Genomic DNA, 288358 nt, shown 5'->3' on the forward strand with positions numbered 1-288358 from the left:
TAGCTTGTCAGAATTGTGGCAATGCGATCGAAGACTCAAGTTGGGACAGACAGCATTACTAAACATCACCAGAAACTGGAGCTGAACCACATTACCCCCAGTGGACTGCTGATTACAAACTGGAACATTATTGTCCAGCATTTTTATTTGTTGAACCTGTCTCAGTTTAATTCCTTGAAGCTATCCTTTCTATTGACCTGAATGCAATTTTGTTGGATTACTTTTTTTAAGTTTAAAACAGAATTAAGTAAAATTAATAGGAGCAGCCCTGTTTTAATGTTATTTCCGCCCATAACACTGACTTAATTTTCTCTCTCTGACTGGCTGAGTATTTCATGACTCTCTGTTTTAATTTGAGTGCTAATGCAGTTCCAGATATGAGTCAAAAACTCAAAATGTTCCTAAACTCAGTGCCATTGGCAATCATAACCATCAATGGGAAGCCACAAGGGTAAAGTGGAAATAGAAAAGTCACACCAGCGCTGTAATATTTGTTCTGTACATTTAGGTGTTTGTGAACATTAAGAAGTCAGTCTCACACCCTGGGAGGAAGGACAAGAAACATACACAAATTATAAAACTCTGGTAAGTGTTCCTGAGTTTTAAATTCACTAAATTTCATAAAAAAGGGAAAACAAACAAATGAAGTTGCCAAAAAACATGTAAAGGTTTCCATAGGGATACTCTGGATAAAAGCAGAGAGATAACTATGTACAGTGCCCTCCTTAATGCTTGGGACAAAGACATTTTTTTTTCCATTTATTTGCCCCTGAGCTCCATATATGAATCAAACAATTCACATGTGGTTAAAGTGCATTTTCTAGATTTTATTCAAGGTTATTTATATACATTTTGGTTTGACCATGTAGAAATTACAGCACTTTTAGACATTGTTCCCACATTTCAGGGCTTCTCAGGTGTTTATGAGTACTCAGGAATGTTTAATTGCTTCATTGATAGAGGTATAAGAGAGCTCGGCTTGTATCGAAGCTTATGATCACCTTTGGAGTCTATAGTTGCTGTTTTTCAACATGTGACCAGAGTTATGTCAATGAAAGTCAAAGAAGACATTTGAGGCTGTAAAATAAGAATAAAACAATGAGACATCACCCAATTCTTAGGATTACCAAAATCAACTGGAACATCATTAAGGAGAAAGAGGATACTGGTGAGGGACTGGTAGGCCAAGGAAGACCTTCACGGCTGATAGTGGAAAAACTCTCTTCATAATGAAGAAAAATCCCCAAACGCCTGTCCAACAGACCAGAAACACTCTTCAGGAGGCAGGTGTTGATGTGCCAAGGACTAGTGTCTGCAGAAGATTTTATGAACACAAATAAAGAGGCCATACTGCAGATCAAGCCACTAGTTAGCCACAGAAACAGGATGGCCAGATTACAGTTTGGTATTGTGGACAGATGAGACCAAAATTAACCTGTATTAGAGTGATGGCAAGAGCAGTGTGGAGGAGTAAAGGAACTGCTCATAATCCAAAGCATACCAATTTATCTCTAAAAAATGGTGGTGCAGGTTGCAGCCTGGGCATGTATAACTGCCACACTTATCTTCATTGATAATATAACCACTGATGGAGCAAAATGAATTCTAAAGTGTATAGAAACATCTTATCTGCTCAAGTTTGAGCCAATGGCTCCAAACTCATTGGACAACACTTCATGCTACAGCAAAACAATGATCCCAAATACACTGTTAAAGGAGTTTTTCAAAACTTAAAACTGTAGAATTTTTGAATGGTCATGACAATCACCCACTCTGAATTCAATAGAGCATGCCTTCCATATGCTGAAGAGAAAACTTGAGGGGGAAAGCCTCCAAAACAACCAAGAGCTGAAGATGGCTGCAGTAGAGGTCTGACAGAGTGTCACCAGAGAAGATACTCAGCACCTGGTGATGTCCATGAATCACAGACCTCAAGCTGTCATTGCATGCAAGGGATATGCAATAAAGTACTAAACATGACTACTTTAATATACATACCATCGCTAAGCTCCAAATACTATGGTGCAATGAAATGAGGGGACTATGTTTGAAAAGTGCTAATTTCTACATGGTCAAACCAAAATGTTTACAAATAGCTTTAAACAAAATCTGGAATGTGCACCTTAATCGCATGTGAATTATTTGATCACACATTTGGCTCAAACTTGTGGAGCACAGGAGCAAATAAAGGAAGAAAAAAAAAATGTTTTTGACCCAAACATTCTGGAGGGCACTGTAAATCATTGGTTATAGCCTTTGAGATTGATTGAGTTTGGAACCACCATATTGAAGGGCCCATCACATCCTGGACACAAATACTTCTCCATCCTCCTATTAGGATGAAGGCTTAAGAGAGTGAAAACTTGAAAGTCCTCCAAAATATAACGGACACAGTACATCACAGGCAAAACAATCAACTCCTCACCATTGATAAAATATACATGGAACAGTCCCATCGATGAGCAGCAGCAATCATCAAGGATCCACACCAGGAATGAGTTATAAATGTCACTTGACTTGTACCACCAGGTTCAGGAACGATTGCTACCCCTCCACCATCAGACTCCTAAACCACAGACTCAATCAGAGACTCTATTAAGGACTCTTACTTTTCATGTTAATTATTGTTGAATATTTATTTTATGTATTGCATAGTTTGTTTAGGTTTTTTATTGTCTTACATTTCTCTCTTTTGTATACATATCTTTTCCTAAGTACAATTTTTTTTGAACTTCTGATAAGTAGAAATTTTGCCTGGCATTCAGGAAAAGAAACTCAGGGTTGTATGTAATATCCTGTATGTGCTCTGACAATAAATCTGAACTTTGACTTGCTTTCTTGTAACCATCAGCCTCATGACTGAACCTGCTATAATTCTGACCTTGTTTGGTGCTAATTCATCTTTCTTTGTAATCCCATACTCTGAAATTGTGCTCTTTACAAAGCTGTATGATTGTTAGTTATCCCAAAGGTCTACTAGCAGAAGAATCCTTCTTAGTGTGCATATATTTTCTGACTGATCAAGTTAAACTTGTGCATCACTTGTGCACTGGTCCTGAGGCAATTAAAACTACCAGGAACTAGTTACTTACTGATACTTGCATGCTTTGAATAAAGATCATTGCCTAAAGACTAAGACCAAGATTTTGGAAGGCACGATTATTTACCAACTGGTCCAGATGCTTCTAATCTCTTGCGAGGATTGTCTCATTTTCTCTCCCATTACTTCAAATTTAGTTATTCGTGAACAACATTCAGCTGCCATAGTTAAGTGTTATTTGTATTTTGGCAAGTCCTTTCAAGAACTAACTGCAAAGGTCACACTTGCTGGGTTAATAAATGTTGTCAATCATGAAGTTGCTACACCTCGCTGGTTTGAAAATAACAAAAGAATCAACATTTACTACTTCTATTTCCTGTAAAGCCACGTTATTTAAAATACCGACAATCAAGTGCACTGTTTGTTCTCTGACACCTGTTAGGTAAAAACATCATGAGCTGGGAATGTAGAGGGAGTCTCCCAGTGCTGGGCCGTAACAAGATGCAGTTGTGACCTTGTACTCTCAAGATAAGAGTGGGGATGACAAATTGATGTGCAAGAGGCTAGCAGAGAGGGACAGCAACAGTTCATTCATTGGACAATGTCATGGTATGATCATTTACTAAGTACGTATCCTAAGGTATATAAAAAACACCATTTTCTGATAACGGCAGAATGCGCCTTATCCAACTAACACTGTTAGTTGCAAGTGTTACAATCTGGCAATAAAGAACAAAGAACCTTGATTTCGACTCAGTCTGGTGTTTGACTCCCTCATTCATGAACAAAGCAGACCTAACACACCTGAAGCAATCCCTTTAAAACTCCCACCAATAAATAGGTTGATGACTTTCCCAAAGAATAAAAAGATACCACAAATATCTGCACAGTTGCTTTATTCCAGATTAAATCAATGTTCAACAGTGTAATGCTATATCTCATTGCTGTTCAGTAGCAGCTATTTCCTTAAAGCTATGTTTCCTTCTGCTAATATCTCCTATAATTCAATTACAGGTTTTGGTGAGTGAGTTTTCTCAATTATGTCAATATGTTTTGGAGGCATTTGAACAATTGTTACACCGCATACATTGACAATTCTCTATTGGGATTACACCACATAGTGCCAAAATAGGCCTGATTCCACTCACCTGATGAAAATAATTCAAGATAAATGGAAACTTGAGCATGAAAGCAATGTTTTGAAACTTAATGGCTGGATCTGAACATATAGCAACAGGATCACAGTTCAATTGGAAAGTCTCTGCAGGTTTCTTGCATTCATATTTAACCTGAGATAGGTTCTAAAATTACTCATCAAATTTTCTCCTCAGCTTGTAAAGTGAATTTAAATATTCTGTTTAATATTACTTGTTACAATACAGGCATCATTGGTAAATATGTGGTCCATTTCTAGTCATTCTTCATTCTTTGAAATCACTCCTGATAATTATATCTGGAAGTAAGTCAATTATGGCTTGTCAAAATTGTTCTGTTTAAAGTCTTCAACTTTAATTATTAATTTATTAATTTAATCAAATCCTGCAACATTATTCTTAATATAAAAAATCTTGTTTATTTGTTTCATTTCTTGAAACAAATTCATTATTTTAGAAGCCATATTTTTGTTGCAATAATTAACTTACAAACAATTGCTTTAATTAATCCTTGAACACCCCAACTGAATGTCAAAACCATGACACAGATGACTTTTTTTTCTGTATTTCAGCAAGTGCTTCTTGTTAATCTGCATTATATTCAGATTGAATGCACTAAGCTTCAAAGCATATGACTTCGACCCATTCATCAGTCCATAAAATGGAATTAATAAACTGTTCATACATTCTAGCACACCAATGAACATCATTTATAATTGACTACAAAATCTAGTCACTTCCTATATTTTTCATTGGTGAAGGAATGCAGTTGTAAAATAAAAAGCCCACCCAAATATTCAAGGTTTTTTTTGAGGTTTGTAGAACTATAGAACAACAGAACATTACAGCACAGAAACACACCCTTCAGCTGTTCTCGTTTATGCTGAACCAATTTTCTGCCTTGTCCCAATGACCTGCACCTGGACCATATCCCTTCATATCTCCTCGTCCATATATCTGTCCACATTTTTCTTCAATGTCAAAATTGAGTCTGCATTTACCAATTCAGCTGGCAGTTCATTCCACACTCCCACCACTCTCTGCATAAAGAACATTGCCCTAATGTTCTCTTTTAACTATTCACCTTTCACACTTAACCCATGTCCTCTGGCTTTTATCTCACCTAACCGCAGTGTATCCTACCTTGGTTTGTCCTCCCAAAATGCAACATCTCACATTCGTCTGCACTATATTCTGACTGCGATTTTGCAGCCTACTTTTTTTCCAGATGGTTCAGATCCCTCTGCAAGCATTGATAAACTTCCTCACTGTTCACTACATCTCTAATCTTTGTGTCATTTGCAAACTTCCTGATCCAATTTACTACATTATCAACAGGATCATTGATATAGATGAAAAAAAACAGTGGACCCAGCACTGATCCTTGAAGCACACCACTCATCACAGCCCTCCAGTCACAGAGGGACAGTCATTCACTACTATTCTCTAGCTTCTCCCATAAAGCCAAAATTGAATTCAGTTTGCTTCCAGTAATGATATGGTTGTATGTACTGGCTGGTCCACCCTCCTGATGACATCCTTTCCTAGACTCCTCAGTCTTTGTCTGTGCATTATTGGGGCAACTGGTAGCGCCCATCAATTGATTACACTAGATTTTGAAAGTCTCTGGTAATGGAGAAATTGCTGCACCCCGAACGGCTGGAAGTAGACCCCCAAGTCCCAGGTGTATCTGTACTCTTTGAAGAGTGAGTAAACTGTTTTAATAATTTCTTTGATGCTGCCGCTGAAGTGATCGATTCCGATGAAAAGAAGTTGAAGATCCTACAGGCACGAGTTGGATAGAGGGCCCAGCAGGCCATCCAGAGCAGCGCAACCTATGTCGAGGCCATGGCCGAACTATGGATGCCATACAAGCCATGGGTGAACAAAGTTTACTCCCATTACCTGCTGGCATCCAGAAAGCAACAGTCTGGTGAGTCCGCTGAAGAGTTCATCCGATCCTTGGTCACACTGGGAAAGGACTGTCTGGGGAACACCGCGGCCATGATATCATTGACCCAGTGCATGGAAGACCTGATATGAGATGCCTGTGTGATGCGGTTAAGGTTGGACTATATCCGACAGCATCTCCTCGAAGAGGATCAACTCCCTAAAAAAGCCCATCAACCTGGTCAGGACTCTAAACTCGGCCCAGCGCCATGCGGTGTCGATCGCGGGCAAAAGCGGGCCTACTGCGTACGTTCCACCATGGGGCCGCCGACCTGGGACTCAGCGCCGGGGGGTTAGCAATCCGACCACTGCTGCGGTGACACCAGCATCACCACAATGCAACTTCTGCAGGCAGGCTAGGCACTCGAGATGCCTCTGCCCTGTGAAAGGAGCTATCTGCTTGGGCTGCGGGAAGAAGGGCCACTACCAGAAAGTCTGCAGGTTCAGAACTCTGTCCAGGGGCAGCACGGCATGTGTGCCCAAGGAGCTTCCGGTGCCGAATGCATGCACAGTAAGTGGGGCACCATCTTACTCGCTCCCAACCTCCATGCTGTGGTTTACCCTTACAATGATGTCACTTCCACCTACCACGATTTCACTTCCTCCTTTTTCCCTGATAAGGGCAGCGTGGTCAACGTGGAGGTCGCCATCTTGGGTGGGCCTCCCCACTGACGAGAAGGAGGAGGAGGAGATGCACCCGATCACGAACTCCATGATGCAGATCGAGGTAAATGGGCACAAGACGAACTACCTCTTTGACAGTGGCAGTACAGAAAGCTATGTCCATCCCGACGTGGTCTGTAGACTCTCCCTTCCCGTCAGGCTGATGACCTGATCGGTATTGATAAGGTCAATACAAACTTGTACAAACTTGTATCTGGGGGCACTGTGTAGTGTCTCTATCCGTGGCGTGGGGGGGGAGGGGAAATTTTACAATGATTTTGTATTGTTGATTATGCCCAGCTCTGTGCGCCAATTCTCCTGAGCCTTGATTTCCAGAGTCAATTTAGAAGTGTAACGATGGCGTTCAGATGCCCCCAACTGCTGCTGACTGTCCACAACCCCCAGCTCTCGGACCTCACTCCCAAACCAGGCACCCAGTCTCTGGCACCGTCCTATAATCTCACCACCCTGCAGGTGGACTCCCCTTCATTATTTGCGAACCTCACCCCGAACTGCAAACTGATTGCTACCAAGGGTAGGCACTATAGCACAGAGGATATGCAGTTCATCCAGGCTGAGGTTCAGTGACTCCTGGTGGAGGGGAGTCCCTGGAGGGTGCAGGTCCTCGTGGTCAGAGGGGCGGGCAAGCCCCGGATGGTGATCGACTATAGTCAAACCATCAACCGCTTCACCGAGATGGACGCGTACCCTCTACCCCAGATAGCCAACTTGGTCAATATGGTTGCGCAATACACAATTTTTTTCCCCATTGACCCCAAGTCAGCTTACCATCAATTCCCCATCCATCTGAGCGATCAAACCTACACAGGATTCGAGGCAGACGGAAAACTATTCCACTTCCTGTGGGTGCCTTTTGGTATAACTAACGGTGTCTCTGCTTTTCAGAGGGTTATGGGCCAGATGGTAGAGGAGCACAAGCTGACAGCAACGTTCCCATATCTTGATAATGTCACCATCTGTGGCCACGACCAGCAGAACCACGACACTAACCTCGCTAAATTATTGCGTACGTCCAATTACCTCAACTTGATGTACAACAAGGACAAGTGCATTTAATACAGATCGCCTGGCCACCCTCGGATGCATCGTGGCACATGTTGTCATTGACCCAGACCATGACTGCATGAGATGACTCATGGAGCTCCCAGTCCCAAACACCTTAAAGGCACTGAAGGGGTACCTGGGGCTGTTTTCCTATTATGCACAATGGGTGCTCAATTACGCCGTTGAAGCCCATCCCCTGATTAAGTCCACAACCTTCCCATTATCAGCGGAAGCCCAGGCTGCATTTCACCAGATCCGAGGAGACATCACAAAGGCCACGATGAATGCCGTGGATGTATCCATCCCCTTCCAGATGGAGAACGATACTTCCAACTTTGCACTGGCTGCCACACTTAACCAGACAGGCAGGACGGTAGCGTTTTCCTCTTGCACCATGCACGGTCCCAAACTATGCCATTCCTCCGTCAAGATGGAGGCACAGGCAATCAATGAGGCAGTGCGCCACTGGCGATAATACCTGGCTGGCAAAAGATTTATCCTGCTGACAGACCAGAGGGCAGTGGCTTTCATGTTTAATACAAAACAGTGGGATAAAATCAAGAACGACAAGATTCTTAGGTGGAGAATTGAGTTGTCCACCTATAACTGATATCTTGTAGCGGCTGGGAAAACTCAGATGCCTTAACCTGGGGCACGTGCGCCAGCACGCATCTCGACCGTCTCCAGGCCCTACATGATAATCTGTGCCACCCTGGAGTCATGAGGCTGTACCATTTTGTTAAGACTCGGAACCTCCTGTACTCCATTGAAGACGTCCGGTCCATGACCAGATGCTGCCAGATCTGCGCCGAGTGTAAGCCACAGTTCTGCTGGCCAGAAAAGGCACACCTGATTAAGGCCACACACCCCTTTGAACAACTCAGTGTCGATTTCAAGGGCCCCCTCCCAACTTCCAAATGGAATGCCTACGTCCTGACATTGGTGGACAAATTTTCCAGGATCCCCTTTGCTATTTCCTGCCCGGTTATTACCTCATCGATGGTTATCAAGGTACTGCGTAGCATCTTTACCCTGTTCGGGTATCCCAACTACACTCACAGTGACCGGGGTCTTCGTTCATGAGTGAGGAGCTGCGACAGTACTTCCTAGCCAGAGGCATGGCCACCAACAGGACCACCAGCTATAATCCCAGGGGCAATGGCCAGGTGGAAAGGGAGAATGCCATCATCTGGAAGGCAGTGCTCCTGGCTCTCAGCTCAAAGAACATGCCAGTGTCCCGCTGGCAGGACGTGTTGCCCGAAGATCTCCACGCCATCCGGTCGTAGCTATGCACTGCCACTAACACCACCCTGCATGAACGTTTCTTTGCTTTCTCTAGGAGATCGGGAAACGGTTCATCCATCCCTCCATGGTTGGCAACCCCAGGGCCGGTCCTGCTTCGGAAGGACGTCAGGTGCCATAGATGGACCCACTGGCTGAAGCGGTGCACTTCATACATGCCAACCCCCAATATGCATTTGTGAGGTACCTTGTTGGCCATGAGGACACTGTACCAATCCAAAATCTGGCGAGGGACAGAGACCCCGAAACGGCCCTGCCGGCCACGGATCAGACTGCGGACCTGATCAAACTGCTCAGGAGCACAGTCCTGGAGTCCGAGCCACCTGTCTCACCGTCGGGCTTCCAGAAGCCAACCCCCAGTGTGGAAACGGATTTCTCACTCCCTCAGGAGTCCCTCGCCAGCACCCCATACCCTGCGGCCCCTATCCAGGATTCTCCCGTGGTAGCTCCCCATCTGGAGGAGCAGTGTTTGGACACACCAGCCCCTTGGCTGTCTGGAAAAAGGAAGAGGTCGTCCGTGCGACTAAACCTCTAGTCTGAAGGAGTTTTCTCCCCCCCCCCCATGTTTCTTTCTCATGTTTGTTACCTGTGATTTCTATTTTAAAAGAGGAGGTGAATGTAATAATATGGTTGTATGTAGCAGCTGGCCTGCCCTCCTGATGGCATCCTTTCCTAGATTCCTCCCTGGACTCCCATGTGACCCAGGCCATAAAGGTCGAGTCCCCTCTTCATCTCCTCATTTCCCTAGCCTTAACCCGGGCCAACAATCTCTAGTGTAATAAAGCCTATCGTTCCCCTCAGTCTTTGTCTGTGCATTACTGGGGCAACTGGTACCACCCAACCTCATCATGAATTGTGAGTGACTGAATCTTCCTGGCTAAACTTCCATGTAGGACCTTGTCAAAGGCCTTACTAAAGTCCATGTAGACAACATCCACAGCCTTTTTTGTAACTGCTTCAAAAGACTCTATAAGATTGGTTGAAAATGGGCTACCATGCCCAGTCATGTTGATTATCCCTACTCAGTCCCTGTTTTTCCAAATGCTTGTATATCCAATTTATTAGAACTCTTTGGCCTATAATTTCCCAGATTATTTTTGGAGCCTTTTTTAAACAACATAACATGAGCTACAATTTTTCAACATCTCACCCACGGCTAAGAATATGTTAAATTTATCTACCAGGCCCCTGCAATTTATACTCTAGTCTCCGTCATGGACTGAGGGACCTTTTCAGGTCCTGGGATTTATCTACCTTTATTTAAAACAACAACCAGCTCCTCCTCTTTAATCTGTATAGGTTTCATGACCTTACTGCTTGTTTTCCTCACTTCCATAAACTCAGTGTCAGTTTCTGGCATAAATACAAATGCAAAATTCCCATTTAATTTATATTAAAATTTCATTTTGTACAAGAGAATTAATGAATAATACTGGTAACTATTTGTGGAATATTGATGTTGTAACTAATTTGGGATATAAAACCCATTCACCCAAAAGACCAGCATGCCAGTTCCTTGATTAGTCACTTTTCTGCCATTGATTAAATTATGATGGGACCACTGTATCACTGTTGTACATGTATGTTTGACCCACCCCTTGGTGATTGTTCCTGTGGCTCCTCCCACTTGATTCCTCTAATAAAAGCAGAAACACCATAACCCCTCCTCCAGAACAAGCCTAGGACTTGGGTTAACAACATGAGATGTGCCTATCAGAAGGTAACTTCTCGTCTTTGGAGTTATTGATAGCGCATCAACTTTATTACCATAAACTGATGGCACATCTCAGGGTTACTTCGGCAACCAGCAGAAGCACCCCAGCAAGCGCTGCTCGATGAAGGACGAGTTCTGTTCCAGTTGCGGAAGGAAGAGCACTATGTGACCTTCTAAGCAACCTTTTAACCCAAGCAGCCCCGCATGTGAGCAGTGGGGGCTGCTGCCATCTTGGACATCATCAATTCCAACATGCAACAGCATCGCGTGTGCGCCATGGGGGCCGCCAACTTGGAGGGTGCCACCTTATCAGAACACGAACCAGTAGGGTGGGTCAGACAGTGACGCTACTGTGCCACCATTTTATCAGACCACAACCAGGTAGAGTGGATGAGACAGTGACACTACTCTGGCTTCTGTTATGCTTGACCAGAACAGCCCTTATCAGCTCGCCAGGTTGATGGTAGACATAGAGGTAAATGGGTGCAAGATGAGCTGCCTTTTCAGTACTGGAAGCATGGAGTGCTTTATACAATGAGACCAGTGAGTAACAGGCCTCTAAATTCCACTCAGCAGAGATCTGCAGCAGTTGCATGGTAATGCTGACCATATGTGGCACAGAGTATGAAATTTTTTAACTGCTTGTCATGCCACAACTTTGTGCGCTTTTACTACTGGGGTTGGACTTTCTGTGCACCTCAAGAGTAGCACCATTGCATATGATGGAACCCCTCACAGTTTACAACCAACAGTTTTTAAATTGGCCGCCCTCCCCTCTGAACGCATCAAACCATAACCCGCCCACTGCCCTTGACCTGTGACCTCTCCACCCTTTGGGTCACACCACCCACCTCTGTTAACCAACCTCAGCCCCGAATGTAAGCTCGTTGCCAGGGACAGGGCCTTTATCAAATCAGAGGTGAGATGGCTCCTGACAGAGGGAATCATCGAGCCCAGTACCAGCCCCTGAAGAGCCCAAGTAGTGATGGTCAAACCATAGACGGATTTACGCAACTGGTCATGTCCCCCGTCCCCCACATAGCCAACATGAGAAACCAAATCACCCAATATCTGGTATTTTCATCCATTGACTTGAAGTCGGCATAGCACCAGCTCCCTATCCACCTGAAGGACCACCAGTATACCATATTCTAAGTGGATGGCCGCATCTACCACTTCCTGAGGGTCCCCTTCAGGGTCATCAATGGAGTCTCTGACTTCCAGAGGGAGACAGACGGAATGATGAATGAGCACAGGCTACTGCCCACATTCCCCTACCTTGATAATGTCACTATCTGCAGCCACGACCTGCAAGATCACAAAACCAATCTCCAGAAATTCCTTCAGACAGCCCAAACCCTTAATCTCACCTACAACATGGATAAATATGTATTCCGCACATCATGCCTGGCTATACACAGCTGTGTTGTGGAGAATGGAGAATGGCCCAGATCCCAACCGCAAGCGCCCCCTGTTGCAGCTCCCACTTGCACACCACCTCAAGGCCCTGAGAGGTACTTGGGGTTTTTCTCCTATTATGCCAAGTGGGTCCCCAACTATGCGGATAAGGCACACCCATCATAAAAGCCACCTCCTTTCCCCTGTTGATAGAGACCAGGGAGGTCTTCAACTGCATCAAAGGCAATATTGCCAAGGCTGCAATGCATGCTGTGGGCAATTCCACCATTCTAGGTGGAGAGTGATGTGTCTGAATTTGCCCTGGCCACCACACTTAACCAGGCAGACCCATAGCATTTTTCTCCAACACCCTCCAAGACCCCGCGATCTGGCACTCCTCTATCAAGAAGGAGGCCCAGGCCATCATTGTGGCAGTATGGCACTGGAGACACTATCTTACTGGTAAATGATTTACCCTGCTGACTGACCAATGAGCAGTTGCCTTCATGTTCAACAATAAGCAGTGGGGTAAAAGCAAGAATGACAAGATTCTGAGAATTGAACTTTCCATCTATAACTATGACATCTTGTACCAGCCCAGAAAGCTCATCTCCAGATGCTTTGACCCAAGAGACTTGCACCAGTAGACACATACATCATACATAAGTCCTCCATGCTGACCTTTGCCACCCCGGGATCACCAGGTTCTACCATTTTATCAAAGCCCGCAACCTCCCCTATTCAATCAAAGGCCTGCCTCTCTCCCACTGGGAAGAGGTCCTCTCCAAAGCACTCTACGCAATCAGATCCCTCCTGTGCACTGCCACCAGTGTAACCCCTCATAAAAGGTTGTTTCCTTTCCCCAGAAGGTCCATATCGGGACCTCACTGCAATCCTGGTTGATGTCCCCAGGGTCAGTTCTGCTCTGGAAGCATGCGAGAAGTCATAAGTCCGACCCACTGGCCGAGAGGGCCTTCCTCCTCCACACTAACCACCAATACGCTTATGTTGTCTACTGGATGGGCACGAGGACACTGTGTCCATCTGGGATCTGGCGAGCATGGGAGACTCCAGCCGACCAACCAGTACATCCACCCCCTCAAATCACCCATCACATACTATGTCACCCTACCCCAGTCCTCGCCCCAACTGTCTCAGCTCAGTTGCCAGACACTCCACCTGCCGAAAATTACCAGACTGTTCAGGAGCCAACAGATGAGCCATACTGACATTATGACGATCACAACAACTGACAATACCACTGGACAAACTGAACCTGTGATGGATATGAATAAACTTCACCCCACTGGACTTTCTTAAAAGAGGGGGGTGAATGTGGTGGAACCACTGTTAATACTGTTTGTATGTGTATGGTTGTCCTGCCCCTTGCTGATTGTACCTGTGGCTCTTCCCCCTTGATTCCCTTAATAAAGGCAGCAATGCCATAACCCCTCTCCTAGAACAAGCTTGGGTCAACAACATGAGATGTGCCATCAGTTTATGGTAATACCCGCCTATCAGTCAAGTAAGTTCTAGTCTTTGGAGTTACTAATAGCACATCAAAAGTCAAATGAATATTTTATTAATTTTGATAATTGGTAAATAGTAAAGAGGATTTGCATGAATATATTTACTGGGGATAGTTTCAACTAACCAAATATAATAAATAAGTAACAGATGGATCAACATATTTACTTAGAATTATGCCAAGTGAATAATACCTTCAAATATTTTCCATGTTTGTTATCTTAATTTTCTACTACTTCAAAACGCATTCCAGTGTGTGCTGCTTTTTCAAATATCCCTAATGATTTTATTATTGAGAACATCTTGACATCAAAAATAATAAACAAAAAATACATAGTAAGTGAGGCAGCGTCTATGGAAAAAGTATTAATGCCTCACTGCCGATGACCTATTACTGTGGCCATTTTTGTTTTGTACAAAACCTGCAGCAAACACCCTAAAGCCACAAACAAAATACATGTTTGTTTTAGCAATGCTGGTTTAGAGATCAACATTGGTCAGAATATTGGGAATAACTCCTTTCTTCACCTTCAGAGTTGTAGAGATACAAAAAAAAATAAGGCCCTTTGGCCCACCACATACATACTGAATATCAAACATCTATTTAAAATAATTCCCACATTCTCATCAAATTTGGTGTCATGAATCTGTGTCATGCTGTCAGTCTCTCGCTGTGCTTAGTCTGCTCTCCTGACATTGGTCATGTATTATCTCTATCTCTAAAGACACTCCCCTTGGGTATAACTGTGTATGCACCCATTATCATTCATTATTGTATTACTAAGTTTCTACTAATAAAAGCCATGATTTCTGGTTAACTACACAGCTTTCGGTTTCTTCATTAACTGGCACTTCATTTGGATCTCCAGATTATACTATTCACCTACATACTCCACCAACCTGCATGGCCTTGAGATGTAGAAGGAAACTGAAGCACCCAGAGGAAATCCATAAGGTCACAAATTCTATGCTAGCCGTGCCCAAGTTCAAGATTGAACCCAGGTCTTTGGTGTTGAGAAGAGGCAACTATGCTGCGTCAAGCATGGGATTTGTACAAATAAACCTTCAGGTTGAGAATGGGATCTGAATCCACAATCTCCCAATTTCGAGGCAAAAAGGTAACTAACCATTTGAGGCATAGTGCTAATAGACAACCTACATACATTTGGGCATAACGGCAACAAATAGACCATTCTGGAAATGCATTGCAATATTCCTTAGATCGCCATGGTCACCATTATCAGTGAGTGGCTGAAAGTTGGATATGGAGGAGGAGAAGAGCAGGGGGAGGAATAGATGGAGAAGAAAGGGAGCAGACCTCACTGATAAATCACAAAAATCTGTAGACTCTGTGGTTGAAGTAAAAACACAAAATGCTGGAGAAGCTCAAAAGGTCAAACAGTGTCCATTATATAGCAAAGGTAAAAATACATAGCCAATGTTTTGGGCTTGAGGCCTTCATCAAGATATGAAAGAATGCCACTGGGGATCCGAACAAAAAGGCAGTAGATGATAAATGGAGAATGGAAGGAGGGGAAAGCAGCAAAGGTGGAGGAGGGATGGCTGGGTTGGTAAAGGGGCAGGGAAGGGAGAACTGGAAAGACAGGAAAGGGGAGGGGAAAGAAGATGAGCAAGTTTAGCAGAAAGCAGAGAAGTCAATGTTAATGCCATCTGTCTGGAGAGTTCCCAAATGAAAATAAGGTGTTGTTCATCCAATCCGCAGGAGGTCAGGGTGGGATAGTACAAAAGGCCATTGACAGAAATGTGAGTCTGGGAGTGTGACACAGAATTAAAATGTTTAGCTACTGGGAGGTCACTGTTGTTGGGGACAGAGAGGAGGTGCTCAGCGAAGCGATCTCCCAATCTGCAACAGAACACCAAAAGGGAGCACCAGATGCATTGAATAAGTCCTGTGGATATACAATGGAAGTTTTTCTTACCTGACTGGTATCTATTTTGCTGGATGCATTGACTGTAACCAATTTTTAGGATACTGATAAACACATCAAGCCCAAATATTACCCTCCCTCTATAGCTGACCATCATGTAACCACAAAGCAAAGATTATATTAAAAAAACATGAAAGCAAGGATGTGAAATCCAGGCAATATTTTGTTGTCACTAGAAAGATATTGGTTCAATGATGGAGAAAGAACACTTCAACATATCTGAAGTATGTTTAATGTGTTTATTAAAATACTATTAAAGGTACAAGTAAAAAAATAGTAAAACTACAAGTATACTAATAAAGAAACAAAACAACAAATAGAAAAAGGAATGAAACTCTTATCCTTTCTCCTGTCAGGGAGAAAGGACAAAAAATAGCAGGTCTCAAGAGCTTGAGGTCATGGGTACCAATCATGATGTGGCTCTAGAAGTTCAATGATATGGTTTATAGCCCACACTTTTATAGATAAAACCACAAATAAAAGTTATCAGTCAGATTGCTAAGCTAACCAGCTTTCAAAATACAAGGACAAGATTTATTCATGACAACAGGTCCTGAATCAGTTCATCCTTCCTCTTCCCATGGAATTTATCTTATGGCTCAAGGCCCTGTAATTTACTGGTGCTTTGCAGCAAGCCTGTATTTTTACAAGTAGGTTTTTTTTTTCATTTTTTTAACTCTTACATTGTACATTGCAACTATCCTTGAACCTGATGGTGAATGATGTGAATCTTCTTCCTGATGGGAGGGGATGAAGAGAGTATGGCCAGTGTGGATTGAGTCAGTTCATATATTGGTTGGAGTCAATATAGGGGAGAGGAGTGAAATTAATTGACACGTTCACAACTCACTGCAATTCCTTGTGGCCTTCTCCATGTTGGTGGTGAAGGTGACCCCACAGCCTTCCACGGGGTGTTGCATTTGGAGTGGGCAGCACAGTTAGAGGGTAGAAGAGTGTTAGGGCTCCATGGGCTTAGGAAGTATCAAGGAGAATAGGTTTACGTGTTAATTTGGGTATTGGAAATATGAGTGTGAGGCTGGTGTTCTGTGCTCGGTGTCAGATGTGGGAGGTCCTAAAGTCTCCCAGCCTTGTGGATGGCCATATCTGCACCTGGTGTGTCGAGCTGCAGCTCCTAAGGAACCACATGAGGGAACTGGAGTTGCAGCTCGATGACCTTCGACTGGTAGTGGTCACACTGGAGCCACGGGAGACAGACAAGTGGTAGTGGTCACACTGGAGCCACGGGAGACAGACAAGTGGGTATCAGTCAGGAGGGGGATGGGGAAGAGTCAAGGACTAGACAGTACACCTGTGGCTGTGCTCCTTGACAATAAGGTACTCCGAGTACTGTTGGGAGAGGGGGAAACCTATCTCGGGAAAGCAACAGTGGCAGTGCCTCTGGCACAGAGTCCGGCCCTGTGGCTGAGAAGGGTAGGGAAAGTAAGAGGAGGGCAGGAATGATAGGGGACTCTATAGTTAGGAGGTCAGACAAGCTAATCTGTGGATGCAGGAAGGAAACTCGGATGAAGGTTTGCTTCCCTCGTACCAGAGTCTGGGATGTTTCAGATTGCATCCAAAATATCCTGCAGTGTGAGGGAGAACAGCTAGAGATCGTGGTACATATTGGTACCAATGACATAGATAGGAAAAGGGATGAGGTCCTGAAAAACATTATAGGGAGTTAGGAAGGGAATTGAGAAGCAGGATTGCGAAGGTAGTCATCTCTGGATTAGTGCCTGTCCCAAGAGACAGTCAGTGTAGGAATAGTATTGTAAAAGTTAATAAGAATATCACTTAGAAGTTAAAAAGAAATCCGATCTCATACAGGTCTGCAAAGGTTACATCCTGTCACTATGGTAATTTTGTCCTATTGAATCCAACACCATTGCTGAAGAACTCCTGTCCAAACGCCCCACAGACAGAACAAGAGAAAGAACTAATTATCTTGAGATTGACGCAGATTGTCAGATGGAGACAGCATTGCTACTACACTGCCAGCGATCACAAGAGGAATGTCAGGATACTTTTTGCTACAATGGACAAAACAGGAACAGAATTATTCTTCTAATGGGACAAATTAACATCTTATAATTAACCTCTAAACAAGTCAAATGAACAATGCAACCCGATGTAACTTACAAGTAACTCGCGAGACTCTATCAAAGGATCAATCTGAGATAATTATCGGGCTGATAAGGGATAACATGTGTGAGATTGATCATTTTCCATTTCCTCTCTGTATGACATAAATTATTTTCATCCATTTGTATGGAAAAACCAGTCAAACAAAGCATGTGAACAACTTACCTGTAATGTTATGTACTGCCAAAAATGTACCGTGGAATATGCAGAAACATGATTTAAAAAGGGTACCCCTGATGTCTGTAATTCGAACAAGGTTCAATACGGAACGAGAGTCAGAGCTGAACTCGTGCCTTGTATCCCTTGTTCCCGCTGGCGTAATAATTGTATGACCGTTGTGAATAAATTTGGTTGAATTCTCCGTGGTTCTGCTGTGGTTTTCTATTCCAGCGCAGTCAGACTCCAATAGAATGAGGTGGAGGATAAATGTGTGCCTGAGGGATTAGAGTAGGGGCCAGGGATTCAGATTTCTGGACCTTTGGGACCTCTTTTGGGGCAGGTGGGACCTGCACAAACAGGACAGGTTGTAATTCAATCCCAGGGGCACCAATATGCTGGCAGGGAGGTTTATTAAGGCTACTGGGGAGAGCTTAAATTAAAATTGTTGGGGGTGGGAACAGAACAGCGGCTGCAAGGCCCTTCGGAGAGGAAACTATTGCTGCCGCAGTCCGCCACTTTGAGTACTGCAGAGCCCAGTGTAGGTCAGACAGATGCTCCTGGAAGACTATCTCGTGAGGAACTCACATTGCTCCCGATGCAGTAAGAAGGGCAACTTTGCCAAAGTGTGCCTCTCCAAACCTGCCTGAATTGCTGCAGTCCTCCATGACTAACCAGGAGCTCTCCTCAACCCTCTCTGCACTCCTATATGTGAGTACCTGTTCCAAGCAGCACCATTGCTCCACCCTTCACTTCCGGCCAAACTGGCGAAGCACGCTGACACCACGTGAATCCCCTGGGCACCATCATATTGGGCAGGCCGACCTCCACCCAGTCTGAACCTGGCATGCCCGCCTTGCCGACCAGTGGCATGAAACTGTACACTCGTTGCACCCTACGTTACAAGAGATGATGCCCACCAACTGCTACTCGCCACAGCCAGATGGGAGCAGTGACTTGGACTCCGAGGCCATCCTAGCATCCACCACGCTACCGGAGGACATTCCCCCATGGACCTGGGTGCTCGATGATGGACATTTGCTGTCAACAGGAAGATAATAAATTGCCTGTTTGATAACGGTAGTACTGAGAGCTTTGTGCACCTGAACGTGCTCTATACGCTGGCGCTCAGTGTGAGTCCAGCAAACTTCACTATCGCCTTTGCATCCCAGGATCACTCCATCACATAACTGAGGTGCTGCTCTGTGAACTTGATGGTGGGGGGGTGGTGGTGGAACATACCAAGGGTTCAAGCTCCTGGTCATGCCTATGCTCTGTGCCCTGGTCACCCTGGAACTAGATTTCCAGTGCCATGTCACAGCATCAACCTAGGCCACTCCCCTCCACTCACAATCTGCAGTACTAAGCCCAGCGACCATCCCAGTCAACCTGTGAACTGTCCACCCTATGGGTACCCCTTCTATACCTTTTCAACTACCTGATATCGAACTGCAAGCCCATGGCGGCCAAGAATAAGTGCTACTGTGCAGCCACACGACCTTCATCAAGTCTGAAGTGTGACGGCTTCTGTCAGAAAGAGTAATAGAGCCCAACACCAGCCCCTTGTCATCAAAAGGGGCAGTAAACCAAGGATGGTCATCGACTTATCAGACTATCCATGTACAACTTCATAAAGTCCCAGAATCTCACCATCCAGAAAGTCTGGACCATGACTGAGTCCTGCAGGGTCTGTGCAGAGTGCAAATTGCACTTCTTCCACCCACTACAAGCCCATGTAGGAAAGCCCACTTGGGACTTTGAGTGACTCAGCATCAACTTTAAGGGACCACTGCTTTCCACGAACAAGAACGCCTATTTCCTCTCAGTCATAGATGAATACTCCCGCTTTACTTTTGGCATCCCTTGCTCTAACACCTCCAACGCCTCCATTATCAAGGCACTGGTGCAGATCTTCACCACGTTTGGGTACCTGGCATTCATCAACAGTGACCGGGGGTCCAGCTTCATGAGTGAGGACTGCACCAGTGCCTGGCGGTGCGAGGCATTGCATCTAGTCACACGACTAGCTACAATCCCAGGGGCAACAGGCAGGTTGAACGTGAAAACGGGGTCACCCAGAAGGCAGTCCTCCTGGTCCTTAGGTCCAAAGCATGGTCTACCAACTATTGAAAAAAGGCCCTTCCTGAGGTGCTCTTATGTACAGCTACCAACCAGACCACCTCAAATGCCATTTCTCCTTTCCTAGGATATCAGCGATGGGCATCTCCCTGCCAGCATGGCTGATGTCTCCGGAACCAGTACTCCTCTGTAGACCTATGAGGACCCTCAAATCTGACCTCCTAGTCGAGCAGGTGTACCTCCTCCATGTGAATTCAAATTATGCCTACATCAGGTACCCCAATGGACGTGAGGACACTGTCTCAACCCGGGAACTTGCACAAACAGAGACCCATTGCCCCCATCCCAGACACCCATGGCCCCTCCAGGACCATCCTGAAGCCCCGTTCCCCATGGTCTCAACCCACACCTACACCCCTATACTGCCAGACACCCCCACTTTTCCAGATACTATCCCACTGGCACTGCTGGGCCCCCGACCACCCTTCAGGTGGCCTTGCCCCTACCATTGATCAGGAGCATGTCCTATGACAGTCCCAGAGGCAAAGATGACCACTTGACTGCCCAAATTTGTAAATATGCTTTGAGACTACTCAGTACTAATCGGACAACAACCCCCCCACCTCCCCCCCCCTACCAAGGACTCATTTTAAGAAGGGGATGAGTGTGGTGATACACTGGCCAAACTCCTACTGGTCTACTGCAGGGGGCAACCACTGTACCTTCAGGTAGGCAACCTGGGAGGCTGGCACCACCTACTCACTGTCAATCACCGGCCTGTATAAAGACTCATGCCTGCCCCTTTGGTAGTCGGTCAAGCATGTGCAGCCAAGAAGCTACAGAGAACTTGTGTGTTCAAGTTTAAGCTGAACAGTCTACATACTTTGTGTCTGAATTCTTTGCACAGCAGTGCTCACAAGGGTAAATAAGTTTACTGGGTGTTTTTTCTATGCCCAATATAAAGAGGAGATCCAGGATCAGATAAGGAAACAGATTCTGGAAAGGTGTAGTAATAACAGGGCTATCATGATGGGAGATTTTAATTTCCCAAATATTAATTGGCACCTCCCTAGAGCAAGAGGTTTAGTTGGGGTGGAGTTTGTTAGGTTTTTTAGGAAGGTTACTTGACACAATGTACAGATAGGCCTACAAGAAGACAGTTGGTACTTCATTTTGTCTTGGGAAATGAACCTGCTCAGGTGTCAGATCTCTCAGTGGGAGAGCATTTTGGAGATAGTGAGCATAATTCTATCTCCCTTACAATAATATTGAAGAGAGATAGGAACAGACAAGTTAGAAAAACATTTAATTGGATTAAGGGGATTTATGAGGCTATCAGGCAAGAAAATTGGAAGCTTAAATTGGGAACAGATGCTCTCAGGGAAAAGTACAGAAGAAATGTGGCAAATGTCCAGGTGATATTTGTGTGAAGTTCTTCATAAGTACATCCCAATGAGACTGGGAAATTATGGTAAGGTACAGGAATTATGGTGTACTAAGGCTGTAAAAAATCTAGTCAAGACGAAAAGAAAAGCTCTTAAACGGTTCAGGGAGCCAGGTAATATTAGAGATAACAGGAAAGAGTTTAAGAAGGAAATTAGGAGAACCAGAAGGGGCCATGAGAAGGCCTTGGTGGGCAGGATTAAGGAAAATCCCAAGGCATTCTACAAGTATGTGAAGAACAAGAGGATAAGACGTGAAAGAATAGGATCTATCAAGTGTGACAGTGGGAAAGTGTGTATGGAACTGTAGGATATAGCCGAGGTACTGAAGAGCCAGCTCTTCAGCGCTTGACGTCCTGCTTTGCGGAAACTGCCAAAATGTTTGGCCTGGAAGTCAGCCTGAAGAAAACTGAGGTCCTCCATCAGCCAGCTCCCCACCATGACAACCAGCCCCCCCACATCTCCATCGGGCACACAAAACTCAAAACGGTCAACCAGTTTACCTATCTCGGCTGCACCATTTCATCAGATGCAAGGATCGACAATGAGATAGACAACAGACTCGCCAAGGCAAATAGCACCTTTGGAAGACTACACAAAAGAGTCTGGAAAAACAACCAACTGAAAAACCTCACAAAGATAAGCGTATACAGAGCCGTTGTCATACCCACACTCCTGTTCGGCTCCGAATCATGGGTCCTCTACCGGCACCACCTACGGCTCCTAGAACGCTTCCACCAGCGTTGTCTCCGCTCCATCCTCAACATCCATTGGAGCGCTCACACCCCTAACGTCGAGGTACTCGAGATGGCAGAGGTCGACAGCATCGAGTCCACGCTGCTGAAGATCCAGCTGCGCTGGATGGGTCACGTCTCCAGAATGGAGGACCATCGCCTTCCCAAGATCGTATTATATGGCGAGCTCTCCACTGGCCACCGTGACAGAGGTGCACCAAAGAAAAGGTACAAGGACTGCCTAAAGAAATCTCTTGGTGCCTGCCACATTGACCACCGCCAGTGGGCTGATAACGCCTCAAACCGTGCATCTTGGCGCCTCACAGTTTGGCGGGCAGCAGCCTCCTTTGAAGAAGACCGCAGAGCCCACCTCACTGACAAAAGGCAAAGGAGGAAAAACCCAACACCCAACCCCAACCAACCAATTTTCCCTTGCAAGCGCTGCAATCGTGTCTGCCTGTCCCGCATCGGACTGGTCAGCCACAAACGAGCCTGCAGCTGACGTGGACTTTTTACCCCCTCCATAAATCTTCGTCCGCGAAGCCAAGCCAAAGAAAGAAAGAAGACTTAAGGAATACTTTACTTCAGTATTCACTATGGAAAAGGATCTTGGTGATTGTAGTGATGACTTGCAGCAGATGGAAAAGCTTGAGCATGCAGATATTAAGAGAAAGGATCTGCCGGATATTTTGGAAAGCATCAAGTTGGATGTTGCCGGGACCAGATGAGATGTCCCCCAGGCTACAGTGGGAAGTGACAGAGGAGATTATAGAACCTCTGGTGATGATCTTTGAATTATCAATGGGGATGGGAGAGGTACCATAGGATTGGAGAGTCATGGATGTTGTTCCTTTATTCAAGAAAGGGAGTAGACATTGCTTAGGAAATTATAGACCAGTGAGTCTTACTTCTCTGTTTGGTAAGTTTATGGAGAAGATCCTGAGAGTAAGGATTTGTGATCATTTGTAGAGGTATCATATGATTTGGAATGGTCAACATGGCTTTGTCAAGGGAAGGTCATGCCTTACGAATCTGATTGAATCTTTTGAGAATGTGACTAAACACACTGATAAAGGAAAAGCAGTTAATGTAGATTATATGGATTTCAGCAAGGCATTTGAGAAGGTTCCCCATGCAAGGCTTATTGAGAAAGTAAGGAGGCATGGGATCCAAGGGGACATTGCTTTGTGGATCAGGAACTGGCTTGCCCACAGAAGGCAAAGAGTGATTGTCGACAGGTCATTATCTGCATGGAGGTTGGTGACCAGTGGTGTTCTTCGTGATTTTTAAAAATAACCTGGATGAGGAAGTGGAGGGATGGCTTAGTATATTTGCTGATGACACAAAGCTTGGGGGTGTTGTTCATAGTGTGGAGGGCTGTCAGAGGTTTCGGCAGGACATTGATAGAATGCAAAACTGGGCTGAGAAATGGCAAATGGAGTTCAACCCAGATAAGTATGCAGTAGTTCATTTCTGTAGGTCAAATATGATGGCAGAATATAGTATCAGTGGTAAGACTATTGGCAGTATGGAGGATCTGAGAGATCTAGGGTTCCAAGTCCACAGGAACCTCAAAGCAGTTGTATAGGTTGATTCTGTGGTTAAGAAGGCATTAATTGTGGAATTGAATTTAGGAGCCAAGAGGTTGCAGCTATATAGGACCCTGGTCAGACCCCACTTGCAGTACTGTGTGTAGTTCTGGTCACCTCACTACTGGAAGGATGTGGAAACTCTAAAAAGGGTGCAGAGGAGATTACGATGATGGTGCCTGATTTAGAGAGTATTCCTTATGAAAACAGGTGAAGTGAACTCTGCCTTTTCTCCTTGGAGCAGTGTAGGATGAGAGGTGACCTGACAGAGATGTTTAAGATGATGAGAGGCATTGATCGTGTAGATAGAAGGATTTTTTTTTTAACCAGGGCTGAAATTGTTGCCACAATAGGATGCGGATTTAAGGTGATGGTGGAGACCCTGTCCAGGTTCACAGCAAAGGAAGTTCTTGCTGATTATGGCCTTTTTTTTCACCCAGAAGCTATCCATCATTGGGGATATGGACGTATCCTCCCATTGGTTGACTCTCCTCCTACACTAGCCAAGCAATAAGGGCAAGGGAACATTGAACTGATGAGATTTGTTTTGCAATACCCCATGGCCAGAAACTTTTTGCCATTGATCATATTTCAGGATGCAATGGTAAACAGGCATTTTCTCCAAGCATTTAATATTAATGATAAGACTGCTAGAACATATGAAAATATTATTAAGTCGATCTGGTGTTTCCTTATTTTAACCACGGAAAATTGCAACCGAAACAGATGCTTTGCTCAAATTGAAAGGATAATTAACTTCTAACTCACTGTCCAGCCTCCCATTCAAGATCGAACGACGTGCGAAGCCACTACACTTGCAAGACCTCCGCGTTGCCACCGACCAGCCTCAAAGAGATTCGACAAGAAAGGGTCCGATACACAAGAATATGTAAAAACCTGACGCAGCGGAAGCGTCATTTGAGGAAGGCACCAAATCCCAGTCGGCCTGGGATATAACAGCTGGGCGAAAGCGGTCCGAATCGGAGAAGGAGGGGGAGATGGGCGAGAGGACACCGTGGGTGGCTGTGAATGATTTAGCGATCTTCGCAAACGCAGCCTGTGACTGGGAAGATCATCCTCAAATGAAAGCAGCTATTCGTCCGGGATACTACACACAGTATGGACGCTGCCCCTCGTAAGTATAGCAAGCACAGGTTCGATATCCAGAACGTTTCTTCCATCCAGTTCCAGGACTGGACTGAAGTTCTCCGGCAAGGTGTCCTGGTTGAAAAGGAATTAGAAACAAAAAACTTGGAGAAATGCTTGAAGTGGTCAGATCTTGCGAATATCTCACAAATGTTCAGGTCATCTACTACCTGGGACATGTCTGTAGTCCGATTACTTTGGTGGGTTAGCGACAGTACCAGCAATGCACTGCAGTTACTTGGAGAGGAGGGGTGGGGGGGGGGGGGGTGGTCATTTTCCTTTCATTTCCTTTCCTTTCCTTAATCCACATAATCAACAAAGCCTATTGTAGACCTTCTTTCAGAGAAATAATGGTTTGGATGAGGACCGCATCATCTCGCGGTTTTCCCGGGTTGAGGAACTCTACTCCATAACTTGATAGGGTTTTTTTTTTGTTTAATTTCATTTACAGCAACGAACTGCAACAGTAGCTCCACATCGTTACGAAACTTCGGGGGGAACAAAGCAAGGGTCGATTTAGATTCAGATGTATTTGCTATTTAAGAACAAGCAATTTCAACAGATGTGATTTGTGAACCGAGGTGTTGTCAGCCCCGAATGTGTAACCAAGTGCGTGGGAGGGCTGGCTTCTCCTGGAGTGAAACTGGAGATTTCGGGACTCTGGATGCGCAACAGTGAAGCGTGGGAATCCTCTCGGCCATACTCGACCTCCAGGAGTTGCACTTTTATGGCTCTCCCAAGGGCTTTTTTTTTAAACAAATCGTGACTAAGGAGTGAATTCAAACTAGTCAGTCATGAACTTTGTCTAACTTGGCAGGAACAACTTCAGGCGTATGCACATGTCCAGTTCCAAGCAGAAATCCTCCAGTTCCTTTCAGTGTTTCTGTGCGCCTCTCCATGGAACGTTGTCTGGAGTCGACTCCTCCAATGTGATCCTCCGAATCCGAATCCGAATCCATTGCTGTAACAAAAACTGAATATTTTTCTTCCCCCGAAATGAAGTGAGGGTCCAAACCAAAACCCATAGCAACATCTGTGGCTGTAAATCATTAATTTGATATTCTTTTTAAAACAAAATCCGAGTGCAACCAAAAAGTCTGCAGGCGTGGTGATTGGAGTGAAAATATACGAAGGCAGGCGTCTTTTGGCGTCTATGGGAGGCAAAGCTAGATTCTTAGGGTCAGAGCCCTTCTTCGAGGAAGAGGCAGAATGAGCCAGGAAATCTCAGAATTCAGAGAGTGCTCGCTGGGGGGAGGAATTCAGACTAACAAAAGGTGTTAATCCGATATGATAAGGGGAGAGGAGATAATTCATCACGTCTGCAAAGGGAGATGGGGTAAAGGGGAGAGACAGAGCTTGGGAAAGAGATGGGGTTAAAAGACAGAAGACAATATTAATGCCATCCAGTTGGAGGGATCCCATTTAGAAGATGAGGTGTTCCTCCAATTTGCAGGTGGTCTCAGTCTAACAGGGCATGAGACCATGGACAGATATGTCAGCAAAGGAATGGGATGGGGAATTGAAATGGTTGACTCGTTTATGCCTAATATTACCTTTCTATGTTTATCAGTGAGTCAAATTTTGATCCCATTTAACACAGTTTCATAATCATTAGATGTTTACCTTTCTGATTTCTTATTGGGGCAGTTGGGTAGCTTTTTCAATTTATTTGTTACAATCTGTGCAGAGTACATCGATCACTACACCTTCATTGACCTTCTGAAGGAATTTTGTTAGAAGTAATCATCCCCATACAATCACAGAGTACTTTTGGGCTTTTTTAAAAAAATGAATAAATCTCAAGGTCCTTTCCAATCATTTACTTTTCATTTATGTTAGAATGTTTGATCTATGATTACTTGATTTTCTTTCCCATTATTGTTTATCTTTTACATTAAAATTGTCTGTCATTTAAAAAAATGTTCATATTCAGTAAAATGATTTGAATGATGTCTCATCCCTGATTTTAGGTTTTCTATTTTGCTATTAATAATAATTCTTATGTTTAATGGGTCAGTCAGTCTGCCTGTTCTCTGCCTTGATTCTGGGTGCTGTGGATCTCTTGAATGTAATTCCAAAGTCAAATGTGTTGGAATCGAGAATGACTATATCCTTGAGTCTATTGAACCAATGTGGGCCACTTTATTTTTGAATTGAACAGCAGTTGCAGTTCTTTATTCGTGAATGCAAAGTCTGGCCATTAATTTCAATGGTCCAATAGATGTTATGTGAATTGTTCAGCTCTTCTTAGCTTCTAAAATGTGACATCATGCTATCCATAAATGCTAAACATGAAGTAAACATGTAGCAGACACTCAGTTAATTATTATAACCACAAAACAGTTCCACTGCTTGAAAATGAACTGATGAAAGAGTGGAGTTTCTTTCCATCAGATTTTAGATGAAGGAAATTTTTAAAAAGTGTGAAATTTATTTTTTACTCAAATAGGTTAAAAACGATGCTGGAAATCTGAAATAAAATGAGAAAATGTTGGAGATATTCAGCAGGTTACCCAATTAATATTTCAGGTCATCTCTCCTAGTTTTGATGAAATGTCATCAATCTGAAATGCTACCTCTTTCTCTCTGCAGATGTTGCTTGACTTACTAATTATTTCCAGCATTTTCATTTTTTACACGATCTTGTCTTGTTTTCTCCTCTTTCTAGTCTTCATCCCTCTGATTTTTCTTCAGCGACATATTTGGGATTAAACTCACCCCTTTTAATTTATTTTTTCCTTCGCAAGTCTTTCATAGTTATCGAATCAGATTGATAGATTTCATAACACTGCCATCTGATTGGTTCATTCCCTAGAAGCCTTCATCCTCTCGTTATGACATGTTCAGCGTGCACTCTCAACAACTTCCCCTCCTAAAATAAAGAAGCCAACAAAGGAAGGTTCAGATTCAAAAAGGATCCTGACAGTAAATGCTGATGGTCCATTTCTCTCCTGACCCATTGGATCCCTCCAGCTTTTCATTGTCTGCTTTAGATTCCAGCATCTGCAGTTCCTTGTGGCTCTTGATAAGTTTAATAACAGACAGGAGTAAATAATGAGCTATAGAAAATAACGTGAAATTATGATTGAATACTAATTGGTTCTTGGATAAAATTTAATAATCCTGATCTGTCAAAAGCTACTAAACTATGACATCTTATTTACAATCTCATTCTGAACAAACTTGATGTGATGTATCTTCTTTAGAAAAATAAGAGAAGATGTAATTTTGAGGTTAGTTTTCCAAGTTTCCTATTGCAAAGTTGTATTAATTTTCTAGCTCTCTACCCGCTTGTTGTAAGCTGACCAAATCAGTTACGGTTTTTTTTTTACACAGCTGCTGTGTTCCAAAAAAATAATTCCCAAAATTTTGGAACACCATCTGTGTAAAAGTTTTGGAATGGAAATGAGGGACTCATTCCCATTCTGAAATTTTCCCTCCTCAACCCCTAAATATTTTTACAGAATGCCTGCCGTCTAAACTGAACTGCAGACATTCCATGTCTGAGGGGCTAATGAATAGGATATAGTGATAATGTGTAAAGAGCACAATGTTGCAGCCTTTAATTATAATGCCAAATGCTAAATAGATTGAGCAGTTTGATGCTGTCAAATAATTCATAAAATATAGGTTTTAAATAAAAATTGCCTGCCTAGCTATTAATGGAAATACAGTTGGAGATGTTGTGATTTTGAAGTTCAGCTGTATTTAGCAGGTGTTTGAATCTAATAGAAGACTCTAATAAAATGCCACTTTGAAATACAGTATTTTATTGATTGTATATAATTTCACGTAATGTATACTGTACATTAGCAAATGTGAGTTCAGCATCTGATTATTTTTGCATACTTGGTCTCCTAATTACTTGTGGGAATTCAATAGTCGAAGTGATCTTTAACTTTATGTTCATCTCGCTCCTGTTTATTCATTCACGTAGCACTGATGAGAGCACAAACCTTTTTGAACATAACTTTATGGTAAGGCGATTCAGTCGGTCCCATTTATCGGGTGGAGTGATGTATGAATTTAATTTGAACTAAGTGAGATAGGACTCCCGAAATATTTTTTGAGAAACATTGAATTGGTTAAATTGTTAGGGCTTTGGACAATGACTTTTGGTCAGCCATGTCTTTCTTTTAAATTTTTAAAATTTTTCACACATGTCTGTAGCAGTCAAAAAAAGAGCTTCTGAACCTCAGCCTGAATTGAAGTATTTGATCATTTGCCCCAAGAATCCCAGCTCCACAAGCCTGTATCTAACTCATTTACTGCTGATGTTTCTCTGGGTGTTTCAGAAAAAAATGCAACAATTAAATTATTTGATAATGTCATCCAATGAACAGGTCCCCAACTCTGATTTTGTAAAGTATAATTATTCCATCAAATGTATAACAATTCATGTCCTAGCTAGTTATCCCACAGGATCGATGGAATTACACTAAGTTCCTGGTCACATAAATGGGGTTGATTTCAGATTAAAACTGCCAGTCCTGCCTAGTCCGAGATTAAATAATTTCTACAACAATATATATTAAAAAAAACTTTCCGATTGTGTGCTTTCACTAAAAACTCTTATACTTATTTAACACGGACAGAAATGTGTAAATGATTATGTTCCAAGTGGCTTTAGTTTTGAACAGTCGAAGAGTTCCAGAACCACCTACAACCCAAACAGGAGAAATGCCGTTCCAGTTAAATTTGGTAAAAATGAGCTGAGCTAGAAGAGTGTAAATTCGCTGTGATTGACAGGTCAACATCATTCAACAAAATGAATCAAAGCCTTTAAACTTGGTTTCATCTGTAAAACATCCTAATTATGTCAATTTGAAATTGGAATATTTTAAGTCACTGAAAGAGAAGTTTGAAAATAGATCAAAAATCACTTCATTATTTGCTGTGCAAACTACAGTCCTGAATCTTACCCTTGAAATTAACTATGAAATTTCTCTGCTGGTAGCAAAACATGGGAAGAATCATACAAGTGGGGAGGAATGATGAAACCCACAATATCAAAATAGTTATGCAAAAGGATGACAAAGTTGTCCAAGCAATGCCCTTTAGTAACAGTATTGTCTGAAACAGAATAGATGACATCAGTCAAGATGTTGAAAAACAGCTTACTGAGAAGTTGAAATCATGAAAGTTCTCAATACAATTGGATGAATCTACTGTACTGGACAGTGAGGCTCTGTTCTTGACATATGTGAGATATATTCATCAGGAAGTGTTTCAAGAGGAGATATTTTTTGAATATTAGAAACAACCACTACTGCAGTTGATATCTACAGTAAGCTCAAAAAATATTTAGATGAAAATGAAATACCAAAAAGAAACATTACACCTTGTGGTGCAGATGGTGCACCTGCTATGATGGGTAAAAAACAGGATGCTTAAAATTAATGAAGGATAAAAATCCAAACATTTTGGTTGTGCATTGTGTTATCCACCGAGAAAACTTAGTTGCCAAGAAAGTTTCTCCTATTCTACATGAGATACTGCATTCTGTGATCAAGTCTATCAAAGCTAATGCCAAATGTGAACGTCTGTTCACATTTTGTGTTGCTAAAAATGTAGAACATGTGAAATTATTGCTTCACACTGAAATAAGGTGGTTGTTAAAGGGAAACTGGTTCAAAAGATTGATGGAACTGCTTGATCTCCTCAGTGAGTTTTTGAAGGACAAATTGATAGTCTATCAATGACTCCAGGCTTTATTAAACTTTAGACTTGTAGCTGGCCCAATTCTGTGCTTGACTGAGGAGAGAGAGAGAGAGAGAGCGATTGACTTTTCTTCCAGGGTCACAAGGGGAGGAATTACCAGGGAGGTACCAGTGGGGGATGGGCCAGCTACCCATTGACAGTCACATATATTCATATTACCACATTCAACCCCTCTTTTAAAACAAAACCCCGCTGGATTAAATTTCTAGAGGCTTAGCCAGTTGGGTGGCCTCCTTTAGCTCTGTGACTGGCGCAGTTCCACCAGTGGTGTAATGGGTGGCTTCATTGCCAGTTGTGTGTCCTGAGGCTGGGGAGGGAGGCTGGCTCCATAGGAGGTGGGGCTTGGTTGTACGTGGGGGCAGTCGTGGTGGTCAGAGCAGCTGGAGCAGGGTTCGGGGTATATGGCGTGGCGTGTGGGGATGGGTTGCTGACCTCCACTGAGTCCCTGATTGGGGTGGTATGGATGTAGGTAGGACCTGTGTTGAAGGGGGTGGGGAGTGGACATGGGTCTCGGACGGGGACCGTGTCCTCATGGCAGTCTGGGTAACCATGTAGGCATTGGCATGCAGAAGTCTTCGATCCCTCACATATTTCTTAGCAGACGGGCCCTGGAGATTAGACCCAGAGTGGTAGTGTGATCCTGGTCACCAATTTCCTGGGAAAGGAAAACATTGGGGATTGTGTTGGTAGCGGTGTATAGCAAGGATCAGATGGTGTGGAATGCTTCCAGCATGACTTCCTACCAATGGGACACTGCCAGGTCTTTCTATTTAAGAGCCAGCAGGACAGCTTTCCAAACTCTGGTGCTTTCTCTCTCTACCTGGCCATGCCCCCGGGGGTTGTTGCTGGTCATCCTACTAGTGTCAATGCCTCTGGCCAATAGGTAATGCCACAGTTCATTGCTCATAGAAGGGGATCCCCAATCACTGGATGTAATTCAGGTAACCAGAGAGGGTAAATATGCTGCAGAGCACCTTTATGATGGTGGCTGAGGTCATGTAGAAATCAATGCTGAGTCATTCAAAGGGGCCTGTGACCTTTATGAGGTGCGACTTGTCGGGCTGGAAGAACTATAGTTTGTATTCTGTACAGACTTGACAATGTCTGGTCAACAACCTGATGTTCTCAATGGAGTAGGGAAGGTTCTGTGCTTTTATGAAGTAGAACAATCTCATGACTCCAGGGTGGCAAAGGTCATCATGGAGGGATTGGAGCTGGCTGAGATTGGTAATGCCAAAAAGTACCCAGAGGAAGTGATAGAGTCTGCCATCTGCTTCAATGCGGTATACTGGTGGTCTCCTGGGTGAAGGGGAAGTTGGTGGTATACCAACTTTAGGTCAATGGTGGAGAACACCCTATATTGGGCAATCTTGTTGGCCATGTCAGCAATCTGGGGAAGGGGGTATGCATACAGCTGCATGAAGTGGTTGATTGTTTGGCTGTAGTTGATCACCATGCAGGGTTTACTAACTCCCCTGACCACCACAACTTGGGCTCTCCATGGGCTGGAGCTGTGGGCTATGACCCCTTCCACCAAGAGTCACAGCACCTTGGAATTTATGAATGCCCTGTCCTCAGTGATACAGTGATTGGGCCCCCTTGAATTCTTGAACTGGCTCTGGAAGTCCTGCCTCAGAAGGATCAGTTCACAGAGCTGAGGCATTAAAAGTAAAGGGAAATTGTCCTAAGGTTCACCATGCACCATTAATGATGCCATACAATTCCCGCAGATCTTGGCAGATTGGACCTTTGCAACATTGATATCGTGCTGCTCCTTGGTGAGAGAGGGTTTGTGAGCAATGTCCGGGTGGATGAAGCTTTCAGTGCTTCCACTGTTGAACAGGTGGTTAGTTTGTTTTCCATTTACCTCAATCTTCATCGTTGAGTGGGTGATTGGGTGAGAGCTGCCTTGATCCAAGATGATGGACGCCAGTACCGGGTCACAGTCATTGACAGAGTTGGGGCTGGTTCGGTAAGATGGCAACCCCCATGTTGACCACGCGGTCACATCAGGAGAGATGGATGGAGATGTTGGAAGTGGAGTCGGGTTCGATGGCCGATCGCCGGGGGTGCACATGGCACTGCTCAGTAGGGAAGGCTTCGATTACATACTCTCTCATAGTGTCCTTCCTGCATCCCGAGAAGGTGGCTTCTCTCACCGGGCAGCATTTCTGGGGGTGCTTCTGCTGGCCACAGAAGTAGCACTTCAGGCACTTGGCTGTGGTGGTGGCAATGGAGGTAGGGTCGGGGCCTCCCTGTACAGAGGTGGTCTGGAATGTTGTGTCCCAAAATAGCTGCCCCCGTAGCCCACACGTGGAAGTCCTGTTGCCAGTGGGTTGAATCTAGAGTCTTAGTAAGCTGGAGGGCTCTCTATAATGGCAGCCTGTCTTCCTCTAGCAGTTGGTGATGGATGTAATCGGACATCACCCCAGCTACTGAAGCGTCCCGGATCAACTCTTCCACATACTAGTCTGCATTCTCACCCCAGATCATGTGGGGCACAGAAGAAATCATCCAGAGATGGGGTTGCTGTTTTCTCGAGGTCAGGAGGTACTGTGAGTAGAGTTTGTTTACCCATAGTCTGCAGAGGTTGTGGAGCTTGGTCAAAGCTGTGGGGTAAGTCCTGCAACCCCTGATCGCCACGTATGCCCTGTGGCTGACCCTCACTCGCAGTAACTTGAGTTTCTTCTCATCAGAGTCCACAAAGTCCTCAGAAACTTCCAGGAAGTCTGTGAAACTATTGATCCACTACTCATACAGCTCTGGGGTCTTTGGTGTCTGTGGGTAGAAGTCTAGTCTGTTGGGTCACAGCAGTTTGTCCATCCCATGTGGAAGATTTAAAGTGTAATAAATTGATAGGCTTTATCAATGACTCCAAAGGCAAAAACTGAGGAATGATGGGCCAGCTACAAATCTAAAGTGTTAAAGCCTGATACCATGTGCTCAACTGAGGATGGGGAGGGAAGTTGACATTTATTCCAAAATTACAAGGGGAGGAGTTAACAGGGCGCAAGTCACCAGTGGGGATGGGGCAGCTACCTATTGTCAGTCACATGTACACATATTCATATCACCACTCAAACCTGAAATGAAGTTCTTGCTAACAACAGATGGCAAAGTTTATGAGTTACTTTTTGGAGAAAGTACATTGAACAAACAATTCCATGATGATCATTAATGCAAAAGCAAAGATATTTGGATTCATGACACTTCTTGAATTATGCCAAAGGAATACTTCTACAAGAAATTTCAGTCAATTCTATTGGTTGAATAAGTGTGAAGTAACCTATCCTACTACAGATGTCATTGTTGACCATTTGAAAATGTTGGTTACTGACTTCAATAATAGATTTTATGACTTTAAAGGCAATAGATTTTCCATCTTGGTTAACTCAGCCATTGCTGGTGGACTTATCTGAGGTTCCAGTGCAATACCAAGAGGAGTTATCTGAGTTGCAACATGATGAATCTGTCAAATCTCTGTTCAAAGTGAAAGGAACCATGATGTGGCTGTCTAATGAGATCAAAAAGAAATCCCCAAATGACGACTTTAGCAAGAGAACTATTAATACATTTTCCATCATCTTATTTAGCAGAATGTGGCTTCAGTTGTTTGTGATTTGCTACAAACTAAGAGAAACCGACTTGAAATTACAAAACATGGAGATTTAAGTTTGAAACTAACAAAATTAGTCCCTTAAATAAAAAAAAATCTGCAGCCACTGAAGTGATGACAATTGTTGAATGTGTGTTTGAGATGGTTGATGTATTGAAGTAGTAGTTGAATATGAAATATGTGTTGCAGTGTATTCCTGACCTTAATTGCATTGCACTTGCAGTAAATGATTTAATTAAAACTTCTTTTGAATATATAACTTTTTTCACTAATGGTGGGGTGTATGTATCTTTTGAAAATATAAAGTGGGGCCTAGGGCAAAAAAGGTTGAGAACCACTACTCTGCCTGTTTCCTAGGTGTAATAGTATCCCTATAATTCCTATCTATCTCAATCTCTGCTTCCCAAATTCTCTGGTTTATCCACCTCCTACTCCAAAGCCTCAACGTGGCTTGTTGGGAGCCTCTGCCCTACTTGCTAACAACACCACTCTCTGCCTACTTATGTTGGTAGTATGCTCCTGTGGGAGGCAAAAAATTATACATATGCACACTACTGAAGTTCATACATTAAAACAATTATTCTTAATAAATATTAGAGTCACAGAGAGCTGTTTATAGCAGACAATCAGCAGTTTCACTGCCCATGGGAAGAGGTTATTCCTGGAGGTTCTGGCCCTGATACTTCTGTGTATCTTTTTCCTGGCAGGAATGACTGGAAAATGTTCCATGAAGGTTGGTATGGATTCTTCCTGATTTAAATTACCTCTTTAAAGACCAATCCTGGTAAATCCCATCGATGGGAAGAAGGGCGACCCCAGTGATCCTCTTTTCTGTTTTTATGATCCTGTGATTTGACCTCCAATCCGATCCTCTACAGCAACCATACCAAACTGTGAATCAGCCAGTCAGAATGTTTGTGATAGAGCTCCTGTAAAAAGTTGACATAAATGGTTGGCCAGTAGCCTGGAATGCTCAGCTTTCTAAGGAAGTGTAGACACTGTTGCTCCTTTCTGACTAGTGAGAAGAATCTTATGTATCAGGATTGGTCATTTGTTAAGTGGACTTTGAGGAACTTGGTCCTCTCCACTCTCTCCACTACTGATTTATTAATGTGTAGTCGAAGCCGGTTATCATTGGTCCTCCTGAAGCCCACAATCATCATCTTTGTCTTTTCCACTTTGAGGCTCAAGTTGTTATTCCCACACCATTTCATGGGATTTTCTACCTTTTTGTATTTTGACTCATAATTATTGCTGATGAGGCCAACTACAAACTTTATGGGACTGTTGGAGGTGTTTCTAGTTTTGCAGTCTTGGGTCAGTAGGGCTAACAAGATTAGATTGAGCTCACAGCCCTGAGGTACGTCAGTATCCAGTGTGATGGTGTTTGACATTCTATTGCCAACTCAGGCAGACTACAGTCTTTCCAGGGAGTCCAGAATCCAGTTACTGAGAGGGTTGTTGAGTCCCAGCGAGGACAGTTTCTCCAAAAACCTATGGGGAATGAGCTGAAGCCACGGGGTGATCATGTGCTGATTTCTTTTTCCCCTTACCTCTCTCGCTGTTCACTCATCTACCAGTGGAATCCTACACGCTGGGTGTTAATCACCTGCTCAAATATGCAATCTATGACTTGATCAGCCTCCTGGATGATCCTCAGTTTATCCAACTCCAGCTCCAGTTCCTTAATACGGTCTTTCATAAGGGATGGCTGTATTTCCCACAGGAGTGGTGATCAGACAAATTATTGAATTCCATGAATTCCTACAACCTAGGAGAAGCATTCCACTGCTTTATCTGCCAACACTCTTGCACTGTATTACAAGCAACCAAGACCAAATCAACATTAACAAAAGGGAAAAAAAACTTTCCTTTCTTACCTGCTTCTTTGGCCTCAGCCTCTTCTCGCCAAGGCCTTTTGAGCCGAATCCCCTCCATCAATTATTTATTCCAGTTATTCCATCAATAGGTCCTTGTATATTAATTTAACCTTGCAAGATGGTTACTTTATCATCCTCATTTTACTATGGTTAAACATGTTCTTATTGATCTAATTTTCTCCTGTTCATTAATCCAGAATCAAATACGGTTGAAGAGACAAATAAATTTTTGATATAATGTTAAGTAAGATAAGACCTCAGCAATGAAGACTGTTTTGTCAGACTTTACTGGACATGAGTACTCAGTACGGGTAAAATTCTTGCCAAACATGTATTCCTAGAGTTCATTTGGAAAATTCTGTAGCTGCCATAAATCTGAATTATAAACAGAAATGCCAGAACTTAGAAGGTTAGGCTGCATCAGTGAGAAAGGAAAGGCATTGTTTTAGGTCAATGAACCTTTATAATCTCTGGGAAACAGTATAAATGTCTAAAAACTTCATAGGTAGCAAGAGACAAACAACATCTGAATTATCAGAAGAGAAGGGAGGGAAAGAACCCAAATGCTGGAGATGTGAGACACGAGACAAGAAAGAATGAAAATCTGAATTTGTTTAACTCTTCTTCCTTCTTCTCAAATGTTTCCCAGTTCAGGTTCGCACTTTGACCCACAGCTTTAACAAAAGTCTGTTTCCCCCTTTTCAGTATCCAGAATCCCAGCAGTTCTGATATTCTTTTCTTCTCACTTTCCTCTGATCTTACTTCTCCACCCAGTTTTATCCGTTGCCATATTTCCAATATTTCTTACAACCTTCCCCTCTCTGCTCTGAAGGACCAGTCCTCAGCAGAGGAAGGCATCATCTTCATTCCCTTATGTCTGAACCCCAATATTATGGCTCTTCTTTCACAGCCATAGCCTACATGCTCCCTTTTGAATCAGATATCTTCACCACAGATAGTGACCCAAATCTACCATCTCAGAATTCCCAGTTCACTTGATCTTTTGCTTCCTCACACTTGCTACATTTATTCATAAAACATAAAATAGTACAGTACAGGGCAGGCTCTTCAGACCATGATGCTGTGCCGACTTATGTAAACTTGCTCTGCCACAATCTAATCCTTCCCTGTGGTACTCCCATAACCCTCTACTTTTCTTTCATCCATGTGCCTATCTAAGGTTATTTTGAATGTCCTCATTGTGCCAGCCTCCACCACCATCCTTGATGATGCATTCCAGACATCCTCTATCTTCTGTGTTTTAAATAAAAACAACAACAAAAAACCAAAAAAACACCTTTGACATCTCCTCTAAACTTTCCTCCACTCACCTTAAACTGATGTCCTCTAATATTTGCTATTGTTGCCTGGGAAAGAAGTGCTTGTTGTTCATCTTATCTAAGGCCCTCTTAATTTTAAATACCTCTATTAAGTTACCTCTCCTCCTTCATTGCACTGAACAGAAAAGTCCTCATCCTTCCAATATTGCTTCCTAAGACATGTCCCAATCCAGGCATCCATTCAAAAATATCTACATACTCTGGTGATGAGGCTTCCAGAAGCGAATTCATACTCCAAGTGGTGTAAACAGAGTTGTATAGAGCTGCAGCATTACCTCACTGCTCTTGATCTCGTCACCCTATCAATTTGCATGGCAGCTTTGAGGTCCTAGATTTCTTTGTTCCTCCTCACTATTAAGAATCTTACCATTAACCACATAATCTCCCTTCATGTTGGACCTTCTAAAGTGCATCACCACACCTATCCAGATTGAACTCCATCTCTCACTTCTCTGCAACTTGCCTACATCCCATTGTAACCTAAAACAGCTTTCCACACTATCCATAACACCTCCAACCTTTGTTTTATCTGCAAATTTACTGAAGTACCCCTCTCCTTCATCCAAGTCCTTTATATTTAAAAAAAAACACAATGACCAATGTTCTTAGAATACTTCCTACAAAACACAAGTCACCAACCTCCAAAGCAGAATATGCCCCATCTATAACCATCCTCTGCCTTCTGTGGGCAAGTCAAATTTGAATCCATACAGCAAATTTCTTTGCCTCATGTCCTTCTGGATGAACCTACCATGGGGAACCTCGTGAAACTTTTTTTTATCTGCGCTTTCATGTTATAATGCTTTGCAAGCCAAGAATCAATGTTTTAGCAAAACAAAAATAAATTTTGATTCCATAGAAGGATATCATAGGATCTGATCTTGCTCTTTGAAAATATGTAGTCTTGCTCCTTTTGCCCTTGCTCATAATTAACACCTGGCACAGTTTTGAAGATCTAATTGGAAAACCGATTGAAGCCATGATGGCTGAGTAAGTGTAACTAGTTGTGTTGACAGCATTTGTCAGGACAACTCCAGGACTGCAGAGGTGAACAGGTTAAACCAGCAACATGTTTGAATAAAGTATAACATTGTTTTTGGTGCATAACAATTTGTTAAAGAAATATTGTCATGGGTAAATAGTAGTTAATTCTATCCAACTGAATATTGAATTTACATCTAATTATGGATAATGTTCAACAACTAAAGAGTTATCAATATTTCAATCTCAAAATAGACCTGTACTTCAGAATCAAGCAACAGAATTATAAAGGAATGCACTGTCTCCCTGATCTTGAAATTTAAAACTTTATAAACTTAAATTTAAGCTTTTAATGTTATACCTTTCCAAATGTAGTTGGCAATATAACATTTTTGCTTTAGGGTAAGTTAATGATCAGATCAGTAAAACAATTCTTTCACTTCACAGATTTGTGTGCATTTTAATATCCCCATAATAAAATGGAAGATCACATGTGGTGCACCGAGTGGAAATGAACAATATTAACATGTCTTTGGCTTGTGTTCTTGGTCCACACTCAATTCAGTGATGTCAACCAGAGCTAATACATGGGTGTTCCTTTCATCCTACGTATGCCTGAAAGAAAATCAAGCCACAATTCTCAATTTTAATCAGTGTTCTATTCACAATCAAGAACCATGAGCTGGAATGAAGTGCCAAAGATGCTTAGTTTGGGACATCACTCCACTGCAAATGCTAGACTTTTAGATTCTTCAGAGAAGTTAGACATGGTCACTAATGATACTGAAAGCCCTTTGACTAATCACTAGTGAAAAACCTGGAGGGAAGGAAAGACAATTAGAGATAAATAAAAAGCGAAAGGAAAATGTGAGAACAGCATTTTCTTGACGATTGTGCTGCATTGTAAGAGTGTATGGGAAGAATTGTGTATGGACTTAACTTAAATCCTTTAATTTGAAATTTGATCTAAAAATCCTAATTCTATTGTACTGAGAGTTGTTAATCTGAGTGCTGCAACTTTACTTTATATCCCTCAGAGTGTGTTTGAAGTGTTAGTACAGTAAAACCCTTGGTATCTGGCATATACGGGGATTGGTAGATGCTGGATAAGCGAATTTTCTGATTGCTTGTGTGTGTGTGAATGGAGAACTAATAGAGAGGTGTGCCAATTTTAAACTTCCATATTTTTTACCCATTTATTTTCTGCATTTTTTTTTATCAGTTGCATGAATTCTGGGTAACAGAAATTTTACTATATTCTTTTTTTGGCCTGGCTTCGTGGACGAAGATTTATGGAGGGGTAATGTCCACGTCAGCTGCAGGCTCGTTTGTGACTGACAAGTCACAGGCAGACACGGTTGCAGCGGTTGCAAGGGAAAATTGGTGGGTTGGGGTTGGGTGTTGGGTTTTTCCTCCTTTGTCTTTTGTCAGTGAGGTGGGCTCTGCGGTCTTCTTCAAAGGAGGTTGCTGCCCGCCGAACTGTGAGGCACCAAGATGCACGGTTTGAGGCGATATCAGCCCACTGGTGGTGGTCAATGTGGCAGGCACCAAGAGATTTCTTTAGGCAGTCCTTGTACCTCTTCTTTGGTGCACCTCTGTCTCGGTGGCCAGTGGAGAGCTCGCCATATAACACGATCTTGAGAAGGCGATGGTCCTCCATTCTGGAGACGTGATCTACCCAGTGCAGTTTGATCTGACTGTATTTAGACATGATGAAAGACATGGAAGATAAAGCTCAAGCAAATGTGAATTATGTGATGCTAATGTTCCACTTTTTAATGGGCAATTAATACTTAAATCATATCAAAAAGTTTATCATTGAAAATTTTAAGATTTTGTCCCTGCTTAATAAACACTGTATTTAACTTCTGCAATGCCATCAGTTAATATGTTCCAAGCATGGCATTCACTCGAAAAATAATAGGTTGATTACCTAACTAATCCTATTTTAAATCCTTGATGCATCTGCGAATTGTCAGTGCTTTGGTGGTAACAACCATATTCCCAATAGGAAGTGAAAAAACCCCATCTCAAATCAAAATATACCTTTTCATAGATATTTTTTTGTCAAACTGGTTGGTTATTGAGATTCTCAAGATATTCTATCTATGTTAATTATTTATGAATCAAAGTTGTATATCAAGCTCACACAAATCAATCATTTCTTCTGGAAGCCATGCTCCCCTTAAAGGACCGATCACTTTTATATGGAAGCCATTGCTTGCAATCTGTCGCATCACTGCATGAATAGCATCTACACATGAATATTGTTCAAAGATATCTGAGAGATCGACTTTTCAAAGAGGGGAACCCAAATTTGTCTTCATATCATGGAGACCGGTCTTTTTTTGCTTGATCTTTTCAAGAACACTGGATCATTATACTTGGTCAATCAGGCTTGTCTTTTCCCATTCATTTGGTTGGAAATCTCTTGTTTTTGGAATGGAATATGATAATGCTGCTTTCTGCAAAATGACATAAATTTGACCAAGCATTTCCTATTATAAATTATATATACACAAATACTGATACTAAATCTATAGCATTTGAAAAATTGCAGAGAGTAATTAGATTAAATAGATGCAAATAAATCTGTTAGACAATTACAACCCAGCTGGGTAATTTAAAGGTGATCTCTTACAACCTTTGAGAGATTTAATCTTTGTATTCTTTGATCAATTTGATGATTTATTCTAATATTTATTTCAGTTACCTTCTGCTATCATAGTTCATTGGTTAGTTAGACTCATGTTGAAGATTGACATCAGATGGTAACATGGAGTATTTCCTTTCCCATGTAAATCACAAAATACCACTTTCATTTTATTGACAAAATTCTGTTTATGTTAGTTATATACCAATTAACTTAAAGTATGAAGTTTCTTTAATAACAGATTTATTGTGATTAACTAATTTCCTGTTAACTCATTTTCAATTTTATTTTGGATCAAAGCTTCTTGTAAAATCATTAATGACGCAATTTGAATTAGCATGCATTGTTCCTAATAAAACAGGGTTGGCATGGCAGACAGCCATGGTAGCGATTGAGCTGGCGCTCTGAGCAGTGAGCACAAAGGGGCACTGGCGCCAACAAGCAAACTGGTAAGTGAATGGCTTAAAGACCAGTAACCTCAAAATGGCACTGACCTTGCTGCACAGCCAACAGACAGGGACAGAATGTGGGGAAGAAGGGCATTGTTATGCAGAAAAGTACCTACATGCAGGAAACTCACTTTTGCCATGCAGGTTGTGATGGCAATCACCAAGGTGGGGTGCATGGTTGGAACAGTGCAAGTATAAAAGTAGGGCCTGATCCCTAATAAAACTCAAAGCTTAACCTTAACATGTGTGTGTGTGTGTCTTCTTTTGACTGGTGCGCGGCCACAATTGGTGACCCCGATGGTTTAGACGACATCTAAACCCAGCGATGAGTGAACAGGCAGCAGTCAACATGGTTGCTCTCAAGCTACTGATGCTCTGGACAAATCAACCACGTATGTGGTTTAACCAGGCTGTGGCACAGTTCCAGATCTGGCAGATCATAGCAGAATCCACCTGGTATGACCAGGTGAACACCCTGGACCAGGACACAGCAGGCTGGATAGCCAACTTCATTGAAGGCGCGCACACCGCCTTCAAGGACTCACTGATCGAGACCTTCGGGCTGTCATGGCGTGAGAGAGGGCATGTCTGCTCCACCTGGACGGGTTAATGGACAGGTCCCCATCAACTCTCATGAATGAGATTCTGGCCCTCCTGGGCAAACACGAGCCCTGCATCGTGCTTGATCAGGCATTCCTGGAGCAACTGCCTGAGGACATCCAACTGCTCCTGGCTGATATGGATTTCAGCCATCCCCGGAAAGTCGCAGCACGAGCGAGCATTCTGTGAAAACAGAAGAGAGAGTGCTCTGTGTCCATGGAGCTCATCACTAAACCCCTCAACCAGAGCCTGCCAGTGCAAGCTGCCATGCAAGCATCAGGGAAATGCCAGGGCCAGCTGTCACTAATGACCATGAAGGTTGGCCATCAAATAGCCTCCTGTATGTTTGGGACTGCCAGTCCGGTCGACGCCTCCTCCCCATTGGGACAGGACACCAGGAACAGGCAGTTCGGCCCAAAGCTGAGGGCTGCTAACAACAGCACAATTTGGACCTATGGTAACCGCAAGGCCCATCTGCAGTTGGAAGGCAGCCTCTTCTCATGGGTCTTCACGCTGGCCACAGAAGAACAGCCACTCCTCAGGACAAATTTCCTGTGAGCCCACAGACTGCTAGTGGATCTCAAGGGAAGGAGATTGGTCCACACCAAGACTTTTCAAACATTCCCCCTCTATGATCCCAGGCTCCCAGCACTCCACCTGTACCCCATACAGAGATTAGACAATGAGTATGCCAGGGTCCTGGCTGAGTTCCCTGCAGTGGTCAACCCCCAATTCACCACAGTGATGCCCCGACGTGGAGTACAGCACCACATCCTGACCCAGGGCTCGCCACTCCATTGCAAGGGGAGGACACCTCAGAGAAACTCCAGCTGGAAAAGGAGGAATTCAGGAAGCTGGAGGAGCTCGGCATCATATGGTGGTTGGGCAGCCCATGTGATTCTCCCCTGCACATGGTCCCTAAAGCAACTGGGGGGCTGGAGACATGTGGTGACTACTGGCTCTCAGAGGCCACAACACCGAATCAGCACCCTGTGCTGCACATCCAGCACTTCAGAGCTAACCTGTACTGGACGAAGATCTTCTCTAAGGTAGACCTCATGCGGGGATATCATCAGATCCTGGTACACCCCGATTATATACCAAGACCACCATCATCACCCCGTTTGACCTCTTCAAATTCCTCCAAATGCCTTTCGGGCTAAAGAATACCGCACAGACCTTCCAATGACTCATGGATGTAGTGGGATGAGACCTGGACGGCACTTTTGTGTTCCTGGACGACATCTTGGTGGTGAGTAGGAACCAACAGGAGCATATGGTGCACTTCCGCAACCTCTACACCCGACTGAGCGAGTTTGGCCTGACAATCAACCCAGCCAAATGCCAGTTCAGATTGGAGGCCATCGACTTCCTGGGCCACAGGATAACCAGGGAAAAAGCCACATTGCTACCCAGTAAAGTGGAGGCCATCCAGAAGTTCCCCAGATTTAACTTGACCAAGGGACTAAAGAAGTTCATGGGAATGATTAATTTTTATCACAGGTTCATCCTCCTCAGCTGTCTGGATCATGCGGCCCTTGTTCACCTGGATGGCAGGCAAGGCAAAAGACATCACCTGGGACGAGGAGTCAGCGGAAGCCTTTGTGAAGGCCAAGGAAGCCCTCGTGGACACCGCTCTCCTGGCATATCTTAGATCAGATGCTCCATAGGCCCTGACAGTGGATGCCTCAGGAACGGCAATCGGCGGAGTTCTGGAGCAGCAGATCGAAGGAAGCTGGTGGCTGCTGGCTTTCTTCAGCAAACATCTGCAGCCTCCAGAACTGAAGTACAGTGCTTTTCGGCAGAGAGCTACAGGCACTGTACTTAGCCATCCACCACTTCAGGTACTTCCTAGAGGCCAGTTCCTTCACAGCTTCTATAGATCACAAGCCCCTGACTTTCGCCTTGACTATGATTTCGGCCCCCTGGTCCGCCCACCAACAATGACACCTGTCTTGCATCTTGAAGCACACCACAGAAGTAAGGCACATCTCTGGCAAGGGCAATATAGTGGCCGACGCACTGTCCAGCAAAGTATCAACACACTATCAAGGGGAGTGGACTTCGTGGTACTAGCGGAGGTGCAGCAGAAAGACTAGGAGATTCCCCAATACAGGAATGCCATATCAGGCCTGTAGCTCCAGGACATCCAAGTCAGCACAGGTAACACCACCCTCCTGTACGATGTGGCCACCGGTCATGTCAGACGCATCGTCCTGGCAGCTTGGAGACAACATGGACTGGCTCACCCAACCATCAGGACCACCGTCTGGCTGGTAGCCAGAAAATATGCGGGGCATGGATTGCAGAAACAGTTCAGCGGGTGGGCGAAGGCATGCACACAGTGCCAAATAACCAAGATACAGCAGCACACCAAGACCCCACCTCAGTACTTCAAGCCCACAGAACGAAAGTTCAACCACATCCATGTAGACATAATAGGACCCTTGCTGGTATCGCAGGGTTTCTGCTACCTGTTCACAATGGTCAACCTCTGCACCACGTGGCCAGAAGCAGACCTGCTGGCAGACACGTCCACAACCTTATGCACTAGGGCCCTCATGTTGTCCTAGATAGCACGGTTCGGGTTATGGTCCCACATCATAGCTGACCGAGGGGCCCATTTACCTCCAGTCTGTGGTCCAACCTCGCCAGCCTGTGGGGTGCCCAGCTGCATCACTCAAGAGCTTACCACCCACAGTCAAAACGGTTGGTGAAGCGCTTTCACAGGCTCCTCAAAACTGTTCTCATGACCAGACTCCAAGGAAGCAACTGGGTAGATGAGCCACCATGGATGCTTTTGGACATTCTCACAGCACCCAAGGAGGGCCTCAACACCTCTTTGGCCGAACTCATCTATGGAGCTCCACTGGTGATCCCGGGAGAATTCTTATTATCCCCAGGCAGACAACAGGATGACTCTGCAGTGTTCCTCTGCAAGCTAAGGGAAAGAGTCAGCAACCTGGCCCTGATTCCACCATCCAGGCACAGACACACAAGGACCAACATACCCAAAGACCTGCAGGACTGTGAGAATATTTTGCAGGGGTTCACATCATCCACTGCTTCAGAGGGCATACGAGGGTCTGTTCCGGGTCATTTGTCACAACATGGCCATGTTCGATCTGGAGTTCGAAGGCAAGACTGAGGTCTTCACCACAGGCTGAAGCTGGCACACCTGGACCCAGCACGCCTGGTCGAGACACCAGCACCAGGTGGAAGTGGCAGGCCATCGAAGACTGCAGAGACTTTTCCTCCTGATACCAAGGACAATAACACCAGTTGTGGGGGTGGGGGAGTGTCATGTGGTGGCTGATTGCCACGCTGATCGAGCCAGCGCACTGGGTGGTGAACACAACCAAAAGCCAGCAGCCTGTGCAGCGGAACTGGCCCCAACAAGCGAACCAGCGGGTGCATGGCAAGGACAGCTTAAAGGCCAGTGACCCCAAAATGGCGCTGGACTTGCTGATTAGCCAACAGACAGAGACAGCATGTGGGGAGGAAGGGTATTATTATACAGGAAAGTACCTGCAAACGGGAAACCCGCTTTTGTCATGCATGTTGTCAGCCAAGGGGTGGGGGGGCATGGCAGGAACAGTGTAAGGAATAAAAGTCTGGCCTGAGCCCTAATAAAACTGTGTGTGTGTGTGTGTGTGTGTGTGTGTGTGTGTGTGTGTGTGTGTGTGTGTGTGTGTGTGTGTGTGTGTGTGTGTGTGTGTGTGTGTGTGTGTGTTGTGTGTGTGTGTGTGTGTGTGTGTGTGTGTGTGTGTGTGTGTGTGTGTGTGTTTGTGTGTGTGTGTGTGTGTGTGTGTGTGTGTGTGTGTGCTTTCTAGTAGTGTATTGGTATCTTTTTGGTGGAAAGCTGGAAAATATGTTGTTAGATCCCTAAAGTTTAGGAATGCATATACTTGGAGAAATTAGAATTTCAGGATACTTTACCATATAAGGATATAATGATTACATTAATCTGTGTATCAGTTGGATAACTGATAATCTGAGGTGCCTGCAGGCTCACACCAAGACACAAGAGCAACTTGTCCGTGAACTACTCTTTGCAGACGATGCCGCTTTAGTTGCCCATTCAGAGCCAGCTCTGCAGCGCTTGACGTCCTGCTTTGCGGAAACTGCCAAAATGTTTGGCCTGGAAGTCAGCCTGAAGAAAACTGAGGTCCTCCATCAGCCAGCTCCCCACCATGACTACCAGCCCCCCCACATCTCCATCGGGCACACAAAACTCAAAACGGTCAACCAGTTTACCTATCTCGGCTGCACCATTTCATCGGATGCAAGGATCGACAACGAGATAGACAACACTCGCCAAGGCAAATAGCGCCTTTGGAAGACTACACAAAAGAGTCTGGAAAAACAACCAACTGAAAAACCTCACAAAGATTAGCGTATACAGAGCTGTTGTCATACCCACACTCCTGTTCGGCTCCGAATCATGGGTCCTCTACCGGCATCACCTACGGCTCCTTGAACACTTCCACCAGTGTTGTCTCCACTCCAACATTCATTGGAGCGACTTCATCCCTAACATCGAAGTACTCGAGATGGCAGAGGCCGACAGCATCGAATCCACGCTGCTGAAGATCCAACTGTGCTGGGTAGGTCACGTCTCCAGAATGGAGGACCATCGCCTTCCCAAAATCGTGTTATATGGCGAGCTCTCCACTGGCCACCATGACAGAGGTGCACCAAAGAAGAGGTACAAGGACTGCCTAAAGAAATCTCTTGGTGCCTGCCACGTTGACCACCGCCAGTGGGCTGATATCACCTCAAACCGTGCATCTTGGCGCCCCACAGTTCGGCGGGCAGCAACCTCCTTTGAAGAAGACCGCAGAGCCCACCTCACTGACAAAAAACAAAGGAGGAAAAACCCAACACCCAACCCCAACCAACCAATTTTCCCTTGCAACTGCTGCAACCGTGTCTGCCTGTCCCGCATCAGACTTGTCAGCCACAAACGAGCCTGCTGCTGACGTGGACATTACCCCTCCATAAATCTTCGTCCACAAAGCCAAGCCAAAGAAGAATCTGTGTATAACATTTTCAGTACAGAATGACAAAGAATAAGAAGAAAATTCACATTTGGATATTTGGATGTTCATGATTTAGCTTATTCCATTCATACTCATGAATTTACTGCTAATTTAACCTGTGTGTAAGGTCAGTTTTCTTTGACATAATGCCAGCAATAAAAGTCATGTGATAAATTCTGGTTGGAGTAGTTTACACTCAGTTCCGACTTGGATTTGATCTGAGCATGATGCATAATCCCCGAGTGTAAAGTGAAGTTGGTTAAAAGCCACCACGCACCAAGCTAAGATGTGTTTGAAGATAGGGAAGAGACTAAAGTTAAGTAGGCCTTACTTACTCTGAGTCTCTTGTATGTAACTTGAAATTATTCAAACCATCTTCATTCCTGAAGGAGAAGCTTCCTTACCTTGAGGAACACAGTATAACATATCATTCTTTATCATCTCTAATAATCCTTATTTATGACTGGCAAAAGCAATCAAAATCAGCTAATTGTAAAAAAAAAGTTTTAATGCCATCTTAATAACAAAGAGGAGCCCAAGAGATTTTAAAGAACCTCACAATATGCGTCTCCAAAGCTAAATTCTGTGTTTGAATCTATTAATTTCTCGTAGCAATAAAGATGCTTTATGTGAAGTAGCTGCAAAATACTTTCTTAAAGGGGAGTAGTTTTGATCTTGTGTGATAATGTGAATCATTTGATAATGTGAGGAGAGTTAGCATTGATATTAAAAGAAAATGAGTGAGATGTAAATGAGTGAGAGGCTGATAGCTACCTAGCCTATTTTGTAATATATCATGAAGTCATATTTAACTCCCAAATGTGAACTCTAATCTGAAGGAATATTAATTGTGTTTACATAACTAAATTGAGAAATTATTAATCTCGATCTAAAGCATGGATTAAATGGTTGAGGTGATTGTTTGATACTGAATGCTTCACCATGTATGTTAGAGCCATTGCCACATTGACCATAAATGCAGGGATGATGGATCTGACAAACTGTCAGGTGATTAATAATCTCATACCCTTGGATGTGCACATTTTAGTAATCCCATTTAAATTCCTTTCTGGATTTATTTTGCAAAAAATCAAATCTGTGATGGGGTGGGGTGATGTAAGGAACTATTCATGTGTTTGGTTGAAACCCTAGATCAGGACTGAGGAAGATGGCCTTTATCCCTTTATTTTGAGGAGGGAGGGAATAATAAGTAGAAGGTAGATTGAGGAGGGCTGAGTGATAATGGGCTGTTAGTGGGGGTGGGGGAGAAGTGGAACTCAAAGCCTACAAGTACTGGCATTTGATAAGTGAGGAAATTGATAATGTGAACTATTATGGGAGACATGGACAGATGGACCAGTTAGGAAAGGGCATCTGGTGGGTAATAGGTGGATAGACCCAGGAGTGGAAGGGGCAATGGGGGATCTGGATAGAGAATAGGCAAAAAGGAATTTTTAAAAAATGTCAGGATCAGAGGTAAAATGGAAAGAAGAGAGAGACAGGGTAACACAGGAAGGAAGAGTTATCTGAAATTGGAAAACAAATCCATATTAAAACCATTGTGTTGTAGATTACCCAGGCAGAATATGAGGTGGTGTTCTTCTGTTTGCATTACGCCTCAACCTGTCAGTGGTGAAGGCCAAGGATCGACAAGTCACTGTCAAAATGGGATAAATCACTTAATGATATGCAATTAGAAGCTCAGAATAGCCACTGTGGACAAAATGCAGGTGCTGTGCCATCCCCTCATTCCTGACACCTGGCATGTCCATAAATGCAGTAAATGAAACACCTATTAATACTTTTCTAAAATGTTATTTATAACATGGTAGAAGCCATTTCTGGTCATTGAAACCAATGCCGCCCAATTTCATCAAATTAACCTTCAGCCACATTTGGTTTTTGGAGGGTGGTAAGAAACTGGAGCTCTCTGGGTGGGGGGGAACACATGCAGGTCACAGGGAGAACCTATAAACTCCTTATGGACATGGCAGATTCGAATCTGGGTCGCTGATGTTGTAATTTCTTTGGCTTGGCTTCGCGGATGAAGATTTATGGAGGGGTAATGTCCACGTCAGCTGCAGGCTCGTTTGTGGATGACAAGTCCGATGCGGGACAGGCAGACACGGTTGCAGCGGTTGCAAGGGAAAATTGGTTGATTGGGGTTGGGTGTTGGGTTTTTCCTCCTTTGTCTTTTGTCAGTGAGGTGGGCTCTGCGGTCTTCTTCAAAGGAGGTTGCTGCCCGCCGAACTGTGAGGCACCAAGATGCACGGTTTGAGGCGATATCAGCCCACTGGCGGTGGTCAATGTGGCAGGCACCAAGAGATTTCTTTAGGTAGTCCTTGTACCTCTTCTTTGGTGCACCTCTGTCACAGTGGCCAGTGGAGAGCTCGCCATATAACACAATCTTGGGAAGGCGATGGTCCTCCATTCTGGAGACGTGACCTACCCAGCGCAGTTGGATCTTCAGCAGCGTGGATTCGATGCTGTCGGCCTCTGCCATCTCGAGTACTTCGATGTTGGAGATGAAGTCGCTCCAATGAATGTTGAGGATGGAGCGGAGACAACGCTGGTGAAAGCGTTCTAGGAGCCGTAGGTGATTCCGGTAGAGGACCCATGATTCGGAGCCGAACAGGAGTGTGGGTATGACAACGGCTCTGTATACGCTAATCTTTGTGAGAAGACTACACAAAATAGTCTGGAAAAACAACCAACTGATGTTGTAATAGCATCACACTAACCACTCCACCCTAGTTCCCATAATTCCTCCCTCAACCTAAACAGAAAAAATGATAACGACAAATGAAACAAAGATTTATATGCACAATTTGTTACATTTGTGCTTTTCAATGTGGTCTCCTCTATATTTGTGAAACCAAGTGGAGGCTGGTGCCCAGATTGTAGTGCATTTGGTATGCAAAATAAATATGACACTTTTCTGATCTCCAAGATGAACTCCAATCATTATTTTCTCTTGGTTCTTTGGGCTCATCTATCTCAGTTAGCAACACTTTGTCGAATATGGGTAATTATGTTATGTCAGTGGCATATGGTTCATTTAATTTTTCCTACCTTACTGGTTCATTTCAATGCTTTCTGCACTGGACCTGATGCTTTGTGATTTCTTCCTTTTTGTTGTTTAGGATTGAATGATACTTCCTTGTCCTTATTGAAAGATCCAAGTAGCAGATATAGGAAATGGGTTGATAGCTATCTAGCCTATTTTGTAATATTGCATGAAGTCAAATTTAATTCCCAAATGTGAATTCTAATCTGAAGGAATATTAATTGTGTTTACACAACTGAATTGAGAAATTATTAATCTCGACCTTAAGCATGGATTGAGGTGATTGTTTGATACTGAATGCTTCACCATGTATGCTAGAGCCATCATCACATTGACCACAAATGCAGGGATGATGGATCTGACAAACTGTCAGGTGATTAATAATCTTGTACCCTTGGATGTGCGCCCTTCAGTAATCCCATTTAAATTCCTTTCTGGATTTATTTTGGAAAAAAATCAAATGTGGTATGGGGTGGACATCTGTCCATGTCTCCCATAATAGTTCCCATTATCACTTTCCTTACTTATCAAATGCCAGTACGTGTAGGCCTACTACCTTTGAATTTGGGTGAAACCTTCACTCTCCTTAATTCTGTCTTTCAATTTGAACACATTAGTCAATGTGCTCTCTGGTCTCTGACTATAGTCACACACTACTGGCACACAAGGCAGCCAATTATCACAAAACTAAAACTTTCAATGAGATGTTCTTATTTGGTGATATTGGTACTGAGCTTGGGCAATTGGTTAACATGGAAAATGCCCAAATTTAGCTTTAATTTTCAACGGTTTCTCACTGTCACTGTCATTTTTAGGTTACGTCATTATTTTTTAAATTATTATTGGTAATTGTGGAGCTGATAATATGAAGTTGGTGTTAATTTAGAGCTGTCATTCTGATAATTGCTCATGAGAATGTTGACATCTCTTTTGTATTAATGTTTTTTTTTAGAAATATCAGTTTATTGTGGAGTTTAGCATTTTTTTAATGATTTGACGATGTTGAGAGAACATGCAGAAATCATCCTTCTGCTCCAACTGATGTTTATCCCTTTGTATTTGGCAGTCATTTCATTGAGGAGCGGCCACGATGGCAGACATTTCAGAAAGGAAGAAGACAGGCTTTCCGTGGTCCAGCCTATATGTTTAATGACAGGTCCACAAACCTAACGTCAGAAGAAGAAAAATTTCTGGATGCAGCAGAATATGGCAATGTTCCTGTGGTCAGAAGGATGCTTGAGGAATCTGAGATGCTCAATGTGAATTGTGTTGATTACATGGGTCAGAATGCATTGCAGTTGGCTGTAGCAAATGAACATTTGGAGGTCATTGAGCTTCTGCTGAAAGTTGACAATCTGTCTCGTGTTGGAGATGGATTATTATTGGCCATCAGCAAGGGATATGTGAGAATAGTGGAGGCCATCTTGAATCATCGACTATTTGCTTCTAAACATTCACTGGCTGTGAGCCCAGAGCAATGTCAACCAGAGTACAATGATTTTTATGCCTATGATGAAGATGGAACCAGGTTTTCCCACGATGTCACTCCAATTATCCTGGCAGCGCACTGCCAAGATTATGAAATTGTTCATATCCTATTGAGGCGGGGAGCTCGTATTAACCGGCCACATGATTATTTTTGCAAGTGTAAAGTGTGCACTGAGAATCAACTGAATGACTCCTTCAGCCACTCCAGATCAAGGATAAATGCCTACAGAGGCTTAGCAAGTCCTGCCTACTTGTCACTCTCCAGTGAGGACCCAGTGCTTACAGCTCTGGAGCTCAGTAATGAGCTTGGTATACTAGCTAACATTGAGAAGGAGTTTAAGGTGAGTGAAAGTTTTAAAGGAGTAATTTTCTGCTATTGGCATTAACTAAATATTGGAGAGGCCTGAACAATATAACCAATTAGAATTGTAATTTGTGCAGTTTGTAATATTGCCTTCTGGCCCAGATCATGAGTGTCCTCGTTTGCTCATAGATCAATTAACTTTAACCTTAGCTTTTTTTTATGTTTAAAGGGGAAACAAATAACACTTCCCTTCTTTGCCTGGGTGGACCTACTCTGCAGCTTCTCTGCATACAATACACAGGACTCAGCTTTTCGGGCTCCTTCCATTACACTTTTGCACTTAAACTTACTTCCAATGCATCTTTGTTTAGTCCGAACACTCCTCTTGTTATATGGGACATGGGGTCCTTGAGCAGCAAGCATGGAAGGGCTCATCATCCAAGACCTTATCCATCATGGCTTACATGGATTCACACACATATCTAAAGCTCTGTGAGGAGCAATATGCATAAGATTAAGCTTTATCATGAAAGTTGGCACTGAGATCTGTATCTCCTGTGACTTCCAATTAAACCACCACATGTGTCAACCCTCAGGATATTCCACTCACATTGTACAAGTCTGAAATGTATCCAGTGGCAAGCACGTGGGCATAGACATGCCTGTGTTTTTCAGTGGGTACTCGGAAAAGTCCATTTTCCATAATGTGTTCTGGAGCACCCTGAAATCTTCCTCCACAACATTGATGACTACCCATTTTAAACATATTGTGCTTATTTCTGACACCACTTTTCCTTTTTTTTTGGAATTTGTATCCATCTTTGAGACAAACTATTTGCTGACATTTACTAAACTCATTGACTCCCACAGCTACCTAGACTATAATTCCTCCAATCCTATCTCTTGGAAAGATGCCGCCCCTTTCACTCAATTTCTCTGTGTCTGCCGCATCTGTCTTTGAAATGTTCTCCTATTTCAGGAAATGTAGTTTCCCCTTTACTGTGGTTAATGGAACCTTCACTTACATTTCCTTCATCTCCCAAATCTTTTCTCTTTCCACCTTCAGACAGAGCATGGGCAGAGTTTTCTTGGTCCTCATCTTTGACCCTACCAACTTCTCCATCCCACTCACCACCCTTTGTCATTTCTGCCAGCTGCAACAGATCACATAGCCAGTTAAATCTTTTCCTTCCAACTTCTTTCGGTGACTCCATGGTCAGCTCATCCTTGCCCTTCCACCCCTCCCTGTACTCTGGGACTTACCCTAGCAACTATAGGAGTATACCGCTCTATTTACAATATCTATCTACAATCTGAAGGAAGAGGTTGAGTAAACACAAGGATCTTGCAGCATTTCTGACAGCATAGGCTCTTACAACTCAGAGAGAGTAGGTAAGTTTCAGACCCAGCAGAGTGTTCTCAATCAAGCTTCTGCCAATACAACACTGGCTCTCCCCTTGGGCTTACTTAAGAGTCTTTCTGTGGATCTCTCTTTTGATGATCTTCTCTAAGAGCTGACTGTTCCTGACAATAAATGTGGGTGCACACTCTCTCCCTCTCTGTCAGCCATTCCCCACACAGAGACTTTGTTTGCAGATTGAACGAGTGTGCCTATGATGGACAGATACCTTTAAGAGCTGCATCCTATGGTGACAGCTGCACTGGTAAGTGACTACTTTCAGGAATTACAGTTTTGTGCAGTGAACCAGGGAAACTATGCCTTTTCACAGGAAAACCTGACAAATCGATTATGCTGGTACAGTACTTTAGAAAACAGCATGAACTTGCTACATTACTGTTTTAACACTTCTGAATAAAAGCAAAAGTATTTTTATAATCTTAGCATCCTCACAGCTCATTTTTATCAGCTAAATTTGCATCAGCATCAAATTAGGTTGTTACTTTAGGTTTTTAATCTATTGTTTATACAAATTGTCAACAGCCAAATGCCCTCTTTATCTGCTAATAATCATAAGGAAATAGGTCATCTGGCCTATTTCAAGCTTTGCTCTACTATTTAGTAAGATCATGGCAGATCTGTCCATGGACTCATCTCCACTTACCTGTTTCTCCTGTTCCCCCACACCTTGATGAAGGGCTGAAGCCCAAAACGTTGGTGAAGCATCTTCACCTTTGCTACATAAAGGCACTGTTTGATCTGCTGAGTTTCTCCAGCATTTGTGTGTTTTTCCACTTATGTATCCGTTCCCCTTAACCCTTCATTCTCCAAATCTACAAAAATATATTTAACTCTGTCTTAAATGTATGTAATCAGACAGCCTCTATTTGCTTTTTTTAGGAAAGAATTCCACCACTACTCTGTGAAAAGCAGTTCCTCTTCATCTCTGTCCTGGATCGAGTCAGCTGAAACTTGAGACTATGTCCCTTTGTTTTAGCTTTACCTATCTGAAGAAACAACTTTCTTGTCTCCTCTATCTTGTCTATCCCTTTCATAATTTATGTTTTTATAAAATCTTACTCATTCGTTTGAATTCCAGTGAGTATAGCATCAGGAGACTCAATCTCTCCTCAGCGGCTAACCACCTCATCTCCTCTGCAGCACCTCCAAAGCCAGTATATAATTTCTCAAGCAAGGAGACCAGAACTGTACATGGTGGTCTCTCCAGTACCCAGTACTGCTGCAGCAGAATTCCCCTCCTCCTAAATTCTATCCCTTCAGCAATGAAGGCCAACATTTCATTTGCCATCCTGGTTACCTGTTGCACCTGCAAACCAACCTTTTGTGATTCACACACAAGAACTCTCAGGCCTCTTAGTTTTTAAAAATTGTGCTCTTCTATTTTTCCTTCCAAATAAAAATACTTTCAAAATCTCAAATGTAATTTATCAAACACATTTTTCTCTTCAAAATAAAACATTTCTTCTTTCTAGTATAATCTTCAAAGTCCCCTGTGACCATATCCTTCCTGATCTATTGCAGAATTCTTTTGGTTGTTGACATAATTGCAACTGGTTTTTAGTTCGCTCTTTTGTCTCTAGCTCCTTTTAAATTTAAGTTCATTGGTCATAAGATACCTGGTATATTGATAAGAGTTCATCTGCAAACGTAGACCAACAGGCTTACATCTCAGATTACATACAGCAGTGCAAAGTGTAGAATTACAATGAAAATAAAAAGCCACATGTATGGTGGACACAGAAACAATTTACTATTGTTCAAAAGTCATGCAATAATGATGCAATTATTTTCAATGATTGATAAAATTCTATTTCACAGTACATACAAATATTGTGTTCAAAAATACAATTTCCCTTCAGGATAACACAAAGGTTGAGAAATTAAGCTGCTCATTGCATTTTCTTTCCGAATTGCAAATGGTGAATTACAGTGAAGACTATTGTGTATTTTTAGAGCAAGATGCAGCATTTAGTACTTTGTGCATTTTGTTAGTGGGTTTATTGAATGGTAACCAGAAATGCATAGATTGTATAGTTGTTATCTTTTATGATTTTGCAATATTGATTTGAGATGTCCCTTGCAAAACTGAGCCAATTTGGGTCCTGTGAAGCATGAAAGTCTGCAGACACACTGTGATTGGAGTAAAAATTCAGAAATGCTGAAGGAACTCAGTGGGTCTTGCAGCATCCATAGAAGGTAAAGAAATATAATTAACATTTTGGTCCTGAGCCCTTCTTCAAGGTTCATATCTTGAACAAGGGCTCAGGCCCAAAATGTTGATTTATATACCTTTACCTCGCGTGTGTGGTTTCTTTTATTGTAATAAAGAAACTTGGGTTGCTTTAAAACAACTATATTTTATTAGCTAAAGTACACAACCATGTGGAGGCAACCATCTTGAATCCAACCACAACAAACTACTCTCTGACTCTCTCTAGAAGTCAGGAGGATCACTAACACTCTGTCATAACACTGTGGATGCTGCAAGACTAATTTGGGTTCTGTCAAGGAACCTGATCCACAATGTTATTTGGAAACTGGAAGCAACCACTATGTTTTCCACTGTACCATATCCACCTCTCCACAAACTGTGTCGCTTAGAGCAACTTTCAATTGTTGGAGGCTTGTTGAGTACTGAGTTGATGTTGTGTAACAGCATTAACCTTGTCTAATAAGAAGCTCTAAAGAGGGAGCAGGAGGAGAAAGAAAAGAAGGGTGTTGAACAGAAGGTCCCATCCATAGAGGGCATCTGTAAGCAGTTCACAGGAGTAGATTTGGGACCAAGATGAAGAGGAAATGCTTTTCCCAGAGCAGTGAATCTGTGGAATTCTTGCCCAAAGAAGCAATAGAGGCAGTCTGATTACATACATTTAAGAAAGAGTTAAGTCTATTTTTTTGCAGAGTTGGAGAATGAAGGGTTAAGGGGAATGGACAGGTAAATGGAGATGAGTCCATGGACAGATCTGCCATGATCTTACTAAATAGTGGAGCAGGGTCGATGGGCCAGATGGCCTACTCCTATTTCTTGTTCTTATGACTACTAGCAGATAAAGAGGGCATTTGTGAACTCCCTCTAATTGGCAGTGAGATTGGAATTCTACTGAATACCCATTAACCTGCAAAGATGATAAAAGGTGTTTTGCCATTGGACAGGTCTCTTTTTTGAGTGTGCTGGATGTAGAGAATGTGTTCTGACCTCATAAGGGGTTTTTATGTTGCTTGTGTTACGAGCCCAGAAAACCCAAAAACCCAGCAGCAATAGATATTCACTAAGACAATAGTTACTGACACAAAAGTTGCTTTTAATTATCTTTAAACATGAAAACAGAATCACACTTTAACTTATCACTATTGACTAAACTAACCTAACTTAACCCCCTTCTAATTCTAAGTGCACGTGTATGTAATGTGTGTGTAAGTTCAGAAAAGTTCTTTGGTTCATAGTCCAATCTTACTTCTCATTCTTCCAAGTTCACTGGTTGCAGGCGATTCTTCTACCGTGCAAAGAATTTAACATTTATAAAGTTCACCAGGCTTTGGTGCTTGAAAGGTAAATGGTTACCACTCAGGAAGGTTCTTGGCAGTTTTCAGAGAGAGATTCGTTGTACGCTGACACCCACAACTGATCCCTTTTTTAATTAGCCACTTCAGAATCTTGCTGAAGAAAATTGCCCGCTCAGGGTTTTCCAGATGACAACCTCTTTCTTCCAGGTCATCACAGAGTTCCTTTTTGTTTCTCTTATATCAAGTGAAACATTAGAAAGCCAGTCCTCTTCTCTTGCATGAACCACAAGGGCTTTGACCAGGCTGAATCAAGCTTTCACAACCCATCTTCCAAATAGGGTTTTCCACAAGAGAAACCTTGTTTGACTCTCTCTGCTTGCAAAACCACATGATCCTCTTAGAACAGCAAGTTTTCCTCCAGACAATCTGTGGCTCCAACAAGCTCTTTCATCTGTTGCCTTTATGTAAACAACAATCTATTAGTGAAGTCTCTTGGGCACTCTCCAAAGCTTTGGCAAAGGCTGTTGGCCCCCCATGAGCAGAGCTCCAGTATTTTAAATAAGATCTGCTTTAAAGTGTTTGTATGTGACCTACATCAAAATTCCTGCCTCAATTTATTTCCCAAAAACATATCTATATTCTGTCACACTTGTTACATGGCATTTTGTAAATGCTGTTGGAAAAAGTGACAATGCAATATAAGGAGACATTCAGCAAAGATCTCCTGTAGCACTCTGGGGTCTCAGAGGATTAAAAGCCATATCAAATTATAAAGTAGTCTTTTGAGAGGGAGATACTATGACTGAAAGCTGAGAGACCCGATAAGCAGAATCAGGAGGTACAAGTAAAAGATGAAGTTCAAAGTGAAAGAATTTTCTTACCTGCTTCACTTTGTCCTGAAGAATACTGGAGCCAGATTCAGCAAACTAAAGGCTGAAAAGGATATGCTGCATCCAATGGATGCTGCAGGAGTGAAATGTTTCTTGGGACTCCTGAACTAGCCATTTAAGTTTCTACCTCATTTAAGTGACCCACCAGTGTTTCTAGAGCAGCATCAGGAAATGGGGCTTATACCCCACAGTGGCTGCCATCTCTTGCTGCAACATTCCCAGAGTTTAGTGCGACTTGCATAACCATTTACAGACATTCTCTTTGAGGGTTGTAATTGGTAGCTTGACTTAACGAGTACTTCCTACTTCAGACATCAGGCAATATGTAATAATGATAAAACTAGCAACAATGCAGTTTGCATTTGGTAAGTATTACAATGATGCTTGTAGGAAATTACCTATGAATGTGAACTTGCGGTGTGACATTCGTGGACCATCCAGTTCTGAATGAATCCTGTCCTCATTTATTAGTCCTATATAATTTTGATCCCAATATCTTTCACAGATAACCAAAGCACAGATAACCAATACTAAATTGCCACACCATTCCAATGTGCACGGAACAAGCTGAAAACACGTGTCATCTCCCTCACAGCTGAGTGACTCTACTCGATGCCCTCAACATCATCTTTCCTATAAGCTACTTATTTAGCCAGGTGCAGTGATCTTCACTGCTATTCGCTTTTATCAGTTTCTCTTGTCAAATTGTTTCTCGTAAATGGTTCAATGTTGCAGACTTCTTAATAACTGTTAATTTAGGTTTGGTCAACTTCTTGAATCTGTTCAGGTTGCTTTGCTTTAAAAGAGTTTCATTTACATTTAATCTAATGCTGAGCTGTACTGTTATTAGCCTGGCCATTTGCAGCTGCTTCATCAATGCTCTTCCCTCACTCTTGAGGTCAGATTTCTGACTTATTGTCAGAGTACATACATGACATCTCATACAACCCTGAGATTCCTTTTTGCTGTGGGCATGACAGAATTACCATTAATTAGTAGTGCAAAAAATAAACTGTACACAGCATAAATATGTAAACAAATAAAAGCACTGTTATGGCGGCACACATAATTGCAGCAGCAAACCGGCCCCGCTTGTCACGCATGGTCAGCGGAGTAGTCACAGCAAAGATGGCGGCATGAGTCCTTCTCTTCTGGTACAGACTGGAAGTACACATATGCGCTTACGTCAGCATGATGTGAGTTCCAGTACACGAGGATGGCCTTAAAAGGCTGTAGCGTGAACTTCAAAGTAAATCAGTTGTGCTTAATGAGCTCACAGCCTGCTGTCTCAGTAGTTTCTGTTGTGCTCGTACACAACCCACAACACTGGTGACCCCTACGAATCTCCATGTTCTGAAAACTTGGCACTTTGGACCCCACAGCTGTAGGCACTGTTGTGTTAAAGCTGCCCACATTCGAAAGCATGGTCCCAGATCAAGCAGATTACCTTGGATTCCACAAAATGCTTCTATGTCGTTAGTTCGCTGCACCAGGAAGTCACCTCACCAGTTGATGACCTCACCCAGGCACTGGCAGAGGAAGGTAAATACATGGGTCTAAAGAACCTCCTCATTAGCACTAATGGGCTTTCACGATGCAAAAGGGCTGCCAGGCTCCTTCACCTGGACGGCCTCGGGGACAGAACACTGTCTGCTCTCATGGACGAAATGCTCAGCCTGGCAGAGGGACACAAGCCCTCATGTTCTAGCAAGCATTCCTCGAGCATATGCCCAAAGACATTAAGCTGCTACTTGCTGACGTGGACTTCAGCGACCCACGTAAGGTGGGTCCAAACGTGAGCCTGCAGTAACAATCAACCACATTACAAGGCTGCTGCCCAAGTCGATGCCCAAGGCCAGCCCAACATATGAGCCAGAACCTCCCCACCCATGAATTGAGAAGCCTGACCCTGACCATCAACAGTGGGGAACAGGAGCATGTAGATTCTAGCCCGTCGAATGACTCGAAGACTTGTTGACTCAAGCCAAGGGTATTATTAGCAAAAGACTGGAGCGTAGTACATAGAGGTCGATCAATCCAGACTGTCCTGGGTCTGGTTAGGAGCAGCCCTTTATGACCTGCCAGTAGGTGGGGCTATGGCTCTCATATATTTATATACAAATATATACATTGGTGATAATATTCTGTACTATCACCCAGGTGTAACCAGCCGAGCTCATTTCAAAGAAAATCTAGGGCCAGCTGCTATTTGTAACCATGGTAGCTAGCCAGTCGAAAAGCCTACTCCACCTCTGGGACAAGATCTCAGGCCAAAGATTCCTCATGGACACGGGTGCAGAGATAAGTGTCATCCCCATAACTTTGCTTGAGACACGCAAAATACCTCATGGCCCAACCCTGCATGCAGCCAACAACACCGGTATTAAAACTTTTGGTAAAAGCTACATCCCTGTACATTTTGGCGAGACCTCTTTCAATGGGTCATTCACTTTGGCATCTCTGGACAAGCCACTTCTGGGACCAGATTTCTTGTGGGCACATCCCCTATTGGCAGACCTCCAGATAGTACCCCTTGGCACATCCAACAAGCCAGCCACCCAGCTCGCCTCGGTACATCCAATACAACAGTGAACGGTGTCCTGGAACAGTTCATAGACAACACTCAGAGGCCCTTTGCCTTTTTCAGCCATCACCTTCGAGCACCTGAACTGAAATACAATGTGTTTGACAGAGAGCTGCTAGTCCTCCACCTCTCCATCTGCCATTTCTGATACTTCATGGACGGGAGGTCTTTCACAGTCAATACAGACCACAAGCTGCTGACATTTGCCTTCTTCAAGTTCTCTGACCCATGAACTGCCTGCCAGCAGTAGCACTTATCTTGCATCTCGGAATTCACCACTTCAATCCACCACCTCTCAGGCAAAGAGAATGTTGTCTCTGATGCACTATTTAGGGCAGCTGATCATGCCCTGTGGCACGGCATCAGCTACCACAATATGGCTCAAGCCCAGCAGAATGATCCTGAGACCTACAGTTTCAGGACAGGACTGCGATCACAGGTCTGCAGCTCCAAGACGTCTCAGTGGAAACCAATGGTGCCACCTTACTCTGCGATGTCTCCACTGGCCAACTCCGACCAATTGTCCCCACCCAATGTCCTTGAATGGTTTTCGATATGCTACAAAGCTTTTCCCATCCCTCCATCCGAACGACGGTACGGATGATATCCTTCCACTTCATCTGGCACAGGCTGTGCAAGCAAGTTAGTGAATGGGTGAAAACCTGCTCACACTGCCAAATTGTGAAGGTCCAGCTGCACACCAAATCCTGCCTCCAACAGTGTGACGCACCGACTTGCAAGTTCCAGCATGTCTACTTTGACATAATAGGCCCTTTGGCAGTCTCTTGGGGGATTGTACTACCTGCACAGGATAGTGGACAGGTTTAGCCTGGTGCTGGAGGCCGTCCACTCCCCGGACACCACCACAGACAGTTGTGCCAGGGCTTTCCTCTCTGCCTCAGTCTCCCGCTTTGGAGTCCCAGCACACATAACTACTGACCCGGGGGCCCAATTCACTTCTGCCCTTTGTCTAAACTCATGGACACCCAGTTACACCACACCACTGCCTACCATCCCCAGCCCAACGGACTTGTCAAGCATTTTCATTGCCAACTTAAGTCTGCACTGATGGCAAGGCTGGAGAGGCCAAACTGGGTGGAGAAACTGCCATGGGTCCTCCTCGGTATCCGCACAGCACCAAAGGATGACTTCAAAACCTCTTCAGCAGAGTTGGTCTATGGTGAACCCCTAGCAGTCCTGGGCCAATTCCTCCTTTCACCACCAGGGCAGGACTCTGGCACCACCATCGTATTGGAACAACTGAGAGACAAATTAGGATCACTTGCACCACCACTGCCATCGTGACACTCCCACCCCCCTCACCCCTCTGCTTACCCCAGAGGTTTAGATACTCGCAACTATGTGTTTGTTCATAGGAGCGGACACAGGCTACCCCTCAAGGGTCTCTATGAGGCACCCTGAAAGATACTTCAGAGGAATGCCTCTACTTTCACTCTTTTAAAAAAAATATATTTTATAGTTTTGCATACAATATATAGAATCATATCCAAACAATACTTAATTATCAAAATAGAATAAAAAAATAAATGGTTGTACTGTACATAAAGGTGAGAAGAGAGAAAATAGTGGAAAAGAAAAAAAGAATACCGATATATGTGCAAAGCTACTGTGATAACTACGCCCCCCCCCCAAAAAAAAGGAAAGACAGGATATTAATAAAATAGTAGAATTAAACCAACATGATAAAGTTCAATCACTAAGATTAAATAGAAAAGTGGTGGTGGGTGCAGAAGAGAAACAATTAGATATCCAGACCTATAATATCTAAATATGGTTTCTGTAATTTTTAAGTATGTATCATACTCATTTCTAATATTACGTTACCTTTACTAAGGGAATCTACTTTCACTCTTGACATTGGGGGCAGAGAGAATCTTTTCACCCTGGACCACCTCAAACCAGCACACTTTGACTTGTCAGAGCTGGTAACTGTCCCACTGCCAACACGTAGGGGTTGGCCACCGAAGCAGAAGACCTCGCCCACGGTATGCAGTGAGACCACCAGCGCCGGTTTTGGGGGAGGGGAAATTGTGTGACGGCACACATAATTGCAATGGCAAACCGGCCCCGCTTGTTGCGTGCTGTCAGTGGGACAGTCGCAGGAAAGATGGCATCGTGGGTCCTTCTCTTCAAGTACAGACCAGAAGTATGTGCACACGCTTCTGTCAGCGTGATGTGAGTTCAGTACGCTGAACAGCCTTAAAAGGCTGCAGCATGAACTTTAAAGTAAATCAGTGGTGCTGAATGGCTCATAGCCTGCTGTTCCGGTTCTTTTTGCTGTACATTATAAAACAAATGTCAACAAACTAACTGCAATACAGAGAGAACAAGAAACAATCAATAAAGTGCACAAATAAGAGTTCTTAAATGAGTCTCTGATTGAGTTTGTCATTCAGGAGTCTGATGGTGGAGGGGTAGCAGCTGTTTCTGAACCTGTTTGAGTGAGACCGACACCTCTCTCCTGATGACAGCAGCAAGAAAAGAGAGTGTGGTAGGTGGTGTGGGTCTTTAATGATTGCTGCTGCCCTCCAATGGCTGTGTTCCCTGTAGATGTTCTCAATAGTTGAGATGGTTTTGCCTGTGATGTCCTGGGCTGTGTCCACTGCATTTTTGAGGTCTTATGCTCGGGAGTATTGGTGTTCACATACCAGACCATGATGCAGCCGGTCAGCACACTTTCCACCACACCCCTATAAAAAATTTGTGGGTCATTTGTGGGGTTGCTCATTGATACACACACAATGTTCCATGCTAGTTGCAATTTTTTAACAATTAATGTAGCACATGTGTATATTTAGTAAGACCTGGACAACAGTCAGGTACAAAGCAAAAAGTGGCACTTGATGTCTACACACTTTAGATCTATTGAAAATTAATGGGTATTTGTTGAGTGTATAAACAATGAGTATTTTTTTGTTCACTGAAGACCACTGCATCTGGGCCCACATAATATTAAAATCTACACATGTGGAATCATTTGTCATGGATTGTTCTGCAATATTCGATTACGCAGAGAATGTACTACTTTAAGTAATATGGGTCATATTGTTTGTTTGCACATAGCACAGCAGCCAGTGATGCCCCATAGCGCCAGAAACTCTTGTTTGATCCTTACCTTGGGTAATATGTGGACTTTGTACATTGCTCTTACATCATGAGAATGTTCTTTGGGTGGTCTAATTTCCTGCCATGTACCATGATGTGCTGGATGGTAGGTTGGTGTAGGTAGTGCTAGGAGAGTCAGAAGATGGGCGTGTAACAGAGAATAGGTTAGAGAGGTAGAAGTTTTGAGTGGGGTTGGTGTGATTGTTCTGAGAACTGGTCCAGACTTGAATAGCTCCCTTCTGCATCAAAAAGCAATGTGAAATTGATATGTTTATACAAATTAGCTGATCTCCTGTGTTATTGCTCATGTTTGGTCAAAATTTCAAATCAAGCTGTGATCCTGATCCAATGGAATGCTGTGGTGACTTATGCACCAGAGCTGGAAGGGCAATAAAACTTCTTGGGAATTCTGTCATTTACTCTCTTGAATTATAAAAAAAACTGTCTCGTGGGACGCCCATGAAATTTACAAACTTAATAGATGATGAAATGTACACATTAAATCCATTGCACATTCTCTGCCTGCAGTTGACATGTTTTGTAGATTAAACTTCTTATTCTGATGAGGAATGAGTGGTAAACAGTTCATTCACTTCCCATTGTATACACACTGGTAAATATTCTCATTATTAGTTTGGAAATGTTCTGCCTTTCAGTTACTTAGTAATTTTCACAAAAAAGCTGGTTCGGTCTAATGTTGTTTAACTTAAACAATGAAAGATCTTTAAAAATGTTCAATTTCCCGCTCAGGTGTAAAATTGTTCCAATATGCTTTTTGCATATGTTGGATTCTCAAATGCTCAATCTTTTGATGTTAATAGTAAATTAATTTGGCCTTTGGTGAACATTTAATTTGATTGTCTCTTTGTTGTAGTTCTGAAGTATCGAACTTCGTTTTTCAATAGTTGACTTGCTTTCATTTCATTATTTTGGTATATTTTCTAGCTTGGGAATTAAATACTTCCCTTAAGAAAATTATATGGTGAGAGAACTTTAACTGAACCCAGGTTATTGGAATTGGTTAGTGGTAACATTAAACAGTGTTGTTTAATAGAAAGCATTGAATAATAATAATTGAAATTATTTTTCTTTAAATAGAAAATTCTTCAGATATATTCACATAATATAGGAAAGTGTACATTATATAATTTGATTGACTTGGAAACATCCAATACAATACAGCAACCATTAAAATAAAGCACACCAATCAAATAATATCTGCATGGAAATACCACCACCTGCAGGTTCCAAGTCACAAATTGCTTCAGAGATAATATTGCACCTTTGTCATTTTTCTCTTGGTCAAAATACTTGAACTCCCTTCACAACTAAACTGTGGAACTGCAGTAGTTCACGGAGGTGGCTAATCATTTGCTTTCTTGAAGGCAATCTGGGACTTCTCACAATGTATGCAATGCTCACATCTTGTAAATGAATAAAGAAAATAATGTAATGTTTCCCTTGCTGTTTAACCAACAACTGCACAGGGAATAACATTAACATTTGTGTTCTGAGGATATAACATAATTTCACTGAAATTGCTTCTGATTATTATTTTTTTTGCTGATAAGTCATTCAATTCCCTACACCAGAATTTGATTTCTCTGCATGTGGCTGAGGCTGGTATAAAAGATCATCTCACTTTGATAATGGAGCTTTTTGGGTTCCTGACTCATTACCATGATCTCCCTCTGTCAACCATATAATGACTTGGGTCCTTGAAGGAAGAATGTGGAACTGCAGAAAATTTCCTGGTGGGTGAAGAAGGTCAGAGCAAAGAATTCCTATGAGGGAATTTTAAATCTTTTCTCAGACTCCAAAAGGAGCAGATAAAACCACAAAATGAATGCTGCAGACATCCTCCATCCTGCCTCTTGAGAAATTTGTCTAAAAATCTCTTCCTCTTCCTACCTGCTTTATGGTGCAACTTGATTGGTACTGATCACTCTTTCTTGGCTGCCTGCTTACCAGTAGTACTAACAGCAAGCCGTCAATTTCTGGAACAGTCTATGTGAGCAGTTGATGGACCATAGGAAGATGAAGGAGGGATTAAAAAACCCTGTTTTGGAAAATTCAGGACAGTGAATTGCAGAATTTTGGAAGTTAAGGTTATCAGAAGATTGTGGTGGGGGGGGGGGGGTTAGAACAGGAAAATGGAGTTGAAATACAGTATATAACTGGCCATGATCTTATTAGCAATTGAGCAGGCATAGGGCTAAATGGTTTTATTTTATTTCTCATGTCCTGATAATTCTATACCTGGGCCCAGTTGCTGTGTTCTACTCCATGGGAGTAAATGTGAGGGGGCGGATATGAGAGAGATTTGTTTAAAAATTCTTTGCAAAAATTAGGATTGCATTTGCCTTATTGTTAAAATATGAATGGTTTAAGGTAAGTTTTTCATGTTTAAAAAAAAAGCTGTACTTGAGGACAGAACTTTTGAAATACCAATCATAAACAATGATGAACTTACAACATTTGTTTATCCAAGGTGTTTTTTTTTTGTATTCAGTGTTTTATGAGGGGAAATTAAGTGCCCTCCCATTGACAATGCTTTGCATCAGCCAGTTCAAGGTAGGTCCTGGCAAATTGAGAGTGAACTCAGGGATTGGGTGCTGTTTAGTTTCAGAAGCAACGAAACAGGATTTGTTTTAGTAAAAGCAAATAATTATATGAGCATTATAAAGTCCAGCCTTCTAACAGTTATATTGCTTTAAATTTGTGTTTTTCCAGAATGATTACAAAAAATTATCGATGCAATGCAAAGATTTTGTTGTTGGACTTCTCGACTTGTGCCGGATTACTGAAGAAGTTGAAGCCATTTTGAATGGGACTGTGGAGCCTAATCCCAACAGTAACCAAGTATTTCGACCTAGCCTTAGTCGGCTAAAATTGGCCATTAAATGTGAGGTCAAAAAGGTAAGAGCCATTGCTTCTATTTTGTACATTGTTATTTAACTATTACATAATGGAGAGTTGCTATATTGTACCATGGTTAACTCCAAAATCCTTTAAAAAATGTGATTAATAAACATTAAAGATTAACTGTGATGTTCAAACAAGTTCAATCCATAAACCATGACTTACCACTTCTAATAAAGATGTACATGAATTTATATTAGAAAATTAAACAGAAAGCTGAATGATAAAACTATTAATGGCTGTTGGTACATTAGAGACATTATTCATAGGGATGTGTCCACCACATTCCTCCACAATATTCCATGCATCCAGGTATCATCTTGTGAACAATTAGTGGAGAGTGGATGTACACACAGTGGGTTTGATAGGGCAAAGGGTGACCAGTCAGTGATTAAGTGACCACACATTTCATGGCAAACAAATAGCGGTCAGTGGATGTTCCATGGGACATACAGTGAACAGCTGATGTTGTAAGTAGTTCATTTTGAGCAGAGGTGTTGCAGCACCACAGTGAGTGGTCAATTGATGTTGCAGTGGCACATAGTCAGTAGTGGATGCTGCAATGCCTCATCATAGGCTATCGGTATTGTAAGGGGCATACTGTTATTGGTCAAGAGATATTGTGATGAGCACACAATTAATGGCCTGCAACTGTTGCTGCTCCATTCTCTATTTTGTGGCACAAGTTAGAGGACTCTATTGAATTGGATTGGCAAGTGGGCTGCAAGAATTTCATCCATTGGCATCCACAAAATCACACCTGAATCTTATGTCAGCTAAAGAAGCTTGATTTATATATTCAGCCAGCCTTCACTTGTTCTGGACAGAATTAACTCATACTTAAGTAAAGACCTGGGCCCACTGCAATTTGCCTGCCTCCACAATTACTCCACAGCAGATGAAATCTCAGTAGCTCTCCATTCAGCCCTGAATAACCTAGACATCAACCACATGGGCATCAGGCTGCTTTTCATTGATTACACCTCAGATTTCAATACGATTATTCCCTCAGTGCTGATCAACAAGTTCCAAACCCTAGGCAACATCTCCCCCCCCCACACCCCCACCCCCGCCGCCGCAACTGGATACCACATCTCTTCCTCACTGACAATCAACAGAGGTGGACCTCAAGGATGCACGCTTAGCCCACTGCTCTACTCTCTCTACACCCATGTGTGGCTAGGTACAATTCAAATGCCATCTACAAATTTGTGGGTGGCACCATGGTAGTCAGCAGAATCATGGATGATAGTGAAGAAGTGTACAGGGGTGAGATAGATCAGGTGTTAAGTGGTGTCACAACAACAACGTTGCACTAAATGTTAGTAAAAATAAGGAATTGATTGTGGACTTCAAGAAGAGAAAATCAGGAGAACACAAGCTAGTCTTCATCAAAGGGTTAGCAGTGAAGAGGGTAAAGAACTTCAAATTCCTGGGTATCAACATCTCTGAAGATCTATCCTGGGACAATTATATCCATGCAATCATGAAGAAGGCTCACCAGTGACTACTTTGTTAGTAGTTTGAGGAGATTTGGTACTTCACCAAAGACTCTTGGACATTTCTACAGGTTTACTATGGAAAACATTCTGACTGATTGCATCACTGTCTGGTATGGAGGTGCCAATGCACAGGACAGAAAAGGACTACAAAGGGTAGTAAACTCGGCCAGCACTATCCTGGGCATTTGCCTTCACTCTGTTAAGGACATCTTTAAGAGGTGATCTTCAAAGAAACAAGTGTCTATCATTAAAGACCCTCACCACCCTGATCTTGCCCTCTTCTCATCAGGATGGAGGTACAGGAGCCTGAAGGTGAACTCCCAACAGTAGAAAGAAACAGTTTCTTCCCCTCTGCCATCAGATTTCTGAATAGATAATGAACCACAGTCACTACCTTATTTCTCTTTTGCATGATTTAAAAAAAATAGTCTATTTAAGGAAATGTAATTTATAGCAATTTTGCACCTGAAATGCACAATCCTGCTGCAGCAAAATAACATTCCTTGACACATGTTCATGACAATAGATTAGATTCTGTTTCTGTTTCTGTCCAAAATCTCAGTGTATTGGAGATCAGAAGCAGAGATATTCTCCGTTTTTTTCAACTCCCCATCATTGGCTTCTCTCAGAACCAGGGAGCACGGGATGCCCTAGGATCTGAGAGGAAAGCCTTCCACTGGATGTGGTTTTGATTCAATAGCCTGTGTTTTCCATTCTCTAGTTGTAATGGAATCTATAATGGGCCCAGGTGTCTTGGTGGTCAAAGAAGGATCAAGATGACATATCCTCGGGGATGCCTGCTCTCTTTGCATACCTTAAATTAAAAATATTAATAATAGATTCAATAGTTATGTATTGTTTGTGAATATCTGTTATTGTTATAATCACCTCATTTCATATACATTTAGTACCCCACTATTATATGCAGGAGACAGTATTAACTCTGAAGGTTCACATCATTTATTTAAGACTTTAATCACACATCTCTTGTGAGAACTCTCTTCGTATTGGTTAATTATCACTTGGTATTTTGATACACCTGAGATTTGGGATCTGAGGCAGAGGAGGTGGGTGGGACATGAGAGAATGGAGGTGCTGCTACTGATGAATGTAAAGCTATTTACCTGCATTTCTAAATGTGGTTTGGAATTCAATGGAAGTGCTAGCAGTTTTAATCATATTTTCAAAAAAATACTTTCTTTGAAGGAGTTACAGAACAATGACTCAAAGAAGTTGTTAAGTTAAATATTCTAATTGATTTTTTTTAAATCTAGGTTTTATGAAGGAAATTTTTTTTCATAATGATACCTTCTAACATATTTATGATTTTATATAATTATATCCCTCATACATATTATCAACTTTATTTTGTGATAAAGTAAGAATATTAATTAGAAGTGCATCCTATTTAAAATATTTAACATTTTTAAACTGTCATTAATTACTTTCATTTTGATTCCTAACATCAAACTGATTTTTTATTTAAAGTTTGTAGCTCATCCAAACTGTCAACAACAACTTCTCTCTATCTGGTATGAAAATCTCTCAGGACTACGTCAACAGCCAATAGCAACCAAGTTCCTGATGGTGCTTGCTGTAGCCTTTGGGTTGCCATTCCTGGCCTTGTGCTATTGGATTGCACCCTGTAGTAAGGTTAGTCATCTTTAGCTTCTCTTTCTTATCAGTGGTGGGTGGAAGCAAACCCATCTGGGTGAGGATAAAAATTCTGGATATATTTTCAGTTATATATAATATACAGTTTATATGGGTTGGTACAGCATTGTGGGCCAAAGGGCCTTTACTGTTCTGCTCTGTTCTGTTCTAGAGAATGGTCCATTCTGGATAAATAACAAATGTGCTAGTCACCTGAATGATGTGTTGCTGATGGCTCCAGTTGACTTGCCTGGATAGTGCACAAACCATTTTTAAAAAATAATCATACCTGGGTAGATAATGATTCAATTCCGTGCACTAGACATTCTCAACCTTTATTTAATTATATCTCCCCCAGGACTCTGCTCGAAATTTATGGGCCCCTTTCCTCGTGAAGCTGTCAAGTTTTGGTGTTCCATATTTCTCTTCGTAAGACTACATAAAAAGCATAAAATACATTTATGCTATGTGAGGTGTAAAGCAAACAAGGCGTTTACTTAAATGTGGTGCCATATAATTGATAGCAATATATGTACCTGTAATGCTGTGGAAAAACCACAAATGTTGTGACATGCTCATGACAATAAATTTGGATTCTGATCCTCTCGAGTATTGACTTCCTGTCTGTTGCTTTACAATCACAAATGCCTTATCAATTTTCTTAGAATCTCAGGATCTGTTTAATTGCCATCTTCTGGGTTTTCTTTTATAGTTCGTATTCTTTTACTTGTAAGTTTTAAATAAACTCTAAATATTTCTGCTGTGTTGTAGCTGGGGAAGATTTTGCGAGCACCATTTATGAAATTTGTAGCCCATGGAGTTTCATTCACTGTTTTCCTTGGCTTGCTGATTATGAATGCAGCTGACCGGTTTGAAGGCCCTAAACTCCTGCCAAATGAGTCAACTCCCGATCACCCGAGTCAGCTGTTCAGAATGAAAACAACAGGCTTCACATGGATGGAACTGCTCATTGTTTCCTGGGTAATAGGTAGGATTTTTAAAAAATATTTATATTATATCAGAAGTTTATTTTCCTTATCTGTTTTACCATTCTTAAAACCCAGAGGGGTCTTAGGCCACAATAGATTTGATGTATCATCCGACTTGATGTCCAGTCAAAGTACCTGTATAATAGTGGCAAGGCTGTTAAATTGCTGGAATATTAATCCAGATACCCGAACAAATATTGGCGAGGCAGAATTCAAAATCTGCAATAATGTATGTTGAATTTAAATTCAGTTAATAACCTCAACTATATTTTATACAGGCTACAGAAGTACCAAAATCATTAAAAACACATCTAAAGTTCCCTCATGAGACTCCAGGCCCATCAATGTGGTTCGCTCTGAAATGGTATATCAAAACATTTATTTTAAGGACAACCAGGAAATTAATGTTGGGGCTTGCCAATAATACCAGAACTTAAAAAAAAAATGTTTAACCACATAACTAATAGCAGTTCTAATGTGATCATGTTTAATGTGACATTTGGAAAGGAGAAACTATAATCTTTGATGTAGGTAAGATTGATTTCCCACAGATCCTTTATCATTTTAAATTAAAATCAAAGTTAATTTATGAATAAAGTGATAAAGGATCTGTGGGAGATATTCAAGATTAAATTTATTGCTGTACACAACCAGTTTATCTCTAAAAACGATGAGAAAAGGAATAGCCAATGGAAGCGAGAAGCAGTAAGAAATATAAAGTAAATGGAAAAACTTGCACAGTTCCTGTCTATGAGAGAGATGCTTCCTGATAGTTTAAAATAGAAATATGCAAGCGACATTAAATGATAAGCAATTTTTTTTAATGACATTGAGATTAAAAGGGGATAGTCAAAACCAATGTTCATTCAAAACTAAAAATAGTAAAATTACACTGGACAAGAAAATCACACTGGACTGCTTCCTGGAAAAAAAGGGGATTATGATAGGCAACTTAAGGCTGAACACAAAGATTTGCTGTATCATGTAGGAAGTTGGAGAAACATTACATTAACTTGTATTGAATGTAGGATTTTTAATCTTTTGTGATTGTTCAACTGACCTAAAAATGTTTTGCTGGTGATTTTCATTTGTACTCAGCATCTGCTGCCTCTCATGTCAGTTGCTATGATACCACTTTTCCATGGTCACAATGTCCTGGTGAAACCTTTCATTATGTTTGTCACTGACTGCACCAAGATCAGTGGCGAAGAAGTCCAAGTGCGAATGCAGAAAATTAATTTCCAATAACATGTTGCATTTCATGGTTTTGTATTCTTGAAGTAGATTTAAAATATGACAAAAAAAATCACAAAAATAGATTATTCTTTAAAAGAAAACAGAATGCGATAGGAATTTTTTAAGGTGATTTTTATGTTCATCAGCCCAAAGTTCATAAAATACATTCAAAAGTGTTCAGGAAGCAAAACCTTTGTTGACCTGTGTTAATGAAAGCAAGGAAAGATGTATAGATTAAATCAACTGTAGTGGAAGAAGATGATGCATTAGACGTCCAAAGAATCAAGGATAAAGTTGCATCAAATTTAGTGTAAATAAAGGAATAAAAAGTGACAATAATGAGCAAGAAATCCCTAAGCTCAATTCCATTTTTGGCTTCTAAAGGTGGTAGGTAAATCATAACAGATAAATTATCAATAATCTAACCACATTCTTCCAGTTGGTGCTAAAAGGGAATGAGATTTGAAAGCTTCCAACAGCAAAATTATCCAGTAGAAGAACTTGTCCTGACACTCCACCAGAACAGAAATTTCCACTCAGTCAATTCGTCATGGGGTGGCACTGTGGCACAGCAGGTAGCACGACTCAAAGTGACCTGGGTTCATTTCTGACCACTGGTGTAGTCTGCATGAAGCATACACTTTCTTCCTGTGACCACATGGATTTCCTCACACATTCCAAAGATATGCTGGCTACTGGGTGAATTGACCAAATTACCTATTTTATGTGTGTGAATGTGTGAGTGGATTGTGTATGAGTGGTGGGTTGTTGGAGGTCGAGTTGGAGGGGACGATAGAAATGTGGATGCTGGTGTTATTGGGTGAATGAGAGGATAGGTTACAGGCAAATAAATGTTAAAATGGATTGTTCTTTAAAACTGGCATGGACTCTATGGACCAAATGGCCTCCAATATTGTGGAAAATGTGAGATATGAGGCTTGGCTCTGAATGATATCAGATGTAATTACACTAAATTTGTTCAGGGAAAGTTGAAGCTGGCTTTCCAATGCATAATTGAGGGAGTGTGGCACAATTAAAGATGCGGCCTATTGAACTGAAGTCCCGCTTTTGAGTATCTGAAACTAATATTAATGTCGCATTTCAGGGAAAAGCAATGGAGTTATCCCTGATACCTCACCAACATTTGTTCTTTAAACAACATTTCTACTTCCAGATTTTTGTACATCATCATTTTGCTGACTGAGGGAGCTTGCTGTGTGCAACAATCTTCCATTGAAAATCACATCATTTGCTATAATACAGTTTGGAATGTTCTAGAAGGGGTGAAAAAGATACATCATAAATGTAAATCTGGATGGAGCTAGTTTGGTGATGTTAGCTGGGTGGACTTTACCAGCAAGTATATATATACAATACAGTTTGATTTGTTTTGAGTTCCTTAATTTTGGATGGCTTAGCAGTAAGAATGATGCAGTTGGCTTCAATGTCTTCAGGAAAAGGAAATCTAAAGACATCACTGAAACTGAAAATTCCTGCAGAGGGACCCTGATCCACAACGCCAGGCAATTTATGTAGCTCCATCATTTGTTGCAATATCTTGCATATAAATACTGTAATACAATTTAGAGATGAAATGGAAGGAGGAGCCACCATCTGTTTAACCAAGGCAGAAGTCCGCTAAATGGCTATTGCACTATGGCTCCCTCTGCATATTTATTACTATTATGGAGTGAAACATTGAGAATATAATGGCCAACAATGACAATACATGTTTGGTATAAGTAACCAAAACATGATTTTCTGCATCTTTAAAAAAAACATGAGGAGAATAGGACACAGAGAAATGGATAAAATCTTCAACATCAAAAAAAAAACTACTTCGTCCAATAAACAATCTGCTGCAGGAATTCAGCGACTGATGAAGGATTCTTACCAGAAACATTGACCATTCTTTTTCTCCCATTTGATCTGCTGAGTTCCTCTCGCATTTTTTTTTGCTCCAGGTACTAGCTTCTGCTTTCTTTCGTGTGTCTCCTGCTTCTCTATTTAATGGCCAGTAAGGCTAAACATATGAAATTTTTAGTTTTGATAAAATGTTGGGCAACCAAAAGATAAGCACATTAAATTGCAGCACACCTCAGCGTGTCCTTCTGTTGAAGTCCTGTTAGTGGCAGTGCTATGCTATTAGAGATATTGTTCTCGGAATAATCTTGACAGAACGTAATATTATTTCAGCTGTGTATGAAGCTCATGAATTGTTAAGAATTGACTTGAATTTACAAAACATGAAGCTCAATTAATATGAAATGTAGAGTTTCTAGAGTATTCTAAAGAACCTTGGAGATTTGCTGCATATGTACACATTTAATTACATTTTTTTAAAATTCAGGTAAGGCGTATCTATTATTATCAAGGCTACTTTCTTAGACATTGCTGAGCATTAGCTAACAGATTTTGATGAACAATAGATTGTGTTAGTTTTTTTTCACAAATGTCTGGATTTTCTGTTGCAGATCATTTTCATGGTTAAACTGGAGATTAATTACTTTAAATATCTCTTGATGTCTATCTAATGGAAATTAGGACATATTGGAACATATTATGTGATAAACATTAAGAAACAGCCTTTAAATGGCCATACCTATCTGAAGATGCAATAAAAGATTGTAGACAGGATAAATTTATGAATTTTTAGCTTTAAGTGTAATTTTATACAACATTTGGAAGTCAATGTAACAAACAAAACTATAAAAACTGCAGGACATGGCAAGTGAACACAGTACAGCAGAGAAAACAAATGTGAAAACTGTTTGTAGTCTGAGAGACCTCATTACAAAAATGCATCTGAAAGATCAATTCACTGTGACAATTTATATTAAACCTAATTCAGTGGAGTCAGATTCTGAACATATTGTCACCTTTAATTTCCAACAGTATAAATGATCAATTGGTGTTGAGGAATCGAGGTAAGAGCTCACAGAGCAAGTGAAAAATAATTAACCAGACTTTGTTCAGTTCCATAGGTCAGAATTACCCACTGAAGAACTCACCTATGAGGGGTGATGACTGACATTTCCCTTTGGAATTACTTACTTGAGTCACCTTGATTCAGCCTATTACATTCATTATATAGAGTGGCCAAAGCCTCATTTATTAATCAGATTATTGTATCTTCAAGTCTTACTCGGGTAACTAAGTCACATGCAACTGCAAGTATCAATTTTGCTCCCTTGGAACCAAAGTTCAATGAGATACAATGGCTATGAACTTAGGCTGTCTTTGGTGCTATGAAAACCACTTGCTTCATGTTTTATTTGTTTTTGTGTGGATATTATGGACAATTCTTGCTACTTGGCAGATCAGGATGGTGTGGTGATGGATGTACATATGCCAGAGAAACACAACATAGAACATTGTAACACAACGGAGGCCCTTCAGCCCTTGATCTGGTGCCAACCTATCTATTCCTACCAAAAAACTAAACCATTCCTACCTCATAACCCTCTTTTTTTTTACATTCAAGTGCCTGTCTAAGAGTCTCTCAATTGCCCCTAATGTTTCAGCTTTCACAACTAACCTTTTTGGTGGGGGGGGGGGGGTGGAAACATCCCTGATGTCTCCCCTAAACCATTCTCCCTTCACTTTGTACAGATATCCTCTGGTGTTTGCTTCTCCTGCCTTGGGAAAAAGGCACTGGCTGTCTAAACATGGAAAATGAGGATCAAATTAAGAAGTGCCCTTTGCTTTCAATATCTTGCAATATTTGATTCCCATTGCTCTAAACTTTTCTACCTCAGGGGTTTAATTGGCATAAGCTTTACATTTTTAGACCTGGTTCTAACTCTAGTTAATTCAAACTATGGCAGTCAGAATAGGTGATTGTCTGCCATTTGTCTGATGGCTTGTCCACAGGTATTGAAATGTTTACATTCTGGGAAATATGAGTTTCAGTTTAACTTCATGAACCATGGTCCACTTGAGGCAGATCTGCCAATACACAATCATGTATACAAAACAATGTTCATCTGAAAGCTGCTTATCGAGTGCTCACCTAAACTATATAGAACAGAAATGGAGGAGTGTTCTTTTATGTATCTGATCTCTATTCTATCCATACCACCCCCCACTACCCCCCCCACCACCCCCCCCCCACACACACACACACTCTCTCCATTGCAACTGCACTCCACCCCTGAGTGGCTGCAGGCTAATTATGTCTGGAAACTAATTCAACTGAAGTTCAATTTGTAACAGTGTTAAGAAATTGGGTTGTGATTATGGCTTAAAATTTGCAGTGGAAAGTAAGGAAATGCCAAGGCAGCTGAGTGAACATTGAGAAATACCAAGATCTTTTTGTTCCATGGACTTGATCCTGTAATTATGGGAATTTTAGCCCTTATATAATCTTGGAATAATTTCTGTCACCTGCAGTACTTTAAAACCCAAGCCTGGTGTCACCCAACTACAACTTTCCGATTTACCTTATCTTTTCTGCCTTGAATTTATTGATGTTCAGATCATGAGATGTAGAATATGCATAGTGCCAGCCAGCTTTGTACCTCTGTCTGACCTTTTGCTTCATTTGCATTTCACAGAATTAAGAAATTGCCCCTTTAGTTTTTTCAGAATCAGGAGTAATAATCAATGAAAAGCAGCAAAAGTTTTGCGGAAAGAAAGGTCATATAAGTAATAATATTTTCAGAAGATTATGCATAGAACATAGAACTCTACAGCAGGATACAGGCCCTTCGATCTACAATGTTATGCCGACCCACATATACCTACCAAAAAAATCAAAACCCTCCCTACTTCATGAGGCTCTAATTTCATCCATTTGCTTATCTAAGAGTCTTTTAAAGCCTCTATTGTTCCAGCTTCCACCACCACCCCTGGCAATGCATTCCCACTACCCACAACTCCGTTTAAAAAAAAATTACCTAAACTTTCCTCTTTTCACTTTGTACAGATATCTTCTAGTATTTGCTAATCCCACCTGGGAAAAAGATGCTTACTGTCTATATTAGCTATGTCTCTCATAATCTTGTAGACCTCTATTAGGTCACCTTTCATCCTTCTTTGGCCCAACTGGAAAATGACTTAGTTCTGCTAACTTTGCCTTATAAGATATATTTTCCAATCCAGGCAACATCCTGGTAAATCTCCTTTACACCCACTCCATAGCTTCCACATTTTCTATAATGAGGTGATGAGAATTGAACCCCAATATTTTATGTGGTCTCACCAGAGATTTATAGAGCTGCAACATTATCTCACGACTCCTGAACTCAATCCCTCAAATAATGAAGCTCTGAATACCATAGGCCTTCTTAAATATCCTATCAATCTGCATGGTGACATTAAAAAATCTATGGATTTGAACCCTAAGGTTCTTCTGTTCATCCATACAGTTAAGTATCCTACCATTAGCTGTGTATCTGCCTTCACGTTTGATCTGCCAAAATGCATAATCTCACACTAATCTGGATTGAACTCCATCTGCCACTTTTCTGCCCAAAGCTGCATCCTGTTGTAACCTATGACTGTCTTCCACAATGCCTTCAACCTTCACAAATGTACTGACCCATTCCTCTATTTCTTTGTCCAGGTCATTTATAACAATCACTAAGAGCAGGGGTCCCAGTAAAGGTCCCTGTTGAACTTATGGGAAAACAGATAATGCTCATAAAAACTCATCATCTGTGGAAAGAGAAACAGGGTTGATGTTTTGAAGACCCTTCAACAGAATTTTATGTATTCGTCGTAAATTTAATACACCTCCCCTCACAGGACAAACACGTCTCAGTAGGTACATGGGATTGGAAAAAAGGAAGTAATGGAAAGTTTAGAATGGAAAAATCCAAACTACAATCAGGAAAGTATTTAGCTGTTTTAAAATCTGGATGATAACCAGTAAATTTCAGGACATCAGATATAATTTTTTTTTATTGAACAGGGTATTTCAATCCAAATAAGGTCAACTGATTATAGAGGGGAAAAATTGAATAGAATCAAGTCAGGAATCAATAGTCTAATAATCATCAAAAGCATTAGATCACTCCTTAAACATTTCAAGATCAATATGATAGAGTTATTAATGACAAACTTGTCTTGTTAAACCAGTTTGCATAAGCCAGACTGAATTATATTAATATTTGTATAATCATACCTTATGATTCACAGAATTTATTGAGGAAATTAATCTTTCTGTAACAATTATTAAGATAAATTGGACAATAAAATTACTAATTACAAAAAAATAATTTGTAAACTTTAGATGCATGATAAGAGTCATTTACGCATCAGCTTTAGAAATAATCAGTAGACCAATATTTGGAAATGATTAATAGATAAATATTTGGCTAAATAAATGACAGATCGGAAAGCTTATGAAGCTGTATCACAGTATTTCAATGAAAATTTGTTAATGGAGCTGACAAATACTGGTCTACAAAAATCGTATTGAATTAGGGGTTGGGTGTTGGTGTCTGATTATTGATGATAAAACCAAAATTGTATAAATATATCAGCCTTTTAAACAGGCTGATGGTGTTAAATGTCCTTAATCGACTGGGTTTCTCTTTCATTTACTTTTGAAATCCTCTCACTTAACGAAATGACTTTCTGTTGCATTGTCAAAGCTCAAGGAAACTTGAACATTTAAATGCACACTTAAAATTTGTGTTAAATATTTGGTATAGCCAAACTATTTTGACATTTCCCTCCAGTTGTTAGAGATGTACTCTTGGGCTTGTAGATAATTGGCTTGATATTTCCAGATAAAGATTTATTAAATCCAGTATATTAGGTTCAATAGTGAAAACTATTGAAAAGTAAAGATGGAATTAAACCAGTGACCAAGCAAGCAAGTTTATTTCTTTGGTGTGTTTCAGCTACATTTCTTTAATGATCTTATTTAGCAAGGCTGCTTTGGGCCAATGTAAGTAAATTTAGAGAGCATTTTAAAATCAACAGGACTTCAATAGAGAAGGTTGCATGATGGAATAGAAGATATGAGGCCTTATTTGTGTGTGTGTGTGTGTGTGTGTTATCCAGGCTTGTGATGAGGGGAAAAGTAAGCCAGATAAGTCAAAGTGTGAGATGAAAGTTTAGACCATTTATTTGTTTTAGTTGCAGAATTCAAAAAAATCAAATTCTAAACTGCAAAATACTTGTAGATCTGTGAATGCAATTCAAAAATCCTCTTCCTCACCAGTGACTTCTTTACTTCTCTTCAACTAGTTGCTGTCAGGAAGGGTGATTGAATGTTGTATTGTCCACCACAATAACATGTATTCTGTAATGCAGGTGAGCTAATTCTCAATCAGACCCTCAGTGAATGTTTCGCAATAGTTGGTAGTGCATGCTTCATCTCCTTTGTCAATATGTGTTATGCTGATAACCAACATTCCAAGTTAAGACCCTCCCTTAGTCTCCTCTTCACTCTTTGCTAAAGATCATTTGGGGGGGCGAGGGGGGGGTCTCTTCCTACCATGAAGGACATCTACAAAACTAGATTCAGGCAAAAGGGAATAAACATTGTGAAGGACTCCAGACACCCCTCAAGTAAACTCTTCTCCCTTCTGCCATCTAGTAGGAGATACAGCAGCACTCGGGCCCTTGCGTCCAGATTGGGCAACAGCATTTATTCCCCTCCCAAGCCATCAGACTCCTTAACTCCCAGAAATTTGGGGTTAGTGTACCATTGTCTTTTACTGTATAAGTCTTAGCATTTTAATGTGTTTAATGTATTCTAACTTAAGCTTATGTAAATTTACTCCATGGTCCTAGTGAAACGCTATCTCGTCTTTACTGTACAAGCATGGTATCAACGATAAATAAAGGTGACTTGACTTGATAGTCAGACAAAATCACTGCCAGTAGCTCTGGACTCCCTGTGCTTTCATGAAGTAGAGGTCAAAAGCATGGAGATTTTACAGAGAATTTCATGGGTTTGTCCAATTTTTGAAATCACTTTTGCACACATAGGCTTCCCTGAAACCCTGTTTAGATTTCATTCTGGGGCCATGGCAATGTTGACAAATGAAGAGATGGTTTTGCTTTGGGTGCCCAAAATATTTTAATTATTTAAAATTGAAAAAGTGAAATTGTGCAACATTACCTTCAGAAAGGATCATAGTTTCACAGCATGTAGGCAACCCCTTTGGACCAAATTAGCCATGCTGGCCACATTGTCAACCTGATAAGCCTTTTTACCTACATTTAGTCACATTCCTCTAAATCTTTTTCTGTCCACATACTTGTCTAAATATCTTTTAAACATTACAATTTTCCCTGCATTGACAGCTCATTTGAAAAAGGTGCCCCTCAGGTCCCTTTTAAATCTTTCCCCTCTCACCTTAACTCTGTGGCCTTTAGTTTTAGGTTCCCATACCCTGGGGAAAAGATCAATGAGTACTTGTCTTATGTGTGTCCCTCATGATTTTATAAATGTCCATTAGAGTCACCCTCAGTGCACTCTAGGTTTTAACAAAAAAGTTCCAACAAATCTTTCAAAGCAAGTGCCTTCTGGAGTTGGAGGATGACATGCCTATTCTCAGCTTTATTTTCACATGAAGGTAAGGATATTAATTTAACATGTCATTGGAGCAGTCCGTTGTCCCTGCAGGCTTCCAGACAGCCACTATTATCCTGGTTCCAAAAAGGCCAACGGTAACAAGCCTCAATGACTAAAGCCCAGTGGCTCTGACCTCCACCATTATGAAAAGCTTCGAACATCTGGTGAAGAAACTCATCAAATCGCATTTCCAAGAGACACTAGACCCATTTCAATTTGCCTACAGATGGAACCATTCCACTGATGATGCAACAGCCTTGTCCATCAACTCCATCCTCTCCCATCTGGAGAACAACGCCTTGCATGCCAAGATGTGGAATATTGCCTTCAGCTAGGTGTTTAATATGATGATACCCCAGAGGCTGATGGAGAAGCTGTCCTCGCTGAGACTTAACACCCTTCTCTGTAACTGTATTCTGGACTTCCTATTGGAAAGACTACAGTCAGTCTGGGTTGGCAGCAGAATATCGATCATCTTCACGCTGAGCATTGGCGCACTGCATTGTGCTCAGCCCACTCTTGTTTATGCTATTGACCCATGACTGCAAAACCAGATCCAGCTCCAAAAGAACCATCAAGTTTGAAAATTGTGCAACAGCATTTGGCCTCACCAGCGACAATGATGAGTCAGACTACCGAGATGTGATGGAAAAATCTCATCAAATGGTGCAAGATTACCAACCCGAATCTCAACATGGACAAGACAAAGGAGATGATTGTGGACTTCAGGAGGACCAGGGTTGACCATCCTCCATTACACATTAATAACTCAGTAGTGAAGAGATTAAAGAGCACCAATTTTCTCAGAGTCCACTTAAGAAGAGATCTATTCCAGATGCAAAACTTCTCACCTGTCAAGAATGCACCACAACAACCACTGAGAAGACTGACATGGGCAAGGGTACAGCCATTGTCCTATCATCTTTCTATTGAGAGGGTCCTGACCAGCTGCATCACAGTGTGGTATGATTGCTGTAGAGCAGGGATGGCCAACCTATGGTACATGCGCCAAAAGTGGCGCAATGGATAATTAGGAGTGCCGCATTGCACCCCAGTGATAATAATAAAAAAAAATAAGCCTACTCATGCAAGAATTTTAACCCAAAACCAATTTGTAGAAAAAAAAATCTATTAACAGGAATTAAAGCAGCTTAGAGCCTGAATTGGGTTTTATTGTGAATAAGTTAAAATTTAGCAATTATTTTTTAGCTATTTTATTATTTCATGCACATCTTTAGGCGAATGTTATCTTCTTTCACATTAATCTGTTAACAATTTTTAAGAATTTTTGTTGTGCAGTTGTTCCACAAAACAATACTTGTTTGATCCTGAGGCCTACAAGTGTCTGCGCCACATGTTTTTGGCAGTCAATTTACAAATGACAGTCATGCACCATGGAGTTGTCCTCTGTTCATCCTTTGTGAATATTTTCAGTTTTGTACTTTTTTGAAAATTAAGCCTTGTTTTTACATTTAGTTCCCGATCACAGTGCAAATGAAAATGAGCAAAACAAAAGCAGAAAGTGATAGTAAGTGTGAATTCAATGAACAGTGGGAGAATGAGTTCATATTTATAGTGGGTCTGTCAGAAAAAACTGTTGTTCATTGATGGTGAAAACACTGTCTCACATAATAGAAGACATGATCTTAATAGACCCTATAAAACACAACATTAGACCAAAATAGAAGGAAAACTGAAGCTAGTGCTTGGGTCTGAGTTACAGAAGGAATGTGTTTAAGAAAAAGCAAGAAATCAAAAGAAGACAAAATATATTTGATAAAAGAAGTTTATTACACACGTCTATATTAACATATATTTACAAGAATTGAATGGAGGTACAAGAGTTTTATGGTGCATCTAAACTCTTGCGTAGAAAAAAATTGACACAAGGAATTTAAAAGGTCGGCCACCCCTGCTCTCGAGGATGTTCAGTAGGAAATGCCACTCATATTCTATCAAATAACTTTATGTCATTGGTCAATTTTAGTGTTTTTATATAATTTGATTTAGGAACTTTAGCAATCTAAATATGGATGGAGCATTCTCAAAATTAAATAATCCAGAAATATGATGTGAAATGATATCAATTTCAGGTTAGCTTGCATTCACATATGACCTAATATAATCGATGAAACAAATGAATGTTGTTCAAGTCCATCATTCTATATATCCATTATTTGTTGTAAGCATATATTTTGTAACATGTTAATTAATTGTTTTTTTCCTCTCTTCTCACAGGGATGATCTGGTCAGAATGTAAAACAATGTGGTCCCAAGGCCCAGGAGAATATTTACTGGAATTATGGAATTTATTAGACTTTGGAATGCTAGCCATCTTTGCTGCATCCTTCATAGCGAGATTTATGGCATTTTGGCATGCTTCCAAAGCACAGAGCTTTGTCGATGAAAAAATAAAAAAGAATTCAACTATGACTCTTCCAACAGAAATAGAGTACTACACTTTTGGTCAGTCTGATGCCTTTTCCTGTCTTAGTTTGTTATGTACATTAATTTACTCACTAGCATTATAAACCAAATATTTCACTTATTTATTGTTTAATTGAATCCTTTTAATTGTAGAATAAAATTGCTTTAAGAATAGAACTTGTTATTTAAAATTTCCTGGTACATAGATATTATAATTTATTAAAATTCAATATTATGATTGCAGTGTGGAAGCACAAAATCATTTTCTAAACTCAATATTAAAATTTCAGTATGGGCAATCAGGAACTGACATGCAATATTAATTGTGATTCATATATCAGAAAATTTTGGGCATGTCATTGTCGACCTATTTCCATAATTTCAGCCTTTATTTGCATACTAATTCCATTAAGTACTAAATTAGAGCGGTAAACCATTCTTAAGAATGTATGATGAGCATTCTGATGTGATCATGTAAAATATTGATATGAACTTTTTTCACTTGTATGGAATCAAAGATGGTTCATATGCAGATACAGATTAATTTAAGACTGAGTGGAATGGTACTTATGCTCAGTGAAGCCAAAGGAGCTTGATGACAGTAACGTCTGCATTTAGATTTAAGATTTTTTGTCAGAGTACATACGTGACATCAGATTCAACCCTGAGATTCCTTTTCCTGCAGGAATGTAGAATTACCATTAATTGGTATGCAAAAAATAAACTGTACACAGCGTAAATGTGTAAACAAATAAAAATTCTGTAAACAGGTAATGAATGCAAACAAACTGACTGTGTCATACAGAGAGAACAAACAAAATTAATAAAGTGCACAAATAAGAATTCTTAAATGGGTCTCTGATTGAGTTTGTTCTTGAGGATTCTGATGGGCGGCTGTTCCTGAACCTGGTGGTGCGAGTCTTGTGGCACCTAAACCTATTTCCTGATGGCAACAGTGAGGACAGAGCAAGTGCTAGGTGGTGTGGGTCTTTGAAGATTGCTGGAGAATGCATCCGAGGAAAGAATTCAATTATGACTTTTCCAACAGAAATGGAGTACTACACTTTTGGTCAGGTTGATGCCTTTTCCTGTCAGAATACTTGGCTGAGTATTAAAAATCTGTGCTGACCAACTTTCCTGGACCCAACACCCTAATGGCATCTTGAAGAAAGCATATCAGCACCTCTACTTCCTTAGGAGTTTGCGCAGGCTTGGTATGACACTGTGGCCACTGGAACAGCAGTTGACATGATGATATAACCACACAAGGTGTTTCTAGAATGAATCAAATGGATTTACTCTACATCACCCGCGCAATATTTTAAAAGCCAGAATCACACACTTGAAATGCGCTGATGTCATCACGCACTGACATCACATGGAAGGTTTGATGTCTCCCGGGAGTTGTAGTGGCACCATAGTGCCACTACATGGCCCCATTCCCCACCCCCCCCACACCCCCAGAACCAACAAAAGGGTTTGTCTGTCTTTTATGTTGTTAACCTCTGTGATGGAATGCTGCAGTGGGAAAGAGTTGTCCACATAAGCTGGTTTAAGCCTGTCAATAGTGAAAGACTGTGGCTTCCCTTCATTGTCCAAAATACAGATTGACCTAATTTGACTGAGTATCCTATAAGGTCTTTTGTAGGGTGTCTGTAAAGGATGACCAAGTGTTCCCCTTCTGGATGAAGACATATTCACAGTTTTTGAGGTCTTCAGGCTCAAAAGAAGACTGTTCACCATGTGATGATGGTGGTATAAGGGGCAATTTTCCTACAGTCTCCCTTGGCCTGCTCAGCAATTTCTTAGGATCATCGCTGAAGTTGGAATGGAAGGAGAGAAACTCCCCTGGAACCCCCAATGGTGCACCATACAAGAGCTCCACACCTTGGAGGTCTTCTTCATTTGGATTTGTTCTAATGCCCAGTAATACTCAAGGTAGCTCATCAGCCCAGTTCGGGCCCTCTAACCGAGCCATCAAGACTGACCTGAGATGTCGATGAAATCTTTCCATCATTCCATTGCCCTGGGGATGATAGGCATTCGCATGATGAATTGTTGCACCGAGCAAGTGAGATAAGGCCGTCCACAATGAGGAAGTAAATTGTGGTCCTCTATCCAAAGTAGCATGCACCAAGAAACTATAATGAGACTCCCAGGAACTGAGGAATGGCCGAGCACAAGTGTCTGTCGTAGCCACCGTGTAAACCTATCTAATACTGTAAAAAAGATAACAGTATCCTCTTAAAACAGAAAACGGATCAACAATTTCAATGTGGACATGAGTAAAACACTGAGTAACTGTCAGGAAGAACTGCATTGATGCCTTAGTGCTGCTGAACTTTTACTTTTAGGCAGGCAATGCAGGACCTCGCCATTTGTGCAATGTATTTTTTAAGACCGTGCCACACGAGCCTGTCCGAAACCTTACGAATGATCAATCTAATCGATGGACGTGAGAGACCAGGCACAGAGTAAAATACTCAGCATTTACATGATGCAGGAATTACTGGACATGGATGTTGTGTTGACATGTCACAGAGGAGTAGTTTGCCACAAACTCCAAACTGGACATCTTTCAATTGTAGGTTTGTGATTCCAGTCCGATAAGCTTTCATCCCATGGTCATGTTCTTGGGCTGTAGCAAAAGGTGCATAGTCAATACCTTGATCTACAGATGAAACCTTGAGTGGGACAGTGCATCAGCTAAGAAATATGTAGTATATTTGTGGAGAATTCTGAAATGAATGATAATCACCGTTATTGTCGAGCTGACCAGGGCTCAGCGACCTTGGAAAATGCAAATATTAAGGGGTTGTGGTCAGTGTACATAATAAAATCTCTGCTCTCCAAAAAATAATGGAAAGTTTGAATAGACAAGTAAATGACCAAAAGCTCCTTATCAAAAGCACTGTATTTCTTCTCTGCTTCACGAAGATGACGAGTGAAGAATGCTAACGGTTTTCATTACCCATTGACATATTGATGAAGTGCAACCCCTACAGCCATATCAGAAGCATTTGTAGAAAGGGCAGTGGCTTCACAACAAAGGCTGCAGAATCCATAATTGTCCAAAAATATGTTTTTTTCCTCAACAAGGTCACCAATTGTGGACACTGTAATTGCAGTGGTCATGATGAAATAACCACACAAGGTGTTTCTAGAGTGCATCAAATGGATTTACTCTACTTCACCTATAAAGCCAAAATCATGTGCTCGACACATGCTGATGTCATCACGCACTGATGTCACATGGCCGGTTCGATGCTTCCTGGGAATTGTAGTGCTATCATAGTCCTGCTACAACACCAGAAAGCCTGGGAAATTTCTACCTCGGTGTGGTGGGAAGTGTGCTGACCAGCCACATCACAATCTGGTATGTAGACACCAATACCCCCAAGTGAAAAGTCCACCAAAAGGTATTGGACATCACAAGCAAAAACCTCTACAGGGAACATGCATCAGAGACCAACAGCAATCATCAAGGATCTACACCACCCAGCACACATTCTGTTCTCGCTCCTGCCATCAGAAAAGAGGTATAGATGCAACAAGACTTGCACCACTAGGTTTAAGAACAGCAGTTGCCCCTCCACCATCAGACTCCTCAACAATAATCATGGACTAATTTAAGGACTCTTACTTGTGCATTTATTGATTTTATTTTTATTCTCTCTGTATTGCACAGTCATTACCTGTCTGAATATTAAAGATCTGTGCTGACCAACTTACCAAGATATTCATGGATATCTTCAATATCTCACTCCAGTAGGGCATGGTACCCACCTGCTTCAAAGAGGCATCAATCATACCGGTACCCAAGAAGAGTGTAGGAACTGGCCATAATGACTATCAACGAGTAGTACTTACATCAAAGGATCCTTTCCAGTTCCCCTATCATAGAAACAGATCTTCAGTGGCTGCCATCTCATTGGCTGTACACAAAGCCTGGAACACTTGGACAGCAAAGATGCATACATCAGGATGCTTTTTATTGACTTCAGTTCAGCATCTAACACCATCATCCTCTCAAAACTGATCAACAAACTCCAAAACCTGGGAGTTAACACCCCACCGTGTAATTGGATCATGGATTTCTTCACCTCCAGACCACAATCCGTGAAGATTAGTAAGAACATCTCCAGAATCTCCATCAGTACTGGAGCACCACAGGGCTGTGTTCTTAGCCTCCTGCTCTACTCACTTTACATCTAAGACTGTGTGGCTCGGTTCGAAAAATCTACAAATTTTCTGAAGATACCACAGTATCTTTGTCTAAATGAAGGAGATGAGTCAGCACACAGGATGGAGATTGAAAACTTGGCTGAATGGTGCCAACAACAACCTTGCACTCATTGTCACCAAAACTAAGGAGCTGATAGTTGACTTCAGAAAAGAGGTACACAATCCAGTGATCAGTGGTGGAGAGGGGGAGAAAATTTAGCTTCTTGGAAGTCACTAGCTCAGAGGATCTTTCTGAGATCCAACACACCAATGGCATTGTAAAGTAATTATGTCAGCACCTCTACTTCCTCAAGAGTTTGCAAAGGTTTAATATAACCCCAGAAATCCTGGGAAATTGCTACAGAAGTGTGGTGGAAAGTGTGCTGACCTACTGCATCACAGTCTGGTATGGGAACACCAATACTCCTGAGCATAAAGCCCTCTAAAAGGTAGTGCACACAGTCCAGGACATCACAGGCAAAACCCTCACCACTATTGAATACATCGACAGGGAACACTGCCATCGAAGGGCAGCAGCAATCATCAAAGACCCACACCACCCAGCATACAATGTGTTCTCACTGCTGCCATCAGGACAGAGGTTGGTCGTAAGTCAGATTCACTCCACCGCACATGCCCGAGATCATGCAACATTCAACAATTGAACCTTTAATGGGGGGACCTTGGGCTGACGGGGGGTACAGGGACTTTGGGCTGCCGATGGGGAGCGGGAACCTCTGTATACAGTACTTTTAATACAAAATATATACTTGTACAGTACTTTTAATAAAGATTAAATAAAAGGTTATATGTGTGGGTGGACATAAAAATATATACTTGTACAGTACTTTTAATAAAGATTAAAAGGTTAAATGTATGGGTGGACATAACTCATGTAGGTCAGAAGTCGAGGACTACCTGTATTAATTTAATAAACTATACACTTCTGAAATGTTGGTGAGGTGGGAAAAACTGAAGGTAATCACAACCAGGCTCCTGACAAGCTCCAGACGGAGTTCCAAGTATTAACATTTTGTTTCCTCCTTCAATAATTTTTTTTCACCAACACTAACTCTCATTGTTGGGAAGAGCCACAACTCCATTTACCCTCTAGTGTTTTTTTTTAAATTGTATATGATTGTTGAAAGCAGTACAAGTTGAAAGTCATCTGGAGTTCAGTGTCTTGAATCAACTACTACATCAAAGTTAAAAAAAAAACATCTGGTTAATCAAGACCAGACAAGGAGGAAGGGAAGATTCTTTCCATAACATGTAATACATTATCATGCTGTTTTCTGTGAGCCAGTTTATAATGTTATTGCCAACAACACACAGAAGGGAGGTGATCCCAGGAACAGTCAGTCCAATGGCTGATGTATCAAAGAAGAATAAATTTTGGAGTGCAAATTGGCTGATAGTAGACTGGCACCCTGTTATTATCCACTCTGCTCCATGCTTCCCTTCATTGAATTCAGTAACCCAAAGAATCAGTGCCACTAATCTCTGTATCTATCCAGATGCACATATGTAACATCTAATTTGCTGCCCACAGATAATGAAGTATGAAGGTCTTGAGTTGAGATTCCCTTTCTGTTGAACATCCCCGAAGGAAGTGTGGCTCTGCCCAATTTCTTTTCACTATAAGAACTTCCAGTATAACAAAGGTCAGCTTTCTGTTTTCCCTCAGTGTGGTTATATGTATATATGGTTCTGTGTATAAGTGGCTGGCCCACCCATTGATGATACATATCACCACACTCAAGCACTTTCTTTTACAGCTTGATTTTTGCTCCTCTGGTATCCTACTGTTATCCATTGAGTATGTGTAACAATTCTGTGTTTGTGAACATTGATTAATTGTGGTGCCTACTGGCTGTGGTCCTGGTTATGATAAGGCCTTCAAATATATTGGTGTTCCAATGCACTGTGTGTGAAGTTCTTGTGACTGTCTTTGTGCACGAGTGAGACAATAAATAAGTCGTTATTATCACTCCTTGCTTTAGAATTTTCAGGAAGATGGATAACCAGATGAGATTTTAAACCAATTGATAAAAAGTACCAGAGGGAAGATGAGAAAAATCTCTTTATGAAATGTGCTGTAGTGTTCTGAACTATTGACTGAAAGCATGAAGGTGTTGGACGCAATTATAATTTTCAAGAGGGAGGGACTGAAAGGCAAAGGTATAATTGAAATGTTCATTAAAGCATTCCCTATTATGCAGAATAATTTAATGATTTGATGACTGTGAGAGAACTGTAGTTTTTGGGATAGCTTCTTCAAGGATGACTAATAAATTGCAATATGAATCAGAATCAGGCTTATTTTCATGAAGGTGTGTCATGAAATTTGTTGTTTTGCGGCAGCATTATTGTGAATTACAGGGGCAAACATTGTTACAAATTACACTTTGATAAATACATTTGTGCAAAAGAAAAGCAAAATGGGTGAAGTAGGGTCTATGGTTCATTGTCCATTCAGAAATCTGATGGCAGAGGGGAAGAAGCTGTTTACTAATGTTGGGTGTTCATCTTCAGGCACCTGCATCTCCTTCCTGATGGTAGCAGTGGACTGTGTGATGAGGGTCCTTGATGATGGAGGCTGCTTTCTTGAAACACTGGCTGAATTCATAACCCTCTGTCAAGTTCATGAGAATGATCTCTTGAATAAAAGGGTTATCATATGAGGAGTGTTTGATGGCTCTGGGAATGTACTTATTGGAGTTCAGAAGAATGAGGATGGATCTCATTGAATCCTATTGAATACTGAAAAGCTTGGATAGACTGGATGTGGAGAGGAGGTTTCCTATGATGGGGGAGTCTGGGACCTGAGGGCATAGCCTGAGAATAGAAAATGTCCTTTTAGAAAGAACTCCATTACCTTGTGTGTGGTGAATGTGTAGAATTCATTGCCGTGGACAGCTGTGGAGGTCAAGACATTGGATATCTTTAAGATGGAGACAGATAGGTTCATGATTAGGAAGGGAATCAAGGTTTGCGGGGAAAAAAGCAGGAGAATGGGATTGTAAAGGATTGTAAATCAGCCATGATGGAATGGTGGGGTGGACTCAATGGGCTGAATGTCCTAACTCTACTCTAATGGAATTGAACTTTTTTGTATTTTATTCTATTCTGACAAAAGAATCTTAGTATACTGATGTAAACTTATGCAATCAGTTACAGTCAACTCTGATGCTAGCCTTGGATTTGTACCCTCAGCAAGAACATTGGGTGAAAGTGTTGTGGCCATTACTTACAACCAATGGATATCTTGAGCAACTTTTCACCACTGAAACAATGGTGTCAAACTATTAGTGACCTGTCCATTTTATCTGCCTTCAGTTTAATATGCTTCCAGCAGCAAACTGCAATTTGTTTTGTGTACTTAAGCTGCTGCTTCAAAATGATGCTGGGTGATAAGCTCATTAAAAATAAAAGATGTGTTTTGAATATAGAAGATAGGATAAGAAAAGATTAAATAACATCCAAGTGACCTGTGGTAAAACTAATGCCCTGTGTTTTAAATATTTCTTCCAGCTCGTATGAAATGGCTTCCATCCGATCCTCAACTCATCTCAGAAGGCCTCTATGCAATAGCAGTTGTGATGAGCTTCTCCAGAATTGCATACATTCTTCCAGCTAATGAGAGCTTTGGGCCTTTACAAATATCACTTGGAAGAACTGTGAAAGACATTTTCAAATTCATGGTCATATTCATCATGGTTTTTGTGGCCTTCATGATTGGAATGTTCAATCTTTATTCACACTACCTTGGAGCAAAAAAGAACAATGCATTTACAACGTAAGAAGTCATGGCTCACAATTCAGAGCTTTTAATGTATTGCTTGCATCTTGGTATATTTGACAAGATTAGCATATTGCTTTTCAATCCATTAACACCAGTGACATAGCTGGTGGGGTTCAAACCCCCCCACCTCCTGCTCTGCTGCCACTTCCATCTCGCTCCAATGCTGCCAAAAACTCAGTGCAGTCTGCCATTCAGCCACTGACTCATCATCTGGCCTGTGACGTGGTGCCTTTTTTTATGTGCTTACTCCTCCTAACTTTAGAACCTGGCAACGCCCCTAATTAAAACTCCTTATAAATTTAGCCAGTTAAAACCTTGATTTATTGATTTAGATTTGGTATTTCTATTTGCTAAGGTTCTGTTTAAATACATTTTCTTTAAAAACAAGTTTTGTTTATACAAAAGAAGAACTGGTTTGATTGACCCCAAAGATGGAGACATTTTTGCTCAAACTTTAGAAATGACTGTTGTTGACCACAGTAGTCATAAACTTAAAAAGTGGCTGAAAAACTGTTTAAAAAAAACTCTAGGCCATGTTGCAATGATGACTTCTTAAAAAAATATAGCTGAATGGAAATGGCTGAATTTATCTTTGGTCTATTGTGCTAAACACAAAATCTCATGGCAACTGTATTCTACTCAGGATTAATTCCTTCTACTTCTGAAATCATTGGTCAGGAGGATCTAAATTTTTTGTAGTAGTGTATAATATATGGCCAAGTTCATGTTGACATTAATTACAGGCAATTGAAAGTAAATTTCTACTGCACAGTTCTTTAGATGATGGAGAATCAGATTAGAAACTTATCTTAGATTGTCAGGCTAGGGTTAAAAATGTGAGGATAGAAATTGTTGGTTACACTTACCTTTGCCATTGAAGTCCTGTCCAAAGCAAGATCTTAGGAAGAGAATGAAGGCATTCAATTCCGGTTTCAGGTTCAGTCATGAATGAGTGGTAGTGGCCACCAACATTGCTTGAAGTGCACGACACCTTCAGCGGCACCAGCACTGAAGGACTCTGCCCCATAACAGAGCAGGACAAGAGCACTTTCTGTACAAACATGCTATATTTGTTGGCATTAAAATATTTGGAGAGATGCACAAGTAATATCAAGGCGATGATTTTGGACCTCAATTGTTCAAAGTTCCACCCGCTGGCACATCTCTAATTTGAGGAGAAACCTTGCAGAAGCTAGGTCTGGGCCTGTGACAGACATTTGCTTCAGATATGAGACCAATTTTGACCATCTCCCATTCTTGAACAACACGCAGATATATCTGAATTATGAGAGAATTCTACACATTCCAACTTGTGTCACAGTGTCACCATGTGCAGTCAGAATTCCAACAGATAAGTTGTGAAATCCAACAAAAACTCAAGAATAGGTACCTCTAATAGGACAGTGGTATTGTGGCCAGATCAAACAGTAGAGTTTATTTTGAAACCCATCCTGATTTGGGAGTCTCTAGCACTGTGCTGGAATATTATAAAACCCACTTTCACAATTGTTAGGTCACTTTGAATTTAAAATTTAAAATTAAAATTAAAATTTAAACTTTATCTTTTTTTAAATTTAAAATTTAGACATACAGCACAGTTTCAGGCCCTTTCAGGGGAGAATGTACAAACATATTACAGAGAGCGTGGGATTAGAACCCTGGACCCGATCACTGGTGTCGTGTTACAGCATTGCACTAACCACTAGGCTAACCGTGCCAACCCCCTCCCCCAAGCTAACTGTTACGCCCAGAGGCAAGATATCCTCGAAGATGTGAATAGGGTCCAACCCCTTCTGTCATCTCAAGGGTCAATAAAGATGACCAGAAAATGTTTTTTTTCTTTTATTTATTAATTAAAAAAAAGCAAATGTGGATTAATACTTTCACGTAAAAATGAAGGGGAAACAATTTATTCCCTTACATAGTTCAGAAGCAGGAAAGTGAGTGAATTTGATCCAAATGCTTTAACTTTCTCTCTAAAACAGATCTTTTATTGGTATTAGTCCTGTAAGGTTTCTAGTATTTTGCTTGATAATCATCATAATTAGTCTTGGTTAATATGAACTACATGAGCTAGAGACAAATGATCAGATTCTTGTTCATCCAACCTACTGCTGGACTTGCCACTGAACACTGAGGACAGTCAGGGGAGGGGGAGTGGTGATGGTGGGGGGAGGGGGTGGGTAAGATCTGTCTCTGAACTATGAGTAGGGAGGCTGAATATACTTTTCTCTCAGCATCCATGGAAAGAGATGGACAATCCTGAGAATGTGCCCCAACCCAAAATATTGACTATCCATTTAACTCCAGAGATACTGCCTAAACTGTTGAATTCATCCATATTCTTGTTGTTTGCTTAATATTCAGTATTTTCAGCTAAACACACATGTTTTTTGTTTGTTAATGTCTGCCTGACTTATGTATGCCAAAATTTGGTCCAAAATATCCTTTACCTTAACTCTGCAGGAGGCAGTCCTGGCATAGTACATGTTACACCTGGAACACATCTGCATTCAACATCAAGCAGCCAACATTTAATTGTCTACTGCTCTTTTATGCCTTTAGCTGCCTCATTAATTTCTTGTAATCTTTAAACAAAAGCTGACTGATTAAAGCAGAGAAACTCCATTCATCTCGATCATTTCTGTTTTCTTCAGATTAGTGAAAGGTGAATTTATGATTGATGAGTTCTGGATCATTTGACCATTTTATCTGAGAAGTGATATAATGCTAAAAAACAGAATAATGTTGTTTTAGTATTGATTTTCCCTTATTTGAACCCAATTACTATTTAAGTTTTATTAATTTGAGTTACAATTAGATCATGCCTTGATGGGAATGATTTGATCATACATCACACAACAGTAAATATGCAAGTTATAGAAATATATATATTATTCACCATATTCTCCATAATTATTTCATAAATATTATTACTTTCAGCAAGAATACATCTTGGAGGCAAATAACTACTGATTACTAAAAGATTAGCATCAATCTTTGGTTATGTACACCATTAGGATGTATTCTGCTTGTTGGTGAAATTTTGGTTATCAATCTATCCCTTGGCATTTCAACTCTGAGCTGTGTAGTCCTATTATGAATTTCTTCCAGGTTTAGGAGATTTTCAGCTGTGAATGTGAATATCATGGTTCCTAAAATGTTGTTTCCTTCAGCTAATCATTTAGCACAACTATTTCTGATTTTGCAACAGATGGTGTGATGGGGTGGTTACAGAATGGAGTGAACCCTAACAGTGAACAAATGTTTGTGCACTTCAGTGAAACATAAATACAATACATAAAAATATAGAGACAAAAGTCATCATTTGCTCCTCTGATCCATCGTGATTATGTCATTTAATTAGGCCATTGCTAATTCATATCCTACTGTTTATTCAAACATATCCTCCTCAGAGTTCAATATTTGAATCAATTTCAGCAGTTTTTTTTTCCTGGGAAGAGTGGACTTCAGATTTCTGTTTGCCTGTGGCTGGATTCCTGACATAAATCCTGAAATATTAAGATCTAATCTGAAGGATGTGCTCCCCAGCAAATTTTTTGTTTTAATTCCTTCAAACCGTTATGACAAGTTAAAAAAAAATACAAATACTGTACAATTCTCTCCATAATGTTTGGGACTTGAACACTTTTTCTTTATTTCACCCTGTGGTCCCCACTCTTAAGTTTATAATCAAACAATTCTCATGTAATTAAAGTGTGCATTCCAGATTTTATTCAAGGTTATTTTGGTCTGACCATGTAGAAAATGCTGCACAGTTTATACAGATTCCCCCCCCCCCCCCATTTCAGGGCACTATAATGTTTGGGGTATTCACTGGTGTTTTGTGAGTACTCAAGTATGTTTAATTGCTACATTGGTGCAGGTATAAGAGAACTAGTCTTGATTCTAAGCTTTTGATAACTTTTGGAGTCTGTAGTTGCATTTTTCAAAATGAAAATGAGAGTTGTGCCCAATGAAAGTCAAAGACACTAATATGAGGCTAATAAACAAGAAAACAGTAAGAGACATCACCAAACCTTAGGATTATCAAAATCATCCATTTGGAGCATCATTAAGAAGAAAAATCATACTGGGGAGCTCAGTACATAAAAGAGACAGGTATTAAAGGAAGAACTCCACTACTGATGACAGAAAAATTCTCAACATAATGAAGAAAAATCCCCAAATATATGTCTGACAGAACAGAAACACTCTTCAGGAGGCAGGTATGGATATGTCAATGGGTATTGTCCACAGAAGACTTCACATGAACTGAAATACAGAGGCTACACTGCACCACTAGTTAGCCATAGAAAGGATGGCCAGATTACAGTCTGTGAAGAAGTATTTAAAAGAGCCTTCAGAATTCTGTAAAATTATCAGATGAGACCAAGATTAACCTGTATCAGAATGATAGCAAGAGCAAAATGTGGAGTCATAAAAGAACTGCCCAAGGTCCAAAGCAGACCACCAGTGTTGCCACTGTATTTCTTTTCATGAAGTCTTCTGTAGAGAATAGTCATTGATATATCCACAACTGCCTCCTAGAGTGTGTTTCCGATCTCTCAGACACAATTTTGAGGTTTTTGTTTACTTCGTTATGATAAGAATTCATCTCTTAGCAGCAGTGTAAATCTTGCTTGAGGTATCAGTCCCTTTGCAATCATTGAGCTCATCAGTACCCTCTTTCTTCATAATGATGTTCTAAACAGTTGATTTTGGTAATCCCTGGTTTGGTTGATGTCTCTTACTGTTTTCTCCTGGTTTCTGAGCCTTATATTGTTGTCTTAACTTTCATTGGCACAACTCTGGTCCTCATGTTGAAAAATGGCAATCTGCAGACTCCAAAGGTGATCAAAAGCTTAGAAGCCAGCCTACCTCTCTTATACCTGCACCAATGAAGCAATTAACATGCTTGATTACTCTTAAAAGCCAAATGTCCCAAACATTATGCTGCCCTAAAATGAGGGGACTCTGCAAAAAGGTGCTATAATTCCTACTTGTCAAACCAAATGTATACAAATAAACAAATAAAACCTGGAATGTGCACTTTAATTGCATGTGAATTGTTTGATTAAAAATTTAAAACTGTGGAGCACAGGAAAAAAAGTGTCTATGTCCCAGTGATGATGGCAGGCACTGTACATATATAACACATTGGCATTTTTAGGTACTGGTAATTCAAATTTCAAAAAGAAACAAAATGCTGTAAGTATTTAAATGTTTCATATAGAAATCATTTTTAGTTTTTTTCAGCAGTTGTAGTATATATGAATTGTTGGCATGAATTGCCCATCCCTTCTGCCCTTCAGAAGGTGGTAATGAACATCATTTTTGAATCACTGAAGTCCATATTATGGCCGGATACTTAAAATGTGGGTAGGTCGGGAATTAGCAACAAGAAAGAAATAATGGCATATTTACATTTAAGGAATTGGATGGTGATGCTATTAAAGCTACATTGTTTTGGATAGTGTCAAGTATTTTTGGCTGTGACAAGGGAAGTGAGAATCTTTGAGTGGCAAAATGGCTTTGAAGTGTCAGGAGACTGGGTAATTAGCAATAAGAGACTGAAATATTGAAAGAAAGCAAAGGGCATTGAGCAAGTTTATTAGTTCTCGAATAATTGTATTTAAAATTGGAAATGTACAAGAAATGGTCGATTGTCTTAAAAGTTAATCTCAGATATGCTGTGAAGAAATGCCAAACCCCTAAAGAACCAAACAGCTCAAAGTTAGAGGCAAAAAAATAATACAATTAGAATGGGAGATAGGTAGAGCCTTTCACTTATGGTATGTTTGTCCATGTGGACAAGTTGAAGCAATGTATTAGTAGCAGACAGCAAAGAGATATTTAAACCAAATAATCTTGTACCTTCATGATGGCATATATCAAATTTAACATGAAATTCAGCAAAATGTGTACTGCATTTTGACAGCAGAGTGAACACAATGGTATTTATTCTTTTTCTTGCAGTATTGAAGAAAGTTTCAAAACTTTGTTTTGGGCTATATTTGGACTATCAGAAGTGAAGTCAGTGGTCATCAATTATCAACACAAATTTATTGAGAACATTGGCTATGTTTTGTATGGCGTATACCATGTGACAATGGTAATTGTGCTTCTAAATATGCTGATTGCAATGATTAACAGTTCCTTTCAGGAAATTGAGGTAAGTTCTCATTTTTGTAAAATTACATTAATATTGTGAATGATGAAAATAGGTGGTTATAGAACCATAGAAGTTTACAGCACTGAAAAAACCCTTCTGGTCTGTGCTAACCAATGAAACTAGCTAGTCCCACTGTCCTACTCTCATTCCATAACTCTCCATATCAGTTTTATCCATGAATTTATTCAATTTATTTTTAAAACTTAATATTGAATCTGCATTAACTACATCAGATGGCAGATCATTTCACACTCCTACCATTCAGTGAAAAACTTTCCCCTAATGTTCTCCTTGTACCTCACCCCTTTCAGCCTAAAGCTCTTACATCTCACATTTATCTCCCTCAAACTAAGTGGAAACATCCTACTCACATCTACTCTGTCTATACCCCTCATAATCTTATAAACCTTTATCAAGTCTCTCCTCATCCTTCTTTGTTCCAAGGAGTATAGTCCTAACGTATTTTATCTTTCCTGGTAACTCAACTCCTGAAGACTCGTCAACATTTTAGTAAATCTTCTCTGCACTCTTTCCATCTTATAGATATATTTCCTGGTGTTGAGCGACCAGAACAGCACACAATATTCTAAGTGTGGCCTCACCAATGACTTGAATAAGTTCAACATAACATTCCAAATTCTATACTCAATACATTGATTTATAAAGGCTAAGATGCCAAAAGCTTTCTTTACAACCCTGTCCACGTGTGACACCATCTTCAGAGAACAATGTATATGTATTCCCAGATCTCTTTACTCCTCCACACTCCCCAATGGCTTACTATTTACTGTGCACAACCTGCCCTGATTTGCTCTTCCAAAGTGCAACACTTCACACTTATCTCCATTAGATTTCATCAGCCATTTACTAGGCCAATTTCTCAGCTGGTCCAGATCCCTCTGCAAGCTTTGAAGATTTTCCTCACAGTCCATACCACCTCCTATCTTTGTGTCATCAGCAAATTTGCTGATCCAATTTATCATGTTAACATCGAGGTCATTTATGTAGATAACAAACGATAATGGTCCCAACACAGATCCCTGAGGCACACCACTTGACACTGACCTTCAGTCTGAGAAGCAACCATCTACCAACACTGTTTTCTTCCAACAAGCCAGTTTCAAATCTAGTTTGAAAATTCTCTATGATTACTTAGTGTCCTTACCTTCTGAACCAACCTTTCATGTGGAACCTTGTCAAAAGCCTTACTAAAAGCTATATAGACAACATCCACAGCTTTTCCCTCATCAACCTTCTTGGTAACTTTCTCAAAAAACTATGTTAAAAATGACCACCTGTGCACAAATTCAGGTTGACTGTCCTTAATCAGTCCAAATAACTATATATGCTATATCTCAAAAATCCTTCAAATAATTTGCATACTACTGACCTCAGGCTCACTTGCCTATAATTGCCTCGTTTACTCTTGGAGCCCTTCTTAAACAGCAGGAGAACATGAGCCACCCTCCAATCCTCTGGCACCTCCCCGTTGCTCAGGATATTTTGTATATATCCACCAGGCGCCCTGAAATTTCAGCATTTGTCTCCCTCAAAGTACAGGGGAATATTACATCTGGCCCAGGGGATTTGTCTACATTTATTCATTGCAAAGCAGCAAGCACCTCCATCTCCTTAAACTCCATATGTTTCCCTTCCATCCTTATTCATTATGCCAGTTTCCTGTGTAAATACCGATGCAAATAAAAAATTGCTTAGGATCTCCTCCATTTCATGAGGCTCCACACATAATTGACCACTAATTTTCTAGGGGTCCAATTTTTTCCCTTACTAACTTTTTACTTTTAATATACTTGTTGAAACCCTTTGGAATTTCCTTCACATTATCTGCCAAAGTACCGGAGGCCTGCAATGAACTAACAAATCACAAAGTAGCTGATGACTTATATGGGATAAATTAATGGACTTCCATGGATAACCAAAAAAAAAAAATCTTCAATGCCACCAAGGTTACTGGTAATTAAATTAAGCCTTCAATAACATTATCAACCCTTCCAAGAACATAACTTGTATGTAAATTTCAGCTTGTAAGGTTCGATTTCTGCTTGCATTTAAACTCAGCCATATTCCTGCCCCAATGTGTCCTCACTTGCTGGCACACTATGCTCACACCCTGCTGCAAACCTACCCACATTCCTGACCACAACCGTTCCTGATTCTAATCTTGCAAGTACACTAGTCCATAGGTGATAAGTCAGCAGGTAATGAGGTCTTTGTATATTGTACGGGCATTGGATTCCACGTTCAAAATTTGTTTCCACTGACTTCAATTCAATCAGACTTGAATTTCTACTTTAATAGGTATGAAATAGTGTTTTTAAAGTTGATTTGAGTTTGTTCTATGACCATATCTCAGTGCAGCCTAATAGCAACTTTCATCATATTATAGTCACTGTTTGTAGAATGATTTCTTGCTATATTTTGTTAATTAATTGTCTTCTGTTACTTACCATTAAATCTAATGTGGCTCATTGGTTCAAAGATGGATTATTGTGAGAAGTTGTCTCAAATATGTTAGAGAACTTTATTTGGTCTAAAACTTGATGTTTTGCTTTTTCCATTATGATCATCTATTATGTTGCCTGCATTCCTGAACTTTAGCTTTTTACGCTACTTTATCATAATTAGGTCTGCAGACAGCTGTATCCTACAACTTTTGGGACTCCTTAGTTATATCTACAGCATCCTTGCCTATTGCATCTATTAAAGTCTTTTCTAATTTGGCAATTGTAAATGTCATTAATATTGATACCTTTCTACATTTTGGAATATTTGTCCTTTGTGTTAGGATCGATATCCTTGAGCTTTAGAAATAGCACTTCTTGCATCCTTAGCATGTAGTACCTCAAAGCACTTGATAACCAGATGAGAAGACATCTTATCCAATCCTGTTAGCTGTTGTTAGTTACCAGTGTCTACCATTTAGTAGATGGGGCTCCAATTTCTTTTCAAAAACTGTGACAGTAAGGGAAAATAATCACATGAAAGAGGGTATTGCTACATGGATAGAAATGTTATCTGTCAGATACACTTAGGTGAATTGAAAAAATCCTGTGGCAATATTTGAAGAGGTGTTATTCATGGTGTATGACCAATGTTCCCTCTAGGAACGGAACAGAAACAAATTACTAGCCATCATCACTTTGTTGATAATGAGAGCTTGGTGTATACGGTAATCACATACAAACAAAAGTGACTGGAGTTCTGAAACACTCAACCTGGCTCTAAAGTACAAAAGTATATTCCAGTAAAAAGCAAGAACTAAAAGGGAGGGGCAACCTGCCTTGGAGATCAAGGAAGGCATCAAACTAAAACCTTGTGCATTCAAAGTTGGCAAGAGCAGTGGGAAACTTGAAGATCAGGAAACCATTAAGCAGCAACAAAGAACCTCGTAGCAAGCAATAAAGAAAGGGAAGGTAGACTATGAGAAAAGATTAAGTGAGATTGGAATGAGGGGGCATAAATTAAGGGTTAGGGGGCAAAAGTTTAGAAGTAGCATGAGAGAAAGCTTCTTCACTCAGAGAGGTGGCTGAGTGGAATGACCTTCTGGAAGATGTGGTTGCAGCAGGGTCAATTTCATCATTTAAGAGAAGGTTGGATGAGTATATGAATGTGAGGGGATTGGAGGGTTATGGACAGGGAGCGGGTAGGTGGGACTAGAGAAGTTCACTTAAATTGGTGCGGACTAGAGGGGATGAGATTGTCTGTTTCTATACTGCAATTGTTAGATGGTTATAAAATATAAAAATGGACAGTAAAAGTTTTTATAATTATGTAAAGCACAAAAGGGTGGCTAAAGTAAAGGTTGGACCCTAGGAAAATGAAAAGGGTTAATTGATATTGAATAATGAGGAAATGGCTGAGGCTTTGAATAAACATTATGTGTCAGTATTCTTGGTGAGGGATACGTCGAACATCCCGAGGGTGGCAAATCTGCTACCCATTGAGGCAGAGGAGGTGACTGCAGTAAATATATTTAAGACAATGTTGGATAGATTTCTACATTGTAAGAGATTTAAGGGATATGGGGAAAAGGCAGATGGGTTCAGATGAGCTTATTATCAGATCAACCACGGTCACATTGAATGGTGGAGCAGGCTCGACAGGCTGGATGGTCTACACCTGCTCCTACTTATGTTCTTATGTTCTTTGGCATGTCATACATTTCAGAATCAGATTTATTGTCATGAACAAGTCATGAAATTCAATGTTTTTTCAGGAGCGTCATAACGCAAGCATTCATATTATAATCATCTTACATTACTATAAATAAAAAAATAAATAAATAAAAGTAGTAGTGCACAAAAAGTAAGGCAGTGTCTTTGCTTCATAGATTATTCAGGAATCTGATGGCAGCAGCGAAGACACTGTCTTTGTGCCATTGAGTGCTCATCTGAAGTCTCCTATATCTCTTTCCCGATGGTACCAGAGTGAAGAGGTGGTGAGGTCTTTGGCAATAGAGACTGCTTTATTTATTAATAAAAGACACCATCCCATGTAGATGTCCTTGATGGAGAGAAGTCTGGTGCCTGTGATGTCACAGGCTGAGTTAATAACCCTCTGGAGATTATTCTTGCCCTGAGAGATGGCAGACCAGACAGAATGCTCTCCACGGTACACGTCTTAGAGTTTTTGGTGACATACCGAATCTCCTCAGACACCTCACAAAGTATAGCTGCTGGCGAGCCTTCTTTCAGATTCCATCAACGTGGCAATTCCACGTTGACACCCAGGAATTTGAATTTCTTGACCCTCTCCACTTCTGAGTCCTCAATGAGGACTGGGTTGTGATCTCCTGACTTCCATCTGAAGTCCACAATCATCTCCTGGGTTTTGCTGACATTGGGTGCAAGGTTGTGGTCATTGCAGCATACAACAAACTGATCCATCTCCCTCCTGTATGCTTCCTCATTGCTGTTAGGAATTTTGCCATTTAAATTCAGCCTTCACTATTTTTGGAACTTTTATCTTCTTGGCTGATCTTGATTGGACTCAAACTGGAGTTGTTTCTCATATTTTAAGGTGAAGCTCGGTTTCTAAATCTTTTTGAATTGAATTCTGAAAAGTTATTTCTGGATAACTGTGCAAATGTCTGATGGACCTCTCACTTTTTTTTTTATTTGTAATTTGATTCTGTTGCCTCTACAAAATTGTTTTTTTAAATTTCCCTACATACCAATTTGACAAGGACATGATCTATCTAGCTTTAAATCAAAGTTATTCTGTTTGTACAGTTTTTCCCAATTCAACATCAACTCTTGTCCTCCAGCAAGGAGAAATCTTCCCTCCCACTCTCCTTCCAGCTGTTTCATTGATGGTGTTTCCAATATTTTCCTCTCGTCTCATATCCAGGAAATACTACCTCAAAGTTTTTGATTCTTAATCCAGAATTCAGCACTCTCAAATCCCTTCCCAGATCCTTGAACCCACACCCATCTCTGTCAAAGGCAACATGAAATCCAACCTCCAGTTGCCATGATCTCCCATTTCAGAACCTTTTGCTTGGGTTTTGAAAGCCTTTGATCCTATCTACAAGGAAATTCTCTTCACCTCTGACTATCATCACGACTTACCTTTACTTACTCTTTCTGCCATGACTTCACTTCTCTCTGCTCATGTTCCATTCCACAAAGCTTACTTTCTCAGGTCACACACTCATAACTAAAGCTATTGGACAAACCCAGCAACATAGGTTATGAGCAGCTCTGGACCAGGCAACCTATAGGCTGAAGCTTACTCCAGGAAACAAGCTGCCTTGAACAACTGAATGCATCCAAATGATGCTCACTGCTCAAATTACATCTTTCACATGCTTCATGCATGTGTATTCATTGTGCATGGTATTGGAGTTCAGGCTATTTCACATCATTTAGGCTTCAATCCTACCATACTTTTAATATTCCTCTATATATTATTTCTATTTTCTCTGTATTTGAAATGTTTCTGCCTCTTTATACAGTCAAAACAGCAGAACTTCAAGTGAACTAGTTGTCTAAAAATGCATTGTCTGCTTCCTGTGACTGGAAGGCTGATAGGTTTGAAGGTGAGGAATGTGGGTAGGGATCAATGTTAACTACATTCAGTCATTGCTCCCGTCTCTTGTGGATAACTGGTAACAAATTTCATGCATGCCATAAATGTCCTCCTTTGCCTACCCAGTACAATCGCAAACATAATTATGTGCACAGTGTTCCAAAAGTATTACCACATTTATAAACACATTAAAGGACCCAAGTGGAAGCAATATTATTTAACAAAACAATTTTTAAAAAAAAGCAAATAATGCACACATTTAATAATAGTCTTGAATGCTGCATCAGGTTGAGGAGAGAATCTATGAATCGCAGACTATGCTTAGATGGTGGCAATATGGAAGGAGTAGTTAGTTTCTCCAAGGCCACTGAATGTTGACACAGGAGATAGATAGAGGAGGCAGGCTTGGACCAACATGGCAATGGGGGAAAAGTCACATGGTTTTGATGCTTTCTCTGGTCTTGTGGTTGACTCAACTTTTGTATAGAGCATGTCTTTGGGGGACTCTATCTGTACATGTTCCCTCTCTTTTAGCGATGTTCCAAATTCTTACGTTGTGGTTCAAAATCTCTGAAAAATTTTCACATGAGATCTGAGACCATCCTCATGAGCAAGTCAGTGGTCAACAGACTAAGGGTACGGAGGCATGTACCATGGTGTCCTTTGCATCTGGCAATCTTTGGCTGCATATGCGTTGCTTATAAGTCAGTAGAACAGTGGTCATCTGCTGTAAAAAAAGTAATGGCACTCTTTTAAATTTCAGTTAGAGTCTAACAATCAAATGAGAAACTTTCAGTTTGGATAAGGAAACCAAGCAGATTCCATGATGTATCTATCCTGTACCACTCTAGCAATCAGAAATATTCAATTGACCCTGAGATTTTTTTAAAAAAACCAGCACAGCAAAACAATGTCTGTGGTCTGTCAAAAGCCAGGTGGGACCTAGGTCTTGATTGAGATGGCTAAACAGGTGCCATTTCTCTGCAGGTCTGGGGGGTTCCAATAATGCCCCTTATGAAGAGTGCTGTGCTGCCTCCTAGCCTACGTTCCCACATAGAGGCCTTAGTTGGAAAAGCTGCAGCAACAGTAGAATGGCAAAAGCACAAGATGAACTTCAAAGACTTGCAGGGGAAAGTTTGGAGATCAGTTTATTGCTCTGTGACGCTACTAACCCACTCATTCCCTTTCCCTGACGCAGTCTGCTGTGTCAGGTGCATTCAAGTTAATCTGATAAGCAGTTAGGACCAAAGTGCTAATCACCACTCAAGTGCATGGCATGCATTGAATGGAAGTTATGGCATTCACCCAAAATCTGACCAAACAGTCCACTGGATCCGAACTGTTATAGGACATAGTTCAGATCCTTTGGCCCACGATGTTGTGCTGACCTATAGAAACATACTCAACATACATGGCAAATGCATTACAATGTGGATAAATGTGAGGTTATCCACTTTGGTAATACAAACCGGAGGGCAGATTACTATTTGAATGGCAATAGATTAAGAGATGGGGAAGTGCAGAGAGACCTAGGGGTACTTGTACACCAGTCTCTGAAGGCGAGCATGCAGGTACAGCAGGCGGTTAAAAAGGCAAATGGTATGTTGGCCTTCATATCAAGAGGGTTTGAGTATAGGAACAAAGATACCTTACTGCACCTGTACAGGGCCTTGGTGAGATCACACCTGGAGTATTGTGTGCAGTTTTGGTCACCTTATCTAAGGAAGGATGTTCTTGCAATGGAGGGAGTGCAGAGGTGATTCACCAGGCTGATAACTGGAATGGCAGGAATGACTTATGAGGAAAGATTGCGCAAATTGGGATTGTACTCGCTAGAATTTAGAAGATTAAGAGGGGATCTCATAGAGACATATAAAATTCTGGCAGGACTGGACAGAATGGATGCAGATGGGATGTTTCCAATGATGGGAAAATCCAGAACCCGGGGCTATGGTTTGAGGATAATAGGCAAACCATTTAGGACCGAGAAGAGAAGGAATTTCTTTACCCAGAGGGTGGTGAATCTGTGGAATTAATTGCCACAGAGGGCAGTAGAGGCAGGTTCATTAAATATATTTAAGAGGGAATTAGATATATTTCTTCAGTATAAGGGTATTAAAGGTTACAGGAGAAGGCGGGGATGGGGTACTGAACTTTAAGATCAGCCATGATCTCGTTGAATGGCGGAGCAGGCTCGAAGGGTCAAATGACCTACTCCTGCTCCTATCTTCTATGTTTCTATGTTTCTATGTTACACTATAACCCTCTATTTCTTCTATCCAACATCTCCAACCCAAGTGTCATTTGTAAACCTACTGATCCATCCCTCTACTTCTTCATCCAGGTAATTTATAAAAAATAAAAAAATTACAAAAGAACAGGCATCACGGAATGGATCCCTGCAAATCTCCACTAGTTACGGAGCACAAGATATAATAGATTCCATCTATGACTACCCTCTGCTTTCAGCAGGCAAGCTAACTCTCTAAATCCACTCAGCCAAGGTTCCATAGATCCCATGCCTAATGACTTTCTGAACATCTACCATGCGGGTCCTTGTCAAATGCCTTACCAAAATCCATGCACATCACATCTACCACCCTACCTTTTTTTTTTAATTAATTCATGAAAACTCAATTAGGCTTTCAAGATGCGATCTACCTGTCACAAAACCATGCTGAATATTCCTGACAAGACTATATTTCTCTGAAGGCTTATAAATCATGTCCCTAAAAATCTAATACTTTGCCCACTACTGACCAAGGGTCACTAGTCTACAATTCCCAGGATTCTCCCAATTACCTTCTAAAAAACAAAGGGATGATATTTGCCATTCTCCAACCCTCCCTGTAGCTAGGGAGGATACAAAGATTATTGCCAAAGCCCCAGCAATCTCTTCCCTCACTTCCTGAGTAACCTGGGGTACATCTTGTTTGGTCCCAGGGACATTACTCCTTAACCTCAAAATAGTCCAGTACACAAGCATCCTGTTTATGTATGGGTCCCACTTTTCCTGGAAGAAAGCACATTGATCCAGAAATCTGAAGCCTTCCTTCCTGCACCATCTCTTTGGTCACATGATAAGTTACATTATCTTCCTATTACTAACCTCACTACTATGTGGCACAGGTAGCATTCCTGAGATCACAACCCTGCCCTGTTCTTCAACACAGTACTTAAATCCCTGAACTCTCTTTGGAAGACCTCAACCTTTCTACTCATGTCATTAGTCCTCTCAAGGACCACAATGTTCATGCCAGAGAGCCTGAAAGCTTTTACTTGTGCCTGGTAGTTCATCCCCCTCAACATTACCCTGTACTGACTGCCTGTTCCCTCTCCTCATTGTCACCCAGCAACCTTCTTCCTGTCTTCTAGGTATAATTGCATCCCACTAAATCCTGTCCATCACTCCCTCAAGTTCTTGAATGATCTGGAGTTCATCTAACTCGATCTCAGATTTTTCTAACATGGTTTGTAAGAAACTGTAGCTAGATACACAGATGAAGTCATTAGGGATGCTGTTGGCTTCCCTAACTATCCACACTCTGAAAGAGGAGCATGTCCCTGCTCTGGCTGCTATTCCATCTGTGAAAGAAAGAAACCTTCCCTTACCTGTGGTTTCTTGCTGTACTTTTTTATTCCTCGATATGGATGTCCTTACCTCAGCTCCTGCACCACCACCTCATCCTCCCCTTGTAGAGGAGCCCAACAGAAGGAGCTGTGAAAATCGACAACAAATTTGAAAAAGTTTTCCAGTCAAGGATGAGGGCAGTGAAGAATTCTGATGCAGGGAACCATTGTGGGGTTGAGCAATGGATAGCACACATATTCCATGAAGAGCCAAGTACAATTAGGTGTCACTTCAGTGGGTTTTACTTTCCAAAAAGAGATTAGAGTTAAAGGAAAAATTGTTTAAGGCAGTGGAAAGTTCAAAAATATTAAGATGATGGATAGAACTAATGTACAGTAAAATCCCCACTATCTGGAATTCAAACAACTGGTAGCCTCAACCAACCAGCAAAAAATGTGTGGAAAATAAACAAGCAAAAAATATGAAAGTTTAAAATTAACACCCCTTCTCTTCTCCCCCCCCCCACCCACCCCAGTGACCCCTTCTCTTCTCCCCCCCCCCCACCCACCCCAGTGGCTAGTTCGACAATCACTCAACATGCAATCTCAAACACCCAGCAAATATACTAATCCAGCATCTACTAATTCATATATATGCCAGATACCAGGGGTTTTTACTGTAGCCTCCATTGATAGAACAAGCTAAAAGTCCACAAGCCATTCGTTTGTGAGTGAAGACAGGTGGTTGGGAGAAATGAAAGCTGGAAACTATTGATAGAGGAGGTCAGATGTAGATAGATTGAGACTGGACCAGTGGAGAAAATGTGATTAAGGAAAGAAGAACCCCTCCATGAAGCTGGTACATCTTAAAAGGACAGGTCCATTTCCATTGTCCTGTTTGTGGAAGTGATAATGTGCAGTTGGGGTTAAAGGCCATGGAGTGAATCAGTGACAGCAGTAGTTCTTCACTGCTGGGCCCATGAGATGTCAGGGAGTTGGCATTCAGCTCCCATATGTTTGAAGGCAGTTCACCAGGTGACACTTGTCAGCAGAGGGAGTTTTTTTGTCCATCGGCCATGATCCAACTTCATTCCTTCTTAATTTTATTTGTCTTGCCAGCAGATAAAGTTGTCCTTTAAAATAGCTGAACTTACTGAAACAAATGTCAGAATTATCAGGGAGGACCAGATGTTGAACAAAAAAGAGAGAAAATCAAATTGGGATGGAGAGGAAATGCTGCCATGTCCACAAATGTCCAGATCTCAAATTAATAAAAAAAATATTTCTTAAGGTAGGAGAACAAAATATCTAGGGCAGGTGTTGTAGTATAAGAGATCAAGTTACATAAAAGCGGAGATGGAATAGAGGGTTAGAGAAGTGAGCTCAAAGGTTAGAAGGAAATTATACATGCACACATATATGTGTATTTTTCCTACAGATACCTACACATGCACGCATGCCTTTAGACACTTTTAGATGGTATTCTTGGAATATGCAAGAGATCAAATTATAGCTCACTGTAAAATTTAGTGGGAAATGATTACAGCAATAATTATGTCCTTTTGCATGGGGTTGGAACTAGTAATTGCTCAAGGAAGAATTTCTAGTATCAGGGTTTTGCCAAAATGATTCACACATTTTATGACAAATGAATGCCTGTATTTTCCTTTGTGATAAATATATTTTCTTAATTTTGTAGAATGATGCTGATGTGGAGTGGAAGTTTGCCAGAGCCAAACTATGGATTTCGTACTTTGAAGAAGGGCAAACACTTGCAGTGCCTTTTAATTTGGTGCCAAGTCCAAAGACCTTCTTCTATCTTCTATTGAAAATTAGGAAATTTCTACCTAATCTTCAGAGATGTGGCAAAGGACAGTGTCAGGAAAATGCAGAGATGGCAAAGGTAAAAGTTTAGTAATTAAAGCATTCATTAGATACATTTTGCAAATATTTCTTGAATACGTATATGGTTAATAAAAAAGGCACGGTATCTATCATTGTGTGTGCGTGTGCCCTAATAAATGTGCTGTACTAAGTCGGGTAATAAATGGAGACAATGAAAGGTCACAAATTGAAAGCAAGATCTAAACTAAAGAGGCTTCCAAATGACAATAAACTATATATGTACAAATCATTTTAGGAAAGCATCGTTACAAGCAACATGAACAACTATATATAATAAGACTTTATAGAAATATAAATGGTAAACACATTAAATAACTGTTGCATTGATTTTCAGAGAAGAAAAATTATGCTGGGCATCTAAAGGATATTGACATTTAATTAGAGCAAGTGCTTAATAAATTTGATAAATTGGAGAAAGCATTCACATGTTCTATACTCCTGTTTAGTAGAGCAGACATTAATCCTGGTTCTTCTATTCTTTATTGATGGTGAACAGCGCTCAATTAGTAGCAGAGAATGGTGGAAATACTCAGTACGTCATGTAGAATTTGGGGAGGGAGAATTGATTGCGCAATAGAGTTTAAAGGAGGGGGCGATCATTGTCTGAGTGAGCTGACTCAGAGTGGTAAGGCTTTGGCTCAACAGGCTTCAGTACAAGGCGAGAAATAGTCCTGAGTTGAAATCAAAAAGGGCCACTCTATTCAAGGAACAAAAATAATTCAGTAGGTAGGCACAGGCTTTTGTGGGATATGATATCATTTTTGTTTAATCTAGTCATAGTCTTGGTGCCTGCCACATTGACCACCGCCAGTGGGCTGACATCACCTCAAACCATGCATCTTGGCGCCTCGCAGTTCGGCGGGCAGCAACCTCCTTTGAAGAAGACCGCAGAGCCCACCTCACTGACAAAAGACAAAGGAGGAAAAACCCAACACCCAACCCCAACCAACCAATTTTCCTCTGCAACCGCTGCAACCGTGTCTGCCTGTCCCGCATCGGACTTGTCAGCCACAAATGAGCCTGCAGCTGACGTGGACATTACCCCTCCATAAATCTTCGTCCGCGAAGCCAAGCCAAAGAAGAAGTCATAGATTATGATATGGGAATGGCAGTTAAAGCAGGGGAATGCTCTACTTGCAAAATGAGCATCAGGGAAACCAACAGTATCTCTGATTACTTCATGTGCGAGAAGTGCATCCAGCTGCAGCTACTGAAGAACGAGCTAAGGAATTGGAGGTGGAGTTGGATGAACTCTGGATCATTTGGTAGGCAGAAGGGTGAAAGACAGGATTTACAGGGAAACCACCCCGAGGGGGCTGGAAATGTTACATGGGTGATAATCAGGAGAGGGAAAGGGAGCAGGCAGGCATGGCACAGCACCCCTATGGCTGTCCCCCTCAGTAACATGTATATTCACTGAGGGCATAGAAGAATGAGGGATTCGACAGAGGTATTTAAAAATTATGAGAGGGGAGACAGAGTAAATATAGAGAGGCTTTTTCCACTGAGGGTAGGTGAGATACAAACCAGAGGACATGGATTAAGAGTGAAAGGGTAAAAGGGGAACATGAGGGGGAACTTCTTCATGCAGAGAGTGGTGGAAGTGATGGAACAAGCTTCCAGCTGAAGTGGTGAATGTGGGCTCAATTTAACATTTAAGAATAATTTGGATAGGAACATTGATGGGAGAGGTATGGATGGCGATGGACTGGGTACAGGTCAGTGGGACTGTGCAAAGAAAAATTGTTTGGCACAGACTAGAATGGTTGAAGAGGTCTGTTTCTGTGCTGCAATGCTTTATAGTTCTATGGCTGTTCACATTATGGTGCAGACCGATGACTTCTTCAGAACTGAGAACCTTTTGAAAATAAGCGTGTTTAAATTTGCAGAGAAAATGAATGATGGCGAGATCAAAAGGGCATGTCTCTAATAAGGTGCAGAACAAAAGATGATGGCACAGTTTGGTATATCCTCAATGAGGCTTTTGATGACAGCTACACCTCCATTTTTCCTCTTCTGTCCCTCTTTTTAATACTTCCTCCAATCAAACAGTCAGCAGTATCAATGCCATCCCATTCAGATATGAAATTACTCAATTATTTACAAACCATGCATATACATAATCAGTAACTATGAATTTAAGTAAATGCAGATCAACTTTTCCAAGCTCTTCACTTGTACAAATACGAATCAATATTATGTAGCTTGATACTGTTGAAAACAATGAATGAGTTCTTCAATAGGTTTAACAAATATCAAATCTGATATGCTGAAAATAATTTTCATTGTACTTAACCATGAATGTAATTTATCTCCATGCATTTCTTAATATAAAATGCAACTTCCAAAGTTAACATCCCATTAGCAACCACAGTAATTGTTAGTCAGGATAATTAGAACTTTTTTTTAACCATGTAAGAATACACAGTATAGTAGCTGTAGTGCACCACTGTGAGGCATATGTAAATGCATAAGGATGTGTGTGAATAGTTTCCTGAGATGGTGGAAGACATCAGTAAGTTTCTTATTTGAATCTTGCATCTCCAAGTTATTTAAGAAGCCTCCCAAGTAACACAGACATAACAAGGTGGCAGCAGTATAAATGAACAAGATTGAAAGTCACTGAAATATGAAGGGGAAGATGATTTAAAAAAAACATTAATGGAAAAAAAAATGGCTGGAGCAACAGCAGTTCACCCAGTGCTGGACTGGGAGGCTGAAGACATTGTGAATTGTTTAAAAAGTTTTAGCCTTCAAAAAGCTATTTTAAAAATGCAACAGCAGAGAAGGTTAGTTATATTACTTCTCTGGACAGGAGAGTGAGGCGTTGACTTATTTAATAGCTGGGAGCTTACAGAGGTGGAGAAAATTAATCCAGAGCAGGTATTTGCAAAGTTTGCTTCTCACCTTGAACTCAAGTCTAATCACAGAATTAAATGCTATGAATTTCAATGCTTAATGCACGAGGCTGATGAAACTGTTGATGACTTCCTCACTAGATTCAAAATTGTTCTGCAAAAATGCAGATTTAAGGATATAGAGGAATGATTAGTTGATCAATTAATAATGAGGAGCGCCCATCCTGAAGTGCAAAAGTCTCTTTCGGGAAGGATAGCTTGAAACTGGCTGAAGCTTAGACAGCAGAGCCTTCGAAGCCATAAGGACGCAAATGGAATCCCTATCCATACAGATCACCCACAGCAAAGGAAAAGAAGGGTAGAAGCTATAAAGATCTCAATCAGAAAAGTGCAAACCCCAAGACCTACAGGAAGTGTGGCAGACAACACCATCTCGATGACCGAAACAAATGCCCTGCATACGGTTTTGAATGTAGAGCCTGTGGTAAAGCAAACCACTGGGTGAAGATGTGCAAGTCTGGTATGAAGAAAACAGTAATATTAGTGAAGAAAAAAAAGACAAGAATATCAACCACAAAAGAAAAAAACAATGAGTACTCCTACACCCAGGTACTGGTCATAGAATCCTCACACGTGATGTCAGGTGAGTTGAACAAAAAGCGAGTTGCACACAAGGATCCAAATACAGAGGACAATCCAGAACAAGCCTACAATATTTAACTAAAGGTGAAGCTGGATACTGGATCACAAAGCAAAGCAATGTCCTTCCACACAGTCTCTACCGCCAGATGTTCCCAGAGAACATAAAAGGGTATCCAAAAGACGGAGCATTGGAAACAGCAAATGTTACATTAACAGCCATTAGTGGACCCATGATCAAGCAGCAAGGGAGAGCCAAGAACGTGGTAGATGGAGACAGACCCGCAGTTCTAGGTCTCGATAGCTGCCAGGAGTTACAATTGATCTGTCAATTATGAGATCTAGACAAAGATGATATGCCAAAAGTACAGAAACACACAACAAAAAGAGGAAATAATTTCCACAGAAGTACCCGTCAGGCCATGGCACACAGTGGGAGCAGACTTGTTCACCAAGAATCATGAGTGGTATTTAAAAGTAGCCTGTTACTACCCTGTTTCCATTTGTCAAAAGGGTGAAGGACCTGAGAGCATCAACCATCATCTCAGAAATGAGAGCACGCCTTGCTGAACAAGGAATAACCGAGCAAGTAATATGTGACAATGGAATAAGGAGGATGGCTGCAGAGTATGGGTGGGTTATCACTACATCATCCTCATACTACCCCAAAGGTCATTGATAGACAAATGCAAACTGTGAAATGCACACTAGTTAAATGTCATGAAACAAAATATCCATATCTAGCTTTTCTATCATTACGTGCAACATGTTTTTGGGCTAACATGAAGTCTCTGGCAGAAATTCTAAATGGCAGGAGATATAAAACAACTCTGCCAAGCAAAATACACCCTCCAGAAGACCAGGAGAAAACCAGAAGACTGCCTCGCACGCAAGAAGAATGCCAGCATTATAACAACCATGCACAAACATTGCCAGAACTCTTCAGAGGGCAGCATGTGCATATTTAAGAGCTGATGTTGAAAACATGGACCCCAGCAAAGGTCATCAAAGAAGCTGAGACACCAAGATCATATGTTGTCAAGACAAACTCTGGCAATCAGCTGAGGAGAAACAATTCACATCCTGCTGACACAAGATGTGATGAAGCAGAAAGCCTGCAACACCAATATCAAGTGAGGTATCAAGTGAAGAGACCACAACCACTAATAATGAAATATCAGCACAGCAGTTGTCAGGTGAAGCACAAGCTACACATGTACCAGCAACACAGAGCCCAATGGTTGCAGCCAAATCCACAAGATGGTGGAGGAACATACTGCCGCCAGTGCAATATTGATAAAAACTATTGTACAAGTTTGGTTACTTAAGTTGCATTGATAAAGACACTAAATTTTTTCTTTATCTTGAGGAGAAGGGATGCTATATAGTCAGGATAATGTGAACTATTTTGTAACCATCACAAATACACCCTTCTCACTGTAGTGAGGTGTATGTATACATATAAGGGTGTGTGTGAACAGTTTCCTGAGATGGTGGAAGTTAAGGTCTCTGGTTATTTGAATCTTGCATTTCTAAGTTATTTAAGAAGCCTCCAAAGTAACAGAGTTATGACATTAATTATAACTATATTTCTTTCCAAAATATTTCAGGTAATTTTAATTTTTTTCCAGATATTCCAATCATTTTACCATAATGCAAATTCCAACTTTCATCACAACTCTTACTTGGCTCCTGTAGACACTGATTTTTTTTCTCCCTTTGCTCCACTGACCATTTTGAAGTTAGAAAGAAGTCATCTCCGACACCAGATGGTTCCCTGATGCAAGACCACTACACATTTCTTTGCAGTCGTTATTGCTATACTTTATCCAATTTAAGTTTTATATTTTTTTTCCATATATAATCCCAAGTAAAAATATTTTTGGATCTTTTTGAATCTTTATAATTTGCCCTAATAAATACACTCAAATCATTCCAAAACCTTTCCACTTTTTCACAGGACCATACCGAATGTAAAAAAAAAGTCCCTATTTCCTGGTACACCAAAAACACTTATCCGAATAATTAGAGTTAAGTCCATTTAATTTATGTGGAGAATAATATAATTGATGAAGAACATTTTATTGAACTATTTGATATCTAGAATTGTATTCATAACATTCTTGACACACTTTTAACCCTATTTCCTCTTGAATTTGTACATTTAGATCTCTCTCCCATCACAATTTTGATTTATATAAATCTTTCCTTAGTTTCTTGTAATTTTATATATATTAGTAATAAATTTCTTAACCATAAATGTATCTGTTATTATAGCTTCAAGTTGACTGTTCTGGGAGTCTCAAATCTGTTCCTAATTTATTTTTTTTCGATATGATTTTAATTGACAATGTAAAAATTGTATTATTTTGTATACCATATTTATCTTTTAATTGCTCAAAAATTAAGAATGATCCTCAAACAAAAACAATCTTTTATCCTCTGTACACCTTTACTACACCAACTATCAATTGAAGAACTGTTCAAAGTAAAAGGAACAAGATGATTTTGTTTTAACATAAGTTTTGGTAGTTGATACTTCTTAATTCCTCTCTCCGTATGAATTCCATTCCATATTTTTAGAATGTTTTAAAATTAGTATCTCCATATTTCCTTTAAACATTTCATTATTCCATTTATATAAAATTTGTTCTGGGATAGTGTGACAGAATATTTAGAGGTGGTTTGGAAGGAATTGTTAGAGCAGCTTACACACACACACACACACACACACACACACACACACACACACACACACACACACACACACACACACACACACACACACACACACACACACACACACACACACACACACACACACACACACACACACACACACACTTTAAAAGACAGAATATTTGCAGAACTTTCGCAGAATGCTTTTTGCAGGAGGCAATAAAGTATCAACAGCAGCTTGCCTGGGATAGCATGTGATTTTTGCAGGCAGAGGGGAAGAGTTTTGCTCTCAGAGAGGGATGCTGTGAAGCAAAGGAGAGAGACAAAACTCCATTCCAGATGGTCAAGCTGGCAGCCTTCCAAAGTTTGCCTGGTCAAAGGAGAAGACTGGCAGGGTCAAAGGTGACCTGAAAGAAAGGATCATCTGGAGAACCCTGAATGGGGCAAGTTTCGTCAGCAAGACTGATTGAGAAGGAATCAGTTGCGGATGTCCTGGAAATGGAGTCTCTCTGAAAACCAGCAAGAACCCTCCTGAGTGGTAACCATTTGCCTGTTAAGCACCAAAGACTGGTGAACTTTGTTAATGCTAACTTCTGTGCACTGTACAAGAATTGCCTGCAACCAGTGAGATTGGACTGTGAACCAAATAACTTTTCTAATCTTAAATATACATTACACACACCTGTGCTTAGTATTAGAGGGGGGGAATTAAGTTAGGTAGATTAAGTAAGTATGTTAAGTAACAAGTTAAAGTTTAATTCTGTTTTCTCGTTCAAATATAATTAAAAACTACTTTTGTTTAAGTAACCCTGTGTTGTGGTGCATATCTATTGCTGCTGGTGTTTGGGGTCCTCTGGACTCCATAAAAATAGTTTCTGCAATTTTATTAATTTAAATCTGAACCCAAGCTGTTTTTTCACCAACTTGACAACAGGAGAACAAAATTCTCAATTGAGCTGCTTTATAAAAAAATTTTAAACATTCTCTACACATTTACAGTGCATCATTCTCCCTCAAGGCATCCAACTCAATATGACATGGAAAAACTTTAGATGCTGGAAATCAGAAATAAAAATAGAAATGACTGGAATTAATCAATGGAATATTAGACTGGAGTCCAACGGTATAGAAATTACTTTCAGATATGCAAATCCCCAGATAGACTACACTTAGAACTCTGCATTTTGGCACAAAAACTTTACAGAGGATACTTTGGTCATGGAAGAAGTGTAACATAGATTTAATAGTATGATATTTGGAGTTAAAAGGCATGGGTTTAAAAAAAAATAACAATAGAGTATGATACAAGCCCTTTCAGCCTATGAAAACTATGTTTTATGGGGGTGGGGTAAGAGGAAACCAGAGCACCCAGAGAAAACCCATACAGTTCATTGGAGAATGTACAATCTCCTTACAGAGTGCCACATTCAAACTTGGGTCCTTGGCACTGAAATAAAGTTGTGCTAACTGCTGCTCTAACCATACTGATATAAATTAAAATTGTAACTAAGCATGTTAGGTATGATTATGAAAACTTCTGGACCAAGAATAATCTTGAAACATATTATCAGTGTGCTTTTGTCATCACAGGAACAGTGGCTTGGAGTCCTCACTAAAGATTGTTGCAGGAGCACCTTCATGATAAAGGCTGCCACTTTGGCAGTGAAGGATAAACCAGGACATGTTGGTGTAATGCACATCATTGGGTGAATTTAAACAATGGGAGAAATATTGAATGGCAACATTGCACTATTGGATGTTTTGGAATTATTGCAATTTATTTGGAAACAATGGCTCCGGTCAATTTTGAATTATCAAGTGCAAGATCTAGAATCCATCTGCCAGAATGTCCAATTGATACTTTCAGCAAACGTTGACCTATATGCAACTTTGTTCATTTTTCTCCTTAGCTGAAACACAGCAAACATTCGTGTGGTCAAAGTACTGAAAACAGCAGTTCACATGGTGTCAGAAATCCACCAACACGGTACCAGGTAGGATATATTTATGAGTATTATCATTCTTGTAATAACCTGCTCCTGCAACAATCTTTAGTGAGGACTCCAAATTCAAAGGATGAAAGTCATTTGCATATTAAGGCAGTATCCGATGCAATCAGCATTTCAAAGCAGTCATGCTAGTGGATTTAGGAGTTTTGCCTAATTGTTGTTTGGAGAAGGGAAGATACCATGGCAGCGTTGCCTTTTGCAGGAATGATGAAGAACCAGTCAATGATTACTCAAGCCCAGGTAAACTCAAGTCAAATAATCAAATATCTATAAAAGCATTGAAATCTGACCACCATATCTGCCCTCAGACCGAGCATACGCACATATAAACCTACATGTCAGTGTCAAATATTTTATAACTGCTGGTATCCAGCCTATTCTATGTAACATATACAGTATGTGTACATTTTACACATTATTCAAATTCAAACTTATTATCATCCAATTGTACAAGTATAACCCAATGAAATAGCATCTTTTTTTAGTCCTGGGTGCAAAATCATGCACATACATACTTAACACATACTGACAAACAATAAATATGCATATACATATGAAAATAAATAAGTATTGTTTAATAAATTGTAAAGTCGTGGTGTGTATGAGCAGTTCATTCAGTTGGTCACTTTCTTTATATTACTTCATATTAATATAGCTTTCACACCACTTTGAAATGTGAATGCTATATTGCTCTCGCTTTAGTAATGGTGTTAGCTTTTGATGAAAGGACATTTCATACCAATTGATGTACTGAACATTGATTCAGAATAACTAACTCATAAGCAACATGAAATAAATATTCATCGTGACATTTATAATTATGTCACAATTGGATGATATTAATATTTTCCAGAGGTAGGATCAACGATTGAGTGGAAGAATCATGGCAGAAATTATTATTGGTTTTTCAGGAGTTCCAATTTAACCTGGCAGAACACTTAATGGTAACAGAACCTCTCTCTCCAGAGGGACAGTTTTTCCAGATTTGAAAACAAACATGGATCGTAACAGCAACACCTTTTATCGGTCATCACAATTAACCAAGTTTAGAGTACAAACCCCCTGCTATTCAAATTAGTTCCTTCTGCAATAGAAACATTACCCCTGTTTAACCCATCCTTATGATGCGTGATATTAATATCTATATTGCCTGTTTTACAGAATTGTCATAATACAATTCTTCCCTGAATTGCTGCAGATAATGAATTTCTGACAATACAGAAATGTCTACAGTATATTAATTGAAGCTACTCATAATTAACAACCATGTTTAGAATGAAGTATAGTGTACATGAAATATAATGCTCCTCTTAATTGACCTTATTCATGTTTATATACACACATATAAAAATCTGCTTTTTCAGAGCACGTTAATTCCACCCTATTCTCAGTAATAATCTCTGTCAAAGAAGAAAGAAAGAATATATATTTATATTACAGCTTTAAAGAGTTTAGGTTATTTTAATGTTCTTTACAACCAATTAATTTTTTTATTGAAGCTTAGTCATTGTTACAGAAATAGAATATCAATCAGTCCATCGATCCTTTACTGACTTTCTGAAATTGCATCTTAATTAGTCCCCTCTATCCTTCCTTCTGAAAATATTTATCTATTGGGTATTTATGCAAATCCTTTGAGGTTATTTACTGAATTGGCTTCCACAACTCTTTCAGTCCATTCTTTAATGAACAAATAATCCTGAAGGCAATTTATAGTTTTCTCATACCTTGATGGGCTCAAGCCCAAAATGTTGGTTATGTACACGGTTTGAACTGCTGTTTCACCAACGTGTTTTTAGTTAATCACGGTGTCTGCAGACTTTCGTGTTTTACTCCATTTATCAAGAGGTGATGCTTGAACAAAAACAAGCTTTTAATTTTGCAATTTAGTCAAGAGAAGCTGTCCACTAGGTTACTAGATACACAGATGTTCAAAAATAAGATTGCTTGGAGAAAGCTGAAAAAAAACATTAAAGAAGCTTTGCATTGTTGGATCTTTTCTATGGCATTGTCTATTCAATGGAGTATTACAAATATCACATTGTTAGCTAGTAATTGAAATTGAATTTAATTAACCCAAGGATGCTTTTTCAAGAAACCTTATGGCTGCCAAGAAATCACAAAGGAAGTTTATTCCCACCTTACACACACACACACACACACACACACACACACACACACACACACACACACACACACACACACACACACACACACACACACACACACACACACACACACACACACACACACACACACACAATGGTGGATTCAAAGTTGTTAAAACTATGCTTGGAGAATACAAGAGTTAGATGAACCAACAGCTTTAATTCTTCCCCATACTGAAGCTGTTGCTCTGGATGTATCTTTAATCCCAAACATTGATGTGTTCATTTAATTGAAGTCAATGTGCCTCACATTTCAATTTCAAGTTCTAATAGAGATAACATATGGGGATATGCAGACTGAACAATTAACCCATTAGCCCCCCAGGAGGTAGATCAATAATTGAAAGCTTTTAAAAGATCAGAGTGGCTCCTGCTAACTTGCATTTCCCAGTGCAGGGAGAGAAGGGATACATTAACAAGATAAGCCTCTTCAGAGTTTTGCTTATGGATTAGGAAAAGCAGGAGTGTTTCCCATTAGTCCAACAAATCATGGTCTAAAATCCCCATCTCAGAGTCCCGACTTCCTCCAATCTCCCCAGCAATCCAGTATAATCCTGCATTCCTTCTACCATAACTTCACTACTTTGACCGCATTCTATCTATCCAGTGATTTCAATCCCAGTCAAGTCATTTCCCACCCTTCAAGCACTGATCTACCTGCCTCTAGCTGCCTTCTTTGCTTCCACACTGAGCTGTCAATCAAACTTGAAGTCAACCTGAAAATTGGGAGCAATCTTTTCAAGATGCAGGATGTTTAAAAATAAAACATACCTGATTCTCTATCCATTATTCCTCCTTTTTCTATCACAGTGAATTGTAACACCAGCATATTCCCTCAAGTTCACTCCAAAAGTCAGGGTTTCATTTGATATTTGAGACAGGAATACAACCAGGATCTCCTCCATATTGGCCAGGATTGTGATTATAATGGAAGTCTGAATTTATAAAATGGCTTTCTCTGCTTGCTTATAAGCACTATATTTGGTGAATAGAAACAATTACTGCTGTCTTTAACTGCTTCTAGCTCTGTTACCACTGAGAATGCATGGTGCTGACTGCTATACATTTTTACAGTTCTCCAGTCAGGGATTATATATAAATGCAAGAGCTTTTTTAAGTGTTAAATGTCTTCTGCAGAGAAAATAGGATGAGCCCCTCAAGCTTTGGAGGTTGGAGAGACACTTCTAATGGAAGACAATCTGAAAAGTCTGTGCAAATTTGTTGCAAAATGGGCTTGCAAGGTCAGCAAGACCTGTGGCATAACTGTGTAACCTTAATGAAAGGGAACACAATTCAAAGTGTGAATTGAAAAATAAATGAAAAAGATAGCAGACCTTTTACAATTTAATGATTTGAGAACAAAGGAACTGTGGAAAACTAGATAGTAATTAATTTCAAAGCCTTTTAAAACCTAGACCTCTGATCAGTAGATTACATTTTTGAGAAAGTTTTTCCAGAACTCTCCTTTTTTTGTTTTCTTTAAAACTCTTTGCTACAAATTGGATTTCAGCTTTTTTTTTTGTGAATTTGTGAGAGCAATTCTCAATGTTCCATGGTAGGAATGATGTGGAGGCTTTCGAAAAGATACAGTGAAGGTTCACCAAAATGCTATCTGGATTAGAGGCAGAATAGATAAACTTGGGTTGTTCCTCTGGAGTGTTGGAAGCAGAGAAGAGACCTGATAGAAGTTTATAAAATAAAGAGAGGCATAGATAGGCTTATCAGTCAAAATAATCTTCCCAGGGTAAAAAGGTCAAATACTAGACAATGCATTTAAGGTGAGATGGGGAAAAGTTAAAGGAGATGTGCTAAGAAAGCCTAGAACTGTTTATCGGGGTAGTAGTGGAGGCAGTTATAATAGGAGCTAATAATATACAGGGTATGAAGGGAATTAGATCTTGAGCTCGCTGAGAAGATTTTCCTTAATCTGACATTGTGTTTGCTGCTGAAGTACATTTAGGTACAAACATCAGTAAAGTGGTTTAAACCCATTTGTATCAGGACTTGCTCAGTTGCTCATGGGACTACAGTCAGTTGAAATGCAATTTCTGACAATTTACTGTGTACCAATCTGGAATCTGGTCATCGATGCTAAAATCAGCTAACTATCACAGTGACCTACTAGGTGTCGATGCTACCTGTGAAATTGGTCAATGGAGTACATGCCAACAGTTGGTTCAATAAAGTCTCTAATTCTTCCCTGCAGAAAATAATGAAACGGCTCATAAAGCGATATGTACTGAAAGCACAAATGGATAGGGAGAAAGATGACATTAATGAAGGTAAGTCAAAGTCAAAAGCATGTAATGGTCAGTAAATTCATATTTCATGTATACACTATTAATTCAATTAATCTTGGCAATAAACCCCTCTCAGTCTTCCATTACGGAAAATTGCTGCTTGTGATATTTCTACATTCATCAAGTGCAATGATGTTTCTCAATATTATTGAACTGAGCAATTAAATTCAAAATGATAAATTCCAGGTTCCCAAAAGGTTGCCAAGAAGCCTACTTTTATTAGTTTAAAATACAGTGTACAATTTATTGTTCTGGTATCTTGTTCCTGTTTGCCCACTTTGCTGGGAAACCTTTTTCGGATGGAGTCAGAAATTTTCTGGAATATGAACTTCTTGTTTGAAGAAATAGCACAGATTGAAGTCACATTATAATAATGATAAATTGAGTGAGTAAAATACACTCAGCTAATTTTAAAATTATTTCTTAAATAAGATTTGGTACGTTTTAGTGTTTATACAAGTTTGCACAAAAAAGGCTAAGCTTCCACTCTCTTGATCGATAACAACAATACTCTATAATCTCAGGCCCAAGTGCAGGATGAGGAGAGTCTCTTTCTCTTATTCCGTTGCAGCAAACTGTACAAACCCTATACTCACGAGGATTGCTTCATCAGTACGACATTTAGACTTCTCAGAAGTATACCTGTGTGATGAAGACTAGTGAAGGAGAACAAAATTAAAAGAAATTCTATGCTGTGGACCTGCTCCTACCTGCACTCAATTGCACAGAATCATTTTGTACATGTCTCATTGAATTGTCAGGGAAGAGGAGCTTTTCATTTTATCAGACTGGGCTTTCTATAAGAGAAGAAAAGGAACAATCTGCTTCTCTATTACACTACCCATTCAAACAGGGAACATTTTTTTGTTGAAACAGAATGAAGGTTGTATTTGGATATGAAAATCTCTCTTCAATTTAACCACAGTTATTAACAGGTCAGGTATTTCACAGGTTGAAATCTTGCCTCACCTACCACAGCAACAATGTGTTTATGTTGTTACTGTGTCAGCTTTGGTTAATGGTCTTTAAAACCCATCTCCTTGTCCTGCCTTATGTATGATTCCTTACTGGCCGATTCTCATCTTGCTGCTGATACGTTTTACCACTGAGATTTTGTACGAGTCCAATTTGAGAAGATGCTTTTTCCTTAATTGTGATGAGCATTTTAAATGCTATTTGCAGTTGGTTTCATTCTGGAGATCAGTGTAAGCATCAAAAGGACTTAATATTACTGTGTCTAACCTGGGTGTATTTAATGGCAATGAAAAAAACATTCTGTTTCTCAACACTTCCAGCAAGTATAAAATTTTGCCAAAAATTAAAAAAAGAATAAATTAGTGTACTAAATAACGAGAAGGGAATGTTCCTTCAGTAAAATTGTCAAAGGACTAGCAGAAAATTTAACATCTTTATATTATTTCCTTTGAGGAAAAAGGAAAATTTAGGGGTGTTAGGCTGATTTCATGATATCTACAGTAGTAAACATGAATAAAATCTATTGGGATAGTTTTTTTTCTAAATTCATTTGCATCAACACATACAGTATTTATCCATGAGAGTAATAAAAACTGACACAAATAATAGATTTTATATATTTTTTCCATCCCTAACCCACCCCCTTCCTCCCCAAAAAAAAGGAGAAAAGAAAAGCCTGTCTACTAAAATGATCTTTTAATTAATTAATTAATTGCAGTTTACATAATAATCTTAAACTGTGACTAATTAGGACGGGTTGGATAGGGAAGTGGTGAACGCGGAATGTAAAATGGTACCAATAAAATCCATGTAGGGTTTCCAAATCTTATCAAATTTTTCTGGTTAATTTTGTAAATTATATGTTATTCTCTCTAATGGTATACAATTTAATAATTCTATTCACCTTCTATTGAACCCCACAATATCACCCGATTTCCATGTTACAGCTATGGATTTCTTTGCTATTGCTACACTTAAAAACTTCTTTTGATAAATATCTAACTTCAATTGGGAAATATCTCCCAACAAAAAAAAAAAAATTGGGATGGTTGAAGAGACTCTGCCATTGCAAATTTTAAAAAACTTGTTACTAAGGTACATTTAGGTTTTTTTTATAAAAAAAACTATCATGGTGGTTTGTTGAATTAGTTAGCATAGTTTGTCAATTTTGGTCAAAAGCAGCTGTTATTTTTGAATAGAGTAATTTCTTCTTGCTATTATAATTCTAATCTGTTATTTAAGATAATTCTCTAATATTGACTTCTTTATCAGTGCGGTTTGTTCATTTGTTTGCTTGTTATTTTTCAGGTGAACTCAAGGAGATCAAACAAGATATTTCAAGTCTCCGATATGAACTACTTGAAGAAAAGTCACAAAACACAGATGATCTTGCTGATTTGATCAGACAGCTTGGAGAAAAGTTGGGAGCCTAGTCCATCAACATAGCCAAGAATTATCTAATAACATTATATCTTAAACGTCTTCACCAAATCACCAACTACAATGGTAGATTTTGAATATTAATTATAATAGTGCCAAATGTAATTTAACTTTCCAAGGGGAATGATATGCAGAGGAAAAAGAGGTAATGCAATAATTTATACAGTATGATAGGTTTTTAAATCATATTATAGGAAAATATTACCTGGTCAAAGAATATACTAAATTAAACATTCTATAAATCAATGAAAATGTTTGGAAATAATATTTTATTTACAACAGAAAGGAGGTCTTTTTAAACCTAAAGCTGGAAGGTTTTACATCTTTTTTTGCTCTAACTGTTGAACAAAATATTTTAAAATTTAAAAAGTGAAGGAACAAACACATTTGCGTATAAAAGGCAATAGAATAATTAAAAGACATTATAATTTAAAATATTTAAAGCAGAAATAAAATTACATTATCGCCCAAAAGTATAACTGTTTTTCCCTTTGATTTTGCAGCTGGGAACTCTGAGGAACACTGCACTGGCTTGTTGGATTCCTTCTGGATTCCATCAACATTGTGCATGTATCCTAGGGCCAAGTACTGACCTGGAAAGGAGGGATAGTGGCTGTACTAGAATTGCAGACTTCCACCCAATTCTGAATGGATCTGCCAGCTTTTAAGTTGAAGTTCTGACCTGTTATCAAATAACTTGGAGTGTTCTCAGGATTTTTAAATCCTTCCTTAGTCAGTTTGTAATTTTATGATCATTAATGTAGTATAAAAAGTATGTCTTTTTGTGGCAGGATCTTGAGCTTGTACATCAGTGTAAACTTGAATGATAGCAGATTGGGAGCTTAATTTCCACTTCTCAACTATCTTAAGGGCTGACATTAAGAAATCACTTTTGAGTCTTCCATAAATAAGGGCTTTCTGATTTTACAACCATGATGGAAAGCTCTGAAGAACAGCCTTTTAGAAAAGGTATTAGCATTAAATATCAATTTATGGACAATCTATATTCATTCTATGTTTTAATTGTGATCTATGCAGAGCTGAGTAGGTAAAGAAAGGAAATAGGATTATCTATCCTCAGCTTCTCCATATTTATCTTAGCACCCACTCATTCAGAATGTCAGGCTCTAATTTGAATTATTTTGTGAATTCTATGAACTGACTACAAACGAATAAAAAGCAATTCTTGTTTCCTTTCCTGTGTAAGCACAGTCGACAATATAGTCTTAATCTGTTAAGAATGAGCCACAGTGGAGCCTTTGTGTGGCATGGATTAGAGAAAGTCATATAACTACTGAGAAAATGAAACCTCCTGACCTCCAGCAATTGGATGAGACAGGAATCCTATGTATAGTGGAAGGTAATTTGGAGTCAGAAAATTAGAGATGTGTTGATTATCCACTGCAAGTGAAGAGATGGAGTGCTATTCACCTCACTTTGTTAATGCTTTTTATCGGCTTCAAATCCACCTCTCTTTGTTAATGCTTTTTATCAGCTTCAGAATAATGGAGTTCAAATGTCTCAGAAGTAGTTTCAGAGCATAGAATTATTCTCTCAAGGGTGATATGATCCTTTTGAAATTACGCCAACAAAAGCTGATAAGATAGCAGGTGGATTACTGACTATTAGATTTGAGGAAAAAAAAATGCAGGAATATGAAAATAATTTTCACAAAATATTTCCACATTTTCCAAAAGAGAAAAAGGATTAATTTATTTTAAAACCAGGCATGTTTTTGAGGACGTGTAATCAAGGCATTAAGGTGATGAACAGCAGACATGAGACTGCACACGCTCAAACCTTCCCAATCATTGTAGGGAATTCAAACAAGCAAACTTAAGGAAGACTCTTACAAATGATCACTAGCCTGTCACCTGCAAGACCAGAGGAACTACACCACCATGAAGAACACTGACCGAGCCATCCCACGACTGCACTTCAGCAAGTCTGATCACTTGGCTGTAGTTCTACTCCCAGCATACAAACAGAGATTGAGCATCAGTGATGCAGATAGTAAAATACAGTTGAGGGAGTTAGGGGAGAGCCTGCAGGATTTCTTTGAATCGGTAAGATTGAACTACATTCAAGGGTGCACCTTTACACCTAAATGAATATGCAATATTTAAATGTATTAAAACCTGCATGGACAAGTGTGTGCCTAAATGCACATACCAGGAATTCCTCAACCAGAAGCCTTGGATGAATCAGGAGATTAGCAACCTGCTAAGGGCAAGAACAAGGGGAAAAGGCCAGTGACCCAGTTCTTCACAAGAAGTCCAGGTATGACTATCTTAGCAACAAAGAAAGGCTATCTCAGCAACAAAGAAGCAATCCCAGAGGTAGCTCGAGACAGAGACTCACCAGCTATGGCAGGGATTGCAGGCCATTACATTCTACAAAGCAAGGTCAAACACCATGATTTGTTGTGATGATTCACCACCTGATGAGCTAAACACTTTCTATACTTGCTTTGAGAAAGAGAATGCAAAAATGTCTACAAAAATCTCTGCAAAGGGCGATGAGCCTGTGATGTCTGTCTCTGAGGCAAAATTCAAAACATTGTTCAAGATGGTAAACCTTTGCAAGGCGTACATGACAGGGTACTGAAAATCTGCCAACCAACAAGCCAGAGTTGGACATTTTTAATCTCTTATTGCTGCAATTGGATCTTCCCACCTGCTTCAAAATGGCATCAATCAAGACTACCAGAGTAAGCTGCCTCAATAACTATTGGCCAATTGCACTCTTATCTACACTGATGGAATGCTTTGACAGGTTGATCATGGCCAGAATTAACACATAGCAAAGTAAAGGTCTGGACCCATTCCAATTCACCTACCCTAAATCATTCCACAGCAGATGCAATAACACCAGCAGAAATAAAACATGATTGAAGTAAAAACACAATGCTGGAGAAACTCAGCAGGTCAAATAGTGTACTTTATATAGCAAAAATAAAGATACATAACTAAAATTTTGAGCTTGAGCCCTTCATCAAGGTAATATCACTGACTCTACTCTGGATCACCAAGAAAACAGCAACTCATACATCCAACTTCTTCGACTACAGTTCAGTCATCAACACCATTATTCCCTCAGTGCTGGTCAACAAGTTCCAAACCCTGGGCCTCTGCACCCACTTCTGCATCTGGATGCTTGACTTCCTTATCAGAAGATCATATTCAGCATGAATTGGAAACAACAACTCCTCCTCACTGAGGATAAACACAGATGTACTTCAAAGATGTGTGCTTAGCCTACTGCTCTACTCACTCTACACCCATGACTGTGTGGCTAGGCAAATTCAAATACTATCTGCCAATTTGCTGATGACACCATGGTTATTTGCAGAATCACAGACTACAATAAAGAAGTGTTCAGTAGGGAGATAGATTCTACTGGTGTCACACCAACCTTGTACTCAAAGTTAGCAAAACCAAAGAGAGGATTGTGGACTTCAGGAGTAAATCAGGAGAACACAGACAAGTTCTCATTGAGGGGTCAGTAGTGGAGAGGATCAAATTTCCTGGGTGTCAAAATCTGAGGATCTGTCAATGCAATTATGAGAGAAAGCTCACCAGTGACTGTGTGAGGAGTTTGAAGAAGTTTGGTACATTACTAAATCTTAAAAACTTCTACAGGTGTACAGTGGTGAGCATTCTGTTTGGTTGCATCAATGCCTGGAATGGAGGTGCCAACTCTCAAGTCAGGAAACTGCTCAAGAGGCCTGCGACACCATGGGCACCAGTATTCACTTATCGAGGACATCTACAAGAGACAGTATCTTCCAAAATCTATCCTCAAGGACCCCCTCCACTCAGGCCATGTCCTCTTCACTTTGCTACCATTGAAGCCTGAAAACAAGAACTCAGTGACACGAGGACAGCTTCTTTAGCACGACATTCAGATTCTGGATTGATAAATGAACTACAGACAACTCACCTTGTTTGTTCAGAGTAACTGTCTGCCTGTTTTACCATTGAAGTCTTGGTTGGATTGTTCATTGTCAGGGACCTCACCATCAAACTTACCACCATGGGTGGCCCTATCAGGACCATAGATCCAAACAGCATCACTCTCAGGATCACACAACTTCTCCATCACAACAAGGTAGCAATCCATGGAGAAGAAATCCACTTCTACCAATAACATAAAAAAACAAAATATTTTATTATTTCAGTCCATGGACCCCTTTTAAAGCATTGTGTCCACCAGTGGGGAAGGGGAGGGGGGGTGGCATATGGCCTCTGTTGAGAATGGGCTAATCTATACAATGTGCTGTTGATTAATACACCAAGGTCCTGTGGCACAGACCATCCCCAATTTCAGCATAATGGCCAATGTCATCGTCAGAAGCTATAAAGATAGCAGTAATATTATCCATGTTAATCATGCAACAGGTGTTCAGCCCAACTAATTTAAACTGACCAGTGGGCACCTTCCCTGTTAATCCCATCACCCAGTAGTTGGTCCATAAATGATTCAAGGGTTCTCGATACTTAAATGCTGTTGAGATTTTAATCACTGACTAATATTGCTTTGGTTTAGTGTGCCATGCTGAAGAATAGGTGTTTCATTCTCACATTCAAAAATAAACCTAGTGTGGAGTTAACAAGCAATAATCACTGAATGTTACCTAATTTGTGATACAGGCAATAACTTGTTACTGGGATTAAATGAGTTGATATTGGTCGATGATACAGATGGTGGAGGATTGAGGATGTGATGGAGAAGTGGAAAACCAGAGGCTGCAGATGCTGGAATCTGAAGCTAAAAACACCACTGTATGAAATCAGGTGGTCAGGCAGCATCAGTGAGATTTTTAAAAAATATAGTCAATGTTTCAAAGTCAAAACATTTCATCAATAAACAGTTTTCAGCTTGCAACATCAGACTCAAAACAGACTTCATGAAGAATGGCCCGGAGAATAAGAACCCTTTGTTCAGTTTGACTGGCTGTTACAGAAAACATGTATCATGTTTGGAAAGGTATCAGGTTTGGTGGGTTCACAGAGAGAAGAGTTTGGACATATGTTACAATCACATGTAATTTTAATTAATACATGGGAGAATGTTAAACAATACACAATTACTATTTCACTTAAGCAATGTTATAGATATTCATCTCAGATCCAGGCTGGACTCCAACAACAGTGAACAACATGCTCACACACTTGAGTACACACACTACAAACAGGAACACTTACACACACCCAGTTCCCAGTACCAACAGGGGTGAAACTCTCTGCAATTATTGATCCATTGCAAAACTACTGCTCAAGTTCAACATAATAAACAACTTACCCATGACTGTTCCACAATGTCCACAGTAACAACCTGGCATGGAGCAGTAACTGGGGCTTGGATCATGAGGCAGAGAGAAAGAATGTGCTATGCGTTGGTGTTACATACAGGGCTAATCTGTGCTTCCAGCCAATAATGACTCTGGATGATTTAAATTAGCCAAAGGCAAGGTGTGCAATAGTGGGTGGCCGGAGTCCAACCTTGATTGACATTTAATGTGACTTCTGAATAAGTTTCAGACAGGGTGGATATATGACCACCTGCAATGCACACATTCCAATCAGACAGGAAGCTACATTTCCTCCATGCACAACATTCCATCCCTTGGAAGTCACCTAACTCTGTAATCACAATGAAGATAATCTCTACGTACATATTATAACTATAAAAAAGGGGAAAAAAAGAACAAAAATATATATAAAAAATACCAATCAAGTCGATCAATATATACACATGCCTTCTGTATGCATATAATTAAATTCAATTACAACATCTCAGCAACTCCAAACAAAGACTGTCGCTGTTTTTCCTTTGGAGCACAGTACTGTAGGAGATGGTCCCAAGCGTCAGAGGGAAGGGTAAAAAAAAGAAATGTATCTGGTCACCAACTTTAATGCCCCATTCTAGGAGGCCAGGGAATCTGGCCGAGACCACAGTCATCATCCATCCACATAGGATGGTGTCATCATCAACCCCATCTGGCAGCACCCACAAGACATTGGTAATCATCACCTGTCAGTCAGACAGACTACCCAGAGTGTTTGATTCCTGATGAGAGAGAAGAGAATTGAGGGCCTCCTCATTTCCCAAATGAAGCAGCAGCACGACTAGATTTTTGCCTGGCCGCTGGTGGTATTGCTCCACTCTCTCAGTTAGCTTTTTAACACAGTAGTTCCAGGTCCCCATTATTTCACTGTGATCACATATGTGTGCACCTGAAGTCCACCTATTTTTGGCTTCCTTTTCCTTTTGCAGGGTTGGCAGGGTGGCCTTGTGGCAAATCTTGGACCATGAAGTCATGTAAAGACTCTGGCACACAGGGAGGAGGGCATGTGTCGAGGAACTCAGTTTCCTCATGGTCATATCCATCTATTTATACATACTCACCTCCCAACCACATGGTGATCCCATTCCCTCCTCAATAATGGCTCGGACTTTCCCTAGATCAAGCTGTGAGCCAGATCAGTGAGAGCTGCTTGCAGCTGCTTTGTTCCAACCAGCAGGAAAGCTGCCTCCATGACTTTTATTTCTAGATAGCCTTGGGCTATCTGCACTGACTCTTGCAGGGCATAACAGGGATGCTGCAAAGATTCTATCTCCCTATCTTGCTGTGCACCCTGATTACTTAACTTAGATATGATAGCTCACTGGTGCCTAAATAGGGATACCAGTAACCATGGTGCTCCCCCACAACTCCCCCTGACCTCAAGAAATCTCAATAACTCCAGGTGGGAGACCACATGATGCCCTATCTTCTCTTCATAGGGGTCCAACCTGTCAATTTAATCGATTGGCATGTGACTTGGGTAAACTTATACCTCTCATTTTGTTCATTTTAGATTGGTCACAATGTTTGAGCTACCAAAAGAAAATAGACACACACACACACACACACACACACACACACACACACACACACACACACACACACACACACACACACACACACACACACACACACACACACACACACACACACACACACCGAGAGCAGTTCAGTTTATACAAATGTTTATTACAAATTCAAAAGCTGATTTCAAACTGCAATATGCAAGCCCTTCCCAAATATACTTATCAATGCCTGGACTGATCCCAACTGCCAAAGCGAGGCAATGACTGCACACTTGTAGTAGGTTGTCAGGGAGCTGGTAGCAGCTTCTCCACCTCCCCCCGACTGGGACGTTGGCTGGACTCTAGAAGTTCTCCTTCTTGCTGAGAGACGTTGCCACCTCTCGGAGAGTCTCAAACTTCAGCAGCGGGACCATGGCTTATATTACCCAAAAACTGCTTATCCAACCATCTATTCCCAGCACAGCAAGAAAGATAAGCGAGCAAGCTAGCATGCTAGGCTTCTATCGAATAACATAATTTTCAGTTTATCACTTTGAATACAATGGTTTATTTTGCATCAAGGCTAGGCCTCTGACAGTCTGTGACCAAAACAAGCAGGAAGATTAAATGTTCTTGGTACACAGATGTCCTTTCGTCAGATAACAGCATCTCTGGCCCTTCGGTGGAATTTAACTTATGTCTGATGATTGTAAAACACAAGCAGGTTCTCAGCCTTGCAGAACCAAAGGCTGCAAAAGTAAAAATCACGATTTAAATCCTCCATTACAACATGGTATTGCCCTACTAGCCACACCACCAAATGACTAAAACCCTAATGGTCTTTGGTCCACCCGGTGATTTTGTAATCTGAACCCAGGGTCCCTTCCCTATCTGTGGGTCGATTCCTGATGTCCCTCTTGATGAGCAGATATACAATCACACTTGCACTCGACAGGATGCCCATGCACATACTTGTTAATACAATCTCCCAATATTCCACTCGCACATGGTTAAGACTCCACGTGCATCCAGCCGAAACTCTTTGAACCCTACTTGCAGCTTCAATTCTCATGTCGGGAAGAGTATCAGGTTTCGTCATAGAGATGAGTCTGGACACGTTACATTCACACAAAACTTTAGTTAACACATGGATGAGAAACAGGAGAGAATGTTAAATGTTACTCAATTACTATTTCACTTAAGCAATGATATAGACATTCACCTTGGACCTAGTGAGCCTATACTCGACACGCTTACACTTAAGTACGCACTCTACAAATGGGGACTGTTATACACACCTGGTTCCCTGTACCAATGGGGGTGTGGCTCTCTGCAAATATTGATCTATCACAATACTACAGCTTAGATTAAGCCTAGTGCATACCTTACACACGACACTTCCAGTGATGTCCACTGTAGCGACCTGGCATTGAATGATGTCCAGGGCTTGGATCCTGAGGCAAAGAGAAAGAAAGTACAGTATGTTGGTGTTATATACAGTGCTAATCTGTGCTTCTAGCCAATAATGATCTTAGTTGTTTTAAATTAGCCAAGGTGTGCATTAATGGGTGGCCAGAGTCCAACCTTGATTTACTGGTGATGTGACTTCTGAATAAGTTTCAGACAGGGAGGACATGCAGCAATTACATAAATTCCAGACAGGCAAGGAGGTCACATTTCCTCCACACACATTATGTGGAGTCCATGTAGCAGAGAGGGCAATGATTTCACAATTCAGGCAAGAACTCAGAAGCCACTGAAACCCTTAAGTCAATATATTAAACAAAATTGGCATTTTAATTTGAAACCAAATTATTGCCAAAGCCAGAAATTTTAAAGAAAATGTTGGGACTCTGCATAGGGCTCCATCTTCATATGTCAGAATTGTTCCATGGGCTTCAAGTAATTGATGGATGTTTTTCTTCCTTTGTATCCCATATGCTTCTATCACTGTTAGCCATTATCCCGGGGTTTGTGCTATTTGCTGAGATGCCCATGACCCAAAAAGTTACATGTATTAAGGGCAATAATTACACTGGACAACAAAGATTTTGTTTCCTGAACACCTTTGGGTGCATTTTATGGATTTTGGGTTGCTGATCACGAAAATCACATTAAAAGTTTCCTATGGCACATTGTTTTTAGATATAACCTTTTTTTGTGATTTCCTGTCATATTTTATACCTGCTCGTATATTGCCCACAAAGCAAGCTCTTTTGGTCAGTTTTCACAGTGCAGATGCTACGTAACTATTGTCTTAGGCATGGGTATGCTTACTCAGGGTAGATGCAGAAAGGCTATAAAAGCAGCTCACATATATAGATGTTGTGCATTACATTTATATAGATTAAATGCATATTGATGCACAAGGCTCAAAGATCCACCATGACTGCACTTATTAAAAAAAGACTGAATTCTAATTCGGTTGTAAAATTGGTGAGCAAGACAAACCATGGGCTCCTCACATTTGTTGTGCAACATCTGCAGTCAACCTGAGAGTTTGGCTCAGATTTAACTTGCTACATTCAATAAAAATTATGGTAATTTAATGTTTCTCCAACTTCGTATGTTATATAGCAAATCTGAAACCAACATTGGTTTCAGCTTGAAGTTGTCTATCATAATCCCCATTTTTTTTTCAGGAAGAAAATCTTTTGAAAAAAAATGTTATCCAGTCTTAATATTAAACTCAAGTGATACTGCTATTGCAGCAGACTGAATAAATAGCTATAAACAGTTAATCTCTGTTTCCTGTACTTTTCATGCTTTCACTTTCCATTTAATTTTTATTGACAAAAGCCCTGCACACCACTTTACCAAATGCTAACTCGTAATCAGTATGGATGACATTAACTGCATTTCCTTTATCAATTCACTTTATTATTTTGTCAATGAACTCAATTAATTTGGCCAAAATTTATTAGCATTTTAATATTTTGCCTATTTAATTAATTGCTGAACTTCTAGGATAATATTAATTCTATCCTATTTTATAATCTCTGGAGCACAATTCATAAAACGACTGATCTTTAGTTAAAATGATTGATCTTTAGTTTCTTGATTTATTGTACTGTTCAATTTTAAGAAGTAGCGTTAAAAATCCATGGTCTATTCTGCCATTTGACTCGAGTTTGAAACTCTGAAAATGGTGCTCAAATTCTCAGTCAGGAGATGTTCAGGAAATTTGTTGATAAATACAAAATATTCCAGAATTATTATGTCAGGCTATCACTTGACTTATGTGAAAGACACTCCTCCAAGAGTAGCACCAAGAAACTGATAAGAAATTTGCTGGATAAGTGGGCTGGGATTTTCAAAGTTTTGCTCTAGTGTGATATTCTTCTTGTACTCTTTCATCACCATTACCACAACCTTCAATGGAAAATGCTAATAGAGACTAATCGTTGTTTTCTCTGATGCTTCACAGTGTCATTCCCTTTTATTTCATTAATCCACTCAACCTTTTTAAATTTATAAATCCTTTTACTATTCCTCTTTACATTATCTGACAAGGTTTACTCACAATCTTCAAACACATATGATTGCCTTTTATCCACAATTACCCATTTCTAAATTTCTCTTTAAAATAAAATCCATGGTTTGATTTGCTTTTGTGCTACCAATATCAATTTGTCACAGAAACGATTGAGATTGACTATTAAACATAAAATCATACAATCATACTGAACTGAAGGAAGCCATTGTAGAGAGAGAAGTCAGAAAATCCAGGCTTCTGTTATTTTTTATCTTTATTTTATGTTTTTTTTAGTAAAGTTACTTTGAGGGTTGGAGCAGGGAAAGAAACTCACAAATAACAATAGTTTGAACAGACAGCCTGGAATCTAATTCAAAGCTGTAAACAGCATTATTGTTTTCAATTTAAAAAAAACTATAACAATGGATGTTTACTCAAGAAGACATTAATTCAAAGAGAAGGCCATTTGTTTACGACTCAGTCTTTTGGGAAATTGAAATTGAAACAAATCAAGCAAGTCATGTGATTGAGACACATGAAAAACAGTATTTATTTCATCAGAAAATAATCTGGAAAGAGAATTGAAGTGAATTTGAGTGAGATGGTCACTTCTGCTATTTCCCCTTGTAAGAGGAGAGCAGTGAACTAATATAGACATTGTAACGGTCCTTTTAGATTGACCCATGTCTGGGTAAAGAAAACAGGATTATCCCTGTACTTGTATCATAACATTGTATTTAACCCTTGCCTGGGTTCGTGAAGGCATGAAGAGGGGAATTGTGATAAATCAGTCGTATGAAGGAACATTTCTGTGAAAGCAACTTGACAAGAATTTGTGAGTTTTGAGATCTAATTCATAATTAGATCTCATCTAATCTCATCTAATTCATAATTACTTCTAAACATCAGTTCTAAAGATTCTGTGTTTCAACACAATATTTCTACAATTGAAATTTGAATTGACTTTTCAGAACTGGCTGTAATGGTTTGGGCAACACACACACACACACACACACACACACACACACACACACACACACACACACACACACACACACACACACACACACACACACACACACACACACACACAATATTTGTGCATAGTTGGCATTAAATTTATATTTAATTAAGATGTTATTATAGAAGGCCGAATGACGGCACAGTTAGATGGGCCAAATTGCCACCACAGTCACCTGACATAAGATGGCATGGGCCCCCCTTCCCTTCCAAGGAGAAGCCCACAGAGATGGTGCTGCTTCCTGGTTGTGTGCTGCTGGACAGGTTGTGATGACATCACTCCATAAGGCCAGCGCACCCTTCTCAGGAAGTGTGCAGCCCCCTCAAGCAGCACAAGGAATTTCAAATAATGTTTAGTTACTGGTTCACCTCGTGCTGTGTGGACGTCTCTCATTTCGATAGCACTGATGTTAGCAGATGCTACAGTGGTGTCCCTAATCATTCTAATGTCTTTGGAACCTACCTCAAATGCCACAAATGCAGGATGCTACTACGGCTACAGTAGCAATGGCTGTGACCAACGATGTGGGCATGCATTTGCTGCCTTTCTGGGCAAATCAACCTAGGAATTAGTTACAGCTGGCCAAGTCACAGTTCCAGATCAGAGGCATTGTCTCGGATGACACCAAGTTCTGGCACGTCGTCAACACCCTGGATGCTCTACTGCAGCAGAAATAAGATCCTCATGGAAAATCCTCCTATGGAGCGTAAGTACAAACATTTCTGGCATTTCCTCCTCGATTTCCTGGAACTCAGCTGGCATGAGTGGACCATCCGCATCCTGAATATGCAACACCTGGGCAATAGGAACCCCCTCCAAGCTCATGTACAAAATGGTGGTCTTAGTGGGCAGATTCACAAACTATTTTTTTTTGTTCAAGGCCCTGTACCTCTCCAAGCTACCGGTGCACATTTCCTCAGCAATATCCAACATGGATTTCAATGCCTTACACCTGGGAGCCAAGGAAGCAGACAGACTTTTCTGCACCCTGCAACCATGCTGTGTGGACACCTCTCACTTCGGTAGTGCTGCCATTAGCAGATACTACATTATATTATTAATAAAAAATATTGTTTTAAGATACCATTATTTTGGTATATTTCTATTGCTGATGGTTTATGATATAACACAAGATTTTCGGATTTTCCAGATTCTCGGACAGGACTTAAAATTCAAATTTAAGAAGGAATAAAGAAGAGACAAACAGGTAAATTTTTGATAGTTATTTATCAGCAATCACAGAATGCTTCATTTATCCAAACAAGCAGTTTTAAAGAAAAATAAAAATCCCACTGGGCATCTGTGGTACTAATGCAAAAACTCGCTAAATTTTAAAAGTTTGAGAGTTTTCAAAATCCCTCCATCTAAGTAAGGTTGAAAATTGGCATATATGCATCAGGTAACACAATCTTGGAGAGGAACAACACAGCATCAAAATTTCAGACCAACACTAAATTTTAAGATTATGATAGTAGTGAGGCAGTGTGACCAGTCACACCACGTTGAGGGTTGTTAACCACTGTTTTTATAAGGGCAGCATGAGCTCAGTCACCTGGTGCATTGTGACATCATAATCACTGCCCAGGGTGGGAGCTGGAAGGGATGCTGGAGTCAGACAGAAACCTCTGATGACGCCATTTTCCCATGACTGCCCCGCCACGTGGCAATATAAGCGTTGCCGGTTTGCCATGAGGATGTGCGCTGCGACAGTAGTGCATAAATGAGCCCAATGTCTTTTGGAATTTAATATTTGAATCCTTGAGAGCATATCTATTTTTTTCTACATTTAAACAAGACATAATATTTTTTAGCCACAATGCATGTGTAAGTGGGGTATTATCTTTCCATTTTATCAAAATTGCTTGTCTGGGTATCAGCAAAGTAAAAGATAAAATTCAACTTATTGAATTATTGAATTATTGAATAAGAACAATATGTTCTGTTGAGATATTCCAAAAAGATCAATTAAAGGGCAAAGTTCCAATTTTAAATTTAAAATCACTGATAGTATTTGAAAGACATCCTTCCAAAATTTTTTTCTAAGGTAGGGCAGGTCCAGAACATATGAGGCATCATCTTTTTTCCATTTGTCTCATAAAGGATTCATATCTGAATAAAAATGGGACAGTTTAACTTTAGTTGTGTGTTCTGTAGACTACTTTAAATTGCAGCAAACAATGCCATGCACAAAAGGAAATACTGTGAATCGAATTAAAAATAGAATCTCAAACCTCATTGGAGAATGAAAGTTTAAAATCCTGTTCCCTGGTGTTCTTGATTTTAATTAATTGGCATGTCTCAATTTTTTGGGAATATTTTATTTTTCATTTTTCATAAATATTCATAATCAAATCTTTATATCAAAATAAATTAAACTTTTTCATACAAAAACAAAGAAAAATCCCTCTCTCATTCCTACAAAATATAAATCCACACACCGTCAGAGCTCACATTTATACTATCCATAAAATAATTTATGTGGGGATGACACATCTGAGGCTTGTCTTAAATTAACCACTTTGTCATAGATAAGAGATATTAAGCCTTTATAAGAAGTTCATAGTTCAAAAATGTATCAAGAACATTGGCCTCAGGGATTACAGGAAAATCAGAAATCTGAGATCAAATAAAATATCTAATTTGTAAATATCTAAAAAAATGAATTTAGGTAATTTGAATTTTTCCACCAATTGCTCAAAAATGCAAAATTGCTGTCAATAAAAAAATCTTTAAAACATTTAATACCCAATCTGTGCCAGTCATTAAAGATGGAGTATTTCAAAGAAGATTGAAAAAGCTAATTGAATATATCGGACTGGCAAAACAAAAACTCTGAAATTTAAAAAAAAACTTCTAAACTGTGACCATATTCTCAAACTGTGTTTAATTTTCAGATTATCAATTAATTTATATAGAGAAGAAAATAAAAAGGAATCTAGAATTGCCACATGGAAATTTCTTCGTAAAATTTATTTTCATTTCTACCCAATTAGGGTGGTTGACTTGATTATCAAATTGTAGCAAAAGAAGCACATTACATATATTGACCATCCAATAATAAAATCTAAAATCAGAAAACACCAAACCACTGCTCTATTTGACTTTCTGAAGATGAACTTTATTTAAATGGGGGCATTTTCCTTGCCATATCTAAGAAGATATAAGTAGAACTGCGTTTCCTTCTGCTGTATAAAAAAATTCACATTTTCCCTCACTCTACTCCCACTTCACTCGACTCTGCAAACAACATTTGTTTCCATCTAGTTCCCTTAAATGTGTTCTCTCTGTTTAAATGTATTTGTGGTGGGATCAAGTTTCATGTATTATTTAAATACTTCAAAATATGAGTTAATAAAAGCCAAAAGTGCAGGAAATACTTGGCAGGTGAAACGGCATTTATGGAAAGAAAAACAGATAAAGAACATAAGAAATAGGTCATTTGCCCTGTTGAGCCAGCTCTGTCATTCAGTAAGATCATGGCTGATATGGCCAAGGATTCAGCTCTACCTATTCAGTCATCCCCCAGTATGCTACTTCCCTTACCACACTAAATTCTATCTGTGACAATGATATCTATCAAAGAGGCAGCCTCTACTTCTTCCTTGGGCAGAGCGTTCCACAGATTCATTATTCTCTGGGAAAAGCAATTCCTCTTCATGTCTTAAATGTACTCTAGTGAATTGTTTTTTGTCTCACCTTCCAGTGGAAACATCCACGCCGTATCTATCATACATTCCTTTCATAATTCTATATTTTACTATAAGATCCTCCTCACCATTCTACTTTCCAATAGTTACTCCCAGGTTTCTCAAACTCTTTTCATAGGCTACACCCACTCATTTCTGGAATCAATTCTTTCACAGGTAAGGAGATCAGAACCAGGTGTGGCCTGACTTATGCCCTGTACAGTTGCACCAGAAGCTCCCTGCTCTGAAATTCAATCCTTCTTATACTAAATGCCAACATTCCACTCATCTTCTTGATTACCTGCTGCATCTGCAAACTAACCTTTTGCAATTTATGTTCAAACATTCTCAGCCATCTCTGCACAACAACATCCTGTGGTTTTTCACCACTTAAATAATCTATTTTAAGTTAAATTTCCTTTGATAGAACTTAGTAAAAGAGAAAAGATCTTTACAAAATGATCTGTGAAAGAATATTTATTTTCTTTTACCTTTTCTGCTTAAACCAATAAACTTCATTTAACACAAGGATGCTGTTTCCATTTCTCTCAATTCATTCTGCTCTCTTTCAGGATCTTGTATCATGTGATGTCCAGAAATGGACACCATGGTGCAGCTGAGATCTAAACAATGATTTAATGAACTTACTTGCTTTTATTCTTTATACCACTAGTTACCCAAGGATCCCAGACAGTTTCTCAATAATCTAATCAAATTTCCTAGTCACCTTCATAGATTTGTGCATGTGAACTTGATGTGCCTGTAATCCCTTTCCATTGGAGCATTTGGTTTACATTGAGTCTCTTCATTCTTCATTACATAATACAGTATTAATTTATTTGAATATTTTGGAGATGATTAAACAGGGTGCTTGGAGTAAAGATCCTGGAATGTTTATTTTTCAGAGGCATTTTATTTCCTAGCAGCAAATTTTGAAATTTTAGTCGTGTTGATCAGAGCGAGTGAAAGCAACACATTCTCAAGAAGGGTCCGGTTGAAATGTTTACTGTTTGAATCAGCGCGTGTTTAAGAACTCGCTCCCAGCAAACCCCTTGCTTTGTGGGGCGGAAGTGAGATTGGCTTCTTGGCTGAGGTCTGCCCTATACTCAGAGCCCTTCTGGTTGCCAATGGCTGTGGACTCACCTGCAACTGCTGGATCTGGTTCACTTGCTGTGTGGGTCATCTGCCACAAAATAAACCTTGGATGCATATATTTTCTACAGCAATTGAAAGCAAAAGAGTATTTGCAAAACAAATATAAACAGCAAATAAATGTTATCACTTCTCTTATCAGTCACATAATGCTGAACTGCTGTCTAATAATACCATTCGGCATTCTGCTTTTAAAGTTTCAACCAGTTTTTAAGCATCTAAAATTGTTAAACTGGAAGAACTCAATCAAAAGGAAGGCTGGTTATTCACCTGGAATTATTTTCTGGAATGTCTGTGGGTGTTAATGTTAAGTGTTAGAATCACAACTTACTGCTTAATAGAAATGAACAGAAGATGTACATCACAGACTTCACCAAATGGCAACAGGTATTGAAGTTAGCTGAGCTTCCCATGTCTCACCAAACAGGCCTAAAAAGAGTAGGAAACAACTATCAGCATGGCCAGGAATGTTATGGCAATCAAACACTGCCGAACAAAATGTTCTGAAAATATTCAGCAGGTCGAACAGCATCTGTAGAGAGAGAAAGAGGCAATGTTTCTGAAACATATATTCTGTTTTTCTCTCATCACAGATACTGTCAAACTTGGTGAGATTTTTAAGGGGTTTTTGTTTTTATTTTAATATATTATGGCTTGGTCAAGGATGAATTGGATATCAGTTTAATAAAAAAAATCTAGCAAAAATCTCTTCTTCTGTAGAATATGTATTATACTCAAAGTTTGGCTAACAAATTGGATCTAACTAGTTCTTGGTCACGGCCCTTTGTCTGTGGTGATACTAAACAAATTCAAGTTCAAGTTTATTTATCATCCAATTGCACAAGTACAACTTGATGAAGCCACATTCTTCAGTCCTCCATGCAACACACAGCACAAATAGACATATCACCCATACAAACAAACAGTACTCATATACAAATATTAACAAATAAATATTATTGTTGGTAAACTTGTAGATGGTATTATTGTAGGTGTAAAGTGAGTAGAGCAGGGGGCTAAGTATGTATCCCCATGGTGCTTTGGTACTGATGGAGACTGTGGAGATGTTCTTACCAATCCTCATTGGTTGTCATCTGGAGGTGAGGAATTGATGTTCTACTGCAACCATACCACACTATGATATAGCTGACCAGGATGCTCTCAATAGAAGTTGATAGGAGAGTGACCAGGAAGATTGGCCACCTTAGTCTTCAAGTACATTTGTTGTTGCACCTTACTGGCAAGTGAATAGATGGTTTTTTTTTGTGCAGGATAGGTCATGTTTTAACTGGACTCTGAGGAACTCTGTGCTTTCTACTTTCTCCACTACCAAGCTATTAATATGTAGTGAAGGACAGTTGACTCAGGTCCTCCAAAAGTCCGCAATCATCTCATTTGTCTTGTAGACATTGAAAATCAGGTTGGTATTCTCGCATTATTTCAAAAGATTTTCCACTTCTGTAGTATGACTCATTGTTCTTGCTGATGAGGCCAACTGCAGTCATGTCTTCTGCAAATGATGACTCTATTGGAGCTGGATCTGGTGTTGCAGTCATGGGTTAGTAGCGTGAACAAGAGTGGGCTGAATAGTCTCGAGGTCTGCTAGTGCTTAGCATGTTGATGCTCTACATTCTGCTGTCAACCTGGCCTTTCCATTAGGAAGTCCAGAATAGTTACAGAGATGGGTGTTGAGTCCCAGCAGGGACAACTTCTCCACAAGCCTCTGGGGTTTGATTGTATGATCCCCAAAAGCAATCTTTCTTCAACATCATTCATGGGAGGGAATGAATGGTCACAGCAACATTCTCCATGAGTGTTGTTTTTTTAATCAGAAAATCATTCGTTAAAACAAGTAAACTGGTGACATTATGATGGTTTGACTTTTGAAAAATTATTGCACATATTAGCTTCTGAGAGAAACAAAAAAATCTTCCTCATGACTTTTTAATTGTTCAATATAGCCAAAATGTATGAAGCAATATTTTGCAGTAGCGCAGGTATTCAACAGGAGTTTATTAAATGTAAATGAATTAAGTGATATCTGCACTGGTCTTTTGAAATAATTGTGGTGGAAATTCAGTGATACATTTGCCCCAAATACTTATATAGTTCTTGATCAACAAGAAGATTATTGGAGGTTTTAATTCTGTGCCTCAATACTAAGGCACAAAATATAGGAATTTTTTCAAGTACAAAATTGTGATTATTATTAGTTCAATTGGTTTTAGTTCTAAGTTTTGTTTCAGTAATTATTCTGCATTATTCCTTAATGACCTATAAACTCAAATATGATGAATGTGTGCTTGTGCCTGTGCATGTAATAAGTACAAGGAACAAAAGAACTTTGATCATCTGATTAATCCTGATGTAAACTGGTCCATACACAAAACTACCAAACATTAGCAAATTACAAAACATATCAAATATATAGATGGCAATGCCAGAATGGTGATGGAGAAAATGGTTTGGATTAAACTGCAGCATCAAGCAGAGTTAAGGGAGATTTACTTTGCATTTTGTTGCATGTTATCTGCAAGCTGGGAATATGTAATCACACAGATTCACACTAACCAGTATTGGAAAATGTGAAATATGTCATAAGATAGAATAATCCTGAGCCATGATAGATATTCTTTTGTGGTTAATGCAGAAGAGACACCTTCCTCTTATATCCTATCCAACAAAAATTAACTAGTCCCCAGTCTTGTTTAATGAATTATTATAGTGTTAAATGGAAAATATATAATTTGCTGTGTTTTAAACATTAATCACTAGGGCATTAGCCCATGAAGCTGGAAAATTACCCAGAATATGGTGAATGAAACCAGCCTAAAGATTACATAATTCTGATGCTTCGTGTGGAACCTCAGAGCAGCCCAAGAGCAATTGTAGTAATTTTGCTGACATCAAATTGCTGGAATGCAATGACCCCTCCTCCCCCCTCCCCCCCCCCCCACCCATTAATCCCTTTTGAACATAAAAACCCAGAGTCTTGTTATACTCCCTCTAGGACTGGCCTTACTATACTCCCTATACACTCATGGCTATGTGGCCAAACCCCACCCTCATTGGCTGTGTATTAGAAGAGAATAGAGTGACCAATGGCATGATGACATGATTACAATGAATCCTTCAACAAAATAAAGTGTCTGTCATTGACTTCAGCACACATACCAGGATGCATCAACAGAGCTGAGGTAGACATGGAGGACAGCTTCAACTTCTCAAGAGTAGACATCACCAACAACCTGTCCATCTAACATATTGATGCCACGATTAATAGAGATTGTTATTTCAGAAGCATGAGGAAATTTGGCATGTCTCTTTCCACATTTTACAGATACATTATAGAAAATATCCAGTCCAGATGCATAACAGCCTAGCACAGGAACTGCTTTGCAAGAAACTGCAGTGAGTGATGAACACAGTTCAGGCCACTGCAAAAGGTACCCATCTGTACCTTTCACTGTCTTGGGGTCACCCCACCCTGGTCAACACTACCTGTTGTATCAGTCGACTTGCCTGGATTTCACACAAAATAAAGCTTTTTGCTGTATTTCAGTATACATGACAATAAAAATAATCTGATTCATTTGAACTGAATTCAGATCAATTCATGCTGGCAGAATTCAGGAGCTATATAGCAGTTGCAAGACAGGAGGCAGAGCTCCATTGACTGGCCTGCATGTTCTGGTCTTTGGCCATCCATTTTCATGATGGCTGCACCTGTTCACATTAATGCAGAGCTGGCCACAAATTTCCACCTTGGAAAAGATAGGTTTCCAATCTCACGAAAACTTTCTTAAACTTTACTATACTCCAAGTCGTTTCATGTGAGCTCTTATGTGAGCCTGATAATGCCCTGGCTACTCCATGTGCATGCTCACCAGCTACCATTGACCACCTGACCCTTGAACTTCATCAAACTTCCAGTATCGGAATTTGTGGCCATGAGTATCTGATGAAATCATGCAACTGGCAATCTCTTCAAAGGCTTATTGCTTAGCAGATGAGGAGTGAACGGTTGGGAGATTGAATATCTCACATGAAAAAAATTATGGAGAAAAATGGAAATTTGTTAGAGGTGTACATCTCCCCATTTGCAACTTCAAAAGTGTGGATGGGGGCAGGGATATGGAGGTGGATATGAGGATGAACTTAACATCATGTTCAGCAGTCCCTCTGTCATGATGGCCACAGAATCTGTGGGATTCAGTTCATTGCTGACAATTCCATTTACTCCAGCCAACCAAAACAATGAACAGACAGTAACTGGTGCCGGACTGTTGATGCCAACCGTGGTTGCGAAACACTTTTGTCTTGCAAATGAGACAGAAGAATGATAATGAGTGTGTAGCAACAGTGAATGTGCCTGACATAGATGAAATTCCTAGGGTGTGAAAAGTGCCTGAACTGTGCTCAGAGAGAGGCAATACATGATACGAAGGCTTTGTGACAGAGTCAGTTGTGCAGGATAAGACCATAAGATGTAGGAGCAGAATTAAGTCATTTGGCCAATCAAGTCTGCTCTATCATTCAAATCATATTTTCCTCTCAACCTCATTCTCCTGCCTTCTCCCCATAACCCCTGAATCCACCAGTCTCCTCTTTAAGTTGATCCAATAACAGCCTCTACAGCTAACTGTGGAAACAAATTCTGCAGAATCACCTCCCTCTCATTGAAGATGCTTGACCATTACTACATTTTAGAACACTACATCCATTAAGAATACAGAATAGTATACCATAGTACAGGCCCTTCATTCCATGATGTTATGCCAACCTATGTAAACCACCTCTACAATAATATCATGCTTCCCTTTCTCACATCTGCACCCCTCTATTCTTCCATTTATTTGGACAATCTCTCATCAGCACTTGTTGGCAAAATTCCTGGAGCCTTTAGAAATCAGAATGCCTGAAATTCTAACATCCATAATACTAGTTAGGTTCAGATGGTGCCTGCACTTGCACTCCATTCCCATGGTTTATTGCAGAAAATTATATAACTGGCACAGACCGAATGCTGAAAACAATCTCAGTAGGCACATGAATTTCTCAGGTGAGATGCACCAGTGAAACCAGCAGAAAATATCACATTCTTGCGATTGTATATTTGGCAATGTAATCAAATTTTTAATTTGGGGGTCTCATGATGTAAGTTTCAGATACAGAGATGCAAATTATTATGGCCCAACTGAAGCAAGTAAGGCAGCCTCATTTAATGGGTCTCAATTATCCCAGTGTAACCAAATGGCTTCTGAGTGATTTGTGGCACAAAGACAAATTAACTGTGCTCAGCAAGGGCTGTAAAACACCGAGGAATCTGAATATATTGTAAGAATTCATTTTAATAATCTTTGGCAGAAGAAAATCTCTAATGGTCACTGAATGTTGCATAATGAATAACAATAAGGATATTTGCTGCTACATAGAAATAGTTTACATGCTTGTGTAAAAAGAAAACACAGGATAAATTCTGCTGTGATAAGAAATGACTTTGTACTTCAGTCAAGTCTTTATTCAGATTACAAGGAGGGGGAAGTAAAGTGACTGGCAGGTGTGTGCACAGGATACTGAGAGTTACAGCTTTCCTAACTCATCCTCCTGTTTTCACTTTTGGCAAAGATATATATACTGGAGCAGTGCTTGACAGATGTACGTACTGGAGCAGGGCTTGACAGAGATGTACGTACTGGAGCAGGGCTTGACTGCTGTTGGCTGGTGAATTAAATTCCCTGAAGTGATAACTGAGCTTGAGCATGCACATAACTCATTAATTTGTTTTAATCACAGCAGATTGGGAGGGCTTCATGGGACCTTGGCAATGGATCAACTCACTTTTCCCTGTATTCAATGAAGTGATAACTTGGACAGCACCAGAAATCAAGTGAGCTTTGACCAGCAATGTTGGCAAAGGAAAGGTACACTGGACGACATTTATTTTTTTTCAAAAGGTTTGCTTCCTGGAAGAAAATTGGGGATTTTGATAGGCAGCATCAGGATAAACATAAAGATAATTTCAGATTTTCTGTAACACGTAGGAAGTTGAAGAAAGATTAAATAAACTTTTATTGAATTTAGGTTGTTTAATCAAATAATGATGCTGACACATTCCGTTAGTTCAAACGACCTAGAAATCTTGCGCCGCTGATTTTCGTTTCTACTCAACATCTGATGCCTCTCATGTCAGTGTCCAACAATAACTGGCCAGCACTGATGGATTCCAGTTCCATTGCTTTTCCATTGTCACAATGTCCTGGTGAAGCCTTTCACCATTTTCATCACTGACTGAATCAAGATCAGCAGGGAAAAAAATCAAAGCGCAAATGCTGAAAATTATTTTTCAGTGGCATGTTGCACTTCATCATTTTGTATGCTTGGAGTAGATTTAAAATATGCCTGGAAATCGCAAAAATAGGTTATATGTAAAAATGAGTATGTGCAGGGTCAGCACCATATAATGCATGTTAAAAGGGGACATTAGTGATTTTTGAGGGGGGATCACTTAGCAGAGAGTGGGTGCTGGCAGGGACCTGCCAATAATACACTATTGTGAGCAGCAGCCTATCGACGGGTGGGCTGATGATCACAAGGGAGAGGGGAATCCAGGATGACAAGGTGGGGGGGGGGGGGTTTGCTGGCAGAGACCTACTGTCGTTAATGCCATCTGACCCTCTGACATGTGGCACAACTACACTTTTTTTTACTGTGTCATGTGTCGATAGACGCTACTGACACTTGAGGCATGCTAATAACATGACCGCTGAGGACGGGTGGAATGTCACCAGAGTGTGTCAACCTAAATGCTACTGACACTGGAGGGAGTAGGGTGGGTCTGATGGCCAAGGATGGCTGTGACCGTATGGGTGGGCACAGCCCCTCGTTTGTGGGGGGGGGATATGCCTGTGGATGCCCCCCACCCCCAGCGGTGCCAACCCTGGGTATGTGTTAGGAAAACTTTAAAATGATTTTCATGATCAGCAGCCCAAAATCTATTAAATACACCACAGAATGTACAGAAAGAAACATCTACATTGACAGTGTTACAGGCAAGGATCATTGGTAGTATGAAAAGTAGATGGTCCTGAAATGTGGGAGTAGCATCTGCTGTTTGAAGAGATGCCCTATCTGAGAGGGTGGTTGTAAGAACCAAAGGCTCAATTTTGGTTGTCGAGGAGCGTCCCATTGGTCCTGTGTCCTGAAGGTTAGTAGGCCATGCACAGTCATGTTAACTGCTGTGTGCGGGTAAAGGCAGGCACCATTGTGGTGCCGGAGGAGCATGGTGGTGCATGCGTGCTTGGCTCAGTGCCAGCAGCTAGCGGTTGGAGCTGGAAGCCAGCGCATTCAAAGGAACACGCACGGTAGTTTCAGGTGCATTTAAATATAGGTTCTACAGCCAGCGTTGGCAGTTGGCAATCCAAGGAGGGTGTGTTAGGTGGTTATGCTACGCTATGCAACATTAAATAACAAGTTATTGTACATGGACTGTTAAAATGTATGTAATAGGAATATTATGACAGAAAGTTACTTGTTAAGATTAATTGGTTATTTTACAGAAATTAGCCCTTCTGTGTTTATTATTATTTAAAGATTGTTTGAAAAAAATTCAACTGGGCTTTGTTATTGATTTAAGCAAGAAATACATCACAGACAAATGCCTAATTCAGCCTCCAAGTGATTATATTTTATTGGAACTAAGTTGCTATATTAAGTTGACAGGAATTAATTGTTGAAGCAAAAAAAATAGAAGGATAGAAGATAGAAAATAAATCCCTGTTGTTTTGGAGTGATATTGAAAATAATATATGGAATCTCTTTGCAGTTTGAAATCCACATCCATTGGCTGAGTAGCAACCAGAAGAAGAGTATGAAACTTCTAATTTGTGAGAAGATGATTTTGTTGACATTGGTAATGCCATTTCTTGAAAATCAGTGCTATTAAAGATGGTGCTGCAGTGAAAACTAGCTTGAATAACAACAGCACATTACAGCCATTAGAAGCTGTAGGCTTACGTCTGTGGACTCCTTCTGTGTATTTGTGGAACATTTTGAACACAGTTTGGATTTGCTGCCGCTAGTCCATTGGGGACTGTTGATTTGGCTTGTGTTTTGTGTGCTTGGTGTCAAGCTTGACTAACGATTGAACAAGATGAGTAAAATGGCCGCAGCTGCCAGTGGCATTACTGCTGAGGAGCAGCATATTGAAGACATGAAGGGTGTGGACCTCACGGCAGAACTGAAGTGACGAAGACTAGTTATCACAAGTGACAAAGGTGCTCTCGTCGCTAAACTGAAGCTGGCAATTAAAGAAGGAGAAGAGGGTAAAGACTCCGCAAAAGTACTGTGGATGACGTCAGCTGATTCTAGAGCCAGTGGTACAGAAATGGCTAAAAATGTGACACAAAATGTTGGTGAAGAGGATAAAAGGAAAGAAAACATATGATTCGAATTTGAAAAGGAGTTAGACCCGGGCAACAACCAATGTACCCAAAGTAAATCCATCAGAAAACTGCATCTTAGTGGGGGTGGTTAGGATAATGGAAAACTCTCAATAATGCCTGTACAAATTAAGACCAAGAATGGGAATATGACTACGTTCACAGGTATTTCATTTTTTTCTTGTAAAAAAGCCATGTATGAAATGACCGAACTAAAAGAGATCTGATGGTGGTAAGAAGTCATTACATAAAATGAGAGAGTATTTGATGCTAAGGCAGAACCCTTCTGTCTTACAAGACAAATCCTCCCTGAGCATAGTGTTACTGGGGCACAAACCCCAATAATGAACCCATTCGAAGGAGATGTCAACCAGATTTCAGTTATGAAACATGATGAATTATGGGAACAGCAAAAGACTAAATAAGAAATACACTTCTGAAGGAATGAAAACAGATTTATGTGAAAATAAATCAAAAGCATCTAAACCAATTTGAAGGAATTTCCTCTTAATCAGGTTATTGAGCCTGTTAACATTAAATGTTGCAAATTTTAAATTAGGCATCTTATTTATTTATATCTTGAAACCTCCTTGTCTGGTGTAGCAGAACCCCAATTCATATGCATTTCTTGAACCAGGAAGCAGGAAAGAAGTTCCAAAGTGGGCTCCAGGGCTTCCCATGCTTCATCTCTAAATATAAGGGCTCAGGCTGAGTTGGCTGGTCTTCAAGCTCAAAAAGATGCGCTTGATGAAAAATACTCCTTAGAGAGCAGCAAATGGAACAGGAGGAGCAACTAGGAAGCAGCAATTGGAGCTAAGGAGAAAAAGGGAACAATTGGGTTTGAAATCAAAACGTTGCTGAGAAGGCTGAAGTGAAGGTACTGACAAGTTTAAATGGATCTGTTATATGAAATGACCGAACTAAAAGAGATCTGATGGTGGTAAGAAGTCATTACATAAAATGAGAGTATTTGATGCTAAGGCAGAACCCTTCTGTCTTACATGACAAATCCTCCCTGAGCATAGTGTTACTGGGGCACAAACCCCAATAATGAACCCATTCGAAGGAGATGTCAACCGAATTTCAGTTATGAAACATGATGAATTATGGGAACAGCAAAAGACTAAATAAGAAATTCACTTCTGAAGGAAAGAAAACAGATTTATGTGAAAATAAATCAAAAGCATCTAAACCAATTTGAAGGAATTATTTTCATCAACAATAGATGAAAATGAAATATTAGAAGATGCTGCCAATACTGCTGGTTATTATTTCTGGGTAATCGATTCTGAGGCAGGACTAAAACAAATGACAGAACAAATCTGAAAGTAGCCTCAAGGTTAAAGCAGACAAGGTCAATAAAGTAATCTTGCAACACGCTGCAAAACTGGCAAACACAGAAAATTGCACTGATGGAATAAAAGGCCATGTGACTGCCAATGCTATGCAACTGCCTTCTGAAGAAGAAATGTTGAAAAAGGACTTGAAATATTGGATAATCATGAAAAGGGTGAACAGAAAGATTTTAATTTTGAATTTGAAAACAAAACTGGATTTCAAAAAGATGAGAATGAATCCAATGATCCTTCAATTTTGAAAGTGACCAAGGGAAAGGTCCAGAGAATGGTTGACACGTATAGAGATTTAATTGTAGATAGAATTCGCAAAGCCAGAAAACAGAAGAAAAGAATAAATGCTGAAGAAATAAATACAATTAATGAGGAAGCAGATGAAGTTTTATCAAGATGTAAAGGGTTGGAGGAGGAGAATTATCTTTTGAAAGATATGAAGTAATTGGTTAATAACACAGGACACTGACTATAGAAAACAATCAGGAATGTAACGTGAAGGCCCAGCAAATAATGATGCAGAAAGAAAGAAGAATTGTATTCCAATGACAAAGCAAACCTGTTGCTGGGAGGGTTAAGGAGACTCATTCAATGAAATCAAGAGGATCAGATAAATCTTCAAAATCTGGTTCTGAAAGTTCAAATTCTTACTATGAGAAGCAGAATGCTGGTAAAAGGAAGAAATCCAAACGACATGTTGAAGATGTACCTCATGTTAAACTTGAAAGGAAAGCTGAGTCTATTCATCTGAGGTTTGCTGGTCAACATTTTGGCTCTTGGATTCTACAGTAGATGAAGGAACTTTAATAAGTACAAACTGACTTTATTTTGTTGGAAATTTGAGTATGTACCTTGCCCACTACACAGATTGCAGAGTGGGGGTAAAGATGAAAAAAGACCTGAGTAATTTTTCAAAAGTTAAGTAGTTAATTGTTTATTAAATTGATATATGTGTGGTTGTTTTTCTTTATGATAGTAATTATTATAATTATAGACATACTGTCTTATTATAAGGAGCACCAGTCCCACGACACGAGCCATGCTGGGAGAGACATTCCCGTCGCCGATCTCCTGGGGAACGAAAACAGGCATTCGTGAGGGGTCTCATTGGTAGCCGTGCACAGAAGTGACCGAATGGCATGGAGCGCCTCAGGAAGAGCCTCATGCCAGTATTCTATGGACCACTCTTTTGACTAAAGGGCCAGAAGAACTGCCTTCCAGATCACCCCGTTCTCACATTCCACTTGCCCATTACCTCTTGGGTTGTAACTAGTCGTGCGACTAGTCGTGATGCCCTTTCATGTCAGGTACTGGCATAGTTCCTCACTCATGAAGCTAGACCCTCCAGTCTCTGTGGATAAATGTGGGGTAGCCAAACATGGTGAAGATCTGTGTCAGTGCCTTAATGACGGTGACCGTGGAGGAGTCTGGGCAAGGGATGGCTAATGGGAAGCAGGAGTACTTGTCTATGACCGTGAAGAAATAAACGTTGCTAATTGTGGAAGGCAGGGGCCCCTTGAAGTCCATGCCGAGGCGCTCAAAGGGCCAAGTGGCCTTTAAGACATGAGACTGGGGTGGGCGGAAAAAGCAGGGTGTGCAGAGACCTGGCACACCTCGGTCATGGTACTGACATTCCTGACGGTGTATGGGAGGTTCTGTGACTTGATAAAATGGTATAAGCGGGTGACACCCGGGTGGGAGAGGGACTAGTGCAGTGCCTGCAGCTGGTTGTCGTGGAGCGACACGCAGGTCCGGGAGAGGGCGTTGGGGGAGTCATTAAACTTCCCCAGACAATACTGGATGTCGCAGCTGTATGTTGCCAGCTCGACTCTCCAGCGCAAGATCTTGTCATTCTTAATCTTGCCCCTGTGTAAGGTGTTGAACATGAATGCCACTGCCTGCTGCTCAGTGAGGAGGGTGAACCTCCTGCAGGCCAGGTAGTGGCTCCAGTGATGGACCACTTCCATGATCGCTTTGGCCTCCTTTTCAATGGTGGGGTGCCCTAGCTCAGAGCCGTGGAGGGTCCTGGAGAACAAGGCAGCCGGGCACCCCCCTTGGTTGAGAGTGGCAGTGAGGGCCACATCAGAGGCACCGCTCCCCATCTGGAAGAGGGAGTTCTCATCCACAGCATGCATCATGGCATCTACGATGTCCTGTCTGATGTGCCTGAATGCTACCTGCACCTCAGGTGGGAACGTGAATGTTGTTGCCTGGGCCAGTGGGAGGACTTTATCCAAGAAGCAGGGAACCCACTGGGAGTAATAAGAGAATGCCAAGGCACCTGCAGAGGGCTTTGAGTGTGGGGGGAGTGGGAACTCCATTAACGGGCGCATCTGATCTAGATCTGGGCCGATGACACCATGTGCCACAATGTACCCAGGATAGTGAGGTGGGTGGTGCTGAACACGCACCTCTCTTTGTTGTAAGTGAGGTTCAGCTCCTCGGCTATCTGGAGAAATTTCTCCAGGTTGGCATTGTGGTCCTGTTGGTCATGGCTGCAAATGGTGACATTATCCAGGCATGGGAAGGTTGCCTTTAGCTTGTGCCAGTCTACCATTCAATCCATCTCCTGCTGGAAGACGGAGACACAATTCGTGACTCCAAATGGAACTCGACGGAAATGGTGCAAGGCCCGTCTGCCTCAAAGGCAGTTTAGGGCTTGTCCCACGGGTGGATGGGGAGTTGGTGATGGACCGAATTCAAGTCAATTGTGGAGAAGACCCAGTAACGGGCTATCTCGTTGACCATGTTGGCTATCCTTGGTAGGGGGTAGGCATCCAGCTGGGATGAGGGTAGTGATAGTCTAGTCCTTGGCAGTGAAGGCGATAGAGAAGGTGGTGGCATGGAATTTTTGCTTTAGTGAGTGAGCCACACTCATTTGAATGAAACTCTCAGTGTTGCCACTGTCGATTAGGCACTTTGTTACTTGTCCATTGATTTTTACATCCATCATGGATTGCCCGAGGTCGTGGGGAATGTCCCTGGTCAGTGTGGTGGCTGTTAGGACCATCTCGGGTCTGAGTCATCATTCCCCGATGGTGGAGGCGAGTTGTGATCATTGGTGTCTATTGCAGACATCGTGAGAGGTGAGTGTTGATTGGTGGTGCTCTCCATGGTCGTGGGGTGCGGGGTGCAGAGGTTAGCGGCATCCAGAGGCATGGTGTATGTTGGTAGCACGACATGGTCCTTGCCCATGTTGACCACGTCATCATCGCTGGAGTCCTGGGAGGGTTTTGGTGTCAGTGGCGTCTGCGCCTGTCCAGGCCAAGATTGCAGCACCATGTTGGAGGGTGAGGTATAGCTGGCCTTTTTCCCCAGCTGCGCCCAGTGCACTAGGGGAAGTGACATCATGCCGCTGGCTGTCAGGGAGGATGACATCATCACGGCTGGCGGAAGTGAAGTCATTCCATGGACCAGAAGTGGCATTGTTGTAGTCTTTGGTGGGCAGCGCTGGCGAGAGCGAGGGCTGGTCCAGGCCTATGGAGAGGCTAAAAGATGGGTTGCCGGGGCTGGGGAGGCTGGAAATGGCTGTGAGGGCAATGGCATTGTCCAACAATCGCACGTTGTGGGGGCTGTGTGGTTGGGGGGGGGGAATCGTAAGATTGTAGAGTGCCGCTGAGCTGCCAGCTGGCTTTGAGAGGTATACCTTCATGAAGTGGCCTTTCTTGTCGCATTCTGAGCAAAACTGGTTTTTAGCCGGGCAGTTTTGGCGTGATCGATGATCTGACCCACACCAGGATCCATTACTTACAAGAGTGCTAGGCACCCACAGCAGTGAAGTTTTCTTCTCCAGCTTAATCCAGAGCCACAGCAGCCGAATGTGCAGACCACGAGGAGGACTGAGGAAGCCTGGAATCGAAGGCTTCAGTGTACAGGGCTGCTGCCTCCAGGATTCAGTCTACCACAACTGTTTTGGTAGTGATTAGATATTTTCTTCCAACAGCTTCTTCCTGATGGCCCTCGCGCATAGCCCTTGAACGTAGACATCCCTGATTAGCCTCTCGACCTCCCTTTCATTTATCCCGGGTTCAGCCAGACAAAGTCGGGCCAACTCACGCTGAGCTCCCAGGTAAGACTTGGCCACCTCCCCGGGTAGTTAGGCTCATATACTCAGGAAATACCTTGCAAATACTACATTTGTGGGAGGTTTATACATGGTCTCGAGGGTGTTCATCTCTTCTGAGTACCCGATGCTTGGAAGGCTTGGGGACCCAGCTTTGATCGGAGTAAGATGAGTCTCTTTCGATAGGAGTCCAGGATGTCATTGACGTGAGCCTCAATGATCGCTTCAACTGTGTGCTTCCGGATCTCGAAGCGTGTTTGTGCTTCCGGGTAGTATGGGTTGATTTTGAGGCTCCCGACGCTCAGGAGCTTTTCATAGCAGCTTTTAAAATTTACGTCAAATAAATTGTGGTGCAGTGTCAGTCAGAAGCAAACACACAAAACCAAAAGACTGTACAACAGGCTTTATTTGATGTAAAACTCCACAGAGCCAGCTGTGAGGAGAGCTGCTGTAAACTCTGAGAGTGACTTCGAAGGCCCAAAGGGTGATTGACACCCGACCAGGTGGGGCTTGGTCCATTCAGGTCAGCTGATTGACAGCCAGCCAGATGATGTCTTGTCCCCATGCTCTCCTGCAGTTACAGACAGAGGTTGCCCCCTAGAGTAGGCCAGTGGTGTACCACCAGACTTCTATAGTCAGCCTTGGCAGTTGGCGACCCAAGTAGGGTGGGTTAGGCGCGATCATTTCTATCAACTGCTTAGCTGCACTTCTCTTTGGCTTGGCTTCGCGGATGAAGATTTATAGAGGGGTAATGTCCACGTCAGCTGCAGGCTCGTTTGTGGCTGACAAGTCCGATGCGGGACAGGCAGATATGGTTGCAGCGGTTGCAAGGGAAAATTGGTTGGTTGGGGTTGGGTGTTGGGTTTTTCCTCCTTTGTATTTTGTCAGTGAGGTGGGCTCTGCAGTCTTATTCAAAGGAGGTTGCTGCCCGCCGAACTGTGAGGCGCCAAGATGCACGGTTTGAGGCGATATCAGCCCACTGGCAGTGGTCAATGTGGCAGGCATCAAGAGATTTCTTTAGGCAGTCCTTGTACCTCTTCTTTGGTGCACCTCTGTCTTGGTGGCCAGTGGAGAGCTCGCCATATAACACGATCTTGGGAAGGCGACGGTCCTCCATTCTGGAGACGTGACCTACCTAGCACAGTTTGATCTTCAGCAGCGTGGATTTGATGCTGTCGGCCTCTGCCATCTCGAGTACTTCGATGTTGGAGATGAAGTCGCTCCAATGAATGCTGAGGATGGAGCGGAGACAACGCTGGTGGAAGCGTTCTAGGAGCCGTAGGTGATGCCGGTAGAGGACCCATGATTCGGAGCCGAACAGGAGTGTGGGTATGACAATGGCTCTGTATACGCTAATCTTTGTGAGGTTTTTCAGTTGGTTGTTTTTCCAGACTCTTTTGTGTAGTCTTCCAAAGGCATTATTTGCCTTGGTGAGTCTGTTGTCTATCTCGTTGTCGATCCTTGCATCTGATGAAATGGTGCAGCCGAGATAGGTAAACTGGTTGACCGTTTTGAGTTTTGTGTGCCCGATGGAGATGTGTGGGGGCTGGTAGTCATGGTGGGGAGCTGGCTGATGGAGGACCTCAGTTTTCTTCAGGCTGACTTCCAAGCCAAACATTTTGGCAGTTTCCGCAAAACAGGACGTCAAGCGCTGAAGAGCTGTCTCTGAGTGGGCAACTAAAGCGGCATCGTCTGCAAAGAGTAGTTCACGGACAAGTTGCTCTTGTGTCTTGGTGTGAGCTTGCAGGCGCCTCAGATTGAAGAGACTGCCATTCGTGCGGTACCGGATGTTTTTAGCTGCACTATGCAACATTTAAAAAACAAGTTACTACATGGAACATTGAATAAGAACATTACAGGAACATTATAATGGTTAATTACTTGTTATGACTAATTGGTATTTTACAGACGTTAGCCCTTTTGTGCTTATTGTTAAAAAATTATTTGAGAAAATTCTAATGGTATTTGTTACTGATTTATGCAAGAAACGGATTGCAGACAAATGCCTAACTTAGCCTCTAAGCGACTATATTTTATTGGAATTAAGTCGCTATCGTGGTGATTGGGGATGATGACTGCATACAGATTGAAGAGGTTGGTGATTATAAGGAAGTGAACTGTATCACTGGGAGCACAGGAATCCTGAAAATGATAGGGTGTTTACTGGGTAGTTTCTCAGACCCAGTGAAAATTCCCCATCCCCCTCTAGGTCCAATAAAAATACCTTAAAGATCTGTCCCTTTATATCTTCTGTAACCTGGCAATTTTTCAAAAAAATTTGGAGACTTGATCACCTGCATTCAGAAGTTAAACCTTCATAAGGAAATTAAGTGCACCATCTCCTCAAAAGATTTTGATGATGAACTCATCTTTTGGGTGGAGGTTGACTGCCAAGATGATCACATCACTCTCACCCTTGTACTGTTAAGCCCAGAAATAGGCAGGCCTGAAGTGGAATTTAAAATCCCACCTCTCCCAAGACCATGCACTTTTACAGTTAAAGTGATTTTTGTTAATATTTAACCTCTTCTGTGAAAACAAATTTACGACCATAAAATTGTAGGCTTATAGAAAAGCATGTGTGATTATGGACAGGTAGGAGCTCATGTTTATGGAAGCAGAGAAATAGAAACATACAGAAGGAAACATTTATAAATTGTTAAGTTTGGCTTCTGCACATTTCTCTCCTATTTAAATATTCTATGTAATCTTCATATAAAATGCAATAGCTCCAATCTGCCACACAGAGGCAAAAGCTGCATATAATTTCACCATAAGAATGACAGATATAATGCATTATCTTCCATTCTTGGTAAGTATAATAAACAAATTTGAGATTTAAACAATGGCAGCTCAAATTATGCCATCCATCAGGAAAAATTAGCTGTATAACTAATAGCTTTCTACCAAGTCATCCTGCTGCCAACTGTCAATATAACGACTATGCTTGGTATATGAATGTTGTGTATGGATACTTCCTTTCTTTGATTCTCAAGACTATATTGATTGTATGAGTTTTTTGATATCTTAGCACCTTGTCACTTCTTACCTCACATATCAGATTGAATCACATGGCAGAATTGTGGAATATTCGAGTTTAAAAGGAAACGGTTGGACTAGGTCTAACAATGACCTACCTAATTTGGTTCCTCATTAAGCCTCTTTTATAATCCAGCAATGAGTCCAACATGTGCACTTCCAATTGACCTTTGAAGTTTGCCATACTATTTACTTCAAATATGTAATCAGAAGATGGGCTCCAGATATGAATAGCTGTCTGACAATGTAGTTGTTAATAAATGATCATTCATTAATCACCAGAGATATTAAAATAATGTTATTTATAAATTTTAAACCACAGTGATAATTACATTGAATTCCATAAATTATTTCAAAAAAATTATACATGTGGTATATATAATCCCAGCTAACTATCCTGCCCTCCCACCTCCCCTCCCCATGACCAGAGGCTTGATAACAAAGGTCCAAGGGGCTACTCCAGAGGACATATAGAATATAGGACATAGAATTCTACAGCATAGACAAGACCTTCGGCCCACAGTATTGTCAGGATAGTCTGGATAGTGACTGCCTAAAATATTGTCAGGATAATGACTGCCTAGAATTTCCCTACTGCATAACCTTCCATTTTTCTCAGCTTCATATACTTATCTAATAGTCTCTTAAAAAATCCTAGGTGAAACATGATGGGCTGCAGATACTGTGATTGTAGTAAACACCGAAATGCTGGAGGAAATCAGCCAGTCTTTTCAGCATACATAGGAGACAAAAATATATTGCTGATGTTTCAGCCTGAACCCTTCTTCAAGGAAAAATCAGAAAAGGAAGAAGGATGATATATCAGAAAGTCCAGATGATCATTTTATACTCCTTCATTGGGTCAGTTTTCATCCTCACTCAATCTATCCTCATAAGGCATGACCTCTAATTCTGGCAACATCCTTGTAATCTCATCTGCATGCTCTCTTTAGCTTCTACATCTTTTCTGTAGTGAGGTAACCGGAATTAAACACAATATTCCAAGTTCTAACTAAGGTTTTATATAGCTGCAACATTATCCCAAGGCTCTTGAACTCGATCCCACAGTTAATGAAGGCTAATACACCATACACATTTTTAACAATGCTATCAACCTGTGCAGCAGCTTTGAGTGTTCTATGGACAATGATCTCAAGATCTCTCAGTTTGTTCACACTGCTCAGAGTCCTCTCATTAATATTGTATTCTGCCTTCAAATTTGACCTACCAAAATGAACCACCACACTTTTCTGGGTTAAATTCTCAACCCATCTCTGCAACTAATCAATGTACCTCTGTAACCTCTGGTAACCTTCCAAACATACAAGCCCACACTTACACCTCCTTATCCAGAACATTTATATAAATCACAAAGAGAAAGGGTCCCAGAACAGATCCCTACAGAACACCATTGGTAACAGACCTCCAGGCAGAATACAAACCATCTACGACCATTATCTCCCTTCTCTGGGCAAACCAATTCTGTACCCACAAAGCTAGGCCTCCTTGAATTTCATGCCTCCTACTTTCTGAATCATCCTTAGGTGGGATAAGTTATCAAATGTCTTACTGTAATCCAGAAACACTACATCAACTGCTCTACATTCATCAACATACTTTGTTACATCCTCAAAGAATTTAATCAGGCTCATGAAGCCATGCTGACTATCCTTTAATTAGATTATGCCTCTCTAAAAGCTTTTAAATCCCAAGGCTCAGGATCTTCTTCAAAAGCTTGCCCACCACTGAAATAAGACTCAGTGGTTTATAATTTTCAGTGTTATCTTTATTCCCTTTCTTGGACAGGGGAGCACATTAGTAGCCCTCCAATCCTCCGTTACTTCTTCTGTCCCCAGTGACGATTCAAAAATCACCAACAGTGGCTCAGCAATCTCATCCCTCCTTTCCCACAGTGGCCTTAGGTAAATCTATCTTCAATCACAAAGAAGGCTCATCAGCAGCTATATTTCGTGAGGTGCCAGAGGAGATTTAGTAGGTCATTGAAGACTCTAGTAAAATCTACAGGAGTACCATGGAGAGCATTCTGGGTGGTTATGTCACTGCCTGATATGGAAGAACCAACTCTCAGGACAAGAATAAACTCCAGAGGGTTTTAACTCGGCCTGTGACATAACAGGCACCAGACTTCACTCCATTGAGGACATCTACATGAGGTGGTGCCTTAAAAAAGCAGAATCCATCCTCAAAGGCTCCCACCACCCAGGCCATGCCCTCCTCACTCTCCTACCATCAGGGAAAAGTTACAGAAGCCTGAAGACGAGCTCTCAGTGGCACAAGGACAGCTTCTTCCCCATCATATTCCTGAATAATCAATGAACCAAAGACACTGTCTTACTTTTTGTGCCCTATTATTTTTATTTTTTATAGTAATGCTGTAAGATGGTTATAATTTACTCTATGATCCTGCCGCAAAGCACCATATTTCATGACTTGTTCATGACAATACATTCTGATTCTTAATCATGCTTCTCTCAAGTTCCAGCACATCCTCTTTTAATGTTAATATGCTCAAGTGTTTCAGTCCACTTTAGGTTATCCTCACAATTGCCAAAGTCCTTTTCTCTGATGAAGCAGAGTATTCATTCTGGACCTCTGGCACCTCCTTCAACTCCATGCATACATTTCCACTATCATCTCCGACTGGCATGCTCCTCACACAACACATCCTCTTGTTCTTCACATACTTGTCGAATGCCTTGGAGTTTTCCTTAATCCTGCTTGCCAAGGTGTTTTATGGCCTTTTCTACCTTCCCTAAGTCTTTCTTAAGCTTTTTCCTGACAATTTTACAATACTCTGGAGCTCTAATAGTTCCAATCTTCTTAAACTACCCGTAAGATTTTATTTTCTTCTTAGCTAGATTTTCTACATCTCTTTTACACCATGGTTCTTTCACTTTACCATCCTTTCTCTGCCTCAATGGAATATACTTGCACAGAGCACAATTCAAATGTTCGCTGAACATTTGCCATATTTTTGCTGTACATTTCCCCAAGTAAATCTGAAGAAGGACTTTTCCACTGGTTGCCCTTCTTCACTGTCTCACTACACATAGCATCGACTATTTTAACCCACTACTCCATCATCTGACCAAACACTTTGCTTCCAATTGCCCTGCCTACGGGTTTAAACTCTCTCAACAGATCTATCAACCTGCCCACAAGGATATTGGTCCCTTTTCAGGTTAGGTATAACCTATCATTTTGATACAGGCCATACTTCCCCCAGAGGAGATCCCAATGATTCACAATCCTGAATCCCTGCCTCCTGTACTAACTCCTTAGCCACGCATTTATCTGCCATAACTTCTGATTCTCGCCCTCACTAGTATGTATTATAAGCACAAATCCAGAGATGATCACCCTTGAGGTTGTCCTCAAGCTTCCTTCCAAACTCCCTATATTCACCCTTCTGAACCTTATCACTTTCTTATTTATGTCACTGAACCAAAGTGTGCCATGATATCTAGATGCTCACCCACCCTCTCAAGAATTCTATGGATTTCATCAGGAATCATTTCTGACCATGACACCTGGGAGATATCATACTATCTGAGATTCTTGATCCCTTTCACAGACTCTCCTGTCTATTTTCCTAAGCAATTAATCCCCCATTACGATTGCTCTCCTCCTTTCTTCCCTTCACTTCTGAAGTATAGAGCTAGAGCCTGTGCCAGAGCCTGGCTGCTGTGGCTTTTCCCTGGTAGATCATCACTTCAGCAATATCTAAAATAGTATAGCTGTGCTTGTTAATTGAGGGGAACAGCCACAAGGGGAACAGCACTGACTGCCTATTCCTTTGCCCTCTCCTGACAGTCACCCAGCTTCCTGCTTTCTGCCTCCTTACTTTTCTTGTCTATCACTCCCTCTTCATCCTGAATGATCCAGAGTTCATCCAGCTCCAGCGCCAGTTCTCTAACATGGTTTGTGTGGACCTGCAGCTGGATGCATTTTTTGCAGGTGTAGTGATCAGGGATACTTTGGAATTTAAACCTAGACTACATCTTCTCACAAAGATAGATATGAACAATCGAACTGAGCGATGCTGAAGAAGATCAGGGGTTGTATCACTAAGTCCTGGCCAATATCTGTAAGTCATTAAATGCCACCTAAGAACAATATTTGTTTATCCTCTTGGCACTTTCTGGTGGAGTTTGTGATGCATAAAATGCCTGTGGCATTTTTATTTGTAATATTGCACCTACATATGAACCACATTAATTAATTGGTTGTAAAATCATTTCTGATATTACAATGTGCAGGTGCTCTCATTCTCCTTGTATATTACTCTTTATTTGCCCCTCTGGTGCTGATGACAATAATATATTCATTTATTAATAAAATTAATGTGTGACCTTAGGTTGTTTGATCCAATTTGAGCCTAGAAGTCAGATCAAGGTGTGCACAATGATGCGTAGCAAATCAAGGAATTGGCTCAGAAACTGCCGTGTCCACACTTGAGTGTGGATGATATTCCTGTTGGGCACCTAATGACAAATAGGTCACACACCACAGATGGAAAATGGATTTTGTGTATTCCCGTTGACCTTCATTGTTAATTTAAGTACAATTTACCCTTTTATATTATAGTTGGTCACTGACTATTTAAATTAATTGGTCCCGGCATGCCTGAGGCTGTTCTGCATAAAATCACAAATTAACTTTTAACACAAGTTACAGTATCTCTCATATCTCGTTACATAAACAGGCACAATCTATCCAGTTCAATTGTTTATCCTATCTGTTATTTAACAACAATTTCCTCTTTTCTATCTTAAATGTCTCAATCTCCTTCTCTGATCTTTCCTAGCCAAACCAATTAGTTTTCATCATTGCCAGTGCTTACTGCATAATTCAATGACTAATTTTGCCCCAATAGTGACTTTTTTTTGTTACTTAACTACTCTTTGGTCCCTTTTTTTGCTTTATAATCAATTCCTTTTTAAATGATCATTGACAAATGAATCACATGCTTAGAAGGGTCAATGTTGCAATAGGAAAGGTGAAGCTGTGGTGGGACAATGACCATTTGGGTTGCTCTGCCGAGGAAGATAAGGTTAGGTTGAGGATGGGAGTGAAGGGTGTGAAAGGTGGTGGATGATGCAATCACGTGGAAAAAAACGGCAGTCATTATTGCATGGTGGGAGGAGGGAAAGGGTCAAGGATGAATGTGTAGTGAACTATGTAGAAGACTATGTGTAGCTGGTGGGGGATGGTGGATGCCTGGCATTCGATACTTGATGCAAATGAAAATGGATGTATTTAGGAGCCCAGCCATCAGTGTAATGTTGGGGTCTGCGGGGAGATTACACTAACATTGGAGCAGTGGGGAGGGTGGTGGTAGGGGAACAGTGACCAATTGATTTTCATTGAAGATCATCAAGAATATCAATGCAGGAGTATGACAATGTTGCCCATGACGTGCCTAATGATGGTTGTTGTTGAAACAATGTGTTCCAAGGTCCTGTGCAATGATACAAAATAAGCAATGGCATGGGAAATGATGTCATCTCAGAGCAAATAAATAGTATTGGTTTCAATCGGAAAATGCTCAGTTGAATGTTTCAATTTCAAGGAAATTGGATAGATTGCTGTTATGCTTCATTCATGGATAGAAACTGATTTCTGGTTGAAAAACAAAGGAAAAACAGCTTTATGCAATTGAATTTTTAAGTTACTGTTTCTTTTTTTGTGAACTATAGAGTCATCGAGCAATACGGCATGGAAACAGACACTTCCATTCAATACTTCAGTGCCAACTGTCCCATATCCACCTATCGCCAATGACCCTTGATACTCATCAAGTACCATTGCCTGAATGTTCTCTGACATGTTTCTGTCCTGATTCACTTCCCACAATTAGATCTAACTATGTTCCCTCCTTTGCACCTTGTTTAATCAAAGTCTCCGCTCCATCCTCAACATCCATTGGAGCGCTCACACCCCTAACGTCGAGGTACTCGAGATGGCAGAGGTCGACAGCATCGAGTCCACGCTGCTGAAGATCCAGCTGCGCTGGATGGGTCAAGTCTCCAGAATGGATGACCATCGCCTTCCCAAGATCGTATTATATGGCGAGCTCTCCACTGGCCACCGTGACAGAGGTGCACCAAAGAAAAGGTACAAGGACTGCCTAAAGAAATCTCTTGGTGCCTGCCACATTGACCACCGCCAGTGGGCTGATAACGCCTCAAACCGTGCATCTTGGCGCCTCACAGTTTGGCGGGCAGCAGCCTCCTTTGAAGAAGACCGCAGAGCCCACCTCACTGACAAAAGGCTAAGGAGGAAAAACCCAACACCCAACCCCAACCAACCAATTTTCCCTTGCAACCGCTGCAATCGTGTCTGCCTGTCCCGCATCGGACTGGTCAGCCACAAACGAGCCTGCAGCTGACGTGGACTTTTTACCCCCTCCATAAATCTTCGTCCGCGAAGCCAAGCCAAAGAATCAAAGTAGTAGATATGTTGTAAGGGTCTTCATTCCCCACATCTGTTTCTGCTGCCTCTTTTTTTAACTAATTGTTTTGGGATTAGTTGAAATCTTCCATGTTTAATACTCAATGTCCTTTACTCATTTCACATATTTCTTTTTATACTTGTCTTTTTCCACTTCCTTTTTTTGTTAGGAATTGGCAAGATCTTTTAACTTGTTATTTAAATTTGAATGATTCTGTGCCAAATCTTGTATAACCAATATTCCTTTTTCTATCTTCCTTCTAATTATAGCTCTCACTCACATTTTTTCTTCTCTTCCCTTTCTGATGAAGCCTTAGTATTTAGTATTTGCAGTATTTAGTTGTGTATTCCTCATAAAGCCACATTTCAGATATTCTGATTTCATCTGTGTTTTGTCTCTCTACTTCCTCGATTTCATTTGACTTTTCATACTGTTTCTTAGGTGCCAAGGAATGGGGAGGGGTGGGTGGATGGAAGAATGAACCTGAGAGTCATGCAGAGAACGGTCCCTCTAGAAAGCAGAATGAGATGGCAAGGGAACAATGTAACTGGTGGTGAATTTCTTCCAGCTGGTGAATTGATAAATGTTCTTCTTCTTTGGCTTGGCTTCGCGGACGAAGATTTATGGAGGGGGTAAAAGTCCACGTCAGCTGCAGGCTCGTTTGTGGCTGACATGTCCGATGCGGGACAGGCAGACACGGTTGCAGCGGTTGCAGGGGAAAATTGGTTGGTTGGGGTTGGGTGTTGGGTTTTTCCTCCTTTGCCTTTTGTCAGTGAGGTGGGCTCTGCGGTCTTCTTCAAAGGAGGTTGCTGCCCGCCAAACTGTGAGGCGCCAAGATGCATGGTTTGAGGCGATATCAGCCCACTGGCAGTGGTCAATGTGGCAGGCACCAAGAGATTTCTTTAGGCAGTCCTTGTACCTTTTCTTTGGTGCACCTCTGTCATGGTGGCCAGTGGAGAGCTCGCCATATAACACGATCTTGGGAAGGCGATGGTCCTCCATTCTGGAGACGTGACCCATCCAGCGCAGCTGGATCTTCAGCAGCGTGGACTCGATGCTGTCGACCTCTGCCATCTCGAGTACTTCGACGTTAGGGATGAAAGCGCTCCAATGGATGTTGAGGATGGAGCGGAGACAACGCTGGTGGAAGCGTTCTAGGAGCCGTAGGTGATGCCGGTAGAGGACCCACGATTCGGAGCCGAACAGGAGTGTGGGTATGACAACGGCTCTGTATACGCTTATCTTTGTGAGGTTTTTCAGTTTGTTGTTTTTCCAGACTCTTTTGTGTAGTCTTCCAAAGGCACTATTTGCCTTGGCGAGTCTGTTGTCTATCTCATTGTCGATCCTTGCATCTGATGAAATGGTGCAGCCGAGATAGGTAAACTGGTTGACCGTTTTGAGTTTTGTGTGCCCGATGGAGATGTGGGGGGGCTGGTAGTCATGGTGGGAAGCTGGCTGATGGAGGACCTCAGTTTTCTTCAGGCTGACTTCCAGGCCAAACATTTTGGCAGTTTCCGCAAAGCAGGACGTCAAGTGCTGAAGAGCTGGCTCTGAATGGGCAACTAAAGCGGCATCGTCTGCAAAGAGTAGTTCACGGACAAGTTTCTCTTGTGTCTTGGTGTGAGCTTGCAGGCGCCTCAGATTGAAGAGACTGCCATCCGTGCGGTACCGGATGTAAACAGCGTCTTCATTGTAGGGGTCTTTCATGGCTTGGTTCAGCATCATGCTGAAGAAGATTGAAAAGAGGGTTGGTGCGAGAACACAGCCTTGCTTCACGCCATTGTTAATGTATACTGAGGTAATTTGGTGAAGGGTAAGGGCCAAATGAACTCCATATCTGTTCAGGCTGGGTGGAGTGAAGGGGGTCGGATCTGAGAGAAGAAATCCAGGAGAATGAGGAAATGTGAGCCACAGTTCCATCAAGAACAATCAAGGTGAAGCCATGTTCCAAATAAAGGAGAACATTTCAGATTCCCTAGAGTGGGAGTCCTCATCTGAAGAACAGATGTCAGGGAGATGGAGGAATTGGGAGAGAGGGATGGCATTCTCAAAAAGAGAAAGGGTGGAAGTGTGTTTGAGGTAGATGTGTGAGTTAGTAGGATTGTTGTAAATGTTAACAGATTGCCTATTCCCTGATGCTGTGATCAAGGACAGGGAGATTGGTCTCAGAAATAGTCCAAGTAAATTTTAGGATAGGGTGGAAGTTTGCAGAGAAAACAATAACATTTACAAGCTCCACTCAAGTGCAAGAAGTATCACCAATGGAGTTGTCAAATATAGTGAAGAAAGAGTTGTGGTGCTAAACTACATCTGGAATGAGGACTGTTTAAATAAAGAACAGACATAGCAAGAGTGCCCAGAGCAACACCTTTGATTTGTAGGAAGTGAGAAGGATCAAAAGAGTTGTTTAGGGAAAGAAAACATTCTCCGAGGGAGATGAGAATTTTGGTGTAGCATGAATAAAAGCTCTCACAACTGGAGGGAGAACAAACACTTTTATTAGCTTATAACTAAGGGTAGGGTTCAACAGTAGTCTTCAGAAGGGTTCTGGGTTTAGGTGGGAAACCAAAGTTATATGTGGACAGATGGGGGAAGAGCCAGGAGGCGGAGCCAGCCATCAGCACAACATCCTACCAGTGAATCCCAGTTTACTGCAGGAAGTTAGATGGATTTTTGCTCCAGGAAGAAGTGAAGGGGACTTAGAAATTCTTGAAGGGGAAAATCTACACTGTCCAAAGGAGACTGTGAAAATTCCACAGAAGCAGTTTTGCAGATGAGGATTAATCCTAAATCCCTGGAGCTGTGAAGCAACAGAGCTAACTACTGTGCTGTGTGTCACCAAATTAGGTAGCAAAGAAATATAGCTGATTCATCGCTGATGAATTGACTCCTAATAAGATGTTTTTTATTGCTAACTTAAATTATAATGCACCTGATGTGCATGGCTGCAGCAAGTTGGCGTGATGCATGTTTCATATATATAAATATTTAGGTCAGCCTTCAGAAATTAATAAGCCTTACTTGTGACAATGAAACAGCTAAGATGACAACAAAGAAAAGCAGAACATATTACAGCAGCAGGTAGCCAATTTTCAATCCCTTTCAAATTCCATCTCCTTCATTTCACAGATTGACTTGGCAACTGCCAGCAGTCAATTACTGAACAAAATCTACTCAATTTAACTCATTTTGCAAGTTATTTTTACTAATGTGCATATGTGTATCTGTATATTTATGTGCTTTGATTGTGTAAGTAACTGATAGCCATTAATAAGGTTGATGTGCTTTATTGGGATATCATTTGTTTAAGTTTAGGAAAGATAATTCATGACAGTTTAAGTACCTTAGCACAACATCATAGGCCTATAGGCCTATTCAGTCCTGTAATGTTTATAGTTCTATGCCTTTTTTTAATGATACTTCGACTTATGTAATGCACTATTGTTAGACCAAGTGTCAAAAGTTACAGAATAAAAATAAAACCATCATCCAATAAAATATTGCTTTCTTGAGCATATTTACTTTCCATCAATTTTGTTTTGCTGTTTGGCATATTTTGTCTGCCTGTGGAGGACATTGACACTAACATAAGGAGAACAAATGGGTTTGGGTACAATTAGTGTAAAAATGGGTGATCGGTGGTCAGTGTGAATTTGCTTTAGGTGAAAGACTTGTTTCTGCACTGAATTGCTATGACTTCATGGCAAAATAAAAATGCTCAGGTTTTCTTTTACTTGATAGTGCCCAGAGAACTTTTTGTCAAAAGTGCATGCACCACATTATGACCATTATTTTTAGAGTTTTAAATTTAGATTAACAGGTAAGCTGCCTTAAAGGTAAACTAAAAACAATTTAAATGACTGGAAGGACCAGACATGCAGTCATTTTGTGTTGATGTGGGAACCGGAGCTCTTTGATTCTTAGTAAATTACATATAAATCCAGAGCAAGCAATCACAAGAGGGCTCTGGGAAGGGGAAGCAAGGCTTATAAAAAACAGGAGAGAAAATGAAGAAAAATATCTTTGTGACTTTGAGAAGTACCTGAAAGAAAAACAATAAATCTGAGACATCAATCAAAGGTAAATTGTGTTTGATGAACTCCAGTTTGATTGCCATTTATTCTTAATTTACTCAAGCTTTTAATTTGTTTCATAATTTAGACTGGTGTCTGATTAATTATTAAATGAATTTCACTGTTTCCTTAATTAATCAGATCTCAGCAGATAAAATTAAGGTTAATCACATAAAGATAATTATAAGATGTTTTTTTTCTTTCTTTTTAAATCTTTTTTATTAGACTTTATAATAAATATAATGAAGAAAATGGAATTAAACTGAAAAATACAGTATCACACACACACACACACACACACACACACACACACACACATATATATATATAAAAATATATATATATATATTTATTTATATATATATCTATATATAGATATATAGATATATATATATATCTATATACATTTTTAAAAAATATATATCAAGGTAAAACTTCAAACAGTATAAACTCAGTCCCCTCTCCACACACACACACACACACACACACACACACACACACACATATATAATATAAATATTAAACCTACTATTAAAAAAAAGAAAACTTTTTAAAAGCAATCAATTAAAATCTATTATACAAAATAAAACACATTTAGAGGAACCAAAACAATGGGCTCAATTTTTCAAAACAGGTGAATTAGCAATACATTAATTTGGTCAAGTTAAAGGCAAATATCTGATTATTGTTTTTAAAGCTAAATTCATTTTAATACACAATTGTATGTTAATAAAATCAGTTCTGCTTGTGTGACATATCTCTAAAGGGTGGGAAATTGTGGGAAATGTAACTATTGCGAGCTGAACTGAACCAATTTAAGTCCCACCGAATGCAGACTCTGCCCAAACATATTCACTAGGGTGAATGTGGAAGGCAGGCTAAGCAGACAATCTATCCCCAGGGATATCCAGGAAAGCACAGGTAAGACTCAGCTGTGAGTGAGTCTCATGCACCTAAAATCTCTTAACAGCTTTTGACAAAAGCAAGGTTGGAGGTAGATTTTTGCCTTATGACAAGAAGGACCTTCAACAAAAATAAGAATTAAAAAAATAAATTCTAGGGTCAAAGGAATGGGAAAGACCAGGGCCAAGGCCTTAGAAACAGAGATTCTGTGTCCCAAGGAGCAGGGGAGACCAGGTCGAAGGCCCGAGGAGTGGGAGATTCTAGAGCCTAAGGAATGGGAGATATTGGGTCCCAAGGATTCAATGTCACTGTGTGAGACTATAAATGTCATATGATGTGGAGATTTCTCAAAATTTCAGCACTGGCCAATGACAAATCCAGGAGACCAGTTGAACCCTCTGTGTCTCTAAATCCAACCACAGCCAGCATGCTAAGAGGATTGAGCCACCACTGGCCACTAGACTGCCTCCACTGCTCATCCAGGTATGGCTCACACCACTACGCTCATCCCTTTGTTTATTCACCATCTGCCTGCCCAGACCAGAGGCATGAACACTGAACATATCATCCATCAGCCTCTCAGCTAAATGTCATTCAGGCAGAGATGAACCATTTTTGAACAGACAGCATGCACATGTTCATCCCTAGCTGTCACTGCCTTTTGTGCACCTTGGGAGAAGTTGAGTCTGAAGAAGTAACTGTAAATGGATGAGTTCAGTATTGAGTCTGTGAGGCTGCAACAGGTTCACATGGAAGATGAGGTGGTGTTCCTCATGAAAACTGGTGCTGCTTCAGTGAAATGTGAAATAATTGTCGGTGGAAATTTCTGCAAATTGTGTTCATTTACTGGCTTTTGAGGAGTGTAGAAAATTAAACTGATTGTGTTAAAGTGTCCTTAAAAGTTTCTTAAAGAAGCTGACGCATGTATTCCAATAGAAATAGAAAATGATTCTTTTTTTTTAGAAATTGAATTTCAGTTATTTAAAATCAGATTATACTACAATGAAGAGTTGATAATGATTGCAAATCCATATTTCATAATGATAAGCCTATTTCCTGTTTTTGTAATACACTTCACATTATTGCTTTTAAATTTATGATATATTATAAATGGAAAATTTTACAAATTATTTTTAAGAAGTATCCAATTGCAATTGTTCTGATTGGATTCTGATTGGATTCAGTTGACTCATAACAAAGACTGCCCCATCATCATATATGCAACTATCCATGACCTGTTCATTATGATTTAATCCAGTGTCTGCACTTTCCTTATCCTTCCCTGTCAAGTGCACAGTTAAAATATCAGGGACAAATATGTCAAATTTCATAAGGAGTTTTTGTTCCTAATGGATTCCCATGGGAAAGCTTGAATGAAAAACACAGTGATATAACTGTCTCTTTGATAACCTCTTTTCCCTTCTTTTCACAATAATTTCTATTTGGGAAGTGCATTGATCTTGCAAAATGGGGCAGAGGCAAGTAAAGGAAGCTCTTGAAAACTGGAGACCTCAGTTCACAAGCAAGTTATCATCAGCGTTCATTCTCAGTGCACAAATAGACTTCCTTAACATTTTGTCTAACACTTTCTGAAGAGTGTCAGTAATAAGTTGGGTAAGAATTTGGAAGAATGGTGGCATGATTGGCATAGCGGTTAGTGCAACCCCTTTAGAGTGCCAGTGATTAGGACCAGACTGGGGTTTGAATCCCATACTGTCTGTAAGGAGTTTGTACGTTCTCCCCATGTCTGCGTGGGTTTTCTCCCACAATTCAAAAAAATGTACTAGCGTGTATGTTAATGGGGTGTAAATTGGGCGTCATGGACTCATAGAGCCAAATTGACCAATTAGAGTACTGTATGTCTAATTTAAAATTTTAATGGGTCAAAGGTTCATTTATTCCCTTTGGATGATCTATTACCTTTTTTAGGAGGATAATTGTTTTAAGTTGATTAAAGCTACAGTGGTTACCAACTTATTCCTACTAAGTGTATCCTAATCAGAAACCACAGGCAAATCAAGAGATCCAGAAGCTGTTCAAGATCAGATCTGTGGTGCTTAGATCGGGAGATTCAGAAATATACAGAAAAACCAGTCCTTCCTCCAGAAGGACATTGCTGATGTAAAAAGACAACCCAAACCCTGTGGTAGTCTTAGATGTGGAAGGGTTTGCATGCCATCACATCACGTGTGGAGAAACATAGGAAAATCGGCAACTGTGTTACATCTTTTCCAGATGAGCTCCATGTCTTCTATGCTCATTTCAAAATGGAAAACAATGAAGAGTCCTCATGAGTTCTGGCCTCTCTGTTCTCCCATTTACTTAGGCTGAACTTTCAGGAGGGTGAATCCTGAAAAGTGTCCAGTCAGCATACCAGGCTCAGTCTTTAAAACCTGTGCAAATCAAGTGGCTGTGGTTTTGTGTCCATTATTTCTGTGTTTCTCTCCTCACCTGCGGCCTAACTTCTGAATATTCCTAGCATGTTTTTTTTTTCATTTGTAATGCCAGAGTCTCAAACTGATTCAAAAAGAATCCATTATTCAGTTGCCCAAGAAGTGCAAGGTGACCACCATCATATCACAGAATGTACGACCAAGCGAAGGAAACTTGACTTCCTCATTGGCAGACCACAATCACAGTAGATCAGACGCATCAGTTCCTCCTTGCTGACCATCAATGTGGGTGAATCCCAAGGTGGTATGTTTAATCGGCTCTATTCCCTGTACACTCTTGTCTGCATGGCTAAGTTTGGCTCCAATACAACCTATCCATTTGCTCTAACGCCACCACATTTGGCTGAATAACTGCAAATGATGAGTCAGAATGCTGGAAGGATGTTGAGAACCTAGTTGGGTGGGGCTAGAACAACAATCTTGCTCTCGCCATTACCAAGACCAAGGAGCTTATGGTTTATTTTAGGTAGAGGAAACCAAGGGACCATTCATCTGTCTGCATGGGTGAGATGGAGGTAGAGTGGGTTCATCCCTTCAAGTCACTGGGAGTCCATATTTCAGATGACCTATCCTAGACCCAACACATTGAGGTAACCTTGAACAAGGCACACCAGTGCCTCTGCTTTTTATGGAGTCTGAGGAAATTTGGTGTTATTGAATAATCTACCTAAAATCTGCAGGTACACGATGGAAAGTGTACCAGCAGTTGCAACACAGCATGGTTTGATAATTCAAGTGCTCGAGGTTGAAGAATGAAGTAAACATACCCAGATCAATCACAGGCACTGGCCTCCCATTCATCGAATCCCATTCATGTGAGGTGCTGCTTCAAGAAGGCAGTCAACATCATAAAGGACCCTCATCACCTTGGTCACAACCTCTTTTAACTGCTACATTTGGGCAAAAGGCTCAGAGGTCTGAAGACCAGCACCTATAGGTTCAAGAACAGTTTCTTTTCCACAGCCATCAAGCTCTTCAATCTTCCATGTTACACTAATCATCGACTGCTTGGACACCACAAGAAGTTCCATTTACACCATGACAACACCACTTTTTTATTGCACAATCGTAACTGTGAAGTTACGAAATTTAAATTTACTATCGCTTATCTTTACTTTAAAAAGTGTAAGTTTGGCTGTATCAAGTAAGCATTTCAGTGTATGTGCTCATTATGTAATGTGTAACAATAAGCTCATTATCATTTAAAAAAAATCATTCTAAAATAAGCAGCAATTTAATGAAAAAATCCAAGATAAATTCACTATGGTCCAATCTGGTGCCTGCATCTTCTGTGCCCCTTCCTGTTTTTGATGTGAAGCAGTTAAAACGTGTGTTATTTATGATAGGGAGAATCTGATGCTACTGGAATCCAATGCCAGAGACTGAATGGAAAATTTTACAAGAAGGATAGAAACAGTAGAAAATTTTTCATGAATCTAAGCAGTTGTTCGATTTAGCACTTCCTCTTAGGAGCAGAAAAAAATCATAACCTATTTTGCCAATGCTTTTACAGTCTAAAATCATACGGACCATTTAATCTCTCCAGCCACAAACTACATTCAAAATAATATTTTTTTTTTAATTTACAAACCCATGCTGACCGTTTACACCCAATTAACTTACAACTTGCAATATATTTTGAACAGTGGAAGGAAACCGGAGCAGACACAGGGAGACCTTACAAACAGGATGGGATTCGAACCCCAATCTTGATTGCTGGCACTGTAACAGCATTGTGCTAAATGCTACGCTAACCGTGCCACCCAAATGATGTTCACTGAAAATATGTGCTCACTGGTTCTTTGAAGATGATGTCTATAATCCAGCATCTACAAAGTCCCCCATGAACTCATTAAGACACTCAATGGACATGGGACCCATGGAACCTTGGCTGTGTGGCATTAGAATTGGCCTGCCTACCAAAACCAGATCATAGTAGATGGAATGTATCCTGCCTGGAGGTAAGTGAACAGTAGAGTTCTACAGAGATATGTTCTGGAACTCCTGCTCTTGGTGATTTTTATAAATGACCTGGGTGATGAAGTAGAGGGATGGGTCAGTAGGTTTGCACATGACACAAAGGTTGGAGGTGTGGTGGATAGTGTAGAAGGTTGTCATAGGTTACAACAGGATATAAACAGGATGCAGAGTTAGATGGAGAAGTGGCAAATAAAGTTCAATCTGAATGTGTGAAGTCATGCATTTTGGAAGGTTGAACTTGAAGATGGAATACATGGTTACTGGTAGGATTCTAAACAGTGTGAAAGAACAGAGGGACATTGGGGTTAAAATCCAAAGATGCTCAAGGGTGCCATGCAGGTTGAAAGCATAGTTAAGAAAGTTTATGGTATGCTGGGCTTCATTACTTGTGGGATTGATTTCAAAAGCCTTATGGTACTGTTGCAGCTCTATAAAACTCTAGTTAGACCACACTTGGAATATTGTGTTCAGTTCTGGTCATATTATTACAGAAAGGATGTGGAAGCTTTGGAGAAGGTGCTCAGGAGATTTACCAGGATGATACCTGGATTGGAGAATGTATCTTATAAGGCAAGGTTAACAGACCTAGGGCTTTTCTCTTTGGAGCAAAGAAGGATGAGTGGTGACTTAATAGAGGTCTACAAGACTATTGGAGGCATAATAGAGTGGAAAACCAGCACCTTTTTCTCAGACCAATAGTAGCAAATATCAAAGGACATCTGTTAAAGGTGAGGAAAGAAAATTTCAGTGGCGAGGTCAGGGGTAAGTTTTTTATATGGAGAGTAGTGGGTGCCTAGAATGCATTGCTAGGGGTGGTGGTTGAGGCTGGTATAGTAGAAACATTTCAGAAAATCTTAGATAGGCACATGGAGGCAAACAAAATTCAGGGTTATTGGTGTGTGAGGTATGAAAGGTTTAAATTGTTGAGTAGGTTTAAAAATATAGGTCAGCACAACATTGTGGGCTGAAGGGCCTGTGCTGTGCTGTAATGTTCCACATTCTATATTATGTCCATATGAACCATATCCCTTTAAAAAGAACAAATCCCTCATATCTATATAGCACTATCTGGAGGACAGAACTACTCCCATGGTACCTGTCACCCAATAACCTAATTAGAAAACAAACTTTAAAACATTACTTATCTCTTTGATGATAAGTGATCTTAGAGCTATCATTTCTTTTTAGGGTTCTTTTGACATTTATAAATTGTAAGAGCTTCACTTTTGTGGTTTAAAGCATTATTATCAGAGCACTGTGATTGATTGATAGCCTCGTAACTCATCGCCAACCACCCATTACCTTACAGACTTTTAACTTAATATATCCCTTGGGTGGAACACTGCTTTTCACCAGTTAAGCTCAGACATTTATGCCACAATTAATGGACACAGAACATATCTAATGCCCTATTTCTAATAGCCGAGACTTCTACCAGTCAGGTGGAGATGAACTTTGATAATAAAATAATGAACAAAAATTACGTTAAAGGGGTTCTTAAATGTTTTTTTTTATCATATAATCATTTATTGTTCCCTCTCAAGAAATAGATAGGAAATCGTTTATTGTCTTGCTGAACATTTATTTTTACAAGATAGTTTTTACAATAACCAAAATAAAACAATGTAGAGGTCACTAATTTGAAGTTAAAAGCAGAAAATACTGGTGATATTTAGCAGGTTAGACAGCAATGATGAAGAGGGAACTAGATTTAATATGCAATAAGCACTTGGATAACTCTGTGAATGGGAGGAGATTGGAGGGATATGGGCCTAATGCAGGCAAGTAGGACTAAAGTGGGAAGGGCACATTGTTCAGCGTGGACAAGCTGGGCTGGTGGACCTGTTTCTGTGCTGTAGACTCTGTTTATTTGTTTGGTTGTCAACATGGATTTGGTGAACCAAATGGACTGTTCCTGCATTGTATTATTCTATAGTTTTAAGAGGTTTAAATATTTGTTAAAATTACAGATGTAATGGGGGAAATAAACTGAGAGAGAGGCTCACAGGTGAAGAACCACTAAGAATGGGTGGGGAAAGATGAGAGAGAAAGAAATAAAGAGAGAAAATATATGAAGAAGAGATGGAAACAGTGGATTCACATGGGGAGAGAGGGTGGGGTTATCCAAAATGAGAAAAATCAATTTTCATGCTATTAGGTTTAAGGCTGTCCATGAGGAATGTGATATGTTGTTCCTCAAGTTTATGTTTGGCCTCACTCTGACAATGGACGAGGCTGAAGACAGACACGTCACTGTCAGAGTGTTTGGGAGGATTGAAATGTTTAAGTACAGGAAGCTCAAGTGTTGACCCACAGAGTGCAGGTGTTTGGCTCTGTAAGTGTTCCAGGTCCCTCACTCACCTTTTTTCCCCCTTTATTTATGTAATTTTTCCTATTTTATATTAGGTTCAGTCCTGAAACTTAAGCTAACCATTTCTACCTATAGATGCTGCCTGACCTGTTGAGTTTCTCCAGCAATGGTCTTCTCATGACTGAGATCAGCTATCCAGGACAACAGTATGGTGAATTATCTCCAGTGCAATAAATCCTTACTACAGTGTATTGACCAGAATATACACAATACATAATGTGGTTTAACTAATTTTTAAAAAAATTGTACCATAATCACCATGCTCTAATATTCTATTCCCTAGTTAATAAAGGCAAGTCTCCTTTATGCCTTCTTTCCCACCTTATCAATCTGCCGATATCATCAGGGACCCTTGTACTTGTATACGGAGGTCCCTCTGTCTTCAGCAGAGCTTAACTATTCATTATGCATGTCTAATCATTCCAAGTTGCATCACTTTGTACATATCCGGATTAAATTATTGCGCTCTTGCTCTGATCAATATCACCCTGCAGACTGTAGTCATCCTTTTCACTCTTAACAATGCTACTGGTTCCTGTGTCGTCTGCAAACTTCCTAATCATTCACATCCAAATTATTACCAACCTTATTTGCTGTCCTCCTATTATCTAGTACTTGTACCCAACGACGATTTAAAAATCCCTGTCAGGATCCCAGCCATGTCTTCCCTCATCCCTTATGGTAGTCTAGAATACCTTATCTATCTCTGAGTCTTTATCTACATTTAAACCCAAAGAGACATCCATTACATTCTCCTTTTTTAATAACATATTTTGAAATTTCGCTGCCACTCTCCCAATAGTATCTAAATGTTTCTTTCCTTGGTGAATACAGAGAAGAAGTATTAATTTACAATCTCAGTGTTCAGATTGGAATTTTGGTTGCTCTGGTTACCATCAATGTTCCCTCTAATTTTTAGTAGCCACCGTTTGGAAAAATCTTATGTTGTGCAAATTTGTTTCCTGTGACAAAAGTATGTGCGCACTGAATGCTTGTGCAAATATAAACTTGAAATTGTTTCAAGATAACTTTGACACAGCCTATCTCTCATGGCGAATAGAATTGTCTTGGCATGTTTTAATACAATACAAGGATGATTGGATTCTACAAAGTAACATATTTACTAGTAGTTAAAATTTTATTCTGTACTGCCGTGCTGTAGCTGAAAAACCAGTCCAGGAAAGGCGACGTAAATTAGTGAATTGCAAATGTGTTTTTTTTTAATGGTTAACTCGTTAACAGAAACAGTTAACTAAGAGATTATTTTCACTATTAATTATTACACTATTTTAGGTAACTAACATTTTATATGCACATTAATTTCCTTTATGCGCTGGTTGCAAAATTTGTGCGTGCACACACACACACACACACACACACACACACACACACACACACACACACACACACACACACACACACACACACACACACACACACACACACACACACACACTTGTACAGCTTAGAGTGAACAGTGGCTACCATGTGGGTTTAATGTACTTATAATAAGCTTGGTTTTGCAACTGTTTGTCACTGGCTGTACCCAACACCAATATTCTATTCCTGTCTGTTAGTGTACCTATCATTCCCATTGACCTCATGTTGGAATCGGCATTATAAATTGCTAATGAATCCTGGGAATTTAGATCTGGGCATCATATTGGAGAGACAGATTGATTACCAGCATTTTTGACCTTATTTTTCTGTGTGGAAATTTTGCATTTAAGACAGAATAAATAATTTAAACTCTTACTACCACCTGTGGTTCTACAGATGTCTGTTGGCTTGCATTAGAGGTACAATCAATTTAGCTGACCATTTAAACATTCAGTGTGCCATATAATGGAGCAATGCTGAAAAACAATTAGTTACAACTAAAATTAAGTTCTGGCACAAAGACATTCAAAATTAACTGATGCTTGATTTTGGATATGAGAACAAAATCCTGAGCCTTCACAAATATTTTCGCATGTTGAAACTTCGAAGAGAATGACATCACCAATCCATACTACTCTCCTGCAAAGTGCGTGGAGACAAGCTTCAAGCTGGAGAACATTAAAAAAAATAATGTTAAGTTGTTCCAGAAGAAAAGGTTTAAAAGCTGCATTTGTGGATTAGCATCTCGCCAAAAATACTTAGTAGATTCACCTGGCCATTTTCAAATTTTAAGTGTTGCTGCTTTGTCCGTCACTCGTAACAACTCTGCAGCTCAACCATTTAAAGGACGAAACACAACAATAGAATATAATGGATCCATGGAATTTCCCTGGTGAAAGTGAAATCTCATAAAGCACCAATGACAATAAAATATCTATTCATTACGAATAACAATTTAGCTGTGCTGACTGGAGGTTTATAGAATATCCTAATTTCCATTTTTTTGAGGTTTCCAAATAAGAATCTGCAAGTATTTTCTCAGTTTCAATGGACTCAATTTCATGACATTATCATTAACCAAGATGACTCATTATGCAATGGTTTTTGCTTTGGTGACACCATGTATCAATATGATATTTCTTGACATTACAATGTAATTTATTTCATTGTTTCAATCTGAACTTCCCTTTTGGAAAATGAGTGATGAGCAGAGCAGCCTTGAGATCAATGTTTGATTTTATTCAGGGCCAAAAGTGCAGCATTCAGAGGGATGTTACCACTCACACCTGAGGTAATGTCTTGGCACATTGCACCCTGCATGGTTTACTACCTTTTGCTTCTCCTAACTATACTGCTTCTGTAATAAAATGTGGTCCAGAGGCAATAGAAAGGCCTTCCAGAAAGTATATCTTTGTTATTCTTCTCTCTTTTAGCTGTGGAAGGTAAATGATAAGCCTGTAGATGACTGAAGATCCATAACTCTTTCTTCCTTTTGATACGTTCCTTTTAAACTGGATTATTAAACAATGCCTTCAAGAAGAGAGAAATCTGTTGATGGTCATTCCCATCTTGTTATAGAATACATCAAGTAAAGTCTGTTTTTTTAACTCCAACAAATTTTCTCTGTGTTGCAAAATTAAAATCATTCTTTTCATCATTGTCTGAATCAGGTGCATGCCCAGTTTTCATTATTTTTTTTCCATTGTTCCAATTTCACAGTTCCAGGATTTTTTTTGCTTTATAAAAAGAAGAGCATGAATGACAGATTAATGAATTGTGGCATGTTTCTGTCTTTTGTTGTGGAATTCTTTAACTTTTATGAATTTATAAAAATGTGTGAAAAGCTATCGTGTGGATTACAACTAAATATTGAGCAAACACTTTCTAATTCAATTGATTTAAGATGCAGTAAAGTAGTATAAATATGTGAGCTCTTACATCTTAGTGAATAAATATTTGAAGGAGGCAGAAGTGCATGTGAAATGGGCAATGATACCACATGGACATTTAAATTTGGGCATGCATAAGTTGTGTTGAAATATTTATTAAATGATGAAATGTGAAATGAGGATTGCTGCAGGATTATTCATTGTAAAAATCATATTTTTTACACAGCTCCAGTATCCTGTCTTTGGCTATTCTCCCTTATTTAAACTATTTGTCGACTCTTTTCACTTATTTGGGCCAAGTGAATCTCCAAAGAGGAGTCAGAGAATAGAAAAGTGTCCTTGATCATGTATTAGATCCATATTATAGGGGTTGCCTTGAATTGTACCCCACTCTGAAATTCCAGTCCATTGGCATCAGCAGAAATCACTGAAATCAATTTTTCTGAACCAGAGTGCAATACACATGTGCTTCTTTACTGCATGATTGATGCAAATGACTGAGGGCAAATTTTCACTCCAACTTGGATGTGACAATCCTCAGAGATGCTCTTTTGTCTGTTGCTTTCCGAAATCCATGCTTCTATATGATTGCTAGTCTTCCCTTAAGACTTCTGGACTCATTGTAAAAAGCACCCACATTCCATTTTAGATTTCCTAAATGTGAGTGAAAATTGCACTGCAGCTCCAACAACTCTTGTTCAATCCTGAGTTGGGGGCTATCTGTGTGGAGTTTGCATGTACTCCCTGTGGGTTTTTCAGGCACTTTGAATTTCTGCCACTTCCAAAGATGTGTGGTTTGTAGGTCAATTTGCATGGTAAATTATCATTGTGTGTGGGTGAATGGTAAAACTGGTGGGGCGCATCAGGCTAAGTAAGGGGAATATGCGGAGAACACAATAGTGTTAGTACAGAATTAATGTAAATGAGTACTTGAGGGTCAGTAAAGAACCAAAGAGCCTGTCTCCATGGTGTATGACACTATGAACTCAGTATGACCTGAGGTAGTAACTTGTGGATCAGAGCACCTGAAGAACACATTACCTTGAAGCAAAATTTAAGTCTAAAAATTTAAAATAGTTGAAATATAGTAATTTTCTATGTAATGAGGCTGCTCATATTGTTCCTGATATTGCTGATTAATAAACTTGATTTATGCACCATTTACTGTTAGTCATAGAAATTGCACTTTATAACACTTCAACTGATTTTTTAAAAAAATCAAGGTTCCTTGATTATATCTGTTACATCACTGCAATTTTGCTTTAATTCATGGGGTTTGGTGATTTGCTTCAGAGTAAAGATTTTGCATTGGATATAAATAAAAGTGATTGACAACTGGACAAAGTGCATCTTCTGAACATGTATAACTGGCTTATTCAAACTCTACCTTTTTTTTATTGGCATTGCCTTCTTTTACTACACATTGAGATCTAAACCAACCTAATGTAATTCATGAATAAAGTAAAATTGGTTCCCCCTATTGGCCCATAATTCACTTCAATTCTTGTCTTCAAACATTTAAAAGCTATGCACTTAATAATTTCATTTTTGAACTTTTCTTTCCTGCCATCTTCTATTCTGTGACAGACCTTGGGGTTCTTCACAAACAAAAATCATGAAAATAACCCAAGAAGATTGCTGACAACTTCATCCTTAACACCAGGGGCTGTGTACTCTGCCCTCTTCAATTCTCCGTGTGTCCCCATGACTGAATGACCAAACACATTGTTCCAACTGCACCTATAAATTTGCTCATTATATTACTGACATAGGTCTGATCACAATCAATGATGAGTCAGATTATAAAAGAGTGATAGGGGGACTAGTGGCATGGTGACAGGGTAGCAAAGAGTGATAGGGGGACTAGTGATAGGGGGACTAGTGGCATGGTGTCAGGGTAGCAATCATCAGGTCAGTAGTATTCATGCCCAATGAGCTGGCTGTAGACCCAGAAGAGCAGTAGAATATATTCACTGATGGTGGTGAGGTAGAGATAGTAGAGATTTAAGTTCCAAGTCTGTCCTTGTCCAGCACATCTTGTGTGTCCCTCAACAACTTCTATAGTTGCACCATCAAAAGTATCCTGTCATGACGTATCAACTCTAATGAAGACTGGAAGAAACTTCAGAGAGACGTGAATGCAACTCTCCTTCCCTCCCCTCCATCAATTTCATCTACATACCCACTGCCGCAGAAAATGAGCCAACATGTTAAAAGATCTCATTTGCATTTCTTCCCCTCCTCCCATCAGGAAGAAGATTCATTGTGAAATCATGTCACAACAGAATCAAGGACAGGTTCTTTCTCCCTGTTGTAAGACTCCAGAATGAACTTCACGCTAGTAAAATAGTCTTGTCTTGGCTCTGTTCTAAATGATATTTTTCTCTCTGTAACTCTGCACTTTGGCTCTGGTTTTTAACTGATGAACTATGTATGGATTAACCAGCTGGAATTCTCCCAAAACAAACTTTCTCACTCTGCCTTGTTACATGTGACAATAAACTTATTGTGATGTCCACTTTACCTAGTTCCTGAATCTGGCAAACAATATGATGGTTCATTTGCTGGACATGGAAACTGGACTGTCCTTCTGTTGAATAGTGGGAACCTATTCTGTTTCTCCCCCAACCTGCCTAACTCCTAACCCTCACTTACTATTTCCTTTTTACAGTTCTGATGTAAGCTGTCAACCCAAACATCATGTGTCTCATTCATTGCCAAGATGTGTGACCCCACCCTTTCACACCCCCCCCCCCCCACTAAGTCTGGTTTATACAAGTCTCTCCTTACTCTTAATGTGGAATTAACTTGAATTTAGCACCCTGAATAGTTTTTTTATTTGGGATCATAAAGTGGAAAACCACAAAATGTAAATTCATTTGGCTGTGAACTATTTATTATGCACAGAACTTATGCATGAAGCTGTGGCAGCTCGAACCAGCCCCGCTTGTAAGCCACACAGCGGGGCAGCCGGCCAAAATGGCACCGTCGGGGGTGTTCTCTTCCTCCCAGCATAGGGCTCAGACGCCCGCACTGGGGAACCACGTGATGTCCGGGTGATGTCAGCCCCCTCCAGCATGGTTCTCAGCAAGGTCCGGGCTGGGAGTATAAGTACAGCCCAGCAGACTGCAATAAACTAGTCTGCTCACTGAGCTCAACCTGTCTGGTTGTGTGTTTTCTTTTAGGTGCAGTGTAGCTGCCACTACAATTGGTGACCGCGACTGGTTCAAACGTCTTTGAACCCATCATGAGCGAGCCTGGGATCAGCTCTATAGCCGCGAAACTGCCTGAATTCTGGGTTCAGGAGTCGGAGACCTGGTCTAGGTCTCAGTTTCACCTCCTCCAGATTTCGTCCGACACGACCAAATTCTACCATGTGGTTACTGCCCTGCACCAGGCCACCGCTAGAAGCATGCTGCACCTTGTTCAGCACCCACCCGCCGAAGACAAATATGAGACCATCAAGCGAGTGCTTAACGGATCCCTCAGACTATCCAGACACCAGTGTGCCGCTCAGATGCTGCACCTTGACGCCCTTGGGGACAGGTCCCCGATGGAGCTGATGGACAAGATGCTCACGCTCATGGGTGAGTACACCAACTGCCCACTCTTTGAGCACATTTTCCTCAACCATATGTCCGGGGACATCCGGCTGCTGGTGGTCCAGGTGAGCTTCACCGACCCGAAGAAGGTCACCCAGAAGGCCCAAGAGCAATGGTTTGCATGATTCCCGGAGGGTTCAGTGGTCCAGCAGGTCACGAGGCACGGGCACGACCATGCCAAGGTCTCCCATAGCACTGTGATAGAGCATCTGGCCTCTGCAGGGGCCCCCAAGAGCATAACCAAGGCCACAGCATCCATTCCAGTCCTCTGCTTCTACCACCAGTGGTGGGGAACCAAGGCTTGGAAGTGTTGTCAGCCCTGCTTGTTCGAGGGAAATGACCAAACTGGCCGCTGTTAATGGCTGCGGTGGCTGGCCAATGAAACAGCCTCCTCTACCTGCGGGACTCAGTCAGCGGCCGGCTGTTCCTCATTGACACTGGAGCCCAGATCAGTGTCATCCCAGCCATGGCCGTTGAGTCCAGGAATCGACCTCATGGACCTCGCTTCCATGCGGCCAGCGCAACAGCAATCTGATGGAGACAAGACAATCCACTTACAATGAAATTTTGCATGGAAGTTCCCCGTCTCATCCCTCCCGACTGCCATCCTGGGTTCAGACTTCCTCCTCGCACATGGGCTTCTGGTAGAGATTCGAAGTAGGTGCCTGGTGGACTCCTGTACTTTCCAGGCTATTCGCCTCAATGCCTCCCGCTCAGAACAACCGCAGATGGCCACAATCAGCAGGCCCAGAGACGAGTTCCATCGAATCCTGGATGAGTTCCCGACACTCCTCAAGCCAAAGTTCTCCACTGCCTCTCTGTGCCATGGGGTGTTCCACCACATTCCCACCCAGGGCCCACCGGTTCACGCCAAAGCACACCAGCTCCTGCATGACAAGCTCCAGGTGGCGAACGAGGAGTTTTTGCAACTGTTGGAACGGGATCATTTGGCGGTCCGACAGCCCAAGGGCTTCGCCGCTCCACCTGGTCCTGAAAGCCTCTGGCGGCTGGCGTCCCTGCAAAAACTATCAACGGCTCAACGAGGCGACAGTTCCTGACCGTTACCCCATCCCTCACATCCAAGACTTTACAGCCAACCTGCACGGTGCAAACGCTTTTCTCCAAGGTTGACCTGCTGTGCGGATATCACCAGATCTCAGTGCACCTTGAGGACATACCCAAGACGGTCATCCTCACCCCTGTAGGCTTGTTCGAATTCCTACGCATGCCGTTCGGGCTCAAGAATGCCGCTCAGACCTTCCAGCGCCTCATGGACTCTGTGGGCAGGGACATGGATTTTGTCTTTATTTATTTGGATGATATCCTCATCGTCAGCAAGGATCAGGAGCAACACAAGGCCCACCTACGCACCCTTTACACCCAGCAGGCCGATTTCAGCCTTACCATCAACCCAACCAAGTGCCAGTTCGGGAAAGAGTCCATGCAGTTCCTGGGCCATACCATCATGGCCAAAAGAGCCACACCCGCTGCTGCGAAGGTCACCACTATTAGGGAGTTCCCACGCCCGGACTGCCTCAAGGGGCTGCAGGAGTTCGCGGGTATGGTCAACTATTACAACTGCTTCAGTGGCCAGTTTGGTCATTTCCCTCGAACAAGCAGGGCTGACAACTGCACCATATTCGAGGCCACCAAGGACGCCCTCGCGAAGTCCACCATGCTTGCCTACCCTCACACCAACCTGCATATATCACTCTTTGTCGATGCCTCTGCCACAGGTGTCAGTGTGGTCCTGGAGCAGCAGGTGAATGGAAATTGGAAGCCACCCGCCGGAACGCAAGTATAGTGCCTTCGACTGTGAATTACTGGCCATGTACCTGGCGGTGCGGCATTTCCGCTATTTTTTGGAGGGGAGGACTTTTACCATCTTCACTAACCACAAACCCCTTACCCAGGCACTCACAATGACAAAGGATCCCTGGTCGGCCCACCAGCAGTGTCACCTCTCCTTCATGTTGGAGTTTACCATCGACATTCGGCACAAGGCGGGGAAGGACAATGTGGTGGCCGATGCATTCTGGAGACCGGCCATCTGCGTGCTGATGCCCGGCCTCAACTTCGACCAGCTCAGCCAGGATCAGAAGTCTGATGAGGAGATGAGGACCTTCAAGACCGCCATCAAGGACCTGAGGTTCCGAGACCTCCCGACTCCGAGGGGCGAAGGCACCATCCTGTGCAATATCTCCATGGTCAACCCCATGACCAGTGGTTCCCCAGCAGTGGCGCAGGCAGGTCTTCTGTTACATCCACGACCTTTCACATTCGTCCATCAGGTCCAAGGTCCGGATGGTGGCAGAATGGTTCATATGGCATGGGCTGCGGAAGCAGATCACGAGCTGGGCCAGAACATGCACCCATTGCCAGACATCCAAGGTGCACAGGCACACCAGGGCGCCCGTACAGGAGTTTGAGCACATCCGGGAACGTTCAGCCATGGACATTGTCGAGCCCTTACCAATTTCCCGGGGCAACCATTACCTGTTTATGATGGTGGACTGCACCACTCGCTGGCCTGAGGTGATCCCGATGCCAGACGCCTCCACCAACTCCTACTCCCAAGCACTGTGGCAAGGTTGGATCACCTGGTTCGGCGTCCCGGGTCACCTCATCAGTGATCGGGGGTGCCCAGTTCACATCTATGCTCTGGGCACAGCTCGCCAACAGGTTGAGGATCCAGCTACACCGCACCTCAGCCTACCACCCACAGGCCAATGAACTGGTCGAATGTCTACATCACCACCTTAAGTCGGTGCTCAAAGCCCACCTCACCGGTCCCAACTGGGTGGACAAACTGCCTTGGGTGCTCTTGGGCAACTGCTCCACTCCCAAGGAAGATCTGCAGGCGTCATCTGCTGAGCTGGTCTATGGTGTGCCGCTGGCACTACCTGGTGAGTTTGTCAACGCCCCTCCCAATCCCCACTTGTTGCTGCTCAAACTACTTCCTAACCTCAGGGCATGCTTGGACTCGTTCTAACCCCCACCACCACCCAGGCATGGCACCCGCCCATCTCACGTTCCCGGCGAACTGCTTTCCACGGAGTATGTTTTCGTTTGGCAGGGTCCGACTGTATGAGGGGGCATACAGGGTTGTATTGCATTCCAGCTCCACGTTCACGTTGGACATTGGTGTCAGGAAGGAGCTGTTTACCGTGGACAGGCTGAAGCCAGCGCACCTGAATCCCACTGAGCCCATAGTCGTAGCCCATCCCAAGAAGCGAGGCCGCCGGCGAAAAAGGACATTGGCGCCGTGTGGCAGCTCACCACTAGGCAGACGAACCGGCCCCACTTGTAAGCCACGCGGCAGGGCAGCTGTCCAAAATGGCACTATCAGCGATGTTCCCTTCCTCCCAACATGGGGCTCAGAAGCACGGGGACCACTTGACACCCGGGTGACATCAGCGCCCTGCAGTGCAGTTCTCAGCCAGGTCCAGGCTGGGAGTGTAAGTACAGCACAGGGCCTACAATAAACTAGTTTGCTCACTGAGCTCAACCCGTCTGGTTGTGTGTGTTCTTTCAGGAGCAATGCAGCTGCCGCTACAAAGCATGATATCCTTGATGTGATTCTATTTGAAGTTATGAAAAGATGGTACAGCATTACAATATCCTTATGATCAAGATTATGAGGGTGTAAACAATTTTGAAACATGAAATTTAAATAAGTAACAAAATAAATTTTATTTGACAGAGCAGTTTGTTCCATAATTGCACTATGTTTAACTTCAGTGTATGCGTCAGTTCGTGTTACAAGGCTACATGTGAGGTCAACTTCATATGAAACAACACAATACCATTTTGTGTAAGCTATTAGGTACACAATATTTAGCCACTGACCTTCATGGGTAGCATTTCAAAGCAGTATGTGACTCGTGATATTTGTATGGAAGTTTAATCAATAAAATTAAATTTAATTATAAAGTTGCAATGATTTATTTGTTTGTGCATCAAAATATATCCAAAGCATTAGTCAGTAAACTCAGCCATTCACCCTAAAATGAAATTTGATGTAGATTTGTGCATTTCCTAGATGACAAAGTAATTGTGGTAGTTTCAAGCAGTAGTTAACTGATATTATATCCAAATATTTTTTTTATAAAGAAGTTCACTTTGCAGATGTTTACACATTAAATATAACCAGGCAGAGTAGTACTCAAAACTCCTCTTTCTAAGAGTCCAGCTTTTTTTGTAGGACTAATGAAGTACAAAAATGTATTGTTTACTTATGGAGACTTACAATTATTTCCTGGCAGAAAATTAATTGATTTTGATTAAATATTGGAGACAGTGTGTGATATTCAAAAAACTTCAAGTGTCATTGACATCTGTTATTTGTTGGATTTGAACAGACACCAAAATGTTAGTGTACAGAGCAGTGGTGATCCCGATGCTTCTGTTTGCATTGGAAACCTGGAAAACATCCCGACGACATCTGAAGGCACTCGGAAAGTTCCATGAACACTGTCTTCGAAACATCTTAGGTATCAGCTGGGAAAATAGAAGAACTAATATTAGTGCGCTAAATGAAACAAAAATAACAAGCATTGAAGCTTATGTCATTAAGAACCAACTAAGAAGGAGCTGTCATGTTGTTTGGATGGAAAGACAAAAGTCTGCTGAAACAATCTTCTTCTCCCTCCTTAAAGAAGGTAAGCGTAAAAGAGGTGCACAACAGAAGAGATTCAAAGACATCTTAAAATCCAACATGAAGAAATATAAAATCAACATCAGTAATTGGGAAACCAATGCCAAGGACAGGAAACTCTGTTGAACCATTATCTGAGCAGGAACAGTCACTTTTGAAGCCAACAGATGTGTAGATCTAGGAGAAAAGAGAAGTAAATGGACAGTAAGGCAGCAACAACCAAAGCTTTATCTGCTATCTGGGATTAACCTATCCTGAATCCAGATCTTTCAAAGCCAGGATTGGACTCGTAAGCAACTTGAGAGCCCATAGATTCACAGAATGAAGTTCATTCATCATTCCGTTATAGCCACAATGATGGATGTTTAAAAAAATGTGTAACATTTCCTTCCTCAAAATAACACTATAATGACCTTTTATTACAAGTAAGCAGAGGCTAAGCATTTTGAGACACACCTTAACAGTTGTAAACCTATTAATTGTGGTCAGTAATGTAAAACTAAAGAAAGTCAGATCTTGTCTGCAGGATCAAATTAAAACTTATGGTATATCTGCAACTCATGGGGTGTGAGTTTCAGACCATAACCATAAAGATGTGTTTCTTCACATGCCCCTCTCTTTTGATCATCATTCAAACAATTCACTTATTGTCTCACTTACCTGATTTAAACACATCATGAGATTATTTATCTCTGTCAAATTTCCTCACAGTCTTTCAGGGTCCAAGAACAGTAGTCCATCCAATTAAATTGTGATGCAATCCATTCATACATTAGAGCCCTATCTGCGATGCTACATAAACAGAGACCATTACTATAAGTTCAACATCTTTACAGTACTGCGTAAATCAGCATTTTTTTATTTTTATTTTGCATCACTGCTACTTCATTTGTAAAGTCAGGGTAACAGTAAGAAAAGAATCAATCCTGCTGAACATAAAATAGCAGCTGAATTGTTTTTATTGCTCTGCCATGTTGCCACTATTGCACCATAAAACATTAAATTCCCCTGCTTTGGTGCATCCTTCATGCACATGGGCATGAGTGCCTACAATTGAACAGGTTTGACAACTCAAGTTTTGTTTTGGAATTCCACTTTTTTTGAAGGCAAAGGAATCAGTATTATGTTTAAGGATAAGTGAATGTTAGCCAAAAATAAAATTAATCATTTAATTTGTCTGCAAAAGCATTGGCATCAGGAAGATCCATTCCATTCATCCATTCCTAATTGCACACTTTATGGAAGACAGAAGGTTCTCAACGAGAGCCAGAGATATTAACTAAACTTATTATAAGCCATTTAATACCAGCTGTCTGGTTGCTGAATACATGTATTTAGAAAGCTAAAATCTATTACTATTATAGACACAGTTGGCCCTGTGCACATATTAAACAGTCTGTAGAAGGGTTGGTAGTGCTTTTTTTTAACACCAGCGAAACCAAGGAGGTCCATGGCAACATGGTTGACACCTATGCATGGCAGCAGACCACCAGGAGTGTGAGGTCTAGGGGAATCAGCAGACTGTTGAGGGGCACTAGAGCATGAGAAAACACCCTCACCCCACCTCCCACTTGAAAAAGACCAACAGGGAAGGTAACAACAGCAGTGATTGGCTCAATGCCTGAAAGGCTCACTATGGGCTGCTTGGAGACTGGCTTGTGGAAACCAAGTATCAAGTCCATGATTTGTAAGGGTGCTGTGCAAGAAGGGCTATGGGTGTCAGCAGTTTCCTGATCATAGCAGAGGTTTGAACTAATAGCTCAGATTTTAGTGGAGTGGACAGGAGGCCCTGTGGCTCTAGAGGTTTGGGAGTGCTGGATGTGAATCCATGGACTCTTGGTGCCACTGAAAGTTCTCTATTGATCAACTCTTTGTGTGTATTATGGCATGTAAAAGTTGACAAATTAGGTGCATTTATTACTTGACCATAAAAGAATTTTGAATTTAAAAAAAATCAATATTTTGTTTTCAATAGTGGTAATATTAGACAAGGCAATATTTAAATATTATACATATATAAATAGTTGTAATCAAAGTAACCAGATCCATGGGACTCATGTGAGGCTGTGGATAATGGAATCAATCTGCTGGAGCAACTCAGCTGGTCGAGTCGCATATTTTGGGCCTGAAACTTGAAGTATCAACTATTCCTTTTTTTTTTGCCCACTGATTCTGTTTGATGGGGTTTCTCCACACTCTTTTTAAACAGATCCACAGCTGGTGCTAGAAAACTCATCGACGACTGCTGTGGAGTTGAATGTTTTCTTTTAAATTCTGTTTAAATGCTGGTGAAATCTGTGTCATCCTGCCAAAATATCTTCATGAAACAAAGTTTAGTAGCAGGAGAAATAGCCATCCTCCTCTTTAAATTACTTAATCTGAGAAAAAAAATACTAGATGTTCAAACTGTTGGTTCAACTTGGCAGTTTTGAGTGCCAAATTATTGGTGCTGAGATGCTGTGTGTAGAATTGTGCCAGGCATGCGTGATATGCCCAGTTACTCTTTGAAGAGTTGAATTTGTCAGGAAGTCAAATAATTTTTATACTAGTTGGCAGATCTCCACTGCAGTTCCTATATAAAACATGAGTAATGAGCTAGAGTATTTGCCAGTTTGAATGTCGCCTTTAAGTCGCCAAATCTAAATGGAAATGGTCAAAGCTGGAAAGTTGGCTTACTAAATTCATTGTCAGCAGGTGTGCTGCATGGCTCCTGTAGCATCTTCCTTGCCAAATTAAAGTGCTCTGTAGCAGCGAATCTGGCACAGATCATGAGAAATGAAAGAACACAGGAGAACAAAGAGAAAAGGAAGAAGAGCACCCTCTTTTCGTGAGATGGACTGAAAGGAACTTTCTCAAGTACACAGAGAACAGGCACATCAGATACTGAAGCTATATGGGAGGAAATCTGTAAAGGAATAGCAGTGGAGACAAAAACTGCAGATGATTGAATCTTGAGCAGACAAAGAATTGCTGAAGGAACTCAGCAGAACAGATAGCATCCAAGGGTAGAAATGGTCAGTTGAAATTTCGTGTCTGAATCCTTTGTCAAGACTAAGGTTAAAACATTACATAAGTACGTAAAATGGGAAAGAAGCTGGAAAAAGAGGCCAAAGGTGATGGATTATAAGTCAGAAGATGTGAGAGGTGAAGGGACAGGTTGAGAGAGTAAACATTAGGAAAGGGGGGGGGGGGTGAGAACAAAAGTTCTCACAATTGAGTATAAGAGTAGGTAAAGAAGAGATGGAAACAGTGAAATTAAATGGGGATGGGGGCTACCTAAAATTAGAAAAGTCAATGTTCAGGCTCTTAGATTTATGACTTTGCACTCCTATCTGCTTTTTATTTGGGAATCTCATTCTGAGACTCCCCAGTTTGCTCTTCCCTCTCCACCTAATCTTTCACCCCCTCAGACACTTCCTACATATCTTGTCTCTACATCATCTCCCTCAACTTCATCCAGAGCCACAAACAGACTTTCCTGGTGAGGCAGAGTTTTTGGAGCATATCATCTAGATACGCAGCAGGAGCAGAGTTAATTAAAATATGACATTTCAGCAGTTTTGTGACATAATAATTGAGCCACATTTCTCCCATAATCCTGGGAAGAACCAATAAGAGTTAAAAATGAACCTTTGAAACTGACTCTGAGCTGAGCAAAATGTTGATGGATTATCAATACAGAAAGCAAACAAGGTATGATTTACAGGTCCGACTTATGACCATAATTGGGACCAACGGGTTGGTCATAACTTGGTTTGGTTGTAAGTCCAGTTCGCTCACCATACGCAATTAAACAAGACCATAAAGAACATTTTATAAAGGATTATTAACAAATTAATCTTTAATGAAGAATGTAAACATATGTACAGTACAGTACCTTCAATAAAGTTGCTCCCCAATCCCCATATGAGCTTCTAGCATACTGTATAATAGAGTCATTAGGTTCAGGCATTAGGCTGCTATGGGGAGTGGGGACTTCAGGACTGCTGCGGAGAGCGAGGACTTCAGGGCTGCTGTAGGGAGCAGGAATGACTGTACACAGTACTTTTAATACAAAATATCAACTTGTACAGAAGTTTTAATAAAGTTTTTTTAAATAAAATTTGTTGTATGTGCGGGTGGACGTAACTCACATAGGTTGGGAGTAGAGTATACTAACAAGAAATAAATAGTAATTGTGTTAGTTATTGACATGATTTTGTTTGAATTTTACTTTCTAATTTCTTCACTGCAACTCTGTAATCTATTTGTCATAAGATTTATAAGTCAACACTAAAGTAATAGCCGTGCTTGCACTAAATTTGGATTAAAGCATTGGGAGAGGAAGGAACAGTTCAAGAGGGGGAACTGACTCTATCTGAACTGTGAAAGGGCCCAGGATCTTGGCAAATTGCAAAACTAGGACTGTGAAAAGGGCTTTAAACTAAATAGTAGGGGGATGGATTCAACATATTGGAGAGAGATGGATAATATGAAAGAGAAGGGTGTGGATAAAGTAAAAGCAAAAGTTTAAAGAGGGAAAAGTAAGATTATATAAAAGTGCATAAAAGTCTATAAAAGTCAATCGCAAAACAGGCAAAGATTACCAGATTTTAAAAGCACAATGGGTATAAGAGCCATTATCTAAATGGCCGTAGTTTTCGTTAAAATGTCAGTGAACTTGTGGCACAGTATAAAGGGGTATAATTTAGTGGCTATTACAGAAACATGGGTGCAGGGTAGAGAGAATTGAGAATTAAATATCCAAGGATATCAGGTAATACAGACGGACAGGTAAGAAAGTAAGGAAGGTGGGGTAGTGCACTTATTTAAGGATGACATCAGAACAATAGAGAGAGATCTAAGGAGAAAAATGTTGAGTCCATTTGGGTAGAGATTAGGAATAGTAAAGAGAAATAAATCACTGGTGGGAGTTGCCCAGAGGTCACCCAATGATAACAATAGAGTGGCACAGGCAATGAACCAATAAATAACAGAGGCATGTAAACTTGGAACAGCAGTTATTGTAGTCAACTTTATCATGCACAGAGACTAGATGATCATGGCAACCTTGAGGATAACTTCATAGAAGGTATCCACAATAGCTTTCTTGAACAGCATGTAACTGAATCTACAAGGGGGCATGATATCTTCGATCTGGTACTATGCAATTACATGGGTAAAATTAGTGATTTTGATGTTAGGAATCCTCTTGGAAAGAGTGATTGCAGTACGGTTGACATTTTTGTACAACTGGAGGATACAATAGTTCTTTCTAAAACCAGTGTATTATGCCTAAACAAAGGAAACTACAAATGGACGAGGGAGCAATTGACCAAGATAGCTGGGAATATGGAACGAATCTGAAAGAAGTGGCAGGTTATATTAGAGGCTTTGGTGATAATTCACAAAAAATCTCTGGAATTTGAGCAGGTCATGAGGGATTGGAAAATGGTGACTTTCATGCCACTAGTCAAAAAAGGATGTAGGCAAAAGGTCATTTTAACATCTGTAGTTATGAAAATGCTTGAGGCTACTATTAAAAAAATAGTGAGTTATCTGGAGTGAAATGGAACCATCAGGGCAGGCACAGCATGAATTCATCAAAGGGAGGTCCTGCTTGACAAACTTACTGGAGTTCTTTGTAGATAAAATTAGTGTGGTAGATAGAGGGGAGTAGATGGACATTATTTACTTGGATGTCCAGAAGGTGCTGGATAAGGTGCTGTGTAAAATACATACATAAGATTAGGATGATTAGAGTTGGGGGTGATGTGCTAGCATGGCTAGAGGTTTAGTTAACCAATAGAAAGCAGAGTGTTGGGATACAGGGGTATTTTTCTGGTTAACAAACAGTGGTGGGCAGGGTGCTTCAGGGGTTGGTGCTGGCCCCGCAGTTGTTCATGATATGCATAAATGATCTGGAAGAGGGGACAGAGTGTAGTGTTTCTAAGTTTGCTGATGACACTAAATTGAATGGAAAAGCAAATTGTGCAGAGGATATGGAGAGTCTGCAGAGAGATAGATAGGTTAAATAAGCAGCCAACAGTCTGGTTGATGGAGTACAATGTTGGTAAGTATGAGGTTATCCACTTTGGAAGGAAAAATGGAAATTCAGAATATTATTTAAATGAAAAGCAATTAAAGCATGCTGACATGCAGAAGGACTTTAGAATGCTTGTGCATGGATCACAAAAGGTTGGTTTGCAGATGCAGCAGGCTATCAAGAAGGCAAATGGAATGTTGCTAGAGGGATTGAATTTAGGAGCAGGAAGGTTATGCTGCAACTGTACAAAGTATAGGTGAGCCTGCATTTGGAGTACTGCATGCAGTTCTGATCTCTTTACTTGAGGAAGGATGTACTGGCTTTGGGCACAGTGCAGAGGAGGTTCATCAGGTTGATTGCAGAGGTGAGGGGATTTGCCTATGAGGAGATATTGAGTCATCTGGGACTGTACTCACTGGAATGTAGAATGAGAGGGGATCTTATAGAAATGTATAAAATTATGAATGGTATAAATAAGATAGAGGTAGGTAATTAATTTTAATTGGAAGGAGAGACTAGAACAAGAGGACATAGCCTCAAGATTCAGGGTAATAGATTTTGGATGGAGATGAAGAGGAACTGCTTTGCCCATAGGGTGATGAATCAGTTGAAGTTGCTGCCCATTGAAGCAGTGAAGCCTACCTCAGTGAATATATTTAAGACATGGTTGAACAGATGTTACAAAGTTGGGGAATTAAGGGATGGTTTGGCTTTGTGAAAAGGTGAAGTTTTTTGGTATAGGATTATGGAGTTTTTGGAAGGTTTATTTAAATTTAAACTAGTATTTGATCCGCTATTATTTTTATTGGGATTATACCACAACATTAACTTTGGATTTAAAATTAGACAAATTTGAAATGGCATTTATTCGGTTAGCTTTAGCAGTTGCCAGGAAATGTATAGCAATTCCTTGGAAAAATGAAATTGAATAGAATATTCAAAGATAGCATTCTAAATTGAGATTTTGTATTCCCTTGGAAAATATAACTTGTAATTTGCGTAATATTTATTCTTTCTTTGTCAAAATGTGGAATCCGTATTTGAAATATATGGGTTTAGAAATATAATGGTTTTTATTAGATGAGATTGGCATCATCTGCGACATCAGATTATTGATAAATATATACTTTAGCTCCACTTATACCTTTTTTGGAGGTAGATGGTGGGGGGGGGGGGGGGTTGAGAGGGGGAGGGGTATATAGGGAGAAAATTTTGTAATGTTATATTTTATTCTTTATTTGTATTTTACATTTTGTTCAATAAATAAAGTTTAAAAAAGGGATATGGGGAAAAGGCAGGTAAGTGGAGATGAGCCAATTATTAGATCACCTATGATCTCATTGAATGACAGAGCAGGCTCAAAGGGCCTGTTGGGCTACTCCTGCTCCTATCTCTTATGTTCATATGTTCTTTATATCTATGTATTTATTTATTTTCAAATTTATATATATATATATGGGATGGTAACAGGCTCTCCTTGTCCATGAGCCCATGCTGCCAAATGCACCGATTAAACTACAAACCTCACAAGTTTTTGATGGGTGGAAAGAATTGCAGCACCCTGAGGAAACCCACTCAGACATGGGGAGGGCTTACAAACTACATACAAGCAGCACCAGATTCAAACCCAGGTGGCTGGTATTGTAATCGTGTTCTGCTAACTGCTACCATACTGTGCTGCCCTTTATTTTCTCAAGCTATAAGCTCAGCAGTCTGTTCTTGTAGATGGTGGGGTCCGTTGTGACCTGGTTTCTGATGTTGTCCATCTTCTAGCATTGCTGTCAAATATGTGTTCATTATTTAGGAGAACAAGAGTACAATGTTGGCAGACTATGGAGAAATTGCAATTGATCTTGATGATATCATCATCTGATGTACACATTTACACTGGCTAACTCTTTGCTGCCTTGCACAGTAAAGCTGAAGCCCACTACCCTACAGCTACTGTAACTGAGATCAACTGATGTTGTGCATCTAGAGAACTGTCATCTCCATTTGATGGATCACCATACCACATTCTACATTATTTACTGAGGAAGTGAGATTTATTTTTCTTTGAGAAGTGTTTAACTCAATATGCAGTAAGATCTTTGAAAAAGTGACAACCAAAAAATGCAGAAGCTCGAAACCTGAAATAAAACAGAAATTCATTGAAACACTTACAACCTGAGGAAGGGGTGGGTGGGGGGTAGAGAGAGAGAGAGGGAGAGAGAGAGAGAGAGAGAGAGAGAGAGAGAGAGAGAGAGAGAGAGAGAGAGAGAGAGAGGGAGAGGGAGGGAGAGAGAGTGAGAGAGAGAGAGAGAGAGGGAGAGGAGAGAGAGAGAGAGAGAGAGAGAGAGAGAGAGAGAGAGAGAGAGAGGGAGAGGGAGGGAGAGAGAGTGAGAGAGAGAGAGAGGGAGAGGGAGGAGAGAGAGAGAGAGAGAGAGAGAGAGAGAGAGAGAGAGAGAGAGAGAGAGAGAAGTGACATGTAATGAAGGTATTGCAGTAAATAGAAACCAAAAGAGAGTATAAGACATACCCAAGAGTGTGTGATTGGAGGAAACTGAGTAAATATTGCAAATATTACTCTTACAGTATAAACAGTGAATTCTGATGCAAACAGAAAATTTGTTTCTTCAAATAGTTGAATTAAATATCTAGTCTCCAGGGTTGAAAGGAGTGAGACAAAATGGTGTTGCCTCACAGGTCAGATGCAGCACTCAGGAAATCTGCCTGAATTGGCCAGGTTATCATAAACCTGAAAGCAAGATGTTAGGATGTTAATGTGTGATTGGTTGAAGAGTGGAAATGACCAGCGTCTTCAGTAATCTTTCAATCTCATCATAGACATTTCAATCTCTTGTGAATGAAAGGTATCTTAATACTCTTGATAATGCTCTGGTATCAGCTTTTCACTCTACCTATATAAATGGACACACTGAAAATTAAGGCAGTAGGACCAGTAACTTCTACTCAAACATTAGGAGAAGACTTGCATCAAGTCACATTGTCTATTTGGGATAAAAAGAAAGGATAACATTCCAGGAATCATCTTCTCTCAAACAACAATAGACTGAAATTTAAGAGATGCATGCCAGACAAAAAAACCCCAGCAAAACCAAATTGGAATCCTCAACCTGTAAGAAATTACAATAAAAGTAAGTAACAAATAATTCTAAAGACATACATTAGTAAGTGGAGATCTGAAGCCACTGTAAAATGACCACTTTTTCACATTACAGAATCATTCCCACAGGTGTAATTTCACACATCACTTGCAAAAAATGCTAATTAATATTCCAATGAAAATTCAAGACTCAACTAGCATATGGCGACCAGGGGTTCACTCCAGGGTTGACGTGACTACTGGCAGGTTCCAATTTGGACATATTGTATTTGATATAACTTCTTAATTTACCTTTTCTTCCATTTCACCGTGAAATAGTAGGACATCTGTGTTTATCAATTTGATGCATATTCTAAGAACAGGGAGAAAAAAAAGCCCAAAATATATCCAAAACCAGAAGAAATTGAATTAAATTAGGACTTTGTTTATATTCCCACAGATGTCTAATTATCAGTGAATGCCCCTATAACACTCTCTATTAATGGCATGAAAACTATTGCACTCAACTAAGAGAGTTAACTCTCAAAGCACTGGTGGCACAAACAAAACCAAGCAGGTACTGATACAATAGGCAATAAGTTAACAATAGATCCAATACCTGGCATTAACCTCTGGGATTATTCTTGATCTAAATGATTCTGTTAAGCATTTTTACTACCACAGTCTATTAAATGCACTATATATTACAAAACCACTTTATGCCATTAAGTTATATGCCACTTCTAAGCAAAGAAACACTGCAGATATGAAATTTAAAGATGCAAGAATGGTTACTTTTGAAAGATGGATTTGTTATGTCTGGAAATGAGTCATTGCACATTTTTTATAGTAATGTATTTCTCCAGATAATTGCAGTGACTCACACAATATGCTATTCAAAGAAAGCTTCTATTTAAAAAAAGAAAAATAATTTGTTGCATTTAGACTGCAATAAACCAGCCTTAATTACACTAAACAATTTCTGGAATTAGGCATCCAGGAAATAAACAAAGTGGAGGAGCTGCAGCCACATTGGAAGGGAAAAACGAGCTGTTCATTATATTATCCTGTGAATTGAATTAATTGTTGCCACAGATTTGTAATATAATGATATCAAAGGAGTTTTACCATCAGACAGCATGACTAAAATCTTATGTTTAAGTTTGTGGAAATATAATTGCATATAATTGATTATTTTTTCCTAGGTGAAGCACAAAAATGATGAACCAACATATTTTTGTGTCACTCCAAAATCAAACGGGAGTGGGATTCATGTAGAATGTCATTATTCCCCATGTGTATTGAGGGGTAATTTTGACCTTATTTTGCTCGAGGATTATCCCTCTTTGGATTTGTTCAGCTCAACATGACATTCCCAACATGGCACAGGACAATGACTCTGCTGGTTAAGTAACTGAGTTCCTGATCCATTGGTACTGATCCCTCGTGACAAGGCCCAGATCACCCAGACCTCTCCCAACCTACCACTACCCAACAGAATGCCATTCCTCATCCCTGATTAAGAGTAACTTCTCTAGAATTTTAAGGTGGAAAAAAAAGGATGAAATAGTGGCAGCATTGCCAAAGTGCGATTTATATTTGTTTTAATGGCTCACTTCAATACCTGAACTGGATCCTGAATGCAGTTCATTAATATCAATCTATCTACTCATTGAGATGGCATATTTAACTCTTGGGTCCCTTGAGATGTCAATTATGTAACAGGGCCATCCAATATCTAACCTCTATTCTAATTCATTGTTTTTATGTAATCAAACACAATTGTCAACACTATAGCAACAACGTAACTGAATTAATATTCTATTCTGAGTAGCTCATTTTTTAATTGTTCAATCTATTACTATTATTATGATGTGTCTAAATTACTCAGTCCTCACCAGCCGCTACCATCTTCTGATCTAAGAACACCAGTTTATCGCCATCGTTTGTTTACATCATGTGTCTTCTTACCATCATCTGTTCACTTCAACCGCACTCACATCATCATCTACCTGACCTCACCTGATACTCACCATCATCTCTCTGACCCCACAAGCTCCCACTATCTTCTGTCTGACCCACAGGATATCCACCAACATCCTTCAAACCCCATTAGACCAAAACCATCTCCTGGACCGCACCAGACTTCCACCATCATATTTTGGAACTCCTCCAGACTTCCATCATCATCTCCTGGATCCTACCAAATACCCATCATCATCTGTTCAACCCCACTATCGTGCCTTTTACTCCATTAGATTCTCCCATTCCACCTCCCCCCCATCCCACCCACAAAGTTCAGTTCAAAGTTCACTTTTTTTTGTCAGAGTATGTATGTATTGGTCATCCTAATGTTCAAAGAAGACACGTTGTTGTGCAGTTCATCAGTGGACACGAAGGTGACTTTGCATTCCCAGTCTAGAAGCGCAAAGTCTAGCACAAGGAGGGCACTGGAAGTCTGTTGTTGTGGTAAATGTGGCTGCTGCTCTGTGATGCCATTCACAGGTTTACACCAGTTTTTGGCAGTGCCTGAATTCCAAACTGGTGTAGCCTTCATTGCACAGGGCTCGTCAACAAGACCAGTGAACAGCCGCAGCTTCTAGCTCTCTTGGCTGGATTCCACAGTAGTGTAGGTGTACCTTCACAACATCTTTTATAGTACTTGCATGGACAACCTTAAGGTGTTCTTCCAGTCTTCAGTTCACTATAGAGGAGCTGGTGAGGCAAATAGTGGTTGTTCATTCTGATGACGTGCCCCACATACGCATCTGGGCTCTGATGATCAGGGACTCAATGCTGGTGGGCTTCCACAGTTGATCCTCCAGGTTGGAGACACAGTCTTGCCAACAGATGCCAAGGATGAATGGATGGCACACATATGGAATTTCTCCAGTTATTTGATGTGACGTCGGTGCAGAGTCCAGGTCTCACATCCATATAGGAGAGAGGGGATGACCACAGCTCTGTAGACTTTCATCTTTGTGGAGATGCAGACACTGTGTTGATTGAGCACTCTGGTACTCAGCCACCCCAGAAACTGGCTGGCCTCGCTGATCCTGGAGTCAATTTCTTTGTTCAAAGATCCATCACTCAAGATGATGCTCCCCAAGAATTTGAAGCTGTTTTCATTTGTCAGCTGGGTATCGTCAATGGTGAATTTGCTTCTATGGTGTTGGTGTACATTAGTGTTGTTTAGGTTGATGGTCAGACTAAAGAGCATAGCAGCATTTGAGAATTTGTTCAGCATTCACTGTTGGTCACTACCTTTGTGCACCAAAAAGGGTTTCTTGAATGACTGTGTAGAGGCACTTTGTCTGTGTGTTCAAGTGGTGAAGGTCAAAGAGAGACCCTTCCAGTCAGTACCTGATGTACACTCCCTCCTCCAGACCTTGGACAGCATATAACAACATGCAGGTGAAGAACAGATTGAAGAAGACTGGTACACAACCCTGCTTCACCCCATTAGAAATGCATATGCAACTGATTCGTAACCACTGCAGAGGGCCTGCCCTGTCATTCCATCATGGAGCAGCTGAAACGTTTTTATAAATTTCCTTGGGTATCCATAACAACTCAGGATGATCCAGAGAGCCTCCTTGTTTACAGTGTCAAATGTCTTTGACAGGTCAAATACGGAGTAAAGAGGCTTGTTCTGCACGATGCACTTCTCTTGAACTTGTCTCATGGCAAATATCATGTCCACTCTACTCCATTCTGGCCAAAAGCCACACTGCGCCTCTGGAAGATTCCATTCCAAGACAGTGACAAGTCTGTTCAGGAGGATGTGGGCGGAAATCTTGCCTGCGATGGACAGCAGTCTGGTACCCCTATCGTTTCCAGAGTTTGATTTGCTTCATTTATTTTTGTAGGGAGCCACAATGAGGGGATTGCTGAAGTTATCAGACAGCTCTTCTGTGATCCAGATGTCTTCCAGGGTGTCTTGAAGTGGCTGTAATACATTTGTGCTTAGAGCTCTGTAGATTTGAATTTATCTGCGGGATCGCTTTCTTGATCTTATCAGTAGAGGGTGATGGGTATAGGTCATCCAGGACTAGCTGCTGAGGATGTGCTCTAAGACATCAGGATCAACTGTGGATGGCCTATTGACCAGCAGTTTTTCAGTCCTTCCTGGTCTTTGATCAGGTTTGATCTATCTGATGACTGCAAGGGGGATCATCTGATTGAGAAGACTTTATGGTGCTAAAAACTGTCTGGTGGCCTACATGTCTGCATTGTGTTCCACTTGCTCAGCCTTTCTCTCCCTCCACTTGTCCCTCATTTCTCGCAGTTCTGCCTGCACTTTGGACTGCAGATGTTTAAAATTACTTTTCTTTGAGACAGATGATGGATCATTTTGCCAGTCTGGATTGGCCTTGTTCTTGGCCCAAAGGGCTGCTGAAATGGTCTTGTGGTCTTCATCAAACCAATCTTGATGCACTCAGGTTTTCATTCTAAGTATAGTTGTTGCAGTCCGTGTGACAACATCTTTGAACTGCTTCCACTTTTCAGAACTGGTTCCCACAAGCGGTCGATTGCTGGAGAGTTTTTCATTCAGTACATCTTGAAAACATTGGGCTTGACCTGTATCTTTCAGTCTACTGATGTTCAATGACACTCTGACAGTCTTTGATTGTTTACGATGCAAAGGGGCTACATGCAGGTTGAGGACCGACTGAACCAGCCTGTGATCTGTCCAACACTCAGCACCTCATATGGGCCCGGGTGATGGTGATGTCTCGAAGGTCATGCTGACAGTCAAGTAGGTGCCAATATTTGGACATAGGATGCATCCAAGTTGTCTTGTACAAGTTTGCAAGTCTGAACATCGTGTTAGTGATGCACAGGTTGTGCTCGGCTCACTTACTCAGAACAGTAGGCCATTACTTTCCCATTCATTCTCCCAAGGACTCTGTCACAGTTGTCAATATCTATTCCCACCCTAGCGCTGAAGTCATCCAAGATGATGAATTTGTCATTGGCAGAGGTTGTCTAAATAGTCCTCATAGAAACTTTCCTCATCTTCATCTGAACTCACAAGAGTTGGGGCATAGACACTGTCAGTGGTGATATGCCGGGACTTAATGAGAGGAAAGTGGAATTTAATAATATGTTCATTGACTTCCATGGGTAGGGGAGGGATGTTCTTCAGGAGAGCAGTTTTGATTGCAAAACCTACTCCGTGGATCCTGTTGTCAGTCTGTGGTTTTCCTTTCCAAAAGAATGTATATCCACTCACGGCTTCCTGCAAGCCTGGTCTCACTGGGTGCCTCATTGTCAATGAGATAATGGTGAGGTTCGGCCACTATGAGTGCTGTTCATCTTTCAGGCCTTGTCACCCTGTCTCTATCCAGCAAGGTGTGGATAGTCCAGGCTCCAAAAATGAGTTTTCTTTGATTTATTTTTTCTTGTAAGTTGACTGCTAAAGAGATGATCTGCCAACATGGTTAGCTAGCCGGCTGCTATTATGGGGCAGGGAATGTTTGGGATACCATTTTTAACCCCCTCCCTCATGTGAGGGTGGACAGTGCTGTCTTAAAAAGGACTACCCAGTCTTCCTGGATGCTGCTGGACATCTCCGCTGCCCCAGGTACAGAGACGAATGACCACTGGTCCAAAGGCCACTTATATGAAGGTTTGTGACTACAACTGCCAGTGGTCACCTCTCCCCCATCGCCACAGAACTTGATAACTTGGGTTAACTTAGATGATCTGCACAACAGAAACCTGTGTGTCATGGAGTTTTAAGTGGAACAGCCATTGCACAGGGGTGATCCCACTCTCTCGGAAGAAGAGATCTTGATCCAGTATCAATTGTTAGAGTACATACATGACATCACATACAACCTTGAGATTTTTTTTTCTTGTGGGCCAGGCAGAATTTCAAATTGTGGTGACTGTGAATTGTACTCAAGAAAGAAAGAAAGGTAAACAAACTAACTGTGTAAATATAGAAATACAAATATTCAGTAACAAATACTGATCAAAGTATGAGTCCTTAAATGAGTGTTTGAATGAGTCTGTTCTTCAGGTGTCAAATAATTGCGGGATAGCAACTATTCCTGATCCTTGAGTTATGAGTTCTGTGTCATCTATACCTCCTTCCAGATGGCAGCAGTGAGAAGAAAGTATGTCCTGGATGGCTTGGATCCTTGATAACTGCTCCTGCTCTGTGTAGTTGTTCTAGAATGATGGGGAGTTTTTCTGTTATGTCCTGAGCTGTATTCACTACCTTTTGTAGGGTTTTATTTTTCCTCAGAGCTTTGGGTGTCCCCATGCCAGGCCACAATGTATCCAGTCAGCACAAGTGAGATTACTTTGATGCTTCATGAATTTCCAGATGGTAAAATAAATAATCAACTCATTTGTCAGTTTACATTAAAAAAAAATTGGGCTGATTTCCCTATCAAACTGGTAACATATCAAGGACTCAGTATCAGGCATCAACACAGAGTATTGGAGCCCAGTCTGCAAATCTTGGATGGCTTAAAGAATCACCAATAGGTAGGCAGGGGTCTGTGGTGCTTTGAGAATGGGGAAGTACAGTGATTGAACTTTTACTTCCCCATTCTGTTTGGTCAGTGATAATCTCCTAATTCAGTAGACTGAGTGTAGTTCAGCGAATTGAGAGTGTGAATCAGACCTTAACAATGGAGTTTAATGTTGGAAATTGTGAGGTCTTGCAATTTAGCAAGAGATAGAATCTTATATAAATGGAAATGAATTGTAAATGAGCAGACTAAAAGAGAAATGTTAATATGTATCAATCGCTAAAAGTTAGCAGGCACATGCGACAACTATTGAAAAGAGAATGGCACATTGGCCTTCAGTGTAGGAAGATAAGAAAGCATGATTGCAATTTTACAGGGTTTGAGTCAGGCCACACCTGAAGTACTATGCTTAGTTTGGGTTGCTTTATTTATAAAGGATATAGAGGCATTGGAAACAGTCCAAAAGAGTCTACTGGTTAACAGGATGTTAACCATGATAACATCATGATAACATGATAACAGATTATCATGTGTAAGTAAAGACACTCAGTCTATATTCTGAAGATTGCAGATAAATGAGATGTGATCTTGGTTCCTGAGTGGGAAAAACAGGGTAGAAGTCAAAATGTTCCCTCTTGTGAGAGAATCTCTAGCTAGAGGAAGTAATTACAAGATTAAGGGGCAGTTATTAAAACTAAGATGTATTGGAACTTCTTCTTCTTCTTAGAGAAACAATGGAATTCTCCATCCTGGAGTGTGTTGCATGGGAGATCACTGGAAGAATTTAAAGGGCAATTAGACAATTTTTTTTGGAAAAATTGGGTCATTGAGGCAATGGGAGTAGGCATGTGGCAGATCAGCCTTGATCAATTGAATGGGAGAAGGAAGGTTTGAGAGACCAAAAGATCCCCCTTTCAGTTTCTCTTTTCTTATGTTTTTGTTTCCATCATCCATCGTCTCTGTTGCAACATTAAAAATTCTTTAAACAAATCCATTCTGGCTTCCATAATCCACCCACCTTTGTCCAAATATCCATTAATTCAGTTTCTGATTATTATTCCTAGAATGTTCTTATCACTGACCTGCCTTTGATTGTTTGGTTATACTTCATACATGTTATTGAACATTTGTAATTTCTTGTCTGTGGGCATCATTCCTGAATCACTCGAGGTTTGGAAAATTATGACTTGACCTTCAGCAATTTCCACTAACTTTTCTTGAGACTTGAGCAATGCCTTCCTTAAATGTGCATTTATTTTTGCTGTCACAAATTACTAATGCCCATTTTATTACTTTGTTTACCAAATGTCAGCTTCAAGCACCAACCAAGTAATTTGCATGAAAAGAAAACATCCATATAACCATATAATAACCATATAACCACTTACAGCACAGAACAGGCCAGTTCAGCCCTACTAGTCCATGCCGTAACAAATCCCCACCATCCTAGTCCCACTGACCAGCGCCTGGTCCATTCCCCTCCAGTCCTCTCCTATCCATGTAACTATCTAGTCTTTCCTTAAATGTAAGCAATGATCCCGCCTTGACCACATCTGTCGGAAGCTAATTCCACATCCCCACCACCCTATGCGTAAAGAAATTTCCCCTCATGTTCCCCTTATAATTTTCCCCCTTCAATCTTAAACCATGCCCTCTAGTTTGAATCTCCCCCACTCTTAATTGAAAAAGCCTATCCATGGGCTTGCATTTTTAAAGCTATGGCTATCACTTAATAATTAATACTTTCTAAGTTGCTCAATAACAGAAAGTTTTAGTTCTATTTCATTAGATAGCTAGATGGGAATATAATGACAGCCATTTCTCTTTACAGAGGAAATGAGATCCTCCTTGATAAAAACAGTTGGTCATTTGGTCATCTTTTTATTTGAATTTTATTTAAAAGATTTTTTAAAAAACAAAATACAAATAACAGCAAAATTTTTTTAGATACATAAAGAAAAAAAAACCCTCCCCACCATTCCAACCCTTTAGCCAGCTCCCTTAAGGGGAGCCAAATACAAAAACAAAACAGAATATACAGAATATTTCAAAGTATTTTCAGATTCATATAGTCCAAATAAGAAGACCACATATTAACAAAGAAGGAATAATTATCATGCAAATTATATGTATTTTTTTCCAGTGGAATATAAGCTCTTAATTCATTATGCCATTGTGCTATATTAATCTCCACATTATCTTTCCAAGTACTAGTTACACATGTTCGTGCTACAGATAACGCTAAACTTACAAATGTAATTTGAAATTTATCCAACCCCAATCCTTCCAAAGAAACCATATAGCCCCCCAAAAAAATCGATGGGTCTAATGGTAATTTAATCTTAAATAATTTTTCCAAGACCAGTCGAATTCCTTCCCAAAATGGTTGTACTTTAACACAAGACCAAACAGCATGTAAAAAAGTTCCAGTACATAGTCCACATCGAAAACAAGAGTCCGAATTACTAAACCCATATTTTTTCAATTTCTCTGGAGTTAAATATAACTGATGTAAAAATTATAATTAACCATTCCATATCTTACATTCGTCACTTTAATGACACTGTCATGACACATAACCTCCCAATTGTCTTCAGGAAAAATATAAGTTAAATCACTTTCCCATTTAAGCCTAGATTTTTCCCATTCCAGTTTATCCATACTATATTGTAACAATTGATACATACCTGAAATATAACCTTTCTTTGGTATAGAGGAAATCAAAGACTCAAATTTGAGTCTGATTTTGCTGTGCCTTCTGCACCGTAACTCGTAATATAATTTCTCTATCTGTCAGGAAAATTGGATTAATGAGTTTTTTTTTGAATGAGATGATATGAAAGCAGTTTCTGTAACCATTATAATGTTCTCTCCAGTACCTTTCCTTTTTAGACAGCAAGACTTATGTTTGCCCATCTGCATTGTTGGCTCCTAACAGAATTTCCACCATCGACTCCCTGCCATGGCAAATAAACATCTCCTACAATGATGTAGCTCTAATAATCTGATGTCAGGATTGGCTGCTGCATGGCAGAGTTATTGAATGAAGATCTACCGTGACCAATGCCTGAAGAGAGCGCACAAAATCAGTGAACCGGTGCGGACTTGAAAGGCCAACATGGCCTGTTTCCACTCCGTAAATGGTTATATGGTTATATATCAAACAACGAATCAAAACTGCCCTCGGTGGTTGACCTGGAAAAGTTTTTTTCCTCAATGCTCTATGCTCTCGATCCAACTCTAGACCATCTGGAAAAAATTCCTTGCCCAGTACCTCAGAAATCCATTTCATAAAAAAATTTACCAGATCTGAACCTTCCTATCTTCTGGGAGACCTACTATTTTTACATTATTTCTTTGACTTTGATTCTCTAATGAGTCAATCTTCTTCAGTAATTCCTTCTTCTGAATCCCCCAATCCACGAAAGAATCCTCCACTTTTTCCATTTTTTCTCTGTTATGATCCACTTGGTTCTTACATTTAAAAAAAGCTTCTTCTGTATCGGCGGATACACTGGTCCTGCAATAACACACACAACTAGATGGGTTGAGCTCAGTGAGCAGATTAGTTTATTGCAGCCTGCTGGGCTGCACTTATACTTCCAGCCCGGACCTGGCTGAGAACCACGCTGGAGGGTGGGCATCACGTGGTCCTCCAGTGCTCGTTTATGAGCCCTGTGCTGGAAGGAAGGGAAACCCCCGACGGCGCCATTTTGGCTGGATGCCCCACCGTGTGGCTTACAAGCAGGGCCGGTTTGCCTGCCTTGTGGTGAGCCACCACACATTCCGCCCCCCCCCCCCCCGAACCAGCACCAACGTCCTTTTTTTGCTGGGAGGCCTCGCTTCTTGGGCTGGGTAACGACCACGGGCTCAGTGGGATCGAGGTGCACTGGCTTCAGCCTGTCCATGGTAAACAGCTCTCGCCTGCCTTCAATGTCCAGCATGAACGTCAAGCTGGAACACTATACAACCCTGTATGGCCCCTTGTACAGTCGCTGCAGAGGTGCCACGGTTGGGCCCCGACAAACAAAAACGTACTCCATAGAAAGCAGTTCGCCGGGAACTTGAGACAGGTGGGTGCCATGCCTGTACGGTGGTGGGGGTTCAAAGGAGTCCAAGCATGTTCTGAGGTGAGGAAATAGTTCATGCGGCGACCTCTTGGGATTTTGAGGTGCGTTGACGAACTCACCAGTTAGTGTCAGTGGTGCACCGTAGATCAGCTCAGCTGATGATGTCTGCAGATCTTTCTTGGGAGTGGAGGAGATGCCCAGGAGCACCCAAGGCAGTTTGTCCATCCAGTCAGGACCAGTGAGGCAGGCCATGAGCGCTGACTTAAGGTGGCGGTGTAGACGTTCAACCAGTCCATTGGCCTATGGGTGGTAGGCCGTGGTGCAGTGTAGATGGATCCCCAACCTGTTGGGGAGTTGTGGCCAGAGTGCAGATGTGAACTGGGTGCCCCGATTGCTGGTGAGGTGAGCCAGGACGCCGAACCGGGTGACCCAAGCCTGCAACAGTGCTCAGGAGCAGGAGTCGGTAGAGGCATCTGGTATCAGGATTGCCTCGGGCCAGTGAGTGGTGCAGTCCACCACCATAAACAGGTAATGGTTGCCCTGGGAAATGGGTAAGGGCCTGATGATGTCCACGTGAATGTGGCTGAACCGTTCCCAGATGTGCTTGAACTCCTGTACAGGCACCCTGATGTGCCTGTTCACCTTGGACATCTGGCAATGGGTGCATGTTCTGGCCCAGCCTGCGATCTGCTTCCACAGCCCATGCCATATGAACTATTCTGCCACCATCCGGACTGTGGACCTGATGGACAAATGTGAAAGGTCATGGAAGTAATGGAAGACCTGCCTGCACCACTGCTGGGGAACCACTGGTCCTGGGGTTGCCCAAGGAGATATCGCATTGGATGGTGCCTTCGCTGCTTGGAGTTAGTAGGTCTCGGAACTGCCGACCATTGATGGCGGTGTTGAAGGCCCTTGTCTCCTCATCAGCTTCCTGGTCCCGGGCGAGCTGGTCAAAGTCGAGGCCGGGTGTCAACGCACAGATGGCCAGTCACGAGAGTGCATCGGCAACCACATTGTCCTTCCCCGCCTTGTGCCAAATGTCGGGGATAAACTCCGACATGAAGGAGAGTTGGCGCTGCTGGCAGGCCGACCAGGGATTCTTCGCCATCGCGAACACCTGGGTGAGGGATTTATGGTCTGTGAAAATCGTAAAAGTCCTTCCCTCCAAAAAAGTGCAGAAATGTTGCACTGCTAGGTATATGCTCAGTAACTCACAGTCGAAGGCACTATACTTGTGTTCTGGTGGGTGAAGCAGGCAGCTGAAGAATGCCAGCGGATTCCAATGTCCATTGCCATGTGCAGGTCGGTGTGCGGGTAGGCGAGCATGGCGGCCTTCGCAAGGGCGTCCTTGGTGGCCTCGAATGTGGTGCAGGGTTCTGGGTTCCAAGCAAACATCTTGTGCTTGGCTGCGATGAGGGTGAACAGCAGCTGCATGATGCCTGCAGCTCCTGGGATGGAGCAGTTGTAAAAGTTGACCATACCCGTGAACTCCTGAAGCCCCTTGAGGCTGTCCAGGCATGGGAACTCCCTAATAGCAGTGACCTTTGCAGTGGCGGGCATGGCTCCTTCAGCCGTGATGGTATGGCCCAGGAACTGCATGGACTCTTTCCCGAACTGGCACTTGGCCGGGTTGATTGTAAGGCCGAAGTCGGCCAGCTGGGAGAAAAGGGCCTTGTGTTGCACCCGGTTCTTGCTGGTGACGAGGATGTCATCCAAATAAATAAAGACGAAATCCAAGTCCCTGCCCACAGATCCATGAGGTGCTGGAAGGTCTGAGTGGCGTTCTTGAGCCCAAATGCCATGTGCAGGAATTCGAATAAGCCAAAGTGGGTGATGATGGCTGTCTTGGGTATGTCCTCAGGGTGCACGGGATCTGGTGATATCTGGGCATCAGGTCAACCTTGGAGAAGACCCTTTCGCTGTGCAGGTTGGCTGTAAATTCCTGGATGTGAGTCATGGGGTAACGGTCAGGAACAATTACCTCGTTGAGCCGTCGATAGCCTCCGCTGGGACGCCAGCCATCGAAGGCTTTCGGGACCAGGTGGAGCAGTGAGGACCATGGGCTGTCAGACTGCTGAATGATCCCCAGCTCCAACAGGTGCAAAAACTCCTCCTTTGCTACTTGGAGCTTGTCAGGCAGGAGCCAGCATGCCTTTGTGTGAACCAGTGGACCCTGGGTGGGGATGTGGTGGAACACCCCGTGGCATGGTGAGGCAGCGGAGAACTGTGGCTTGAGGTGTGTCTGGAACTCATCCAGGATCTGCTGGAACTCATCCCTGGGCGTGCTGATCGTGGCCATCTGCGGTTGCTCTGAGCAGGAGGCGTCAAGGCAAATGGCTTGGAAGGTATGGGCATCCACCAGGCGCCTACCTTGAATGTCCACCAGAAGCCCGTGTGCGAGGAGGAAGTCTGCACCCAGTATGGTATTCGGGAGGGACGAGACGGTGAACCTCCACGTGAAATTCCATTGGCCGATCTGGAAGTGGACTGTCTTGTCTCCATAAGTCCGGATTACTGTTGTGTTGGCCACACGGAGTGTACTTCCACGAGGTTGGTTCCTGGATTTGATGGCCGTGGCCGAGGTGACGCTGCTCTGGGCTCCACTGTCAATGAGGAACATTTGGCTGCTGACTGAGTCCCGCAGGTAGAGAAGGCTGTGTCCTTGGCCAACCTCTGCACCCTTAACAACAGTCAGCCTGGTCATTTCCCTGGGACGAGCAGGACTGACGACACTTCTGAGCCTTGGTTCCCCAGTGCTGGTGGTAGAAGCAGAGGCCTGAAGCAGATGCTGTGGCCTTGGTTATGCTCTTGTGGGTCCCTTCAGGGGCCGGGTGCTCTACCCCAGCGCTAGGGTCGTGCCCATGCCTTGTGACCTGCTGGACCACTGAGCCTTTTGAGAATCGTGTGAGCCATAGCTCTTGGGCCTTCTGGGCGACCTTCCTCAGGTCAGTGAAGCTCTCCTCAACCAGCAGCAGGCGGATGTCCTCGGGTATATGTTCAAGGAAGATGCGCTCGAAAAGTGGACAGTTGGTATGCTCACTCATGAGCGCGAGCATCTCGTCCATCAGTTCCATCGGGGACCTGTTCCCAGGCCGTCGAGGTGCAGCACCTAAACATCACGCTGATGTCTGGATAGTCCGAGGGACCCGGTAAGCACTCGCTTGATGGTCTTGTACTTGTCCTTGGCAGGTGGGTGCTGAACAAGCTGCAACACACGTCTGGCCGTGGCCTGGTCCAGGGCAGCGACCACATGGTAGAATTTGGTTGTGTCGGACAAAATCTGGCAGAGGTGAAACTGGGCCTCCGCGTGGCCGAACCAGGTCTCTGGCTCCTGAACTCAACATTCAGGCAGTTTCACGGCTATAGTGCTGATCCCAGGCTCGCTCATGATGGGTTGAAAGACGTTTGAACCAGTTGGGGTCACCAATTGTAGCGGCAGCTACACTGCTCCTGCAATAACACACACAACCAAACAGGTTGAGTTCAGTGAGCAGACTAGTTTATTGTAGGCTGCTGGGCTACACTTATACTCCCAGCCTGGACCTGGCTGAGAACCACGCTGGAGGGCGCTGACATCACCTGGGCGTCACATGGTCCCCCAGCATGAGTTTCTGAGCCCCATGCTGGAAGGAAGGGAATCCCCTGACGGCACCATTTTGGCCGGCTGCCCCTCTGCGTGGCTTACAAGCGGGCCCGGTTCACCTGCCTTGTGGTGAGCCGCCATACTTCATTTTTTTTCAAATTATCCTGTACATTGTCCACTGTTTTTATACATCTACCAATATCACTTTTAACTGCAGTCATATCTTTCTTCATAGAGGTAATCTCTTCATATATATTGTTCATTTTAGTTTTCACTTCCATAAATCCTTGATTTATCTGAGTAGACATCTGCATTGACATGTTTTCCATTTGATAGAGTAGACATCTGCATTGACATGTTTTCTATTTGATGAGCAATCCCTTCCAATATTGTGAACATGGGATCAAGTCCAGGTTCCATCACTTCCCTTTGAGCCCTACCTTCTCTGGTCCCAGTCCCCATATATTCTTCCTGTGTTGATTCCAATAATGCTGGGCTCTCCTCCTCTTCTGACACAATGGTTCCTCTTCCAGTGCAGCTGCGGGTCTGGATACCCGTCGACAGCGTGCCGACCTCGTCAGCCCGCCATCTTTTGGGTCCCCCCACAGCCCACACCTTCTCTAGTAAATCTCGAACTCGTGACCCACCATGCATGCCCAGAAGAGTCACCAACCGCGCAGGTGTGTCCTCCGACGCTACACTGTGTGCCCCTAGACCACCAGGCATTACTGCGGGCTCGCACGTCTGTCCACACTCAGCCAATCCACCCGCATGCCCAGGCTCATGGGGGAGTGAGTCAGGGCCAACCAAGCTCATCACAGAACCGACGCCATCTTGCGGATGCGCGGTTGGCGCCGGTGTAATACTCAGCCGAGCAGGGGTCCTTTGAGGCTTGGGAACTCCAGTCGATGACTCCGTGGCTTCAATTTGGTAGGTAGGCCTCAATTCTTCAACACTTTAATAAGATCATTTCTTCTGTAACTAAGTTTTTGATTTCTTATGTTTGTAGCCATTTCAATCCTCCACTATTCCAAAGTCTGTGAATACTATTTTTAACAACCTTTACAGGTTTTAAAATTGGGTATTTGTATGTCTAACTGGAGAAAGGTGGAACTGCACGTCTTCCCTCTACACCAACTTGCCACACCCCCGTCTTTCGGTCATCTCGAACGCAAAGTCTAGACTACTTTATTAGGAGGTGTTAAAATTTGGCAATGATTTAGAGCAGAAAGGTGAAATTAGAACATGAGAAACAGTAACAGGTTTAGGCTGTTAGGCCTTTTGTGCCTGCTCCACAATTTAATAAGATCCTTCTGAAAACTAATTTTTGATGGTAAAGGTCTGATTACAAGGAATAGTTTTCAAAGTTACTTATAAAAAAATAATTCTCCAGATCATCATATTCAGGTGTCAAGCACATTAATGGTGGAAGTGTGTGAAGTTCAATGGCATCAGTCAAATTAAAAGGGAAATGCTTCAGTATAAGTCTTAGAAAGAACTGTTGACTAGCAACCTTTATCAACAGTTCAGGTTTGGGCTTTTAAAATATAAGAGACAAGAATTGGCTGGAAGCAAGAGATGTGTTGGTCCAAAGGTAGGAAGTGCTGGTAAACTGGAGCAGATACTGAGTATATCATTCAATAGGTCACCATTATGACAAGCTTGATAGCAGGCTGGATAAAGTTTCAAGATCTTCACTTATGTCCTTCTAATTGAAAGTGTTTTACATTAAGAGGATCAGAAAACAAAATCTGGTCCAATAGGATACGGAAAAGTTTCACTCCCTAATGATCTCAATGCCTTCTATGCCTGATTTAATGACAAAAACAAGAAAGAACCACCACTGTGTATCCCCATGTTCCCTGATGATCCTCTCCTCTCCATATCTGAGGATGATATGAGGATTGCTCTCAGGAGAGTGAATCCAAGGAAACCATCCAGCCTGGAACAGTTGCCTGAGTATTAAAAATCTGTACTGACCATTCTTACAATGTATTCACAGATATATTCAACATCTCACTACTCACCTGTTTCAAACAGGTTTCAATCATACTAGTGTCCAAGAAGAGTGTGGTAACCTTCTTAAAAGACTATAAACTTGTGGCACTTACATTAAAAGTGATGAAGTGTTTTGAAAGGCAATGCTCCTGTCTGAGCAGCAACATGGTTCTGTACCAATTCGCTTATTGTAGCAATTGGCCTTTGGTGGATGCCATCTTACTGGCTCCACAGAAAGCCATGGAGCAAAGCCTGATACATACATCAGGATGCTTTTTATCGACTACAGGTCAGGATTTAATCATCATCCCCTTAAATCTGATCAGCAAACTCTGAGACCCGGGTCTCAGCACCCCACCATTTTATTAGATCCTGGATTTCCTCAGCTCCAGACCACAATCAGTGAAGATTGATAAGAACATCTGCTCCACAATCTCAATCAGTACCAGAGCACCACAGAGCTATGTTCTTAGCATGAGAACTCACTTTCCACCCATGACTGTATGGCTCGGTATGGCCGATGATACCATGGTAGTGGGTTGTATAAAAAGAAGTGATCAATTAGCATACAGGAGGGAAACTGAAAACTAGGCTGAATGGTACACCAACAATAACCTCACTCATAATGTCACCAAAACCAAGGAGCTAATTGTTGTCTTCTGGAAGGGACAACCAATATGTTCAATCCAGTGATCATTGGGGGATTGGAGGTGGAGAGGGTGAGTATGTTCTTGGGAGTTACTATCTTGGAAGATCTTTCCTGGAGCCAACACACTAATGGCATTGTGAAAAAAGCATGTCAGTGCCTCTAATTCCTCAGGAGTTGCAGAGGTTTGGTATGACATTGGATATTGGCAAATTTCTACAGAGGGTACTACAGATGCTGTTTGGGTGGAATTGAGGAGTGGAGGAGGCATGAGGGTACTAATAAGAGTGTATTATAGACCATCAAATGGGCTAAGAAAATTGGAAGAACAAATTTGTAAGGAGATAGCATATATGTGAAATTGGATACTGGCAAATCTCTACAGAGGGTACTACAGAGGCTGTTTGGGTGGAATTGAGGGGTGGAGGAGGCATGAGGGCACTAATAGGAGTGTATTATAGACCAACAAATGGGCCATGAAAACTGGAAGAACCAGTTTGTAAGGAGATAGCATATATGTGTAATAAACATAAAGTAGTGATCATGGGAGATTTTAACTTCCTTCACATAGATTGGGATACCCATACAGTAAGAGGGCTGGATGGGCTAGAGTTTGTCAAATGTGTGCAATATAGTTTTCTTAATCAATACGTAGAGGAATCGACTTGGGAGGGTGTAATACTGGATCTCCTGTTAGGGAACGAGAGGGGTCAGGTGTCTGAGGTTAATGTTGGAGAACAAATTGGGTCTAGTGATCACAACTCTATTAGTTTTAGGGTAGTTTTAGGGAAGAGCAAAGAAGGGCCTAAAGTTGAGGTTCTGGATTGGAGAAAAGCAAATTTTGAAGGAATGAGAATGGCTTTGGGGAGTATTGAGTGGGACATGATTTTTTCAGGAAAGGATATAAATGAAAAATGGAGAATATTCAAAGAAGAAATTTTGAGAGTACAGAGTAGATATGTCCCAGTGAGGATCAAAGGAAAGGTTGGAAGTAATAGAGAGCCTTGGTTTTCGAGGAATATTAGAAATTTGGCTAGGAGAAAGAGGGAGGTGTACAAGAGGTATAAACAGCAGGGTGATGAGAAATTGAAAGAGGACTACAAGGAGTGTAGAAAAAATCTTAAGAAAGAAATTACAAAGGCCAAAAAGAGGCACAAAGAGGCTTTGGCAGACAGAGTAAGAACAAATCCAAAGGGTTTCTATAGGTACATTAAAAGTAAAAGATTAGTGAGGGATAGAATTGGACCCCTTGTAAATAGGGAGGGTAGGCTATGTGAAAAGTCAGAGGAGATGGGAGAAATTTTAAATGATTTATTTTTCTCGGTATTCACTGGGGAAAAAAAATATTGTACCAGTTGAAGTAAACAAAAATAGTAGGGAGGTCATGAATCATTTAAGGATATCCAAGGAGGTAGTGATGGCAGTGTTAAAAAAGATAAAGGTGGACAAATCTCTGGGTCCGGACAATGTATTCCCAAGGACACTCAGGGAGACTAGTGTACAGATTGTGGGGCCATTAACAGAAATATTTAGGATATCACTGGTCACGGGGGTAGTGCCAGAGGATTGGAGGGTGGCTCATGTTGTTCCGCTGTTTAAGAAAGGGTCCAAATGTAAGCCTGGAAATTATAGACTTGTGAGTCTGACGTCTGTGGTGAGTAAGTTGATGGAAAGTGTTCTGAGGGATGGCATTTACAAATATTTGGAAGAACAGGGATTGATAGGTAGTAGTTAGCATGGTTTTGTCAGGGGTAGATCATGCTTAACAAACCTTATAGAGTTTTTTGAGTGGGTTACAAAAAAGATTGATGAAGGGAAGGCTGTGGATGTTGTCTATTTAGACTTTAGTAAAACTTTTGACAAAGTTCCCCACAGGAGGTTAGGAAAAAAGGTGGAGGCATTAGGTATAAATAAGGAGGTAGTGAAATGGATTCAGCATTGGTTGGATGGGAGGTGTCAGAGAGTTCTTGTAGAAAATTGTTTGTCCAATTGGAGGCCAGTGACTAGTGGAGTTCCTCAGGGATCGGTCCTGGGTCCACTATTGTTTGTTATATATATTAACAATCTAGAAGAAGGGGTGGTGAATTAGATAAATAAGTTTGCAGATGATACAAAGTTTGGTGGTATTGTGGACAGTGTGGAAGTTTACTGTAGCTTAAAAAAGAGATATAGGAAAGCTAGAGGAGTGGAGGGAGAAATGGCTGATGGAATTTAATACGGATAAGTGTGAAGTTTTGCATTTTGGAAAGGCAAATCTAAATAGGTCATATACATTGAATGGTAGACAATTGAGGAGTGCAGAGTAACAAAGGGATTTAGGAGTTATGGTAAATAGTACACTCAAAGTTGATACTCAGGTAGATAGAGTGGTGAAGATGGCATTTGGAATGTTGGCCTTCGTAAATCGGAGTATTGAATTCAAGAGTTAGGATGTTATGATGAAATTGTACAAAGCATAGGTGAGGCCAAATTTGGAATACTGTGTGCAGTTTTGGTCACCAAATTATAGGAAGGATATAAACAAAAGAGAGAGAGTGCAGAGAATGTTCATGAGAATGTTAACAGGATGTCAGAGTTTGAGTAACAGAGAAAGGTTGAGCAGCCTGGGGCTTTTTTCTCTGGAGTGTAGAAGATTGAGGGGGGATTTGATGGAGGTGTTCAAGATTTTAAAAGGGACTGAGAGAGTCAACGTGGATAAGCTTTTTCAATTGAGTGTGGGGGATATTCAAACCAGAGGCCATCGTTTGAGATTGCAGAGGGGAAATTATAAGGGGAACATGAGGGGAAATTTCTTCATGCAAAGGGTGGTTAGGATGTGGAATAAGCTTCTGGCAGAGGTGGTTGAAGCAAAGACATTATTTACATTTAAGGAAAGACTGGATAATTACATGGAGGGGAGAGGATTGGAGGGGTATGGACCAGGTGCTGGTCAGTGGGACTAGGAGGGTGGGGATTTGTTCCGGCATGGACTAGTAGAGCCAAACCGGCCTGTTCTGTGCTGTATATGGTTATATGGTTATATGGTCACACAAGATCACAGGATAAAGGAACAGAAGCAGGCCACCATGCCCATCAGGTCTGTTCCATGGCTATGCACTAAGCTAAACTAAACTCAGCCCTAGTTCCAATTACCAGCTTTTTCCCCATATCCCTTGATAGCCTTACTAATGAGATACCTATCCATTTCCTGTTTAAATACTCTCAGTGATCTGACCTCCACTGCTTTGTGCAGCAGTGAGTTCCACAGGTCCATGACCCTCTGATTAAAGAAGTTTTTCCTCCTCTATGTTTTAATTGGATAACTTCTCATTTTAAGACTATGACCCCTTATCCTTGACTTGCCCATCAAAGGAAACATCTTATCCACATTCACTCTGTCAAAACCTTTCAAAATATCTCGATGAGAACCCCCTTCACTCTCCTATACTCCAATGAGGACAATCCTAGAGCTGCCAAACTTTCCCCATATGCCAGCCCCTGCATTCCAGGAATCATCCTGATAAATCTCCTCTGTAGCCTTTCCAACAACATCAGATCTTTTCTAAGATAGGGGGCCCAAAACTGGACACAGTACTTTAAATGGGGTCTCACCAATGCCCCATAGAGCCTCATTAACACTTCTCTACTCTTAAACACAATGCCTTTCGAAATGAATGCCAGCATAGCATTTGGTTTCTTCACTACCAATCCTACCTGGGCATTAACTGTTAGATAACTCTGCACAAGGACGTTCAGGTCTCTTTGCACCTCTGGGGATTGAATTTTCTCTCCATCCAGATAGTACTCTGCCTGTTTATTTGCACTGCCAAAATGTAGAACTGAACACTTCTCAACATTGTACTTCATCTGCCATATATTTACCAGTCTCCCAATTGATCTATATCCCTCTACAATTATACAGTTTCTTCAACTCTTCCTGCTCCGCCACCTATATTGGTGTCATCTGCAAATTTGGCCACAACACTAATTAGTCCACAATCCAAATCGTTTATATAAATTGTAAACTGCAGCGGCCCCAAGACCGACACCTGCGGAACACTGCTTGTTGCAGGTAGCCATCCTGGACGGGATCCCTTAATTTCGACCCTTTGCTTTCTGCCTATCAGCCAATTTTATATCCAATCTAATAACATCCCTGTAATTCCATGGGCCTTCATTTTATTTATCAGTCTAGAATGCAGCACCTTATCAAAAGCCTTTTGAAAATCCCAATAAATAACCTTCACAGCCTCCCTTGGTCTGTCCTACCTGAGATATCCTCAAAAACTCTAATCTACCCTTTAAAAAAAACCATGCTGACTAGGACCTATCCTGTCAGACATTTCCAAGTATTTCATAAGTTCATCCTTGAGGATTGACTCTAACATCTTCCCCACCACTGACGCCAGACTTGTAGGTCTATAGATCCTTTGTTTTTCTGCCTAATAATTTCTGGAAGATTGTCACCAATGGATCTACAATCTCCAAAGCTACCTCTTTCAAAACCCACAGGTATACTTCATTCAGTCCAGGAGATTTATCTGTCTTTAATCCATTCAATTTACCTAGCACAATTTATCTAGTAATCTTAACTCTATCCAACTCTACTCCCTGAGGTGTGGTGAAAAGTGAGCTGACTGGGTGCATCGTGAAATGGGACACCAATACCCTCATAAGTAAAGCCCAGCCAAAAGTAGTGGACATAGCCCAGGACATCACAGGAAAACCCCTTCCAGCCATCAAGAACATCCATGGAGAATGCTGGTGGTGGAGATCAGCAGCAATTATCAAGGATCCACACCACCAGCCCATGCTCTATTCTTATTGCTACCATCAGGAAAGATGTATATGTGCCACAAAACTCACACCAGCAGGTTCAGGAACAACTGCTACCCCTCCACCATCAGACTCCTCAACAACAAACTCCTTTAAGGGCTCATAATTGTTTGTCTTTTTTTTCTCTTCTCTGTATTGTACAGTCAGCTGTTTACCTTTGTTATTTGTTTATTGTGCACAATCTTTTTTTCACTACCAATAAGTGGTAATTCTGCCTGGCCCATGGGAAAAAGAACTTCAGGGTTGTATGTACTCTGACAATAAATCTGAAATCTGAATTCAGATATTCTTGTAAGCACTGATGCATCAATCTGAACAGTTTTGGCACTGGTTTCTCTCTTTGCCCTTTTATATTGTGAGGCCTAACTTCATTTACATAATATAAATTCCGTGTCCAAGATTATATCATTTGGGTTTTTGTCATACCCATAAATTTTTATATGCCTATTTTGCAAATGTGGCAGAGATATAATTCCACTGACAAGATTTAGGGTATTCAAATTTTATTCTTGGCAACAGATTAAAAAGGGTAAAAGAGAGGATAATGTCTTATCCTTCTAAACTCTCAAGAATATAGTTTCAGTCATTGTTCTCATTCAGCAAACTCGCCATCCTCAGAACCAGTTTAATACATTTTAACTGCTTTCCTTCTGTGCAGGATGTGAGTACAGGATATATATATATATATATATGTGTGTGTGTGTGTGTGTGTGTGTGTGTAGATACACACACACACACACGCATGGATCCAAAGCTGTTAAATGGAGCTCAGTACTGGTAGCCAGGGGAACCCAGAACTCTTATGAAGGGCCAAGATAGATACTTTGACTCCCTCAAGATAGAAACATAGGAACTGCAGATGTCAGAATCTTAAGCAAACAAAGAGGAGCTGGCAGAACCAGATTATCACAAACAGGCACTTGATGTGGTCAGTAAACAAGAGATGGTCCTCACAGACACATTGCAAATGTTAATCAGTGACTTTAACCAGGCCTAAGGAAACTCTGCTCAATTACCACCAGCATGTAACCTGTTGCACCAGAGGTTCCAACCCACTTGATCAGTGCTACAGCAGGATAAGGAAGGCTTTTCTTTCTAGAAAATGCATTTTGGCAAGTCGCATCACATGGCTGTGCTCCAGCCTTCATACAGACAATGTCTAAAAAGAGAGGATCCAGAGATGAGGACGGTTGAAATGTGGTCAGAAGAGGCTGAAGAACAATTACAGGACTTCCTTGAGTCAGTGGATTGGGCAGTGTTTGACTCACCTGAGGATCTGAATGATAACTCCAGGGCTGTCACAGATTTTTATCTAAACAGCTGTGGATGAGTGTTTCCTCACCAAATCGTTCAGGATTTTCTCCAACTAGAAGCCCTGGATAAATAATGAAATAAATAATCTGCTAAGAATGAAATCACAGGCATTTAAGTCCAGAGATCCTTAACACTACCTAAGAGCAGGTATGACCTACAAAAACCCATCTCCCAGATGAAATGGAGTTTTTTGATGAAAATGAAAACAACAAATACTACCTGACAGCTGTGGGAGGGTCTAAATTACATAACCTACTACAAATCCAAATCTGGTGTAGTAGGAGATGGCAAAACCTCACTCCCAGATTACCTCAATTCCTTCTAAGCCTGATTCAACCATAAGAACAAGGAAGAACCACCAGTGCACACTCCCGTGCCCCTGATGATCCTCTCCTGTCTTTATTTGAGCATGATGTGTGGCCTGCCTTAAAGAGAATGAATCCAAGGAAAGCATATGGGTCTGGATGGAGTACCCAGCTGAGAATTAAAATTCTATGCTGACCAACATGCCAATGTATTCATGAATATCTTCAGCGTCTCACTCCAGCAGTGCATGGTACCCATCTGATTCAAACAGGTATCAATTCGACCAATGCCCAAGAAGACTATCAACCAGTGCATGAAACATTTTGAAAGGCTGATGTTCAAACATATCAGCTCCTGTCTGAGCAGCGACATGGATCAGTTCCAATTCACCTATTGTACCAATAGGTCTATGATGGACACCAGCCCACTTGCACTACACAAAGCCCTGGAATACCTGGATGGAAAAGATACAGGATGCTCTCTCGCGACTACAGTTCAGCATTTAACATCATCATGCCCTCAAAATAGCTCAGCAAACTCCAACACCCCACTGGGTAATTGGTTCAGGGATAACCTCACCTCCAAAGCACTGTCAGTGAGATTACTAAGAACACTTCCTTCACAATCTCCATCAGTACCAGAGCTCAAGGGCTGTTTTCTTTGCTCCCTGCTCTACTCGCTCTACACCTATGAGTGTGAGGTCACCATTGACAAATTCGCTGATGATACCACAGTGGTGGGTTGTATAAAAAGGAGTGATGAGTCAGCATACAGGAGGGAGATTGAATGGTGTGCCAGCAACAATCTTATACTCAATGTCACCAAAGCCAAGGAGCTAATTGTGACATCCAGAAGGGGAAAGCAGAGGTATACAATCCAGAAATCATTGGGGGATCAGAGGTCAAAAGGATGAGCAAATTTAAGTTCTTGGGAGTTACTATCTCAAAGGATCTTTCCTGAATCTAACACACAAATGGCATCACAAAGATAGCATGTCAGCAGCTCCACATCCTCAGGAATTTCCGGACATTTGTTATGACTTTGGAAACACTGTCAAATTTCTACAGATGTGGTGTAAATTGTGCTGACCAGCTGCATCACAGACTGGTAATGGGGTCACCAATAACCCAAGTGTAAACTTCTGCAAAAGGAAGTGGACGCAGCCCAGATCAGCACAGGCAAAAGCTTTTCCACCAAAAGGAGCATCTACAGGAAACGCTGTCATTGGAGAGCAGCAGCAATCATCAAGGATCCACAACAATGAGCACACACTCTGTTCTCACTACTACCATCAGGATAGAGGTATAGTTGCCACAAGACTTGCACTAGCAGATTCAGGAACATCTGCTTCCCCTCCTCCATGAAACTCCTCAACAACAAACTCATTTAGGGACTTATTTAATGAATCTTACTTCTGCACTTTATTGATTTTTTTAACCTCTCTGTATTGCACAATCAGTTTGTTTACATTTTATTTGTTTACATGTGTACATTGAGTCAATTCTTTCTGAACCTCCAATAAGTGATAATTCTGACTGGCCTGCACAAAAAAGAATCTCAGGGTTGTACGTGATGTCATATATATACTTTGATCCCAAGATCGTGTTATATGGAGAGCTCTCCACTGGCCACCATGACAGAGGTGCACCAAAGAAAAGGAACAAGGACTGCCTAAAGAAATCTCTTGGTGCCTGCCACATTGACCACCTCCAGTGGGCTGATATCGCTTCAAACCGTGCATCTTGGCGCCTCATAGTTCAGCGGGCAGCAACCTCCTTTGAAGAAGACCGCAGAGCCTCTCTGACAAAAGACAAAGGAGCAAAAACCCAACACTCAACCCCAACCAAACAATTTTCCCTTGCAACCGCTGCAACCGTGTCTGCCTGTCCTGCATCGGACTTGTCAGCCACAAACGAGCCTGCGGCTGACGTGGACATTCCATAAATCTTCGTCCGCGAAGCCAAGCCAAAGAAGAAGAATACATTGACAATAAATCTGAAAACTGAGTCCATGGAGAAAAAAGGCCAATCAATATTTGGATTGGGATCCTTTTGCAGGGTTCCCGCAGTTGATTTACTTTGTCCCCTTATTATTTTGCTCTGTGTATTATACAGCACTGAAGCAGGGAACTCATCTAGTTGCTTTGAGGCATTGTACTGTGGAGGAAGGCAGTGAAGGTGACATCTGCTAGCAAATAAAACATTTTAAAGATAGGGATTTAGCATGAAACTTTCCAGTTGCACATGGCATTAAACGAGAGATAAATTTGGTACATATATGAGTAAAATATTGACATTAAAGTTAATTACAGCAGTTGCGACAAACATTCTATCTCTCAGAGCACAATACCTGCTGCAAAAATATTTGTTTTCCAACTGCTTCGTCCATCATTTTCCTGTCATGTCACCAAGTTGTATAATACTAGAGACGTGTTGAGTATAATCAACTTCAAAGATGAAAAACTTCAATTGTGGCCATGTTGTTAAAATCAAGAGCAGAAATTATCTCAAAGTATAAATACTGTGTACTTTGAGCAAACTGTCAATTTCCCTGGTCAAAAATATGCATTGAAACATTTTATCATCCATATTTTGAGTGGCACAGAAGCAGACCAGTCAACAATGCTGCATCACAGGTCCAACAACCGGAGTCAATATGGAGTTCACATGTTTTCCCCACGAGCACATGACAAGCCTACTCCACTTTCAGTAAAGAAGAACTTAGCCAAGACAACACAGTGGCAGAGAAAATGATGTTGGTGCCTAACAGTTCTTTGATCTGGCTTCAATCCTGACTTCTGATTCTGTCTGTGTGTAGTTTGCACATTTCTTGTGAGCTTATGAGTTTGTCCAGGTGTCCATCCTACTGGTAGGTTAATTTATCACTGTAAATTGTCCTAGGGTATATCACTCTGAGACTTTAATTGCATTGTCTGTTGAAGAAGATGATTTTCCTGGGGATATCTATGTTTCAAAACGGGCTGTATTTTACTCTAGTCAATACAATTAACCACAGTATATTCTAAAACCATAGAACCATGGAGCACTACAGTACAGAAAACAGGCTATTTGGCCCCTTTAGTCCATGTCAAAATATCATTCCACTTGTCCTACTGACCTACACCCATTCCTTAACCCTCCATTCCTCCGCATTTACCACGTCAGATGACAGCTCATTCCACACTCTCACCACTCTCTGAGTGAAGAAGTTCCCCTAATGTTTCCCCAAAACCTTTCCCCTTTCACTCTAAATTACGAACATTTCCATTACAAGTTTTTTTGTAGTGCATTTTCTTTTGCATTATTGCTATTCTGAACGATTAAGGACCAGATGAGTTTGAAACATTAAATGTTAAATGGAGTGGGGTGCATTCTTACAGACTACTCTTTCAAATCAATGTTTTTAAAAAAACTCAGCTTGACTGATCATCCAACGTTTGCAGGATGTCACATCTGCGAGGTGAGAATAGGCAGGATTAAATCTTAATCACAAATGCAGGTCATTGCTATCACTGTATGTAATTGTAGGAGTCAGTCAAAATAGTTTTGAGGTGAGGATGATAATTTGAAAGTTTTTTTAATTAAATTTACATTTTTCATGTTTTTTTTATGTTTAGACAAACAAACAAGATTGTAAAAGGCTCATGCTGCCTAATTACCTACAACCCATGGTACAATTTTTTGAAGGGTGGGAAGAAATCGGACCCCCCAGTACAAACTCCTTACAGAGAGCGTGGGATTCAAACCCAGCTCGCTGGTACTGTAACCGCATTGCACTAACTGCTATGTTAACCGAGCTGCCTATTTTGTGCCAACCTTTGTGCTGAGCCAATTAAATTAGTGTCTGAGGTCCTGCAACATACCATTCTTTCTCTGTGCTTGTTCACTAACTACTACTGTAACCATTGATCATCTGCATAAAAAGAGCTTCTTTTCTATTGTTCTCTTCCACATGGGTGTTGCCAAAACCATGAGGCTGTGGTGGACTTGTGTTGTGAAGTGTTGCTTGGGCTAATAATAAAATAAATCTAAGTTTTAAGTTGCTGTAGATTTAGATCCTCTTTGGATTGTGCTTCATCCTTGATCTCATGGAGTCAAAGAATCTGGAGTTTTACAGCACGGAAACAGGACCTTTGGCCCAACTTGCCCATGCCAACCAAGTTACCTAGCTGAGCTAGTCTCATTTGACTCTTCTTGGTCCATATTCCTCAAATGTTTTCCAAATGTATTTAAAGGTCATAATTGTACCCATCTCTACCATTTCCTCTGGTAGCTTGTACCATATATGCATCACCTTCTGTTTTAAAATATCTGTCATTCAGGTCCCTTTTATATCTCCCCCCCTCCCCTCCCTCCTCATCTTAAATTAGTTTTAGACTCACCCAGCCTGAGGAAAGACTGTGATTATTCACTTTCTCTTGGCCCCTCATGATTTTGAATACCTCTATAAGCTCACCCCTCCCAACCTATCCAGCAATTTGTTATTAACTCAAGCTCTCCTGTCCCAGTTAAGTCCTATGAAGCTTTTTGTGACCTTTCTCGAGTACAGTCCAAGAAAAGGTATTTTGGCCCATAATATCCGTGTAGAACATGATGTTCAAATTAAACTAAAGCTCCACTGCTAATACATGATCCAAATCCATTGATTTAGAGCCTGTTTTATGGTTTTGTATCTGCTTCCACCATTTCTCCTGGCAGCCTTTTTAAGGCTACCACTCCCTATGAAAAAATGTATCCATTTATCCTGCACATCTTTAATCTTTACCCCTTGAAAAGGAATCCTCCTGTTTCTAAAGGTTTCTGTGAGATTAAAGGTTTGCTAAATTTTCATAATATGAGTCAAATGTTCTGGCTATTATGCCATTTTCTGTAGTATTAGGGCCTAAATTTCTTGGTAACCTTGAGCAAGAATAGGTTAATTGTGCTTCATTATTTTGATTGGTTCAGACTTTATTGAAGAAATTACTGACTTTGAATGTATTTCAGTAAACTGTGTCTTCTGGGGAGTTTTTGAATAATGTATCTTCCTGGAGGTTACTCCGTAAAGTAAAATCTCAATTAAAATTAGATTTGAAGATTACAAAATCAGATTAGCCCACACATGGGTGATCATCTCAAATGAAGAAAAAACAATCAGCATAGTTGCCTGCGCATACTTTTTAAATCAATATCTTCAACTTGATTCAAATGTCCTCATGGATCAGGATGAGGTGACGATGGAGAGAATTTCACTGACCAGAGATGAGTTGCCTTTGGACATCACCATACTTAGTAACTGTGTAACTCATGGCAACCCCACAACTAATAAACTAAAATCCTCAATCAAACCAGATTTCAGTGCAATGTTCTTCAGCTTCTTATCACACTTATCTTTACACTTGAAATGAAGGAAGATCGCATGTACTGTGGTTCCCATTTCCTTCTTACAGCGAAAACATCTATCTGATACTGTTGGGTCCCATTTATTTAACTTTTGGGGCGTGGTGTATAGCCTGTGTAACCAATTATATTGTATCATGCGTAACCTCATGTTTATTGTATTTCTCTTAGTTCCGGAGCATAGCTTTTCCCATGTTTCATTCTTTATCTTTATGTTTAGATCTTGTTCCCACTTTTTTGGCCATGTGAGAAAGTGGAAAAGTTTTGGGAAGATCTAAATCAGGTATTAAATAAAATCACAAAAAGCAACATACCAAAAAATCCAGAGATCTTTCTTTTAAGTAATATAAGAAGTAAAGAACTTGGCCTCGATTTGGATGGAGCACAAAAGAGATTTATTATGATAGCCTTAGCTGTAGCAAAAAAATGTATTATGTTAACCTGGAAATCAGAAGAGAGCCTAAGAATACAGCAATGGTACATAGAAATGAATAAATGTATTCCATTGGAAAAGATAACATATAATTTAAAAAATAAAGTCACATTATTCAAACAAATTTGGGAACCATACATGGAACACAACCGAGAAGTCCTACCGCCCCCTAAAATGACAGAATGAGAAGAAGACGAAATGGACTGACCCAGTGTGTAAAAGTAGATGACACAATTTTTTTGTTTATTTTCATTGTGTGATGACATTGTTTAATGGGTTTAATGTATCATATAAGTTGAATGTTTAGTGGGTGGGGAGGGGGATGGGAAGGAGGGAGGGAAGGGAGGGGGGAAAAGGGGAGAAAATGACACTGTGTATATTCAAGAGGGAAATTTTTGTGTGTATTTTGGTCAATATGGTTCATAGTTTGAAAAATTTAAAAAAAAAATTTAAAATGAAGGATGATTTGCATTAATACAATATGGATATATTTACCATTCTGCCAAATCAGCTCAAGGCACTCAACAGTGAATACACTACTTTTGAATGGAAATCACCATTGAAAAATAGGAAATCTAGCCATCTGTTTGGAAACATCATACCCCTGTAAGCAGTGACGTTATTAATTCAGATAACATTTTCTATTGATGTTGACTGAGGAAGCTTATCATCTAGCACTTTGGGTTAAATCTTCTGATCTTCTTCAAAATAGGGCAACAATAATATTTATGCTCTGAGTGAAAATCGATATGCCTGCTAGAGAAGTCAGAGGAGCCCACGGTTTAATGTCTCATCTAAAGATGGTACCTCTGACTCTATTAATGGTGCGCACGCCTATCAGTCAACATTGCTTGCTTCAAACCCATTGCAAGCCTCAGACCCACACTTTGTGGCTTGCATTTACTGCTCTATTACAATGTCACCCAAACACGTAACACATAAAATGTAAATTATCAACACACACTCCTTTTCTCTTAAACAAGAGGTTGGTGCATCACAGGTCAGAGAAAGAACATGCCTTTACCTTGCTGTTTCACAACATGGAAAGCAAAATTGTTGCAATGTGATGCTCCAAAATGTCACTGGCATGGGTTTGTTTAGTTCTGCCTCTATCATTTTGAAAACTTAAATAACTTTGAAGTATACAGACAAGAATTCAAGCAAACCTAATTTTGCCACTTAGAGTGGATTTAATTAACTCTTAGAATGCACCAGCGACACCTTCATCTACTGTCAGGGTGAAGGGTTTTGGACAGAAATATCTCTTATGGAGATACAGGTTCATGAATGCCCAATTTAATGATACCTAAGCCCTTGTGCTATTATCTTCAAAAGTCTGATGTGCAAATGTTCATTCCTACAAGTTTCTTCACTTTATTCATTTTGGCAATTGTTCTTTCTTATGTGCTTTGGATGTCATTTGTTACAATATTATGGAGGTATTTTACCATATTTAATTATTTATGTGTATTTTTGAGTTATTGACAAAATTGACTTTTGGACATCTGCAAACATAGATCCTACTCTTTACCCAGGGATGGCCTGTACAGAGGTTGCTAGAAATTAATCCAAATTCTGGTGTATTCACCTTGACTGTATTAGCTGTATTAGCTGTTGGTGTTAAACTCCCCATTGCAGTTAAACGCAAAAGCAATTCCATCTGTTTAATTTAACCTGTAGTCATTAATATACAGACATCTACACTTAGTTAGTTTCTAAATTATCTCATGTGTTAACTAATTCCTTGAATGTGCTTCTTCCAACATTTTCCTTGAACTTGAACAGTGGCCTAAAGGCAACATTCCATTTCAATTGATAATCTATTCTAGCAGTAAGCTCCCATGCTCTGGACCACTGAATGACTTGCTGGTAACAGAAGATACAGGAGGCACTAGAGGGGACTGCATTGGAGTAGGTAGCTCAATCCTCTGCCACTTGATGTTATGGAAGTATTATATTCCTTGTTTTAATATAGCATTGGTTTACCTAGCAACTCTGTTTTTCTTTGCAGGGCAACAATGGGAAACATTTTATGTCACTTATGTTCTGTATATGACAATAAATCTGAATTACAAAGCTGGAAACAGTGAACAGAGATACCAGTGAGCATTGAGGCTGGCAGGCACAGGAGACGATTGCAGACATCAAAAGGATGAAGGTCTACCATTCTCATCAATGGCTCTGTCTTAGAAAGAGTCACGAGGACAGAGTTCCATGATGTGCATGTACAGCATGACTTATTCTGGACTCACAAGACCTCCTCATTGGTCTGAAAGGTGCAGCAACACCTACAATTCCTAAAGAGGCTGAGGAGGGTAAGGTAACCAAAACCCAACTTGACAACCTTTTATAGGACCACAATTGAGAGTGTCTTATCTGGCTGGATCATTGTGTGGTTCAGTACCAGCAAAGCATCAGGCAGGAAATCTATACAGAGTATCATCAAAACAGCCAAGAGTATCACTGGTGTCCCCTTTACCGCTATAGACAACATTGACTGGAAATGCGGAATAAAGAGGGCTCAAGGAATTATAGAAGATAATTTCCATCCAGCGCGCAGTATCTTCAACTCACTACTGTCAAAAAGAAGGTACAGGAGCATCAAAATCAGAACTGCCAGGCTGGGAAATAACTTATTCCCACAGTCTGTGAAAATGATAAACAGTATCCTATAACCATGACAATCATTCCAAATATATACATACATACACACACACATATATAATATTTGATGCTTATGTTCTATGTATTGTTTGTTTTTGTGTGTGTACCATGGTCTGGAGAGATGCTAATTCATTGGGCTGTACATGCACAATGTGATGGTAATAAACATGAACTTTAATTGATGTCTCATTGCTAATCCAATTACAATATGCTCCTCTGTGACTAATCAATCATGGTCAAGGTCACTGGTTCCCCACAAAACTACAATGTGTGCAGTGATACAAGATCTGTGATGTTATTCGGACTGTCAATTATGTTGTTATATCCTACTGCGCTGGGTGGGTCACGTCTCCAGAATGGAGGACCATCGCCTTCCCAAGATCGTGTTCTATGGAGAGCTCTCCACTGGCCACCGTGACAGAGGTGCACCAAAGAAGAGGTACAAGGACTGCCTAAAGAAATCTCTTGGGGCCTGCCACATTGACCACCGCCAGTGGGCTGATATCGCCTCAAACCGTGCATCTTGGCGCCTCACAGTTCGGCTGGCAGCAACCTCCTTTGAAGAAGACCGCAGAGCCCACCTCACTGACAAAAGACAAAGGAGGAAAAACCCAACAGCCAACCCCAACCAACCAATTTTCCCCTTCAACCACTGCAACTGTGTCTGCCTGTCCCGCATCGGACTTGTCAGCCACAATCGAGCCTGCAGCTGACGTGGACTTTTACCCCCTCCATAAATCTTCGTCCACGAAGCCAAGCCAAAGAAGATCCTACAAGGTGAATCTCACCATCGACCAGTTTTGCAATTGGAGCAATTTCATTATACATCATAATTAGCATAATCTATTCTGTGCAAAAACCTACACAAATGGATCCAATTCCCAGTCAATCATTAAAAGAACAATGTCCTCAAGAACACTCTTGCATCTGACTTAATTTCTTTTCATTAATTCCACTTGTTTTTCAATTTTTCAGACTTCACCTTCTATTCGACAGGATTGCATTTTGTCCATTATTTTCCAACTTTAAATCTTGTTAAAAGTTTCCTGAAGATCCAAGTGTATGGGATCAACTTCATTTTGAGTCTATCATTCCCTGTGCTCATATTGAAAATCTGTGCATTTGATTGAATGCATCAAATAACAAGTGGCCAAATTGATGCTTTTAGTTGATGCTCAGATTGTTTTCCAATCATTGTGGAATAAATAAAACTCTGACAGAAAATCAACTGAAAGTACTTGCTTTCCTTCCAATCATACTAACTCTTCACTAATGGAAATCAAATTGGAACATTTACTGACAACAGGCTTGTCTTTGTATTTTAACAAGGAGTTTTACCACAGCTTTTTCTGTTTTAATCTAGAATATCACATTGTTTTTAAGATCATAATCCCCAATACATTTCTGTGCTATTACTAGCCAGAAATAAAACAAATTAATTTAACCATATATTTTAAAATTAAACACTTATACTCACCATTCTACATGTTAACTTCATAATATTTTATCAACGTCAAAGTATGTTGATGATATTTAAGTTGCCTTAACATTCAATGCTTTAAAGTGTTGAAGACTTGACACATGGGTGAAGATTCAGAGTATCTATGCTCCTTGTGATTAAGTCACGGTACTTAGAAAAATTGGGAAGTATTTCTCGTCAGGTAATTTTATATAATTGATCTCAACTAAGTTATTTCTCATTACCTTGAATAGAAATGATTTGAGATATTAAAGATTAAATGTGATTTGCTTTGATCTTATCAGGTTTTAAGTTCAATAGATTCCACTATATATAAAGGTGGTTGTTGGATAAGTTAAAACTATTCATTAACACTTCTATAGTGTGATCATTTCTAATCTTCCACTTTTTGAGATCCTATGAACATTTTCTATAATGAGGCAAGACTGCACTAAAGATGTGCAAAAATAATTATTCATTTATTTTTCATTTCATAGATTTTAATAATGCTATTTCAGCCATCACTCAAGCTCTTATCATCTTCCCTTCACATCTTCTAAAGAAGTGTTAATGGATAAACTCTGAGCCATTAACTGAAACCTTCCATCTTTTTGAAGTCCTGCTAATGATTTGGACCAGAAAACATTGCCTGGATATTGATTTAGTAATTGAATAGAATAAATGTTAAATTTGAATATTCTTCTAAAATATTTAGATATACAAAATAAGCTATTTATTTCTTTCCCTCATCAATACCATAACCATAAAATTAAGATTTGAAGTGAAATTTCAAATCATTCATTCATCTGGCCTGTTGTTATTGCATCAATGCAACTCTCTTCGTGATTCAATAATATGATAATAATATACTTGATGGGGAAGGACTATGGTCTAAGGTCCTGCACAATTGGGCACGGAGAAAGTGGGTCCAATCTTACAGCTTCATAATTGCATCAAGAATGCATTATTTACTTCTTATATTACTTGGATGAACACAAAAAAAGGTTTATTATGTTAGCCTTAGCTGCAGCAAAAAAAATGTATAATGTCAACCTGGAAATCAGAAGAGAGCCTGAGAGTACAGCAATGGTACATAGAAATTAATAAACGATTTCCATTGGAAAAGATAACATATAATTTAAAAAATAAGGTCACATTATTCGAACAAATTTGGGAACCGTACATGGAACACAACCGAGAAGTCCTACCGCCCCCTAAGATGACAGAATGAGAAGAAGACGAAATGAACTGACCCAGTGTGTAAAAGTAGATGACACAATTTTCTTGTTTATTTTCATTGTGTGATGACATTGTTTAATGGGTTTATTGTATTGTATATATTGAACGTTTAGTGGGTAGAGGGGTGGGGTGGGAAGGAGGGAGGGAAGGGAGGGGGGAAAAAGGGGAGAAAATGACACTGTGTATATTCAAGAGGGAAATGTTTATATGTATTTTGGTTAATATGGTTCATAGTGTGAAAAATTTAAAAAAAAATAAAAAAGAGTGCATTATTTAAGAATTAAAAAGGTATGATGTTTGCACATTGTTAAGATAATGTGTTGAAGTAAATGAATGTGGACGAGAACATTTCACAATTGAATTTACCCTATGCATTATGAATATATGCTGCCATATAGGATGATCTTCAAAACTTAAAAATGTCACCTCAAAATCATGGGTTATCTTATACGCTGAATCTAAAATCTGAACCTTGACATTGAAGTGTCAACACCACTGCCATCTACCCGCCAGCTCCGACACAACCTTGCACATCCTGTTAGTTATGAAGGAAATCTCAACACTCCTCTGTGGAATCCATCCGCCCAGTCCAATTGCCATTGGCTCTGTACAGGCTTTAAATTGCTTGTTACAGGAACCAATGGTGGTTTATTTTAAAATGCAAACAAAATTAAAACTTTTACAGGGTAATTTGGTATTAAAATATTGTGATTTGCTTTTAACAGCATGCACAGTTAAGTTGTAGATTTGTGGGGAGGTGTTGTCTTATAAAACGTGTACCACTCAAAGCCTGCATTTTAGGTGGAAATTCCAGGGTTCATCCTATACATGAGTCTTCCTATATGCCAGCATATCCAGTATATTTTTGTAAAATATTGGAACGCTTGTGTGTTTGTATGGAAAAGTCTAGAAAAAAAATAATTTTATAAATGAAATAGGTAACAATTCCTGAATGAGAGAGCGGTCTCTGGGAATAGAAACTAAGAGGAAGAATTTAAATTAACATGGTGCCCTAAAAATTCTTAGGATAATCCAAAATATTTCACAGCTAAAGAAATACTTCTGTAGTTTAGTCCTGTAGTTAGGCAGACAATTCTGAAAGGTTCTTCATACGCATCTGTGGCAAGAGAAACAGAATTAACATTTCAAATTGAAGACACTGGCACAAAAATGGCATTCATTAACTACATCTGAAGCAATTGTTAATGCATTTGTTTAGGTAAATGATGAGACATAATACCTCCAAGTCACTGCAACATCTTTGGTGTCATGTAGTCGCAGATGCCAAATTTGGCTGCCTCACAAAAGAGCAAACTTTAGTATCACAACAGTAGAACATCATGTCAGCAACTTCACTGTTGATTCTCAACCTAATATTTATGGTTCCCAAAAATTATCATCCAGCATCAACAATAACCAGGCCTCCTGTCCTTCCTCTCCAATCTTCTAACAACATTCCCATCTCCATTGATCTTCCTTCCAAACATTTGACTAGATCCTGGTCTCCCAGAAATAATAATTTCCTTTTGATAAAATCAAAGGCAAGATTCCTTGTTCTTCTACATTAAAATACAAAAGAATGGCATTGTACAGGTAGGCCATCAACACCTGCTAATTGATCTAATCACGAGAGTCAGATTATTTTTTGCTGTGTTGGGAAACAGAAGAAGTCCCTAACCGTTCCATTGGATTTGTAGACAATTATGTCTTTTGGAGTCACTATCTTGAAAGATCTTCCCTGGACCAAAATCACTAAAGGCCTCGTGAAGAAAACACGTTAGCACCTCAGGAGTTTGCAGACGTTTGTTATAACACCAGAATCCTTGGCAAACCTCTATAGATGTGTGGTGGAAAGTTTGCCTGACTGCGTCATGATTTGGTATGGAGACATCAATACCCCTGAGCAAAGGTAATGGACATAGCCCAGGACATCACAGGTAAAACTCTCCTCATTATCAAGAACATTTACAGGGAATGCTGCCGTCGGAGATCAGCAGCAATCATCAAGGATCCACATGGTCTGTTCCTGCTGCTGCCATCAGGAAAGAGGTCTAGGTACCACAAGACTCGCACCACCAGGTTCAGGAACAGCTGCTACCCCTCCATCATCAGACTCTTCAACAACAAACTCAATCAGGGATTCATTTAAGGACTCTTGTGCACTTTATTATTTTTTTAATTCTCTTTGTATTGCAGTTTTTTTACATTCACTATCTGTTTACATTTATTTATTTGTTTATGTATATGCACAATGTAATTGTTTTTTGCTCTACCAATAAGTGGTAATTCTCTCTTACCTGTAGAAAAATAATCTCAGAGTTGTATATGATGTTATGTATGTACTCTGACAATAAATTTGAAGTCTAAATGTGAAAGTGCTCTGGTAATATTTGACAAACAAATTTGGGAAATTAAATTCCATGTTTCTAGGTTTCCCTTCTGGTAAAACTTGGACTAGTACATGACTCAAAATCAGTAAACATCCCACACTCCCAAACTACTGCACATGTCCAATTGTTAGATGCATTTATTTTAGGTTTAGGCTTCATACATTTTTAAATAGGTAGTGGAGCTGTTACTCTTTGACTGTACTTGATTTGGGCTTTAGACAAATTATTCCCTCCCAAATGCCAGAGAGATGGTCAATGGAAAATTATGAAGACATTGCTTATGGTTATTGCAGAAGTCTCTTGATGAAGTTTGATGGAATATTGATCAAGAAGCTGAACTCATTTTAGGTTAAAGCAGCCCATGTGATTGAAACCAAATCAAAAACCTACACATTCCTTCCTTCCATAATAATGCACAATGGTTGTAGTGCATGCCATCTAGAAAATGCACTGAAGTTACTTCTTCAGTCTATCCCCATTGCTCTTTCCAAATCTGCAACCTTTATCACCTCTAGCACCAAGAAGTATCACCATCAGATTTCCCCTCCCACATCACCCACATATTGCTGGACTTTCATTGTCACGCTGTCTAAATCTTGGAACCAGGACTGTACGTTCAAAGCAGCAGCTGAACACTGCCTTCTCAAGGACAACTTAGGATGTGTAATGAATGGTGCTGTGTTGCCATTTTGACACTCAGATCCCAAAACCAAAGAAAAAAAAAAGGCACTATATGGAAATAGTCTCACCAGTCTGCAAATTTGTCCTTCAAACATTATATATTTTTTTGTTCTTGTTTGTAAGATGCTGTCAAGTTTCTCGTGGTTGATGTGTTTTTGCTTCTTCAGATTTTTACAGCAAATTTTCCTTGTGGATTTTGACTTTGATTATCTCATTCTGGGAGGATTTTGATATTTCACTGTTCTGAAACCACCAATCCTTACTCCCCGAGACAGAGGGAATCAGAACTTGTTGCAAACACCGGGGCCACTGGTGCAACATCAGAAGACCAAATGAGGCACTTTTTCAGTGGCAGGAACTTGAAAATCATGAGGTGAAAGTGAGGTGTTTAGCAGTTAGGCTTTAGATAATTACTATTGTATTACCCTGATCTAATTTCCTGAAAATGCCAAAAGGGATGAAAATTTCAATGGAATCTCAGACCCTTGTGGGCATTGCCCATTTTCTGCTACCTGATTTCTTGTTAGATCATGGAAGAGATGACCAACCTGTGATTGCTATCAAGGTATCTGGAGAGTTCAACATTTTGTAGCTTTGAATAAAATTAATAAATAGTACTGGCATAATGTTACCAATTTTACATTTTGTGGAATTATAGTGGGTTGTGCGCAAACACAGCAAAAAACTGAGACAGCAGGCTATGAACTTGTTAAGCACAACTGATTTAGCTTGAAATTTGTGTTGCAGCCTTTAAGGCAATCCGGAACCCACCCCTCGCGTACCAGAACTCACAACATGCATACGCATACTTCCGGACTGCACCACAAGAGGAGGACCCGAAATGCCATCTTTGCCATGGCTCCCCTGCTGACCATGTGTGACAAGTGGGGCCGGTTTGCTGCTGCGATTATATGTGCCGCCACACAACTCTTCCCCCCCACCCCAAACTGGTGCTGGTGGTCTCACTGTGTGTCATGGATGAGGTCTTCTGCTTTGGTGGCTGACCCCTATATGTTGGCGGTGGGACCGTTATAATCTCTGAAAAGTTTAGGTGTGCTTTTTTGAGGCAGTCCAGGGTGAAAAGTTCCTCTCTGCCCAAATGTCAAGAGTGAAAGTAGAGGCATTTATCTGAGGTACTTTTTAGGGTCCCTCATAGGGACGCTGAAGGGGTGGCCTTTGTCCGCCCCTGCGAACAAACACATAGCCGCAGGTGTCTAAAACTGTGGGGTAAGCAGAGTGGGAGGGGAGTGGCAGTGTCATGATCGTGGTGGTGGTGTGAGTGATCCCAATTTGTCTCTCAGTCTTTCCAGTAGGCTGGTAGTGCTGGAGTCCTGCCATGGTGGTGAAAGGAGGAATTGGCCCAGGACAGCTAGGGGTTCACCATAGACCAACTCCGCTGTGGATGTTTTCAGATCATCCTTTGGCACTGTGCAGATAGCGAGGAGGTCCCATGGCAGTTCGCCCACCCATTTGGCCTTTCCAGCCTTGCCATCAGTGCTGACTATAGGTGGCGATGAAAACGATCAACAAGTCCATTGGGCTGGGGATGGTAGGCAGTGGTGTGGTGTAGCTGGGTGCCCAGGAGTTTGAAGAGTTTGTTCCAAAGGGCAGAAGTGAATTGAGCCCACCGGTCGGTAGTTATGTGTGCTGGGACTCCAAAGCAGGAGACCCAGGTGAAGAGGAAAGCACTGGCTCAAGTGTCAGTGGTGGCGTCTAGGATGAGGACAGCCTTCGGCCTCCAGCTAAATCTGTCCACTATCCTGAGTGGGTAGCACAACCCCCAGGAGACTGGGAAGGGGCCTACTATGTAGAGGTGGACATGCTAGAACCTGCGAGTCGGTGCATCAAACTGTTGGAGGCAGGTATTGGGGTGCAGCTAGACCTTCACAGTTTGGCAGTGCATACATATTTTCACACATTTGCTAACTTTCTTGCTCAGCCATGCCAGATGAAGCGGGATGGATGGGAAAGGCCATGTAACTGTTCATTACCATTGGGTGAGGATAATTGGTCAGGGTTGGCCAATGGAGACATCACAGAAAAAGGTGGCACCATTGGTGTCCACTGGGAGGTCTTGTAGCTGCAGACTTCAGATCACTGTCCTGAAACTGTGGGTCTCAGGATCATTCTGCTGGGCTTGAGCCAGGTCATGGTAACACAGGGCGTGAACAGCTGGCCTGGAGAGTGTATCAGCAACAGGTTCTTTTTGCCTGAGAGGTGGCAGATTGAGCTGCGGGCAGGCAGACCATGGATCAGAGGAGTTGGAGAAGGCAAATGTCAGCAGCTTGTGGTCTGTATAGTCAGTGAAAGAACTCCCATCCAAGAAGTAGCAGAAATGGTGGATGGCCAGGTAGAGGGCTAGCAACTCTCTGTCAAATGTACTGTTCTTCAGTTCAGGCGTTCATAGGTGATGGCTGATAAAGGCAAGAGGCCTCTAACTGTTGTCCGTGAACTGTTCCAGGACACTGCCCACTGTTGTATTGGATGCATTAACAGTGGGCATGTCCATGTGTTGGTGGGCAAGCATCATTGAGGAAAGCAGGGCCTCTTTAGTTTTCTGGAAAGCAGTCAGCACTTCGTCAGTACAGTCGAGGTCTCTCTTGCTCTCTTAGAGTTCAACATTAATGTGAAGAGTGGGTGCATGATGCTGGCAGTTGTGGGGACGAACCTGTTGTAAAGTTCACCATGCCCACAAATTCTTGCAGTCCTTTCAGTGTCAGTCTGGCGAAATGTCGGATAGCATTCTCCTTGTCGGGTAAAGGAGTGGCGTGGTCCTTGGTGATCCTGTGGCCCAAGAAGTCAATTACCTCAAGGCCCAACTGGCATTTTTCTGGGTTTATGGTGAGGCTGCATTCAGCTAGTCAGTCAAAAAGCTGACAGAGGTGTAAGATGTGCTCCTCAAGTGTTTTGCTTGTGACCAGGATATCATCCAGGTAGATGAAGAGGAAGGCCAGTCTCTGCTGACCACAGCTATGAGGTGCTGGAAGGTCTAGGCCACATTTTGTAGCCTGAATGGCATGTGGAAAAACTAGGAGGCCAAAGTGAGTGATGATAGCGGTCTACTGGACATCGTCCAGGTGAACGTGGATCTGGTGGTATCCCCGGATTAGGTCAACCTTAGAGAAAAAGCATGCACCTTGGAGATTTGCTGCAAAGTCTTGTATGTGAGGGATTGGTTAGCAGTTTGATATTGTCGCATCGTAGGGTCTGCAACTGCCACTGGACTTGGGCACCAAGTGGAAGGAAGAGGCCCATGGACTATAGGACCTGCGGATGATACTGAGTTCTTTCATGTGCTTAAGTTCTTCCATGGCGAGGTTGAGTTTTTCAGGAGCCAGACGTCAGACTCGAGAAAGTACTGGCGGGCTTGTGGTTGCTATATGGTGCGAACATCATGCTTCAGCATAATAGTGTTGAACTGGGGATGCAGGATGGAAGGATAGCTGGCAAGGAGGCGGCTGTTTGGTTGTGCGAAGTCTCCACAGAGGTGAGCTGGGTGGCTGGTTCTTTGGTTGTGCTGAGGAGTACTGTCTGGAAGGTTTCTGAGTGGCCCAATTGCCTGACCTGGAGATCTACCAGTAGGCAGTGTCTCCACACGAAATCTGCGCCCAGAAGAGTCTTGTCCACAGATGCCAGTGTGAATGACTAATTGAAAGTGGTCTTGCCTAAACGTACAGGGATGTGCCTTTAGCCAAAAATTTCAATGGTGGTGTTGTTGGCTGGTCTCGTGTGTGTCTCGAGCTACGTAGGAGGAATGACATTTATCTCCACACCCGAGTCTACGAGGAATCTGCAGCCTGAGATCCTGTCCCAGAAATGGATCAGGCTGTTTGGCCACTAATGGTGGCTGTCCCTGTTGTTTCCCTGAACAGTGGCCCAATGTTGATGGTAGAAGCACCATTTCGGATTAGGCTTTGCAGTTCATGGGAGGGGTGTTTCTGGCTTATGTGTTGGGATGACTTTGGGCATTGGCTTTGGCAACGACCTTATAACACAGTTGACTGTCCATGCGGGCTCGCGTTTGGAGCAGTAAAGGATGTCTGCCCGTGCTGTGACCTTACGTGAGTCACTGAAGTTTGCAATGGCCTGTAGCAGCTTAATGTCTTCTGGCATTTGCTCAAAGAATGCTTGCTTGAATGAAGAAGGGCCTATGTATCTCTACCAAGGTGAACATCTCATCCATGAGAGTGGTCAGTGTCCTGACCCTTAGACCATCCAGGTGAAGGGGCCTAGTAGCCCTTTTATGTTGTGAAAGCCCATAAGTGCTGATGAGGCAGTTCTTTAGAGTCATGTATCTACCTTCCTATGGCAACACCTGGATGAGGTCATTGACTGGTGATGCAGCCTCCTTGTCCAGCGAGCTGACGACATGGAAGTATTTTGTCGAATCCGAGATAATCTACTTGATCTAGAACTGGGCCTCTGCTTGGCTGAACCAAGGGCAGGGCCCGTGCGTCCAATTTTAACGCAACAGCACCTCAAGTCACGGGGTCTTTTGTGCCGTGTCTTCAAAATGTGGAGATTTGTTGAAGTCACCAGTGTAGTGGGTTGTGCACGACCACAGTGAGAAGAACTGGGACAGCAGGCTGTGAACTCATTAAGCACAACTGATTTACTTTGAAGTTTACGCTGCAGCCTTTAAGACCTTCCTCAGTACTTACACCTTACCTATGTTCTGTTTTTTTTTTCTGATTCTTTTAAACTGGGCAAGTTACCGCAGCCTCTTTTATGAGGCTTCCATTTCGGTAATTCTTAAGAAGAATAAAAATCCAGTCGACTGTTATTCATATGGACCAATTTCACTACTCAATGTTAATACTAAAATTCTATCCAAACTCTTGGCTCATAGACTTGATAATAGTTTGCCATTTATTTTATCTGATGATCAGACTGGATTTATTAAACATTGGTGTTCCAATTTGTTAAATATTATATACTCTTCTTCAAAGAATGTTTTGGAATGTGTGATATCCCCGGATGCAGAGAAAGCTTTTGATTGGGTAGAATGGAACTTTTTTTTTGAAAATACTAATTTCGGGGCTGGATTAAATTACTATATTTATCCCCTTCTGCCCATGTTCTTACTAATTTTAAGAATTCTAAATTGTTTAAAGTTCTGCAAGGAACCAGACAAGGATGTCCATTAAGTCCATTGCTTTTTGGCCTGGATTCACAACACTTAGCTACCACTTTTTGGGAATCTAATGATATTACTGGTATGTTAAGGAATCGCATGACCCATGAAGTTTCACTTGATGCTGATGATTTATTGCTATTTATTTCTATCCTTGAGACTTCATTGCCTCCTGTGAATTCTTTAATTTCTCATTTTCGTCAATTTTCAGGTTATGTTAAATTTACATAAGAGTGAACATTGTCCTTTGAATAATATGGCACTGAGAAATACTAACCTTTCTTTTTTTAAATTAAAAAAAAATTTTCACACTATGAACCAAAATACACATAAACAATTCCCTCTTGAATATACACAGTGTCATTTTCTCCCCTTTCTCCCCCCTCCCTTCCCTCCCTCCTTCCCACACCCCTTCCACACCCACTAAATGTTCTACATATACGATACATTAAACCCATTAAACAATGTCATCACACAATGAAAATAAACAAGAAAATTGTGTCATCTACTTTTACACACTGGGTCAGTTCATTTGATCTTCTTCTCATTCTGTCATTTTAGGGGGTTGAGGTCCACGGTAGGACCTCTCTGTTGTGTTCCATATATGGTTCCCAAATTTGTTCAAGTACTGTGATGTTATTTCTTAAATTATATGTTATTTTTTTTTCCCAATGGAATACATTTTTTTCATTTCTATGTACCATTGCTGTACTCTCAGGCTCTCTTCTGATTTCCAGGATGACATTATACATTTTTTTGCTACAGCTAAGGCTATCATAATAAATCTATTTTGCGCTTCATCCAAATCGAGGCCAAGTTCTTTACTTCTTATATTATTTGGAAGAAAGATTTCAGGATTTTTTGTGATTTTATTTAATACCTGATTTAGATCTTCCCAAAACTTTTCCACTTTCTCACATGCCCAAATTGCATGTACTGTTGTTCCTGTTTCCTTCTTACAGCGAAAACATCTATCTGATATTGTTGGGTCCCATTTATTTAAATTTTGGGGCATGGTGTATAGCCTGTGTAACCAATTATATTGTATCATGCGTAACCTCATGTTTATTGTATTTCTCTTAGTTCCGGAGCATAGCTTTTCCCATGTTTCATTCCTTATCTTTGAACTACCGAAATTGCAAGAAGAGGAGCAAAACAAATTAATAAAATCATTTGAAATAGAGGAAACACAGGATATTTTTTAAAAAACTACTGAACAATATAATGCCAGGAGAGGACGGACTCCCAATAGAATTCTATAAAACATTTAAAGACTTATTAATTCCTCCTCTCCTGCAAGTAATGAACCAGATTGAAGAAACACAAAACATGCCAGATTCATGCAAAACAGCAATAATACAGTAATACCAAAGATGGGGAAAGATTCACTAACACCAGCATCGTATAGACCAATATCTCTACTCAACTCAGATTATAAGATAATAGCTAAACTATTAGCAAACAGATTGGCCGACTGTGTACCAAAAATAGTAAAACTAGATCAAACTGGATTTATTAAGAAAAGATGAACAACGAACAATATCTGTAAGTTCATTAACTTAATCCATGCAGTACAAGGAAACAAGACACCAACAGTGGCAGTTGCCTTAGACGCAGAGAAAGCCTTTGACAGAGTAGAATGGAATTATTTATTCAAAGTACAAGAGAGGTTCAAGCTACCAGAGAAATATATTAATTGAATTCTTTGGCTTGGCTTCGCAGACAAAGATTAATGGAGGGGTAATGTCCACGTCAGCTGCAGGCGTGTTTGTGGCTGACAAGTCCGATGCGGGACAGGCAGACACAGTTGCAGTGGTTGCAAGGGAAAATTGGTTGGTTGGGGTTGAGTTTTGGGTTTTTCCTCTTTTGTCTTTTGTCAGTGAAGTGGGCTCTATGGTCTTCTTCAAAGGAGGTTGCTGCCTGCTGAACTGTGAGGTGCCAAGATGAGCGGTTTGAGGTGATATCAGCCCACTGGCGGTGGTCAATGTGGCAGGCATCAAGAGATTTCTTTAGGCAGTCCTTGTACCTCTTCTTTGGTGCACCTCTGTCTCGGTGGACACTGGAGAGCTCGCCATATAACACTATCTTGGGAAGGCGATGGTCCTCCATTCTGGAGACGTGACCTACCCAGCCCAGTTGGATCTTCAGCAGCGTGGATTCGATGCTGTCGGCCTCTGCCATCTCGAGTACTTCAATGTTGGTGATGAAGTTGCTCCAATGAATGTTGAGGATGGAGCGGAGACAACGCTGGTGGAACCGTTCTAGGAGCCGTAGGTGATGCCGGTAGAGGACCCATGATTCGGAGCCGAACAGGAGTGTGGGTATGACAACGGCTCTGTATATGCTAATCTTTGTGAGGTTTTTCTGTTGGTTGTTTTTCCAGACTCTTTTGTGTAGTCTTCCAAAGGCGCTATTTGCCTTGGCAAGTCTGTTGTCTATCTCGTTGTCGATCCTTGCATCCGATGAAATGGTGCAGCCGAGATAGGTAAACTGGTTGATCATTTTGAGTTTTGTGTGCCCGATGGAGATGTGGCGGGGGGGGTGGGGGGGGGCTGGTAGTCATGGTGGGGAGCTGGCTGATGGAGGACCTCAGTTTTCTTCAGGCTGACTTCCAGGCCAAACATTCTGGCAGTTTCCACAAAACAGGACGTCAAGCGCTGAAGAGCTTAATTGGATTAATTGGATTAAAGCATTATATAAGGGACCATTGGTGAAGGTGACAGTAAATGTATATATATATCAAACAATTTAAATTAAGCAGGTCAACTAGGCAGGGATGTCCACTATCTCCCTCACTGTTCGTGTTAGCTATAGAACCCTTGGCAGAACTGATAAGAACAGAAAATAAAATAAGAGGGATAAAAATAAAAGAGAACAAATATAAAATCAGCCTATTTGCAGATGACATCATAGTACTCTTAACAGAACCAGAATTATCAATAAAAGAATTACATAAGAAATTGAAGGAATATGGAGAAGTATCAGGGTACAAGATCAATGCAAATAAAAGTGAAGCGATGCCAATGAATAATGCAGATTTCACAAAGTTTAAGAAAGAAACACCATTTAAAATGCAAACACAAGCAATACGATACCTATGTATTCAACTAGATAATAATCTAAGCCATCTATACAAATTAAATTATCAGCCATAAATGAAGAAATTACAAGATGACTTAGAACATTGGAAATATTTACCACTAACACTGATAGGAAGGGTAAATTGTATTAAAATGAATATCTTCCCAAGGATACAATACCTATTTCAATCATTACCAATTCACCTAACAGAGAAATTCTTCAAGGAGCTAAAGAAAATAATAAGGTAATTCTTATGGAAAGGGGGGAAAACTGAGGATAGCGCTAGATAAATTAACAGAATGGCACAAACAAGGGGGCTTACAGCTACCAAACTTTAAGAATTATTATAGAGCAGCATAATTAAGATACTTATCAGATTTTTATCAAACAAGGGAAAAACCAGATTGGACCAGATTAGAGCTAGATAAAATAGGGGAGAAGGTACCAGAACATATACTATATAAGTGGGATGAAAAGCTGGTGCAACATTGGAATTCACCAGTACTCATCATCTGCTCAACACTTGGAAGAAGATTCACGTATAAATGTAAAAAAAACAAATGATCAACTACCAAAATTAATATTGACGCAAAATCAACTAATCCCTTTCACAATAGATAACCTTTCCTTTCGAGAATGGGAGAGAAAAGGGATCAAAAGAATAGAAAATAGTTTTTCGGGAAAGAAATTATTATCTTTTGAACAAATATGGTATAACTCACGGTACAATGTTTGCATACCACCAACTGTAAACCTACTGGAAGGACAAATTGGGAAGCAGGCTGAGGTTACCAGAAGGAAGCAACTTTGAATATGTGATTACAGACACAATGATAATTAAAAGGTTTATAACAAACATGTACATCAAACTGCAAGAGAAAGAGAACGATGAAATAAGATGTAAACCCAAACAAAAGTGGGAACAAGATCTAAATACTAACCTTTATTTTAATACTGTAAGAAATCAATTTACTTACTTGACTGTAACAATTGCTAAAAATTAAAATAAAAACTTATTTAAAGAATGTTTTCTCATTTTGATAAAACACATGAGAGGGTATTACCTAATTTGTCACCCATTTCTTTATTATTGGTCGGTCGAATCAATTCTATGAAAATTAATATATTACCTAAATATATATGCTTTTTTCAAGTTTTGCCTGTTTTTATTCATTTTTTTTTAATTCAGTTGACTCAATCTTATCTTCTTATATAAGGAAGAATAAACATCCTCACCTGAATACATTCCACCTTCGAAAAGAATGGAGGTTTAGCCATATCAAACTTTAGCTTCTTTTATTGGGCAGTCAATATATGATTTTTAAGTGGCATAACTTTAAAGACATCTGATGTGCATCTTTTAGCTTTTATTTCTCTCATGACTAGGCGAGTAGAGTTGCTCAAGTCATACTCAATGGCTACAAACATCAAGTCATGTTTAAATGTAGAGAAGATTAGATGCTCAATTTCTGATTTGAATTTAACCCTCCAAATACTATGGGGACCCTTTCTGAATTACTTTTATAATCTCTAATTTGGTACTAATGAAGATGTGTTGACTAGTAAGTTAATCTATTACTTTGATAAGGAATTCTTTTTTTCATCTCTTTGCCAAACAGCTTCAATTTTTGGTTATGGGTTTATATTAAAATAATAAAATATTACTATAATATAATTTGTTTGATTGGGAATGCAGAGTACTTTGGATAAACTGGCATGATCTAAGTTTATTGATTGATTTTTTAAATTGTATTTTGTTGTTTACAATTCAACTAATTTGTTTATTTATTTATTCTTATGTACTCTGTATTTTTCTTTTTTTAAACTTTATTTAAGTGATAAGTAAAAAGTATAACATTCAATCTAAATATTCAAACAATGTAATTTTACAAAGATTTATATATATATATAAAAAGCACAACGTAAAAAAAAATTAAAAATCAATAAAAAAACAATTAAAAAAACCTTCCGCCACCTACCCCTTCAGCTAGCCCCCTTAAGGGGAGCCAAAAAATATAAATGTAAAAAAAATATAATTGTTAATAACAATTCAAAATACATCTAATTGCATATATTTCAAATACAGAGACCACTTATCAACAAAAAAATAATTATCATATAGATTATAAGTAATTTTTTTTCCATAACGATACAAGCTTTCAATTCATTATGCCAGCATATTATATTAAGTTCTATATCATCTTTCCAAGTAATAGCAACACATTTACTTGCTACCAACAACACCAAAAGCAATTTGAACTTTATCCAAAAATACACATCTCCATTTTTCAAGGTGGAATTTCAATTTCAATAAAAATATTGAAAAAGAAAAAAGGAGTAGAAATTAAAACGCAAACAAATTTGCTCTATACCATTTATAAAATCACAGCTATCCACTGAAATCTGTGTGGATTAATTGCTCTAGTAAAAAGTTGTAAAATACTACATGACAAGATAACTTAATTTCTCTCTGAATAGATCCTGCTGAGTATGGCCAGTATTTAATTCACTTTATTTTAGATTTCCACCTTCTGCAGCATTTTCTTCTTTATATTACAATTAGATCATCACCTTCTATCTGTCTTTACATCAGGCCTTGCCATGTCTTCAGGCTTTCATGCTGCTTGTACATTGACCCACATGCATGTACTGTTCTCCAGATACAACCAGAATTTGCACTTGTTAAGTTTTTGCAACAGATCCACTTCAATACAAACTCTCCAATGCTTTACTTCCTGGCACTAACAATTTAAGCTCTACAGTACTTGATGCTAACTAAAAAAGAGCATATCAACTCTTCCAATCTTTCTGCCACATTTATCTCTTGAGCAGCAACATCAAAGTAGATGATTTGGTAAATGAAATCAACTAATTTGTTTATTTATTTAAAGCCAATCTTTACCCTTCTAACATGTTTATTGACTGGTTGTGAAGAATTGTAAAGAGTTCTGAAGGTATGCAAATTTATTCTTTCTACATTAAATCATTCCTAGGAATCAATATCTAGGGGACCAAAGAGAGCTTAGTGATATTGAAAGTTAAAAACTGAAAATCTCAATATGTAATAAAACAGCCACAAATATTTGCAGAATGACATTTTGTTGGAAAATGGTAAAACCCTAAAACAAGCAACAGATAATAACAGTCACCAGAGGTTCTGCTTATCTTTTATTCTAATAGAGCAATCATATCCAATCTGGGTTCAGGTTGATACCAAAAATAAAAGTGCAAGCAAAGCTTAAAATAGCTGCACAAATATTCATCTTTGGGTTTCTAGGTTTTATAAACAGAGGTTATGGTAAATACAGGCAAGAAGATCCTGTACAATCATTAATAATAGGCAGTAATAACCCCTTGGGTTCATCTGAAAGGTTGACAAGAACAAAGTACAATAAAGAAATGTAACCAGAAATTAGAGACTTTAATTAAGAAGACAAAATTATTTTCTACTTGAAACAAAGAAAGTTTAAAAGATTCAGATGCACTGGCCAAAATCTGATAACATTCCCTCTTTATATTGGCTTTCAAGTCTTTTGGTTCCATGAATATATATAGGTCACTGTTTTTTATCCAACACAAACCATTGAATTCACCCATTCTGTGGGTTCCTCCACTTTCTTTATGACCCCTAGTGATGCCATTTGGTTGAGTTCCTGCTTGAGCTTTTCTTTTAGTGACACTAGGACCTGCCTTGGGGCATGCACTGCTGGCTGTACGTCCTCCTTTAACTGTATCTTATAGGTGAATGCCTTGAAGGTGTCTGGAAATTGATCCAGTATTTTCTCTGCACTATTCCATGCCTCAGTGTTGTTAATGCAGTACACCCCCTTGACTAGGCTTCAGTTTTCACATGCTTTGCCACTAGCCAGTGATTCATGTCTGTCTGGTTCTATTGCAAACATGAGGTGCTGCTCCTTACTTTTAACTTTCACCTTGAGTCTACATGTGCCTTTTACATCAATGCACTGTCCATTGTAGGCCATGAGCTGAACAGAATTTGAATGGATGTCTGGCTTTATCTTCATTGCCTGATGTCGTCCTCATAGATCAAATTGGCCTTTATCTCTGTGTCTAGCTTGAAAAGAATATCTCCTCAAATTGCATGCAATGACACTATCCACTTGTCCTGCTGAACTCTGTTTATGATTGGCTGTTCAGTGTCTGTTGGTTTATAATCTTACTGCACTACTAGGCCAAAGATAAATGCATCTCTGAGGGCTTTTTCTTCTAAAGTGTGCACACTTTCACTTCTGTTTTGTTTCCCTTTGGAAAAGCATCACTTTGCATAGTGATTCTGCCCTTTGCACTAATTACAGACTTTTCCATAGGCTGGGCATTGTCTTGGTGTATGTTGAGTGCCTTATCATTTACGATGTCTCTTAATCTTTTGTTGTTTCCTTTGTCTTGTTCTCTGTTTATGTGTCTGTCCAGACACTGTGGCTATGGCTATATCTTCATTTCCACCAGCTTTTGCACTCTTACCGAAGTTTGTTGCGTGCTACACCGATGTGGCATATTTTCACAGCTCCAGCTAAGATAAGTTCTGTATCTCACAGCAACCTCCCACTCGTTTTCTTATCAATAATTCCAAACACAATTTGATCACAGATCATTGAATTTTCCAGTGATCCAAGATTGCGTGTTCTTGCTTTTAGTTTTAAGTCCATTCGTTAAGAAAGTATCGAAACTCTCTGCTTGCAGCTGTTTGTGCACGCCAAACATGTATCTCTTGAACATTTTCTTTGGTGAACAGCATTGATAACCTTGTCAAACTTGCCTTGGTCATCTCCCTTGGCAAAGACAAAAATGTTGAAAACCTCTAGTGCTTGAGATCCTCAAGTAAGTAGCAGGGTAATCTTCTCTGCATCTGGTTTGTTATCAAGCCCAATGGCTTGCAGATATAACATGAATCATTGTTTGAAAAACTGCCACTCCTGGCCAATGTTCCCAGTCCAAATCACAGCCTCAGGATTCCATGTTTTCTGCTGATATCGATTACACACTCCTAGTACCATGTGATGTTTCTTTTAATCCATAAAGAAACTTGAGTTCTTTTGGTATTAAAAATATTTTATTAATAGCTCACAACCCTGTGGTGAAGCCATTTTCTTCATCTAACCCGATCTGCAATGTTCATCTCCAACTCCCTCTAGTGGTCAGGAGTATCACTATCACTATATCACTACAACTACCATCAGGAAGGCAAACACCCAACGGTGCATAAACATCTCCTTCCCCTCTGCCATCATCTTTCTCAATGAATAAGGAATCACAGCACTATCTCATTTCTTTTTGCCCTAATTTATTTATTTTTAAATGTAATTGTAGCAATACTGTATTTGCACCTGTAATGCTGCTGAAAAGCAACAAATCTCATGACATTTTCATGATAATAAATTTTGATTTTGATGCTATGATTTGATATATCACCTTTTTAAATTTTTTTTAGACACACAGCACAGTAACAGGCCATTTTGGTGCACGAGTCCATGCTGCCTAATTTACCCCTATTGAATGGTGGGAGGAAACTGGAGCCCGCAGGGAAAACCCACACAGACATGGGGAGAACATACAAACTTCTTACAGACAGCGTGTGATTTGAACTCCACATATCAGTCCAGTATCAATCACTGGCACTGTAAACGTGTAAACGCTATGCCAACTGTGCTTTTGTCCTGAGCCTGTGCTTCAAAGCATCTTGACAAAAGAACTTCTCTCTATTTTTTTTTTCCGGTTACCCTTCTTACTCTTTAACTCTTCAAGCTAGCAAAAGGATGCTTGAACTGGATGTTCAATGCATTTATGATTTGCATCAGATATATGCTAATGCACACATGTCAAACTCTGGCCCGCGGGCCAAATTTGGCCCGTGATATAATTATATTTGGCCCGCAAGATCATTTCAAAAACGTATTAGAGGTGGCCCGCTGGCCGCCGCGCCAGTATAGCGCATGCACAGTAATACTACAAATCCCAGAATGCATTGGCGTCAGCCCGCTAATCGCCCCCACCTCCTCCGTTTACATTGCAGGGTCTCACCGTGTACTCTGGTTTTGGGGCCTGGCCGGTGTCAGGGGATGCCAAGGCCACTTCCCAGCACCCGGAACCGGAGGCCTCGGGCCTGACCTCGCCAGGACTGTTGCCCACTCCCCCTCCCTGCCACAGGCCAACCCGCGACTCTCGGTGACGGGGCCGCTGATCCCCCGAGATGCCGCCCTGCAGCGAGAGCTGATGCCCCCGCACTGTCGTGTCCCCCCTCCCGCCCCCCCACTGCAGCGCGGCCTGGCTGGTGTCAGGGGAAGCGAAGGCCGCTTCCCAGTGCCCGGAACCGGAGGCCTCGGGCCTGACCTCGCCAGGACCGTTGCCCACTCCCCCTCCCTGCCACAGGCCAACCCGCGACTCTCGGTGACGGGGCCGCTGATCCGCCGAGATGCTGCCCTGCAGCGAGAGCCGATGCCCCCGCACTGTCATTGTCCAACCCGATCGCCCGAAAACCCCGCCCTCCCGCACACAGGCCTGAGTAAGTATTATGAACTTTAATCTCAGGATAAAACGATCTTCCAATAGTTTCATGTCACAGTGATAAATATATTCCTGGTTAAAAATGGTCCTGCACCTGGATACAAGCTCATTAGGCATAAAACTTGAAAAGTGTGTAAATCAAAGGATATCTGTACCAATGGAAAAAGGGCATGGCAAATAACCCTGCTAGAGTTCATGCCCACAATCAGTCACCCATTTGATTGTTTCAGGAATCATGTTATTCTCCCACATTCTCAATAGCCCTCAGATTTTACTATTCGACAGCACACTAGCAACATTTGACAAATCCTCTATAGAGAAATATTATTTATTGAATATTTTATTTCTTATTTGTTAATGCTTCTGGAAAGAGTTTATCCAAAACTATTATTAAACATTTATTTTAATAAGAAAAAGGTTAACATTACATATGTTGAAAGAAGAGAAAACATGCAGATGTTGTTGAGAATTTTCAATAAATATTTAGTTCGGCCCTAGACTTAGTCCAAGTTTTTAATTTTGGCCCTCCGTGAATTTGAGTTTGACACCCCTGTGCTAATGGATAGATTACAGGGTAAAATAGGTGGACTCAAGCACTTTCTTTTCCAGAGAACCTACTTGGTCCTTTTTTGCTCGCACACTATAAATTTTAATATCCAATCTATTTGTAAGTTTGTACTTCGTGCGCTGGATGGGTCACGTCTCCAGAATGGAGGACCATCGCCTTTCCAAGATCGTGTTATATGGCGAGCTCTCCACTGGCCACCGTGACAGAGGTGCACCAAAGAAAAGGTACAAGGACTGCCTAAAGAAATCTCTTGGTGCCTGCCACATTGACCACCGCCAGTGGGCTGATATCGCCTCAAACCGTGCATCTTGGCGCCTCACAGTTTGGCGGGCAGCAACCTCCTTTGAAGAAGACCGCAGAGCCTACCTCACTGACAAAAGGCAAAGGAGGAAAAACCCAACACCCAACCCCAACCAACCAATTTTCCCCTGCAACCACTGCAATCGTGTCTGCCTGTCCCGCATCGGACTTGTCAGCCACAAACGAGGCTGCAGCTGACGTGGACTTTTTACCCCCTCCATAAATCTTCGTCCGCGAAGCCAAGCCAAAGAAAGAAATTCAAATATAACTATTTTCTTATTGGTAAGTTAGGAAGGGATTCAATATCTAAATCTGCTGAGCAAAACTAAGAATTGGTGAGATAGCTTGGAGTGTTCCTGATTATCTACTTCTACAAGAACTAGAGAACAGCATGTGATTTTGCAGTATCATGTTGTTCTCCAAAGCTTGCAAATCAGGAATTGCTATCTCAAGATCTTACTCTGTTCATCTTCAAAGGAAAATCAATCAATAACTAGTATGTTTTGATTTGAAAGGTCTGTTTTTTTTTCTTGTTTGCATGTTACCTCTGCATTCTTGCAATTCAAATGGAACTCTCTGATTTTGTGGTTTTGTGTCCCTCAAAGTCACAGTTAATACTAAAAAGAATTTAGAGATAATTTTATGAACTAGCATGCCGAGGCTACATTTTCCAAATTCTAGAAATTAGTGACCTTACAAAAATGCTTGCCTACTTATTAGAAGTTCACATCACAAAAAGCAGGCATATGCTTCATCAAGTCCATGGTGACTCATTGTGAGGCCAATCCATTCCACTGCCTTACTCTCTCATCCATTAGAACATAAGAAATAGGAACAGGAGCAGAATATCTGGACCTTTGAACTTGCCCTACCATTCAATAGAATCATAGCTGATCTGGTCATGAATTCAGCTCCACTTACCCATCTGTTTCCAATAACAATAATTACCTTAGTATTCAAATAACTATCTCTTTTTCACTGAAGTACCCTTAATGCGGTATCCTCTGCTACTTTATTGGGCAGAAAAATTCCACAGACACGCTACTCTCCAAGAGTAGCAGTAGCAGTTTCTTTTCATCTCCATCTTAAATCTCCCTCCCCCCCCCACCTACCTTGAGGCTATGTCCTCTAGTTCTAGCCTCACTTGTCAGTGGAAACAACCTGTTAATCACATGTTTGGTGTAAAGTTTGTGTGACATTCCCACATGACTGAGGGAGGGGGTTGTGGGGACTGTTGACTCAGATTTCTACTTCCTAATGCATAATTAAAAAGTGCTGCATGCCACAGGATGCCATCATCAACATCAACATTTTCATCTTCTGCTGCTGTCGTGTTGCATACATACATTAGGGTGCTACAAGCAGTCCATCAGAGAAAGAGACTACAGCAAACATCTTGCCATAAACTATTACACAGCTTCCAAAAACAACTGCAGGAAAATATAAATGTCCTTCAATTTCTTCATATCTTTTAATATACAATGAAATCTTATTTTTTTAACCTTTGTACACAACTATTTATCATTTTATCTCCTTATTGAGATCTCAAAAATGTTGTGTCTCTGCCGACTGAAAATTAATTCCAGGTGTCCAACGTACAATGATCAATCTGCTTAAAAATTCTCTTTCTTACACAAGCATATGACCAAGAGAGACAACTTCTTCAAACCAAGATAGGCCATTACTACGATCTTAAATATCACAGTCGCTGAATTAATCTAGCGGCCCATGAGACGCTGTTGGCCATCGGCGGGAGAAAAAATGTACACAAGCATCTTCTATAATTTCATAACCCCTCATATTAGTCACTTCAAAAATTATTATTTAGCCCAAGTACAACGTGGAGTTGTAAAGTCTATGTCAGGAGCAATAGCAGGTGTACTTCAAAATAAGGATGCAACTTGTTGATGCTATATGGATGGTAAACTACCAGTAAACTTGCAAATACTAAAGTGAACAGAGCAGATCAAAGCTCTGCAGGTTTACTACATGCATTGTAACTGCTGGTGGTTGACTAAACAACTGATTAGAGGAATAAGCTTGAAGATCATTTGCATTGTCACTGATTGTAGAGCCCAGCACATTAGTGTAAAAGTTAAGGACATTCAGCAAAAAATGGAAAGTTTCCTCAACTCCACCTTCACCTATAATTCATTCGATACAATTTAAGGATAGCCAAGAACACTGAATATAGCTTAAATTCAAGGTCTGACTCCATTCCCTTTGCAACATGACTGCTTGGTGCAACTCATCTTCACTCCATATTACCTTGTTCAGTCTTGTTGAGAAATTGAGAAACATGGCAATTTAACAACTCTCAGGAGCAGATGGCATCACTTTGAAGTCCAAATATTTAGCAAAATGAAACTTCAGGAATGATTTTGCAGCTTGATCTCCCTCATCTGGAACGAGGAATATATGCCATTAACTTTGGAGATACCAAACGTCGTGACCATCTTCAGAAAGGAGATTAATCTGATGATAGTTACCATAGATGTACATGATCAATGTATCTGGGGGAACTTTTTGAACTAATGATAATGTGTAGTACTTACAAACAGACGTAACTGAAAAATAGCCCAAAATATTAGCTTTGTTGCTTGTGAGTTTTTAATAATGTCCTATCTCTAGTTCCTTAAACAACTAATTATGTGCATGTGGATTGTAATTCCCTCACAAAAATATTTTAAAGTATAACAGACCACAATAAAATAATTTTGAAAAAACCTTTATAACTGCAACTTGTTATCCTATTTGAGTATATCAATCTTAATTCAGAGCTATATGAAATGTTTAAAAATGCTTAAAATATACTTTATTGGTGTCTATGAGAATTTGGGATAGTAATTCAGTCAGATCAACAACATTGTGGTTTATCTGTCAAGGATTTCCATTGAACTGACACCTGACAGATATCAAGGTTGAGGACGGATAAGTCATGACCACAGTAACCAGTAAGTTTGTGTATGCAATTTTCTTGAATGTCAGTGGTAAGTAACATCATTTTGTCAGGGACAGTAAAATCTAGACCAAGGCTTTCTTTGTTATTGAAGTTGACTTATTCTCATTTGATGTAATCCCACCTTAAATACGCATCTGATTTATCAATTGAATTTAATAAATATATTTGAATTAACAAATTTCCATACATGTAATTATTAAATAATTGCACAAAAAACTATATTTAAATTTAAGAACATTTCATTTGCTACATGATGGTTATAACCCCTCCCCTTCCCACCCACACCTTCCCTCCCCAAACCCTTCACCCCCTCCCCCCAAAAAAATGCATAAAAATAATATATTAATATAAAATAAGAAAAGAAGAAAGATAGTATCATGGGTTGCTCGGAGGATTTCTTCCATTGCACAGAACTCCAGCAAGATTTATATGATCAATTTAGGGAAGAAAATTAACACAAGTCTTTAGAGGCAAGAAGAACAGCTCTACATATTTATACCTAAAATGTGCATATATGGGCTCCAAATTTACCAAAAAAAATACCATATTTATTTCTCAAATTATAGGTGTTTTTCTCCAAGGGAAGACAGTTTTGAATTTTTGAATTCCATCTTCCCATATGAAAATATGAATCCAATTTCCAAGTCACTGGAATACACTTGCTTGCCACTGCTAATGCTATTTTAACTTAGCTTTTGTTCCTTCTATATTTACCCATAGAAATATATCTGGTTCTGTGGAAATACAATAACTGTAACTTGTTCTAAGAAATTTCCTAAATCCACCCAAAGAGGCTGTACCTTGGGACATGACCAAGTTGAATGCAAGAAAATACCTATCTCTTCACTACATCTAAAACATTGATCTGATAAATCTGATTTCATTCTATTCAATTTTTTGTGGCATCAAGTATAACCATAAAACAATTACAGTATGGAAACAGGTAATCTCATCCCCTCTAGTCTGCACCAATTTAAGTGATCTCCTCTAGTCCCACCTACCTGCTCCCTGTCCAAAACCCTCCAATCTCCTCACATCCATGCACTTATCCAACCTTCTCTTAAATATCAAAATTGACCCTGCTGCAACCATCTCTTCCAGAAGGTCATTCCACTTAGCCACCACTCTCTGAGTGAAGAAGCTCCCTCTCATGTTACTTCTAAACTTTTTTCCCCAACCCTTAACTTATGACCCCTCATTCCAATCTCACCTACCCTCAAGGGGAAGAGCCTATTCACATCTATTCTATCTATCCCCCTCATAATTTTAAATACATCTATCAAATTCCCCCCTCAACCTTCTACATACCAATGAATAAAGACCCAGTATACTCAATCTTTCTTTGTATCCTAGATACTGCAATCTAGGCAATATTTTAGTAAATCTTCTCTGCATCCTCTCTACCTTATTGATATCCTTCCTATGATCTGGGGACCAGAACTGCTCGCAGTATTCCAAATTTGGCCTCACTAATGCCTTGAACAGTCTCAACATCACCTCCCAGCTCCTATATTCTATGCTTTGATTTATAAAGGCCAGCCTACCAAAAGGCTTATTTATCACTCTATCCACTTGAGAATCCAATTTCAAAGAACATTGAATGATTACTCAAAGATCTCTCTGTTCCTCTGCATTCCTCAATGCTCTCCCCTTCATTGCATATGTCCTGTTTTGATTATTTTTTCCAAAATGAAGCACTCTCACTTTTCAGTATCAAACTCCATCTGCCATCTTTCAACTCTCTCTTCTAAGCATTCCAAATCCTTCTGCAATCTCTGAAAACCTTCTTCATCATCCACAACTCCACCTATTTTAGTGTCATCTGCATATTTACTAATCCAATTTACCACCCCATCATCCAAATCATTAATGTAAATGGCAAGCAACAAGGGACCCAACACCAATCCCTGAGGCACACCGCTCATCACTGTCTTCCATCCTGACAGTTATCCACCATGACTCTCTGGCATTTACCCTCTAGCCACCATTGAACCTATCTAACTATCTTAACATTAATACCTAGTGCCTGAACCTTCCTTACAAACCTTCCATGTGGAATCTTATTGAAGGCCTTCATGAAATCCATATAGACTACATCTACTACTCTACCTTCATCAACCTTCCTAGTCACCTCCTCAAAAAAACTTAACAAGATTTGTCAAACATGACCTTCCCCGCACAAACTCATGTTGGGTGTTCCTGATCAGTACCTGTCTCTCTAGGTACTTATGCCTATTATCTCTAGCTGATGTAAAAAATTCTATTGAACTAATTAATATCTTACATTAATAGTATTTATCATTCAATCTCAACAGAGACCCTACTATCTTGGTTCATCAATTGTAATATTCAATTGTCATTTCTGTCTAGATTTATGCACTCTGTGTTTAATAGTTCTTGTTTTCAATTACATGAAAATTTCAGAAGTAAATTTTTTACTATTTCCTCTCCTAATACAAGTTTACACCTCACTACAAGTAGATAACAGAATTGCTGGACCTACCTTTCCCTCAAATATCCTCTCAGTTGAAAATAACAGGTTGTTAATTATTCCATATTTATTCCTTAATTGTTCAAATTACATCAATTGACCTTACTCTTAACAATCTTCAATAATTTTACTGAACCAAATATTTAAAAATTGATTGTCCTTTTAAAAAAAGGTACAAGTTAATGTTGGTTCAAAGGCAATATACTTCATTTTGCTCCATTTTTATCATTTATATTGTTTCAAATAGTAATCAAATGTTTTAACAATGGTGTTTCTTTAGCACCATTTAATGATTGTGAATCCCATTTATATATAAATTCCTCTGTTAATCTCTCTCCTATTTTATCCAACTTTATTTTAACCCCATGCTGGTTTTTTCTTCTTCTTCAAAAAGAGAAGTAAGAAATCTCATTTGAGACACTTAGTAATAATTCTTAAAATTAGGAAGCTGTAGGCCTCCCAGCTCATATTTCCAGGTTAATCTTTCTATAGAAATTCTTGACATCTTTCCTTTTCAAATAAATTTCCTTACCTGTTTATTTAATTCTTGAAAAAACTTTTGTGGTAATAATGTAGGTAAAATTTGAAAAATATATTGTATTCTTGGAAATATATTCATTTTAATACAATTAACTCTTCCTATTAACATTATAGGTAAAATCATCCATTAAAAAAATATATATTTTTCAACCTTTCTGAGTAATTGTGAATAATTCAATTTATATAGGTTTTTTAGATTATTATCTATTTGAATTCCATCTTTTGGGCATTTAAATTGACAATGACTATAGTCTCCTTCCTTAAGGGGCATAATTTCACTTTTATCCAAATTTAATTTATAACCAGAAATCTTACCATTTTATTCCAAATTAAAATGTAGTTCATGCAAGGAAGTTTCAGGCACTGACAAATATATTAAAATATCATTTGCAAATAAACTAATTTTATGGTCTTCTTAATTCCCTTAATTTCAAAATTGTTCCTAATTACCTTTGCTAGTGGCTCTATAGCCAGTATAAGTAACACTGGAGATAAGGGACATTCTTCCCTACTTGATCTCATCAGTTGAAATGAAGCATATATTTGTCCATTAGTTACTACTTTAGCTTTGGGATCATTACATAATGTCTTAATCCAATTTATAAAAGTTAGACCAAATGCAAATTTGTCCATCACCTTAAACAAAAAGTCCCATTCCAATCTATCAAATGCTTTTTCTGCATCTAAAGTCACATTAACAGTTATTTTTTTTGTACTAAATGTATAACCTTAATTATCTAGCCACATTGTCCACTAATTGACTCTTTTTTACAAAGCCTGACTGGTCAATATTTATTAATTTAAGTATTAAATTTAGTTACCCTATTTGCCAGTATTTTAACAAGATTCTTATAATCCACATTAAATAATGAAATAGGTCTAGAGGATGAAGGTTTTAAAGGGTCTCTATCTTTATTTTGGTATCAGAATAATTATTGCTGTTGAAAATTATTCTGGGAGAGTATGATTTCTGGGAGAGATGCTTGATCTAATATTTTCATTAAAAATAGGCATCAATAAATGTTTAAATTCTTTATAAAAAACCATTACTATCAGGAATCACAATAGTCATTAATAAATGCAGAAAACCATCTTCTCCCAGAGATTTATTACTTTGTAATGAACTCATTGTCTCTTTAACTTCTAGCTGTGTTAAATGAGCACTCAATTATTTTTGTTCTTCCATATTCAATGCAGGTAAATTTACCAGAGATAAACATCTATCTATTTTATTTTCATCTTTTAAATACTCTGACCTATATAATTTAGAATAAAATTCTTAAAAGTTTAATTTATTTCTTGAGGTTTATAACTAACCACATTGAAATAAATTTTAATTACATTTATCGTTCTTGACACCTGTTCCACTTTCAATTTCCATGCAAGTATATTATGTAATCATTCACCTAACTCATAGTACCTCTGTTTGGTTCTTGTAAATGTTTTTATGTTCTATAAGCTTGTAATGTATTGTATTGAAGTGTTTTTTTTAATTTAGTTGCCTACCTTTATCTTCAAAACTTCCCCTTTGAAGACCTATTTCCAAAGCTGTTAATTCTTGTTATAATTAATCTACCTCTTTCATGTACTCCTTCTTAATTTTGGAAGTAAAGCTTATAATTTGGCCTCTCAGATATGCTTTCAAAGCATCCCAAATTACAAACTTGTCATTCACAGAATTTAGGTTTGTATCACAAAATAACTGAATTTGTCTTCTAATAAAATCACAAAAATCTGTTACTTTTAGTAATAATGAATTCAATCTCCTTCCATAAACTGATTTCTCTTTATCAAGTATTACAATAGTCATTAATAAAGATGAATGATCAGAAACATTTCTTGCTTTATGTTCTACTTCTAATATCCTACCTTGTAATTGCGCTGGTTAAAAATAAATCAATTCTAGAATAGGAATCATATCTATTTGAATCAAAAGTATAATCACTTTCTCTAGGATTAATTCTCCTCCATGCATCTAATACCAATTTAGTTTTTGTTGCTTTAGCTCTTCATATTCCTCTATCTAAAATTGAATCCAAACAAAAATTAAAATCTCCTCCTATTAAAATATTCTCATGTGCCTATGATAAATTTAAAAATGTATCTTGTATAAATTTATCATCATCCACATTTAGTGTATACAGGTTCAAATAAGTCCTTAATTGAGAATATATTTGACAGTATGCCGTCATGCATGCCCTGCAGGATCAGTTACTACATTTTGTATTTTCATTGGAAAAATTTGTCACCAAAATTGCCACTCTTCTTGCCTTGGAATTAAATGAAGAAGCCACTACATACCCAACCCAATCTCTCTTTAACTTCAAATGCTCTCTTTTAATTAAATAAATTTGTTGCAAAAAATATGTCCGCTCCCTTTTTCTTAATGTGTTAATAATCACTTCCTTTTCACTGCTCTGTTTAACGAATTAACATTAAAATTTATGAATTTCACTATATTACTCTTCTTAATAACCCACTACTTCCTCTGCCTCCACCTGTGAATCCTCATCCCTCAACTCTCTTACTCAATATCCAATGTGTTGGCATGCACTACATCCAGCAATCCAGATTGAAAAGAGAAAACAGATTTACATTTGAAACATACATGTTTCCATGCTTATACCTATATTTATACACACACACACACACACACACACACACACACACACACACACACACACACACACACACACACACACACATATATATAAAAACAAAGTAACCCACCCCCCCCCCCCACTCATGAGTATTATTTAAATAATATCCAACACTAACACTCTCTATTTTATGAGCTGTGACCAAGGTCACAATTACCCATATGAATCAGCAGGAGTTAGAACCTCACCTCCTTCCCCAACCCCCTGGTACATTAATCTTTGATCATTTAATACATACATGAATAAAATCAAAAACCATAAGAAAAAATGAGTAGGCAGTATTCCAGATTATTCAATCCTGCATGAAATGCCAAATAAATTTAATCCATCTAAAACAATTTAACAACAACTATTCTAATTCTTCATTCCACCTGGGCTTTTGCAAGATTTTCCACAAACTCATCTGCTTGCACAAAGCTTGAAAATAACTTATTTTCACCTCCCGGCAGGGAAATCTTCAAAGTTGCAAAATGGTGTAATACAAACCGATATCCTTTTCCCAAAGAATCTTCTTAACTGGGTTAAATTCTCTTCTTTTTAATAAATCTGCACATATCAGGGTAAAATAAAACTTTAGTCCCTTCATTCTCAAGTGGACCTTTTCTTGCTGTTGCCCCTTCTGCCACTGGGATCAAAACCTTCTCTCTGTCTTGGTAATGAAGAAACTTTATTAGCACAAAGCGTGGGTTCTGATTTGGAAGTGGTTTTGCTCTTAGGGCTTTGTATACTCTTTCAATCTCAATAGGGTGATCAAAGTTCACATCTCTCAATACTCCAGGAATCCAGTATTTTTTTAAAAAGCCAGTTGGATCTTGTTCCTCCACTTCTTTAAGGCCCACTATTTTAATATTATTTCTTTTTCTAAAGTTTTCCAATATGTCCACTTTCTGCTGAAGCGTCTGATTTTAGAGCAGTGGTGGAACCTTCCACTCTTGTTATTCTATCATCCACATGCTGCATTTCTTCCTGCATTTTTTTCATCTAATTTATCACATTTTCTCTTCATTTTTATTAACAGCATCCAAGACTTAATTTATTTCTCCTTTCTGTTCCTTTTTCATTCTATGAAATTATCTTATTAATAAATCAATATTGGTTATATCCATTTTATCTTTATTTTTACTTTTAAAGGTTTTCATATGCATTAGCCAAATGCGTATAAATGTGTATAAATGAATGGGAGACTCCGACCTTCCATCCTTTGCAGATATCTATGTGATGTGCTGCATCAAGAAGACAGCCAACATCATAAAGGACTCCCATCATCCTAGTCACCACTCTTCTTACTGCCACCATTGAGCAGAAGGTACAGAAGCACCTCTAGGTTCAAGACCAGTTTCTTACCAACAACTGTCAGACTTTTGAACCTCCCCTTGGTACATAAATCATGGACAGTCTGCACTGTCGCAAGTCACTTTTTTGCACGAGGATTACTGTGAACATTTATTATTTATCTGATAAATTTATTGTTTTTTAAATTTAATTAGTTTCTAATTATAGTTGTTCTGCTTAAGTGCCTGCTCAACTGTAGCAAGTAAGAATTTCAGGCATATGTAAGCTGAACAATGTGTATGACAAAAACTCATGACCATTATCTTAATCAATTAGCCTATGTTAATTGCTCTACATCAAACCTGATAGCAAGCACTTTCAGCTAAGTTATTTTATATCTTTGTGACAAAGACCAAGGAAGGTTTCAAACAAGACCTATTTTATGACTTTGCACATCAAATAAGGACATAGGCAAATTTTATTTGTCTCTCAATAACTGGCCTCAATAAAGGAGGTGTCTGGTCAGTTACAGTGTGCTCTCATTGCAAATATATAATTCAATGGAACCATTTTTTCAGACTCAATATTGAAGTAATTTATGTAATGGTAACTATTGAAATTGTATTAAATCACCCTCTGCTATTTTTATTCTTAAATATAATTTTTAAAATGTATTTTGAATTTGGAGAGACTCCACTAAAATGGTCTCCATTTGTAATGAGCAAACTCTGTGATAAATCACATATCATTTAATATTGATATATTTCTGTGCAAGAATTTCTTTCTAATTCAGACAAGACATGCAAAATAAAAACAATCAAATTCCTCAGTTTTCCCCAGCATAAAGCAACTTTAGAGCAATAGATAATGGAAAACAATAAATTTCTGATTGATTTTTCTGCTGTGATAAACATATTTGTGCAATTTAAATGTGATTCACTCTTAAAAATCTTCAGAATATTGCTTTAATGAGACTATTGTGTACCATTGAGACAGTTTTGTGGTGGTACAGGAGATGCAAATGTGTTGTACATACATTTACTCAGCAAGGGGATAGCAAAAGATTCAAAGGTTATTTTGTTTGTAGCACAATTGAGCAGCTGAACCTTTCAATCATAGTTAACCATTCTTGTAACTCATATTTAAATGTATATTTGTAGCAAACTAACAAAAAATTAGGAAAGATAAGCCAAAATAGAGAGACATTAAACACAGATGTTGTCTATAATTTCAACTTCTGAATTAGTTACTTGGAGTTGTCTATTCCCATCCAGGGTGGAAACATCAGCTTTAAAACTTTGAGTCATCATATTAAAGATCCACATGCCACAAACTATAATCACCAAGTGTTTGGAAGACCAAAGATCCCTTGCCAATTTCCATTTTATCCAAGCAATTATATGTTCATATATTGCTATTAATCTTACATTGTAGATCTCAAAACTTCAACTATGCAGGGATTTGGCACATATCCATATTAGCTCTTTAAGATTGAAACAAAAAACGAAATTCAATATTTATCATCAAAAAAATTAAAGACATGAAAAAAATAATTAATGAAGTTTGGCATTACCATTAGAAATGACCTCTGTTATACAGTTTAACAGCAGTTCTAAATCATTCTATCTCATTCCATTCAAGAGACTATAAATGCATAAATTGGATAGTGTGAAGCAAAAAAACCTATTAGAAATAGATATAGTCTCCAACAAATTGCTGGAAAAATAATATATATAATTTTTTAAAAGATATTGTGGCAAGGTATGGAAGCCTTAAATCTGAAAGTGCTTGAATTTTGCCTTTGGTGTGCATGGCAATTTTTATCTTTTCCTGCCAGCTGTAATAATGGAATGAAAAATCATCTGATATTCAGATTACACAGGTGATGCAATCCATTGCATTTCCCAATAAAATTGAGCCAGAGATTTTTGTTGCAATTTATATTGAATAACTTGAAAGCATTCATAAATGTTCATAAATTAGATTCAGTTAACAGTGGTTTTCAAACTATTTATTTCCACTCACATACTACCTTAAGTAATCCCTATGCCATAGGTACTCTGTGATTAGTAAGGGATTATTTAAAACATTATGTGAATGGAAAGGAAAAAAATTGAAAACCACTGATAACACAAAGAGGATTTGGAAGTAAGCATTGTAAGTAAAGACTTGAAACTTGAAAACGGGTAAAGGTTGCACAAGACATTTTCTGAAAAGATTCTGGGTTTGGATCTGGGATCAGAAATCTCTAATCTACAGGTTTATCATTTCAGATGTTAACTCAAAAACAATTATTATTGATATTCCTTACACTTTCCTACAACTCAAAGGGATGAATGATGCCAATGGGGTGCAAATAATGGGAAATACTTGATGTAAATTATTTTCTCCTTTTAAATGTTGCAATACTTCCTTCTTACTGAAGAGATTTGATGAACACTTATAAACCAAAGGAAATATTGATGAAGAAGGGACACTGATTCCAAACAAATGGAATCACTTCTAATCTCCATCCATGTCCAAAAGGTGAATGTTTTTTTTTAAGTTGCGGAATAAGAAATATTTGGATATATTTGAAAGAAAAGTGGGTAAACTAGGATTTTTTAAAAAAATGTCCTTGAAAATTGAATTTAGCTGCCTCACCTCATGCAGGTTCATTTTACTTCTGTGGTCCTGAAGTGGCTGAAACTCTAAATGAGATAAGCAAACTGTGCCATGGGGAACAAATAGTACTTGCCATGGAAGATGAGTGAATGGGTCATTCATCTTAGAGATTCATGTTGCTCGGTACTGACCTAGAAGAACACTCTGCTATTTGACAAAACTCCCAATTCAAATGGATTGGTGAGGATGTTATATTTTTTCAAGAATTTCCTTGAAGCATTTTCCCTATTCTCCTGACAATGCAATGCCATGATGAAGCTTAGATTAGGGTGCTTGTTTCCAGCCTGATGCCAGCCATACAAACAATGCAGTCTAATCACTTGAGATAGATGAGCTGCACTGAGTCTTTATGTTGAAGATGCTGGCCTCGGAGAAGATGCTGGAGTTGGTTCAGATTGCCAACAGATTGGGACATCTTATGGAGATAGCATTGGTTGTATTTGTTGATCTGCTGACTAGAGGTTGTCCTTTGTCTTGGCAACATACAAAAGGAACCACTGTTCCTCAGAAAATCATAGCTAGGTGCTGGATGGTAGCTTTTGGTCTTTGAACATTCTTTTACTGGGACAATGAATAGCTATGCTGGTGCACTGAAGGTGATTTGGAATTTTTACTGAGATGATTGATGGAAACATCATGTTTTCCAAAGGATACCCAGTATTTTCTCTCAAATTAGTCTGTGTATATATACCTAATACACAATGTAAGCTATGTATTGAAACACAGATGTAAAAAGTAGCAAAAACACCTTCATCTGTGCTTAATCTACAGGTTTATCATTTCAGATGTATGGTTACATATGGTTGTGCAGACTGGGGCTTTTTTCTCTGGAGCGTAGAAGATTGAGGGGGGACTTGATAGAGGTGTTTAAGATTTTAAAAGGGACAGACAGAGTAAATGTGGATAGGCTTTTTCAATTAAGAGTGGGGGAGATTCAAACTAGAGGGCATGGTTTAAGATTGAAGGGGGAAAATTATAAAGGGAACATGAGGGAAAATTTATTTACGCAGAGGGTGGTGGGGATGTGGAATGAGCTTCCGGCAGACGTGGTTGAGGCGGGATCATTGGTTACATTTAAGGATAGACTGAATAGTTACATGGAGAGGAGAGGACTGGAGGGGTATGGACCGGGTGCTGGTCAGTGGGACTAGGAGGGTGGGGATTTGTTACGGCATGGACTAGTAGGGCCGAACTGGCCTCTTCTGTGCTGTAAATGGTTATATGGTTACATTAACTCAAAAAACAATTATTATTGATATTGATTAATGAACATAATCATTTGAAGTTTGTGGGGAGAATTCATTGAGTGAATAGAGATAAAGGCAAAGGGAGGATGACACCGGATAGTAATTAGTGGAACACGATTGCATTGCCAGTGACATAGGTTCGAATCCAGTTCTGACTATAAGGAGTTTGAACGTTCTCCCCATGACCTGCATTGGTTTCATCCAGGTGTTCTAGTTTCTTCCCACCCTCCAAAATGTGTGGGGTTTGGTAGGCTAATTGGGTGAAATTGAGTGGCACAGCTTTCATGTGCTGGAAGAGCCTTCTACAGAGCTGTATGATTAAGCTAAATAATAAAGCTCTCTTTAACTGAAGGCTGTGCTGAAAGATGCCTTCTGATGTTGAGATAGTTTTCCCCATACTAGTTATGGAGTATAATCAGGAGGTGTGCTTGTGGTCCTGAACTTCTCAGCCATCATATTCTGCTTCTAAAAATTAATGTCTGTCATGTATCACCAGAGCTCAGGTTTGAACCATGGTTTCAGCAAATGTTAGGCATCAGCTCCACTAGCTTCATCATTGCGTCACCCAAGTGAAATAACGATCTGAAGTTCCGGTTTATGATTTTTTTACTGAGTGATTTCAAACCTGGTAATGACTGCAATAGTTGTTGCTAGTACCTGTAAACATCTCCCCTTTAAATACACAGCATGAGTTCAATAAACATCAATTAAATTCATCCATGTGGAAAAGGTGTTCCCATAATGCTGTGATCTGGATGCTATTGTTATTCTTTGACATTTTTCAGTAATTTGACTTGGAAGCTGTTAAGAATTAACCATAGTAGTGTAGAAATGAATACAGATATAGGCAAGAAAACATTATATATTTCCTTCTCTAAAACACCACCTGACAGTTTTGTGGCCAGCTCCTTAATTTTTACAGTAAAAAAAACCTGATTTCTGATTCACAAACCACTGTGGCAGGTTTTGAACTCAAGTCCCTTGGCAGATTAGCAGCCTGCTAATATAAAGGCACTTTTGCAAATCTCTTATCTGTTAAAGTCCATACAATTTATCTGCTGTGAGGGTCAAGATTCAATTATACATGAAATTATTACATGAATTTTCTTTTTGCTTATTGTAAAGCAGACAGATTCTCCACTGGCAGGAATTGCCTAAGTGCTTCTTACAGTTTTACAGTCCGACTTATAGGCAGACGCATTCAGAGAGAGAGAAGCAAAAGAGTCACCGAGTGTCCGTAGATTTTCCTCCTGTGCTTCCACAGCCCTGCAGCCACACAGAGCCCAGTCCAAATAATTGGCAACACGAACTCCAACATGGTCAGGAACGCTTCAGCGCTCTCAGCACCTCTTCACATCCCAATTCCAACACCTGGTATCCCTCCAAGCAGTTAGAGCCAGTCTCCAGCATCCGGTGTGAGTCTCCTGACAGTAGTCTCCAGCAGCCCACAGCTTTCATGGTTTCCTTGCCTCAAGTCGCAAGCAGTCTACTGCATACATTGGTCCCTCTGCTGGAGAGCCCTCTCAGGGGACTGCAGCCTTGGTCACCATCCCCATAGGACATCTCCTCTGCTTCTACCTCTCGGTGCATGATCTTCCCATCCTCTGGTGCCCTGCTCCAGTCCTCCGCTTCCGCGGAGTTTGCACCCCCTTGTGGCAGCTGCCAATTAATAGGCATTGCCATCTTGGGCGCAGACCTGTGGACATGGGATTTCAAATAAAACCCCCTGTCGCCTCCTTCAACAGGCTGTCCAAACCCTATTTGGAGCCTAAGGGAGTCCACTGGGTGGCTGGACCCCACAGGAGCGCTGCATCTCAACTCCCTCGCTCCCTGCAAGACCACCCAATGGCAGCGCTGCCATCTTACATATTTATACAATACATAAGTTTATTGATAATATCACCTTCACTTAATGGTCAGTAAAAGTGATTTCACCTCCCCCTCTAATGGTTGTGGTCACTTCAGGATTGACATTTCAATCTCAGTTTCATTAAAGTTTAAACTTAATCCTAAATTAAGTGACATGGTTATTATAGCAGTTAGCACAACACTATTGCCCAGTTAGTGCCCCACTCACAAGGCAGCATGAAAGGATCTGACCCGGTCAGCAGGCACCAAAATCAACTGGGTCCCTGCCCTACCTCAGAGTTAGTCAGGGAACCCAGTTAAATTTGCCTTGGTCTCGTCCACCGGTGGCTTGAAAAGTAAAATGGCCAAACAGGTTTGGTGGGGGGAAAACAATTGGGGGGAGTGAGGTCGCTGACGTAGGGGGGGGAGAGGTCACTGCCGCCGGGGGGGGCGGTGCCATGATCTGTCGGGGCGGAGGGGTCAGCTGCTGCAGGGGTGGAGGGATCGGCTGCCATAGGGGGTGGAGGAATGGGATCGGGGATGCAAATGATGGCCAGTGGGGGTGGGGGGTGTGAAGACTTACCAATAGTTCACCAGAGTGTGTGCTGCGTCACTTATCATGTCATCACAGGGGTGGGATCCCCCTTAAATCACTGGGTTCGCAATTTAATGGGTCCTTCTCCCTGCAGCTTAAAAGGTGCTGGAAGCAGCTTAAAAGGTGTTGGAAGCAGCTTAAAAGATGCTGGAAGCAGCTTTGACCCAGTAATTGCACCTGGGTCTCAGTAAGGTCACCCAGGAGCTGCAGCTTAGAAGCACCTATTGTTGATGAGTTCTTCTGGCAAGTACTTTTTACTGCATGAAAAATATGATGCATTAGTTTACCCTTTATTTTTTTTCTAGATTCATAAATTCCAGACATGAAAATTTAAAACATATTATGATATTTTAAAGGCAGATTAAAACTACTTTAAACTGCATGAAAAATAACTTTTAAAGGAAAATATCTATTTATTAAAGCAAGGAACAGGCAGTGTGAAAGTTAATGTCATCGTGACATGGTGTCACATTACTCATGCTACTAGATCAACGTCATCTGGTAATTATGAACTCCTTCTTCTTCATCCTAAATAAGGAAAATATTTCTTTCCTCTCTCATTTGAACATAAATTTGTTGAAGTTTCTTTTTTTTCCTGTCTCTCCCTTCCCACTAATGGATACCAGATAAGGTCAACATAATATATTTGTAACCATGTTTAAATGAACAGCATGTAATTCTGCGTATGTAGATTGAAATGCTTTGTCTTTATTCTCATTGCTTATTCACTAAGAAAGCATTTGTTTTTATAAAGGGACTTTATCACTGTAAATTGGTTGTAATATATATTGTCCAACTACAAGTAAATGTACAAGATGATGTTGCCATTTCAATAATAAAATAAGAAGGAATAATTTACATTGATTATGTCATACTTTTGTCAGACTCATCAAGATAACAGGTCTGCACCATGACTGTCAATAAATTTTCATCATCATTTAAGAGACTATCTCCTGTAGATTATTTATTAAAATGTTGCATTAACCAAGTCTTGTTTGCCCAATCTTAGAAATGTGAAAGATATTCACAAATTGGCAACTTTTCTGAATTTAGCACATGAAAGCAAGAATCAATCTCTCTCAATTCTACCCTTAGGAATCCCAAGTCCCTGTACATAAACATCAGAAATAAGGAAGATATAATCTATGACATTGTACCGATACACTGGTGAGAAGTGGGCAGAACCAAACTCCCGACAGCTAGACACAACAGGCTCCTATCTAATGGCATTAGCCCTACAGCCACGAGGCACAGTGACTCAGCAGCACCCATAGGTCTACAGAGAAGCCCTGGCCTACATAACGTGAATATCATGAGGTAGTACGTACTCCAGATGTCACGATGCCAGATCACCTGTTGTTTGTCTATAGCAAGCCTGACAGCATGTCAATAAATGCTTTTGCTCTTCTCTGGCTGAAACCTGAGGTGTGGTCTCATTATTCATCGTATTTCAACATAATGGCATATGTCCATAACTTACATTGCATTACATTACATTACATTGCAGGCAAAATCTTCGCTAGGATTCTCCTAAATAGAATAATACCTAGTCTCGCCGAAAATGTTCTCCCAGAATCACAGTGCGGCTTTCGCGCAAACAGAGGAACTACTGACATGGTCTTTTCCCTCAGACAACTCCAAGAAAAGTGCAGAGAACAAAACAAAGAACTCTACATCACCTTTGTTGACCTCACCAAAGCCTTCGACACCGTGAGCAGGAAAGGGCTTTGGCAAATACTAGAGCGCCTCGGATGCCCCACAAAGTTCCTCAACATGATTATCGAACTGCACGAAAACCAACAAGGTCGGGTCAGATACAGCAATGAGCTCTCTGAACCCTTCTCCATTAACAATGGCGTGAAGCAAGGCTGCGTTCTCGCACCAATCCTCTTTTCAATCTTCTTCAGCATGATGCTGAACCAAGCCATGAAAGACCTCAACAATGAAGACGCTGTTTACATCCGGTACCGCACGGATGGCAGTCTCTTGAATCTGAGGCGCCTGCAAGCTCACACCAAGACACAAGAGCAACTTGTCCATAACTACTCTTTGCAGATGATGCCGCTTTAGTTGCCCATTCAGAGCCAGCTCTTCAGCACTTGACGTCCTGTTTTGCGGAAACTGCCAAATTGTTTGGCCTGGAAGTCAGCCTGAAGAAAACTGAGGTCCTCCATCAGCCAGCTCCCCACCATGACTACCAGCCCCCCCACATCTCCATCGGGCACCCAAAACACAAAACAGTCAACCAGTTTACCTATCTCGGCTGCACCATTTCATCAGATGCAAGGATCGACAACGAGATAGACAACAGACTCGCCAAGGCAAATAGCGCCTTTGGAAGACTACACAAAAGAGTCTGGAAAAACAGTCAACTGAAAAACCTCACAAAGATTAGTGCATACAGAGTCGTTGTCATAACCACACTCCTGTTCGACTCCGAATCATGGGTCCTCTACCGGCATCACCTACGGCTCCTAGAACGCTTCCACCAGCATTTTTTCTGCTCCATCTTCAACATTCATTGGAGCGACTTCATCCCTAACATCGAAGTACTCGAGATGGCAGAGGCCGACAGCATCGAATCCACGCTGCTGAAGATCCAACTGCGCTGGTCAGGTCATGTCTCCAGAATGGAGGTCCATCGCCTTCCCAAGATCGTGTTATATGGCGAGCTCTCCACTGGACACCGTGACAGAGGAGCACCAAAGAAGAGGTACAAGGACTGCCTAAAGAAATCTCTTGGTGCCTGCCACATTGACCACCGCCAGTGGGCTGATATCGCCTCAAACCGTGCATCTTGGCGCCTCACAGTTCGGCGGGCAGCAACCTCCTTTGCAGAAGACCGCAGAGCCCACCTCACTGACAAAAGACAAAGGAGGAAAAACCCAACACCCAACCCCAACCAACTAATTTTCCCCTGCAACCGCTGCAACCGTGTCTGCCTGTCCCGCATCGGACTTGTCAGCCACAAATGAGCCTGCAGCTGAAGTGAACATTACCCCTCCATTAAATCTTCATCCGCGAAGCCAAGCCAAAGAAAAAGAAACATCTGCCACAACATAATGATTCTCCTCATGAATGCTGTGTGCTATGTGGAAGAGACTAAACCTAAGGAAGCATTGAAGACTTGGTAATTATTTAACATGCAAAATTCAATTTATTGTTATGTAATAACACAAAATCTGTTTTTGTCAGACAGATTCACCATGGGTAGAAATTGCCTGAAGCCCCTCTTAGTCAGAGATAGATATGATTTTTAGTCAATTCCTGCACCACAATTTATCCTACAGGACCCCTACAACTTTTTGGAGGATGCCTGCAGGGTAAATCATATGGGATTGTCATCCACTCTACTGCACGTTTAACCACTAGGACTGTTGCACTCAGGTACTTACAGTCTAAAAAGGCTCCAATGTGACAACATGGCACTATTTACGTTAATTGCTAACTGTCTAACAAATATGACAAATTTCAAATCATAGAGAATATTTGAGAGGTGGGAGCACGTTGATTTGCTATTTCGGGCGGGACCACTTGCTATTGCGGTGGACTGGTTTCCACAACTCTCCAAACAGGAGAGTTTGAAAAAATGGAAGAAAGGATCATTTGGCATGAGTGCCGGGAAGTGGCCAGATGGAATTTCAATGTAATTCTCAATGTGACCACATGGCCAAAGAAGAAGAAAGAAAAAAAGAAGTGAACCGGTGTGGACTCGAAAGGCCAATATGGCTTGTTTCCGCTCCGTAAATGGTTATATGGTTAAAGTCTGAGTCTGAAAATAGTTGCCGCGCTTTCTCTGTAATCACCCACTGTGATCCAAAGGCATCTACTGGAAATTTGCCCCAACTACTTTTGAGATTGTAGTTAAATAACTTTGCTTTGTTTCCACCCACTGGTCATGGGGGGGGGGGGGGGGGTGGTGGGAGAGAGGATACAGCAGAAAGTGCAGGAGAGAAAATCAAAAGTAAATTAGATAAACAAATAATATGGAAAGTACTGATAGATAAAATGAAAGAAAAATAAACAAAGAACGCAAGGACATTTAAAGAAAAAGGTGGGCTTATTAGAGAAGAAACAGATAACTGAAATGAGAAAAAGGATGTAATTAAGGTTCTTCATGAGCTCTTTGTGTCTTTCTTTACAAAAAGAGGGGCAGTGCTCATCTTTTAATTATGGACCACAGTTGTGAAACATTGATGCTATAAATGTATTAAAAGAGGAAGTATTCACAAATTTAGCATATTTTAATGTAAATGGATCTCCAATGGCAGATGAAATATAAAATCAGATGTTTAAAACTATGATGGGGAAAAAAATGGACTACTATTTTCCAATCCTCCTTAGCTATAGATGATGCTGAAGCATCTAGATTCCAGCTTCATACCATTTTTTTAAAAAGGGTAAATTTATAAGCCAAGTAAATTGCAGGCCAACTTCAGTGATGAAAAATCACCTCTGCAATTATAACCTTCATTTCAATAATGCAAGGACATGAAAGTTTTAGTCTCACTAATGTAATTACATTTTTTGAAAGGTAACTAGAAAGGCTGATGAGGGCAATGTATTGAACTTAATAGCATGGTAGACCAGTCAAAAAGCAAATAGCCAAGGGAAAGCAGCAAATTGGCTCAGGTGAAAAGAGAGATCCATAGCTGAGCAGCCTTTTTTTTAAACCAGCATCCCTAATGGGCTGAATAGCCTCATGTGCTAGAAAATGTCTTTTTTTTCTGTGACCTTTCAATCCCCTCACCAAACTAAAACCCATCACTCACAGTACTGAAATCTTCCAATCACTCATTGCCTCATAAGTTTTTTGGGGAGATTCCAGATTTTCATTGAATTTTCTAGGCAATGTGTTTTCTGATACCAATTCTGGGAAGCCCAGAAATGAGGCTAAGTTTATGCCTGTCAGATCTGGCTCCCACATCAAAGGAAATGCTTTCATTTCATCTTATCAAACTTCTTTAACAAAATAAGCTATGATGGGGTTGTGGGCACTGGAGAGATGACTGTTATGCAGTAATTCAATTCAATGGTGCCACTTCCTTAAAGTCTTTTTTCAGGGTTGTGACACAGTTGTTCCAGAGGCCCACTGCTTCCTTTGCTTTTGAAATCTTCTTTTGTTGCTGGAGCAAACTGGTACTTAAACAGCCTCTAATTCAAGATCCCTTTCATCCCTTGTTCCTACATCATCTTCAATTCCAGTGCCTCAGGGTTCCTTGGAATTCACAAAAGTGAAGCGCTACGTAATTTTACGCTCCTCCACCATCTTCCATCTCATCTCTGCTGCCTTTGAATGAGAGGCAGAGGGAGAAATGAGGTGAAAGACATATGCAAGGACATCCAACATTTTACTGCCTTCAACAACTTCTAACTATTCCATCCTGCGCCTACACTCTAATCAGGAAGCATAGCAAGCTCACACATGATATCATAAAATCACATGACACCATAACACATGTTCCACAGTGATTACACTCCACAGCAATATGCAGCTTTGATTGGAGAGCATGGGTCAGGAAGACAGTGATTTTTGATGCAAATGATTGTTAATGGCTCGGAATCCTCATTCGGTGTACAATCATCATCTACCATGCTTTCAGCTGGAGATTTTGACCCAATAGTCTCATTTGTATTTCAGTTATCTCCATGGAAATTATGTCAGATGTTGCTCAAAGCAATTTGGATAAATCTATCACTGGAGTTTTTCCCAAAATAAATGAAGGATTATCAAAGCACCAGAGAGATGATCAATGGAAGATTATTAATGGAAGCTGGACTCAGAAGTGTTCATACTGCTGCTACTGAGAATTCATCTTTCAAACTTCTGAGTAAAATATTTACCTGCTGTTACACACTTGCTCAAAACCCAGTGATGGCCTTATGGATAACACTGCATTGTTTCACATGTTGAGAAGGCAATCAGAAGCAAGAGTGTGCAATTGCGTTTTAGTGCAAGATCAGAAATTTCTAACATTGGCAAGGCAACAAGCAACTTACCTAAAACTTACCAAAGGAAAGCTCCACAAACATCAAACAGAGCTTATTTAGATACAAGTTCCTCTGGTTTCATTGAACATAGAGCTCTCATTCCAGCAGCCTGCCACTGAAATCCAACTTTCATACCTTTACATAAAACAGAATGCTGAACGAGTTGGAAAAAATGTCATGATGAAGGCTGGATTCTCAGCTACAGGTTCACAGCGAAACTGGAAGAAGCCTTCATGCATCTAATATCTGCAGAACATTGTTCCACCAAATTCTTAGAGTGTATGGCGTGCTGTAATGTTAACAAACCCTGCTGATTTCACAAAGCATTTCGTTTCTCATAAAGCCTTAAAGAGTCCCTTAATATTTGCACTCCGCTCATGTTCAATTCTGGACTTAAAGCCAATGAATAACATTCAAGAATAGTGAAATCAATTTTTGATAGAAAGAATAAAAATGTAAAATAGGGCGATTTTTCACAAAGATGAGTAATTTATTCAGTAATATCCAAAAATCAAGCAACCATAAAGTAGCATTTGTATTTAAGAAACCTGTTTGAACAGGTCAGGTGTAGGATGTTCCATGAACTCTATTTGAAGCAGTTAGAATGAATTCAAATCCATAGTTGTGAGATTTAGAGGGAATCTCATGCTAATTATGACAGGACCATGTAACTCATTGAGAAAGAAATTGCAACAGATAATAAAAAATGGTGGAAACCGGCAATGAGAAAATCTTTGAGGAACCATTCTCTTATTTATCAAAGACTAGTAGTTCATAAATTTGTTCCTAATTCTTTTCCGAGACATGAGCAGTTCTCCTCGTTCCACCATTCCTGTATTATCTCACTCCTGTGAGCGCAATGATGTTGAAGTTACAGGTTTAAAAGGGATGAGTCTATAGTTTTGTTTATCCCCAGGAGGTGAGGAAACCTTCTCGCGATGTAAAAATTCAGTGACAATTTGAGCTTTTATCTTCATCGTAAATCAAAATTAAGATGAAAAGTTTCTATCATTAGAGAGTTCATTTTCAGTTTTGTCTAAAAGAACAAAGTGATGACTGTCAGGCACTGAGGCAAGTTTATCAGGGCTTAATGAATATGAAGGGAATCCAATTAGTTCTTTTTTTCAGAAAAGAAGATGATACACTGTTCAAGCCTTTGATTTGGACGGTCAGGTCTATTGGTCCCACCAGTCTCAGCTCAATTAGAACCAGGTTTAATGACTTCCTCCATTCCTTTGTGCTCTTATTTGGATTCTACTTCTCTTCTGGCACCAAAGGTGTTACAGCAGCACAACTGATATCGTGTCCTTGGCGTTCTCTGTGTTGAACTTGTTTGTTTTCTCTGTGATCCTATGAGTTTCATGAGTCCTCTGCTTGCCTTCCACATTCCACAGGTAAATTGGCCACTGTATGTTTCCCCAAGTCTGTAGGTGAGCAGTAGCATCTAGGAGAAATAATGGAATTAATGTAGGATTACTGTTACATAGTTAATGATGGTCTTAGTGGCTTGAAGTCTCTGTTTTCAAGACATATCTCTCCATGACTCTCCTTCCTAGGAATAATTCCATCCATGCCCAGAGTCATAAATTCAGAGAAACATATCACACAGAAACAGACCTTTGACTCAATTTTCCCATACTGACCAAGTTGTGCATCTGAACTTGCCCTTTTGTCTGTGATTGACACTAATCCTTCTCCTATCCATGTAGCTATCTAAATGTCTTCTGTAGGTCATAACTCTTCTTGTCTAAATTACTTCCTCTGGCAGTTTGTTCCATATGCACACCTCCCTCTGTATCAAAGCATTGGCTCTGGGTCATCTTCTAAATCACCCCACCCCCACCTTAAACCAATGTCCTTTGGTTTTAGATTCCACTTATTTGAGGAAAATCCATGACTATTCACCTTATCTATACAACTCATACACTTTCATAAGGTCATCTGTCAACCTTCTACTCACCAGGGAAAAAAAAATAGTTCAGGGAGTCCATCCAATAACTTACCCATCACTGAAGTTAAGTGCACATGTTTGTACATTCAAAGTTTTTCTTTGCAGCCTTTCTTAATCTACTGCTGTCTATCCATGATGTGCCAGCTCTGTCAACCCTAAACATGTAATGGGAAGATTACTCAATTAGAGATAAAGATCTATCCATACTCAGCTTCACATTCTTATCTAATGTGAGTCACTCAAAGCCACTCATATGCCCAGAAAAGTTCCTGTAATTTTTTTTATTTCTTGTTTTATACTGAAGGATAAATTATTTCTATTGTTAATATACAGTTACAATCTAGAAAATGAGAAGCAAGTACAAAAAGTATATAGAAAAAAAGAAACTAACATATGGTTAAGACATTTTTGAAATGTATTCAGTGCTGGAGTTATATGGTTAAAAAAAGGAAACACAAAATTAATAATCAGAAGTCTTAATGACAATGTGCAAATGAACTGATTCACAGATTTTATTGTCAGCCCTTAATTGAAGGAATCATCTGTGATATAACAGTACATGAAATTGGGAGAGCATTGACAGACTAGATCTGAAAGGATGTCCATGCTACCTTACAAAATAAAAGGGTAACATGGTTCGACAGCAATTTCCATTCACTCACTGATCTTCCCTGCAGACATTTTTAAATGATGTTGACAACTCTGCTTCTTCCATTCTCCAGCACAATATTCCCAATACTCCTTTACCACAGACATCATAATTCTACCTAGTCCCTTATCACATCCAATTAACCCCTTTTATTGGTCTGGATTCCTCCCCCATTGTTTGAATTTTGAGATTTTCTGAGACTGTATTTTTGGTGTATAAGTTGAGTCATAAAACCCTCAAAAATCACTCATAAATGGGGATCAACATATGGCAGATTTGAGACCTTAAATTCAGGTCAAAAATTTATTTAATGTTGATTCAGCGTACAAGTCAACCCTGGAAGTATCAATTTGGCATATTAGTCGACCCTGGAAGCACCTCCCCACCACTGGGCACCACCATAATCCACCCAGACACTACAATTATGGAGCCTGAGGTCCCCACTCCTACTCAGGAGCTTGTGGTCACCGTTCCTACCCCGTAAGCCACATTTCTAATCCTGCCAGGAGAACGAGGTTCCTGCTCCTGTCAGGTGGGCCAAATATTTTTTTTTAATTTTTTTATTTTTTAACTTGCTCATGGTAAATTACAGGTTTGTTACTTGGTGATTGGGGTGTTTTAAAAAAAAAAATTGTGTTATTGGATGCCCAGACAGCTCGAAAATAGGGGCCGAAGTATATGCCATAAAACCATTAAAGTAAGGCTAAAAATTGGGGGAGGGGGGGTCGACCTATCTGCTGATCAACTTATACAGTATCCTGCTTCTGCCTTTCCTGATCTTTCCTTGAAGAAGGGCTCAGAGCCAAAAATGTCAGCATGATATTTTTGTCTCTTATAGATGCTGAAATTACCAGCTGAGTTCCTCCAGCATTTTGGTGTTCTTACTACAATCACAGCATCTGCAGCCCATCGTGTTTCACTCTATTCCCAGTACTCACTACACTCTCAGGGGAAAACATCCTCAGATCCACTCTCAACTCTTATCATTTCCCGCTATGTCAAGGTCAAACCTGGATTTGTGGAGCAGCAAGCCAGTAGCTTTACCAGCTGTGCCACTAACCTGCCCAAAATTGGCAAAAATTAACTAAACCAATGTAAATAGTAGAAAGAAGTCAGATAAAATCAGTATAAAAGTATCAAGATGGTAGCAAAAATCAAAAACATCTTTTAAAATCTCACTGTTTTATTACTGATAACAAGTGCAATGCTTGAATGCATTTACAAGTCTTGGGAGATTTAGCTTTAAAATAGTCTTCAATAATGTTTTTATGTTGGCTAACCACGTGAACCAGTAAAATGATTCCAGTGCCATTTGCCTGTTATTCTGGCTAACCTGATCACAGCATGGGTTTGTGTAATATTAAAGATTGAAGATGTCAAAAAGAAGAAAGCTCCAAGATCTTGTGTTTTGCAATTAGGACAAAATTAAACTAAAAATGGCACTGAACACTGGCCTCATTTTTTTCTGACTTTTTATATTACCAGCACTCTTCCAAAACTCCCATCTGGTTGTCATTGATGAGTTGTTTGTTGCTGCAGGGAATTATATCTCCAGAGTACAACTTAAAACTAGAGAGCATAGATTTAAGGAGAAGGGGGCAAGATTAAAAGGTACTTGAAGGGCCATTTTTTCATGAAAATGATGTGACATATTTGGAATGAGCTTCTAGAGGAAGTGATGGATACAGGTACTGTTACAGCTTTTAAAAAAAATTTTGGACAGGTATGTGCTCAACTGTTCCCAGCTATATTGCTTTTGATAATACTAGTCTAGGTGAGAGGTGCCAGTGTACCTGGTTAGCTTCCCACAACTGCAGGTTATATCTGATGATCTGTTCAGTGCCATTCTAAAGCAAACTCTTGTTAGACAACAAAGGATTTAATTTCTTATAAAGGGCAGATTCCGGGCAAGAGTCATGCAGGTATGTTTTGAGTGGCACTAGTTCTTTCATCAAAAAGGAAGTTAATGCTCCCTGGCCCCTATGTAATGATTAACTAGTGGGAAACAAGGGAGATGGACTTCCATTTTGGCTGATATTCAGCCCAAGAACAAAAAAAAGCTTTCATCACTTTATCGATCCATTGGCATCTGGTGATCATCGGGGAATCAGAAGTGGAGAGGGTGAAAAAAAATTAGTCTTGGGAGTCACTATCTCAGAAGAACTTTCCTGGACCCAACACACTAGTAGTATTGTGAAGAAAGTATGTCAGTGCCTCTACTTCCTTAGGAAATTGCAGAGGTTAAGTATGACACCCGAAACCCTGGCAAATTTCTATAGGTATGTGGTAGAAAGTATGTTGATGGTTTGCATCATGTTCTGGCTTTGGGATACCAAGACCTCTGAGTGTAAAGCCTTCCAGAAAATAGTGGACACAGCCCAGGACATCACAGATAAAACCCTCCCCACCATCAAGAACATCTACAGGGAATGCTGCTGTCGGAGAGCAGCAACAATCATCAAAGATCCACACCACCCAGCACACACTATTCTCACTGCTATCATTAAGGAAGAGGAATAGGGGCCACAAGACTTGCACTAGCAGGTTTAGGAACAACTGCTACCCCTCCCCCATCAAACTCCTCAACAACAAACTCCATCAGGGACTTATGTAAGGACTCTTACTTTTGCAATGTATTGATTTTTTTTAACCTCTCTGTATTGCACAGTCAGTTTGTTACATTTTATTTGTTTACATAGGTATGTTGAGTCAGTATTTTTTGTATTGCAATAAGTGGTAATTCTGCCTGGTCCCACAGGACAAAGAATCTTAGGGTTGTATGTGATGACATGTATGTACTTTGACAATAAATCTGATCTGAAATTTGAATCTGAAAGGTAGAATTCCAAATGAGATGATGTATTGGACTTCATCTTCATCACTTAACCCAATGAGAGAGCAATGATCAGCTTCATAGAGCCCATTGCAAAGCCCTTGGTTTTACAACAGAGAAGGCTGGTGGATAATCAGTCACTCCTATTCTCTCTTACTTTGCATATGATGTCAAACAGGACCTTGAAAAACAAACATTAGCATTGTACCTTGGCGCTTGTGAAAATAAACTTGAACAGGAACTGTAGGTTGAAGTACATTGATCTGATTCTTTAATCACATTCACCAGTATATATAAAAAAAAATTAATTGCCAAAAAAATGCTTTGGGACATTGTAAATCAAAGCTTTCTTTCTTATTTTCCTTCACCATTCTGCCATTTTTAATTTGCTTTGCACCATTAAAAAATCCTCAAAATCTTCTTGAACCCTTTGTTGCACACATGAATGACATGTATTTAGTTCACAGCAGTTCAAGATTGAACCCTCCGTTATTTTATGAACAATGAAATTCCTTAATAATTTAATTTGTTAAGACACTGATAATTTTCTATATTTTTTTTGCAGTGGCATACAAGGCATAACAAATAAAGCACTGAAGCTTGCATAATCCATTCGTAAGTAAATGATAGATATAATCAGTTTGCAGAAGACACAGTTCAAATGAATGCAGATTTCTCATTGTAAAGTTCAAAGAATAGAAAGAAAATAACTGAGGAGTTAAAGTATTGTTAAAAAGAAGCGATCTGGTAATAATCAAAAGAGAATGAACCTCAGACAAGGCAAAGACTGAATCAATTTAGGCAAAAATGCATCAACTGAAGAAAAATAAGTTAATTGTTGGAAATTGTTATAGCCCACTAGAGCAAAAGGAAGAAACTGATATGGATTTAATGAAGCAAATAAAAAGAACATCAGAGTAAGAAGGGTATGAATTATGTACTTTAATTACAGACATCTAGTGTAACGATGGTTGAGATCTTTCAAAGAAGAAGGAAATTAATACAATGAACAGAGAACTAGGTTGCAGAATGGGTCCAGGATAAAATGTCAGATCCAGCAGTGAGACAGACTAAGACAATGGAAAATTTAAATGATGTGTCCTTGAGTCTTGTGCTTTTCTCCATGCCTGGACTAGATGGTGTAGGGTATCAAAGATGATTGACTTTAAGACAATCAATAAAGGTTACAGGGGAAATGAAACTGGCAATTAAAGCTTAGATGGAAATACCCCTAAAGGAACAGAATGCTATCAGCAACATGGTGAAATGGATGAAAATGTCCTAAATAAGAAAGTATTATCAAACATTGAATTAATTATTCAATTTAAAAAAAGTAAATACTTAAAAGAATGAAAAATTAGAACTGAATTGTATCAAAATAGGTGAAAACGTGAGAAAAGGTAAAGATAATTTTTTTTTGCTTTATTTACAGCTAATTCAGATCCATAAACGTGTTGCATAAATAAATGTTTTCATGACTTGTAATTTGATAAATGCAGTTGGTGAGAACATATGAAAAGTTTTTGAACTACTAGAAATCTGTTGGACTTTTTCCAAAAAATGTATTGAGCTGTATATATCCAATTATTATGAAAATAAAAAGAAACATGCCTTATGATTTGATTTTAAACAGGAAAGTCTACAGACACTGTGATTGTAGTGCAGTACACAAAAGTGCAGGAGAAACTCAATAGGACACATAGAAGTAATGGGTAACCAATTTTTCGGGATTGAGCCCTTCATCAAGGTATGAGCAAATGTTTTGCATCTGTCTTCTTGAGGAAAAAATAAATAAATCATGAAAACTATAGAAAATAGCAACTCTAGAGAGAATAATGTGGAAAGAAACTATCATTAATTAAAATAGTATCGGAGAAATCAATGGAATGGAAAACCAATAAATCCACAAGATCTGATAAGCTGGTAACAGGTTGTGATAATTAATGCACTGGTTGTCATCTTCCAAAATTCCATGGATTTGAACTAGAAAGTATACTTAGAAAGTATAAAATGTAACTATTATTTAAGTAAGGAAATATTAATGGAAGGAATGTTTCATAGCCCTGATGTACACAACACCCATCACAGATAAAGAAACATGATGTGTTGTGGTTACACTTCAATGTCACCCTCTCAGAAATATTCCCTTTCTTCTACTCATTCATGTCTCCATTGTCTCTGAAAGGCAATTTGTTTTCTTGCTTGTCCAGTTCTGACAAATGGGCTCAGATGTGAAATGTCAGCTTTGTTCCTCTTTCCACAGATGCAGCCTGACCCATTAAATCTTCCCAGCATAAAATAATCATGTTAATGTCAACATGGTTTTGTGGAAAGGAAATCATATCTGACAAATCTGTTAGACTTCTTTGAGATTGTAAAAAGCGGAATAAATGAAAGTGAACGAGTTTACATGCATTTGGAATTTCAGGCCTTCTATAAAGTGTGATACTTTTTTTTTAAATTAGAGATACAGCATGGTAACAGGCTGTTCTGGCCCATGAGCTCACTCTGCACAAATACACCCAAGTGATGAATAAACTCCATTAATAATTTGGAAGAGGATATCCAACTGTTATTCTGTTTATCATTATTCAAAGCTGGGTATGCTGTAAACATTATACAGTAAGGTTTTAAATTTCAAGGGAATGTCGACAAGCTAAGTGAACAAGTGAGGACAGGGCAGTGTTTTTTTTTTAAAAACTATGTCCTCTAGTACAGAATAAATAGAAGATTATAACTTTGATGGAGAGATATTGTAAGATATTGGTATTCAGTTGTGCCTGGGCTCTTTTGTGTATTTATCACATAAAGTTCATTTGCAGGTAGACTAAGCATTCCAAAAGGATCATTCCTTTATTGCAACAGAAATCACTTGGAAGAAAGAATGTAACAATTGTGTTATGAGTCCAGAGGGCCCCAGAACCCAGCAACAATAGATGTTCACCAAGACAAATGGTTACTTAAATAAAAGTTGTTTTTAATTATCTTTAAAGATGTAAATATAATTACACTTTAACTTACCACTATTGACTTAACTAACCTAACCTAACACCCCTCTAATTCTAAGAGCACGTGTATGTAATGTGTGTGTAAGTTCAGCAAAGTTCTTTGATTCACAGTCCAATCTCACTTCTCATTCCTCCAAGTTCACTGGTTGCAGGGAATTCTTATACTTTGCACAGAATTTAACATTTATTTATGTTCACCAGGCTTTGGTGCTTGAAAGGTAAATGATTACCAGTCAGGAAGGATCTTGTTGGTTTTCAGAGAGAGATTTGTAGTACGCTGGCACCCACAACTGATTCCTTTTTAAAATCAGCCACTTCAGTATCTTGCCGAAGAAACCTGTCCCCTCCGGGTAATCCAGATGATAACCTCTTTCTTTCAGGACACCACAGAGTGCCTTTTTGTTTCTCTTATTCCAAGTGAAACATTAGACAGCCAGTCCTCTCCTCTTGCATGAACCACAAGGGCTTTGACCAGGCTGAGCTAAGCACTCACAACCCATCTTCCAAATGGGGTTTTCCTCAAGCTTTCTAGCTTGTCCAGTTCCAGTTGCTGCTCCTGACTGTAAAACTACAGAACTGATCTCTCTCTCTCTCTCTCTCTCTCTCGCTCGCTCTCGCTCTCTCTCTCTCACAAACACACACACAAAGCTTGTTTTACTCTCTCTGCCAGCAAAATCACATGACCCTCCTAGAACAGCAAGTTCTACTCCAGACAGAATGCAGCTCCATCAAGCTCTTTCATCTGTTGCCTTTTTGTAAACAACAATCTATTAGTGAAGTCTCTTAGGCAATCTCCAAAGCTTTTGCAAAGGCTCTGAGGCCCCAACATGACTTGCATTAGCAGAGCTCCAGTATTTTAAATAAGATCTGTTTTAAAGTGTTTGTATGTGACCTAGACTAACAAACCCTGCCCCAATTTATCTTCCAAAAAAACATATCTATATTCTGTCACAAGTGAAATTATATGATGTATTGGTGAAACAAGGCTAGGTATAATCTGAAAAATGGTTATCAAAAGCATAAAAATGCTATTGGAACTCAGCAGGTCTCACAGGGTCCATAGGAGGTATGGAAATATAATTATCAATTCGGACCTGAACCGAATACTTCAAGTACCTTCGCGTGTTTCATGAAATGATATTGAACTTTCTGCTTTGTGTTTAGAAGAATTAAAGGTAATTATATTGTTGCACTCAACATATCTTATTAGTCTTCAATAAGTAAATCCCTGTCTTGGATGTCTAGAACTATGAATAATAGTCACAAAATATGGGATCAGTAATACAGTATTAATTCGAGGTGAGAATTCTTCCAATAGTTCTGGGATATCCTACGAGCAACTTAGCAGCATGTGCTCTGCCACTGCGGTGGCTGCTCTCTGAATGTACATGATATTCCACCCCAACACTTAGATGTTAGGTGGAGTCTGTTGAAATGGAAACTTGGTTTGGCTCATACACATTAAGATGGAGCTATTATTGCACTCACCTTTTCTATCGTGGAGAATATGGACTCTCACATTGACACAAAGTTCTGTTGGCAGAGCATTATGCCAAGATGAGAGACCATACTCTCACATTATTCCATGAAACCAAATTCCTGGACTTTGACCTCAAATTGCATGGCAGGCTTTAAAATTTATCAGACATTTTCTAGTATATCTCTTTCAATCTTGAGTTCCTGGAAGACATATCTGAGCTCTCGGCAGCATAAATCTTCATAATTTCAGCCTAAATTGAGAAAAGAACATAAAATATAAGGCAGAAGCAGAAATATGCCAATTAGCTCTTTGAGTATGTTCACTTTTCAACAAGCAAATGATGGACCCAATCTTTGTCTCAATACAACTTTCTTGCTCTATCTCCATAACACTAGACTCAACTGTTGTTCAAATACATGTCAAAATCTATCTTGAAGATATTTGATGAGACTGCCTCCGCAGTTCTCTGGAAGAAATTCTAAAGAGATACCACCTTCCAAGAGTAGAAATTGCTTCTCAACTCTGCCTTAAATCAGCAGCCAATTCTTGAATATAGATGACATCTCACTTTACTGTTTGGATACTGTTTGGTCTGGAGACTGAGCAGCTTATGTGGGCATTTTGAGTACGCATCAGGCACCAGTATAAACCAGAAGAAGAGCGATGTAATGCTCTTTGGTAACTGACAGATCTGACTATCTGAAGGTGTTGGGGATCTGGTTTGGAGGAGCTGAGGTGTGCAACAAGAAACGGTTGGAGTGGATCACAAAGATGCACCAAAAATTGGGTCTGTAACCATGGTGCTCCGTCTCAATAACAGGGAAGAACCTGATCATCAGGAGTGTGGTGCTCTCAGTACTGCTGGTGACCCTCACCTTTCTGTGTGGTTCCATCAGGATCTGCATGGAACCAAATTGTGATCCTTGTACAACCAGAGCATCACTCTCCTCGCACATTGTTCTCAGGATGGCTGCAGTGGAGTGGAGATTGTTACTCACCTCGTTAATGAATGCAGGTTTGCAAAGAGTGAACTTCGTCACGGTTCATCCCCAGCAGCCACATAACAGAGGGTTCTCTGATCTGCGGGCAGTTCCCAAGGACACACTCTGAGTCCGACATCTAGAACTGCTGGAAGACCATCAACTCAGTGAAAGACACTATTTGGTCTGCCCGAAACCTGTTGGTCTTTGAGATTTCTTTGAGATTTCTGTCTGGGAATATTGCTGATTGGTGCATTCCAGGCTGTAGGCATATGTGCTGAGGGACACACTGAGGCTCGGTGCAGACAAAGCGAGGGCACTGTGGGGAATGACCACAGTCTGGGATCCTCCCATTATTGGGCACGGAGGGGCTGACACTGAGGTGAATTCGATCAAACAATGGGGGGGGGGGGGGCGAAGAAAAAACAAGGTGCCAAAATGATGGTACCAAGGTATTGTGAGAATAAATGTAGCAATGTAACAATGTATATTGATGAGAATGTAGAGATATGAATGACATTAAGAGTATAAAAAGACTCGAACTCTTTTCTTGTTTGTAATTTTTTTTTCCAGACAAGATATGTCTAATGATAATGTGTTGAAACAACAAGGAGTGACAGTGGTGGTAATGGTGTATTGAGAGAAAAACGTACATTGATCAGAATATATCAATATGACTGACACTAAGAATGTAAAAAGTCTTGAATGGTTTTCTTGTTTTGTAAATAATTTATAGTGAATAATTATATTTTTGGAAAAGAAAATCAACAGCCCCTTTTCTGAAATTTTCTCCCTAATTCTTGATGCACAGGTAGAAGAAACAATCTGTCAACTTCCATTCTGCCATTGCAAAAGTTTAGCTGTTTCTCGACCATTCTTGTGCCTGCCATGACTGCTGGCAACTCCTGCTGCTATGCCCCAGATACACCTCCATCTGTATCTGGGATGATGACTGCTCATTACATTAGATAAAATTACCCTTGAGCCTTTGAGAACCTCAAGAATTAGATATGCTGAAATCCATGAGTAAATATCGAGAAACTGGAGGTTCTCAACAGGACTGGCATCATTCATAGAAAGAAATGGGACGGTAAATGTCTCAAATGAAACATTGTCAGTCCATTTTTTTCATGCATGTTGCTTGACCTGCTGAATATTATCAGCTAATAAACAATACACTTAATATTCAAATGAATTAGTCGCAGAGATTGGGTAAGTTGTTTTCTTTCAATCCATAGAAGTGGGTTATAAATAAATAGTTATCTTTGCGTCCATTTTACCCCTCTTGCCTTTTGAAAACATCCTTCTGTAATATTTTCCATTCTTTCGAAAACTGTGTGTCACTCACTGCTTTGCTGCTTTATTTTTATGAATCTTTATGAATGTGGTCAAAGCAAATTAGTTTCTTCAAAAAAAAGGTGAGTGAATTCAAATTCACGTGCTGTCTTTAACTGATGTCTTTTATTTTCTCAAAAACAATCCATGGAACAAGCAAATAATGTTCTATATTGTTGCTTCCATCTCCAAACTGAGGCCGAGGGCTGTCGGACATGGATGTGTTTCAAATTTTGTCAGAGTCTGTGACTTGAAGATTTTCCACTGATATAATATGCAAGTCTCTCACCTTTCTTCTGAAGAGGTAGTAATTAAATTTAAGATTATGGTTTCTGGCTCGGTATTTCCCCATCAGGGAAAATTCTTTCTCTGTATCAACTCTTTTAATGCTCCTAATTATCTTCAGTGCTTTGATTAGAATACTTTCTAGTACTAGTATACTAAAACAAAATTTTTAACCTTCATTTTTCTTTTAATACCAGTCATATATAGCATCTGGTAATACATTAGGAAAAGGATTTTAAGATTACTTCAATATTTTCTTCTTTCCTTTTATTTTGCATTATTAGAGTTTTTTCTTTCTAATAAAGGTATATAGACTACTATTTAGAATACAAATTATGGATATGATTTTCAATTTATGCATTTTAGGTTAAACAGAATATCTTATTGAGTTTGTGTAACTGTCTGTACTATAGTATTGAATTGTACCTTTTTTTTGTTTGTACAAATTTTTTATTTAATTTTTTTTTAATTATAAAAGAAAATGTGTACTCCTCAGCCTTTTGAAGACAAAGAAATACCAACCAAGTATATGTAACCTAGCCTCATAGTTTAACCTTTTAGGTCTTAGCTTCATTATGTTTGATGTGTACTGTAACCCCTCATGGCTGATACGCTTTCTTCCTGTTCAGGAAGCAGTTCTCAAAATGGGGCTGGTCAAGGACCTCTAAAAGCATCACTCATTTGCTTATATTAAAAAAAAACAGTCTCTTTTAGGCAAAAAGTCAACAATTTGTTAAGCTTTCTGCAAACTTCATGTGTCAGATCAAGGCCTGAACCTAATAATTGGGCAACAAATATGACCAAGATAACTTACAGTATGTCATTTGTTCCTTACTGGTTCCAATCATCTTGACATTTTAAGTAGGTTTTATTTGTGATAATTATGTTCCCTGCATCTTCTAATTTGTGATGGCCCCTCGCAGGAGATATAATTTCTGGTGTTTCAGCAAGTTAGCATTGCACCTTATTGCATTTTGTCCACCCACAGACCTCCATTCCTCTGCCTCTGCTATTTATCTTTCCGTTGGTCTCAGGGTATGTGGATCAAATACCTTGGTGATTTATCAGTTTTAATTCGCTATCTTCTTTAATCTTTCTCTTTCAATCATACCTTACCAACTGTTCCTCGTGCAATATTTCATTCCTCACCCTGCATGCAAATATGAAGTGGGGAGGGAACTGAGAGAGGGCAGAAGCAACTGATAGGTAGTAAAGGAAGCAAGAGGCAGAGAGAATAGTTCACTGAAGAGCCATGCTAAGAAAGCTCGGAATAAGGAATGGAAAATGGGGCCAAGTAGGAGGCTGGGTTCAGGATTTGGAGCTTGAAGAATGAGTGAGAAGTTGGGTGAGAAGTGACGAAGAGGGCAATGAGCAAGATGCCTGAGTCTACAGGTTTCCTGGGTTCTTACATAAGTAAATGTGCACATGCCTGACTATGTGCAAGCATTAATTCCAGTAGTATTAATGCCTGGTCTCAGGTAGTTTTGTTCATGACACCAAATCAAGCCATCGTTTTGTGACATTGTGAGGAATTTTGTGCACAACAGCTCCCACACATTAAAATAAACCACAGACAATTTCCACTGCACAATATGAAGTTAAGGAATTGTACTATCACAGTAGAAAAATAGAACCAACATTGTCTAGTCAAATCTTCAAACTGACTGGAAAGACAAGTGAAACAACAACAATATCCTCTCTCAGGTAAACATCCTTCAGTCAGTTAAGAAGACAAAATATAACAACATACACAAAACTTCCTTGAAGAAATGCAACATCCTTTCTGACTGGTCTCTGGCTAAGACCCCTCAAAGTAGAGGAGGAACATTTGGGATAAAATTGAAAACCTGAAGGCCATGCAATGGGAATGTGCAGAAGCCTGTGTGAGTGGCAGAGAAATACATCACCTCGCTAAGTATCCACCTGTCTGCCCTGTTCTATGGAAGAGTTTGCAATTCCAAATAAAAAGATACACAATACCACACAAAGGAGACAGGTGAGCTTGAAAGGAATGTGAAAAATAGCAATAAAACCATCAAAGTAAATTTTCATATCTTCTCATTACACTACAAGTCTGTAGTTCCAATGTAGCCAATTCTGAACCCAGAAGGTAAGTCCTCCTTGACCCTAAGGGACTGCTTAAGATGAAGATGTTATCTTCTGACAGTTGATTATATTCTCTACCCTCTTCGAAGTGTTAAACATATGCAGTGATTCAGGCTTGATCATCAGCTCAACTTCTCTCTGTGTGAAGTTTGTATATTCTCCCTGCGAATATTTGGGTTTTCACTGTGTATTTTAGTTTACTCCTACTTCCTAAAGTGGTGCACTGGATGACTATTGAGCAACTCTAAGTTACCCCTGGTGCGTATTGATGATAGGAGAATTGGTGCGGGGAGGAAGTGGGTGGTTGATGGCCATATGAGAGCGAATAGGTTACATGGAAATAATCAGGGTAATGGGACTAATAGAAAGGCACTTGGAGTCAATTTTCACTTGATAGGCCAAATTAAGTTCAACATAAATGTAATGAGAAGGTAATCAAAGTATTCCTTAAAGAAGCCCATTTGTTAGTTTTATTGCTAAATTTCACACACCTTTCTAGTTCACTAATCTCCCATTATGTTTCATTTTGTATATTTTCATATTGATTTCTTATTGTTATTATCTACTTTTTAAGCATTAACTGGTTATAATTTTAGTTTCAAATTTGATCTAGTTCTCTGATTTATTATTATAACCACAGGCTTTTTCTTCTTAACAGGAATCTGTTTAATCTGTGCCCTTTCTAATTTCATTTATTATTAGGCCATCTTGCAAAGCTCACAGTGAAGTTTATTTTCACACATTTTCCTGTTGGTAAAATATGAAGTGATCACAAAACCTGAATGTCATTACCATCTTTCCTCATCTTTATCTCCTCCAGCCTGATGATCTCTGTTTGCAGAGATTTTAATATTTAACTCCAAAACTTGAACTTATCAAGACTTCTTCCCACATTTTTGAATAGGAGAGCCAGGCAATCTATACATTTTTGTCTTGATTAACAAAAAGGCTCAAAATCCGGTTGCCGATCTTCATCACTGCTCCAGTAGATTAGTCTTACCAACTGGATATGTCAGTGTTTATTTTCAGAGAAGAGATGCTTAGACTTGGCTACTTCACCATGTAGCAGATTATGAATCCCATCCTAAAATTCTTGTGAAATTTTCATCAAAGACTGATGACTCTAAGCTAGAGAACCTGTTAGGGTTTGGAAATAATAACAGTAGTTTGTTCTTATGAGTTAAGAGGGCTACTGTTTCTTGGTCAGTAAAAGTATGGATGGGGGGGGGGGCTCAATTTCAGTACAGAAATTCATGTTATTGGGCTCAATAGACATTATAAAAATGTCAATTTCAAAACAAGGTAAACATCTCCACATCTACCAGCACAGATCCAAACAGTGCTGGCCCTCAGATATCAAATGACTGCTTCTCCATTATTGTGAATTCAGACTCTCCAAATACAAAATCTATCATTTCCCTGTTCATAGTTTCTTCACCATCTCTGAAGTCTATTACTCCTCTAAAATCACTTGTAATTTTATTATGATGTTGTGGCCATTACAGAGACTGGCTGGCAGAAGAACGGGATTGGCTGGTACAGGTATGGGGTTTTAGATGTCTTAAAAGGAATAATGTGCGAGTTAAGAGAGATGGGAAGTAGAATTACTGGTCAAGGATAGTATCACAGCTGTAGAAAGGGAGAACACTGTAGAGGGAGTATCTACTGAGTCAGTGTGGGTGGAAGTCAGAAGTTGGAATCACTGTACTTGGAGTAGTCCATAGGTCTCCAAATTGACGTCAGAACACCGAGCATAAGTAAGCAAATTTTAGAATGGTGCAGGAATTACAGGGTTGTTGATATAGGATACTTCTACTTCCCTTATATTGTTTAGCACCTCCTTACTGCAATATGGGGAAGAATTTGTCAGTTGTGCCCAAGAAAAAAAAAATCTTTATTTAAAAGAATTTAGACAACTTACAATCAAACATAACAGAAAAAAAAACAATTTTTGTATATATTAAAAAAAAACCCCGACCACCCCTTCAGCCAGCTCTTAAGGGGAGCCAAATATAAAGATAATACAGTAATTATAAAGAATGTTTCAAAGTATTTCTAAATTCATATACTTCAAATAAGAAGACCACATTTTAACAAAAAACAAATAATTATCGTGCAGATTACATATTTTTTTTCATAATAATACAATTTCTCAACTCATTATGCAAGCATGTTATATTAACCTCCACATTATCCTTCCAAGTACTAGCTACAAAGTTTCATGCTACAGATAAAACTAGATGTAAAAATGCAATATGAAATTTATCCAACCCTAGTCCTTTCAAATAAACCATATATCCCAACAAAAAGATTGATGGGTCTAATGGTAATTTAATCTTAAATAATTTTTCCAAAACCAATCTAATTCCTTCCCAAAATGGTTGTACTGTAAAACAAGACCAAACAGCATGTAAAAAAGTTCCAGTACATAGTCCACATCTAAAACAAGAATCTGATTTACTAAACCCATATTTTTTTCAATTTCAATGGAGTCAAATATAACTGATGTTAAAAAAATTATAATTAACCATTCCATAATGTACATTCGTCACTTTAGTTACACTATCAGGACACATAACCTCCCAATTATGTTCTGGAAAAATATAGGTTATATCACTTTCCCATTCAAGCCTAGAT

The 288358-nt window shown here is 40.4% G+C and overlaps 1 protein-coding gene and 4 long non-coding RNA genes across 5 annotated transcripts; 2 read left to right on the plus strand and 3 right to left on the minus strand.

The window, feature by feature from the left end:
* The first annotated feature begins 24745 nt into the window (after positions 1 to 24745).
* Positions 24746 to 124953, plus strand: LOC138739184 (short transient receptor potential channel 6-like). The gene is made up of 12 exons (XM_069890743.1): positions 24746 to 25039; positions 51466 to 52228; positions 66449 to 66634; positions 69628 to 69792; positions 70564 to 70780; positions 82792 to 83019; positions 90739 to 91003; positions 96989 to 97184; positions 108505 to 108708; positions 116797 to 116880; positions 121270 to 121345; positions 123647 to 124953. Exons 1-12 carry the CDS (start codon positions 24903 to 24905, stop codon positions 123769 to 123771), a joined length of 2646 nt encoding a protein of 881 aa, XP_069746844.1. The 5' UTR covers positions 24746 to 24902; the 3' UTR covers positions 123772 to 124953.
* LOC138739188 (uncharacterized) lies at positions 103438 to 132078 on the minus strand. The gene is made up of 3 exons (XR_011342075.1): positions 132018 to 132078; positions 106848 to 106953; positions 103438 to 103962 (listed from the first exon to the last, which is right to left on the minus strand). It is a non-coding gene; the product is annotated as an uncharacterized lncRNA (long non-coding RNA).
* A 53624-nt stretch (positions 132079 to 185702) lies between these two features.
* LOC138739963 (uncharacterized) lies at positions 185703 to 189571 on the minus strand. Its single transcript, XR_011342620.1, has 3 exons — positions 189319 to 189571; positions 187303 to 187434; positions 185703 to 186485 (listed from the first exon to the last, which is right to left on the minus strand). It is a non-coding gene; the product is annotated as an uncharacterized lncRNA (long non-coding RNA).
* A 675-nt stretch (positions 189572 to 190246) lies between these two features.
* LOC138739965 (uncharacterized) lies at positions 190247 to 266522 on the plus strand. The gene is made up of 2 exons (XR_011342621.1): positions 190247 to 190335; positions 266199 to 266522. It is a non-coding gene; the product is annotated as an uncharacterized lncRNA (long non-coding RNA).
* Positions 266523 to 271628: 5106 nt separating this feature from the next.
* On the minus strand, positions 271629 to 281100 carry LOC138739966 (uncharacterized). The gene is made up of 3 exons (XR_011342622.1): positions 281024 to 281100; positions 273098 to 273200; positions 271629 to 272538 (listed from the first exon to the last, which is right to left on the minus strand). It is a non-coding gene; the product is annotated as an uncharacterized lncRNA (long non-coding RNA).
* Between the last annotated feature and the right edge of the window lie 7258 nt (positions 281101 to 288358).

Source organism: Narcine bancroftii, chromosome 7 (genome assembly GCF_036971445.1).
Source record: "Narcine bancroftii isolate sNarBan1 chromosome 7, sNarBan1.hap1, whole genome shotgun sequence".
In the NCBI taxonomy this organism is placed as follows: Eukaryota; Metazoa; Chordata; class Chondrichthyes; order Torpediniformes; family Narcinidae; genus Narcine; species Narcine bancroftii.

What these genes read in the sequence shown, in the direction of transcription:
- LOC138739184 (XM_069890743.1), top strand. Translation starts at nt 24,903, where the DNA reads ATGGGCGAGAGGACACCGTGGGTGGCTGTGAATGATTTAGCGATCTTC. An exon ending in GGATTGCACCCTGTAGTAAG is followed by an intron (nt 69,793 to 70,563) that starts GTTAGTCATCTT and finishes GCTGTGTTGTAG; the next exon opens with CTGGGGAAGATTTTGCGAGC. An exon ending in CATTGTTTCCTGGGTAATAG is followed by an intron (nt 70,781 to 82,791) that starts GTAGGATTTTTA and finishes CTCTTCTCACAG; the next exon opens with GGATGATCTGGTCAGAATGT.